General features: G+C 45.9%; 8 protein-coding genes and 1 pseudogene across 8 annotated transcripts; 1 reads left to right on the top strand and 8 right to left on the bottom strand.

Moving 5' to 3' along the window:
• Nucleotides 1–4093: 4093 nt before the first annotated feature.
• On the bottom strand, nt 4094–5023 carry LOC122449944 (olfactory receptor 4X2-like). Its single transcript, XM_043482067.1, has one exon. The coding sequence runs from the start codon at nt 5021–5023 to the stop codon at nt 4094–4096; it is 930 nt and encodes a 309-aa protein (XP_043338002.1).
• A 5592-nt stretch (nt 5024–10615) lies between these two features.
• Nucleotides 10616–11539, bottom strand: LOC122449339 (olfactory receptor 4S1-like). Its single transcript, XM_043480858.1, has one exon. It carries the CDS (start codon nt 11537–11539, stop codon nt 10616–10618), a length of 924 nt encoding a protein of 307 aa, XP_043336793.1.
• Nucleotides 11540–30340: 18801 nt separating this feature from the next.
• On the bottom strand, nt 30341–31270 carry LOC122449865 (olfactory receptor 4X1). The gene has a single exon (XM_043481915.1). The coding sequence runs from the start codon at nt 31268–31270 to the stop codon at nt 30341–30343; it is 930 nt and encodes a 309-aa protein (XP_043337850.1).
• Nucleotides 31271–41813: 10543 nt separating this feature from the next.
• Nucleotides 41814–42743, bottom strand: LOC122449874 (olfactory receptor 4X2-like). The gene has a single exon (XM_043481931.1). The coding sequence runs from the start codon at nt 42741–42743 to the stop codon at nt 41814–41816; it is 930 nt and encodes a 309-aa protein (XP_043337866.1).
• Nucleotides 42744–49798: 7055 nt separating this feature from the next.
• On the bottom strand, nt 49799–50728 carry LOC122450436 (olfactory receptor 4B1-like). The gene has a single exon (XM_043482787.1). It carries the CDS (start codon nt 50726–50728, stop codon nt 49799–49801), a length of 930 nt encoding a protein of 309 aa, XP_043338722.1.
• Nucleotides 50729–64058: 13330 nt separating this feature from the next.
• LOC122450435 (olfactory receptor 4B1) lies at nt 64059–107892 on the bottom strand. Its single transcript, XM_043482786.1, has 2 exons — nt 107596–107892; nt 64059–64999 (listed from the first exon to the last, which is right to left on the bottom strand). The coding sequence occupies exons 1-2, from the start codon at nt 107621–107623 to the stop codon at nt 64059–64061; spliced, it is 969 nt and encodes a 322-aa protein (XP_043338721.1). The 5' UTR covers nt 107624–107892.
• On the bottom strand, nt 77042–77968 carry LOC122450438 (olfactory receptor 4B1-like). Its single transcript, XM_043482788.1, has one exon. The coding sequence runs from the start codon at nt 77966–77968 to the stop codon at nt 77042–77044; it is 927 nt and encodes a 308-aa protein (XP_043338723.1).
• On the top strand, nt 92318–93321 carry LOC122449959 (annotated as a pseudogene).
• Nucleotides 107893–111234: 3342 nt separating the features above from the next.
• Nucleotides 111235–279911, bottom strand: PTPRJ (protein tyrosine phosphatase receptor type J). Its single transcript, XM_043481151.1, has 25 exons — nt 279443–279911; nt 159089–159110; nt 157792–157941; nt 154961–155161; nt 152122–152343; nt 150969–151196; nt 148979–149245; nt 145227–145484; nt 141098–141355; nt 140052–140327; nt 137383–137673; nt 133792–133923; nt 131847–132054; nt 131623–131747; nt 127700–127787; nt 126505–126546; nt 125966–125974; nt 125774–125861; nt 124896–124986; nt 123587–123660; nt 123348–123482; nt 120472–120591; nt 118273–118433; nt 116646–116781; nt 111235–114885 (listed from the first exon to the last, which is right to left on the bottom strand). Exons 1-25 carry the CDS (start codon nt 279887–279889, stop codon nt 114727–114729), a joined length of 4188 nt encoding a protein of 1395 aa, XP_043337086.1. The 5' UTR covers nt 279890–279911; the 3' UTR covers nt 111235–114726.
• Between the last annotated feature and the right edge of the window lie 8447 nt (nt 279912–288358).

Here is a 288358-nt window from a genome sequence, read left to right as displayed (position 1 = left end):
AGAAGGCTTGTTTCACCCTCACAGCTTCCAGAGAATTATACTGGGAGTTTCATGATTAGCACAGATAGGGAGGGAAGGAGGAAGCAGATGGGTGGTGAGGAATTTTGGATTCTTGAATTTATTAAACAGACTTAAGTTCACCCTGCTTATTTAATTTACATGCAGAGTACATCATGCAAAATGCCAGGCTGAGTGAATCACAAGCTGGAATCAAGATAGCTATGAGAAATATCGACAACCTCAGATATACAAATGATACCACTAAAATGGCAGAAAGTGAAGAGAAACTAAAGAGCCTCTTGATGAAGGTGAAAGAGGAGAGAGAAAAAGCTGGTTTAAAATTCAATATTCAAAAAACAAAGATCATGGCATGCGGTCCCATCACTTCTTGGCAAATAGATGGGGAAACAATGGAAACAGTGACAGACTTAATTTTCTTTTTTTTTTTTTTTCATTTATTTTTATTAGTTGGAGGCTAATTACTTTACAATATTGTAGTGGTTTTTGTCATACAGTGACATGAATCAGCAATGGATTTACATGTATTCCCCATCCCGATCCCCCCTCCCATCTCCCTCTCTACCCGATCCCTCTGGGTCTTCCCATTGCACCAGGCCCAAGCACTTGTCTCATGCATCCAACCTGGGCTGGTGATCTGTTTCACCCTAGATAATACGCATGCTGTTCTCTCGAAACATCCCACCTTCGCCTTCTCCCTCAGAGTCCAAAAGTCTGTTCTGTACATCTGTGTCTCTTTTTCTGTTTTGCATATAGGGTTATCATTACCATCTTTCTAAATTCCACATATATGTGTTAGTATACTGTAATGTTCTTTATCTTTCTGGCTTACTTCACTCTGTATAATGGGCTCCAGTTTCATCCATCTCATTAGAACTGATTCAAATGAATTCTTTTTAATGGCTGAGTAATATTCCATGGTGTATATATACCATAGCTTCCTCATCCATTCGTCTGCTGATGGGCATCTAGGTTGCTTCCATGTCCTAGCTATTATAAACAGTGCCGCGATGAACATTGGGGTACACGTGCCTCTTTCAGATCTGGTTTCCTCGGTGTGTATGCCCAGACTTAATTTTCTTGAGCTTCAAAATCACGGCAGGTGGTGACTGCAGCCATGAAATTAAAAGACACTTACACCTTGGGAGAAAAGCTATGACATACCTAGACAGCATATTAAAAAGCAAAATGTCACTTTGCTGGCAAAGGTCCATATAGTCAAAGCTATGGTTTTTTCTAGTAGTCATATACAGATGTGATAGTTGGACCAGAAAGAAGGTTGAGTGCTAAAGAATTGATGCTTTTGGATTGTGGTGTTGGAGAAGACCCTTGAGTGTCCCTTGGACAGCAAGATCAAACCAGTCAATCCTAAAGGAAATCAGTCCTGAATATTCATTGGAGGGACTGATGCTGAAGCTCCAATACTTTGGCCACATGATGCAAAGAACTGACTCATTGGAAAAGATCTGGATGTTGGGAAAGATTGAAGACAAAAGAAGGGGGTGATAGAGGATGAGATGGTTGGATGGCATCACCAACTCAATGAACAAGAGGTTGAGCGAACTCTGGGAGATAATAAAGGATAGGGAAGTCGGGTGTGCTACAGTCCATGGGGCTGCAAAGAGTTGGATACAGCTTAGTGACTGAACAACAAGTTCATACTGATTGAATTCTAGATTCCATCAGGAAGATTGTTCACAAGTCATGGAGCAAATCTCACCCAGGAACACCCAGCTAAACCACTGGCATCCCCAGCACACTTCATGCAAGCTCCCACCTTCTGCAGCCAACTTCCAATGCATACTCCCAAGGGAAACAGCAAAAGCAGGTTCTAAGAGACAGGCAGAGATGCAGAAATAGTCCCAGGTGTGTGGGCATAAACCTGCAACTGTACACTGTATTCAGGGCAAAAGGAGAGAGACAGTTCCATTGACACATTGTAGGCTCAAAAGAATACAAATAATCTTAAGAATTACGCCACAAAGGAAGCAAGAGGTTTAGGGCAGGTGCATCTATACAAGGTATGAGAAAGCCTTAGAATCTACAACATCTTAGAATCAATAGCAAGACTGATGAAAGATATTTTATCCTAAAGTAACTGGTAAATAACAGAGCAAGTGATGCTTAAATCAAATGCAAGAACAGCAATGCAAAATTCCCAGGAACATAAAATATCAAGGAGACAAGACAACACCAAAAGATTGTGGTAATCTTCCTGTAACCAAACCCAAAGACATGGAGATCTACAATTTACCTGACAGATAATTCAAAATCTCTTTTAAGGAATTTCACTGAGTTTCAAGAAATCATAGCAAGACAATCCAGTGAAATCAGGCAGACAATACATGATCAAAATGAGACAATTAACAAAGATTAGTGATCATACAAAAGAACCAAATGGAAATTCTGGAGCTGAATTTCTGAAGAATTCAATGGATAGAAAATGCAATATAGAGTATCAACAAGAGAGTAGACCTAGAAAAAAAAAATCAGTAGGTACAGAGTGTGTTTAGTCGCTCAGTCATGTCTGATTCTTTGTGATCCCACAGCCAGGCTCCTTAGTTCGTGGGGAATCTCCAGGCAAGAATTCTGGATTGGGTTACCATTCCCTCCTCCAGGGGACCTTCCCAACCCAGGGTTCAAACCCACGGCTCCCTCATTGCAGGTGAATTATTTACCATCTGAGCCACCAGGGAAGCCCAGATACAGAATAGGAACATTGGAATATCCAATGCTGAGTAGAAAAAAATTAAAAGAGGAAGAAATGTTACCTATAGGAGACCACCAAAAAAAAAATCAATATCATTGTCATTCCAAAGAAAAAGAGAAGGGGTCAGACAGCTTATTTGAAGAAATTACAGAAGACTCTCCAAACCTGGAGAGAGATTTGGGCATTCAAGTCATGAAAGTAATAAATTATTCATTATATCAATCCAAAATGACCTTCTCAATACATATTATAATAAAACTGTAAAAATCAAACACAAAGGGATAATCTTCAAAGCAGAGAGAGGAGAGAAGTTTGAAGTCTGCAAAGAAACCTCCATTAGATTATCAGCAGATTTCATAGCAGAAATCTTGCAGGCTTGAACAGAATGAAAAGATATTCTCAAATTATTGAAAGAAAAAACATGCCAACCCAGAATACTCTATCCAGAAAAGTTATTATTCAGAAATAAAGAAGAAAAAAACTTTCACAGACAAACACCTAAGATAATTCAATATCACCAGACATACCTTACAAGAAGTGCTGAAAGTAACTATGGTAAAAGAAAAAAAAAAAAAAAACAGTAACTAGTAAAATGAAAATATATGGAAAATATTCAACACATTGACTAAAGCAAATGTATAGTCATATTCTGAAAATCTAATACTGTAATAGATGATGTGTTAACCAATTAACTATAGTATAAAAGTTAAAAGATATGAGTAGCAAAGTAATCATAGCTACTATAATTTATGAAAGAATACACAACATAAAAAGAGGCATATTGTAATATTGAAGACATTTGGGGGTATAAGAGGGCAAAGTGTTTGTATGCAATTAAGTTGCTAAAACCTAAGGTAGACTGGTTTGTTATCTTTTACGTAAGCCTCATATAACCACAAGGCAAATCTACAGTAGATTCACAAGAAGTAAAGATAAGGAAATAAGAGGATGATACAATGCAAAGTCACCAATTCACAAATGTAGGTAACAAGAGTATTAAAAATTAACTACAAAACAACCAGAAAGTATTTCATCAAATGGAAATAGTAAGGCTTTACATTTCAATGATTACTATAAGGATAAATAGATTGAATTCTCCAATCAAAAGGCACAGAGTTGCTGGGTGGATTTTTTTAAAAGCAGAGGAATTCCCCGACAGTCTCGTGGTCAGGACTACATGCTTTCAGTGATGAGGATGAAGTCTCCACTCCTGCTCAGGAAACTAAGACCCCACAGGCAACACAGCCGGACTGGGGGCGGAATGGATTCTCACAAGGTCAAAAATATATGTATATGTATATATATATAATATATGTAACTATTTGTGGTGATGGATATTAATACCAAGACACCAAGGCTCAGCCTCTACCTCTCTTCTGGTTTCATCACTCTGACCCACAGCCTCTTCATGGCCTTCTTCACTTCAGCATTTCTCAGGGAGTAGATGACAGGGTTGAGCAGTGGGGTGATCACCGTGTAGAACACGGCCACCATCTTGTCTGCAGACAGGGTGGTGGAAGGTCTCAGATAGATGAAGACGCAGGGCCCAAAGAACAAGGTGACCACGGTGATGTGGGACCCACAGGTGGACAGGGCCTTGCGTCGCCCCTCGGAGCTCCGAGTCCTCAGATGGAGCAAGATGACCACATAGGAGGCTAAGAGGACCACGAAGCTGATCACAGACAGGGTCCCCCCGTTGGCAACGATCAGAAGACCAACGAGGAAGGTGTCAGAGCAGGCAAGTTTGAGCAGGGGAAGCACGTCACAGAAATAGTGGTCGATCACATTGGGGCCACAGAAGGGCAAGTGGAAGATGAGAAGGCTATCAATCAAGGAATGCACAAAGCCCCCCATCCACGCTGCCCCCACCAGGAAGGCACATGCCTGCCGGTTCATGATGGTGGTGTAGCTGAGGGGCTTGCAGATGGCCACGTAGCGGTCATAGGCCATCACAGTGAGCAGGAAAGCCTCAGTGCCACCAAACAAGTGGATAAAGGAAAACTGTGTCATGCAGCCCCACAGAGATATAGCTTTCCTTTCAGCCAGCAGATCTGAGATGAGTCTGGGGGCTGTCGTCGAGGCGTAGCAGATCTCCACAAAGGAGAGGTAGCTCAGGAAGAAGTACATGGGGGAGCCAAGGCTTCTGCTGCTCATGACAGTGAGGACAATGAGGAAATTCCCCAGCACGATGGCTACATACAGGAGCAGAAATATCACAAAGCAGACTTTCTGCACCAGCTGATTGGGAGAAAGTCCCAGGAAAATAAACTCTGTCACATTGTGTGTTTTAGCCATGATGTAGTCACCAGGAGGCGGTAATTTGGAAGGGTGATCTGCAAGGATACAAAAGACTCCTACATTAAGTGGGAAATTTACATAACAATCTGTTTTAAATGTGAGAAGCTTGTGAGCTGGATACTGAATGATAACTATGAGTTAGTTATTTAGAAAAGAAGGGAAGAACACTCCAAGGAAGCCGAGGAGGAAGTGCAAACTATAAAAATTTGAGTGAGGCTGGAGTAAAATGAAGAATAGCAACCATAAAGTTGGAGCCAGAATCTAGTACCAATTCACAAAGGACTATTATGGACTTTGGGGTTTATTTAACAGACAATGGGGAATCATCAAAAATGTTAGTGGACCCAAAGGCAGAATCACTTGGCATGTAGAAATTGGACTACTAGACACTGAACTAGAAGTCTATTAGGAGACTGATCGCCTCACTGGATGATGTAGGGCAGCAGGTACAGTGTTGCCATGTCCAAAATAACCATCTGTCTATTGCCATTGAATGCTTGTCTTTTGCCTGCAGATTTCCTTCATCCTGCTTCCTTTTGCTCCTTTCCCTTCCTGGTTTTCAGAATAAGAGTCTCACCTTCCCATATACCCTTCAGGGTCTTCTGAAGAGATTTCCCTGGACATTCAGCACCCTCTCTTATTTCTGCTTCTTCACCTAATTATCTGCTTCTGCATTCAGTCACCAGGTGACCTAGTTCCTTTCAAAAGTTCCAGTTCAATCCACCCACAATTCTTCTCTTTACAGGTACCGTCACTTCTTTCAGGCTTCTGTCCCTCCACCCAAAATGCCGACTATGACACATCCATATAAGAAGGCAGACCTTCCAACACCTCAAAACATCGCCACGATTGTGCATTGACTGGTTAGCAGACTATCTTCACCCATGCTGGATCTGGTCAAGGTGACTGAGATCGAACTCTATCAACATGGTCCCCTCCTACAGTTGGACTCCAGGGCGCCTGAGACCAGGAGTCATGTGACATCCACTCACACCACAAAGAGTCCTTCCTTGAGCACTGGGAGCAGGTGATTACGGACTATCACAAGTCACCACTATAAGGAAATCACCGACAGAGTTTATGATTGCAGAGACCAAGAGAAGGGAGAGACCATCACTAAACCCTCAGATCTTTTGAGAATTTTACCAAATCACTCCTAGAAGAAACCACTGCTGGACTCCTAGGTTCACATTCCAATTACTACAGGTGAACTAATCTAGAAAGTTATTTACCCTCTCAGAGACTCAAATCCACACCATTCCTTGGAGATAAAACCTACCTCACAATTGGATGCCATATGTCTCCCTCCTAGCCCATCCCAGGCAAAGTTAAGTATTTGTACACTGTGCTGCCTTGGAAGCTTCTCAGAGATAGGAAATCCATTTCCCAATCTATAGACCCTTACAGTCAGTGACCCTCCTCTCTCAAGACATTTTGAAATCACAGCACTTTCCTCACCAGCTTATAATTGTGTTCTGTGACCATCTGGTCCACTAAATTGTGAATTTACTGGCAGAGATTATAAACTGCTCAACACTCCATCTCCAGTACCAACTGAATATCCACCACAAAATAGAACTCAGTGAATGTATATGGAATGAAAAGCAAATATAAATCTTTCCTAGCTTCTGAGCACAGTATTTGGTATATTGTAAATGTTCATTAAGTGTTGAAAGAATAAAGGACCAACACCAAATATTCTCCATCCCTGTGTCCCACGTCTAGCACAGTGCTTGCCTCAGGCAGAGACCAGATCAATGTGGAGCATTTTGTTAAATGCCATGGATGTCTTCCAATATTCCCTTTGCTTTCAAAGTGAAATGGCAACCATCCCATGCTCACAAAATAAAACTCACCCCAGTGTTTCTGTAGCTTTATTGTCTCACCACAGTTCTTTTTTCTGTTCTGACCACACAAAAGCAAATAATACCCCAAGAACATCCCCTAGAGTATGCAGTTTCCCAGTTATTCAGTCTAAAACCATTAAGATCAAGCAACCAAAGAGAGCTCATACATCTCAGGATTTGCCAGATGGAGAATCCGCTCCTCCGCAGCCTCAGGCTTGGGAATGTTGAGACTAAGCCAGAGGGTCCACTCTGCTGATTTAAAACAAGAGCACAGTAGACTTGCCTCCCTTGTGTTCCCTAGAGATATAAGAATTCCAGTGACTCAGCCTGCATTCACGTAGCTGAGAGATACCAGGGAGGAAGGCATGGTGATCAAGTGAGAGAAGATTGGTCCCCAGAGAGCTATGCCTGGCCCCTTCCTAATCAGGCACCTACCTCATGGGAAGCAGGACCAGGATACTAACATCTCAAACTTCCTTGTAGGTAACATAACTTCAGAAATCAATAGGGAATGGTAAATTAACTTCACCCAGTGTTCACAGGGTACTTAGGCTATGGGGCTCCATGCTGTTTAGAGGTCAGTTAGATCCAGCTCTTATCACGAACTCAGTCATGTGACTTTACATGAAATGACACCGTTCAAAGGATGGGTCCGAGGGTGTGGGCAGTGTCAGTAAACTGAGACAGCACTTCTACTGGCCTTTGGTGTGGAGGAGGGTGCAGAACAGTAGATCTCAACTGTGAGCAATTTTTGCCTTCAAGAGTATATTTGGCAATATCTGGACACATTTTTCATTGTACCAACCTGCGGGGGAGGAGGTATTAGCATCCAGTGGGCAGAGGCCAGAGATGCTAAGAAATATCCTATAATGCACAGGATAGCCTCCACAGCATAGCTTATCTGAGCCAAATCACAATACTACTGCTATTCAGATACCCTGCTAAAGAGGAAAAATAATCTGAATTGGTATTTATTAAAACTAGACTTTGATTGCATATGAGTTTATTAATCTGCTTTGACTCTGCAACAAATGTTTTACCAATGCCATAATGGCACTTTGCAAAATCAATGTACTCTACACCAGTGCTATTCATGAATGTCATTAACTCAGTCTTGAGTAAAATTAAAGATGAAACAAGATGAGAAATTTCAACTAATAATTAAGGAGAAAATTACAATGACATAGTTTAAGATTGTTTTAAAGACTTTAATGCAATCACTCTGAGAACGCAAACCCTAATTAATCATTATTCTCTATATTGAAAAAAAGCACTAGGAAGAAGATTAGCAAATAATTACATAAAAGCTTCCAATATTTCAGTTCAGTTCAGTTCAGTCACTCAGTCGTGTCCGACTCTTTGCGACCCTGTGAATCGCAGCACGCCGGGCCTCCCTGTCCATCACCAACTCCCAGAGTTTACCCAAACTCATGTCCATGGAGTTGGTGATGCCATCCAGCCATCTCATCCTCTGTCGTCCCCTTCTCCTCCTGCCCCCAATCCCTCCCATCATCAGGGTCTTTTCCAACGAGTCAGCTCTCAGCATGAGGTGGCCAAAGTACTGGAGTTTCAGCTTCAGCATCAGTCCTTCCAATGAACACCCAGGACTGATTTCCCTTAGGGTGGACTGGTTGGATCTCCTTGCAGTCCAAGGGACTCTCAAGAGTCTTCTCCAACACCACAGTTCAAAAGCATCAATTCTTCTGTGCTCAGCTTTCTTCATAGTCCAACTCTCACATCCACACATGACCACTGGAAAAACCATAGCCTTGACTACACGGATCTATGTTGGCAAAGTAATGTCTCTGCTTTTAAATATGCTATCCAGGTTGGTCATAACTTTCCTTTTAAGGAGTAAGCGTCTTTTAGTTTCATGGCTGCAATCACCATCTGCAGTGATTTTGGAGCCCAAAAAAATAAAGTCTGACACTGTTTCCACTGTTTCCCCATCTATTTGCCATGAAGTGATGGGACCAGATGTCATGATCTTAGTTTTCTGAATGTTGAGCTTTAAGCCAGCTTTTTCACTCTCCTCCTTCACTTTCATCAAGAGGTTTTTTAGTTCTTTACTTTCTGCCATAAGGGTGGTGTCATCTGCATATCTGAGGTTATTGATATTTCTCCAAGCAATCTTGATTTCAGCTTGTGCTTCTTCCAGCCCAGCATTTCTCATGATGTACTCTGCATATAAGTTAAATAAGCAGGGTGACAATATACAGCCTTGACGTACTCCTTTTCCTATTTGGAACCAGTCTGTTTTGTTCCATGTCCAGTTCTAACCATTGCTTCCTGACATGCATACAGGTTTCCCAAGAGACAGGTCAGATGGTCTGGTATTCCCATCTCTTTCAGAATTTTCCAGTTTATTGTGATCCACACAGTCAAAGGCTTTGGCAGAGTCAATAAAGCAGAAATAGATGTTTTTCTGGAACCCTCTTGCTTTTTCGACTATCCAGCAGATGTTGGCAATTTGATCTCTGGTTCCTCTGCCTTTTCTAAATCCAGCTTGAACATCTGGAAGTTCACCGTTCATGTATTGCTGAAGCCTGGCTTGGAGAATTTTGAGCATTACTTTACTAGTGTATTCTTTGATATAAGAATGTATAAAGTCCTGAAGGTCCCCTTCAAATCTTCTGAAGCTGGTATTATTACTGTCTCCATTTGTATTTGTGGAAACTGAGACCCAAATGAATTAAATGATCCATGAATGGTTACTTGAGTAGGATTTCTAACCCTGCTCTTCAAATTCCATCCTAAACAAACTGGCCCTCTCTAGAGCAAATAGGGCAAAGCAAAGGAGATTAATGTGGAACAGTCCCTGTTCTGCTGGAGAAGGACTGGACACTACTGGGTGGAATGCTAACAACCTATTCTCCCCAGCTCTGCTCCCCAGCATCCCAGGAAACCATCAGTCCTTGGTCCCCAAAATCCCTGGCCCATCCTGCTTGATATCCATGCACTCCGTCTTTGTCATGGAGTCCTCTGGAGGGGTAAGAGCCCTGAAAGCAGACTTATGATCCTGGACCCCCCTTGCTCAAGACTTGCTGTGTGATTTGGGTAAATCTTTTAATCTTGCTGCATTTATTTACTCACCTGTCTCCTGAGAGCACAAAATGAGGAATATAAGTAAAGTGCCTTCAACATCATAGCCAAAGAGAAGGTGAACTTCAACAACTATTGTTTTAAGAAAGGAATTATTAAGTGCTATTATCCATTTTATAGATGAGATACCTGCACATTCACAGGCTGTCACAGGTTTCCTGAATGAGCCTTTAAATATCACACTAAGAGCCTCATAAAGCCTTCCACCATGGCTCAGATGGTAGAGAATCTGCCTGCAGTGCAGGAGACCCAGGTTCAATCCCTGGATCAGGAAGATCCCCTGGAGAACGGAACAGCTAGCCACTCAAGTCTTCTTGCCAGGAGACACCCATGGACAGAGGAGCCTAGCAGGCTACAGTCCATGGGGTTGCAAAGAGTCAGACATGACTGAAGCAACTTAGCATACATGAGCCTCCGGGACTACGACCCCACCTTGACTGTAGTGATTACAATTTACTTTTATTTGTATTCCCAGTGCCTCACTCATTGCAGATAATAAATATTTAATGACTGGAAGATTAAGGGAACAAGTGGAATATTATTAGAAAAAGAGCAAGAGTTGCCATTACAAGCATCAGACCAGAGATGCAAAATCATCTTAGATGCTACAAAGACAGGAAGTTTCCCGAGTCCAGGCTCATCAGATACCTTGCAGTTTCACTTCTCCCCCCAAGCTCCCCTTGACCCTGAAGATCTTCCTCATGGCACTTTTCACCTCACTGTTCCTCAGCGTGTAGATCAGAGGGTTCAGCAAAGGTGGCATGACGATGTTAAAGAGGATGACGAGTTTGTCAGCAGCCAGGGTGGTGGAGGGTCGAATGTACATGAACATGGGGGGCACCAGGACCAGAAGCACAGTGATGATATGTGAGCCGCAAGTGGACAGAGCCTTGCGCCGGCCCTCAGAAGACCGGCTTCTCAGGCTCAGTAGGATGACCACGTAGGAGATGATAAGGATGATGAAGGACACTAAAGAAATCATGCCGCTGTTGGCCACCACGATGAGCCCCACCACGTAGGTGTCCGCACAGGCCAGCTTCAGCAGGGGATGGACGTCACAGAAGAAGTTGTCTATCTCACTGGGCCCACAGAAGGGCAGCTGGACCGTGAGGAGCGTCTGCAGGATGGAATGCAGGAAGCCAGCCACCCAGGAGGCCCCCGCCAGCAGGCCACACCTCCGGCGGCCCATGACGGTCGTGTAGTGCAGGGGCTGGCAGATAGCCACGTAGCGGTCATAGGCCATGGCCGTGAGGAGGAAGATCTCGGTGCCACCAAAGAAGTGGGCAGAAAAGAGCTGGGTCATGCAGCCCTCGAAGGAGATGGTCTTGCGCTCCACCAAAGTGTCGGATGGATAGCACATGTCGGCACAGGACAAGTGGCTGAGGAAGAAGTACATGGGGGCATGCAGGGTCTTGCTGGCATTGATGGTGACGATGACCAGAAGGTTCCCCAGGACCGTGAGCAAGTGGAAGACGGAGAAGACCAGGAAGCAGGCACGCTGCATCTCCCAGCTCTGGAAAAGGCCGAGCAAGACGAACTCAGTCACGTTGTTCTTGGCGCCCATGGATTGTCTTCCCTGAGCACTGACAATCGGGTTAGGTCTGCAAGGACACAAACTGCAGGATATAAGAAAGCTTCCCATAGAGAAGGGACTTGTGGACGCCGTGGCGGGAAGGGAGGGCGGGATGAACAGAGAACATTGTTGACATATACATACACTGCCATGTGGGAATAGACAGCTATGAGAAGCTGCTGATGGCACAGGGCGCGCAGTCTAGTGATCTGTAATGACCTAGAGGGGGAGGGATGGGGGGTGGGGGAGAGGCTCAAGAGGGAGGGGATATCTGCATTCTCATAGCCGAATCTCGGCTGTTGTACAGCAGAACTTTGTAAAGCAATTATAGTCCAATTAAAAAAAATAAAAAATTAAAAGAAGGTTTCCCATATCCAGCAGTCAGGACACTGTAAGTCTGATAATGACTCTAACACCTTATTTCAATGGGTGTCATAACTAACACTCATAACTCCTTTCTATGCTATAGCTAAAATACAGTATGTGGAAAGCATTTTGTTATCTAGACCCTGTAAGATTTCATGTACAGATCTACCCTAGAACATACATGTATCAGAACAAAGACCAGAGACAGACCTGGGAAAATTGGAAAGCATGTAAAATAAATAAATGAAAGAATAAGTGAATGCATAAACAAATGTCTCAGATACTATGCTATAAATGATTATGAGATTTAAAGTTGTATTAAATTCAACAGAATTGTTGAACCCTCTAAGTGCCAACAAAGATTGTCACTGACCATTAAGAGCCTAGGACCATATCAAATGTCCTTACCCATAGGGCTATGTATAGAATAAAATTTTAAAACAGTTTAAAGGGGGAAGGTGAGAGATGTCAACATTACAAAGCTGGGCTTTGTCTACATAAATCAGTAAGTTTGAAAAACCACCATGAGGACCTCGGTAACAAGCAGAGTGCTGGATGGTAATCATTTCATAGTCAAGGGCAGGTTGGCAGAGTGTAGGGAAAAAGGAAGTGAAATCGTATAGGACTGTTTTGAGTAGCGCTTTTATCACAAGTATCTTGTTATTGTGGTGGTTTTTTTTAAAAAAGGCAAATGACATTTATGAATAGAAGGACAGTAAAGTGATAGTCGCTCAGTCATGTCTGACTCTTTGCTACCCCATGGGCTGTAGCCCACCAGGCTCTTCTGTCCATGGGATTCTCCAGCAAGAATACTGGGGTGGGTAGCCATTCCCTTCTCCAGGCGATCTTCCCAACCCAGGGATCAAACCTAGGTCTCCTGCATTGCACTCAGATTCTTTACCTCCTGAACCACCAGTGAAGCCCAGCAGAACAGTAGAGATGATCACATTTGGGGACTTTCCCAGCGGTCCAGTGGCTAAGACTCTACACTCCCAATGCCAGGGGCCCAGGCTAAATCCCTGCTCAGGGAACTAGAATGCACATGCCACAACTATGTGTTTGCATGCCGCAACTAAAGATCCTGAGTGCTGCAACTAAGAAATGGCACAGCCAAATAAGTAAATAAATATAATAAATGTTTTTAAAAAGATGATCACATTTCATAAGGACTAGAGAAGCTCCAGCCCCTACATTCCCAGGAGACTTAGGATCCTGGAAAAGGTTCACAGAAGACTGAAAGGAAGAATCGATATGCCTGGGGCATTGACCCACCAAGGTTGACACAAAGAATTCCCACTCAAAGCCTCTTCCACTCCTTCCTACCTCCAAATCCAGGCCCCAAACACACTGCTTGTCTTCAAGCAGTTGAATCTACTTCAAGCTGAAAATTAAAACAATAAGCAATGACAATGCCAGGGGCAAGAACAAGGAAAACATTGTCATGTCCTGGGATATTACCCAGACTTAATTAGCTTCTCCCTTATCCAGAAATTTCCTAAAATCCAGTATCTTACAGCAAGATTCTTCTACCTCCTGCTCAATTTGTGAAAATGGTTTTGATCAGATGTTTAAATTCACCCATGAGGCAGAGAGGAGAGATAGCACTGGAAATAGCCAGCCAGTTCCTGCCCCTGAAGGAGAATGCTATAAAAATAATAATAATAATATAATCATTGTGTAGACCCCAAAACAGACTTTGATAGTAGATAAATAACCTAACCATTATTTTCATGAAAAAGAATTCTGCCATATTTTGTTTTTATTTAGTCTTGTAATAAATGTAACAGAGCCATTGTTTCTATCTGGTCTTTTGTCATGCTAAAAAAAAAAGAAAGAAAGAAAGAAAAAACAAGGACATTCTGATGTGAGATCAGATGCTTGGAACTGCACAACTGGTGTTTAGGCCATCAAATGAAAACTGCTTTGGGAAGCAGTACCACAGCCATCCAGAAGCTAGCTGCTAGAGACAAATTCTGTCAAAGTGATTTCCAATGCTTCCATCCCCTCGCTGGATGACACTGGACAAGTTGCTTGACCCCTTAGAAACTCTGTTTCCTCCTATGTCAGATAATAATACCTATCATCTAGGCTGCCATTATAAGGTAAGAGTATTGAGGACTTCCCTGGTGGCACAGTGAATAGGAATCCTTCTGCCAATGCAGGGGACATGGGTTCAATCCTTGGTCCGGGGAGACTCCACAAGCTGCGGAGCATCTAAGACTGTGTACCACAACTTCTGAAGTCTTCACACCATAATGAAAAGTAGCCCCTGCTCACTACAACTAGAGAAAATTTTCACACAGCAGCAAAGACCCAGTGCAACCAAAAATAAATAATTTTTTTAAGAAAAGAGTATTTAGCACAGTTCTTAACCCTTAGTAGGTGCTCAGTAAATACCAAGTATTATTAGATCTCAATGGTTGCACGTCATTCTCAGGTGGGAGATTGGTTTGCAAGGGCCATGTCCTAAGATTTATTGCCAAGGTGATTTTCCATTTCCATTAATTTCCAAGCATTTTTATTAAATTTCTAGTACAAAGAATCATAAAATTTGGGATATCTAATGAGCAAGGTAGTCACCCCCCTGCTCTTAAAGCCAGTTCCTCTAAGGACAAAGAGGGAACAACATGTTAGGGTGATGCAAGTCAAGATTTATTCTCACTTCCCTTCCACTCATGAGACTCTGTTCTGACCCAGACTCTCCCAGAGAACATCATCTGCATCATATGAACTTTACTTTTATGATCCGTATTATAAAATAATAAAAATAAAATATAAATAAATAAATAATACATTTGTTATTTAATCCATATATTTACTGTCCTTATCCCCATTTTACAGATAAGGAAAATTAGGCTCAGGGAGATTAGCTAGTTTGCTCAAGTTCAACATATTCATTAGAGATACTTTGGAAAGTAGTGAAAATATGATTAGAAGTTAGAAGCCATTATTATCTCAGTGAATTTCTTGTGGTTGTTTCTTTTCAGTTACAAAAACATTTCTATGAATTTGAATGAAATGTATTCATAGTAATATATTCAGCATTTTCCCTTAACACTTTATTTAAGCATTTCCCCAAGGTGATAGTTTGACAATTTTTTTTTATTTATGAACTTTAGTTCAGTTCAGTTCAGTCACTCAGTCGTGTCCGACTCTTGGCGACCCCATGAATCACAGCACGCCAGGCTTCCCTGTCCATCACAAACTCCCAGAGTTTACTCAAACTCATGTCCATCGATTCGGTGATGCCATCCAGCCATCTCATCCTCTGTCATCCCCTTCTCCTCCTGCCCCCAGTCTTTCCCAGCATCAGGGTCTTTTCCAATGAGTCAGCTCTCCACATGAGGTGGCCAAAGTATTGGAGTTTCAGCTTCAACATCAGTCCTTCCAATGAACACCCAGGACTGATCTCCTTTAGGATGGACTGGTTGGATCTCCTTGCAGTCCAAGGGACTCTCAAGAGTCTTCTCCACACCACAGTTCAAAAGCATCAATTCTTCGGCACTCAGCTTTATAGTCCAACTCTCACATCCACACATGACCACTGGAAAAACCATAGCCTTGACTACACGGATCTATGTTGGCAAAGTAATGTCTCTGCTTTTTAATATGCTATCTAGGTGGGTCATAACTTTCCTTCCAAGGAGTAAGCGTCTTTTAATTTCATGGTTGCAATCACCATCTGCAGTGATTTTGGAGCCCAAAAAAATAAAGTCTGACACTGTTTCCACTGTCTCCCCATCTATTTCCCATGAAGTGATGGGACCAGATGTCATGATCTTAGTTTTCTGAATGTTGAGCTTTAAGCCAGCTTTTTCACTCTCCTCCTTCACTTTCATCAAGAGGTTTTTTAGTTCTTTACTTTCTGCCATAAGGGTGGTGTCATCTGCATATCTGAGGTTATTAATATTTCTCCTGGCAATCTTGATTCCAGCTTGTGCTTCTTCCAGCCCAGCATTTCTCATGATGTACTCTGCATATAAGTTAAATAAGCAGGGTGACAATATATAGCCTTGATGTACTCCCTCCTTTTCCTATTTGGAACCAGTCTGTTTTGTTCCATGTCCAGTTCTAACCATTGCTTCCTGACCTGCATACAGGTTTCCCAAGAGAACAGGTCAGATGGTCTGGTATTCCCATCTCTAAGAATTATCCACAGTTTATTGTGATCCACACAATCAAAGGCTTTGGCATAGTCAATAAAACAGAAATAAATGTTTTTCTGGAACTCTCTTGCTTTTTTCTATGATCCAGTGGAAATTTAAGTTGCTCCCTATTTTGTACTCTAGTGTATGGTCTTCCTCTGTGAATATCTTGGGATCAATTTCTTGGAATGAGAAGGCTGAGGTAGAGGGCATGAAGATTTTTTTAGTGTCCAACTAGAATCTCATGCAGTTTGAAGCAACATCATTTGCTATTTCAGGGAGTAAACAAGAATCCTCATTAACTCCCAACCCAGACCACTTTTCCCCAACCTAATCATCTTCAGACACCTTCAGCCTCTCCTCCAAGGACTCGTTTCTGTCCTTGTTTCATCCTCTCTGGTTCCCTCCAAAGTCCTCACACCAACCTTAACCTGTAAACATACCTTTGGACCTTGTAGCCTGTAAGGACCTGAACAAGACTGCTGCTGCTACTGCTAAGTCACTTCCGTCGTGTCCAACTCTCTGCGACCCCATAAACGGCAGCCAACCACGCTCCCCTATCCCTGGGATTCTCCAGGCAAGAACACTGGAGTGGGCTGCCATTTCCTTCACCAAAGCATGAAAGTGAAAAGTGAAAGTGAAGTCGCTCAATCATGTCCGACTCTTAGCGACCCCATGGACTGCAGCCTACCAGGCTCCTCCATCCATGGGATTTTCCAGGCAAGAGTACTGGAGTGGGGCGCCATTGCCTTCTCCGAACAAGAATAAGTGGAGTGCAAAAAGGACTTTTCACCTCTTTCGCTTCATGTTGCAATCATCCTAGCAGAGCTGCCGTGGGTCAGGCATGGGTCATGACCTTCACACATTATCCAAGTTCACACTCATCACAAACCTTTAAGATAACTATTAATATTCTCACTTTGGAGATGAGGAAAAGGAAGCTCAAAAACTTCAGTGTTGAAGGGACTTATTCAAGGTCACCGACAGCAAGCAAGCACCGTAACAGGAGTTACAAGCTGATCTGAAAGATACCTGTAGACCTTACTGTCAGAGAGTTCTCCCTGTTGCAATTGTGAATGAAAACTGTTGCCCGCTGTATCAGTAAGCAAAGGATGGGGCAGCCATCAAACCGTCACATTAGAGCTACCCCTCCTCCAGTGAGCCCTGAGGGAACTCAGGACAGAAAGAGGATGCCTGCCATCTAGCAGCCACCTGCTGCAGCCATCCCCAAGGGTACGCCCCGAGGAGACTCAGGGTGAGAAAACCCAGGATACTGGCCACAGATAGCTGAGGTGCACATCAAAAGATTGAAGGCAGGAGGAGAAGGGGATGACAGAGGATGAAATCATTGGATGGCATCAGCAACTCAACGGACATGAGTTTGAGCAAGCTCCAGGAGTTGGTGATGGATAGGGAGGCCTGGCATGCTACAGTCCATGGGGTCACAAAGAATCAGACATGACCAAGCAACTGGACTGAATACCAAAGGAACAATTTCAGTGACTCAAGACTCATCTGTGTCCCTGGCTTAAATTCTCAGTTTTGTCCACCAAATAACACACAATTCTAAACTTTTAGGTTGAGCCTTTTTTTTTTTCAGTAGATACAACAGTCCCCTCACCCCTATTGCAATCATTTCCTCCTACTTTCTCCCCTACAGCACTTGTTTGCTACAGACGCCTACCTTCTCTACTTTCAATCTACTGAAAATTTTCAGGAGTTTAACATAGGCTTGACTTTGCCCAAAGGAAGCAGCTTGAAACCCTGAAAAGGGCATTGATCTGGAAGTCAAAGGACCTCAATATTAGTCCCAACTTTGTTGTTTGCAGTCACCTCAAACAACTCTTTCTCTCTCTGTCTGGTGCCCTATTTCCCCTATTTCAAAATGATAGTAGGACAAAGTACTGTGATTTTAAGCTGGGAAAGTAGGAATACACAGCCCCCAAATTAATTTTACTGATAAATGTTGGTCCTTTAATGGACCGGAACCTGGTGGTCCGGAGTCGACGATAAGAAAGTAAGAGAGAGAAAGAGGCTGATAGCGCTTGTTGGTCCTTTAATGGACCGGAACCTGGCAGTCCAGAGAGTAAGAGAGAGAAAGAGGCTGGTATCCCCTGGTTTACGAGGAAAGCCAATAGAGCCCTGTTCTTAGGGCGCGCGCTGCTGCACGTGGGCACCAGGCGCCCTCTCGAGTGGGTGAAGACGCAGTGCGCCTTCTCAATAGGGTCTTAGAAGCCCAGGCAAGAAAGGGAGCTCAGCGGGCCTCCACGCTCCAAGGAGTTAGCCAGAAATACAGAGAGAGAGAGAAAGACACGGGGACCAAAGCTCTGATGGAGCAAAGGTGTTTTAATCAACATGGCGTGGGCATATATACTGTAACACGATCCCTATATAAGAGAGTTGCAAACAATCACCTTTTACTGTATGGTTCATAAGAAGGAAGAGGGTACTTATCACCGTAATGAGAAATGCCTGGATTCCTCAGCCCCGGGAAAGGCGTGCCTCTCCTTTTAATTCCAGAATATTCAGGAATTAATAAAGGCCAGAGGGTTCCTGACAGATCCAAAACAGCACACAGGAAGCCTCTTGTTAAATGCTTCCTGACAATAAAGATCATCAATATTTGGTGAATAACTAGAAAGCAAGTAAATACCTTTATATGATTACTCATGTCTTTCACTCCTTTGCTTAGGCATTGGTTGGGGTTTGGAGTACACATTTCATATTTGCCATGCCTTACACTGAATTTGATTGAGCTCACACTAGTTTTCAGATATATTCTCGCTCTTGAAAGAGAAAGGAAATTTGTAATGCAATTTAGAAACATTTCTACCTCAAAAGATTAAAATGTCAGCAAGTCTTTTAAGAGACTTTCAAGCTTTAGGTATCTGAGGAGTCACTGACATGAAAGACCACCTTGCCAGCTAGGCTTTGGGGAAAGTGTGCTAAGACTGTGCCTCGGTAAAATACACTCTGGAATCTGCTCTCATTTCCAAGTTGACTGGTGTCAGGGACCACACACCAGGACAGCCTATGGGAAAGGCTGGGAACTCAGCCTTCTGTGAGCACTCTGATCCTTCCATTTTGCCTTCAGCAACCCCCAGCCAAGGACCAGGCATTCACATGGCAAGCCTCTAAATAATAAAATACTTGCGAAAACACTCACTGAGTTTGAACATCTCCACAAGTAGAGGGAATGGTCACCCAAGCACTACCATTTGCTTGCATTTTAAGCAATGCTCTATGCCAAGCCCTACAGGGAGAACTTAAAATGCATCATCAGTAAATCCACTCAACAATACTTGGAGGAAGTTATGATGCTTGTTTCTCTTTTTCAGATGAGGGAAATGAGGATTATAGCAAATGAGTGACTTGGCCAAGTTCTCAGACCAGTAGGAGTTAGAGCCAGAAATGCAACCCAAGGTACACAGCTCCAAAGTTATGCTCTTAGTCTCTGTATAACAATCCTGACTAGGAAAGTAGGAACATCTGATCATCCAAAAAGGAGGGAGATGATGACTGAAGGCAGCAGACAGGAGCTCAGTGATGACAGAGGTGAGCACAGGCTACATCAGACCCTGGAAACGATGCTTTTGGGCATCCCTGCTTTGTAGCCACAAAAATGCCATGTCTTAAAAAAAAAATGCAAGACAAAAGGAAAACAATTACATCAATACAGTGACAGTGCATTGGGAGGAAGCATGAAAAATTCAACTCCTTTATTTCTTTAAATTATTCAGATGAATTCCACAAATATGTTACAACTTCTGGAATGTTTCTTTTTAAATCTCTAAATCTTTACAGTAGAGTGAATTTCTATTTTTCATCTAGATACATTTAACTTTGTTTAAAATAAGGGGATCTAAAAAAGGAAATTTTCTCAAATAAATAATTCTATGATATATTGCTGTTGTTTAGTCACTAAGGTGTGTCCAACTCTTGCAACTCCATGGACTGTAGCCCACCAGGTTCCTTCTGTCCATGGGATTTCCCAGGCAAGAATACTGAAGTGGGTTGCTATTACTTTCTCCAGGGGATCTTCCTGACCCAGGAATCAAACCCAAAGTTGCATTAGCAAGCAGGTTCTTTACCACTGAGCCACCAGGGAAGCCCCTCTATGATATGTATGTGTATGTGTGTGTGTGTGTGTGTGTAGAAAAAGAGAAAATGGCTGAAGCAGAAGGATTCTAGTGATGCCGTGGGAATATGAAAATAAATCAGTTTGACACTTAACGCATTTAAAGGCAAGAACCTGAGAAATACTAAGATACTGTGCAGCAGGACTTCTATCTTTGTCTTGAGAACAAAACAGAGGAAGCACAGAGCAAGTGAAAACGTCTGTTTTCCATAAGAGTCCTTGGTTGGTTCAGGTTTGCTCTAGCTAGAGAGTCCCCCAGAAAACCAGGACTCCATGAAAACTGACCTGAGTGAGCTCCACCCTCCTAGCTGAGCAGTGACAGGAAAGGACTCTGGCTGGAGAAGTGCAGGGTCTCAGGAAACTTTCAAGCTCAGAGTGTTCAGGAAATCTCACCCAGACTTGCCACAGGCAAAGCCACTGTAGAGCTTGGACACCTCTGCTTCTGAAGTGTCAGCACACACACTCATGGTTGGCAAGAGCACCTTGAGGTTTGCTAATGAGGCCCCAAAGGCATTACAACCCAATTAGAGGAGAGGGCCACAGAGACAGGCACACCTCCCTAGTCGCATTAACTGAGTGGCTCAGACAGACTTCAGAGGCCACCACCACCACGCTGCGCTTTGCTGTGTCCAACTCTTTGCGACCCAATGGACTGCAGCCCACTGGGCTCCTCTGTCCATGGAAACCACTTTTTTATTCTGACTTTGGATTTCCGTACTGAATCATCCTGAACTCATTCACTCAACTATATTTGTTAAGACACTACTACATACAGGGCACAGTTTCCTGTTATCAATTTTTTTTGATGACACAAAATTGTGTTATCAGAGTTCTGCCAAGAGAATGCACTGGTCATAGCAAACACCTCTACCAACAACACAAGAGACACATGGACATCACCAAATCGTCAATACCGAAATCAGATTCTTTAGCCGAAGATAAAGATATTCTTTAGCCAAAGATGGAGAAGCTCTATACAGTCAGCAAAAACAAGACCAGGAGCTGACTGTGGCTCAGATCATGAATTCTTTATTGCAAAATTCAGACTTAAATTGAAGAAAGTGTGGAAACCACTAGATCATTCAGGTATGATCAAATCAAATCTCTTTTGATTAAAAAGTGGAAGTGACAAATAGATTCAAGGTATTAGACCTGATAGACAGAGTGGCTGAAGAACTATGGAAGAAGGTTCATAACACTATCCAGGAGGCAGTGATCAAAATCATCCCAAGAAAAAGAAATGCAAGAAGGCAAAATGGTTGTCTAAGGAGGCCTTACAAATAGCTGAGAAAAGAAGAGACGTGAAAGGCAAAGGAGAAAAGAAAAAATATATCCACCTGAATGCAGAGTTCCAAAGAATAGCAAGGAGAGATAAGAAAACCTTCCTAAGTGGCCAATGCAATGAAATACAGAAGGGCAATAGAATGGGAAAGACTAGAGATCTTTTCAAGAAAATTTAGAGATACCAAGGGAGCACTTCGTGCAAAAATGAGCACAATAAAGGACAGAAACGGTATGGACCTAACAGAAGCAGAAGACAGTAAGAAGAGGTGGCAAGAATACGCAGAAGAACTATCCAAAAAAATATTAAACACCCAGATAGCCATGATGGTGTTATCCCTCACTAAAGCACAACTGCACTCATTTCACATGCTAGCAAAGTAATGCTCAAAATTCCCCAAGCCAGGCTTCAACAGTACATGAACCAAGAACTTCCAGATGTCCAAGTTGGATTTAGAAAAGGCAAAGGAACCAAAGATCAAATTGACAACATCCATTGGTTCATAGAAAAAACAACAGAATTTCGGAAAAACACCTATTTCTTCTTCATTGACTACGCTAAAGCCTTTGACACTGTGGATCACAATGAACTGTGGAAAATTCTTCAAGAGATGGGAATACCAAACCATTACCTGCCTCCTGAGAAACCTGTATGTATGCAACAGTTAGAAGCGGACATGGAACAATGAACTAGTTCCAAGTTGGGAAAGGAGTACATCAAGGCTGTATATTGTCACCTAGCTTATTTAACTTATATGCAGAGTATATCATGCAAAATGCAGGGCTGGATAAAGCACAAGCTGGAATCAAGACTGCCAGGAGAAATATCAATAACCTCAGATATGCAGATGACACCACCCTTATGGCAGAAAGCCAAGAGGAACTAAAGGGCTTCCTGAGGAAGGTGAAAGAGGAGAGTGAAAAAGCTGACTTAAAATTCAACATTCAAAAACTGAAATCATGGCAGCCAGTCTCATCACTTCATAGCAAACAGATGGGGAAACAATGGAAATAGTGACAGACTTTATTTTGGGGGGCTCCAAAATCACTGCAGATGATGACTGCTGCTATGAAATTAAAAGATGCTTGCTCCTTGAAAGAAAAGCTATGACAAACCTAGACAGTGTATTAAAAAAGCAGAGACATTACTTTGCCAATAAAGGTCCATCCATCAAAGCTATGTTTTTTCCAGTAGTCATGTATAGATGTGAGAATTGGAACATATTGCAGACTTGCCAAATGACCTTGAGTTCAGAGCAATATTTCTATAGGGCTAAAGCCATTGTAATAATTCCTATTAGTGACCAGAAGTCAGTGAGTGCTCTCCACCTGGAGGCTATGTTTTAGGGCCATTCCCGGTTTTCATTCTTGCAGCTGACATGAGTTTGTCTTAGATCATGGAAAAATACTGGCTTCTAATGCAAACTTCGCTGGGTTGGGAATATCTCCGGGAGTAGGACATAGCAACCCACTCCAGTACTCCTGCCTGGAGAATCCCATGGACAGAGGAGCCTGGTGGGCTACAGTCTGTAGGGTCACAAAGAGTCAGATACCACCGAAGTGACTTAGCATGCACACACACAGTGCAAACTGCAAGGATTAAGGAGCATTAACTTGGACCTGCAGGGACCATATCATTATTAAGGCACTGAACCAGGTTAGCAGATCACACCAAGGCCTTAACTCTAACAAGTCCAGGGACTGGTCAAATGAATTAGGGCATGGCAACAGGCAAATAGCATAACTGCATTTTCTTGTAATTGACATAAAAGGAGGAGCATATTTAATAGGTCTGTGTCTCTGGCCCTGTTGGGCTGCATACCACAGTCCTAAAAGGTTTTGCCCCACAGGCCTACAAAACATCTACCCCGCAGACCTACCAGGCCTCTACCTCACAGGCCTACAATACATCTACCCCACAGGCCTACCAGGCCTCCACCCGACAGGCCCGACAGGCCTCTACCCAGCAGGCCTACCAGGCCTTTACTTAACCAGCATAAAGACTGAAGAAAAAGTCCAGAGTCAGCAACAGAAACATTAGTGGTTTAACAGGTAAGGAGAACTTACATGTCTGAAGCAAGGTCCTGGAGCAGCTCATTACTATGTGCAGCAGACACAATAGGACATGGCGGCACGCTTCGCTCTGGGGGCTAGGTGACCAGTTACAGGGGGAAATGACGTCAGGTCGGCTCATCAGTTACCCGGGAAACCAGCAGAGGGGCACGCCCCTTACCGCCCTTTTGATGAACTATTGGGAACAATCATCAGCTGGGCCTGGGGCAAGTTTGTAGGAAGGTCAGTTCTGTGAATAGGGTGCAGATGAAGCAGGCACTGGTCCAGCAGGGGAGGTACGGGAGGACAGCCGTCTAGGGTGGTCTAAGCATACAAACCCGCGACCCTTTCCTCAGAAGGCTGCCCAGGTGATTCCGCCTGTGTTAAGGAAGCAGTCGGCCTAAAATTAGCATTGAGAGAACACTTTCTGTTGCACCTTCTATTTACAAAGTGCGGCGCCTCCTCGCACTGCCGTCATCCCTCTGCCTCAGCCAGATGGGGCAGGGGCTACTCAGGTTATGTAATGACTGGAGCTGCAAACACTAAGAGCTGCACCTTGGTTCTGGCATCCAAAATCCCTGACCTTCCCACTCCTTTTGCACCTGGGCCCCTGCTGTCTGCATAACAGGAAGGCTCCAGAACCATCCTCAGGTTTGCTGCTGGGTTTCCATTCTCTCTTCATTTTCTAGATATTATTTAACTGGGAGGAAAGTCCATGTAAGAAAATATTTTACCATCCACTGTGGCTTCATTGGAAGTGCTTCCAAAATCTACAATTTTCTGCATTGTGGGGTTCTGTCCTGTGCAGAGTAGATGAAAACATTCAGATGTGCTAAAATTCTTGAGAAATAACAAAAAATCTGATGTGTAGGGTTTTAGATAATGGGGAATTTTTGGCCTGAAAATAACAGCATGAAACAAACGTTAAAAACATGTGGTATCAGGTACAGGCCCAGAAACCTTACTTTGCCAACAAAGGTCCATACAGTTAAAGTTATGGTTTTTCCAGTAGTCATGTATAGATACAAGAGTTGGATCATAAAGAAGGCTGAACACCAAAGAATTGATGCTTTTGAATTGTGGTGTTGGAGAAGACTCTTGAGAGTCCCTTGGACAGCAAGGAGATAAAACAAGTCAATCCTAAAGAAAATCAATCCTGAATATTCATTGGAAGGACTGATGCTAAAGCTGAAGCTCCCAAACTTTGGCCACCTGATATGAAGAGATGATTCATTAGAAAAGAACCTGATGCTGGGAAAGATTGAAGGCAAGAAAAGAAGGGGACGACAGAGGACAAGATGGTTGGATGGCATCACTGACTCAATGGACATGAGTTTGAGCAAGCTCCGGGAGATGGTAAAGGACAGGGAAGCCTGGCATGCTGCAGTCCATGGGGTCTCAAAGAATCAGACACTATTGAGCAACTGAACAACAACAGCTACATATAGAGTGCAGTATTGTGTTATCAATTTAGGGGAAAAGCTAGTATTAAGTATGAACTTGTCTGGTTTTGTTTTGTTTTTCTTAAGCAGCAGTGACAAGGTCGAACTAACCTAGCAACTTGACTACTACCTTATGTTAACAAAGCATGTTGAAAAGTATTTCCACCCTGTGAATAGGGTAAGACAGACAACAGGCAGTGTAATATGATGCCTAAAAGCAAGGGCTAAAGGGTCAATTTGCCTTCTTTAAAGGTTAACTTTGCCACCTGGTTGATACATAAGTTTCAACAAGTGACTTAACATCTCCTGAATGCCATTTTCCCATCTGAATTTTTTTTCTTTCTCAGATTTAAAGAAATCAATATAAAATTCACAATGATAGTTAGAGATATTAATACCTCCAAAGTTCAGACACAACCTCTACATGAACCCCAACCCCAGAACACACCCCAATCAGGAGGGAATTCACAAGCCAGAACTTCTCCTTGAGGAGTGAAGGCTTTGTATCCCACTTCAAGCACCCCAACTTTTAAAACCTATACCCAAAAGATAAGCCCCCAACACATCTGGCTTTTAAAACCAACAGGGTTCATGTCCATAAGATTCAAAGCACCATAGCAAACTGAGAAATGGCTCTTTAAAGGCTTGTGGGCAAACTCATCCACCCGAGTCCAGCACAGAAGCAGCCTTTTGAAAAAGTACCCAGGCTTTATGTCAAAGAGCTTTCCCAAATTAAATTGGTGTGAAACCCAATCTCTACCTATCTATTCTGCAATTTTAGCCAAAATTATTGAGTATTAGCCAAACCCATGTAAATTGGGGGGTAATAACACCTCCCCCAATGCCTACATTATGTGATATCCTGCATATGACCACAACTATGTCATACGTGACTATGACTATGTCGGCTATAACACTGTTTATAATCCCCCAGAGTAGGTTTTCACACACAAGAAAATCACCATTTCCAGAAGATATACAATGTGGTTAATTCTGTTGCAACATCTGGCTTTTCAGACTTTTCCTAAAGAAGCCACATCTCTGTTTTATGTCTCTGCTTCCCAGAAATGCAACTAAATGTGGATGTCAAGCAAGGTTAAGAAGCAAGAGAACCAGAGAGATGTCTCTGGAGATGGTTTCTCAACTAATAAAAGCCTAAACACCTAGAATTCTCAAAATAATTTACAAAGAATAAGCTATGATAAACCTAGACAGTGTATTAAAAAGCAGAGACATCACTTTGCTGACAAAGGTCCATGTAGTCAAAGTTATGGTTTTTCCAGTAGTCATGTACAGATGCAAAAGTTGGACCACAAAGAAGCACTGAAGAATTGATGTTGTCAAACTGTAGTGCTGGAGAAGCCTCCTGAGAGTTCCTTGAACTGCGGGAGATCAAACCAGTCAATCCTTTAGGAAATCAGCCCATTCATTGGAAGGGCTGGTGCTGAAGCAGAAGCTGCAATCCTTTAGCCACTTGATGTGAAGAGCCAACTCATTGGAAAAGACCCTGATGCTGGGAACGAGTGATGGCAAAAGGAGAAGGGAGCAACAGAGGTTGAGATGGTTAGACAGCATCACTGACTCAATGGGCATGAATTTTGGCAAACTCCTAGAGATAGTGAAGAACAGGGAAGCCTGGCATGCTGTAGTCCATGGGATCACCAAGAGCTGGAATGCAGCTTAGCAACTGAAAAACAACGTTTCACCCAATTCCCTTGACATTAACCACACACAAGAAGTACAGTACTTCTAGTTCCATACAAGTCTCACACTTTTTAAAAATGATGAAAAAGACTCTGAATGCTATGAGTCTCATGATACTGTCTGCAGGGCTGAGCAGGCTGAGTCAATACTGCATGATCAGGAGAGTTCACTCTGATTGGATGTGCTACATATTCTGAAGGATGCCTTCACTTTCATTGAGGAAGGTCTTGCCCTGACTCTCTGGACTTGAACTTTAGATGCTTTCCCTGCTCAGCATGTAGGTAATTTCCTAAAGCCTGCCACTCCATAACCAAGCCACAGGACCTGGCCATAACCAATCAAGAAAGAAATGTGAGCATATTATATTATGGGGACTTTAAACTTTTTTAAGGATTTGAGTATTTTTATCAATGTAAATCAACAAGATATATGTTGATAAAAATGTTTGATTTTTATCAACATAAATCTTACATAAAATGAATTTTTAAGAGATAATTCACTGCTCTGATTGAAGGTTCTCACATGCCTGTTAGACTGCATCCTATCCTCTCCTGCTCTGCTCCCCCACCAGCCCCTGATGTACCTGAAGAACTCTGGATTCTAAATCATAGTCCACACACAACTGATAGAGAAAAAACTTCAAGAATTTTGGAAGAGTGTTTGACCTGAAGTTTCCTTAACTGCAAAGTGAGCTTTGTCCCCTGACATCTAATGTTAGGAAATTTATTGGTGGATGCTCAATTCATAGTAGTCATTTGATTCATATTTTCTATTGTCTGATCTGTATGATATTCTCAAGATTTGTGCCATTTTCAGTATTATGTCACTAGAAAAAAACTCTCTTCTTGGCCAACACATTGAGTTTTGTTTCCATGTGTTAGGTAACTCTCACAGCTCAATGCCCAGGTTTTGCCTCCATAAGAAGAGGAGCCTGAGCTGACAGAAATATCATATCTTTCTGTTTTCAAGCCCTATACTTCCAGATATGCAGCTCAGGTTTTCTGTGGACCCAGAAACATGAAGGGAGTCATGCGGCAGTTTTTTAAAAACATTTATTTTTACCCTGAAGTGTCTGGAAAGAAATACCTGACAGTAAAGAAATTATCAGGTCTCTCAGATCAGAATTCAGAAACGTAGATGTATTAATGTTTGGTGATCCTTAAAGAGAAGCAGAGGCATTTACAGAGAGAACAAGGGCTTAGAAATCAGGCAAAGCTGAGTTTGAACCCAGCTTTGTGGGTTACTAACTCCGTGACCTTAATCGAGACACTGACCTCCCAAAGATTCAGTGTCTTCACCTGTAAAACAAAGGATACATAGTCATCTCACCAAAGTGTTTTCTTATAATCTATTATTAATAATAATATTAATAAGCTCAAATGAGATAATATATATGAAATCACTTGGATAATTGTAAAATATACACGCATATACATATTTATTTTTTATATATAACATTATCCTCAGAAATAATGCAAGGTGTGTTATTAGTCTGTCTTAAGTTGGTTATTATTATGCTGGTTATTATTTAGATAATTGAGATGAGCCAAAATAATAGAGATATAACAACCATTGTTCACTTACTACCTGAAGCACTATGGAATTCCAGAAACTTAATCAACAAAATATTTACTGAGTTTTACACTATGTCACTTGGAGCAAGATACAAATAAATAGGATTCAGGCCATATTCTCAAAGGAGTTATATTCTAACAGGGGGAAAATAACACTGAAATATAGTTATTAAAATGTTACAGCTGAGCATTATGGGAGTTCAAAGAAGGAAAAAGGCATATTCAATTTGGATAATTTTGGAAGCTCCCTAAAGGTAGCAGCATTTCTGAGGGGCACTGTAAAGTAGGTAAGGTGTTAAAAGGTAGAGATGGGAAAATATTTTAGAGGGAAGGCACTAGGGATCTTCAGAAGCCAGTGAGCTTTACCAGAATGCAGCTTAAAAAAAAAAGAACATTAAGAGTAGGCCATACCTTAAGGGTATTACAAGTCAAGTAGGAGTTTGTGGTTGATTCAGAAGGCAATGGGGAGTCATGGAAGAGTCTTAAGGAGAGAAACACTGAAATCAGAGAAGTGCTCTCAGGCGATTTCTGAAAAGAAATCATCTGCTGTGAGTGAGGGTCAGTGCCGGGGTTAGAGTTTGAGGGCTATGTTCTTCTAATGTGGGGAGGTGGTTATAGATATTAGGACTCAAAAAAATATGATTGAAATATGATTGACAAGCAGCAAGGACCCAAGGGCAGTTAACTTCATACTGTAGTCAATAGGCAGCTCGAGTGAGGCATAGAGAGGAGCAGGGGTGCTCATGGATGGAGAGTGACAAGGCAACATGGTTGTGCAAGAGAGTGGGTTATCGGGGTGCTTTTTTCGAAGGGCTGAGAAACATGAGAAGCCAAGAGGCTGAAGAGAGAGAAAACTAATAGTCCAAACAAATGAAGGTATAAGGAGGGAAAACAAGAGGAAGAGAAAAGGACAGACAGATGTGAACAGAAGAGAATTTTAGACATCGAAATGTGAATGGTACATGGAAAACATCTGTGCCTAAGTAGATATCATCACCTAGTGCTTTCAGATCTCTTAAAATCTCCTTGTGGTTCCATTTAATAGCATGAGCTTATATGAATCTCTGTCGAAAGCTAAAACACCTTCTATTCTGAGGACTAAAACCTCCAGGATCAACTTGGCCTGCCTAGAACCCACTGGGCAAATCTTTGGTATGTCAGAACAATAAAATGTCTAAGCATTGGAATGGCCACTATTTCTCTCCTAAACTTTCACCTCCTTAAAGCAGCTTCTTCTCCTTTTCCACCTAACCTCTTCATTATTCCCAGAGAGATCCTGGTTTTCTAGAGAGTTCATTCTCTCCAAATCAGCCAATCTGCCTCAAGAGCACTGTCAAATGTGGAAGTGCAGCACCAGAAAACCCTTCCTAGACTTCATCCTAGAGACGCCTCCAATCCTGTCCGGTCCCGTAAAGATGAAGAAACCAAAATTTGGGCATATATCCAGAGAAAAATTTGGCTCAAAAGTATTCATGCACCCCAATGTTCAGAGCATCACTGTTTACAATAGATAAGACATAAAAGTAAGCTAAATGTCTATCAACAGGTGAATGGGTCAGAAAATGTGGTTCATATACACAATGGAATATTAGTCATTAAAAAGAGTGAAATAATGCCATCTGCTGCAACATGGATGGACCTGGTGATTAGTGAAGTAAGTCAGACAGAAAAACACAAATATCATATGATATCACTTACAAAATGATACAAATAAACTTAATTGAAAAACAGACTCACAGACTTGGAGAATGAATTTATGATTACCAGTGGGGAAGAGTGGGTTGGGGAAGGGATAGACTGGGAGTTTGGGATAGACATGTAAACACTGCTATATTTAAAATAGATAACCAACAAGGACCTACTGTACAGCACAGGAATTTAGTTCATATTCTGTAATAACCTAAATAGGAGAAGAATTTGAAGAATAGAAAAGAAAGGAAGGAAGGAAAAAGAAAGAAAGAAATTATATGTTTTAAAAAAAAAAAGATGGTGGCTGGGCCAAGACCTCCCAGTCAGTTAAATGTAGACAGTGAAATCTCGGTACCCCAATTTCGTATGCCTTGCTCCCCATTTTTCCCTGATGGAATCATCTATTTCTCTTCCCCACTCCCTTTCCTCCACATCAGTCTCCTCAGGGCGTTTTTCACTTCAGCATTCCTGAATGAGTAAATGACGGGGTTTAAGAGAGGTGTGACCACCGTGTAAAACACAGCGATTATTTTGTCTACAGGGAGGGTGATGCAGGGCCTCATGTAGACAAAGGAGCAAGGAACGAAGAACAGGGCCACGACCGCAAGGTGCGAGGCGCAGGTGGAGAGGGCCTTGCGCCGGCCTTCTGAGGTCTGGGTCCTCAGGGCGCGCAGGATGACCACGTAGGAAGCAAGCAGCCCCGTGAAGCTGACCACGGAGATGGAGCCGCCATTGGCGACGATTAGCACGCCGACGAGGACGGCGTCTGAGCAGGCCAGCTTCAGCAGCGGGTGCACATCACAGAAGTAGTGGTCAAGGACCTTGGGGCCACACAAGGGCAGCTGGAAAATGAGGAAGGTTTGCCCGACCGAGTGCAGCAAGCCCCCACCCCACGCCGCCCCCAGCAGGAGGCCACACACCCTTCGGTTCATGACGACCATGTAGTGCAGGGGCTTGCAGATGGCCACGTAGCGGTCGTAGGCCATCACCGTCAGGAGAAAGATCTCGGTGCCACCAAAGAAATGGAGGAAAAATATCTGTGTGATGCAGCCCTTGAGGGAAATGACTCTCCTCTCCATAAAAGAGTCCAGGATGAGTTTGGGGGCTGTGACAGAACAGTAGCAGATCTCCACAAAGGACAAGTAGCTGAGGAATAAATACATGGGGGAGGTGAGCCCTTTGCCGGCCTTGATGGTCACCACAATGAGACCATTACCCAGGAGGATGGCCACGTATAAGAGGAGAAACAGCACAGAAATGACCTTCTGGGCATCCCAGTTCTGGGAGAATCCCAAGAAAATGATTTCAGTCACATTGCTTGTAGCAGCCATGTTCTAAAGCTCAGGAGCTGACACCTGAAATCACCAAAGATGTCTCTTCAATAGTTCGGAGCATCCTTTTCAGACCTTGAGGAAAACTGTCCTTCTGCTTCCTCTTAATCCCCTCTGCCTTGAGCTTCTCCAAAACATGCTCTCCTTGAGACAAATGGGAAAGACAATGGTCATCAAAGCTTGATATTTTTCCCAAAGCAGGAGCTGAGGTGGTAATAACGCTTCTTTGAAGTGTTTTCTCTGATTCAGTCACTTCATTAACTAATGAATCTTCATGGCGGAAATGAGAATATTTCATACATAAAAATTGAAGCTCAGAGAAATTCAATGACACACTCAGTCTTTAAACTGAGGTCTACATCTTTCAAAATGTAGCTGCTGCTACTACATATTCTATTCCTGAAGTGTGCACCTTATATTTGGATCCATAATAAGAGTTTCAGTCAGTACTACCTTATACGGTAATATGGAACCAACTTTTGTAGTGGCTATTAGATGTTCTCAACCTCAGTTACCCTGCAGTTATTGAATTGCAGCCTGACTCCCTAAAAGGCATAGGAGAGAGGCTGAAAGGGAAGAGACAGTCACCCTGCTTCATCCACTATCCTTGGAGGTGGCTATGGAGCAGAGGAAATGTGATTAAGTCTTTAGAGGGCTCTGACAAAGGGCGATCAGACACAGAAAATCCATAATCACATTTCTGAAGCCATCGTTCCCTCAAGGTAAACAAGCTTGCCAGCAAACCTAGAGGCATCCTAAGACCATATTCACACACTTCACAACCAGCCTGCAGTCTAGGTCAGCTTCTGTGTGTTGACCCGGTGACAGAAACACAAGGTTTGGAGTCAGGAGATGAGTTTTCAATTCCAGCACAGCTATTTAGTAGATATGTGATATTAAACAAGTCTATGATTTTCTTCCATGCTGATAAATTTCATCTGGAAAACAGAAATGACAATACCTTTTCCATGGTGCTGTTTTCAGGATTGAAAGAGCTCACAAGTTTTAAATAGTAATTGTATAAGAGGATAATTGATAAGAATATCAGATATAATTTTTATTGGAGTTTAACTGCTTTGCAATGTGTTAGTTTCTATGAAAGCAAAAATAAGCAAATAGAACCTAATTAAACTTAAAAGCTTTTGTACAGGAAAGTGAAAGTGTTAGTCTGTCAATCACGTCCGACTCTTTGCAACCCCATGGACTATAAACTACCAGGCTCCTCTGTCCATGGGATTTCCCAGGCAAGAATACTGGAGTGGGTTGCCACTTCCTTCTCCAGGGGATCTTCCTGGGTCTCCTGCATTGCAGGCAGATTCTTTACCGTCTGTGCCACCAGGGAATCCAGGCTTTTATACAGCAAAGGGAACCATAAACAAGACAAAAACAATCCTTAGAATGGGAGGAAATATTTGCAAATGAAGCAACAGATGAAGGGTTAATCTCCAAAATACACAAACAATTCATTCAGCTCAACATCCAAAAAAAAAAAAACTGGCAAAAGACCTGAATAGCTATTTCTTAAAAGAAGACATACAGATGGCCAAGAGTCACATGAAAAGATGCTCAGTATCACTGTTAGAGAAATGTGTATCAGAGTATAATTGATTTATGCTTTCATTCTGCCTTATCACCCCATTAGTTCAGAGTCTGATGGGGACTCCGTGTTCCCCACTTCAGAAGGCAGGCCTGATACCCATCTTTCTTTGCATAGATTTGCAGCAGCCTCGGGATCTGACTTAAGCATCTTAGAACTAGCTTATGGAATAGTGGACTATGGAATAACACAGGACTGAATATGCTAAGTGACATGCTAAGTCAGTTCCAGAAAGAAAAGCACTATATGAGACCACTTGTATGATGTCTGTAGGGTAGTAAAGTTCAGAGAGACAGCAAGTAGAACGGTGGTTTCCAGAGGCTGGGGGGGCGGGGGGGGGTACACGGAGTCAGTGCTTGGTGAGTGCATGTGCAGAGTAGTTTGTGACAATGAAAGAGATGGATGATGGTGACGGTTGCACAACAGTGTGTGTGCTCTTTAACACGCTGAACTGTGCACGTAAATGCTTCCCTGGTGGCTCAGATGGTAAAACGTCTGCCTGCAATGCGGGAGACTCGGGTTCGATCCCTGAGTTGGGAAGATACCCTGGAGAAGGAAATGGCAACCCCCTCCTGTACTCTTGCCTGGAAAACTCCATGGATGGAGGAGCCTGGTAGGCTACAGTCCATTGGGTTGCGCTGGACATGACTGAGCGACTTCACTTCACTTGTGCACATAAAGATGGTTAAAGTGGTAAATTTTATTTTATTTGTGTTCTACCACAGATTGATAGACAGACAGACAGACAGAGATGAGAGAGAGGCAGAGATAGATAAACCCAAGAGACTCCCATTTCCCCTTACCCATACCGACCTCCAAGAATAGAGGTTGAAGCTTGGCAACTTTGTCCTTTCCACTTCCTTTCCCTTTTCTCTTTTATATGCTCTAGGGCACCTGGTTCATTTCAAAGGTTGCAGAGTAATTGAAAAACTAGCAGCAGCTGTAGGAAGTCCACAATATGACACTCTTGCTATGCATTCAATATTAGGCACTCTTCAAGAGCAAGAGAGATAGTGGAAGCATCTACATTTTGGAAAATATAGATCTCTGTTTAAACTGAGCTTTGTGGCCTAGAGCAAGGGATTGGACCTCTCTGAGTCTCAGTTTCCTTATGTATAAAATAGACATCATAAAACTATACCCATTCGTGGGCCCTTCCCTTACCTCCCCATTAGGCTCCTCTGTATACCCAGCTGACTCTCTTGCTATGTGCCAATATTTCATCCTCAGGGCATTTCAGTGAAGAACAGGAATCATAGGTTGGGCATGCTTCACCCCCATGGCAAAAATGGCTGTGTTAAAAATGGATAATTTTTTCCACAAATAATTAATTTCACAAATTATTTCTGTGAAATTTAGCTTTGAATGCAAATGCTCTCTGTTTCTGTAATTGCCTTTGTTTGGGGGTGTCAGTGGGAGAGATTCTCTCAGAAGATCTGTAAGGACCACTTTAGTTTTCAAATTAAAAAAAAAAATTAGTCATGCTTTTCTGTCTAACGTCATTGAAGGTTAACAGAATAACATGTATATTTGGTGCAATCAAGTTTTCTCTAAAAAGTTAAATTTTTAAAGTATTTAGATTGGAAGAAAGAAAAATAAGTTGACATTTATTGAACTTCTGAATAGAAATGGAAAACATTTAAAAAAGAATTGCATAAAGAGGTCATCAGACTGTATTATTGACAGTGGCAGTGACATTTTACCTGTTGGTAATTTTAATTTTAATTCTGACATTTTAACTGGGAGAACTAAAGAAGAGAGTCTGAAAGATAAGATAATGTACTCTTATCAGTCAGTAAGTAACTGCACATTTCCAGGGTTTATGGTTAAGAAAACCGAAACAAGGATGAACACAGAAGCTTAAGATAGATTAGACCAATAAACAACTTCTGTGAAACTTCTTCATTCTTGTCCTCATCTATGATTTCTTATTATAATTGTCCTATCATAGAACTCTAGGTCCTGGGACTTCTGAAAAATAAGATTGGTCTGAACAGCCTCTCAGAGCTATCTGAGAAGCTGTATTCCAGGCTTAAGTCCTCAATAAGTCCAACAAGTAAAATATAATTTTTAAAAAATTCGTCCAACTGCCTTTTCCAGTACTCATTTTCTCCTACTTTTTCTCCAAAGATATTCTATCACCAGAGGAATAAGATGGCCAGCCTCTCCTCGCTAGTGTCCCTTACTGAGTAAAATAAACCGTTAGATTTGGAAGGAAGCTTGTGGATTCCTCTTCTTACAGAAGACCCAGACTCACACGGAGGGCTGGTGCAGAGCCTGGACTAGGATCAGTCTGCACAGCTTCCTGTCCAATACTCTCTCCCTTACACATCTCACCCACTGACTCCTCCCACGGGTGCCCCCCGACAGCAGGCTTCCACACTGAACGGAGAGCGTGGAGAGAGAAGAGAGTCATGTTGATAAGAAAAGGCAAAGCAAAGCTAAAGAGTAAGCTCTAAAAAAAATAACAGTAACGATGTGGACAATAATGTGCTCCTACTTCAGTTTTCCATCTTTACAATTTTCTACTGTTACACCTCACATAGGGTAGGGAACTCAGCAGAGTTAATAAATATTGGAGGTTTGACCCCTGAATTATGCATCTGCTGCTACACCTATTTCAAAACGAAGGTATCATTGCAAGTATCCTGTAAACTATAGATAGATAGATAGATATAAGTATAATGAAGGTATGTAGTATAAAAAGTAAGCTTTTTGAAAATAATTCCAAAGTATGCCCCTACAGAGATTAAGTGAGTAAGCTTACCTTGAATATTGTTTATTGCCTTGATTCTTAACTTTATCTTCTGAAACTTCCGTAGTCAGAAAACTGATTCACTTGCACAAGTCACTCCAGGTAGACAGAGATTTGTGTTTCACAGACACAAGGAAATATAAACAGTATGTTAGCTTGCACTGATCTAAAACTTGGAAATCTTGGGCCAAGATTGGTCCTCAGCAATATTTAGGTTTCTGTGTAGTTCTATCCCCAGGTTTGAAAGAAGCTAATGCCTTCATTTTCACCAGACACTTTCAGGCATGAAAATGTTTTAGCCAGCCCCCTTGAATTTTTCAAAAGGATATTCTTGCATAACTCAGCAGTTGATGAAAACTAGCTTTAACGTCCCCACGGTGACCATTTTACAAGTGGTTCTGGTGAGGGTGACTGTAATATCTGCTCTAAGCCAAGCCACAGAGTCACTTTCTCCTCCTGTCATTGAAGGTGGCAGGAGAGATGTTAATAGGACGATATCTAAAGTGTGACCCATCTGCTGAAAGAGTGGGCAAATCTAAGAAAGACTGCCCATGATTGAAATACATGGAAGCCTGAGTAACAAAAATGAATGGTGCAATGAGTGTGAAGACCCCGCTTGAGTCAGAGTCTGTTCCACCCAAAAAAGCACCACTTAATGCTTACTTTTCTTCTATAAACTCACAAGGCACCACCCATGCCAATATTTGTATGTGCCAATTCCGGCACTTAACAACTTTCTCATGAAGAGAGTTATAGGGGAATAGAACAAGATCAGTCTGTCCTAAAACCCAGGAAAATGAAGATTTAGAAAAATATTTGCTGGACGGTGAAACTGTGTGTGTTTAAGTGAATGAGATGGAAAACTGAGACAAGAGAATTGAATTCCCTGAACTTTTCTGGCATCCCCTGCCTGGGGAATTTCTGAGAATAGCAAAAGTCAACTTCCCAATTGTTTCCTTTCAGAGGTTAAGGAACTTATCTTTAATTAATCCAATTACAATGTTGGGACTTCTACTTGCCCCTGTATAATTAACAACCTCTTGTCCTGGCCCCTAGAGGTTTCCATCTGCATTTCAAGCAAATGATGGAGGAGAATCCAATATCACATCATCCTTCTGTCCCACCGCAGACATCCACAAGAGGCTTTTGCTGGCCGACTCTGACCTCACCCCTCACTAGCTCAGTGAAGTCAGTGAGTTCCAGGGAGACTGTAACCAAGAGGACCAGGACCACTTCACACACATAGTCCACATGTGACAGTTGAATCACAGAATGCTAGTCATTGAAGGGCCTTCAGGATCATTTTACCCAACTCATTCATTTTATAGGTGCCCAAACAGTCAAAGAGGGACAATCACTGTTCCAAACCACCCTGTGCATTGATAGCATGGTTAAACTCTTTTCCTAACTCCTAGTACAGAGGTCCCACTATGACTCATTCTTAAAGTTCTAAGCATTTTATTACTGTAAGCACATGGTTTTCACATGCAAGGGCTTCAGAAAGACTATAGTTCCCTAACTTCTGGGAATAGTGTCTTAAGTAACAGCATGGTACATTTGTGTCTTTCAAGTTCTCTAACATCTCACATATAGTCACAGTAACACTCTATTAGAAACTAGCATTCCCACCTGACAGATTAGGTCACTGGGGTTCAGAAAGATGATGAGAATGGTTCAGACCTAAATAAATAATAAATTTCCCCGCTGTGTCAAGTGACTCTGTGTAGCATCTCCCATCCACACAGAATGTGTCAGCAGCAGCTGGTGCCTCACTATGAAGCAAAGAGGCCAGAATTAAATAGAACTAGAATATGCCCCTAGCCTGCTTCTGTTCTTGCAGCCATGCTACTTCCTTGGAGCTTTGTATGTTTGGCCAAATAAATTATAAAACAGTGGTGTATGCATGTGGCCTCCTCCTGTAACTCATCTTAAATACTTCAAGAACAGAAACTCTATTTTTAAAGCCCCAGGATTTCTCACTACTTAAAGGAACCTGTGTTAAACCTTTCTCCATCAATGCCTATCTCCATAACTTTTTTTTTTAACTAAATGGCATTAGCTACCGTAATAGGCTCAGGATTTCTTAACTTCTCACCATTGTATCTCTGAAAAAGAAATAAATGTTGTAAAACCACTGTATGTTTAACAGCTTTTTTATATCCAGAACCTGGGAAGGACTTCTAGGAATAACACAGGCTGATGGAATGACAGGAAGTGATATAAACAATGGCCCAGGGTGTGCATTTCTGTGGCCAAAGATGCAGGAAGAGAGAGTTTCCTTTCTGCCTTTCCTCACCCCTGTGAGTCAGAGACCCGTGCGTATACATGCACATGCGCGTGCACACGCACACACACGCGCACACACCAGCTGCTTAGAAAGAGTTAATACTGGTAGCTCAGTGGGTAAAGACTTCCTGCAGTGCGGGAGACCTGGGATGATCCCCTGGAGGAGGGCAAGGCAACCCACTCCAGTATTCTTGCCTGGAGAATCCCCATGGACAGAGGAGCCTGGCGGGCTGCCGTCCATGGAGCTGCAGAAAGTCAGACGCAACTGAGCAAATACGCATGAGTTAATACTGAGTTTAATTTTCTATTTTAATTGAAATAGACTTGAAAAGTAAGAATGGTACGTATTTAAGACATACAGTGTGATGTTCTGACATGTGTATGCATTGTGAAGGGCTTCCCCGGTGGCTCAGTGGTAAAAAATCTGACCACAATGCAGGAGCCGCAGGAGAAGCAGGTTCCACCCCTGGGTCAGGAAGATCCTCTGGAGGAGGATAGTAACCCACTCCAGTATCCTTGCCTGGAGAGTTGCGAGGACAGAGCCTAGCAGGCTACAGTCCATGGGGTCACAAAAAGTCGGACATGACTGAAGTGACTTAGCACACATGCGGGCACTACAGTTCATACCAGAGAACAAATATTTGCATTTAAACAGTCCTTTGAACCTAATAAAAAGAACCACAACCCAAATACGGATAGGGAAATTATAGGAACAGTTTATACAGAAAATACAAATAGCTTTTTCAGCCACACCAAGCAGCTTGTGAGATCCTAGTTCCCCAACCAGGAACAGAACCCAGGCTCGTCCCAGTGAAAGCGTGGAGTCCTAACCACAGGACTGCCAGGGAGCTCCCCAAATGTCTTTTAACTGTATAAAAAGATGTGCAACTTCATTCAAAATAAGGAAAATGAAAATTAAAATTATTTGACTTCCCATTTTTTCAATTATTGGATTAGCAAAATCCCAAAATTAAGCAAAATATTTTACAAGAAACACAAAGTTGTTGGTGAGAGTACAAATAGGTGAAGGACAGTTTGGTAATATCTAAAGCAGTTTTATTTCTAGAACTACACGGTAGCATAGTGGCACATATTTAAATCGAAGTTATTCACAGCAACACTTCAAAACAATCCAAATTTTTATCAGTGGAAGACTGAACAAGTAATGACTGCATATCCATTCAATGAACACGGCAAAACTACAAGAAAGAGGAAGTTCTCCTTGTATATACAAAAATCTCCAAGACATATTGTTAAGTAAATAAAGCAAATTTCAGGTTCATTTACATAGTATGTCTGTGTAAAACACAGAGATAAAAGATATATATATACCCACTAGATAAACAATTTTCTCAGTTTTTTATTTTTCTTTTGGGGTTTCTTTAAACAAATACTGGAATATATATATATAATATAATATATGTACTATATATAATATGGGATTTTATAATATACATTATAATTATAATATATATAATATATAATTATATTATATAATATATTTATATATAATATAATATATACTATTATAAAATATATTATATATTATACATTATATATTATGATAATATATAATATATATATATAATAATGTGTTGTATAAATATAATATGTTAACATATAATATAATTATAATATATTATTATAATTATATAAATATATTATATTATAATATAGTGTTTAATAATTATATATATTATATATTATATATTATATATCATAATATATGTAATAATATATTATATATTATATAATATTTATATATCATATATATTATAATATCACAATCATATATATCATAATATGATGTATAATATCATAAATATATTAAATATATAATATATAACATTTAATGTCTATTATATGTTACATATATCATATATTTTACTATATCATAATATATTTATAAATATAATTATAATATATATAATTATATGATAAATATAAATATATATTATATAAACATATTTATATACTATATATGTTATATATATTACATGTAATAATATATATATTCTAATATTTGCTTAGAGAAACCCCAAAAGAAAACTAAGAAAATTGTTCATCTAGTGGGGATGTGGGAATGAGGTAAAGAATGGAATGAAACTTTCTACTTGGCTATCTTTTTATTTTGCTGATGTTTTTTAATGTTAAGAATATATTATCATTTCACAAATTAAATTAAAATTTTAACTAATTTCTTTAAATATATGAGTTTAGTTGATCTTGTAAGATAATCTAAACAGACACAATGCAAAAAAATCAAAAGAAAAACTGATAAATATTACTATGTAGAAATGTAAAACTTTAAACACTTTAAAGTTTAAATGTTTACATGTTTAAAAACATTAAAAACTTTGTAAATAAGACTCAAAGCTAAATAATAATTAAAACTATCCTCCTCACTTACCAAAAAACCTAAAAATGGAAGTTGTACACAAGCTGTCTTTAATTTTCAAAATATTTTAACTTTAAAATAATTTCTGACTTACAAAAAAGTTGCAATAATAATACAAAGGATTCCTTTATATCCTTGATCCAAATATTAATATTTTATCACATTTTATCATTCACTCTCTCAATTGATAAATAGATAGGCAGAATTTTTTCTGAAATGTCAGAAAGTTGGTGCTACTGTTCATTCACTTTTACATATCTTAATGAGCAATTCCTTGATCCAAGGACTTTCTAAGACATAAACACATTACAGTTGTCAACATCAGGAAATTAACTATAGATCATTTATTATTAAAAATACCTCACCTACAGCACTTTTATCAACTAATGACCTTCATCTAGTACAGGATCCAGTCAGGGATCACAGGTTACATTTGGTTATCATCTCTCTGTAATCTAGAAAAATTCTTCAATTCTTTTGTCCTGTATTTTACAAGAACATAGGCTAATAACTTTGCAGGCTATTCCTCAGTTGGGGTTTCCACGATATGTTGTCATGATTAGACTCAGGTTACATATTGTGGTAGGAATATCACAGTAATAATACTGTGCGCCTCTCCAGTCTCAATACTGATGGTGCTAACTATGAGGAATTGTTTAATGGGGTGAATTCCAGGTTTCTCCACTGTAGACTTCTGCAACTAACTTTTGCAACTAATAAATATGTTGTGGGGAGATACTTTGAGACTACATGAAATCTTACTTCTCACCAAGAAAATGTTAAGTGATCATGTTCAATTCTGTCACAAGGAAGGTTACTACAGCATTTCTAAACCTCAATTTAACATTATGCCTTAAAGGTTTCAATAACTTTTAAAATAGTAAATTATTTATAGCAAGTGAAGGTGAAAGTCACTCAATCGTGTCCAGCTCTTTGCGACCCCATGTCCATGTCCATACAGTCCATGGAATTCTCCAGGCCAGAATAGCAAGTGAGCTTCTTTAAAAAAATACAGTAAAATATTTCTATTCACAGATCCTGACCTCAGTATTATTTTTCCCTCAGTGTTACTTATATGACTAAAAAATTAGAAATGATCTAAACTTATAACCATAACAATGACTTAAGTAACAGTATATCCATAAGAGGAAATATTTTACAAGTAATTATAATGAAGTTGAGCATGGAAACCAGTTAGAATACTCTAGAACTAACAAGTCCTGCGAACTGAACTTCGTCCCATTCTGCCCCTTCAGTTTGGACTAGACATCTTTTTTTTTTCTGACTACTGAAAAGATGGAGTAGATTTGCTTCCAATCTTTACATCTACTTAGACATAATCTTTTACATTTTTATTGAATGCAATAATATACATATTTTTATTAAAATGTTTGTTGTGAGCATTTCTCTGTTTTTATTTTCCTCTATAATAGGATTTTTAAATGCTGGTCTTAGCATCATTCTGAACTCACAGATCAAGACCAAGACCAAGACCACAGATCAGCCTCTACCTCTCTTCTAGCTTCATCGCTCTGACCCACAGCCTCTTCATGGCCTTCTTCACTTCAGCGTTTCTCAGGGAGTAGATGACAGGGTTGAGCAGTGGGGTGATCACCGTGTAGAACACGGCCACCATCTTGTCCGCAGACAGGGTGGTGGAAGGTCTCAGATAGATGAAGACGCAGGGCCCAAAGAACAAGGTGACCACAGTGATGTGGGACCCACAGGTGGACAGGGCCTTGCGCTGCCCCTCGGAGCTCCGAGTCCTCAGATGGAGCAAGATGACCACATAGGAGGCTAAGAGGACCACGAAGCTGATCACAGACAGGGTCCCCCCGTTGGCAACGATCAGAAGACCAACGAGGAAGGTGTCAGAGCAGGCAAGTTTGAGCAGGGGAAGCACGTCACAGAAATAGTGGTCGATCACATTGGGGCCACAGAAGGGCAAGCGGAAGATGAGAAGGATTTGGGCCAAGGAATGCACGAAGCCCCCCATCCACGCTGCCCCCACCAGGAAGGCACACGCCTGCCGGTTCATGATGGTGGTGTAGCTGAGGGGCTTGCAGATGGCCACGTAGCGGTCATAGGCCATCACGGTGAGCAGGAAAATCTCAGTGCCACCAAACAAGTGAATAAAGAAAACCTGTGACATGCAGCCCCACAGAGATATGGCTTTCCTTTCAGCCAGCAGATCTGAGATGAGTCTGGGGGCTGTCGTCGAGGCGTAGCAGATCTCCACAAAGGAGAGGTAGCTGAGGAAGAAGTACATGGGGGAGCCAAGGCTTCTGCTGCTCATGACAGTGAGGACAATGAGGAAATTCCCCAGCACGATGGCTACATACAGGAGCAGAAATATCACAAAGAAGACTTTCTGCACCAGCTGATTGGAAGAAAGTCCCAGGAAAATAAACTCTGTCACATTGTGTGTTTTAGCCATGATGTAGTCACCAGGAGGCAGTAATTTGGAAGGGTGATCTGAAATGATATGAAACAAAAGACTCCTTCCTTAAGGAGTGAATTATATAATAGTCCCTTGCGTACCTGAAATGCTACCATTCAAACTCTGCAACCTTTGAACCTTCTCAGAAATAGGAAATCCATCTCTGCAATCCATAGAACCCTAGGCTCAGTGACCCTCCTCTCAGAACATTTTGGAAATACTGCACTTTGCACATTGAATTGTAGGGCGTCCCAGGTAGCACTAATGGTAAAGAATCACCCTGCCAAAGCGGGAGATGCAAGAGACGGGGGTTCGATCCCTGGGTCGGGAGGATCCCCTGGAGGAGGGCATGCAACCCACTTCAGTATTCTTGCCTGGAGAACCCCATGGACAGAGGAGCCTGGTGAGCTACAGTTCACGGGGTCACAAAGAGTCAGTCACAACTAAAGCCACTTAGCAAGCACACACACATTGAATTTACTATAATTATTTTATGTGACCATCTGCCCCACCAGACTGAACTTTTAGAGCAGAGATTATTTCTTACCACCACTCTATCTCCAGTGCCAACTAAAGCACCTGCACAAAATCACACTCACTGAATGTACATAGGATGGAGGATCAGTGCATATAGATCATCCTAGCCTTCTTAGCGCAGTATCTGGTACATCACAGAAGTTCAGCAAATACTGAAAGAACAAAGGTCACCAAGGACCAAGACCACATCTTCTCCATCCCTGAATCCCAGGTCTGAGCGCGGTGCTTGCCTCAGGCAAAGACCAGGCCAGCGTGAGAGCACTTTGCAAAATACCAAGGCCTTCCTGGTAGCATTCCCTTCACTTTCAAAGGGGAGTTGTAATGATCACATGCTCACAAAACAAAACTCACCCAGAGTTTCTGTGCCTTTGATGTCTCACCCCAGATCTTTTTTCTGCTCTGGTCACAGAGGGGCAAATAACGCCCCGAGAACATCCCTTACGTAGTGCAGGTCTCAGTTATACAGTTTCAAAGCAGTCAGGCCAAGCTCACAACCAGAGCTCATATAGCTCAGGAGTTGCCAGATGGGAAATCGGCTCCCCTTTCCAGCCTTACGCTTGGGAATGTTGGGACTAAGCCCGTGGGTCTACTCCACCTGATTAAGAAGAACACAGAACTCTTGTCTTTCCATGTTCCACAGAAAAAGAAGAATTCTGGCAGCTCAGCCTTGAGTTCTCCCTGCTAAGGGATGCCAGGCGGAAGGCATGATGATCAAATGAGAGACGACTGGTCCCCAGAGAGCCATGTCTTTCCCCTTCCTCATCAGGCACCTGCCTCATGGGAAGCAGGACCTGGGTACTAACATCCCAAACTTCCTTGTAGGTAACATAACTTCAGAAGTCAATAGGGAATATATTAAAGTAATTTCACCCAGTGTTCACAGGGCACTTAGGCTGTGGGTCCCTATACCATGCAGAGGTCAGTTAGATCCACCTCTTGCTTATCACAAACTCAGTCATGTGACTTCACATGACAAGACACCACTCAAAGGATGGGTCCAAGGAATATGGGTGGTGTGTGTCAGAAAACTGAGATAGCGCTTCTCCTGGCCTTTGGTTTGGACGAGGTTACAGGCATCCCCCACTTTTCATAGGTTCACTTCACACCACCACTATTTTCCTGTTACCTGTTTCCCGAAAAGGATTTTTTCCTTTTACAGAAAAAGATAAAAAGGGAAAATAGCAGCATTTGTCTTAACAAGTGAGCATTACAGAGGCAGCACACGCCCCAAGCAACTGGCACTGCCAAGCATTTCAGCATCAAGCTGCCGTAACTCTCAGCTGTGTCTGTGAGCATCGGTGGTTTATCTTGATTTGTTTTATGTGTCTGTTAGCAATATGTGTCCTAAGGTGATTGCCACTTTGCTTTACCTCATTTCAGTTTACCAAGGATGATATAGGAACACTCTAGTTTTTTTTTGTTTTGTTTTGGGAATTTGGGGTGTTTCCTGTTTTTATTTACTTCCTTGGCTGTGGCGGGCCTTAGCTGCGGCACACGAGGTCTTCGCCGAGGCCTGCAGGATCTTCCACCGTGGCATGTGGGCTTTCTCCAATGCCTGCACCCGGGGGCCTCTATCTAGTTTTGGCCGCGGGCTTAGTCGCCCTCAGGCATGATGGATCTTAGCTCCCAACCAGGGATGGAATCGCATCAGCAGGGTTGGAAGGTGGATTCTTAACCACTGGGCCACCAGGGATGTTCCAGAACACTCTAAATTTTGGATGGAAGGAGAAACTGGTACAAATCAGTGGTTCCTAACTGGGGGTGATTTTCCTCTGAGAGGACATTTGGCAATATCTGGAGACATTTGTCCTTGTCACAGTTTGGGTGGAGATGTGTTACTCCTGGCATCCAGTAGGTTGAAGCCTGGGATTCCAGGACATCCTACATGAACAGGACAGCCTCCCAAAAGTATCTGAACCAAAATGTCAACAATGTTGCCATTGAGATACCCTGATAGAGACATACCAAGATTTCTCCTAAATTGATCGTTATTGAAACTAGGTATCTGGTACAGGTGAGTCTATTAACCATGCTATGATGATAACAGCTGTATATGGTTTAAATTTCTTGTAACAAGAGATTTTAAATTTCACAAAAGAACTCACATCCTAGGGCCTCAATCCTTTATCATTCATCAGGGAAAAAATCCGGGTGTGCTGTCAGGAAAACAGTATTGCTAGGAAAATGGTTCTTGGGAATTCTCTGGTGGCCCAGTGGGTAAGACTTCATGCTTCCAGTGCATGGGGCACAGGTTCCATCTCTGGTTAGAGAACTGAGATCCCACATGTTGTGCAGCATGGTTAAAAAAATAAATGCTTCTTGCACTTGGTCCAAACTTTCATGCTAATTAAGGAAGCTGAATTACGGGTTTTAGTCATTTACTTGGGGTTGCACAGTCTCTAAGTGGTTACACTGGATTTCAGTCGAAGACTCTGGCACCAGATTCAAATCCTTTAACAACCTAACTGTGCCCACATCATTATCCCCTAGGGTTCCCTCCACCAAAACTCCCTGTGGAGACATCCCTTATTTAATGAAAGAACCATGACATTATTGAACAGCAGGGTGACCAGCTCAGAGGAAACACAATATTTGGTCTAATATTATAATCTCATTCCTATTTTCACTACTTACTATTCCAGCCTCCTTTACATCTCAGCATAGACATATGACCGAGTCCTGGTCAACAGGAGTCAGAGTTGTTCCGGGGAATTCTGGGAAATGTTTCCCACAGTAAAGTGAGAGCCTCTCCCTCCCTGTATGTGAGCAGATAACACCAAGAGCTACATGGACGTCTAGCAGCCAGGACGGGACAGCCTAGAGAATTGAAGGGGCACCAGCCAGGTGCTTGGGCATCATAGGAACAACAAAACAACCCTGGGACCGCTCACCTCCCAGCTTCTTGTTGAATAAACAATAAACTTCATATGGCTTAAGCCAGGGACAGGCAAATTTCTCTAAAGGGTTACATGGTAAGTATTTTAGGCTATGTAGACCACACTGTATCACAACTACTCATGGCAATCTAACTCAAAAACTGCCATAAATAAGAAGAAAAATACTGGGTACAACTATAGCCCAATGAAACCTTATTTATGGCCACTAACATTTGAATTATGTATAACTTTCATGTATCACAACGTATTACCCTACTTTGATTTTTTTTTCAAACATTTAAAATGTAAAAACAATTCTTAGCTCACAGCAAAAGAAGACGATGAACTGGATTTGGATTGAACCGTATTTCAGTGGCCAGATAACAACCATCTAGAAAGAAAAGAAAACCATCTTGTAAAACTATCCAAATTAAGATATTAGTGATTAACAATAGTTTCCCTTCTAGTAAAGTCCTACTCCCCTGAAACAAAGCTCCTACTGGGGAATTTCTGATATTAGAATTATATGAATGGGATGGGGGCACCAAGGAAGTTAGAAAAGCCTTTCCGGCACTCCCATGTTATCTCACTGATGTGAAGTCGCTCAGTCGTGTCCGACTCTTTACGACCGCCCGTGGACTGTAGCCTACCAGGCTCCTCCGTCCATGGGATTCTCCAGGCACGAATATTGGAGTGGGTTGCCATTTCCTTCTCCAGGGGATCTTCCCGACCCAGGGATCAAACCCGGGTCTCCCGCATTGGAGGCAGGTGCTCTAACCTCTGAGCCACCAGGGGAGACAGAGAGACATAAAACAAAAATGTAATCTTGTTTCCAGATTCAATCCCTGGCCCGGGAAGATCCCACATGCGCAGAGCAGCTAAGCCCGTGCACCAATCTACTGAGCCTGTGCTCCAGAGCCCGGGAGCCTCGACTAAGGAGCCCACGCGATGCGGCTACTGAAGCCCGTGCGGTCTAGAGCCTGTGCTACGCAACAAGAGAAGCCTCCGCAGTGAGAAGCCCGAACCCTGCAAGTAGAGAGTGGCCCTTTGCTCGCCACAACTAGAGAAAATCCGCACAGCAATAAAGACCCAGCACAGCAGTAAATAAATAAATAAAATTTAATTCTAATCTCTCTCCACATGCCACAATCTTTCCACAAATCACAGCGTGCTGACACCAAGAGAAAAAGTGGATGAACCCAATGTTGTACAGATAGAAGATAACAAGGTGGGAATTTAAATCCAAGTGTTCCTCCCTAAAATCTGTGCACTTTGCCTTATGGATCGCCAAAGAAGAGAAGACATTTAAATAAGAACAGCTCAGAAAGAGCTATGGTTGATACCAAGGAGTACAAGGAGCTTATCTAAAATACAACATGACATGAACTACGCAGGTCTTATACGGGAAAAGATGGTATATAAGAAACCAAAAATATTTGGGGTGAAAACACAATCTCAGATGCTCTGTACAGAAACTTAATAAAGTGGCAATTCTATCTTAATCTCACCAAATCATGACTTGAAGCAATATTTCTTCTGTCGTCATGACTCAAGCGTATTAGCAAGTTTTACTCTCTAATGATAGCCTCAGTGTTACTCTTGAGAGTCCCTTGGACAGCTAGGAGATCCAACCAGTCCATCCTAAAGGAAATCAGTCCTGAATCTTCATTGGAAGGACTGATGCTGAAGCTGAAACTCCAATACTTTGGCTACCTGATGTGAAGAACTGACTCATTTGAAAACACCCTGATGCTGGGAAAGATTGAAGGCAAGAGGAGAAGGGGATGACAGAGGATGAGATGGTTGGGTGGCATCACCGACTCAATGGACATGAGTTTGAGTAAACTCCGGGAGTTGGTGACGGACAGGGAGGCCTGGCATGCTGCGATTCATGGGGTCACAGAGCTGGACACGACTGAGTGACTGAACTGAAGTGAATGATAGCATACCTGTTAACATTAAGATGGTTAATGTAGATTGTTTGTTAATTGGGGTGATTCTATAATGCCAAGTGAAATTTCACCATTTCTATGCCAAGAAAATAATTGTAAAAGTATACTCTAGAAATTGAAGCTTAGGATTGGATGCTGAGGCCATAGGACATTCTTTATTCTTCACATCACTGTGTATGAACCTTGACACCAGAGTTTACATGCCATTCATATATTCTGTTATCCATTAATCTATTTAATTTTGTATTCATTTATTCAACTTTGCTGAGGACATAGTATGTGCATAAAATTATGCCAACACTGAAGTAGAATATAAAGGTAAGTAATGTTCAGCCCTCAAGTAGACTTCAAGATATAAACATCCAGAAATAGCAATAGTATAAAATAGGCTTAAATACCCTAAAAAGCTGTCCATATAAGCAAAGGCCAGTTAGTTTTCACAGGAAGTTGTCTTCCCAACCCAATGAAATTGGCACATGTTTTATGAAGAGAATGGTATCTGGAAGAATTTTGAGGCCTGGTTCTGATCAGACTGAAACAGTGAAGGTTTAGACAGAGCAGGAGCCAAGGTCTTCTGGAACTGCCAGGGAAGTCTGAGGCCACATAGACTGATAAAAGGGCGCCCTCATTCCATCACTTAGTGGACAGGCAAGCTTGGTTGGATTCTCAGGAATAAGTCAGTTACTATTTTGCAAACAAGTTTCTTCAGTCATTTAGTAAATTTTTTACTGGTACCTAGATCTTCATTTGAGCTTCCCAGGTGGGTATGCAGTAAAGAATCCACCTGCCAATACAGGGGACATGATTTCAATTCCTGGGTCAGGGAGACCCCCGGAGAAGGTAATGGCAATCCACTCCAGCATTCCTGACTGGGAAATCCCATGGACAGAGGAGCCTGGCGGACTACAGCCCACAGAGTTGCAAAAGAGTCAGACACCACTTAGCAACTAAATCATCAACAACAAATCTTTATTTATAAAATAAGCTTCATAGAAATTAAAGAACCACACATATCTAGAGCACCTAAGAATTATATATTTTATTGTTTAATGACCATGAAGATAGAATAAAACAAAGCTGACACAAAAGGAAGTAGTCAGAAAATAATTTATAAGCGTGAATTCTGTGGGGCATTTGGGTTTAATGATGGCAGCACTGAGTTTCAAGGGAAGCTTGGAATTTTCTGGTGGTGTCTAAAGGAAAATTAAATTCTCATCATCCTAGGGCAGTGTTGTAAAAACTAATAAAATAAAATAGAGACACAGATGTACAGAACAGACTTTTGGACCCTGTGAGAGAAGGCAAGGGTGGGATGTTTCGAGAGAACAGCATCAAAACATGTATATTATCAAGGGTGAAACAGATCACCAGCCCAGGCTGGATGCATGAGACAAGTGCTCAGACTTGGTGCACTGGGAAGACCCAGAGGAATCGGGTGGAGAGGGAGGTGGGGGGGTGGGGATCGGGATGGGGAATACATGTAAATCCATGGCTGATTCACGTCAATGTATGACAAAAGCCACTACAATATTGTAAAGTAATTAGCCTCCAACTAATAAAAATAAATGAAAAAAAATACAACAAAAAACATGAACAGGTTAAATTTTCCTCTCTTGCTCATATTCACTAAAGTCAGAATCATATTTGGTCACCCTATACATACTAATTTTTTTTAATATTTTCATTTTTATTGCAACCCTGAGTTTACTTTCCTGCCCCACAAGCTCTTCAACGCAACTTTCATCTCTGCATTTCTGAGTGTGTAGATGATGGGGTTCAGCATGGGGGTGACCACCGTGTAGAACACGGCCACCAGCTTGTCCTCAGTGAAGGTGGAGGCGGGCCGCATGTAGAGGAAGATGGCGGGTCCAAAGAACAAGATGACCACCGTGAGGTGAGAGGCACAGGTGGAGAGGGCTTTGCGTCTGCCCTCTGCTGAATGGTTCCTCAAGCTGACCAGGATAACAATATAGGAGGACACCAAGAGGAGGAAAGAAAAGATGGAGAATAATCCACTGTTGGCCAACACAACGACCCCCTCCACAGAGGTGTCAGTGCAGGCAAGCTTGAACAAGGGATGGAGGTCACAGAAGTAGTGGTCAATCACGTTGGGACCGCAGAAGGGTAACTGGAGAGTGATCATGATCTGAACCATGGAGTGAGAAAAGCCCCCCAGCCAGGAAGCAGCCAGCAGACGGTGGCACACAGGCCGGCTCATGACGGCTGTGTAGTGCAGGGGCTTGCAGATGGCCACGTAGCGGTCATAGGCCATCACCGTGAGCAGGAAGATCTCAGCAACGCCAAACAAGTGAAAGAAGAATATCTGAGCCACACAGCCCTCCAGGGAGATGGTTTTAATCTTGGAAAGTAAGTCTGTGATGAATTTGGGGACGATTGTAGAGGAGTAACTGATCTCCACCAGCGACAGGTGACTAAGGAAGAAGCACATGGGGGCACGCAGGCTCTTACTGACTCTCACCGTCAGGACAATGAGGCCGTTGCCCACCACCGTGGCCAAGTACACGGGGAGAAAGACCACAAAGCACGCTCTCTGCACCTCTGGGTCCTGGAAAAGACCGGCGATAATTAACTCAGTCACGTTATTGGTCCTCGCCATGGAGTTGATTCATATGTACTGGACCGGAGGTAATCAGAAATCTGCAATGAAATGAACACCAATTATAACAAATTCACCTCATTTATAGCAAACTGGACAGTGTAAATCAGTTTACGGCAAAAATTTATCATGAACTCATCTATTTAGGCAATATGTGCTCACTGAGCATTAAATATGACCAATCTAACAATAGTTTATATATTAGAAAATGAGGGCTCAGAGAAATGTTTATTTACTCAAGATCACACAGAAAGTAGCCAACTGTAGGACTCAGAATCAGGTTGAATTCATAGGGTTTCTTCTAACCCACCAGAAGATATTCTGAATTTAGGGAGTCATTCAAGTTCAGCTCTTATATTTTTACCATCTTCATTGCATTTTGATGGATCAAATTTATTGGGAAATCCCCATGACACACTACTACTTCTAAATTCTAAATTCCTTCTATCCCTCATCTTTTCTTCAGGGAATCATCCTCCCATTGTTAATCCTCCCCTTTCCAAAAGGCCCTCTGTATTGTTTTCTTCACTCCATTCTAGCCCTCAACTCACTCAGGTCAGAGTCCTTCACCAGCCCTGCAGCTTCAATAACTGTGTTTACATAACCAGTGCTCAAACACTTTGTAGAGAATTCCACTTAGTAGTTTGTCTCCATCATTTCACTATCACTTCCACAACTCTTGGCACACTGCTCAGACAACTCACAGATCCTGAACTCGCAGAGCTTGTCCTCTGAGAGCACTGTGGTGACTGACCAGACTGCCTGTCCCCGTTCCCGGTTGGTGGCCAGCAGCAAAGTATATGATACCAAGATGAAGATTCCTCTGTGAGTTATTTCCCTGAGCAGATACTTAACTGAGCACCTTGTATACATCTATACACCCTCAGAGTGGGCTTCCCAGGTGGTACTGTAGTAAAGAATCCACCTGCCAAAACAAGAGACAGTGGTTTGATCCCTAGGTCTCAAAGATCCCCTGGAGTAGGAAATGGCAACCCACTTCAGTATTCTTGCCTGGAAAATTCCATGGACAGAGGAGCCTGGCGGGCTAGAGTCCACTGGGTCTCAAAGAGTAAGACACTACTTGCTGACATAAGTGAGTGAGTGATGGAGCATGCACACGCACACACATGCTCTCACAGAAAACAAAAGAAATATGGATCACAACATCTGATTCCAAACAATCCTCTCTGGATTAAGGCACCATATTAGGCATATTTCACCACATAGGATCCATGAAAAATAAGGAAGAAACAGTATGAAGACCTTGACTCTCTGCTGTAAATTTCACCCATTGCTTTTCCTCTTATCTCTGATTTCACACTGAAATTTCCAAGAAATATTCTTTTGGAAAAGTAAAACTGCACCTGATCAATAAGGACTAGGACCAACAGAGAAAACAGAAGTCAATGATATAGACAGATGGGAACAAAGTCATACATGTCATAATTTCTCACATCAGGATGGATGCTGAACTTCAAAATTTCCTGAGAGCACATTACAAGTGTTCTCACACACACCCACAGACACCAAGAGTAACCACAGGAGGAGATGAATATGTCAATTGGTTTAACAGTAGTCATCATTTCATTATGTATATGACCATCAAATACCAAGTTATAAATATGAAATACACACAATTTTATTTTTAAAATTTTAGGATTATGTAAAGTCACCAAACCTGAAGATAAAAAAAAATAAGAGACTAGTGTTCTAGAGCAAGAATAATAGTAGAGAGAAAGATCATGGCAGAAAGTATTCCTGATTCAGTCCCTGTGTACCTGGGTACCAGAGAATGCCCCTTATTCCTCAAATAAATTCTCCTCTCTGCTTAAACTAGTTTAATGGGCTTCTGTTTCTTGCAAGCAAAACCTAATACATAAACCTAGGAAATGAATAAATAAGTAAACAAATACATACATAAATCTGAACATCACTAACACAATAAAAAATTAAAATACAATTACTAGTTAAAAACACAACTCAAAAATATTCCTTTTATGATAGCCAAGAAAAAAAAAATAAGTACTTTGAAATGTAGTATAGTTATGCAGAGAAAACCATAAAACTACTACAAGAAAATACATATGTCAAATGGAAAACATATCCATCCCCCCAAATTCTTACAAATTACATTTAAATAATAAAAGTTAACTTAATAATTTTGACTATTCTTAACTTTATATACAAATTTAGGCAACCTCAATTAAAACCCAATGAAATTTTTCTTTGTCATTTATATGACTACTCTAAACTTCTTCGCAGGGGTAAAAAAACATGGGGGGGGGCGCTCAGTCACCTATGGAAACTCTCTCTAGTCAAGAGACAGTTTCCTGAAAGATATTGATGCATGCAGTATAGAAACGACATTGGTACTCATGACCAAATGCAAGCAATATTGATAAATTCATCATAGCATGGTGCCCTTTCCATTGGTAGTGGTGTTGTGGACACGAGGCTCTCAGAAGCATTAGGAATACGTGGCAGCATCACACCTTGGAAAATCCAGTCGCTGAATGGTTAAAAGGTAAGATTGTGAGACATCACAAAAATCTCCTTCTACCACATCCACACTCATGAACAGAAGGAAAAGACTGGGACAGTGACAGATTGAAGCTGGTAAGACTAGGCTATGGAATAACAGGAGACTTACAAGCAAGTGTGATCCGGAAGAGACTGTGATGACACCGACAGCCTCCAAGATGCCCAGGCTTGTAGCTTTGATGTCAAACGTGATTCATGCCTCTCATTCCTATACTCAGTCAGTCACCACAATCCATTAATTTTATCTTTAATCATCTCTCCTATGTGCACTTTCTCTCCAACCTTGCTGCCCCCACCTTCACACCTGCTGTCAGCTGATGCCTAAGTCACAAAGCCTCTTAGTCTCTACAGCCTCCCATTCCATCCATCCTGCAGACTACAGCCAGAAAATTCTTTCCCAGACCTCTCCTTCCTCAGATCCTCCACTGCTTGGGAATACCCAGGGAAAACCCTGGATGCCTCTGGCTCACTTTCAAAGTCTTTCACAGACTGAGCCATCTCAACCATCACCTTTTTAGCCAACTAAACTTCAACTCACCCCTATTCAACTCAGGGTCCTCTCCTCCTCCCACAAGCCCACAATACTCATTCCCACCGCAGAGCCCACTTCATTAGAAATGCCCTCTGCTATCCCTTTCAATCCTATCCACCTTCTAACCCTAATTCCAGTCCTGTGCATTCAAGGAATCTTGTGATTAATGTGTGTGTGTACGCTCAGTCATGTCCGACTCTTTGTGATCTCATGGACTGTAGCCTTCCAGATTCCTCTGTCCATGGGATTTCCCAGGTAAGAATACTGCAAAGAGTCGCCATGCCCTCCTCCAACGGATCTTCCCAACCTAGAGATCAAAGCCAAGTCTCTGCATCTCCTGCATTGGCAGGCAGATTCTTTACCACTGAGCCACTGGGATGCCCTCTCATGATTAACACTCCAACTCATATGTATCTTCTCTGAGCACTGAAAGAATACTTTGGTGATTTTTCTTAAATGCATAGCAAATCAGGCTAATACTCTACCTAAAATATATCAACACCTCCGCATTGCCTACAGCACAAATTCCAATATGCTTAGCATGAATTCCAGGTTCTTCTTGAACTGGCCATTGCCTATTTTTGCAACTGTCATCCCCAAAATGAACATTATGCAGCTATTTCCTAATGCAAAATGTTCTTTCTCCCTTCGCTGTGTTTAGTATTCCCTTCTTTTTAGAGTGCAGGAAGAATGTGATTACTACAGAAATAACATAGTCCTACCTTCACACTCTTACAGTAAGCAGTTCATTGTACTGCTTTTCTTTAGCAATGAATAGATTCTTTATAATTATAATACTGTTTCTTTATCTCTACCAAGAAATACATATCCTAGTATTCAAATTATCTGTTTAATGTTTTTATTATATTTTTCTATTAATTGCACTTTGGTTGACAATAGTAGTATTTCAATGGCATCATATGTCACACAGTTTTTTTTTTAGTCATAATTAACATACAATATTACATTGGTTTTCGGTATACAATATAGTGACTCAGTATACAACAAGACCAGTTGCCATCAGTCACCATACAAAGTTGCCACAATGTTACTGATTATATTCCCTATGTACACATTACATGCCTACACCTTATTTATTTTGTAGCTAGAAGTTTGTACCTCCTAATCCCTTTCACCTATTTCATCCTTCCCCCAACACCCTTCCCCTCTGGCAACCAACATTTTGTTCTCTGCATCTACTAGTCTGTTTTTGTTTGGGCTTTTTATTTTATATACATTAATTAATTTAATTTCCAGAACAAACCTGGGATGTGCATATTTTTATCACCCCATTTTTCACATATGAGGGGAAGAAAGAGAAGCACAGGTAAATGAATTCACTGGCCTAAGTTTACACAGCCGTGGAGCCAGGATTTCAACCCAAGCAATTTAACTCCAGATGGTATGTTCTTTAATCACTACCCTATACAGTTTCTAGGCACATAAACACATACTGAAGAGTTAAAATTAAATGTTCTCTTCTATAGGACATCCAATGTATATTGATTCCCCAACACATATATTTCTTGTATGAGTATGAACTCAATGTTTTTTGATTCACTAGAGAAACTAACGACAATATTCTAGGGCCAATCTGAGAGGTCACTCAGAGATAAGAGAGAAATCAAGGAGGATCCAGTTTTTCCAGTCTTCATCCCTAGTAGAAGGAGTAACTGGTAACTTTGAAAACTACGTTTTCTTTTTCCGTCATCTTTGCCTTTCAGTATCTGTTCCTGTCTCTGCTACCCACCCCTCATTCACCTCCACCATCTCTCCCACTGAGCTGGTAAAACATACCTCCTCTCTCAACGCAATGTTGCCTCACTAGAAGGATGAGGGGTGGGGGGAGTGATCAACATACAAAAGCCCAAATCAGTCTTTGAACACATAGACTCTACATTAGGTAAACTGCTAGACTCTGGACCAGAGCATAATGATAGAATGGAGACAATGCCTGAAGAAAATATAATAGAAATCTTCATGTGCCAATGGGGCTGATCTCAGAGTGAGGTAATGGAAGCTCCATCCCAATCACGGTTTCCCACTTTGTAATTCCCAAATGGTAACTCACAGAATTCCAAAATTATAAAGGACTTGAAGCTTATCAAATTTATGTTTTGTATTATTTACCACAATAAAAATAAATTAAATAAATTGAATTCATTACCCCCACCAAAGAAAAGCAAATACTTTAAACCCAACCAGCTCATTTTGAGTAAGCTCCAGGAGTTAGTGATGGACAGGGCAGCCTGGAATGCTGCAGTGTCTGGGGTCACAAAGAGTCGGACATGACTGAGCTGAACTGAGCAAATGAACACTGAGGCTCTAAGAGAGAAACTGACTCACCCAACATCCCATGGCTGTTTAGAGACTCTGCACTTCCAGTCATATCAACTACCTTTAAGTCAAAATAGCTGCTGTGGTTAGTTCTATCTCAGAACAAAGAATTGAGCCAGATGGATCTCAAGTGCTCCTGAGTGCCTCCAAGTCAGCATGAAGTTGGCCACTCTGCTAGAAATGATCATTACTCAAGGAGATGATCTGGTTTGGAGAAACTAGAACAGGATAGAGAATTGAAATCCCCCTTTGGAATCCTAAATCCTGACAAGAGAGGTGCCTTAGCTAATATCACCATCTCAGTGGATTTCTCTCTCAAGTCCCCCTGAACAAAGTTCAGTTCACACCCAGCTCAGCCACTCTGACTAGAGCTGAAAACATTTAGAGACCTTTTACTCTAACCTCTTCTGTTTATAGATGAGGTAAATGAGATGGAGAGAGGGTAATTGGATTCCCAAGCTGCATACCAGTTATTTCCCAGGTTACTAATTCAGAAATCAGTGCTCTTTCTGCACTGAGGACTAGACAGTGGTTGTTACTGCTACTCAAGGATCAAACCTTGCCCTGGAGAAAAGCACCAATGTCCCTGGGAGCTTTTAGAACACAAAGCAGATGATGTCTAAGATGAATCACCAAAAAAAGAAAAATTCAGGGAATCTGGATTGGAGTTGATTTATAATAGCTAGGAAATAAACAAATGCCACAGAAAGCAGAAAAGAGGTTTTAAGACCTTTGTTTTCATGAAGAAAACTTACCCACCCACTGAAACTCCAATGTTTGTAATTAGTCCTTGAATAAGTTAAGATTCTTGAAATAAATTAATCCACACACTCTAGTCAAGGGAACAACTTCCCCATGGAATGTCTTTTCTCTCGGGTGAAACTTCGTCAACTAACCTTGACTTAGGAGAGATTCAAAATCTTTTCAGTTAGCTTAGGGAGATGTCCATAAAGTTTGTACCAAAAACAAAGTAATAGAAGAGAAAAGCTGAAGGTAAGACATCAAGGGAATACTTTTCCAGGCTGAACTGCCAAGAATGAGGACAACTGGATAGAGGAACAGTGAGGACCAGACAGGGAACTGGGACAGCGGGGCCCTAGCTGAGGTTCAGTAACTGATTCACTTCTCTTTCAACCAGGTCATTTCCCCTTCAACCTCTCACTCTCCCTTGTTTCCACTTCTAGATAAAATGACAGGATTGGGCTAGATTATCCCCACTGTACCTCCCAATGCTAGCATGTCTATGTAAGCCACTTAGACTTCCTGTGCCTCAGCCTCTCCAATGACAGTGATAATAATGTAACATAGTAAGAATTTCCTCAGCAAGAGCTGTCATTCATCCTTCCATTCATTCATGCATTTATTCAAGAAATAGTATTGTGTCCTTTAACGTGTCAAGCATGGGTGCTAAAGATTTGGCCATGAGGAAAAAAAGTCCCTAACTCAAAGCAGTTATATTTGTCATATTCCCAGCAAGGGGAAGTGGGAAATATGAGGAAACCAATTAGGTGATTATCAATTGCAATAATCCACCCAGTAGAAGCTTGTCTTTACCAGGATGGTAGCACTGAAGGTTTTAGGAAGTGGTCAGATTCTGGACATCCTAAAGATAGAACAAAGATTTGCTGAGGTTTTGATGAGAGGAGAGAGACAATTCAAGGACACCTGAAAGGTAGATTTGAGTGAGGAAAATGGAGTTACCATTATTGAGATTGATGTCACTGTAAGAAATGCATGGAAGCAGATTCAGAGTGTGGATCCGGACATGTATGGCAGAGTAGAGAAGAATGAGTCCAGGATGGTGGTTAGAGAAAGTGGCATCTAGAAGGTGAATAAAGAAAAAGCCCTTGAAAAGAGACAAAGGGAAAAAAGTCTGCAGCTAGGAATAAAATCCTTCAGTGGGAAAAACCTACCCGCTACCCAGTGCCTCTGGCAACCACCCATCTGTTTTCTCTATCTATGAATTCAGTTCTTTGGTTGGTTGGTTGGTTTGGTTTTAGATTCCACATATAAATGAGATCATATGATATTTGTCATCCTGTCTGATTTATTTCATGTAGCATAATGTCCTTTAGTTCCATCCATATTGTTACAAATGGCAAGATTTCCTTCCTTTTTACGGCTGAATAATATCCCATTGTATACATCTACCACATTTTCTTTATCCACTAGCCCATCGGCAGACACTTAAGTAACTTCTATGTCTTAGCTCTTGTGAATAATTCTGCAATGAACATTGAGGTGTATGTATATTTTTGAGTTAGTGTTTGGTTTCCTTCAGATAAACATCCACAAATGAAATTGCTGGATCATACAGTAGCTTTGTTTTTAATTTTTTGAGGAACTTCTATACTATTTTCCATAGCGGCAGTAACTATTTACCACCAACAGTGCACAAGGGTTCACTTGTCTTCACATTCTTACCGATGTTTTTTTCCTTGCCATTTTTTTTTTATAAAATGTGTGAGGGATATCTCATGATAATTTTGATTGGCATTTCCTTGATAATTAGTTATGTCAAGCATCCCTTCATGTACCTACTGACCATTTGTATGTTTTCTTTGGGAGGAAAAATGTGTAATCAGATCATCTATTCATTTTTAATCTAATTGTTTCGGGGTTTGCTACTGAGCTGTATGAATTCTTTTTTTTTTTTTTTAATTCTTGATATATTTTGGAATTAACGCCTTATCAGATATATGATCTGCAAACATTTTCTCTCATTCACTGGTTGCCTTTTTATTTTGTTTATGGTTTCCTTTGATGCACAGAGGGTTTCCAGTTTGAAATCCATTTTGAGTTAATTTTTGTGTATGGTATAAGAGTCATCTAGTTCCTTAAATGTTAGACAGAATCTACCAGTGAGGTCACCTGGTCCCGGACTTTTGTTTGTTTGGGGAAGTTCTTAATCACAAACTTAGCCTTCCAACTAGAAATCTGTCTGTTCAGGTTTCTTGTTTCTTCCCAATTCAGTCTGTTAGGTTGTATATTTCTTAGAATTTATTCATTTCTTCTAGATTATCCAGTTTGTTCACATATAATTGTTTATAGTAGTCTATTATGATCCTATTAGTTAATACCACAGAATGTGGTAATGAGGTAATAGCTCCTCTTTGATTTCTTTTATTTATGTGAGCCCTCTTTCTTCTTCTTGGTGAGTTTAGCTAAAGGATTTGTGGTTTTGTTTATCTTTTGAGAAAAGAAACAGCTCTTAGTTTCATTGATGTTTTCTATTCCCCTCTTAGTCTCTAGTCATTTATTTCTGCTCTTTCTCCTTTCATTCCTTCTACTAATTCTGGGCGTCATTTGTTCTTCTTCTAGTTTCTTTAGGTATAGGATTAGGTTTTCTATTTGAGATCTTTCTTGTTTCTTGATGTAGGCATCTACTGTTATGAACATCCCTCTTAGAATCCCTTTTGTTGCATCCCACAGGTTTTGAAATTACAAAACAAACTGTATACACATATAACAGAATGCCTCAGACAAAATGCCAATCCTTACATCCATTCTCCCTTTCTTCTTTAAGAGAAGAACACAATAAAACCTTGATATTTTTTAATAGAACACAATTTCACATAGGAAAAAAAAAGATTATACATTCTAGCCTCCCTTGTAATTAAGGGTGACAATGTGTCATATTTCTATTGAACAAAATGAAAGCAAAAGTGTTTGGTGGCACTTTTGAAACAGCTCCTAAATGGAAAGATATCAGCTTATCCTCCCCCACTCCCCTTTATGGTCTTCTAAAATACAAATTTAATACCAGAGCTGTACTGTCTAATATCACATCCACAAGCCACATTTAGCTTTTTCAATTAAACTGTTAAAACTAAATAAAATTTAAAATTCAGTTCTTTGGTCTCACTAACCACATCTCTACAGTTCAGCAGCCACTACCATGCTGGACCTCACAGATACGGAGCATCACCTGCATAACATGTATTCTGCTGGGCAGCAGAAGTAGAAGCTCTTTAAGGTCATGAGGTTGAGTCTACAAGATGGCTGACCCTGCATTTCTAATAGTATTTTTGGAACTCCCAACAATGTTGGGCTTTTACTTCTGTATTTCTGTAGTTCTCTCTCATTAGGTTGCCATTTTTCTATTATATGCAGTCAAACCTATACCTAAAATATATATAAATAATAAATTGGAAAAGAATACAAAATTGTATATGCAGAGTAGTTGGCAGCCCTCTACCAATTTGTCCTAAATAAAATTCTCTATTTATTATCTAAAAAAAATACACTTGGGGACTTTTTTTTTTCTTTCTTGATGTTGCTGCAGAATCAATAACTGAGAATTAGCTACATGGTCCCCAACGCTAAGTGGTATAATTGTAGACTGTTACTCCTTCTGTGAATTTAGTAAGCCTTTTCTAAATGTCCCAATAGTCGACTCTTACACAATTGAAAAGATGCTTTCCTATGTCTCCTATGGTTTTTCCAGTGAGATCAAAATGAAGGGAGTAATTAGCCCTCAATAGACACCCTCAGTAGGTAAGGTAGTCCCCTAGAAAACTGACAATCCGGTTAGAGAAGATATTATCTGTACATGAGTATCCAATGACTCAGAGTGTATTAATGATGTTCTTTCTGTAGCTCTCAGTGAGGAAACCAAAGATATATGAGTAAGAGGCTTCTTTCACAGTCTACATCCTGAAGTCCTAGTCTGCTACAGCACAATCAAGGCATCAAGAGAAAGGGAGGGTAGCCCCACTGACTTTGGTTCTGAAACAAATGCCTTAACATATACATTAACAAAATATAAATGTATTCAGCATAAAAGATAGTGAGGCCATGTGGTAGTTAATATTTATTTAACAAATATTTATTGAACACCTTCAATGTGCAAGGTACCATGCTATATACTCAAAAGTGATTAAACAACAGAGAACATTTAGCCCAAAGAAGCTGTAAAACAAACGCATTTAACAGCTCTCAAATGCCTAAAACTTTTTTAGGATGAAATCAAAAGACTACTTGAGTAGTTTCCCAGGAAAGAAGTCCAATTTGTGAATAGTCATGTAGTCATCAAACAAATAAAATGAATGACCAGAACGAATTATAATAACGATTATGATAGCTAATATTTACTGAGTCTATAGTATAAATCTATACCATGTTCTTTTCTAAAACTTTGATGTATACTGGAGACTTCCCTGGTGGTCCAGTGGTTAAGAATCCACCTGCCAATGCAGGGGACACGGGTTCGATCCCTGGTCCAGGAAGATTCCACGTGCCAAGGAGCAACTAAGCCCATGCGCCACCACTACCAAGCCCACGTGCTGCAACTACTGAAGCCTGGATGCTCTAGAGCCCATGGTCTGCAAGAAGAGAAGCCGCCGCAATGAGAAGCCCAAACACCACAACCAGAGAAAGCCCAGGTGCAGCAACAAAGGCACAGCATAGCCAAAAATAAACAGATAAATACGGACAGAGGGGGTGTATGTATAATCAGTCATGCTTTGCTGCATGGCAGAAACCAACACAATATTGCAGAATTTTTTAATTTAAAATTTTTAAATGGGGAAAAAAATAAATTAATTTAATGTATATTAACTAATATTCAGAATACTTCTCAAGTTCATATCATTGTTCATCTTCTTGTATTTATGAAAAACAGGTGGTGATGAAGTAGTACTTGGATCATGAGTTATGAGAGAGGGGCACTTGGAAGAGCCTGATGGGTTTCAGAGCCTGAGCTCTTCCAATTTTAACAGGAAAAGCTAGGCACCCCACCATGAGACGCCCATTAAAAATTCCTTAATGGATCTGGGGTTTGTTTTCTAGGTGTTGAAAATGTTCTGCAATTAGTGGTGATGGTTGCAAAATGTACTAAAAATGACTGAATTGTACAATTTAAAATGGTCAAATTGGCAAAATTTATGTTCCATAAATTTTGTTTCAATATTGCATAAATAATAAATGTATACAACAGTTACTTAAAACTATTGTTGTTCAGTCATTAAGTTATGTCTGACTAGTTGCAACTTCAAAGACTGTAGCCTGCCAGGCTCTTCTGTCCCTGGGATTTCCCGGGCAAGAATACTGGAGTGGGCTGCCATCCTCCTCCAGGGGATCTTCTTGACCCAGGATCAAACCTGCGTCTCAGGTCTCAGGCATCAGCAGGCATGTTCTTTACCACTGAGACACTGGGGAAACCTGCATAAAACTATGAAATAAACCTAAAAGAAAACTCTAAAAAAAATCTGCAAACTACGCTCTAGAAAGGATTGTTCATGGGCCTAAATGGTTTGTTTTTTTCAACAAGCACTGACAAAGCACCAGCTAACACATGATACTTAGAGTTGCAAAGCAGTGTAGTGAATAGCCCTGTCCCTGAGAACCTAGTCTAGTCAGATAAAAAACATATAAAATAATACCTCCAAAGTGATAAGGACAATGATAAAATTATGCAAAAATAACCATGGCTAGAAGACAAAGTTCAACCCAAGGAGGAGCAAGGTGAGAGAAGAATTCATAGGAAAGTGATTTTAACCTAGGTCTGAAAGGATATATAGGAGTTTGTCACATGGAAACATGTGGTAAAGTCATTCCAGAAAGAAGTGGTATTGCCTCAGGGATTATGAATGGTTGTCCATGTCAATGATTAGTGAGGATGACAAGCAAGTGGGGAAAATTTCCTGGTACCTTTAAAATCACTGTTCATCTGCATGCCTAACCAGCTTCTGAGGACAAAGGGAAAAACCTTTAAGGCCTATAACATAATATGATGGATGCTCCATCCCTCTGCAAGGAAGTTGCATGCATTACTTCCCCTGATCCACAAGAAGAGTTGGAAGGATGGAGGGCAAATGCAAGAAAATCCATGTTATTCCAAAGCCAATAGAAACAAATTTTATTATATTCTCTCTATATTCACAATGATAAGAGTCAATTGAGTTAAAGGAGTTTCTGAGAGATGAACCAATAATGCAAACACAAACTCTCTTATCCTGCTCCACCAAGAAACACTAATAGGCTTGACAAGAAATGGACTTGGCTGATAGTTAGAATGAAGGACAGAGTGTGGAGCAGAAGCATGCTTGGACATTATTTCCCTCTCCTTCATTCTTCAACTTAGGCCCAAGATGTTTTTTATATTCTGTATTGACTTACATCTGTATAAAGCTAAAAGTGATATTTTTTGTTAAAATGTGTGTCTTGATCTTTCCCTCCTGGCAGCCAGGATCTATGCCATGTTTGATCGTCTTTAAAATTTTGGATACAGGACATTACGAGAAGAGATTTAAGGACTATCTTTTGTGTCAACATATCACAAGAACTGAAACTGCTCCAGGGTCTTTTCTAGTACTTGTGCTCAAAAAGTCTATGGTACAGGATGCTAAAACAAGCAGAAGAATAGAAAAATCCCTGGGTGCAATTTTCAAAGACACAATTGTCCACGCTGGAAGAGCAGATCAGATTGGTACCCTCCTCCCCAAATATCCCATGGTAATTCCTCTGTTTGGTTTCCCTTTCTAATGAAATATGGGTTGTTATCATTAGGGAGGTTAAACAAAAAGGGAAGCATGAAGAGGAAATGATGAAAAAGGCGAAAGAAGGAAGGTGGAAGGGAATGTAGGAAGGGAGTGACAGAATCACTTTAACATACAGAATATTTGTCCAAGAGTTCTCCTTTGCATTCATACTTAATTTGAGTTTCATTGTTAACCAGTCCCATGAAACTACTGAATATCACGGAGCCAATTAAGTTCTCTAAGACCAACAAGACTATCTGACCTCAGTCCTTGGAACGTGATACTAGGATACTACAAAGACTTTGGTTACTAAGGAGAATCACAGCACAGTAACGTTAAGTCCCTGCATTTGTTTCTGACATTCCTGTATGTCCTACTAAAATTAAAATCCATTTCAAGATAATAATCAGGCACACTTTTATTAATCACTTTCCCATTTTCACTCCATCCCTGAGTTCTCCTTTTTGCCCCACAATCTCCTCATGGCAACTTTCATCTCTGCATTTCTGAGTGTGTAGATGATGGGGTTCAGCATGGGGGTGACCACCGTGTAGAACACGGCCACCAGCTTGTCCTCAGTGAAGGTGGAGGCGGGCCGCATGTAGAGGAAGATGGCGGGTCCAAAGAACAAGATGACCACCATGATGTGAGAGGCACAGGTGGAGAGGGCTTTGCGTCTGCCCTCTGCTGAATGGTTCCTCAAGCTGACCAGGATGACAACATATGAGGACACCAAGAGGAGAAAGGAGAAGACAGAGATTAATCCACTGTTGGCCAGCACAATGACCCCCTCCATGAATGTGTCAGTGCAGGCAAGCTTGAACAAGGGATGGAGGTCACAGAAGTAGTGGTCAATCACATTGGGACCGCAGAAGGGCAATTGGATGGTGATGAGAATCTGAATTATGGAGTGAAAGAAGCCTCCAAGCCAGGAACTAGCCACCAGCACATGACACAGTCGATGGCTCATAATATTCGTATAATGAAGAGGTTTGCAGATGGCCACGTAGCGATCATAAGCCATCACCACCAGCAAAAAGATCTCAGTGACCCCCAAGAAATGGGAGAAGAATATCTGAGCCAGACAACCTTTCAGAGAGATGGTCTTAACCTTGACAAGTAAGTCTGTGATGAATTTGGGGACGATTGTAGAGGAGTAACTGATCTCCACCAGCGACAGGTGACTAAGGAAGAAGTACATGGGGGCACGCAGGCTCTTACTGACTCTAACCGTCAGGACAATGAGGCCATTGCCCACCACCGTGGCCAAGTACACAGGGAGAAACACCACAAAGCACGCTCTTTGCACCTCTGGGTCCTGGAAAAGACCGGTGATAATTAATTCAGTCACATTATTGGTCCTCGCCATGGAATCCATTCCTGCAATCAAACAAACACTGATTGTAACTAATTTGCCTCATTTATGGCAAATTAGCATAAACCACTTTACAATACAAACTTACTGCGAACTCACTCATTCACCCAATATGTATTCATTCAATTTTAAATATGGTCAATCTAATAACAGTTTATATAAACAACATTAAGGCTCAGAGAAATGGTTATTTACCCAGGATCACACAGAAAGCTTCCCTGGTGGCTCAGATAGTAGAGAATCCATCTGCAATGAGGGAGACCTGGGTTCGATCCCCAGGTTGGGAAGATACCCTGGAGGGGGGCATGGCTGCCCACTCCAGTATTCTTACCTGGAGAATCCCCATGGACAGAGGAGCCTGGCAGGGTCCAGGCTGTCCATGGGGTTGCAAAGAGTCAGCCATGACTAAAGTGACTAAGCACACAGAAAGTAGTGAATTCTGGAACTCAAGTTCAGACTCTGAAAGGAGTCCAGGGTTCTTTCTAACTCACCTTAAGATACTATGAATTTTGGCAGCCATTCAAGTTCAGCACCTACATTTTAACCATGTTCATTGCATTTTCATCACTCTATCTTATTGGGGATCCCCAAGACGGGCTACTTTCCTGAGTCCTTCTTTCTTTCATCTCTGTGGCAGGGAATCGTCTTCCCACTGATAATCCTTCCCTTTCCAAAACGTCCTCAGTACTGTTCTCTTCACTCTGCCAGTCTTCAACCTACTCAGGTCAGAGTCCTTCACCAGTCTTGCAGCTTCAATACTTGTGTTTATATGACAAATGTTCAAACACTCTAGAGAGAATTCCACCTACTCATTTGTCTCCATCATTTCACTGTTACTTTCTTACCTTTTGCCCCACTGCTCAAACTACAGACAGATCCTGAAATCAAAGCGCTTATCCTCTGAGAGTTCTTTTGTGGCTGACCAGCCTTGCTTGTCCTGGTTCCAGGTTGGTGCATGCATGCTAAGTCACTTCAGTCATGGCCATCTCTTTGCGATCCCATGGACTATAGCCCACCAGGCTCCTCTGTCCATGGGATTCTCCAGGCAAGGATACTGGAGTGGGTTGCCATGCCTTCCTCCAGGAGAACTTCCCAACCCAGGAGTCAAATCCACGTTTCTTATATCTCCCTGTATTGGCAAGCACATTCTTTACCACTTGTGCCACCTGGGGCTTTCCTGGCGGCTCAGACAGTAAAGACTCCACCTGCAATACAGGAGACCCGAGGTTGATCCCTGGATGGGGAAGGTCCCCTGGAGGAGGAAATGGCTACCCACTCCAGAATTCTTGCCTGGAGAATTCCATGGACAGAGGAGCCTGGTAGGCTATAGTCCACGGGGTCGCAAAGAGTAGGACAGGTTGGTAGCCAGCAGCAAAGAATATGATGACTAGAGTGAAGATTGCTCCATGAGTTACTCCTCTGGAGAAGATACTTACTGACACCTCTTACACATCTATACAGTCTCGGACTAGACTAAAGAAATACAGACTATGATACACCCCTCATGCTAACAATGTCATATGGAGGAAGCTACAGAGGATAACCACTCCTTGTCCCATCCTGACACAGGGAAGGTGGAGCACATTGGCAAGGAGAAATTAGAAATGCAATGATGGGCCCCTCCTCTCTTCCTGTGAGATGCTGTAGAGAGCACAGTACCTATACTGCCCCGGGGGAATCCTCTGTCTCTATGGGGTAGAGACAGTTACTGTGTGTGCTCACTCAGTCGTGTCCGACTCTTTGCAACACCATGGACTGTAGCCCAGCAGGCTCCTCTGTTCATGGGATTCTCCAGGCAAGAATACTGGAGTGGGTTGTCATTTCCTACTCCAGGGGATCTTCCTGACCCAGGGATTGAACCTGCATCTCTTGCATCTCCTGCATTGGCAGACAGATTCTTTACCACTTGAGCCACCTGGGGATTCCAGGCTACTCTGTAGAGTAGACCCAATGCTGCCATGGCTGGGTAGGGCTTTTACCTAAATCTAGAGCTCAGTTTGAGAAAGGCCACTTGGCACCAAATTTTAAACCTCAGTCTCTGACATCACCTTTTCTAATAGCAACGGTAACATTTTTCCCAAATTCCTTCTTCCTTTGCCTTGTTTCTGAATTAGTTGAAACTTCATAGAGGGAAAAGATAGATTAAGCTTCGTCAAAGTTCCAAATGATATCTAACAATCACTTTATAAGAAAAAAACTGTTACAACCTGTCAAAGCCACAGTAGAACTGTCTATCTATCCAAACAGGAGGTACAGCTATCAGATTTCTTGGGAAGAATTACTGCTATGGGACAAAAGAGGAGGAATGGCCATTTGCAGAAGAAGAAGGGATCAGCCATCCATGGAAAGAGAAACTGTCTACCCAAGAAATACAGGTTCCCAGGACAATAGTTGTGGCATAGAAATTACACTGATCCTCATGTCAAACACAAGCAATATTAATAAATTCATCATAATGGGGTCCTTTCTCAATAAGAACAGTGATGTGAACACAAAGTACCCAGAATATTAAGAATATCTGGCATCATCTCAGGACTTTGGGAAACCAAGTACCTGAAGTGTTACAAAATAAGATTGTGAAACTCCTCAAGAAGCTCCTATTAACACGTTCTCATTCAGGAGCTCAAGAAGGGCTTTGAACAGAGATTAGAGTTGAAGCTGAGGACAATAAGCCATAGAATAACAGTGTGACCCGAAAGATACTTCAATGCCAGCATCTGCTTCCAAGATGCCCTGGCTTGTCGCTGTGATGTCTTCTGTGATCCATGCCTCCCTTTCATTCCCATACCCAGTCAGTCACCACATCCCACTAATTTTACCTTTAAACCATCTTTCCTGTGCACTTTCTCTCCAAGTGTGCTCCCACCCTGGAGAAGACACAGACGAAGAGATGGGTCTGTGTCTATGAAGATGGGTCCCACTGCCTTCATATTTGCTGTCAGCTGATGCTTAAGTCACCAAAGCCTCTTAGTCTCCACAACCTCCCACCCCATCCATCCTGCACACTGCAACCAGAAGATTGTTTCCCAGACCCTTCCTACCTTGGATCCTCCTCTGCTTGGGGATAATCAGTGAAAGCCTGAGTGCCTGGACTTACTTTTAAAGATTTTCACAGATGGAGTCATCTCAAAGGTCATTGCTTTACCCACTAAACTTCAATTCACCTCCGCTAACTCAGGGTCATCTCTGTCTCCCACAAGGCCACTCTACTCACTCCCACCATGGAGAGCCCTTCACTGGAAATACCTTCTCTGTGTCCATCCCAACCTTACCTACCTTCCAGCCCCAATTCCTGTCCTGTGTGTTCAATGAATCTTGCAATTCACACTCCAACTTACATGTATCTCCTCTGAGCACTACAAATCCTTTGGTGATTACCCTTAGATGTAAATCTGATCATGTTCCTTCTTTACCTAGAATCTAGCAACACCTCCCCCACCCCCACCCCATTGCCTGGAGAAGGAAAAGGCAACCCACTACAGTATTCTTCCCTGGGAAATTCCATGGACAGAGGAGCCTGGAGGGCTACAGTCCATGGGGTCGCAAAGAATCAGACATGACTGAGCATGTGTGCATGCCCTATTTCCCACAGCATAAATTATAACATTTATAGCATGGATTCCAGGTCCTTCTTGAATTGGCTATTACATATTTTCACAACCTTATTGTCATCCCCCAAATGAACCTCATACAGCTATTTGCTAATCCAAGGTATCCTTCCTCTCTTCTCTGTGTTTAATATTCCTTCTCCTAGGTTTCTGGAGAACCTTGCTTCTATAGGAGAGAGAACTGCAATAATAAATTCTCTTCTTTGTGCTCCTACTGTATGTTACCATACTTCTTTTATAGCAATTAAAATATGTTTTATAATTGTAGCCTCTATGCCTGTATCTTCTACTAAGAAATACACCTTTGTATTCAAAATTATCTGTTTAAATTTTTTCTTAAAGCTTTATTATTATTAATTGCATTCTGGTTGATAATAATAGTTAGCATTTCAACAGTACCATGTACCAAACACTTCATAGGTGTTCTATACACATTATTTCAATCAATTCTCAGAGCATACGTATGATACAGGCATCATTATTATCGTTCCTTTTTAACATATGAGGAAAAAGGAACACAGGTAAATGAATTAACCCGTCTAAGATTACACAGCAGTGAAGCCAGGATTTCAACCCAAGTAGCCTGACCACTGGAGAAGGAAATGGCAACCCACTCCAGTATTCTTGCCTGAAAAATCCCATGGACAGAGAAGCCTGGTGGGCTATAGTCAACAGGATCTCAAAGAGTCAGACATGACTGAGCAACTAAACCACCACTGCTACCAGCCTGAGCGCAGATCTTATCTTGTAACCACTACTTTTTACAACTTCTGGGTACATAATACATAAGGGAAAAGTTAAATTTAAATATTTTAGGACCAATCTGAGAGATCACTCAGAACTGTTCAGAGTTCAATATTTCCAGTCTTTATTCCTCAGAGAAGGAATACCTAATAGTTTCTTTTTGGAACACCACCATTTCCTATTCTGTAGTCTATGCCTTTTCTGTAGTTATTCCTCTCTTTGCTACCCTCTCCCATCCATTTCCGCCTTCTCTCTGCAAATTAAAGATTAGGCTCTTCTCCAACAACAAATCACCAATATACCTGTGAGCTTTTAGAAAGCAAAGTCAGTGATGTCTAAGACAAGTCATCAGAAAAAGAGGAAAATTCAGGTGCTCTGGATCCAGGCTGATAACTGTATTATAATATATAAGAAATAAACAAATGCCACAGAAAGCATCAGACTCAGAGATTTTAAAGATCCTGCTTTTTGTAAAGAAAAACTACCCAACCACTGAAAGTCCAAGAGTTCTGAATAAATGGTTAGATCTTTGGACTATTTTAAATAATTTAAGCCATACACAATAATCAAGGGGAAATGTTCCCAGTGGAATTTCGTTTCTCTTGGGTGAAACTTTGTCAATTAAACTATGACTGAGGAAGGGCTTGGAATCTGTTTCAGTTAGTTTGATGGTGTTTCTATAAAACTTTTGTACCCAATAATAAGCTAGTAAGAGAAGAAACTTGTATACGAATTGCTGATTCACTTCGTTGTTCAGTAGAAACCAGCACAACATTGCAAACTTTTTCAAAGCCAATAAAACTTTTTATCGTAAAGCCAATAAAAAATTTTTTAAAAGGGAACTTGACGGTAAGTCATAAAAGCAACGTTTTTCCAGACTGGACTGCTGAGAATGAAAAAGAGAATAAATAGAGAAGAAAGAGGACTGCACAGGGAGCCAAGACACCCGGGCACTAGGTCCAGCTCAGGAATTAACTACCTAAATTAAGCCACGTCATCTCACCCCTCCACTTCTCACTCCCCCCTGTTTCTACGTCTGCATAAATTGACAAAATTGGGCTAAACAATCTCCACTGTGCCTCCCAATTCTAACATTCATGGATTCAGTTCTAAGTCTCTTAGTCTCCTTGTGTTAAGCCTCCCCATCCATAAAATAGCACTAATAATAATATAATATAGTGAGAATTTCCTCAGGAAAGAATGCATTATTCATTCATCCATTTATTTAACAAATAGTATCTAGTCTTACTATGTGCTAAACACTCTTCTAGGTGCTGGAAATTTGCTAGTAACAAAGCAAAGTCTCTAGGTTCATTGAGGTTTTGTTACTCAATCGCTAAGTGGTGTCCAGCTCTGAGATCCCATGGATTGTACACCAGGCTCCTCTGTCCATGGGATTTTCCAGTCAAGAATACTTGAGTGGGTTGCCATTTCCTACTCAGCGGATCTTCCTGACCCAATGACTGAATCTGCGTCTCTTGCATTGGCGGGCAAATTCTTTACCACTGAGACACCAGGAAAACCCCCTTCATTGAGGTTATATCTTTCATATATGTATCAGAGCATAATGGAAAAAGAGACAGATGGTAAATAAATAAAACTTGATATGCAAATTAGATAGCAATAGTCCTATCAAAACCATCCCCAAGAAAAAGAAATGCAAAAAGACAGAATGGTTGTCTGAGGAGGCCTTACAAATAGCTGAGAAAAGAGGAGAAATGAAAGGCAAAGGGGAAAAAGAAAGATAACCCATCTGAATGCAGAGTTCCAAAGCATAGCAAGGAGAGATAAGAAAGCCTTCCTCAGTGATCAATGCAAAGAAATAGAGGAAAACAATAGAATGGGAAAGACTAAAGATCTCTTCAAGAAAATTAGAGACACCAAGGGAACATTTTGTTCAAAGATGGGTACAATAAAGGGCAGAATGTTATGGACCTACCAGAAGCAGAAAAAAAAAAGAAGAGGTGGCAAGAATACACAGAATAACTATACAAAAAAGATCTTAATGACTCAGATAACCACGATGGTGTGATTGCTCACCTAGAGCCAGATATCCTGAAGTGCAAAGTCAAGTAGGCCTTGGGAAGCATCATTACAAACAAAGCTAGTGGAGGTGATGGAATTCTAGCTGAGCTATTTCAAGTCCTAAAAGATGATGCTGTGAAAGTGCTGCACTCAATATGCCAACAAACTTGGAAAACTCAGTAGTGGCCACAGGACTGGAAAAGGTCAGTTTTCATTCAAATCTCAAAGAAAGGTGATGACAAAGAATGTTCAAACTACCACACAGTTGCACTTATTTCATATGCTAGCAAAGTAATGCTCAGAATTCTCCAAGCCAGGCTTTAATAGTCCACGAACTGAGAAATTCTAGATGTTCAAGTTGGATTTAGAAAAGGCAGAGGAACCAGATATCAAATTGCCAACATCCACTGGATCATAGAAAAAGCAAGCAAATTCCAGAAAAACATCTGCTTCATTGACTACACTAAAGCCTTTGACTGTGTGGATCACAACAAACTGTGGAAAATTCTTAAAGAGATGGGAATACGAGGTCATCTCACTTGCCTCCTGAGAAACCTGTATGCAGGTGAGGAAACGACAGTTAGAACCAGACATGGAACAACAGACTGGTTCCAAATTGGGAAAGGAGTACATCAAGGCTGTATATTGTCACCCTGCTTATTTAACTTCTATGCAGAGCACATCATACAAAATGCCAGCCTGGATGAAGCACAAGCTGGAATCAAGACTGCTGGGAGAAATATCAATAACCTCAGATATGCACATGACACCACCTTTATGGGAGAAAGTAAAGAGGAACTAAAGAGCCTCTTCACGAAGGTGAAAGAGGAGAGTGAAAAAGCTGGCTTAAAATTCAACATTCAAAAAACTAACATCATGGCATCTGGTCCTATAACTTCATGGCAAATAGATGGGGAAACAATGGAAAGAGTGACAGACTTTATTTTTGGGGGGCTCCAAAATCACTGTGGTCTGTGATTGCAGCCATGAAATTAAAAGACACGTGTTCCTTTTATAGGCAGAAAAGCTATAACAAACCTAGACAGCATATTAAAAAGCAGAGACATTATTTTGCCAACAAAGATTTGTTTAGTTAAAGCTATGATTTTTCCAGTAGTTATGTATGGATGTAAGACTTGTACCATAAAGAAGGCTGAGCACCAAAGATTTGATGGTTTTGAACTGTGGTGTTGGAAAAGACTTCTGAGAGTCCTTTGGAGAGCAAGGAGATCCAACCGGTCAATCCTAAAGGAAATCAATCCTGAATATTCATTGGAAGGACTGATGCTGAAACTGAAGCTCCAATACTTTGACTACCTGATGTGAAGAACTGACCCATTGGAGAAGTCCCTGATGCTGGCAAGATTGAAGCGGGAGAAGATGACAGAGGATGAGATGGCTGGATGGAATCACTGACTCAATGGACATGAGTTTGAGCAAACTCGGGGGGTTGGTGATGGACAGGGAAGCCTGGCACATTGCAGTCCATGGGATCACAAAGAGTCGGACACCACTGAGCAACAGAACAGTAACAACAAAGTCCTATCAAGAAAAATAAAACAGGTTAAGGATGATAGGAAAGCTGGTGGTTATTATTATATTACTATAGGTAGTCAGGAAAGGTTATATCTTGCCAAGATCTCTGTCTGCTATCTTGAGAAGAGGAGTGGGAAATATAGGAGTGGGAAAAAAAGGAAACCTGTTAGGAGAACATCACAGTAACCTGGCCAAAGATCCTTGTGTTTTGGGCCAGGACAGTAGCAGTAAAGGTTTTAGGAAGTTTTTGGATTCTGCACATATTTTGAAGGAACAATTCATAAGACGTGCTGATGTTTTGATTCAGAAAAGCAAAGAAGTAGAGCAATCTCAGATACCTCTAAGGATTTAGACTGGAACAGGCAGAGTGAAATAAGTCAGACAGAAAATGATAAATACCACGTGCTCTCACTTATTTGTGGAATCTCAACAAAACAAAACCGAGCTCACAGATACAGAGAACAGATTGGCACTTGTCTGAGGCTGGGGTGAGGAGTGGGCAAAAATGGATGGAGGGGGTCAAAAGGAACAAACTCCCAGTAGTCACCACACACCTATCAGGGTAGTGGGGCCAGGAGCAATTTTCCCGACTCAGAAAAATAGGTACAAGTTTGCAGCAAAGGAAGCACTGAAGTATGTAGACTTGTGTACCCAATGTGGTAGTCACCAGCCACATGTAGCTATTTAATTTCACTAAAATTAAATAAAATTTAAAATTCAATTCTCCCATCATTAGAGTCACATTTAAGATGCTGATTAGCCACATGGCTAAGCGCTACCATGCCTTAGCACAGGTTTAGAACGTTTCCATCATCACTGAGCCTTCTCACAGAACCCGGATCTAGACCACAGCTGCGTCAGAAAAAACAAAATATTCTCCAAGAACATAAGCTCCATGCAGGCAAGACCTTCTCCCTCCTGTGTATCGTTATACACCTCTAGCACTTAGAACAATGTCTGGAACATAGTACATGGTCATTAAGTCTTGTTTAATAAATTCTTACATGAATCCAAAAGCCCTGAAACAAGTGGATATTAAGTAAACTGTGCTACAATTAAACTTTGTGATATTACCAACCCATCATAAATAATTTTTATGAAAAAAATTTAATTGCTTGGGAAATTGATGTGTAACTGAGTGCCTGAGAATATGGGCCAATCCTTGTACCCATTCTCTTCTTCCTCTTTGAGACTAGAACAGAATGCTAATTTTAGCTAAAAGCAATTCCACACAGAATAAAAGATTATAGTTTCCAGGCTCCCTGGCAATTAAGGGTCACCATGTGATTAATGTGAATAAGATGAAAGCAAAATTTCTGTGTGGGACTTTTGGAAAGTCTCCCAAAAGAGAAAACGATCTTTTAATTTTGTGGCTGCAGTCACCGTCCACAGTGATTCTGGGGCCCAAGAAAATAAAATCTGTCATTGCCAGGTTTAGTCTCTAGTATGGGAACTAGATCCTGCATGCCACAGTGAAGGCCTGGTGCAGCCAAATAAATAAATAAAAATATCTTTTAAAAGCAGGAAATTACTATCATATTAGACAGGACCAACAGAAGGCATCACCAGCATAGCATGAGTTCTACTGAACAGCACATGTATGGAGTCTTAGCAGTCCCTTGAGGTCACAGGCTGAAGTAATACATTCAGAATAGACAAATACTCAGTCTCAATTTCTCATAATATTGTTGGACCGCCACAATCAAGCTGGATTTTCTCCCTCTGTACTCGAGTGTTCTTGCCTGGAGAATCCCAGGGACGGGGGAGCCTGGCGGGCTGCGGTCTATGGGGTCGCACAGAGTCGGACACGACTGAAGTGACTTAGCAGCAGCAGCAGCAGCACTTCTATAGTTCTATCTCATAAGTTGCCCTTACTATTATATGTAGTCAAACCTATACCAAAAACCACACAAATAATAAATGGGGAAAATGTAGTACTTGCAAAATGGTTTGCAGCATGCTATCAAATTTTCTTTAGTAAATTTATTTTATATTTATTTTCTTTAAAATATTTTTTAATGCTGTGACAGCATCAACCATTGAGAACTAATTATATGATCACTGACACTAAGTGGTCTAATTAGACTGCTGCTTCTGTGAATTGAGTAGGCATCTGTAAAATTTTACAGCGCTGTCTCTTAAAACAGTGAAAACAATGCTTTCCTCTGCTTCTTGTGCTTTTCCAGTGAGACCAGAACAAAGCGAGTAATTAATTCTCAATAGATCCACCAAGTCTCAACCCTCAATAGGTGAGGTAGTCTTTGAGAATCATGGCAACACATTTGGAGTAGATACTATCTGCCCATGCGGTATTCAGAGACTCAGAGTTCATTGATGATGCTTTCTGTAGCTCTCAGTGAAGACACTAAAGCTGCTTATGAGTAAGAAGCTCCTGTCACAGCCTGCATCCTACATTCCTAGCAAGGCATCAAGGGAAAGGGGGCTTCAATAAGTTTAGCTCTGGATCAGATGCTTTCAGATACACATTAACACAATGAAGTGCACCAGCATAAAAGATAAATGGGGAAGTCATGTGACAGTCCACATCCACTTAACAAATATTATTGAGCACCTACCATGTGCCAGTTACTGCGCTAGGTACATAAAGCAATTAAACCACAGAGGATGCTTATCCCAAAGAAGCATCAACACAAGAATTAGAATAAAGGACAGAGTATGGAGTAGAAACATACGTGGACATTACTTGCCTCTCATTTATTCTTCAAGTTAGAATTAATAAGAAATTTCTAATTCTATATTTATTTACTGTGGATAAAGCTTTGTTGAGATGTTTGAGTTGACCTTTCCCTATTGATAGATAGAATCTATGACATTTTGATTTTTTTTTCATTTATATTTATTAGTTGGAGGCTAATTACTTTACAATATTGTAGTAGTTTTTGTCATACATTGACATGAATCAGCCATGGATTTACATGTGTTCCCCATCCCGATTCCCCCTCCCACCTCTCTCTCTACCCGATCCCTCTGGGTCTTCCCAGTTTTGATTTTATTGATGGTAGACATTGTGAGAGGAGATCAAAGGGTTATCTTTTGTGTCAACATGTCACAGGAACTGAAATTTCTCCAGGGGCTTTTCTGATACTTGTGCTCAAATGATCTGTGGTACAAGGTGCTAAAACCACCAGAAGAACAGAAAAACCCCCGAATGCAATTTTCAAAGACGCGCTTATCCATGTCGGGCTCCCAGGTGGCTCAGCACGTAAAGAATCCGCCTGCCAATGCGGAGGATGCAGGAGTCAAGGGTTCGATCCCTGGGTTGGGAAGGTGCCCTGGAGGAGGACATGGCAACCCACTCCAATATTCTTGCCTGGAAAATCCCATGGACAGAAGAGCCTGGCAGGCTACAGTCCATGGGGTCACAAGGAGCTGGACACGATTGAGTAACTTAGCAGGCATCCATGTCAGAAGACTAGATCGGATTTTTTTTTTTTTTAATCGGATTTTTACTCTCCTCCCCAAACATCCCATGATAATTCCTCTTTAGGTTTCCATATTTAACTAAGTGTTGGTGGTCATCACTAGGGAGGTTGAACCAAGAGGGGACAATGAAGAAGGAAGGAGGGGGGGAAATGAAGGAAAGAAAGAAGGGAGTCAAGGAGTGATGAAGAAGAGAAGGAAGGAAGGTGATCATAGGAATAAGTGATTTATCCCCTAAAACACTTGTTAAAATGTTCTCCTTTGCATTTGCACTTAGTTTGAGTCTTAATATTTTCTAATCTTGTGATGTTGTTGGATATCATGAAGCCAATGTGACCTCTGTCCTTTGATCATTACACTGGATTAGTGGGGAATCTTTGCTTACTTGCAACCCCGTGGGCTATACAGTCCATGGAATTCTCCAGGCCAGAATACTGGAGCGGGTAGCTGTTCCCTTCTCCAGGGGATCTTCCCAACCCAGGGATTGAACCCATGTCTCCCACATTGCAGGCCAATTCTTTACCAGCTGAGCCATCAGGGAAGCCCTTGCTTACTTAGGGAGAATCACAGTAGCAGTAACATTAAGTCCTTACATTTGTTTCTTCCATTTGTGTATGTCCCACTAAAATCAAAATCCATTTCAAGAACAGAGAATAATCAGACAGATTTTTTTTTATCGCTTTCCCATTTTCACTACATCCCTGAGTTCTCCTTTTTGGCCCACAACCTCCTCATGGCAACTTTCATCTCTGCATTTCTGAGTGTGTAGATGACGGGGTTCAGCATGGGGGTGACCACCGTGTAGAACACGGCCACCAGCTTGTCCTCAGTGAAGGTGGAGGCGGGCCGCATGTAGAGGAAGATGGCGGGTCCAAAGAACAAGGTGACCACCATTAGGTGAGAGGCGCAGGTGGAGAGGGCTTTGCGTCTGCCCTCTGCTGAATGGTTCCTCAAGCTGAGCAGGATGACAACATATGAGGACACCAAGAGGAGAAAGGAGCACAGAGCAATTAAGCCACTGTTGGCCAACACAACGACCCCCTCCACAGAGGTGTCAGTGCAGGCAAGCTTGAATAATGGCTGGAGGTCACAGAAGTAGTGGTCAATCACATTGGGACCGCAGAAGGGCAATTGGATGGTGATGAGAACCTGAATTATGGAGTGAAAGAAGCCTCCAAGCCAGGAACCAGCTACTAATATGTAACACAGTTGACGGTTCATAATGCTCGTATAATGAAGAGGTTTGCAGATGGCCACATAGCGGTCATAAGCCATCATCACCAGCAAGAGGATCTCAGTGACCCCAAAGAAGTGAAAGAAGAATATCTGAGCCACACAGCCCTCCAGGGAGATGGTTTTAATCTTGGAAAGTAAGTCTGTGATGAATTTGGGGACAATTGTAGAGGAGTAACTGATCTCCACCAGCGACAGGTGACTAAGGAAGAAGTACATGGGGGCACGCAGGCTCTTACTGACTCTCACCGTCAGGACAATGAGGCCATTGCCCACCACCGTGGCCAAGTACACAGGGAGAAAGACCACAAAACACGCTCTCTGCACCTCTGGGTCCTCAAAAAGACCACTGAAAATTAACTCAGTTACATTATTTGTACACGCCATGGAATCCACTCGAAGAAGATGGATTTAAGAGATGAGACCTGTGATAAAACAAACAGTCATAACACCCCGTCCTTCATGTTTACTCAGCACTTGCTGTTGATGGAACTCTTTCACACACAGTATCTGACTGGTTAATTTATTTGATCACTAATATGGTAAATGTTTGTTCAGTAGCCCACTTTATGCAAGACATGATTCAATATACCTCACAAAAACTCTATAATCTCCATATCCTAAGTGAGAAAACTGAGGCTCAGAGAGGTTGAGAATTAACCAAGACTTCCAGCAAGAAATGGATTCAGAACAAGAACCAGATTATTTTATTCTAATATGTTATTTCAAGGAAACCACACTGAAAAAAATAATTACTATCTTCAGCATTAATAGCCATATATATATATATATATATATACACACACACACACATAAAGGACTATAATATATATTAATTAATATATATATTAATGACTAATAATTAGCCCATTCTCATCATACCTTTGTGTTAGAAATTCTCAAGTGAACTTCTGCTCCTGAATCTCTTGTTTTCTCCTTTTATTCCCCAGAAATGCCAATCCCATTGATAATCCTCCCTTTCTAAAGAATGCCTTTGATATTTTCTTTGTATAAGTTAGACAAATTTCTGAATTATTTCAGACCTATGGTTTCACTCAATTCCACAGCTTTATGAATTTTTACCAAAATTTTTTGAAATTTTTGACACCGGAGACCAAGGTAAAAATCTAGGAGTTGTTGAGAATATAGCTCACTATCAAAGACAGTTTAAATATAATACTTTCACTTAAATATAATATTATAATATTGTATATTATTATATATTATATTATATTATAATACATTCATTTAAATATAAAACATTCACCAGTTTGCTATTTTCTGTCTTCCAGTCCAGTTTCCCAGCCATTGAGAAACATTTTTTGCCAGCAAGAGGTAAGGATTTATTTCAATCCTTTGACCAAATATTTTATCAAGGACCTCCCATGTGCCTCAGAGAGCCAGGATGTATGATCTGGATCCTGGAAAGAAGAAAGATGGCTCTCACCCTTAGGAAGCTTGCAACTTCGTGTAATTAAATGGCACATTTATTAATGAGGCAGAGAAAACTGTGAAGACTTCCTCTGTTTTTAAAACTACTTTGAAATATCTCATTCCTCTTATTTTTTCCTTCTGTCTCTTGTGCATCCATCGTGAAATAGATTAATCACCTCCTTTCTCCCCAGTCTTTCTCTTGATGAGAATTTGAAGACATATACAAGGTGAAAATATGCTAAGAGAATCCTCAGTAAGTTACTTGGCTAAAACTGGGGAAGAAATGGGACATTAAAAGGTTAAAAAAGGGGGACACCCAGAAAACACAACTGAGCAGGAGCGATGAAGCAAGATGGAGTTCCCTTAGTCAAGCCCGGTGCTCTGCGACGACATAAAAGGATGGGATGGGGGAGGGGAGGGGGGACACATGTGTAATTATGGCTGACTCGTGTTGTCGTATGGCAGAAACCAACACAACACTGTAAAGCAATTTCCCTCCAATTAAAAAAATAAATTAAAAAAAAACATGGGGCACCCTTACTGGTTCAGGGAAATAGAAAGAAGGAAGGTATTAAAAACAACCCAGAGAGGCTGTGAAATAGTTTTGTGCCTTAAGGTGACTAAAGCATGTGGCTACCGGATGTTCACCATTTGCATTGTCAAGCTACAGTGTCAGAGACTATTGCCCTTTATTCAGCTTCTGCTGTGTGCTGGACTGTGATAAACATGTTATAATCCCTTCCTTGTGTAAATCTTCCTACCACTTTGAGGTAGTGAATGGAAAGGTGAGGAAACTGTGACTCAGAGAGGTTAAGTTACTTACCCAAAGAAACACAGCTTATGAGTGGTTAAGTCAAGGCTGAAACCCAGGTCAGTCTAGAAGGGGGAGGAAGAGCCTCCTTCACCATGGGCAAGGGATGAACCTGAGGAAGGAGAGCTAATAAGGAAAGAGCATATTACACGAATGCGCTCTTCTAGTGAAGATAAAATACAATAGTACCCTCCCTCATGTGGCTCAAAGAAAAACATAGCCTTAGCTATTGGTTCAGTCTCTGATGCCACAATATTCTTACAGGAGTACCTGATCCTTAGGTGAAGAAATATGTCTATATACCTTAGAGTCCAGAATAGACATCAGAGCCTAGTGTAGTGAGTGCTAAAACAGGACAAGGTCATCAAAAAGGGCATGTCTTCAACAAAGTTGGAGGAACAGATAGAAAGGCAATATTAATGCCTCAGGGGAATTCCTGGAGCCTCATATTCGTGGGCAGTGGGGGAAAAAATGTATAATAAGTAATATCAATCATCTTAATTGCCACCGGAAGTAAAGAAAGCCAACTTTTAAGAGAGAAAAGCAACAACCAGATTTTGTACAAAGTGACCCATTCCCAGGCGCCTCATATGTCTATATAACCTAGTCCAAGCTACCACTATCTCGTGGCTGGATTACTACCATATGCTCCTAACTGCTCTTGCTGCTTCCACTTTCTCTCCTAAAGTTTATTCTCCAGCTAGCAGAGTCAGCAAGATCCTCTTAAAAGATCAGTCAGATTGTGTCTCACACATACATCCTCTAAAGAGGAAAAAACACCATCCCTACCAAAGTCTTTCCTGGCTCCCACTGGAAAAAAAAGCTACAGAGTCCCTTCTGCAGTCTGTGTTGTGGTTCCCACTCTTTCCCTGGCCACTGACCCCATCGCTCTTCCACTTTCTCAGTGTTTTTCAACCACAGGATGTAGGACACAGTAGGGACACTCCAGACTCATTCCAGGGTCTTGACCAACATGTAATGTCATGGCATAGCATAGAACTGTCAGTAAACTACAGCTAAAAGTGATCAACTTCTTGTTATAAGGTTTGACTTGATATTTCCTTTTTGATAGTTTGAATCTATGCCATTATGATCTTTTGGTGGAGGGAACAGTTTCAGGTTCATGGATTGCTGGACAGAGGGAAACAAAATACAGTAAGGACACCTAGTTGAGCTGACTTTCACTCTCCTCCCAGAACAGCCTAGAGAAGTGGTTATAAGAGCAAGTATTGCAGCTGGCAGCCAATTCTTAACTCTGTCACCACAGATCATGTGTCCTTGGGAACAGGTTTTCTCATTTTCTTAGAATGGGGCAACAATTCATATGTGAAATGTTTGCTGCATGAATTAGATATGAGATAAAATATATAAAGCATTTAAGAGGGTTGCCTGGCAAATAGGAAGTTCTCAATCAATAGGAGCTATTATTAGCTCAGACTTCCTGGTATTTATTTACATTTCTCTCTGGCTTCTCTTTTCCACTAGCGCAAGAGAAAGACAGTCCATAACTAACTACCTCTTCTGTCCTCTATCATTTCTCCAGATAAAACCCTTACTGTGGAATTAAGGATTACAAAATGATCCGTGGGTTGCATGTAAAAACCTAGGTAGGTAAATGGTGGTCTAGACCCTAACTAGTTAGAATTTTCTCCTCTAACTTTGGGGCTTCCCAGGTGGCTCAGTGGTAAAGAATCTGCCTGCCAATGCAGGAGACACCAGAGCCTTGGGTTCGATCCCTGTGTCAGGAAGATCCCTAGAAGGAAACTGTAACCCACTGCAGTATTTGTGCCGGGATAATCCCATGGACAGAGGAGCCTGGCTGGCCACAGCCAAGAGTCAGACACGGCTGAACACACACACAAGAATGAGCATAGAGTCCCAGTGAGAGAAATCTAATAAGGACACGATAATAAAGTGATAGAGAGCCTGAAGACTTATTGCTATAAGCTCAAATTACATCACGAGAGACTCCTTCCCACTTTATACCTCCAAGTGGTATTTCATGGACTCCCAGAATGTAAAAGCCAAAAAAAAAAACCTTTAGGAAACATCCTGTCCAGGCCTCTCCTTTTTATAGAAGGAGAAACCAAGATCCAGAGAGGAAGAGTGACTCACCTCAGATCACACAGGGATTCGGAGCCTCTCACATTCCATCAACCTGTGAAATCCTCCAGGAACACCATTACCCACCCGGTATGGGTAATGTTCAATATTAGAGCACAGAGTTGAACATGAAGGATTTTCTCCTTAGGCACGGGAAATATTTCTCCTTCTGTTGCAAGAACTCTTCACTCAAACAGATGTCCCAGGCTGAGGAGAGAAGATTCTCTTCACAGCAAAACCCTTCCACTGGGCTTTTTTCTCTGCACTGAAGGCCCCTAGTGAGTTAATCCACTTCATCTCAGCCAAGACGCCAGGTGAGACTGAAGAAATTTTAGAGCTGAAAAGAAATCTGCAGACTGTTAACTCAACCTTCTCGATTTACCCATGAAGCAACGGAGGGCCAGAGAGTTTAACTGACTTCTAAAAGTCACACAGCTATTTTTTGGTCAGGTTGCTGAGGCACTATTTCTGAAATACTGGGATTATCTCTAGTGATTTTGATTTTGTGATTGCTGTTGCCAACTAGCAGTATCAATTTTGCTACCATATGACAAAACCCCACAGCCCTGTGATCTTTTAGAAAATGAACAGCCTATGGTGATGTGGATAAATCACAAAGGGAAAGATTTAGGAAATTGGTCCATAGCCAATCTTTCGATCAACTATTTAGAAACAGGAAAATAGCTACCAAGAACAGCTAACCAGTAAGCTTTGGGTCCTGCTGTTGGTTTAGGAAACCTACTCGCTCTCTAGAAAACCAAAGATGGTTTTTCACTATGGAGATGCTTGAACTATTTAAAATAAGTTGAGCCACATGCTGTGATCAAGGGACCAAATTTCCCGGTGGCTTTTTGTCTCTAGTGTGAAACTTTTCCAAGAAACGGAGTTAAGAAAAAGTTCAAAATGTGCGTCAATTAATTTAGAGAACTTCGAGAAGTTAACAAACATCCAGTAATTATGCTCTGAGAGAGAGAAACTAAAAACACGACATTAGGAGGGTTTTTGCCCCAACTTTCTGAGCTACCATGGGAGTATGAGTCTGAAGGGAGAAAAGAGGTCTGGCCCAGGGGAAGGGACTACAAATCGGATGACTTCAGGCAAGTTCCTTCATCTCTATGGGTTGCAGTTCTACAGACATAAAATGACAGAATCGGACTAGATTTTCTTTTGTGTCCCTTCTCACTCTAACCACCTATGCTTCAAGGTCACTTAGACTTAAATACCACACAAGCAATGATGATGATCATGATCAAAATAATAATAATAATTGCCATTTATTGAGTACCTACCATGTACCAGGTGTTATATCAGACATTTTGTAACCATTATCTCTTAGTCACAGCAGTCCTACAGGGCAAATTTTCTCTTTTTTTTTTTTTTTAGTGTACAGATTGACACTTCTTTTTTTTAAACTTTTATTGGAATATAGTTGATTTACATTGCTGTGTTAGTTTCAACAGCAAAGTAAATGAGTTGTACATGTACATGTAGCCACTCATTTTAGGGTTTTTTGTTTGTTTTTTAAATGCTTTTCCCATCTAGCCTATGGGAATATTGAGTAGAGTTCCCTGTGCTGTAAAAAAGGTTCTTAGTGTGTATATGGGGCTTCTCTGGTAGTTCAGCTGGTAAAGAATCAGCCTGCAATGCAGGAGACCCTGGCTCAATTCCTGGATAGGAAAGATCCCCAGAGAAGGGACAGGCTGCCCACTCCAGGATTCTTGGGCTTCCCTGGTGGCTCAGATGGTAAAGAATCCACCTGCACTGTGGAAGACCTGGGTTCGATCCCTGGGTTGGGAAGACCCACTGGAGGAGGACATGGCAACCCACTCCAGTATTCTTGCCTGGAGAATCCCCATAGATTGAGAAGCCTGGTGGGCTACAGTTTACGGGGTCACAAAGAGCTGGACACAACTGAAGCAACTAGGTTTTTATATGTATACCATTATATATAATCTCATGGTAAACACAAACCAAAAATCTATAATAGACATACACTTAAAAAGATAATGTAATTCAAACCTAACACTATAGTCATCAAATCATAAGAGCACAAAAGAAAGAAAAAGGAATGAAAAATATCTATAAAAACAACCACAAGACAATTAACAAAATGGTAATAAGTACATAACTATCAATAATTACTTTAATATAAATGGACTGAATGCTTCAATCTAAAGGCATAAAGTGGTTAAGTAAATAGAAAAAGCAAGATTAATATACAGGCTGCTTATAGGAGATTCACTTCAGATCTACAGACACACAGACTGAAAGTGAGGGAATGGAAAAAAAATATTCTCTGAAAATGGAATCAAAAGAAAAGGCATATAGCAATGCTTATATCAGACAAAATATGCTGTTAAAGACTGTGATAAGAGACAAAAAAGGAAAATGCACAATGATGAGAGGTTAATCCAAGGAGATATGAAATTATAAATATATATGCACCCAACAGAGAAGCACCTAAATACATGAAGGAAATGTTAACAAAGAGGAAGTGGAAGCTTGCACTCCATCTCCCTCACCTATCTCCTTTTTCTCCGCACCGCTCCCCTCAGGCAACCATCGGTTTGTTCTCTGCATCTATGACTCTGTTTCTGCTTTGCTATGCCTGTCCACCTGTTTTGTTTTTTATTTTGTTCTATAAGAGAGGGGGGTCTGTTTGAGGGTTTGTGCTTTTCCCACATGCCTCCTATCCTCCTCATCCAGGCTTATAGCTTCAGTTTCCTGCCCTGTAAGACTGGGTAAGTTATAAACAACAGAAATTTTACAGATCTGAAGGCTGGAAAGTCCAAGATGAAGGCACCAAAGGATTCAGTGTCTGGTAAAATCCAAATTATATAAAAAGGACTTCTACAGATCAATAACAAAAGATAACTAACCTAAAAATGAAAAAAAAAAAGTAGGGGCCTTTTACAAAACTATCAAAATGGCATGATAGTCAAGAAACAGCATTCAATCTTAAAATGTTCTAAATCAAAAAGTAAAAGACACAGATTTTAAAATAAAGCTACTCCTTGGAGTTCAAGGATAGATGATGGGATAGGCTAGAGAATAAGCATGCAGACTTAAGTTATTGATAACGCTCAACACTTGGATTACATTATGGCTTACAGGTATTTACTTATTAAAATAATACTGAACAGGTTGTGCATGGAACAATGATGATTGAGGGCCTCAAAACCACAATCCTGATTACATCAATTCAGTTCAACTGAGGCCCTAAACACAAAACAAGAAACCATGCAATGCCTATAAAGTGTTTATAATAATGCAGAACACGTAGTATTTAACCAATGGAATCCATTATAGTTAAACTAAAGGATGGGTATCCATGGTGATCCACACCCAGGGACCATAAAAAGCAGTCATCTCCCAAGAGGGTTCTCACATTGACCAATGCAGTGGGGAAAGTTTTGTGTATCTTTAGTGAGAATTTTCAACAGGGAAAGCAGCTTGGAAGGCTCAAGGGAGCTCATTACTCAGGATAGTGACAGCACCGCATTCTCTAGGTAAAAAGCAGCTTTTCCTTCTCCTTCTCAAGCCATAGCATTTGGATTTGAAAGAGCCCTAAACCGGGACTCTTGATCAAATTTACACCGAGGTGACGAGCAACTCTGGATCTCGGAGAGAAAGTAAGTTAACTTTGGAATGTTCTCAGCCACATATTTGTATTCTATATTTATCCTCTGTCCTTCCTGTTTACTGAAAACCTGCCAAGATCTTAACAATGTAAAAACTTAGCTTTGCTCTAGGCATCAAAACAAATGACCTTGCTTTGTGACCAAGGCAGCAATTCTAAGGAATAAATGAGGGACTATTTTTCAGGAGACACCAAGTAATCTCAAAGATGATGGTTTTATATATTAAGGTCAAAATAAACAGAAGATACCTAAAGGGGTCAAAAATGCATCTACACCAGACTTTTGGAAAGCCACCTCTTTCAGGACAAGTGTGATGATAAATTTTCTCAGGCATTGAGCATCCAGTCAGGCAGTGGAACTTAGCATTTGGAGAAGCCTAAAGTCTCATCCGTTAGATTTTGCCTTGATCCACATTCAGCTACGGATTGAAAGCTTCTGGCATATGTGGAAAAATCCACACCTAGTTGCAGCACCACATGGCAGGTAACAGTGTGGGGAGGGAAGATGGGTAAAAGGATCTTGCTGAGTCCCAGACTCTGGCAGGATAATGGGAGAGCTTGAATATGCTTCTCCATGATCAGAACCCTTTTCTAAGACTGTGCCTGTCCTACAGTCAAAACGACTGTCTAGTTATAAGCCGGTGGGTCTACCGAGGGCACAGATATCAGGGACTCCACTAACTCATCACAGAGTACTGGTGTCCGTCCTGGTTAATTACACTTTATTTAAGTTAATTAAAGTGGCAGTTCTCTCCCAGAGACCCTAGAAGAATAAAGAAGACCTCAAAAGTGAAAGTCGCCCAGTCGTGTCTGACTCTTTGAGACCCCATGGACATGGGGTCCATGGAATTCTCCACATAAGAATACTGGGGTGGGTAACAGTTCCCTTCTCCAGGGGATCTTCCCAACCCAGGGATCAAACCCAGGTCTCCCACATTGCAGGCAGATTCTTTTTTTTTTCCATTTATTTTTATTAGTTGGAGGCTAATAAATTGTAATTACTTACAATATTGTAGTGGTTTTTGTCATACATTGACATGAATCAGCCATGGATTTACACGTATTCCCCATCCCGATCCCCCCTCCCACCTCCCTCTCCACCCGATTCCTCTGGGTCTTCCCACTGCACCAAGCCCAAGCACTTGCCTCATGCATCCAGCCTGGGCTGGTGATCTGTTTCACCCTTGATAATAAACATGCAGGCAGATTCTTTACCAGCTGAGCCACCAGGGAAGCCCAAGAATACTGGAGTGGGCTGCCTATCCCTTCTCAGGCAGATCTTCCCGACCCAGGAATCAAACTGGGGTCTTCTGCATTGCAGGTGGATTCTTTACTAAGTTGGCTACCAGGGAAGCCCAAGAAGCCCTCAAACATGACCATAATATCTAATTTAATTGTAGCAACACTGTGGAATATGTAGAACTAGTCCCGTTATTCACATAAGAAATAAAACCCAGTAAGGAAAACTAAGTTTATCCACAGTCATAGCTGGTCATTGGTAGAACAAAGATTCAATTGTTATAAAATATTGTCTTAGCCTGTGCTACATTATATCACTTAAATGTAGAATTTCCATTGGCCTTTAAAAAATATGAACCTTCCTATTAAGAAGACCTCAAACCTATTTTCACTTTCATGCATTGGAGAAGGAAATGGCAACCCACTCCAGTGTTCTTGCCTGGAGAATCCCAGGGACGACGGAGCCTGGTGGGCTGCCGTCTATGGGGTCGCACAGAGTTGGACACAACTGAAGTGACTTAGCAGCTGCAGCAGCAGCAAACCTATTATTAGTTCTACATACTTCAGAGTATTACAACAACTAAATTAGATATGGTCATACACTGAGACCAGAGCCTAATCCTCAGTACAGTACTGTGGTAAAGAAACAGAATACAAGCCACATTGTCATTTTAAATACTTTTGTAACCATGTAATAAAAGTAAAAGAAATAGGTAGAATTTATTTTTGTAATTTGATAGAGTGCCTGAAGAACTATGGCCAAAGTTCGTGACATTGTATAGGAGGAAGTGATCAAGACCATCCCTAAGAAAAAGAAATGCAAAAAGGCAAAATGGTTGTCTGAGGAGGCCTTACAAATAGCTGACAAAAGAAAAGAAGTGAAAGACAAAGAAGAGGAAAGATATACCCATCTAAATGCAGAGTTCCAAAGAATAGCAAGGAGAGAAAAGAAAGCCTTCTTTAGTGATCAACGCAAAAAACAGAGGAAACCAATAGAATAGGAAAGACTAGAGATCTCTTCAAGAAAATTAGAGATGCCAAGGGACAATTTCATGCAAAGATGGGCTCAATAAAGGACAGAAATGGTATAGACCTAACAGAAGCAGAAGATATTAAGAAAAAGTGGCAAGAATACACAGAAGAACTATACAAAAAAGATCTTAATGACCCAGATAACCATGATGGTGTCACTCACCTAGATCCAGACAACCTGAAGTGCAAAGTCAAGTGGGCCTTAGGAAGAATCAATAATATCACAAAGCTATTGGAGGTGATGGAATTCCAGCTGAGCTATTTCAAGTTCTCAAAGATGATGCTTTTAAAGTGCTGCACTCAATATGGCAGCAAATTTGGAAAACTTAGCAGTGGGCACAGGACTGAAAAAGATTAAGTTTTCATTCTAATCCCTAAGAAAGGCAATGACAAAGGATGTTCAAACTACCACATAATTGCACTCATAACACAACGTTAGCAAAGTAATACTCAAAATTCTCCAAGCGAGGCTTCAACCGGACATGAACTGATAACTTCCAGATGTTCAAACTGGATTTAGAAAAGTCAGAGGAACCAGAAATCAAATTACCAACATCCACTGGATCATACAAAAAGCAAGAGAGTTTCAGAAAAACATCTACTTCTGATTTATTGACTATGCCAAAGCCTTTGACTGTGTGGATCACAACAAAATGTGGAAAAGAGATGGGAATACCAGGCCATCTCACCTGTCTCCTGAGAAACATGTAAGCAGGTGAAGAAACAGCAGTTAGAACCGGACATGGAACAACAGACTGGTTCCAAATTGGGAAAGGAGTACGTCAAGGCTGTATATTGTCACCCTGCTTATTTAACTTCTATGCAGAGCACATCATGCAAAATGCTGGACTGGATGAAACATAAGCTGGAATCAAGATTACCGGGAGAAATTCAATAACCTCAGATATGCAGATGACACCACTCTTACGGCAGAAATTGAAGAAGAACTAAAGAGCCTCTTGATAAAAGTGAAAGAAGAGAGTGAAAAAGCTGGCTTAAAAATCAACATTCAAAAAGCTGAGATCATGGCATCCGGTCCCATCCCTTCATGGCAAATAGATGGGGAAACAATGGAAACAGTGACAGACTTCATTTTCTTGGGCTTCAAAATCACTGCAGATGGCGATTGCAGCCATGCAATTAAAAGACGCTTACTCCTTGGAAGGAAAGTTATGACCAACCTAGAAAGCATATTAAAAAGCAGAGACATTACTTTGCTCACAAAGGTCTGTCTAGTCAAAGCTATGGTTTTTCCAATAGTCATGTATGGATGTGAGAGTTAAACCATAAAGAAAGCTGAGCACCAAAGAATTGATGCTTTTGAACTGTAGTGTTGGAGAAGACTCTTGAGAGTCCTTTGGACTGCAAGGAGATCCAACCAGTCCATCTTAAAAGAAATCAGTCCTGAGTATTTATTGGAAGGACTGATGCTAAAGCTGAAACTCCAATACTTTGGCCACCTGATGCTAAGAACTTACTCATTGGAGAAGATCCTGATGCTGGGAAAGATTGAAGGCAGGAGGAGAAGGGGATTACAGAGGATGAGATGGTTGGATGGCATCACCGACTCAATGGACATGAGTTTGAGTAAGCTCTGGGACTTGGTGATGGACAGGGAGGCCTGGTGTGCTGCAGTCCATGGGGTTGCAAAGAGTCGGACATGACTGAGTGACCGAACTAAACTGAACTGATTTTTGTAATATTAAAATCTTGTTTAACTCAATTACACAAATTTTTATGATGTCAAACATTTTATATCACTTTACTTTTACAAATTAAATTTAAATAAAATTGAAAGTTCAGTTTTTTAATCACACTGTCCACACAGCAGGTATTCAGTACTCGTGAGTGACCCTATTCCACACAGAGGCAAAGTAGGTGCTCAACTAATTACTGTAAGGAGAGGAGGGAAGAAAACATGGCTACAGCAGACCAGATACCGGGAAACTACTGGTAATATTATTAGATGTGATTAAGGCCTCATGCTTATTTTTTTTAATGCCTTAATTTCAGAGACATGGATACTGAAGTTGAAATGACATGATGACAGATTTCCACTAAAATAATTTGGAACAAAAAAGTAAGGAAAAAGAGAGATCCGTGAAGCAAGTGTAGTTAAAATAATTTTACCACAGAATTATTGTGGTAAAAGTGGTAAAAAAAAAATAATTTTTTAATCTGAGTAATGAGATGGTTAGATAGCACCACTGACTCAGTGGGCATGAGATTGAACAAGCTCTGAGAGATACTGAAGAACAGGGAAGCCTGGGGTGCTGCAGTTCATGGGGTTACAAAGAGTCAGACATGACCTAGTGGCTAAACAACAACAAGTATACGAGCACGCATTATCTCTATTCTGTGTATATTTGAAAAGTTTCATAACAAAATGTAAGTACTGGAAATCAAGTTGGAAACTCAAAAGGCATAATTCAGTGAGCACTTCCCATATGCTGGACTAGGTTTGGTACTTGAAATAATTCTCTGAAGTAGTCAGTAGCTTTCCATTTGAAAGATGAAGTTTAAAAAAGCTTAAATGACTTGCCAAACTAATAAACCAACACAAAAATAAATACACATTGTCCCCACCTTTATACATCTTTGGTTCAAAGGGACACAAAAACAATAAAAGAAAGAAATCATATTCAATGACAGTGATTCTTTGTATTGGAGAGATAACCATACATTTCATGATATAACATTAACTGGAGAAAGCCCTGGTGTTCTCTAGAGGGACTGACCCTCTAGAGTCAATCCTTTGACCAAAGAAATTAGGTCTCAGTGAAGACAAATAACTTACCCCAGATCTCACAGATGGTCATTGTCAGAGGCACTACTAACCTAATTGAGAACTGGTACCTCCCCAATCCTGTAACAATGTCAAGTAAAATCTGAAGGTTTGAGTATCTCGCAAATGATATTTCCATTTTGTGAAGCCTCTATGCACTTTCTCAAACTTCTAAACAGATAAGAAGAGACAAAAAGTGAAGTCCCAGAATAATATAATAATCTAATATGATAAAACTCATCATTCAAAAGACTGGCCAGCTTAAAACTCAGCATTCAAAAAACTGAGATGATGACATCCAGTCCCATCACTTTATGGCAAATAGATGCAGAAACAATGGAAACAGTGACAGACTTTATTTTCTTGGGCTCCAAAATCACTGCAGATGGTGATTGCAGCCATGCAATTAAAAGACGCTTACTGCTTGGAAGGAAAGTTATGACCAACCTAGACAGCATATTAAAAAGCAGAGACATTACTTTGCTCACAAAAGTCCGTCTAGTCAAAGCTGTTGTTTTTCCAGTAGTCATGTATGGATGTGAGAGTTGGACCATAAAGAAAGCTGAGGACTGAAGAATTGATGCTTTTGATCTGTGGCGTTGGAGAAGACTCTTGAGAGTCCTTTGGACAGCAAGGAGATCCAACCAGTTCATCCTAAAGGAAATCAGTCCTGAATATTCATTGGAATATTCACTGAAGCTGAAACTCCAATACTTTAGCCACCTGATGTGATGAGCTGAGTCAGTGGAAAAGACCTTGATGCTGGAAAAGATTGAAGGCAGGAGGAGAAGGGGACGACAGAGGATGAGATGGTTGGATGGCATCACTAACTCGATGGACATGAGTTTGAACAAGCTCTGGGAGTTGGTGATGGACAGGGAAGCCTGGTGTGCTGCAGTCCATGGGGTTGCAAAGAGTCGGACATGACTGAACAACTGAACTAAACTGAATGTGATAAAGACAATAGTAATTTGGGAGGCCAAAGAGCTACACAGAAGGCTCATTACATCCCAGGTCTGGCTCAAAGTTGTACATTTGAAGACATGTATCAATACTTATGATCACAAATGTGTGTGTATTTACATAGATTCCATATTTCCCTTGTGGCTCAGCTGGTAAAGAATCCACCTGCAATACAGGAGACCTGGGTTCAATCCCTGGGCTGGGAAGATCCCCTGGAGAAGAAAGAGTCTACCCACTCCAGTATTCTGGCCTAGAGAATTCCATGGACTATATAGTCCATGGGGTTGCAAAGAGTCAGACACGACTGAGCGACTTTCACTTCACTTCACATTCCATATACCAACTGCAACATAGGGAAATAGCATCCTGAAATAGAAGAGTGGACTTTATCACTTGGAAACTTGATGTAAAAAGAAGATATAATTTAAATTCTCAAGCAACTATGATTCAGACAACTGACAAGTGGAGAACCTAGACTCCATGCCTAAATATATTTAAAGGCCATCAGTTTTTCTTTTCTCTCCTCTTGCTCCCTCTGTCCCACCCTTAGTCTCACGTAATTTTAAGAAACAGAGTATAATGAAACCAAAACCTTTAAGGGAGGAACTTTGTAACTGCTAAAAAATAAAAACAATAATGTTATATCATGTGCCCCAATCTAATTGTCCTTTATCCTTTTTCCAACAGGTAAAACACAAAGCATTTCTCTCTTGTAAACTTCCATGTTTCATGGGAAATAATGTTACTGAATTTATCCTCATGGGTCTTTCCCAAAATAAGGAAGTACAGCAACTATGCTTCATTTTGTTCCTACTCTTTTACATAATCCTCATGACAGGAAATTTTTTCATTATAATGACTGTTCTAAGGAGCCCAAACCTCAGCTGTCTGATGTACTTCTTCCTCAGCTTCCTATCCTTTGTTGACATCTGCTATTCCTCTGTCACGGCTCCCAAGCTGATTATTGACATTTAAGTCAAGGACACAAGAATCTCTTTTGTCGGCTGTATGCTCCAGCTCCTTTTCTCGCGCCTGTTTGGCTGCACAGAAATCTTTATCCTCACAGTGATGGCCTATGACAGGCACGTGGCCATCTGTAAGCCTCTGCACTATTTGACCTTCATGGACTGGAAATTCTGCTCCCTCTTGCTATTGTCCTGCTGGCAAGGAGGGTTTCTGCATACTTTTGTCCAGACCATGCTCACCGTACAACTGCCCTTCTGTGGCCCCAACCTGATCGACCACTTCTTCTGTGATGTCCACCCTTTACTGAAGCTGGCTTGCACAGACACATATGTGGCGGGGCTCGTGGTGGTGGCCAACAGTGGCATGATTTCACTGAGCTCCTTCGTCATTCCTGTCGGTTCTTACACTGTCATCTTGCTTTCTTTCAAGACCCACTCATCAGAGGGGAGGCGCAAGGCCTCTCCACATGCGCTTCCCATTTCATTGTGGTCATCTTGCTTTTCGTCCCCTGCCTCTTCATGTACCTGAGACCTTCCACCACTTTCCCTGAAGACAAGATAGTGGCTGTATTTTACACCATCGTCACACCCATGTTGAACCCTCTGGTCTACACCCTGAGAAACATGGAGGTGAAAAATGCCATGAAGAGACTATGGATCAAGAGGCTGTTGCACAGAAATAGGAGAGGCCCTGATAGGAAGTTCAGTGTACTGGGACAGCCTCAGTTGTACCAGTTTCCAAAAATGGTTGCTGAGAATAGTCAGTAATCAGCCCTTAATCTCATTATACAAATAAGCAATTTAATATTAATCCAATATAAAGAGTCTTGGATTTGAAGTCTAAAGACCTAGTTTGGAGGACCTACCTTACTAGTCACTAGTGGTTTGACTTTAGCGATATTCAAATATCTGATAAGAGATATTCCCAACTGGGAGCCCTGAGTGGATTAAACATTTGTACAGAGAATTCTGACGTCAAATGTAGTCTGTTTCATAGCAGATAGTTTTGTTGTCTCTGAGCAATGCCTCTAAGTCATGAGATATGTCGGGTATGTCAGGTTTGAGCAAGCTCGGGGAGTTGGTGATAGACAGGGAAGCCTGGTGTGCTGCAGTCCATGGGGTCGCAGAGAGTCAGACACGACTGAGTGATTGAACTGAACTGAACTGATGTCAGGTATATCAGTTCAGTCATTCAGTCATGTCTGACTCTTTGTGACCCCATGGACTGCAGCACACCAGGCTTCCCTGTCCACCACCAATCCCCAGAGCTTGCTCAGACTCATGTCCATCGAGTCTGTGATGCCATGCAACCATCTCATCCTCTGTCACCCTCTTTTCTTCCCACCTTCAATCTTTCCCGGCATCAGGGTCTTTTCAAATGAGTCAGTTTTTCGTGTCAGGTGGACAATGTATTGGAGCTTCAGCTTCAGCATCAGTCCTTCCAATGAATATTCAGCACTGATTTCCCTTAAGATTGACTGGTTTGATCTCCTTGCAGTCCAAGGGACTCTCAAGAGTCTTCTCCAACACCACAGTTCAAAAGCATCAATTCTTTGGTGTTCAGCTTTCTTTATGTTCCAACTCTCACATCCACACATGACTACTGAAAAACCATAGCTTTGACTAGACGGACCTTTGTGGGCAAAGTAATGTCTCTGCTTTTTAATACACTGTCTAGGTTTACTAATAAAGGGATGATACCAAAACCAAATGCTGAAGTGGATTTCACTCTCCTTTCCCTTGCATGTTTCTCAACTTGTTAAATGGATTGACGCTGCTCTTCCAACCACTTCCCAGGGTTATATAGAGAATCAAATGAGACAGAACTGCAGGTGAAAGCAATTTTTCCATGATAGGAGCTGCATTTGTGGACGTTACTGTTCTTACCATTAACTTGGCAACTCCAGACACCTAGGCAACTTACGTTTTAAGAATTTAATTTGAGGTGAAGAAGTTTCTCTCACATACCTTTCTTTAAACAGTTCATCGATGGGAATTGTTTCTGTGGATGCTACAGTACAAGCGATGCTGGATTCAGAATGTTTAAAAACACTGCTCGCTACTGGACTACCTGAGTCAAGGAAAGGGGCTTTAGTGGATGCTGTGGTGAGCCACCCACAGGCCCCTTCATTCCCTCAGCTGCCCAGAGGGATGGCTGTTACTGTCTGACTCCTAATTCCTCTCCAGACACTGCCATCCCCCAGGGCAGCACCAGAATCACACCCTCGTCTGCAGCAGACAGCATACAAGAATGGTCAAGGTAATGGTGAGAAGACCTGGACCTCCTGCCTCAATTTGAGACAACTCCAAAGGGCCATCCCAGCTCTAAAGCTCCTTGGGGGACACTCCCAGATCTTTTTGTCACTGTATCATGGTTTGACTTCCCCCTCTACCCAATTCTGCCCTCTTCATTGTTATACAGAAGTTAATACTGGGAGCACTTCCCGATAAATGTTTACACACACACTCAACCTGAGAGATGTTGCCTAGGGAGTTCAACCATTGACATAGGTTTACAGTAAAAGGGGGAAATATATGCAAATATTAAAATAATTTAAATTCATTTTGCATGTCTTGAAGAGAAGAGAGTTCTACTTTCTGAGCAGGTTTACTAACTTGTTTAAACAATAGCCAGAACAAATTAACATGTACAGGTTAAATCTTGAAGTAGCAATGCAATAAACAGCGCGTGATTTTTACATGATGGCCTAGCACCTTCAACCTCTCATCACTGAAACCCAAGAAGTTTGAACAGTTCTGAGTAGTGAGGTTGTTTATCTTTCAGGAGATATAAAATCTCCTGAGGGATAAGGAAGTAAACCTGGTTTCCTTTGAGCACTAAATGGAGAGTTTTAAAATTTCAAGAAAGGTGCTCTGAAAAGCTGACCTCCTGGGGCATAGCACCTCGTGTAGGGATCCCGCATGCCTGTGTCTAAGGGCAGTACAGGCTATGGGCCGGTTGATGCCTATTGACTGGCTACAGAAGCAGGAACCATAGCAGTTGTTGTATGCTAATTTTTGTGTGTATGCACGTAGTAATTGTTGTACGCTATCCTCCCTTTTTTCCACTACCTTATATCAAGAGCATAGTAGTAGCTAACATTTTAGGATTCAGAGAGATAATGATTGAACTGACAGCATCCCACAGAACAATGACTAATTTCCTTTATAGAGAACATAAACCACAGACCAGATGAGGTTGAGAGCAGACGATGCGAGCCCTTGGGGTGGACTCCTGAAGCCCTCTGTGCTCCAGCACCACCCTCCACTCTGATTCACTGTGCAGTGTGGGTCCCCCGCAGTGACCTTCATGGTCCCCCGCAGCGACCTTCATGGTCCTCCGCAGCACCCTTCATGGTCCTCCGCAGTGACCTTCATGGTCCCCCGCAGTGACCTTCATGGACTGCTTCAGTGAGTTTTTCTACTGTAATAAATACAAAGAAAACTGAGAAGAGATATAACTCCCCAGATCTTCCTGTCACATTTTTCATTTCTCTGCCAAACTGTCGCTTGCCTCAAAAAAGTCTCAAGACCTCAGGAGAGATGCAATATTGGGTGTCTCTGATTTCTAGTCACTGAGATCACTATCGCTTTCAACAATGACCCTGGACATGAAATTTTCTTCACTCTGCTCCAAATAAATAGAGTCAACCCTCTCTAGAAGTGTAGATACCTGTCCTTACAGACTGATGCTCTCCCCCAAAAGAACGTCTAAACCATGTAACTAGTAGGTGAGTGGATAGGGACAGCCTCAAAATAAAACGCCCAAAGATTCCTGCTCTTCTTTCCAAGGTTGGGTAAATTTTCCTGGATAAGCACTTCCCAGTTTGTTGTATGCTTCTGGTCAATATCCAGGGGTTTCAAATCACTATTTGTGACGAACTTATCCAGCTTCGTTGTTGCTTCTTAGAGATAGGTTTTGTGAGCTACTTAATCATCTATTTTGAAAGTCACACCTTCACAAACCTTATTTTTAGTGGTTAAACATTATATACAAATATCAAAATATACTGAAACTTTAAATAATGAAATTAGGATATCTTTGGTACATGGATAAGCATAAAGTACAGCAAAATAAAAATTTAAATGTATAGATGTTTCAGGCAGTATGAAAATATAGGGGTTCCTGCTAGTCCCATGAAGGAGGTGAGAGGTGGCTGGAAGCTGGGGGATCTTCTCTGGGAGCTTCGATGAGGAGATAACCCTACTACAGGGGCTACAGGACCAATGGCCTGACACAGAGGCCACCTGGAGGAGATGGCTGAGATTCAGATGAGCCAAAATGAGCCCAAAGCCGCAAAGGAGAATGAGAAGTCACTACACATACTATGTAGTATCTCATAAATCAACAGGAAACATCTCTCATTAATCTGCTCTTCCCTCCCGCAGCACACATTGCTGACCACTGCTGTAGTCAGGAGTGAATGTAAACAGCATCTCTCCAGTAGAAGGTGAGGAGTGACGTGGACCACTTTCAGCCCTGACCACAGGAAGCCTCCCGTGAACGCGCTCCACACTCTTTCCTCTGGCACTGCCTGGATGCAGATAATACTGAGTCTCAGTAGATGTCTATCATGATTAATTGTATGTGTGAACTTGACTGCACCACATGATGCCAAATATCTGGTTAAACATTATTTCTGGGTGTGCCCATGAAGATGTTTCTGGAAAAGATTAGCATTTTCAGCTTTACTCAGTAGACTGAGTAAAGCATATTTCCCTCCCCCATGACAATATACCATCCAATCCATTGAGGTCCTGTTCAGTTCTGTTCAGTTCAGTTCAGTTCAGTTCAGTAGCTCAGTCGTGTCCAATTCTTTGCGGCCCCATGAACCACATCATGCTGGGCCTCCCTGTCCATCAGCAACTCCCAGAGTCCACCCAAACCCATGTCCATTGAGTCAGTGATGCCATCCAACCATCTCATCCTCTGTCATCCCCTTCTCCTCCTGCCCTCAATCTTTCCCAGCATCAGGGTATTTTCAAATGAGTCAGCTCTTTGCATCAGGAGGCCAAAGTATTGGAGTTTCAGCTTCAACAGCAGCCCTTCCAATGAACACCCAGGTCCTGAATAGCCAATAAATAAATAAACAATTTTTAAATTTATAAAAAAGAAATGATGGCTGAAAATTTCCCTGACCTGGAGAAAGAAACAGATATCCAGATCCAAGAAGCCCAGGAAGTTACATAAGATGAGTACAAAGAGACTCACACCAAGACATATTATCATTCAACTGGCAAAGTTAACGACAAGGAGACAGTCTTTAAAAGCAATAAGAGAAAAACAACTTCTATGTAAAAGGAAACCCCCATAATACTATCAACAGATTTTTCAGCAGAAGCTCTGTAGGCCATAAGGCAACAATGTGCTAAGGGGGAAAAAAATGCCCCCAAGAATACTCTACCCAGGAAAGTTGTCTTCCAGAAATGAAGGAGAGATCAAGAGTTTTTCAAACAAGCAAACGTTAAAGGAATTGATCACCATTAGACCAGTCCTATAAGACATGTTAAAGGAAATTCTTCAACTAAAGTGAAAGGACTCTAATTAGTAACAGCAAAACATATGAAAATATAAATCTCACTGATAAAGTTAAATATATAGCTAAATTCAAAATACTCCAATGCTGTAACAGTGATGAGTAAATCACTTATAACTCTAGTATGATAGCTAAAAATAAAAGTATTAAAAATAACTATAACTACAATAGTTTGTTAACAGACACACATAGTAAAAAGACATAAATTGTGATGTCAAAAACATAAATGTTTGGGGTACTAAAAACGTGAAGCTTCAGTATGCATTCGAACTTAAGTTGTCATCAGCTTAAAATAGACTATTATAAATATGTTTCATGTAAGCCTTAAGGTAAACAAAGCAAAAAGCTACAGTAGATACCCAAAAGAAAGGAATCTAGGCTTAGGAATCACAAAGGAAGAAACCAAGAGGAAGAAAGAAACAAAGGAATTATAAAACAGCTGGAAAACAATTAAATAAAAATGGCAATAGTAAGTCCATACCAATTAATAATTACATTAAATGTGAATGAATAAAATTCTCCAATCAAAAGACATAGAGTGTCTCAGTGAATTAAAAAGATAAGACCCAACTATATGATGCCTATACCCCTTCAACTTTAAGGCATAAAGTGAAAGTGAAGGAATGGAAAAAGATATTCCATGCAATGGAAACCAAAAGAGAGCAGGAGTTGCCGCTCTTATATCAGAAAAAAAAAATCAACTTTCAAAGAATGTAACAAGAGGAACTTCCCTGGTGGCCCAGTTCTTCCGGATCTGCCTTCCAATGCACGGGACTCATGTTCGATCCCTGGTCAGGGAACTAAGACCCAGCATGCTGCCCAGCAAATAAACCCACACACTTCAACCACTGAGCCCCCACACTCTGAGCCCCCGCACTCTTCCAGCCACGACTAGAAAATCCACGTGCCACAAGGAACCATCCCACGACGCAACGAAGATCCTGCATGTTGCAACTAAGACCTGTCACAGCCAAATAAACAAACAAATTTTAAAAATAATAATAACACAACAAGAGAAAAAGTACATCATGATATAGTAATAAAGAGGTTAATATATAGAATCTAAAATAAAAGGTCAAACTCAGAAACACAGAGTAGAAACGTAGTTTCCAGGCACTGGGGGAAATAGGGAAAGTTGGTGAGAGGGTACAAGCTCTCAGCTGTAAGATGAATAAGGTCAGAGGACTTAATGTATAGCCTGGTGACTATAGTTGACAACACCATATTGTGTAATTGAAATTCACTAAAAGAGTAGACCTTAAATATTCTCACCAAAAAAATAAACATGTGAGTTTGCAGAGTGACGGATGTATCATCACTAGCCTTTTATATATATTTATATATATTTATATATATTTATATATATATATATATATATGAAATCACCACCATGTATACTTTAATTACCTTACGATTTCATTTGTCAATCCCTCAACAAAGCTAAAATTAAAAATAAAATAAAAAATAGAAAAAAAGAATGCTTCTACGGACGAATTGGTGGTGGTGCTTTCGTCGCTAAATCATGTCTGACTCTTGTGACCCCATGGACTGCAGCCCACCAGGCTCCTCCATCCATGGGATTCTTCAGGCAAGAATACTGGAGTGGGTTGCCATTTCCTTCTCCACAGGATCTTCCCAAACCAGGACTCAAACCTGGGTCTCCTGCATTGCAGGCAGATTCTTTACCATCTGAGCTATGAGGGAAGCCCATGGACTAATTGTGTCTGCCAAAAATTCATGTGTTGAAGTTCTAACCCTTAATGTGATGGTACTTGAGATGGAGTCTTTGGGAAGTAACTAGAGTCAGAGGAGGCACTGAGGGTAGAACCTTGATGATGGAATCAGCAGAAGAACCCATTCTCTCTCTCCTGCTCTCTTTCTCTCCATGTGCCATGTCAGGACACAGCCGGAAGGCAAACTCTGCAAGCCGGGAGGCATGTCCTTACCAGGGGACCAAATCCACCAGCACCTTGATCTTGAGCTGCTGGCCTCAGAACTATGAGAATTACATTCCTGTTGCTTAAGCCACCCATCTGATATTTTGCTATGGCAACGAGGCCTAATACAGGTGAGCATACACTGATATTGAAAGAGCTCCAAAATGTATTACGAAACTTTTTTGAAAGTTGAAAAATATGTGTAATACATATGTACTATAATATGTGTATGTGTAATACAATGTAAATGTAAAACAGAAAACTGTTGATCAATCCATGTATTCTCAGCGGTTTCCACTAACACTCCACAACTCAGATATTAGCCTCTTTGCATTTAATAGAAAAAGTTCTCTGCTGCTACAAGGATCATCAAGGGAAGAGAAAGAGCCAATTAGTTTTCCGTCCTGTGAATACAGTGATCAGTTACTCCTCCACTTTCTGGAGGCCACACTAGGGTTTTCTGGCATGATGACAACTCTAGGCAATTAATTATGCCCTCAGGAGCTGAGGCAAAGAGTTAGGAAAAGTTTGCAAGGGGGCAAATTAATGCCATCCCTTGGGGGTTCTTCAGAACGGAGAAGTTTCTTTCCCTCCTTGAGATCCCCAGGAGCTTCAGGTAAGTAATTAAAGGCATGGTTGGAAGCTTCAAGAGCACATCCCCACTAAATGTGCAAGTCACTAATGAGGTCACAGTTCCCGACACCTGTAAGCGCACTGTGGACCTCAACCAGGACACAGCATCTGCCAGCATCCCCATTAGGTCCACAGAACCATACGTTTAGCAGCAGCTGGGTTGCCATGCTGATGCAGAATGGAAGCCATTTCTTTCCCATCTACCTCTTCCCCAGACAGGAGGCTCTTACCCCTGCGAGGTGCCAGGCATTGAGCTGAGCACTTCACCCACTGGTCTCACCAATGTGGCACAGGACGCCCGTGCTCACCAGGACCCACAGCTCTCTTCTTCCAGGGCACCCGGTCAAATGTTCCCCCACTGACGGAAGGTGGACCAAAGTGGTACATGTCACTTACAGACCTGGCCCATAGAACCCCCCTCGCACTGTCTCCCGTGTTCTCTTCCTCATCTGCCAGCTGGACAGTGACCCCTGGATGACCTCGACAAGCTTGGGTTAAAGCTGGTGAAGCCTGTAGCAGTCTATGTCCTTGAACAGTGCCAGCCTCATTAAACTGTGACATAGGTATTAAACCATTGAGATCTGGGAGTTATTTCTTATAAAACCAGTTAGTTTAGCTAGCTCATTCAGTCTACTTCACCATCTGGTGAAACCTCACCATTCAATCTATTTCACCATTTTTCATTTCACAAATTAAATCACATCATTTATTTACCCAACTAATGGCTCAAGGCCACCTCTGCCTTAATAGCCAAGGTCCTTTATCTCTTACATAATGATGGATACCATCTCTTCTCAGAACATCAACTTCTGTGTTCCTTTTTTTATCATCATCATCAATAACTGTTATTTGTTTTTAAATTATGTCCCTTGACAAACCACATATTGATGAAATCTATCTTTGGTCATCATTGAAAGATAAAGACCAAAAGATACTAGAAAGTAAGATCCAGTTAAACTGTATCTTCCTTTCACCAAATCTCTTCTTTGGCTACCAAAATTTTCAACCAACCTTGTCACAGATTTCACAAGGGAATATTAATAATAATTACCAGACTGTAAAGAGAGGTTGATAATGAGTTGGGGGTGAGATGACGTGGTCAGCTCAGAACCCACGCCTTGGCGGAGAACACACAGAAGAGGAGGGGGCTGTCACAGAGGAGGTCACAGATCCTCCCTGGAGTGAATCTGTTGTTCAGTCACTAAGTTGTCTCCAACTCTTTGAGACCCCATGAGCTGCAGCACACCAGGCTTCCCTGTCCTTCACAATTTCCCAGAGTTCATTCAAACTCTGACTCATCCAAGTCAGTGATGCGATCCAACCATCTCATCCTCGGTGTCCCCTTCTCCTCAGTCTTTCCCAGCATCAGGGTCTTTTCCAATGAATCAGCTCTTTGCATCAGGTGGCCGAAGTACTGGAGCTTCAGCCTCAGCATCAGTCCTTCCAATGAATATTCAGAGTAGATTTCCTTTAGGATGGACTTGTTTGATCTCCTTGAGGTCCAAGGGACTCTCAAAAATCTTCTCCAGCCCTACAGTTCAAAAGCATCAATTCTTCAGCACTTAGCCTTCTTTATGGTCCAACTCACATCTGTACATGACTCCTAGAAAGAGCGCTTGACTATATGGACCTATGTCGGCAAAGTAATGTCTCTGCTTTTTAACACACAGTCTAGGTTTGTCACAGCTTTTCTTCCAAGGAGCAGGCGTCTTTTAATTTCATGGCTTGCAGCCACTGTCCACAGTGACTTTGGAGCCCAAGAAAATAAAGTCTGTTACTATTTCTACTGGGTGCCCCAGCCCCAGGGTCTGACACTGGGAAGACTGTTTCCAAATCAAAGCTCAGTCTGCTCACTGCAGGACAGGCCAGTAATCAAGACAGGAGGTGTTGATGCCCAGTATCTGATGGCAGGCTAGTGCTGTAGAGTACATCTTATGGGGTCTGGGTGCCAGTTTCTTTTATAGAACAGAGAGGGGAGGAGGAGGGCCGGAAGTGAAAAGGCCATTGTTGTTGTTTAGTCACTAAAAAACTCTTTGCCATCCCATGGGCTATAGCCCACCAGGCTCCTCTATCCAAGGGATTCTCCAGGTAAAAACACTGGAGTGGTTTGCCATTTCCTTCTCCAGGGGATCTTCCTGGCCCAGGGATTGAACCTGCAACTCTTTATATCTCCTCCACTGGCAGGCAGGTTCTTTACCAATAGCGCCACCTGGGAAGCCCAAAGAGGGAATAAATCTTGCCAAACATCTCTTGACTTGGCCAATATGGAGTGGGGGAGGGGTGGAATATATTAATTTCCTCTTTCCTGCCGCCATCCGCAGGTGGGCAGGGTCAGAAGGTCTCCCTGAGAGTTAAACAAAGGCACTTTAGTTTGACATTCTGGCAGAGGGGCAGGTTCCCAGAGGCAGGCCATTATATACGCTTACAGCTACAGACCAGTCCATCCTAAAGGAAATCAGTCCTGAATATTCATTGGAAGGACTGATGCTGAGGCTCAAACTCCAATACTTTGGCCACCTGATGCAAAGAACTGACTCACTGGAAAAGACCCTGATGCTGGGAAAGATTGAGGGCAGGAGGAGAAGGGGACAACAGAGGATGAGATGGTTGGATGGCATCACCGACTCGATGGACATGAGTTTGAGGAGGCTCCGGGAGTTGGTAATGGACAGGGAGGCCTGGCGTGCTGCAGTCCATGGGGTCACAAAGAGTCGGACACAAGTGAGTGACTGAACTGAACTAAACTAAACAGCTATAGACAACATCATGTTACTGACTATAATAACAAAGCAATGAAAAACAAAGGCTAAAGTCAAAGAAACAGATCCTACGTGGAACTGGGTTTCGCTCTTCCCTGTTACAAGAGTCCCCTTCAGTTCAGTTCAGTCGCTCAGTCGTGTCCGACTCTTTATGGCCATGAATCGCTGCACACCAGGCCTCCCTGTCCATCACCAACTCCCGGAGTTGACTCAAACTCACGTCCAAACCACTTCAGTACTCTTGCCTTGAGAACCCCATGAACAGTATGAGAAGGCAAAATGACAGGACACTGAAAGAGGAACTCCCCAGGTCAGTAGGTGCCCAATATGCTACTGGAGATCAGCGGCGAAATAACTCCAGAAAGAATTCAGGGATGGAGCCAAAGCAAAAACAATACCCAGCTGTGGATGGGACTGGTGATAGTAGCAAGGTCCGATGCTGTAAAGAGTCCCCTTAGCTGGTTTTAAAATCAGAGACTTACAGGAGGGCTGAAGGAAACTAATACTTCACTCGTGAGGAGCATGACTTCACTTGTGAAGATGGTTCACGTATGCTTGCTTACTCCTGGGAACAGCGCAGACAGAGAGACTGAAAACCGCCTGGGGCTCTGACCGGGTTCTCAGTACCCCCTGTTCGCACCCCACCCACACGGAGCCCACTGCAGCCGCTCTTGCTCCCGGTGCTGCTCTCCACTAGGAAGAAGTGCTGCGGCGAGGAATCCGCACTCGCCTGGAAGGGACCCATGAACCAGCTCAGACCCGATCCTCAGGGTTTCTGCTCCTGCACCTCGGGCCCTGTTCACGCCCCCAGTAGAGTGCTGACGGCTACTGAGCACCAAAGAATTCCTGGCTCTGGCTCCAGCTCTTCCACCTCCAGCCCTACCTCCCACCAAGGTGGTAGCTGCCTGTACACCCTCGGGGACGATATGACCCGTGCTCACTTCAAAGCCAGCTCTCTGAGTCTCTTTTTCGCAAACCTGTTTTCCTCCATTGCCATCTGACAACCTAAATTGCTTTCTCAGCACAGTCCTCTGGCGCCATCTAATGGCAACATGCAAAATCGCTGCCAGGCCTCACCTGCCTGCAAGAAAGTGAATTAAGCTGTATCTACAGATGCTGAGCGGAGAAGGAAAGGGCAACCCAACTCCAGTATTCTTGCCTGGAGAATCCCGGGGACAGAGGAACCTGGTGGGCTGCTGTCCATAGGGTCGCACAGAGTCGGACACGACTGAAGCGACTTAGCATGCATGTATGCACTGGAGAAGGAAATGGCAACCCACTCCAATTTTCTTGCCTGGAGAATCCCCGAGACGGAGGAGCCTGGTGGGCTGCCATCTATGGGGTTGCACAGAGTTGGACATGACTGAAGCAACTTAGCAGCAGCAGCAGATGCTGGGAAAGACTGAAGGCAGGAGGAAAAGGGCACAACAGAGGATAAGATGGTTGGATGGCATCACCGACTCAATGGACATGAGTTTGAGCAACCTCTGAGAGTTGGTGATGGACAGGAAGGCCTGGCGTGCTGCAGTCCACGGGGTCACAAAGAGTCGGACACGGCAAAGCAACTGAACTGAACAGTTTATAAGGGAGCTTTCCAGGTGGCTCCGTGGTAAAGAATTCACCTTGCTTAATGGAGAAGATGAGGGAGGCATGAGTTTCATCCGTAGGTCGGGAAGATCCCCTGGTGTAGGAAATAGCAATTCCGTGGACAGAGCGGCAAAGAGTTGAACACGATGACTGAGCACACACACCATTTATAGGGTGATGCCTAGGCCCTCCTGTTTTTCTTCTGAGGGCCCAGGGACCATCCAGGAAGGGAGCCGTGGAAGCCCAGACAGGGTGGGAGAGCTGGAAGAACTTTGAGGAGCAGGGCTAACCCTCTTTTCTCCCTGCCTCCTCCCCCTGCCCCCCAGGTGCCAACCAGGCTCTCCACCCTGGCAGACACACACCCAACCCAGAGCAAGAAGGTGGGCCCCTGTTTCCTCCAGCTTAGCTCAGAATCTAATACCAGAAATTTAACTTTCACTTTTTAACAAACTCCTTGCAACTGGAGGTACTCAAAAAAGCCTTGGGTTCACACTCATTTTGAAGAACTTGGTAAATTTGGAAAACTATATCTTGAAATATGTTTTAGCTTACTTTTCTGAGTCAAGAAGAAACATGCTAAAGTGTTAAATTAGTCTCAACAAGAACTCCATAGTCAGTGGGGAAAATTATAAAATTTAGGAAAGTAAAAATAAAACCCCCCACCATTGGGGGCTTCTCTGGAGGCTCAGTGGTACAGAATCCGCCTGCCAATGCAGAAGACATGGGTTCGATCCCTGGTCTGGGAAGGTCCCACAGGCCACGGAGCAACTAAGCCTGTGTCACAACTACGGAGCCTGTGCTCTAGAGCCTGGGAACCTCAACACTGAGCCCCCTGGGCCTAGAGCCTGGCCTCTGCACCAGGAGAGGCCGCTGTGATGAGAAGCCTGCTCCCTGCAGCTAGAGAGCAGGCCCCGCTCATCGCACCTACAGAAGAGTCCTCAGAGCAATGACCAGCACAGCCAAAAATAAATACATTTTTTTAAAAATTATAACCCCACCCTTACATCACTGTAGTGTTTTCTTATCTTCTTATGTACTTACCTAACTGCTTCCTGGAATTATCTTCTTACAGTTCTATAAATTGCTTTTCTCACTTCAGCTTTACACATTATAAGAGCCCTGGTGATCACTTGATTTTTATTTCCCATGGTAACCGAGCAGGACCCTCTGGGCCCTTCCCAGGACAGACCTCCCCCTACCCCCGACCAGATCCTCTGCCTGCCTCTTGTCTGCAGAAAAATTTTAGCCGAAGAATAAACTTAGGGACTTCCATGGTGGTCCATGGGATAAGAATCCCCCTGCCAAGGCAGGGGATACAGTTCCGTCCCTGGTCTGGGAAGATCCCACATGCCATGGAGCAACTCAACCCATACATCACGACTATAGAGCCTGGGGGCTCCAACCACTGAAGCCCCTACACCCGAGGGCCTAGGTTCCACCACAGGAGAGCAGCCCCCGATCGTGGCAACTAGAGAAAGCCCTACACCCAGCAATAAGACCCAACACAGCCAGAAACAGGATACGTTCAATCAGAGAAGTGAGAAAACGCAGAAGAGAAGCAGCCAAACGGGACAAAATAATAGCAGTTTAGCCTTTAGAGTCAAGAACATTTAGTTCCTCCTCAAGGGCTATGAAGTAAAAGCGAAAATCACTCAGTCATAACCGACTCTATTGCAACCCCATGGACTGTAGCCCGCCAGGCTCCTCTGTCCACGGGATTCTCCAGGCAAGAATACTGGAGTGGGTAGCCATTCCCTTCTCCAGGGGATCTTCTGGACCCAAGGATCGAACCCGGGTCTCCTGCACTGCAGATGGATTCTTTACCGTCTGAGCCACCAGGGAAGGCCTCACCGCCTATAGATTCATCTGTTTCCAAAACCAGTGCTAAACCCGAGGCTCTAACGGGATTCCCTGCTTCCAGGCTCCCGACAGCCTGAGCTCCATGCAGGGACCAGAGCGTCAGGACTCTCTGCCCTGGAAACTCTGATGGATGGCCTCCCAGGGCTCATAGACTAACTTCCCCTTTCCTCACGAAGCTCCACTCGATGGACCTCGACCACCTCTCTGGCTTCATGCTGTGCCCTCAGCTCCACCACCAGCAAGGCCCCAAAGACCACAGCCTTCTCACTGCTCTTCAAATGCCAAACCCACTCCTGCCATGGGTTTACCCCAGGCTGCCCCCCGACCCTGCCCACTCCCTCGGGGCTGCTCTCTCATTCCAGCCAGAAGGGATCGACAGATTCGTGTTCAATTCCTTCTTCACTTCCTGCCTCTCCTGTAGGCCCTTAAATTCCACAAGGGCAGTGAGCACGCCTTTTTTTCCCCCTACAAACGTACATACCAAGGGCCCACTGCCAGCCCACAGTACTTGATCAAAACAAATTTAAGTTGATTTAAAAAAAAAAAAAAAACCAGCTGCACCTCCCAGGTCTTTCAGATGTCCTGGGCAATATGCTGACTGTCTCGGCACGTCACAGCGTCACAGCATCACACGTCAACATCACAGCGTCACACGTCATAGCGTCACACGTCACATGTCACAGCGTCACACGTCACCACGCTCCTCCGTCTTCTTCCTTCTGAACTAACCCTCAAGGCGCCCTCTCGGCTGGGACATGAAGGTAGGCCCTGGAAGCTTCCCAGTTGAAGGGGTAATGGTCAGGGGACCATTCAAGACATGCGGATGGATTCAAAATTCACGTGGGACGATGCCCTCCGAAGAGACTTAGTCTCTAGACTGCTTCGATTTAACAAGATGACACCCACCCGGGCCCACGTCCACTCAGGCCCTCGAGGCTGTGGACTCAACAAGCCACAGACGTTGCTCTCCAAACTCTTCCCAGGCAAACTTCAGCTCTCTGCCACCTACTGCTTCTCATCTTTTTTTTAAGAGAACAAATTGATGGCTCCCAGAGAGTAAGCATCGGAGGAGGGATAGTTAGAGAGTTTGGTATTGACGTGTGTGTGTGTGAGTGGGTGGGTGTGAGTGTGTGCTCAGTCATGTCTGACTCTTTGCAACCCCATTGACTATATATATGTAGCCCACCAGGCTCCTCTGTCCATGGGATTTTCCAGACAAGAATACTGGAGTGGGTTGCCATTTCCTCCTCCAGGGCATCATCCCGACCCAGGGATCAAACCCAGTTCTCTTGTGTCTCATAAATTGGCAGGCAAATCCTTACTGCTGAGTCAACTGGGAAGCTCCACTGACAAGTAGACACTGCTATACTGAAAATGGATAACCAACAAGTATCTACCATGTAGCACAGGGAACTCTGTGATCAGGCCTCTGAACTTTGGACCCACAACATCCTTCTTAGCACCATACATCTGGAAGCATCTTTTTAAAAGCAAAAGATTTTCTATCCTCACTGAGGCAAGTAATCATGCCTGGAACAATTACATTGTCATATGCTCCAGATCTGTGCTTTCTGCCTAATCAGAAAAATAATTACAGCAACAGACTTCGGGCAGACCTGGACATACTACAGGAATCCATGCCTGGAAAACTGACCTGATTTCACCCAGTATTTCAAATAAACAACTCAGGAATGTGCTGGAATTCTCAGTAGTTATTTTGACTTGGCAAGCAGGCCAGCATTTAGCTGTTGTCTCCGGATGGCTGGCACAGGCAAGGAGGATGAGAAATAGAGAAAGGGAAGTGGGGAGAGAGAAAGATTGAGAGGGTGCGATCAGCAAAGCAAACGAAAGATCTGCTAGGATCCCTGCTTGCTCTGCCAACAGCGAAGAGCACTGAGGACCTCGTGGGACCTGGAGGTCAGGGAAAGGTGGCTCTGGCTGAACGTGCTACAGTGTGGTCTGTTCTGTGCGGGAAAGTACACCGTTTACTCCCACTAACCTGCCAAGAGTCCGGTGTGTCCCTTCCTTCCATCCTACTGTGGTCGCTCACCTTTGTGATCACCATGCAGTTTCCAAGCAAAGAAAATAGCAAAGACAAAATAGAGTGTGTGCGCGCGTGTGTGTGTGTGTGTGTGTGTTAGTCGTTCAGTCGTGTGTGTGTGTGTGTTAGTCGTTCGTGTGTGTGTGTGTGTGTGTGTGTGTGTGTGTGTGTGTGTGTGTGTTAGTCGTTCAGTCGTGTCCAATCCTTTGCAACCTGGGCTGAAGCCTGCCAGGCTCCTCCATCCATGGAATTCTCCAGGCAAGAATACTGGAGTGGGTTGCCATTCCCTTCTCCAGGGGATCTTCTTGACCCAGGGTTCTAACCCAGGTGTCCCACACTGCAGGCAGATTCTTTACCGTCTGAGCCACCAGGGAAGCCCATATGTCTCAGTAAGTTTACTTATTTATATATGTACACACACACACACACACACACACACACACACACACACACACACACACACGACTGGTGCAGCATCTTAAAGCTGAGACAGTCCCAGTCCCTGCCACCACCTCACCTCACCTCACCTTACCTCACCCTCCCTGCAAGCTCACATCCCAAAGTGCTCGCCAGCCTCCAAGCGGACACATTCACCCTCTGCCTTCCCCCTTATATCCTCCTCCTAAAATCCTGCTCAAGATCCAGCTCACCTGCCATCCCCACTCTCACGCTCCTGGGATTCCTGTCTCCTGCTTCTTTAAATTGCTTCTGGTATTTTTCGGGTTCATTTTGCACTTGCATGCCTCATGCTCCTGGCCCTCTGGACTTCTTCCGGGCAGGACCTGTGCGGTGTTCACCTTTGTCTTCCTGACGGGCTTGAAGCAGGGGTTGAGTGATGAGCACATAGCAACACTTTCTCTTTGACACACTGTGGCTGCACCGCCTTAGTGAAAAGAAGCTGGTGCATCCAGGCATGATATACCATTTTGCATCATATGTTCATCATCTGTTAGATTCTAACATACTAAGGATTTAATTTACATATGCTTGTCTACCTCCTCTTATTTCACTGGTGAAGAATCTGCTTGCAGTGCTGGAGACTTGGGTTTGATCCCTGGGTTGGGAAGATCCCTTGGAGAAGGGAATGGCTACCCACTCCAGTATTCTGGCTTGGAGAATTCCAAGGACTGTATACCCACGGGGTTTCAAAGAGTCCGAATACAACTGAGTGACTCATTTTCCACGAGGGCAGAGATTTCTATGTTGTTCACAGTTGAACCCTCAGCCACCAAGGTATAGTTGCTGGTGGACAGTAGGTACTCAATACATCACTGTTGAATGGATTGACTTATTTCAGGAAAGAGGGGCAAGAGATATCTTAAAATCATCTCAGTCTACTTAAGAGTTTGCATCAACGCATAAGGGAGTGAGATGAAAGAAAAACCCCCCAAACTGCTACCGTCACCCGGAAAATTTTGAGATTCCCCAAATCCATCAACCAGAAAGCCTCTAAAGATCTGGAGGCTTGCCTAAGGCATGTTAGCTGCCTCCAAGTGGGTGTCTGTCCACCTGCAGATCCCTGGATCCCACCCTCTGAGAACACGTGCCCCCACACGTTAGAGGCCAGCTCACTCCCCCGAGGTCCCCACTTCATCACCCGCCACGTGTGTTCTGGGCTGACTTTTGTTGTTGCTGCTGCTGTTTAGTTGCTGAGTCATGGTCCAACTCTTTTGTGACCCCATGGACTGTAGCCCACCAGACTCCTCTCTCCATGGGGTTTCCCAGGCAAGAATACTGGAGTGGGTTGCCACTTCCTCCTCCAGGGGATCTTCCCGACCCAGGCATCAAACCTGCATCTCCTGCATTGCAGGTGGATTCTTTATCACTGAGCCACCAGGGAAGCCCTTTGGGCTGACTTACGTGCCCCCAAAGTTTATATGCTAAAATCCTAACCTCCAGTGCCTCCCAGTGCAACTGTATTGGAGAGAAGAGTCTTTCCAGAGGTAACTAAGGGCATATGAGGTCATTAGCATGGGCTGTGATCCACAGTGACTGGTGTCCTTGTAAACAGAGGAGATTAGAACACACGGGGGAAGAGAGTCGTCCACCAGACAAAGAGAGCGGCCTCAGAGGAAACCAACCTGCCGACACCTCCATCTCAGACGTCTAGCCTCCAGGACTGTGAGTTGATCCTTTTTTAATGTTTAAGCCCCTCAGCGTGCTGTACTTTGTTACAGCAGCCCCTAGAAAACCAAAACAATGTAGAAAAATCCCAAGGGAAACATGCTTTTGCTAAGGATCCCCCAGCTGAACCCAGGCCAGTAAACTGCTCAGTAAATGATATGACATGGATGTAAAGTAAGGAGGCAGTAAGACAAACAGAGGCATAATGTGTTGACATTTTTTTATATTTGGTATTTATAAGTCTTTTTAAAAAAATTTTTTTCAGGTCATGTTTTTCCTTAAAAAACAAACCAAAGGGGGGGAAAAAAGCAACCAACAGCAATACTCTGTACAAGTATAACAAACATTAGAAATATGCATCATTCCAAAATAGTTACAAGAAAATTACAGTTTTAGAGTCCACATCAACACATCCTATTCATAGGTGCCCCCGAGGGGATAAAAAGCTACAGTATATTGAATAGTCGACTGCTACACAGAGTCTGAAAATTCAGAACTTGGACTTTGGAGGCAAATCAACATCAGTCACCAAGGCTTGTTTAGCTCAGCAAGTGCAATCAAGCATTTCAAAAGGAAACCAGGCTTTTTCACCCCCAGATGAAAAGCAAATGTGAATCAGCTGCATAGTCGGCCCCAAGCCCCAGGAGCCTCCGACTTGGTGATGCCCATGTCCAGTGGTCAAGTATGCCAAAATCTAGCTGGTGGTTGTCACGTGGCCACAGGGAACTGACCTGCATCTCATTTCACACTGCTGCCAACCATCACTAGATTTAACTTTGCAGACAAAAACGTCCTTGCTCTTGGAAGATTTCAGAGGCTGAAATCCCTCAAACCAGCTCAACCCATGCTGGTTGGTTTACTTCTGCAACTGTCAAATACTAAGCAGGGGCGATCATGCCATCCCCATGGCTTCACTGGACTCCAATTTTAGCTCATCACTCCTGGGACGGTTTGGGACAGGAGCTCAAAAGCGCTTTCTCTCTTCTGTGACCAGCCCTCAGCCAGCCTGTCTTCTATATATTTACACATTAATCTTCCCTTTTCAATCACTGTGCTATAAATACCCTCACCACCCCCAGCCCCCTGGCCCATCGCCAGGGCTCTTCAGGATGCGGAGCAGCATCGTGAATGACCTTCGTGTGACCTGCCCATTTGGAAGCCAGACCTGGCCACCGCAAGCCTTCCTCCCAGGACTGGGGGTGACGTCTGAGTGTGGCTGACCGGGCTGCAGCCCATTTCCCAAGCTCATCCCAGGCGGAAGGGAGGAGGGTTTCTGATCTTTGCATTTTTTTACACCCATATGTTTCTAATCATTGTTGCTTTCATCTTTTAAAGGAATTTCTGGAGTCAAGTCCTTCCCCCCGACTTCTCCAGGGCAGCAGCAGTGACGCGGGCAGGGTGTACACCTATGTGGGACCTGACGATACCTCGGCACCCATCAGCATGGTTTCCTGGCAAACTGGCGTGGGAAAGGGTGGGACCCCAGAACTGCTGCCTGGACCGGGACCCCTGAAGAAGTTAGGGAACTCTCCAAGATAGGCGCGAGAGGGGCGGACCCGTGTGAGACTTGGAAGCCTTCGCCCAAATCCAGCTTCACTCAGCAGCCCAGGACGGCAGGGCTTCCCTGATACAGGACCAAAGAGGACCCAGCCCAGCCTGGCCAGCCCACTCCTCCAAGGGCCTGACACGGAATGAACTGCTTTCCATCACAGAGACAGCAAAGGACTTAGCCAAAAGTGCAATTTCCATTTGGGAAGTAAGGTTCTCCCAAAACACAACGTCACCATCACCTCTCCTCTATTCCTTGCAGTACCTCAAAGGGAAAGGGAGACAAAAGACGTATGGCCCTCGACCCCAGCACTGAACCAAGCATTCTCCGTGCACTGTGGTTCCCCCTCCATGACCCGAAAATGCCACAATGTCCCATCAGTGCTCAAAGTGCCGGCGAGCCGGGGCGCAGGCAGGGTCAGGAGACGGGCTCCCACAGGCCCAGGGTGACCGGGGCGCTCAGAGACGACCCCGCTCCCATTTCCATTAGGACACATCGTCCTACACTTACAGCAGGATTTATCACCGTGGCAAACAGCCACAGGACTTGAGGGACTTGATCGATCCTTCATAAGACCTTGAATACTTCCATTGCTTATTGGAGGAGAAACTTAATACATCTTCAAAATAGAACCTGAGCCACAATATAAAATAAAACAAAACAAAACAAAAAAGAAACAAATCCTTTTGTGTTAATTAATGCCTTGAGAAGTTTACAGATGATGTACCAATAAAATAAATCCACATAGATTTGGAAACTCTCAGTGGATACACACCTGAAAGCCAAATAACAACAACAACAAAAATTAATCTACAGTTTTTTAAAAAAAAAATCAAAGTAATTACAGCAGCAGTATAGTGAAAAAGAGGTTTTAAAAATAATAATTACATCTTTGATACAAATTCAAACTTTGTACACCTCAATTCCAAGGAATGACTGTTTTAAGAGTTTAGTATATATATATACAGTAGATACGGATATGTGTCACTGCAGATACAGACTAAAGCCAGTAGACTTTAAGAAGGGATTCATCTGACACTGTTTCCACACGGAAGTGTTCACAGATTGCCACACTTTTAGAAACACGCACACACATACACGGACACACAGAGACACATAAAATGCCAACCTGAGTAAAACGTTACTAAAAACCTAGAGCATCATGAATCACTAAGTCACATATTGCACCTTTAAATAATCCTTCTTACCAAATACAGAAATGAGAAAAAAAGATAAAACAGGGACAATAAAAGATTATTGTGTCACTGAAGGGTTCCTCTGCTTCCCCCGACTCCCACCCCTAAAATTTTCAAGGTGATAATTTAGTTTTCACTCTTGCTCAACCAGTGGGCAGAAAATGTGGCCAGCAGAAATGTCTTTGGGGAAAAATAGGAGGGGAAAAGGAACGAAAGAATAGAGCACAAAACAGGAGATGGGGAAAGGGGAGGGCGTGGAGGCGAGATCTTCTCTAATCAAATGAGAACAGGAATGTTACTGAGAAGGCTGAACCTCCGGTACTAAACTACTGTTTAAATATTCCACATAGTCCAATTATGAGATTCAGTACAAAAATAGAGATATCTACTGAGTTTTGCCTGTGGAAGCATAATTCAGAAAAGGCACATGTTCAAATAGAAAACAGGCAGAAGAGGTACCACATACCCCTCCCTATGTGATAATCATCCACAATTATGTATTTTCCATCAGCTAGATTCCAAGATACAGTAGGTAAAAATAGACCTCTGATACTTAAAATATATTCAACCCAACACAATCCTGGCTTTAGCGTGTGAATCATATAAAATAGTCTTTTTAAAAAAGAATGTCTTGTAAAAGAAAAAAAAAAATCATAGCTCACTTTTCCTGGTATTCTGTAATTCTCAAGAGGAAAAAAAAAAAAGTGGACTCATCCCATTGGTAATCAGGAATGTAGTTGATTTGCTCACCACCCATCCACAGCCCCTGATAGCCCCAGCCTCTCATTTGTCATGTTTCCCATGTGCAGCTTCACACTCTCCAATTAGTTCTAACAAAACAGAACGAAGAATTAGGATATTAGACATATAAAAACATGTCAACATCGGGGCATTTTCCTTTGCTGTGGGTGTGACGGTCTGGTTAACTCCAGAAAGGTTTTCCTTTGGAATTAGGCAATGTAACCATTTGTTTTTCCAAACGTGGTCATGGGTGCAAGGTTCTCATAGATTGTCATTGCAGTTGTGTTCTGGTAGATAAGATCCACTTTCGAGTCCTTCTGGGATCTGATAATATCCAAAACACACTGATTGAGGAAAACATACTGGTCCTGTTAGAAAAAGAAAGAGGAAAAAACAAAGGAGCACCAAAGATTAGCACTGAAGGTTTTCTCAAACAGATTTCCACCCTCCAATCCCACTCACCACCCCACAAGCGAACACTCCAAGTTCACGTGGTCAAGAAGTAATTACATCATGGTGAAATCTGAAACTAGAGACACCAAGGATCTCATCACTAATGAGTATCAACCAGAGGGGTGCACCCCACACACAGCTCGACTCCTCAAGAGGTACCAGAATCTTGAGGAAGGGCAAAAAAAAAGAAAATATGTGGAGAAACTAAGGCACATGTATATTCAATCACCAAAATGTCCAACAGTTTTCTTGGCTAGGGAGGATGTGAAGAATAAGGAATAAACTGTGATTCTCAATGAAAGGAGTGAAATAAAGGTGGATGATCAGGGTTGGGTTGGGGGTTCCTGTCCTTCAGGGGGGTTGTAGAGATTGGGGTTATAATCAGGGTCCCCACCCTTCAGACAAGCACATCAAAATCTGCAGGTAGCCATTAAAAAGAAGAAGAGGTGTTTGCTGAAAGACATCCACAAACTTAAAGAGGAAAAAAAAAAATCATAGGTAAGGATTATATATAAAATAGGATCCAATTTTTCAAATATGCTCTAGGAAGGAAAATCTGCAATATGCTAAAACATGAATGAACTTGAGGACATTATGCTAAATGAAATAACCAAGTCACTTAAAAGCCAAAAAAAAGCTAATTATAAATTCTTCTCAAAAAAATAAAATACACTCCATGTGTGTACGCACATACCTGTTGTTTTTTTTTTAACAGATGGACATAAAGAAGTCTATAAAGATATAGTGTTGCTGTTGTTCAGTTGCTAAGTCGTGTCTGACACTTTGCAGCCCCACAGACTGCACACGCCAGGCCTCCCTGTCCTTCACTGTCTCTCAGAGCTTGCTCAAACTCATGGCCATCGAGTCGGTGATGCCATCCAACCATCTCACCCTCTGTTGCCCCCTTCTCCTCCTGTCCTCTATCTTTCCCAGCATCAGGGTCTTTTCCAGTGAGTCAGCTCTTCGCATCAGCTGGCCAAAGTATTGGAGCTATGCAAACTGTAAACACTACCTACCTCTGGGGCATGGAATGGGAAAAGAAAAGGCAAAAGAGAAAAATGTCCTCTATGTAATCCTGTACTAAGTTTTTTGATATGAACAAATTTATGCAATTTTCAAAATATCTTTAAAATGGACAAGAACATCTGTAAGCAGGCATAAGATTTCTGTGTTACCCAAAATCTAAAAGATGAAGAACTATGACTCCATATAATTAGAGCAGAAAAAAGATCTCTACCAACCAACACAGGAGGCAACTCCACTCTACCCACCCCAGCCACCTGCTCACCCCAAAGCACACAATGTTACCAGGCCTCTAGAACATTCTCTGCTGGACTCAGAAACACAGCACCTCTTCACAGAGTTCTAAACTGGTTCAGGCTGACAGCCTGACACCAGATTAATATTCTGCTCTATCCTGGTCAGGATGTTGTCACCCTGACAGCTTTGAGTAGGGCTATTTCCCAATTCCCTGGTTGAGAACACACCTTGAACATGCTGTTTATCTGGAACATTTCAGGGAACACATATAGCTGATTCACATTATCGCCCACCAACTAACTTACACTGTAAAGCAATTATACTCCAATTTAAATAAATAAATAAAATTTAAAAGAAAAAAAAAAAAAAACACGGACAGGAAGGGAGAATTGTCCAACAGAGACACTGGCCTCACCTCTGTCTGCACCATTAAAGGCCTGTGCATGCGAAGGTCGTACACGATGCCATACACGTCCACAGTGTTCTCGTTCTCTATCTGATAGATAAGACGATCAATGGCAACGAAAGTGCCCGTCCTTCCCACCCCAGCACTGAAAAAGAGGGGAAATGAGCATGTCAGCACATCAGCAGTCGCGCCAGTCGTGTCTGACTCTTTGCGATCCCATGGACTGTAGCCCACCAGGCTCCTCTATGCATGGGATTCTCCAGGCAAGAGTACTGGAGTGGGTTGCCATGCCCTCCTCCAAGGGATCTTCCCCACCCAGGGATTGAACCTGAGTCTCCTGTATCTCCTGCATTGGAAGGCAGGTTCTTAACCACTAGCACCACCTAGCATGGGTCACCTCTACTGTAAAACTCCCACTTCCCCATTTGTACATGTATCTTGCTCTCCCCAACTATCAGGCTTTGAGGGTCAAGGCCAGGACCATTAACCACTGGCTTAGTTAAAACCTCAGCAAGTCAGACTGTATTAGCTTGGTACTGGGACCCAAGTCCTAAAGTTACTTTCAAATCAAATGCCACAAATAAAACACCTTGTTAGAGGTCTTTAATCTCAGTCCCATTGAAGTTGCCACTGTATCTAGGATGGCAAGTTTCATCCATTTCAATCTGTTACTCTCCAAGGGTAACAAAGTCCCTCCCTTCTTCTGTCCCAAAATCAATTCCTTTAGCTTCAAAGCTAATTTATTGTTGTTCTGCAGGAGGGGGTGGCAAACTTTTTCTCTTAAGGACCAGAAAGTAAAATATCATCAGCTTTGCACACTCATCCTGCCACTGCAGCGTGAAAGTAACCATAGACACGATATAACCAAAGGGACATGGCTGTGTTCCAATAAAACTTTACTGACGAAAACAGGCAGCCAAATAGACTGTGGTGATGGCTTCATGGAGGTACACTCATCTCCAAACTTATCAGGTTGTATCCATTCATTTACAGACAGTTTTTGTATGTGGAAAACATTTTTAAATAAATAAAATGAACTAGAATTGTGTATCTCAACACTTAAACAGCAAACCAAAATGCTAAAGAAAACAGGCTGCAGAATGATTTATACATTATAAAATCTAGTAAAAGTTTAAAGCCATATAAAACAATAGAGTTACCTACATATGCAATAAAATATAAAAGCATGCAAGGGAGTGATACAGATCAACTTTAGGACCAAATGTTCACCTGTGTAAGAAGGGGAATGGGATAGGAGGCTAGTAAGTAGAGACTTTAATTATACCTGTAATATATTATTAACAAAAAGAAACATGTGGCGTCATGCTGAGCTTCGTTAAATTATTATTTTCTGCATTTTTGTAAGGTTGAAATATCTCAAAGGAAAATATTATAAATGAGAAATAAAATATGTTATGATTTTTTTTAAAATACAGTTAGCTGACCAGATCTGACTCACAGGCTACTGTTTGCCAACCCTTGTTCTAAAATCTCAGGTTTAAGGAATAAATCCATTGTCCCATGTCCAAACCTTCTTAAATTTATAAATACCTACTGCATTCCCTCTCAGGCTTTTTTCTTTTTTCAAAAGTGTCCATATTTATAATTACATTTGAAATCTGTCACATATGCATACCTGCAATGCACCAGTATTGGCGACTCAGGAGGACTCTGCTTCATGTAGTCACGAACAAGGTACCGGAAGTTGATGAGTAGATCAGTGGTGTCAGGAACACCGTGGTCAGGCCAGGAGGTGAAATGGAACTGACGCAGAGGGTGACTCTCACTTGTCAGAGTCTAAAAACCAAGAAGCAAGGTTAGAGTCAGAGAGAAAGGCAAGCTAGATCAAGCCATACCTGAAGGCTGAACTGCATGGAACAGCCGAAAAGCAGCTCAGACGTGGTTAGGACTACAAATTAGAATTGTATGTTGGTAAAATAGCTAATAAAGTGCTTGCACAGACTGCAAATCCGTATAACATGCCAAGCAGGAGGGTTTATTATCTCCCTTTTAAGAAGGGGAAACAAACTTTCCAAGTTGTGAAGTGACTTCTCTAACACTCAGCTCAGAGGCAGAAATCTCGTGTCCTCCAGTTCTGAGTTCAGAATCTTCCCTTTTTACCACAGTCCCCTGCCAATAGTACACTCACATTCTTATACCTACACCTCCTTAGAGCTTCATAAACCCCATCCCTGAGCTCAAGGAGGAATGTCACCGACCAGAAATAAATTTATGCAAATGTAACTATGATAACCAGTGCCTTCAGGGCAAGAACTGTCTCATGATTCACATGTCCTCCAAAGAATTTTGGCTTCCCTAATAGCTCAGTTGGTAAAGAATCTGCCTGCAATGCAGGAGACCTCAGTTCAATTCTTGGGTCAGGAAGATCCACTGGAGAAGGGATAGTCTACCCACTCCAGTATTCTTGGGCTTCCCCTGTGGCTCAGCTGGTAAAGAATCTGCCTGCAACGCAGGAGACCTGGGTTTGATCCCTGAGTTGGGAAGATCCCCTGGAGAAGGGAAAGGCTACCCACTCCAGTATTCTGACCTGGAGAATTCTATGGACTGTATAGTCCATGGGGTTGCCAAGAGTCAGACATGACTGAGCAACTTTCACTTTCCAAAGAATTTAATAAAGTGATAAGCAATCAGCAAGCACCAAGTAAATATTTAGAACTGTAGGGGTTTGAGAAAGGACTCCCCCCAAAAACATCTGTTTCAACTTCAGATAGACAATAGAAAGTGAAGCTTATTATAACAGAGGTAGTTATGACACAGACTGCCTTCCTACACGGACCAAAGCATATACCTTTAATTATCATAACTCTGCCCTGGCTGAACCATTCCCATTCCTGAGTCAACTGTATTCATTATGCCTACACCTGGGGACTGACCTCACCTGTGTGTACTATACCTGGACTTCAGGCATTTGCTCCTTTATGACAGCTACCCTTTGAAGTGTATTTATTTTCTTTTTTAATATATATATATTAGGAACTCCCTGGTGGTTCAGGGGCTAAGACTCTGTGCTTCCAATGCAGTGGGCCTGGGTTTTGATCCCTGGTCAAGGAACTAGATCCCACATGCCGCAACTAAGACCCAGGGCAGCCGCATAAATAAATAAATATTTAAAAAAGAATAATAATGCTTTTCCTAGATTTCAGATTATTTCTCTAGGACAGATTCTCAAACTTGAAACCAGCAGATCAAAGGGGAACAGATATTTTTATGCTTTGATATAAACTATAGAGGGCTATATCGATTTACACAGCCATCAAACGATATCAGTGTCGCCCATGACACTGATTCAATTTTTAAATACCATTAAAAAATAAAAAGGACACATATACTGACTTCTTAGAATGCCTACACAATTTAGTTGCATTTGTTTTCATAACCTTTGAGGGGAAAGGAGGCCATATGTATATGTCCTAGACTGCTATTAACGTAAATGTCATCATAAACTATTTCAACGGCAAATGGACACTCCTGATGTCAAATTTCCAACCAAACAATCCTAAAGGGCCTTGATCTGTAAGAAAAACTCTATAAGCAGGTCACCTGGAAGGGGAAGAAAAGAAGTTAAAGACGCTGAGCCATGCTCCTAAGATTCATTTAAGAATAACTTATGAAATTCTCAAGCAAGCAAAGCCAACAGGTTGCATTAGAATATATGCAGATACAGATTGTTACATTCTATAAAGAAGAAAGCGAAAATATTTTTCTGATGCATTAAAAAAAAATGATTTATACCAATATCAACCTAAAAGTGTCACCCCAAAAGTAATGTATGCTAATTTTATATGAGATCTATGCGTCTTGACTTCTTACTTACATATTTCACCGTGAAGTCTCTGATGGTCCATTCTGGAAGAACAATTTCGGACGTCATTGCCACAGTTATGTCCCCGTAATCCTGAGCCTGCTTGGAGGGCCAGTACTCCTCACATTTGGTCTAGAATAAAATGCAAACACTCAGATCACACTGTCTGCCATCACTGAAACCTCACAAGGAGATGAGATATTAAAACCGAGCATCAGAGTCTGAATCCATGCCTTACTTGGGTTCTGCCTGACCCTTGGAATTTTGTATTTTAATTTTCAATTTCTACCATCTTTATAAATTTGGGAGTCTTTCCATAAAAATCTAGATTTCTGGCTTCTTTTGAGAAATCAGAAGACCTAGCCAATACTGAGCCCCGATTTCTACACAGAAACTGACTTACAGCCAAGCAGCCACTGTTCCTTCACAGGGGACCCTGTGCCCACCCAGCTCCCCAGCCCTACAGCAGTACTGAACTAAACTTCTGCTAAACTTCTCCATGTGCAGAAGAAATGAAACCTTTTCTCAAGACTTTTAGATGTACACTAACTCCAATACAAATATAGACACAAAAAAAAAAAAAAAAGAAAATCAGATTAAATCATTTTGGGGTCTTTGATTTTGACAGCCAGTGGGCAAATGTGAATAGAAATAAAAATCAGGAAACAACCGCTCTCTGAAAGTATCTGAATCCCCACTTGGTAGCTGACTTTTTTAAAAATGAGAGGTTTATGTTGCTTTAAAAACAGATGCCTCCTTCTCAACTCCAGAGATGCTGACGCTGGCCCAGAGATCTGTATTTATTAAAAAATCCCAGCTTCTGCTTTTTAAAAAATCTTAATTTGTAGAAAATCATAAACACCTCATGGGCTTCCCTGCTGGCTCAGACAGTAAAGAATACACCTGCAATGCAGGAGACCTGGGTTCAATCTCTGGGTCAGGAAGATCCCCTGGAGGAGGGCATGGTAACCCACTTCAGTATTCTTGCCTGGAGAATCCCCAGAGGAGCCTGGCGGGCTACAGTCCATGGGGTCACAGAGTCGGACACGACTGAGCGACTACACACAGCACATAAACACCTCATACTCAAATAAGAAGCTGACCTAAATGCTGCTTGATGTTGGCACTTGGTGAAAGCTGGAAGAAGGTAACACTAAACTATGCCATTTTATTTTCTTCATGAAAGAGTAAGGTTAGCCTCTGACATTTTTTGAGTTAATTCATGTAAAAAGTTATATTGATTTTGATGTAATTTTTCTCTTTGTTGAAACCAATTGAAAACCAATAATTTAAGTTGTTCATGATATACTAATATAACTTTGCCACATGATACACTAAATAAATTGTATTGGTTGATGCCAAAAAATATCCCAGCTAATGTACGAAGCAGGTACGGAACCCAACTTGCTGCTTCACAAATAAAGTGAAGATGGGAACCATCCCTGATTGCTTTTTGTTACCTCTCCCTCCTCCATCCCCAGCTCCAGCACAGGACCTTATACACACACTTGGGACAGATATACACATATCTGCCCAATTAAAGTGAAAGATAAGAACATGGAAAGAAATGATGCCTGTCAGTTTCCCACTCTCCCTGGGATAGTGGGAGCTCCCTGGAGCAGCAGCACCAGGAATCGGCAGAAACGCAGCTCTGGGGTCCACCAGGGACCCTGCAGGCGGAAACCCTCCCGGGAGACTGGAAACCCTCCAGGTGACTCCGAGGCACGTTCATGTTTCAGAACCACGGGCGTAGGGACTTGACTCCCACCCTATTCTTCAAGTAACAGACCTACAAGCAAAGATTCACAGAGCATACGAGTTCCTATTCCTCAGGCACAGACTTTCTGAATTTAGCCCATGTTTTTCAACTCTCCTTGGTTTATTTGTGGAAAAGTGAAAGTGAAAGTCACTCAGTCGTGTCCATCTCTTTGCAACCCCAGGGACTGAAGCCTGCCAGGCTCCTCTGCCCATGGGATTTTCCAGGTGAGGATACTGGAGTAGGTTGCCATTCCCTTCTCCAGGGAGTCTTCCCAACCCAGGAATTGAACCTAGGTCTCCTGCATTTCAGGCAGATTCTTTACCATCTGAGCCACTAGGGAAGCCAAGGGATGTTATTACGAGAAGAAATCTTATCTTTAATGGGGGGATTCCAGGCCATCACAGGGGAAAAGGAACTGCTGAGACTTATTGCGGGATAAGTTGGAAATTCTGCATAAAGAAAGGGTTCCGATGCTAAAAACTCAGTTTGAAAATCACTGAGTTGTCTACGGCCACACCACCCTGAACGTGCCAGATCTCGTCTGATCTCGGAAGTTAAGCAGGGTCGGGCCTGGTTAGTACTTGGATGGGAAAATCACTGAGTCACTCAAGTTGGTCATCTCACAGGTACAGCTGGTTGCTTGGGGACAAGACAGGCTTGCACCCATTCACAGAGCTGATGGGGACTTCCCTGTGGTCCAGTGGTCCCTGTGCTTTCAATGCAGGGGGAGTGGGTTCAATCCCTAGTCGGGGAACTAAGATGCCACATGCCGTGGGGCACGACCAGAAAATGTATTAACATGGATCTGGTGAAGGATGGAGTCACATGAAGTTCTTATGCTGCACTAACCCAAATTTTGATGTCTATTAACTCCAGCAGCAGTGACTTAATGTATAGAGAACATTCTTCTGTCCATAAAGAAGGTAACAATAACATAGATTTTTTTTTTTTTTAGCATTTTTAAAAAACTTTTAGAGGAGAAAAAGACAAAAAGCACATTTCTAAGAATAGAAGTGCTAATGCTTGGGGGAATGTCTTTTTTTAAAATAGGTTTTAAAATACCCTCCACCACAATAACTATGAATGAATGAACTGGACGGAATAATAATAAAAAATAAAAATTACATACCCTTCCCTGTTCAACACATTTGGTCAGCATGACAATAGCATAGACATTCTTCTCCCAAACCATACGCCAAAAATCTTTCAGAGTGTTGGGTAAAGGTCCTTGCGTGGCAATAAAATCTTCTTTGGAATGGTAGCCCTAGAAAATGGAAAGCAGCACAGAGTCAATCTCAAAGAGACAGAAGAGGAGGCCCGAGGACCTCCTCCAGCCAGCCAGCACGCCAAGCCCTGCTCCCCACTCACAGGCAAGTAGTTGGCGTTGATGTAGTCATCAGTCGAATGGGTCTGAACTGAAAGTTTGACACGGGAAGTGTCATCTGTGACATTCAAAGAGAGGAGTTCCACGTTAGGATACGGAATAGAATATTTCATCTCAGAACAGAGAAACGAGCGCAAAATGGGAACGCAGGGGCTCCGTCACACCTTGACACCGCATGCCCCAGTGTTTTAGATCCACGGCCTTACTGCATTCCCGCTGTCACCAGATATGACCGTGGCACATAGAAGTTGCACAATCCCCTGGGCAGAGCTAGTAAGTGGCACTGCTTGGGTTCAAACCTGGGCAGTCTGGCACGGGTGCCCAAGCTCTGAACCACTCCAGACCACCTTCCAGATGAAACCAACTACCTCCACCCTTGGATGTATGCCACAACCCAAGGAAGGCCCTCTGCAGTTATTTATCCCTCATAACCATCCTACGAGCTTCTGTGCCCATTTTACAGATAAGAAAACTGAGGGTCGGAGAGGTAAGGTGATTTTTCCAAGCTCTTTCATCTGGTAAGTGGCAGCCAGAATTCAAATCCAGTGCCCTTTCCACTACGGCAGGGTAGATCCTCAGGGCAGAAAGTTAAGCCTTTCATGCCTTCCCTATTCTCATTAACAAGTTGTTCTAAAAAGATAGTCCCAAATGCAAGAATAAACTCAGTGTCTAAGACTACTATAAGTGGTGTGTGTGGAATCTCAACTATGACACAAATGAACTTGTTTACAAAACAGAAACAAACTCACAGTGTAAACTCAATGTGGTATTGTCCCTGTCAATCCTCAAAAACAGGAATGAATCCAAATATAATTTACATCCAGCCATGGAGTGTACTCAGCCAACCAGAGACATATCTGGATAAGCAGAAAGCGTTACTCCCCACTTGCCCTCCACTGGCTCCCCTTTGGTTCCAGAACTGTATTTATGTTGGAATAAAGGGGCTCAAAGCACGGACTCTGGCCTTTTCCCTGCAGGAAACTGCCAGATCCAGTCCAAGTCTGGTCCCACCATGACTCTCAGTGTGACTTCGGACAAATCATTTAGCCACACTGTGCCTCTTCTTTTTTTTTTTTTTTTTGCAGAACAAATATCTTACTACCTATTCCGTAAGCTATTGCAAGGCTGAATCCAATGGCTTACACTTAAACACAGTGCTGAGTGCACACAGGTGACTGATGAATGGCTGTGGGAGTGGCTGGTTAGTATCCAGGTTCCTCTGCCCCCTGCTCTTAGACATGTGATATCCATGATGGGAAAAAAAAAGGGGAAGGTGTGGGAAAAACAACTTACAGGGCAGAACGTTGTTATAGCGATTCTTTCCCCTGTTGTCAACCAGCTCAGCTGCATATTTAGGTAGATTAATTCCAACAAGCTTCAGATCCTGAAAGCAGACCATGAGAATTGTTCATTCACTCCGTGTCCAGATAGTATTTATACTGCCCAAAGGGTATAGCAGGATCAAGTGGGAATGCAGAGATGTTATGGGTACCACTGCACCCCCAAAAAGACATAGAAGTTCTAAGCCCTGGTACCTGTGAACACAACCTGACTGGGAATTACAGCTTTTGTGGATGTAAACAAGATAAGATGAGGTCATACTGCAGGGGGCAGGGCCCTTAACTCCAGTATCACTGATGTCTTTTTTTATTTATTTATTTGGTTGTTCCAGGTCTTAGTTGCAGCACGCAGGGTCTTTTTTTATTTGCAGCATGCAGAATCTTTAGTTGTGGCATATAAACTCCTAGTTGCAGCATGTGGGACCCACTTCCCTGACCAGGGATTGAACCTGGGCCGCCTGCACCTGGAGCGCCTAGTCCTAGCCACTGGACCACCAGGGAAGTCCCTGATACCTTTATAAGAGGAGAAAAGACATAGATGGAGATACATAAGGGAGACACGTAAAGATGGAGGCAGGGGACTTCCCCGGCAGTCCGCTGGTTAAGACTCTGGCGCTTCCACTGCAGGCGGCGTGGGTTCATCCCTGATTGAGGAACTAAGGTCCTGTATGCCATGCAGCATGGCCAAAAAAAAAAAAAAAAAACTTCTCTCTTCCATCGAAGAGGGCTACCTCTAACCCAAAGCTTCACCATAAAACAGAAACAGGCAGTTTTCCAACTTTCAGGGAAAACATAAAGCAAATAAAACTACAATATTTAACAACCACATACTTCATATTCTTCTGCAAACCCACAGTTGGAGTCAGCTTGCTGTTTCTTGAAGTAGGCCTCAAAATTCTCCACTTTGATTAACTTGGATCTAGGAAAACAAAACAACGTATCAGGATTGGTTGCATTCAATCAAGTTCACACTCAAGATAGAAAAATGCAAGTTATTTTTCAAAAAGCAAAACGTGTACTCACTTTTTAGGTCTTCATCGCAGAAAAGCAAAGGAAAAAAAAAAAAAGACAATTAGAAAAAAAAAATGACTCAACCATAACTCCAGAGATTTTCCCCAAAGAAGAAAACCTATAGTATAAGGGCAGGGGGTGGTTGGGGGAGGTTCACTGAAATGTAATTCACAAAACACTGAAATGTGAGTCAGGAAATCTGACTTCTAGACCCCGTTATATAACTGAGTGGCTTCATGACTGTAAGCAAGTTCTCTCCTCCTAGACCTTGAATAACCATGCTTTTAATCACAAAGTACATATTTATTCGTAGAATATGGCAAGTTCTACTCGGCATGGTAGACCACGGCAAGGAGGTCAGCTTCAGGAGCCAAGTAAACATAGGGTCCTTGCAGGATAACAAGGCTAATAAGAACTTCTGGATGATCAGGTCCAAAAGTGTCAATCTGGGAAAATGGCAGCGGTTCCCATCAAAAAAAAAAAATCTCAAAATAGTCACTGAACAGACTGAGGGATTAAATGTCTTAAGGCTCATAAATCTGGAGACTTACTTAATTTGAGAAAAGTTCACGTCATTGTTCTTTGCATCTTTCCTATTTTGAAAGAAAAAAAGACCCATTAGATCAAAATGGCTTAATACTATGTTTTGCTCCCTTTGTGTATCTACAAGACGCTTCTTCCCTGGGCCTTTAGTTCATAGAGCACATCAGATCCTGTTCACAAATACTAAAGCTTAATGGTCTAAACCTGTGAAGTTATTCGCTTTTATACCATCTAAAAGTATCAAAGGATCCTACTCAAGCAACTTGTAGGAATTTCTCTGAGTAAATACAAATCAGCAGCAGCAGCCTATTATATAGTCAAGCTCAATATTTCGTACTCTGATTTTTGTTTTGTTTTTTGAGTAAGGTTTTCTGAAAAAGTTAATGTAGTAAACCAGAAAACATATCCAGTGTTGGCAAGGGACCGGGGTGGCGGTGGTGGGTGGGGGGGGACCTGGCACTCTCCTATATTGCTGACTAAACCCCATACTGGTATTTTAAAAAATGATAAAACTTTCTGGAAGGCCATGTCGCAGTATGTATTAAAATTAAAAACATGCGCACCCCCTGACCCCGCAACCACCCAGCTTGGAATTTGGCCTAAAGGAATAACTATGATTGTGCCCAAATTTACACACAAGGATAAGTAACAGTGGCAAATAAGGAAGACACAAAAATGCCAGAAAATTGGTTGAATAATTTCCATACAGCTGAACACTCGATAGCCACTTAAACTGAAGATCCGAAGCTATCCACAGTGTCTTATGAAGAAAAGCAAGCCAGAAAATAACACGTATAATAGGATTCTGTTTGTAGGTGTGGGTGTGTGTATTTATGTGAATTTGGAATCACATCCATGTTAAGAGTAGTTTTCCATGGTGTAAGTATGGACTATTTCTTGTCTTTGTTTTTTATTGTTGGTTTTTTTTGTCATAAGTATGTATAAGTTTACTTTAACAAGAAACGATAAAGCTGTTTTTGACCCCTCCCTCAAAAAAAAAAAATAGAATCTAATGCAAAAAGCTGGCACACAGGCCCTGCCTATCAACCCAGGAGCGCAACGTGGTGGAGAAAACAACCATCAGAAGCTGTGGGCCAGGAGGAAATCTGGGGCGTGAACATACCGCACTGTGTTTACTCAGTCTCTCGCTCAATTAATTAAAAATACATGCAGGGTATTATTATTAGCATAAGCAGCAGTCACCTTTTCTTCCTCCAGAAGATGAAGCCTCCCACGGCCACGATAACCAAGGCACCAAAGATACAGCCAAACACTGCTCCACAGATGACACCTGGGGAAAGTCCACACGGGAGGCACATCACGAGGTGCTCACAGACAGACAGACGGAGCCTGCGTGTGTGTGGGAGGGGGGCAGGGGGGGTGTGTGTGGCAGAGGACAGCTCTGGACATAAAATGTGTGTGTGTGTCTGTGTGTGTGGTGTGTGGTGTGTGCGCCTGGGTGTGTGTCTATGTGTGTGTGTCTGTGTGTGGTGTATGTCTATGTCTGTGTCTATGTGCGTGTGTGTGTGTAGTGTGTCCGTGTGTGTGGTGTGTGTGTCTGTGTGTGTGGTGTGTGTGTCTGTGTGCGGTATGTCTGTGTGTCTGTCTGTGTATCTGTGTGTGTGTCTGTGTGTGTGTGTGGTATGTGTGGTGTGTGTCTCTGCGTGTGTGTGTGTGTGGTGTGTGTGTGTCTGTGTGTGTGTGGAGTGTGTGTGTGGCAGAGGACAGATAAATAGCTCTAAACATAAAATGTGTGTGTCTGTGTGTGTATGGTATATGTGTATCTGTGTCTGGGGTGTGTCTGTGTGCGCCTGTGTGTGTGTGTCCGTGTGTGTCCGTGTCTGTGTGTGTGTCTCTAGAGTGTGTGTGTGTCCGTGTGTGTGTCTGTGTGTATCCATGTGTGTGTGTGTCCGTGTCTGTGTGTGTGTCTCTAGAGTGTGTGTGTGTCCGTGTGTGTCTGTGTGTGTGTCCATGTGTGTGTGTGTCTGTGTGTGTGTCCGTGTGTGTGTGTCTGGAGTGTGTGTGTGTCCGTGTGTGTGTGTGTGTCTGGAGTGTGTGTGTGTCCGTGTGTGTGGTGTGTGTGTCTGTGTGCGGTATGTCTGTGTGTGTGTCTGTGTGTGTGTCCATGTGTGTCTGTGTGTGTGTGGTGTGTGTCTGTATACCTGTGTGTGGTCTGTGTGTGTGTGTCTCTGCGTGTGTGTGTGGTGTGTGTGTCTGTGTGTGTGTGGTGTGTGTGTGTCTGTGTGCGGTGTGTCTGTGTGTCTGTGTCTGGAGTGTGTGTGTGTCCGTGTGTGTGGTGTGTGTCTCTGCGTGTGTGTGTGGAGTGTGTGTGGAAGAGGACAGGTAAATAGCTCTGAACATAAAATGTGTGTGTCTGTGTGTGTGTGTGGTGTATGTGTATCTCTGTCTGGGGTGTGTGTGTGTGTCCATGTGTGTGTCTGTGTCTGTGTGTGTGTTCGTGTGTGTGTGTCTGTGTGCATGTCCGTGTGTGTGTGTGTGTGTGTGTCTGGAGTGTGTGTGTGTCCGTGTCTGTGTGTGTGTGTGTCTGGAGTGTGTGTGTGTCCGTGTCTGTGTGTGTGTCTGTGTGTGTCCGTGTCTGTGTGTGTCTCTAGAGTGTGTGTGTCCGTGTGTGTGTCTGTGTGTGTCCGTGTGTGTGTGTGTCCGTGTGTGTGTGTGTGTGTCTGGAGTATATGTGTGTCTGTGTGTGTCCGTGTGTGTGTGTGTGTGTCTGGAGTGTATGTGTGTCTGTGTGTGTCCGTGTGTGTGTGTGTCTGTGTCCATGTGTGTGTCTGGAGTGTGTGTGTGTCTGTGTCCGTGTTGTATGTCTGTGTGTGTGTCCGTGTGTGTGTCTGTGTCCATGTGTGTGTCTGGAGTGTGTGTGTGTCCGTGTCCGTGTTGTGTGTCCGTGTGTGTGTGTCTGTGTGTGTCCATGTGTGTGTCTGTCTGTGTCCATGTGTGTGTCTGGAGTATGTGTGTCCATGTGTGTGTGTGTCCATGTCCGTGTGTGTGTGTCTGGAGTGTGTGTCCATGTGTGTGTGTGTGTCCGTGTGTGCGTGTGTGTATGTCTGGAGTATGTGTGTGTCCATGTGTGTGTCCGTGTCCGTGTGTGTGTGTCCGCGTGTGTGTATGTCTGGAGTGTGTGTCCGTGTGTGTGTGTCTGGACTGTGTGTGTCCATGTGTGTGTCTGTGTGTGTGTCCGTGTGTCTGGAGTGTGGGTGTGTGTGTGTGTGTGTGTGTCCATGTGTGTGTCCGTGTGTGTGTGTCCATGTGTGTGTGTGTCTGGACTGTGTGTGTGTGTGTCTAGAGTATGTGTGTGTCCGTGTGTGTGTGTCTGTGTCTGTGTCCGTGTTGTATGTCTGTGTGTGTGTCCGTGTGTGTGTCTGTGTCCATGTGTGTGCCTGGAGTGTGTGTGTGTACGTGTGTGTGTCCGTGTCCGTGTTGTGTGTCCATGTGTGTGTGTCTGTGTGTGTCCATGTGTGTGTGTGTCTGTGTCCATGTGTGTGTCTGGAGTATGTGTGTCCGTGTGTGTGTGTCCATGTTCGTGTGTGTGTGTCTGGAGTGTGTGTCCGTGTGTGTGTGTGTGTCCGTGTGTGCGTGTGTGTATGTCTGGAGTATGTGTGTGTCCATGTGTGTGTCCGTGTCCGTGTGTGTGTCCGTGTGTGTGTATGTCTGGAGTGTGTGTGTGTGTCCGTGTGTGTGTGTCTGGACTGTGTGTGTCCATGTGTGTGTCTGTGTGTGTCCGTGTGTGTGTGTGTGTGTCCATGTGTGTGTCCGTGTGTGTGTGTGTCTGGACTGTGTGTGTGTGTGTGTCTAGAGTGTGTGTGTGTCTGTGTGTGTGTGTGTCTGGAGTGTGTGTGTGCGTGTGTATGACAGAGGACAGGTAGACAGCTCTGGACACGAACTGGCCCAGGCGTCTGGGAGCAGTCCTGGCCCCCTGCACCGCGAACGGTGCTCTGGGAAAGGCGCTGCTCCTCCCGACCTGCAAACGGAGGCAGCTGAGCTACCGGTGACCTTCAGGTTGCCCTCACCCCACCCCACCCCCTCCATGTGGCGGAGCGGCCGCAGGTTGGAACCTCCCGGACGCGCGGACACGCCGATCCGACTCTCTGACACTCACAGCCACAGGCCCCGGTGACAGAACGCCCGTGTGCTTGCCGGGGCGGCCTGGGGGTCCCTGAACTTGGCTGCTGGGCTTCTCTCCTGAAGCCAACAACTGCCAAGTATGGAGACCAGACAAATAGCCAACTGGCTGGTCAGTCGGCCTCTGGCCTGAGCGGAGGGGATGCACCCTGCCCCCTGGAGTCCTTGAAGCTCCTAAATCACTTCACTCTGTGTAATAAAGGATAGGAGCACTTGACAAGGAGTCCAAGCCCAGAATGTCAGGCCTGCCCCTAAAGGTACTGTGCAACCCGGGGCCAGTCACTGCCCCCCTCTGGGCCTTAACTACCTCATTCCTAAAGCGGGAATTGCACAGATACAGAGAACAGGCTTGTGGTTTCCAAGGGGACGGCAGGTCGGCGGAGGAGAGGACTGAGAGTGTGGGATTAGCAGAGGCAAACTATTATGTGTGGGTGGATAAACAACAAGGGAACTGTATTCAATATCCTGAGATAAACCATAAAGGAAAAGAACATATAAAAGAATATACATATGTGTGTGTGTGTGTGTGTGTGTCTGAATCACTTTGCCATGCTCCTGAGACTAATATAACGTTGTACATCAACTATATCAACTACATCAACTATGCTTCAATAAAATTTGTAAAAAATAAAATGAGCATCGGACAAGATGATTTCCAGGGCTCCTTCTGATCTTAATATCCAAGAGTTCCATGCACTGAAAGTGGCACGTGTGTCTGGCACGTGGGCACACAAACCACTACACTGGCGTGCAGACGGGAAGTGCAACTAGCCTTGGGAGAAGGGGCGTGGTGGGCGGGGGCTTGGGGACCCCAGAAGAGGAAGCTGAGCGGGGTCCTGAGGGCCAAGTGACATGTCAGCTCCGGAGAGGAGAGAGCAGGCTTCCCAAGCCTCCTGGGGACCCAGGGAGGGGTGCAGACGTGCGTCCTTCTGTGGCTGCCGAAGCAAAGCCTCAGTGAACTGCTCACAGCACCCTTGCGCCTCTACCTGGGTCCTGGGGCAGGAAGACGGCCTCTGAACAGGGACTGAAGGACACGTAGCTCTCGTTCCCGTCGATGAGCTCCTTGCTGCGAGACATGAAGGCAATACTGGTGAAGCCAGCCACACAAGCCCTGTGGGGTGACAAGGGAAAAAGAGGTGACTGAGTCCTGACGTCCCAGGCCCAGAGAGCTCTGCACCCACAGGCCCGGCGCACGAACCACAAACATTACCGATAGGAGCCCAGGGGCTCCAGCTTCCCGTTGTAGTAGCCGTGTGTGATGGACTCGTTGCCAACGTCGACTTCGTATTTCAAGACTTCAGACAAGCCCTGGGCACGTCTCTTTTCCCCTGTCGTTATGAGGTATGTCACATAGGTATCCGAGGCCCCCCTTTTGAAGTCATCATATGTGTATCTCAAAATATCTGCCGATGGAACAGCTAAGAAAGGCACACAGACGGAAAGGCGTAAGAAAGTGAGAAAGGGATCGCACGTGGGGTGGGGGACGGGGAGGTGCAAACCACTGGTGTAACACAGGCTCGAGGTTGTCTTATACGACACAGAGGATGTACCCAATATTTTGAAATAACTGTAAACGGAGTGTAACCTTTAAAAACTGTACAAATCTTTTTTTAAAGAGAAAGAAAGTGATCGCAGAGGTTTATTGTGTCTCCTGCATTTCTAAGTGATGACCTTGACACGGGGTGATGGTGGTGACCCCTGCCGTCTCTCACAGATGCTCTCTCTGCCAGGTTCTCCTTCTATTAAGTTCTAAGAGCTTCACTTACTCATTTAATCCCCACAATAATCTCACTGCACAGGCTGACTGTCCCCACTGTACAGATGGGGAAAAGAAGGCACAGAATGCTAAAAAGACCTGGGCCCAAAGGTGGTGGAGTTGTATTTCTAACCCAGACCATCTGACGGGGAGGCTGTGTGACCTCACCCATCCCAGGCTGGTCCTGGTCAGGCTGGTCAGTATGCAACATCACCTCCCCTATTCAGCAAAGATCTGAGCTTGGGATTTGCTGAAAACCTTCACAGCAAAATGACTAGGTGTTTGAAACAGACTCAAAACAAAAGACAGAAAGAGAGTGAGATCTCAACGTCTCTTTTTGAAATTAAGCCACAGGTTGACGACACCAGCGAATCCCTTGTCTTCCCGGATGCCCACTGCCCTGACAGTGGGTTTGATCTCCGTCTTCCTCGGGGAGATGAGGACAGAATCATAGGCTGCAAGCCTGGGCAGGGACAGCACTGCATTGTTCACAGTTAAAGAATCACCAAAAAGCCAAGCCTGTCACTGTTCTGTTTTCTGGCCAAGTCATGTAACTTGCAGGAGATTACTTCCCAAACTGGGATTGAAAACCCAGGCACATGGCCTTGAAAGCTCAGAGTCCTAACCACTGGGCCCTTGGGGGAGTTTCAAAACTCAGACCTTTAAGCCAAGCCTTGAACAAAGCACCCAGACCCACCCACCCATCCTCGAAGCTTTCCCTTCTTACTTCCAAGCAATGTAATAGAGCCCTTTAAGGAAAGGCAGCATTTAATCCACCTCCTCTCTCAGCTATGGCGATGCTCTTTGCCAGTTCCCACTGCAAATGCAAATTTTTTTGTTTTCTTCCAAGAAAAAGTCACCCTTTGAGGATCATTTGGGGGGGGGGGGTGTGTGTGTGTGTGTGCACGCATGTATGTGCATGTGTGTATGCACGTGTGCAAGAGACAAAATTGGTTAAAACTACTAATCTGCCACCTAAAAGGCCATGTGTTGTAAAAGAGATGAAAAGCCTAAATTAGAGGTAAGCAAGTCAAGTCCAAGGGCCACATCCAGCAGCCACCCATTTTTGGTAAATTCTGGAATAGTCACTCTCGCTCTTTCTGTATTTTATATGGTTTCTTTCACGCTACAACCGCAAAGTTGAACAGCTGAGAAGGAGACTGCAGAGCCTGTGAGGTTTAAAACGGTTTGCCGTCTGGCCCTTTACAGAAAGTCTGTCAGCTTCTGACTGAGCTCATCAGAATTACACCCACCCATCCCCGGGTGAGTGCCAGCGTGTGGGCCGCAGTGTCAAACCCGACGTGCATCTGTCTCACTAACGTGCCTCGGTGGGCATGGAAGTGGCGCCTGGTCACCCCATCACCCACCGGCTACAGAACCCATAAGGACCCCTCCTTACCATCCACAGTGGTGAGAACCAGCGCGTAGGCTTGGATAGGTCCATGGCTGGCTTCGAACCCGCTGAACTTGACCTTCACCGAATTGTGACTGACAGATGTGATATTAGGGGACCCATCTGGAAGAGGGGGGTCTGAAACAGGACAACACAAAACACGATCACTCAACATTTAAAACCAAAGAAGGGACAAAATTATTAAGGAGAGGATTTGCTATCGTACCCCCTCAAGTTCTCCCCCGGTTCTGGGCGCTGCGTGTTGGGCTCTCGCAAAGCAAATCCAGAAGCAAAGGGCGAGGAAGGGAGCTGGTGGGGACAGAGATGGTGGGTCCTCGGGGAGCCTGCCTAGCTGACAAGGACCCCTTCAGTGGGTCCAGCCACATTCCCAAGGGGGCCTCCTGGCAACCTCGTTTCTAGAAGGCAATGTGTCTTTCCTATTTTCCACCAGTCCTTCCTGACCCAGAAAGGCCAGGTTGCTTATCCTGAGAAGGACGGCCAGAAGGAAGAGAGTGGGACAGAGACTGTGTAGGTGGAATGTCCAGGTGGGGACCTGGGAGCCGGACTTGGGCCCCGGACTGGTCGGGCAGCTGAGAACAGTGACGGAGCAGGTTCCCAGAGGGAAGCAAAGACGACGTGGAGAGAAGACGCTTCCTCCTGAGACCTGACTGCTCTGTAACACCAGTCCTCATTGTTCGCTAGGGATGGTTTAAAACTCCGCTAGAGAAACCCAGCCGACCCGCTTCCTGGAAATCAGAAAAGCCCACACGGAAACATTCTGAGAGTGGCCTTCAAAATCTCGTGCCTCAGCGTCCCGAGCTAAGCTCATAAAGCCACTCTCTGAACTGACACAAAAGGAAAGAAAAGCTGAATTAAAAATGACCCCTCTCATACACACTCTCTACCTAAGTCTGTCTCCCACATATAGTGTGAGTGTCTTTGCTATTATAATCAAGGGAGACTCAGAAAAGTGAACTCCAAAAAGACAAAGCTCACAACCCAATTCTCCAAACATATGCTGCCCAATATGGCAGCCACTGAAACGGCAACCCTCTCCAGTATTCTTGCCGGGGAAATCCCATGGACAGAAGAGTCTGGTGGGCTACCGTCCACGGGGTCGCAAGAGTCAGACGTGACTGAGCGACTAAACAACAATAAACCACTCTGAGAAGTAACTAGTTCAACTTTGGATGTAGAGCATCTCATTAATAACTTGTGTGTGGGTGTGTGTGTGTGTGTGTGTGGTTAGTTGCTCAGTCGTGTCCGACTCTGCGACCCCATGGACTGTTGCCCACCAGGCTCTTCTGTCCATGGGGATTCTCCAGGCAAGAATACTAGACTGGGTTTCCATGCCCTCCTCCAGGGTATCTTTCCCAACCCAGGGATCGAACCCAGGTCTCCTGCATTGCAGGTAGCTTCTTTACCAGTTGAGCTAACCAGGGAAGCCCCATTAATAACTTACTTTATACAAATTAAATGAAGCTAAATGCTGAAATGATAACATTTTTAATATACTGGGTTAAATAAAATGTGATCAAAACTCATTTTGGGGCCTTCCCTGGCAGTCCAGTGGTCCACACTTCCTATGCAGCGGTTCAACCCCTGGTCAGGGAAATAAGATCCCATATGCCACATAGAGCAGGAAAAAAAAAAAAAAAACTTCATTTCAGCTACTGTTTTTAGTTTCTTAATGTGGTGCCTAGAAAATTTTTTATTATACAAGAGGCTCATATGGTTTCCTATTGGAAGGCACAGCTCTGAAGCATCCTCCAGCAATCTCGCAAGAAAATGACAGTGGTGGCCACTTGGAGGCGCTGTCCTGGCGTCTTGGCGTCAGCTGCCTCATCAGACACCGTGACACCCGCTCCCACACCGCCCACAGCTCTTTGCCTTCCAGCCGGCCAGCAAGGGGTCCTCAGCTCCCGGCCCCAAGACAGCATACCCACCTCCCAGCCTGGAAATTCCTTCCTTCTCAGTGCCTTTCTCAGTCCTACACTCAAGGGGCCCTGCCTGCCTGCATTGGGACGATCCCCTGGAGAAGGAAATGACAACCCACTCCAGTATCCGTGCCTGCGAAATCCCATGGACAGAGGAGCCTGGAGCACTACGGCCCAGGGGGTTGCAACAGAGGCAGACACCACTGAGCAACTCAACAACAACATGAGAACATTCCCTAGGAGGAATCTCTTGTGAATGATCCCAAAACAGCTGGGGAATTTGTTGACCCAGATTCTAGCGAAATGTGAATCTTGACTGAGTATCTGATAATAGTTTAAAAAAAAAAAAAAAGATTGTTGGGAGGTCCCTGGTGACCTAGTGGTGAGGATTTAGCGCTTTCACTGCCATAACCTGGGTTCATATCCTGGTCAGGGAACTGAGATTCCACAAGTTGTGCAGCATGGCCAAAAAAACGGATCATTAAATTTTTTAATGTAATGGTAATAGGAATGCCAAAGAATTGATGGTTTTGAACTGTGGTGTTGGAGACTCTTGAGAGTCCCTTGGAGAGCAAGGAGATCCAACCAGTCCATCCTAAAGGAAATTAGTCCTGAATCTTCATTGGAAGCACTGATGCTGAGGCTGAAACTCCAATACTTTGGCCACCTGATGCAAAGAACTGACTCATTTGAAAAGACCCTGATGCTGGGAAAGATTGAGGGCAGGAAGAGAAGGGGATGACAGAGGATGAAATGGTTGGATGGCATCCCTGACTCAATGGACATGAGTTTGGGTAAACTCTGGGAGTTGGTGATGAACAGGGGGCCTGGCGTGCTGCAGTCCATGGGGTAGCAAAGAGCCAGACACAACTGAGCAACTGAACTGAATAGTAAAATAGTTATGTTTGAAAGAAAGGGAAAAGGAATCCCTCTCTTGCATCAATACATGTGGAAAACATACAAATAAAATTATAGAATAACCAGGACTGGTCTCAGAGAAATCCAATAAGAGTGGGGAGGATATAAATGAAACAAGATTGCTCAAATGCCCACAAATGGTCACCTGAGTGATGATGGTATGTGGGTCCCATTACACTGTCCTCTGCTTTCATGTCTATTTGAACATTTCTATAAAAATGCTTTGTTTTAATGCAGTAGAAGAACTTACCACTTCAAAGAATATGTGGCAACAAATTGTCGCATAAAACAAAGGCAACTTTTGGAATGTAAAAGATGATTCTCACTCACTAAATTTCTATAGATTATACAGTTTCTATGCTTCCTTTGTGGTTAGGCTGGTAAATAATCCGCCATAATGTGGGAGACCTGGGTTTGATGTCTGGTTTGGGAAGATCCCCTGGAGAAGGGAAAGGCTACCCATTCCAGTATTCTGGCCTGGAGAATTCCATGGACTGTATAGTCCATGGGGTCGCAAAGAGTCGAACATGACTGAGCGACCTTCACTCACTCACTATAGTTTCTATCGACTATATAGCCTAGATTTCTACAGAACTGGGTTAACAAAACCCAACAAAAACAAATATTTTGGATAAATTTGTTTAGAAAGAGGTTTCTAGGCTACACTTGGCAGAGCCTCTGGGTCAGTTTTCCAGGAGTGATCAAATGACCTGCAGGCTACCCTGCCCTCCAGGGAGCCCACCTGTGATGCCAGAGAGGCAGGTGTTTTGGGCGGGCGGTGCCTTCTTGTTACAGGACCAGGTAGCGATGCTGACGTCGTACAACGTAGAAAAATTCAAATGTGTGACTTCCGTTCTGAACTCAGAGCCATTCTTCGAGGAGCAGCCCCCCAGGATCGTTGTATTTTTCCAGTATCCGTGGCTGATCTCCAGCTCAAAGCCCGTGTTGGTGCCTAAAGGGCAGGCCCACCTAAAGACCAAGGTGGCCTTCTTGGGGACTGCTTCACAGTGGAAGGAGGCCACCGGCTCAGGGTCTGCAAGGCAAGCACAGCACATCATGAGATTCGTGGACGTTCGCCTTTGCAAACACTTAAACTTGGGATGCCTGGCCCATTGGTGATGAGGAGACAGCAGTGGGCAACGGCAGAAGAGGCAGAGGCTGACCTTGAATCGGGCCTTACTGAACTGTGTGACCTCGGGTCAGTCCCCCAACCACTCTAAGCCCCAGCTGCAGGACTATCTGAGGATTAAATGAAACAGTAGCCGTCAGGCTCCAGGCTGGAAGAACACAAGGGCCCGTGAGACATGGCTAGCATACGCTGGGAGTGGCAGCAACTTCTCCACCTGTGTCCCCTCATCTTGGCACCCTCTTGACCATCCTTCTGGAACAGGCAGGGTTAATACTGTCCCATTTTGCAGCTGAATCAACTGAGACTTAGAGAGATTAAGTAATTTGCTCAGATGACACGGCTGGCCAGTGGCAAAGCAAAACTGGATCTTGGGTTTTCTAAATCCAAGTCCAGGGTGTTTTCTACACACACAACAAGGCTGAATAATCAATAGTAAATGGTACCAGTTTCTTCATCTTTAACATGGGGTGTTATGTGTCTCTACCCATTTGAGGGCCAGTAGGATATTATTCGGGCTTCCCAGGTGGCTCAGCGGTAAAGAATCTGCCTGCTATGCAGGAGACCCAGGTTCAATCCCAGGGTCGGAAAGATCCCCTGGAGTAGGACTTGGCCACTCACTCCAGTACACTTGCCTGGATAACCCCATGGACAGAGGAGCCTGGCAGGCTGCAGTCCATGGGGTCTCACAGAATCAGACACAACCAAAGTTGACTAAGCAGGAGCGGCAGGATTTTATTGTCAACAAAAAAACAACAAAAATGGAAAACTCTTTCAGATCCCAGTGGTGCCTCCAAAAATAAATAAATGGAAAACTCTGTGTTAATGTACTGGGGGCGGGGATATTATCATGACTTGAACGTTGCAGTGTTTTAAGGCAGAAAAAGTTTTACAGAATCACCCAGCACCGCGCCCACACTCTCCACCTGAGGCCTGGAAGGACAACCTGCCCCATACAATCCCCCTCCCACACTCCTGTCCATCCGCCCCTCACTGATAAGTGCTCACAGATATCTTTCTCTTGCTATACAGGAAACCATGACTGCAGCTAAGATAAATATTAGCAATGGAAGCCACCCAAAGATCAGAGTCTAGAACCGGTGAATGGAGTTCGAGTTAACACGGGGGGCTCAGGGCTGCCAGCATCTCTTTTGCCACTCCATGTGAAAGGTCAGAGGTCATCAAGGTCCCAGCCGCTACACTACCAGGGAGGCTGATCTGCTGAGATCCCTGCCCCACTTCCAGATCAGCCTGAACACACCTGAAGGGCTTAGTCTAAGGAAGAAAGGAAGCAGGTGCAAAGGTGATAGGGGATAAGATGGCACACAGGTCCAGAGGGATAAAGGCCCCGCCATCAGAACTGTGAGCAGAAGGGCTCACAGCTGTTCACCAAACATCCCCCCACTCGCTCTCTGAAAGCTCCTCAGTTAAACACAGGGCTCTTCTCTTTAAACAATCACACGATCACACGTTTTGCATTGAGAGATAAGGATCAAGAAAAGTGAAAACGCTGAGTGTCCCCTTTTAACTATATCCTTTCTGTCTTCTTCAGGGTAATAGCCGCAAGCCCTGACATCAGCCGTGCCCTGGCCCCTCACCCCGTGGGCCTCACCTCCTCCCCCTCCCCCTCTTGCTCCTGAGGCTCCACCTCTGCCATCCTGACCTCCTGCTCTTCCTCCAACACAGCAGGCCCACTCCAGGCCCGGGACCTCCACACCACACCGGGGCTGCCCGTCTCTCCTGTCCACATGACCGGCTTCACTTCCTGCAAGTCTTTGCTCAAAAGTCACCTTTTCGACAAAGCCTTCCCCAAGATAAACATCTCATTCCTCCTACCCTTTTAACTTCTCTTTCCTTAGCAGTAATCATCACCTAATAACTTATGTATCTTGCTTATCATGTCTTCCCCCACCAGAACGAACGTTTCAGAAAGGCAGGGACTCGCCCGTGTCCTCTGACAGTACCTGACACACGGTGAATGCTCGGTACATACCTGTTGAAGGAATACACGAGGGCAGCAAGACAGCACTAATGACATAATAGGGTGCTCACACACCACACAAAGGCTAGCCAACTAGAGGGGCTTCCCTGGTGGTCCACTGCAGGGGGCGAAGGTTCTACCCCTGGTTGGAAAACTAAGATGCCATGGTGGTCGGCAAAAAAAAAAAAAAAGTAATCAACTAGAGTTTATTGCAAGGACCTATGATCCTTGCATCAGCATGATACAAGAAGGAATCCAAAAAAAAAAAAAAGAAGGAATCCAAGAGGCCCCTGAGACTACTCACCTGTACAGAATGACTGCCTGCCGGGTGCAGATGAGTTGACATTCTCCACCTGTGTGAGGATCTCTACGGTATAGGAGGTACCAGGTATTAAATTGGTGACCGTAGCATGGGTAACACCAATGTCTGTGACTATTTGCGTGGCCTTGCTGGAACTTCCATCCTGCCCAATAAGAAGGTGGTAGGTGTAGTTCGAAGAGGCTTTATCAATATTCTGCCAATTTAAGGCTGCTGCTGTGGTGTTGGTATTTATCTCAATGCTGGACACCGTGCTGGGTCCTTAAGTTTTAGGGGAAAAAAAAAAAAAGGATAGATTAACTTGAGCCATTTTATTGACTGCATCTAAAAATAGCCCAGAAATTTTTTTTTCTTTTTTTTTTTTTTTCATTAAATTTGAAATAAAAATAGCCTGGCTCCTTTGGGTAAAGAATAAATAAAGCTAATACTTGCTGGGATCGAAAAAGAGAAGGCTTCCCCAAAGAGACATTTAGAAAATAATTATACAGATTAAATCTCAAAAGAATTGAAGCTTTTCAGACTTTTTAATACTTTATCTGAAATTTATTTTCAAGATGTAATTTCCTACTTGTTTTTGAAATATGATTGATGGAACAAACATATACAAAAAAGACATTATACACTTCCATCTCTACCATATATTTAGGTCAAATATCAGCAGGGCATGTCCCTCACTGGTGCATGCAAAACTGCCTCCTGTGGGCAGCATCTTCCACGCCAACATGACCCGGTGACCCTCCTCAGGTCCGTACTCCCAAGGAATGAATGAAGAGTGATGCTTCCCATGCTTATGGGATGCCTTTCTGCTTCGGAAGACAATCCCAAGTTCACACGGCTCCGCACCACGGCCGCGAAGGCAGAGCAGAACGCTGGCTGAGCCCGATGTCTTCAGCTTACTCGGTTTCACATTCTGCCCGGAGCCCAGAAACACAAGGGCCTCTTACCTCATCACTGAACCCATGCTTATTTCCCCTCCTCCAGGTGAAAGCCTGGGAAAAGGCTTCCTTAGGAGGGTGTCCTAAAACACTTACGCGTGTACTGTACAATGGAGTCGGCTATCCCCTGGACAGAGTTCATTTTGGGGGTGACTATGATCTTATATAAGGTGCCCGGGGTCAGGCCGTGGAGAGCGATCCCTCTGTGAGAACTGTTTTCCAGACGAGAGCCGTGTTTGGATTGTATCTCTACACTGTAGATGTACCCAGAAGCATTGTCTGCATTCTGCCACTCCAACTGCATTTCGGTTGTGGTGACGTTAACCACACGGATGTCAAACACTGCACTGGGGTCTGGTCAGAGGAAAGGAAGAAAAAGGGAAATCTGTTAATGACCATCGTAAAGTCCAGCTTTATTCTAAAGTATCAGTCAGGAGAACTTGCTCTTCTGTCATCAAATGAGTTCCCAAAGGGCAAACTCTAACACTTCGGTGAGAAACAGTTTCTTTCAAGAATGTTGGCTCTTCTACAACACCGATGAATCTACCAATCTATCCTATAAGTTCTCTGGCCTTTTGTTTTTGTCATAGAGACATCCCCTTGGTTTGGGGGTGGTTGGGAGGGGGTCTTCTCGAGTGGAAACCATGCTCAGTTTTCTTAATCTGAGTGCCAGTGACCAGATGGGTTCAGTTTATAAAGATGCATCAAATTATGCACTTAGGGTGTGTGTTTCAGTGTATGTATTATATCTCAGTAAAGTTTTTTAAAAACCACTGCCTCGGAAGAAAACCTCTTTCTATAACATAGGCAGACATACTGGAGAGAAAAACTGAAATGGAGAGCTGATACTACGTGGGGGCACTTGAGGCTGGAGTGATGGAGGCGGAAGAGCACACATCTCCTCATCCCCACAGCGGGGTCAGAAGTGAAACTACCCAGAGTGCTCCGGGCCCTGCACTCAGACCATCTCACCTCCACCCACTGGACCAGCAGCAATAATGTAATTGCACAGAATTTTTTTTTTTTTTTTTTAAGATATTTTTTACGTGGGCCATCTTTATAGTCTTTATTGAATTTTGCAGTAGTAAAATAAACAGTGCAATAGTTATCGTCTGAACCATTTGTAAGCCTACAACTCAGCAGCGTTAATTACATTCACAATGTGGTATCACCATCATCACTGTCTAAACACAAAGCGTTTCATGATGCCCAGCACAAACTCTGCTCCCATGAAACAAGAACTTCTCATTCCTCCCTTCTCCCCACTCCTCTATTCTATCTTCTGTCTCTATGAATGTGCCAATTCTAGGCACCTCACATAAGTGGATTTACATGGTAGTTGTTCTTCTATGTCGGGCTTTATTCACCTAGCGTAATGCTTTCAAGGTTTATTTACACTGTAGCACGTCTCGGTACATCATTCCTTTTATGGCTAAATAATACTCTACTGTGGGACTTCCCTGGTGGCTCAATGGTAGAGAATCCACCTGCAATGCAGGAGACTCTGGGACTCGATCCCTGGGACAGGAAGATACCCTGCAGTAGGAAAGGGCAACCCACTCTAGTATTCTTGCCTGCAGGATCCCATGGACAGAGGAGGCTGGTGGACTACAGTCTACGGGGGTCACAAGAGAGTCGGGCACAGCTTAGCAACTAAAAAACAACTATTCTATTATACGGATATAGCACATTTCATCTGCTGGTGGACACTTGGCTGCCTCCACCTTTTAGCTATTGTCAATCATGCTAGTATGAATGTTGGTGTACAGAAATAAGTTCAAGTCCCTGATTTCAGTTCTTTTAGAAATACATATACATGTAAGAGTAGAATTGCTGGGTCATCCAGTACTTGCTTCCCTTTTTCAAAATTGCCCTTAATGCTGTTACATTGATTCTCCCCCAATAACAGCAAACATTGGTCAATAATAGAATTGGTAATGTCCTAAGAGTCTAGTGCCTTATTATAACTCTTCTTGATTACCATTCATTGGGACAATTATAGGCAATAGTACAAGAGATGCCTTCTCCTTACGAATAGTCCTAAATGACTTTTGCAGTTGCTCCATATCGAAGTGCAGTCACACTGTGGTTAAGACCTCAGTCTTCAGAGTCAGACAGAGCCCAGTTCACTACCTTGTCACCCTGGGCCAGTTACTTAAGTTCACAGAGTCCCCATTTCCTACTCTATAACATAGAGACGATAATAGTACCTACCTCACAGAGTTGTGTTCAAAAGGTTTAAATACAAAGGCTGAGGGCCCAGCACTTTGTAGACCCCCAGTACATAATGTTATTATTGCATTAAATCCTGGGCATTGGCAAGTCACACAATATTAAAGAGACCCAAATTGTGATCCCCTTACCATTAGCTACATTCTCAAAAAAAGATAAAAAATGTATATGTTGATACTGTAACCTAATCTCAAAAATCTAATCTGAAAATCAGACTTGAAAAGGAATTATGCACTTCATCTGAGGGATGCGCTTCAGCAATTCCCTTATTTTGGAAGTAGATCTTCCAAATAACCATCAATGCTTAACCCAACAGAGTTGAGAAAACCCACACAAGAAGAATCTCAAGAGCCCAACTGATTTCACACATGGCTCACGCAATCAGTCTCATTTCTTTACTCTATCCTTCTGCAGAAAGGATTTCAACTCCCCTGCAATCCAAGATCAAGGATACTGGATGCTCTCCAAGCTTTCCCAAAAATTTCATTTCAAATTTCAAAGGTAACAATAATGAATAATGAATTGTTTTCATGAAATACTTTTATCAACATCAAGCAGCCTCATAGAACTAACAAGACCATTGCATCACAATATTGTTCATGAAAGACTGTCAATGATCTACCTGTCCAACAACAGGCAAGTGGTCAAACAATTTATAATACATCCAGACCAGCAGTCTGGACCCCTTTACTGTCTGAAAAATTATTGAGGCTCTCAGAGGATTTTTATTTATTTAGGTTATATATATGTATGCTGTAACAGAACATTTTTAATGAGGAAATGCTTAAAACATGAGAATACAAAAGCATACATTCCATGAGCCAACAGAAAAATGATGCCATCCCATGTCACACTGCATCTGGGAAACTCCACTGTACACTTACCATGAGAGATTGAGAGTGAAAAAGCCAAATAGTATTCTAGTAGTATTATGATAATAATCTCTCACAGACTCCCTTGAAAGAGTCTAGGGGACCCCCCAGAGATCCCCGGACCACACTTTGAGAACCACTGATCTAACCAAGCGGTCAGCAAACTTTTTCTATATGGACCACGGAACAAATACCCTAGGTTTTGCAGGCCATGTATTCTCTGTTGCAACTATTCGTTTCTAGCACGAAAGAAGTCGTAGACTTTATATAAAGAAATGAGCATGGCTGTGCTCAAATAAAGCTTTACTTATTAAAAAAAAAACAGGCAGTGAGCCAGATTTGACCCACGGACCATTATCTGCAGACTCCTGATTTGGACACCGGAATGCCAGGCAGGTATTAAAATTAATCTGCAGGAATATTTATGCTGATAAGGAAGAAGAGTCATAATAAACTTGAATAGAAAAAAAAGCAGATTTTAAACAACACATGTAGAGGCTTTTAATACTTGTTAAAATAAATATATACCTTTATATATCTTAAAATTCTAGAAGAGCAGTCCCCAACCTTTTTGGCACCAGGGACTGGTCTCATGGAAGACATTTTCCCACAGACAGGGTAGAGGGGTGGTTTGGGGATGATTTCCATAAAGAGCACGCAACCTACATCCCTCGCATGCGCAGTTCACGGGCGGGTTCACACTCCTATGAGAATCTAATGCCGTGGCCGATCTGACAGGAGGTGGAGTTCAGGCAGTAAATGTGAGCGATGGGGCGTGACTCCTTCACCCACCACTCACTTCTCGCTGTGCAGACTGGTTCCTAACAGGCCACAGATACGACCAGCCTGTGGCCCAGGGGTTGGGGACTCCTGTTCTAAAACATCATGCATCAAAAGCTATTAGTGATTATCTCTGGCTGTTGGTTTACAGGTGATTTTTATTTTTGCTTATCTGTATTTTAGATAATGAATATGCATTGCTGTCATTAGCAATTTTTTAAAAGGTCTTTATTAGATAATTAAAAGAAGAGCAATATTTGGAAATTTTGACATGTAAGGTTTATACTGATTCCCCTTGAGAAACGTAACTAATTTACAGAAAATACAGCCTATTTGCTTACCAGTTCTATTGAAAACTGTTTGGAAATCCCCTTTAATCCCATTTGGTCCTAGTGGATATATGTCAAAACGATATATGGTTCCAGGATATAAGTCACCAATGACAATACTTTGTTCGGCGGTGGTGACGGTTTGAGATTCTCCAGCTTCATGAGGTGTGATAAGTATCTCAAAGGAATGAGAGTCATTGCTCTTCCACGCTAAGCCAATTTCCCTTGTGCTGACACTTGTCACTCTAAAGTCAGAAACTGGACTGGGAGCTGTGGATAGAAAGCAAATGACTAGATTAAGAATCTATTTCTCCAGAAGACAAGGGTGCCTGAATCTCACAAAATATTTACACAGAGATTAAATGTACACTTGGTAACATCCGACCTCTCTTTTCCTCTTCTTTTTATCATCTACAACAGAAGCCCCTTAGGAACTCATGTTTCTAACCATCAAGAGAACAATTGGCCACAGGAGTTCAGACACTGGTTAAGTTGTACAAAGTCATTCAAAGGAAATGAGAAGAGGTGTGAATTCCCGAGGGTTCGGGGCTCAGACTCTGGTGTGGGACCCTGGCCACTCTCAGCTGTCTTATCTCGCATACAACACTTAGCCACCCAGTCTTTTTCTAACGATGTACAGCAGAAGGTGCTGTTGACCCCCAAAATTCATCCCCCTCCATTTTCTTTAAACATACACTCACAGATTTTTAGCAATGTACGTGACTCTTGGAGATTTTTAAAAAATTACATTTCCCAGCCTCCCTTGCAACTAGCCATGTGACTAAGTTCTGGCCAATGGGATGTGAGTATAAGAACAATATGGCTCCTAAGAAGCACCCTTCAAGGGTGGAGCCCTATTTTCTATCCTTTCTCCTCCTTGTAGCTGAACTGTGGGTGTGATCCCTGGACTCAGGCTACCTGGCTCTAGAACCACCAGTGTGGCAGTGGCTGCAGCCTCCTGATGCCCAGCAAGCAACTCCGTACATTCCGAGAGCCAACAACTACAGCAGGGCGCTGACTGGGACTCTGCGGGGGATTCCTGGTGGGGAGTTCTGCACCCTTAGGCTGGGAGTCATTTCTGGGTCCCAGCCTAGACCCTGCACCTCACATGTTATGAGCTGAATTACATCCCCTCAAAATTCTTATATTGAAGTCCTAACCCGCAGTACCTCAGAATCTGACTATACTTGGAGATAGGGTTTTTAAAGAAGTGTTTAAGGTAAAATGAGGCCATTAAGGGAGGTCCTAAATCAGAACAATTAGTATCCTTATAAGAAGAAATTAGAAGGAACTATGTTCAATATCCTGTGATAAACCATAATGGAAAAGAATATAAACATGTTTAACTGAGTCACTTTGCTATACAGCAGAAGTTAAATACAACATGGCAAATCAACAGTATTTCAATAAAATAAAATAAAGAGGTGATTGGGACAGGCATGCGCAGACCAAAGGACAATCACGTGAAGAAACAGGGAGAAGCTGGTCATTACAAAACCAAGAAGGTAGATCTCTGAAGAAACCAACCCTGAATCACTTGATCTCAGACTATTCGCCTCCACACTGTGAGAGAGCAGATTTCTGCTGTGAAAGCCTCCCAATCTGCGGTGCTTGTTATGGCAGCCCTAGCAAATTAACACACCAGCCCTTCCAATGATTCTATAAACTCTCAATTCCCAAGATTAGATCCTTCTCGGCTTCAAATAGCTCACAGCCTCTCAGCCATAAAAAGGAACGAATCTGAGTCAGCTGTAGTGAGCTGAGTGAACCTACAGCCTGTTATACAGGGTGAAGTGAAGTCAGAGAAGCAAGTATCGTACATTAACACATGCACATGGAATCTAGAAAAATGGAACTGGTGAACCGAGTAGAAAACGGACTTGTAAAAAAAAAAAAAAAAAACGAAAAGAAAATGGACTTGTGCACACAGTGGGGGAAGGTGGGGTGGGCCAGACTGAGAAAGACATAAATATACTATCATGTGTAAAATAGTTAGTTAGTGGGAAATTGTTATATAACACAGGGAGCCCAGGCAGCCTGGCACTCAGGGATGACCCAGAAAGATGGGACAAGGAGAAGAGAGGGAAGCTCAAGAGGTAAGGGGTGTGTGTGTGTGTGTGTGTGTGTGTGAAACCATGACTGACTCTTGTCGTTGTACAGCAGAAACCAACACAACACTGGAAGCAATTGGGGGTGTGTGTGTGTGTGTGTGTGTGTGTGTGTGTGTGTGTGAAACCATGACTGACTCTTGTCGTTGTACAGCAGAAACCAACACAACACTGGAAGCAATTGTGTGTGTGTGTGTGTGTGTGTGTGTGTAACCATGACTGACTCTTGTCGTTGTACAGCAGAAACCAACACAACACTGGAAGCAATTTTCCACGAATTAAAATAAAAAACGAAAACACTGCAGTGAGCTCGCGGTTTCTGCTCCTCGCTCTGAGCCAAGCTAAGGCTCTACCATCCCGTGCTCAGCGCCGGGCTGCTTTTACAGTGACAGACAAACAAACTCCTGTCTTGGATACTTGGGGAGTTTGTTACTCACGGTGAACTTAATCTTAACAGAGAGATTAAATATTTAAAAAAAAAAAAAAAGTAGAAGAAGAAAAGGAAGCAGATTTCATTTATTCCAAAGACAGAGTCAGAAGACGTTTGTAAGAACACCCAAGGTGTGCATTGCGGGAAGCATCAGACACTCGAATAAAGCATTCTGATGGGTCCAGAGCCAGGCACCCCTGGATTCAAGTCCCTGCCGTGCCGCTTGCCAGCTCTCTGGTCTTAGGCAAATTCTTCAGCCATGTTGGGCTGTAGGTTTTTCATCTACCCACTACAATATTGTAAAGTAATTAGCCTCCAACTAATAAAAATAAATGGAAAAAAAACAAAAAAAAACGGGATCCTGTTTGGGGAAGAATGGATACATATAGAGGTATGGCTGAGTCCCTCTGCTATTCACCCAAAACAATCAGAACACTGTTAATCAGCTATGCCCCAATACAAAATAAAAAGTTAAAAAATTAAATTAAATTTTTAAAAAAACAGGGATCCTAACAGCTACCATGAAGACCCCTGTGATACATGCAAAGCCCCTGGCACAGTGTGATACCAATATCATTGTGTAATATTAATACACTATATTATTATATTACTCTACTGGTAGACCATTATTGTTTTAATTATTGGACCTTCTTTGGAACAGAAAGGTTTTTATTTGCTGCCAATCAGCTTATCTTTAAGAGAGACTCGAATGAGAAGGAAAAAAACAGATATAGCTGCGTCCTGCTTCACTATTTTGTCAACATCCAAAGGACAAAGGGATGTGAATATCCAGGTTCCTCTCATCTCCGCAGACCATCTGCTCCCCGTCTCCACCATGCTAGGATGGTTGTCACCAGCACAGACTGGAGCTGAGACAGCCCAGCTGTCTGATCCCACCTCAGACACTTATGAGGTGTGATACCTGCCCACAGCATCTCTCTCAGCCTGGAATTCCTCATCCATAAAATGAGGCCAATGCCAACCACGTCACAGATGTGTGAACATTAACAGAGACGGCACAAGGAAAGCATGTCACGCAATGCTGGGCGGGTGGGCAGGGTCAATCAATGGTCACCATTATAGGATCTAAAATCTTGAAGGTGGTTAAGAGTCCCCGTGGGCCCACACACTGAACTGTGCATCCCTCGAAAGAGAAACAGAGCTTGTCCTGCACCTGACACACAGCCAACAGGAAGAAAGGCTAGCTAAGCCATGAGTGGACTCACGCGTGTAAACCTGGATGAAGCCTGGCGTGCCCTCGGAACCGTCATCGAGGAAAGGATACACCGTGATGTTGTACAAGGTGCTTGAGCTGAGTGCAGTGATGACGGCATGAGTCTCCTGGACTGTGAAATTGAAGGAAATTGTCTCGCCCACAACTTGTATCTTGTAGGTATAGACTGAGGATGACTCATTATCATTGATTTTCCAGGTCAGGGTCAGGCTGGTGGCACTGATGTTCACAACTTCCATGTCAAAAACCTGACTGGAATCTGTGAAGACATAAGAGGAGTTAACCACCACCAGGATGGCCAGGTCAGAGAGAGAGAGACAGGGAGAGAGATGCAGTCATCAAGGCATCCAATCCAAGAAACACTCTCAGCAATTCTTCCTGTTGTACACCATTTAACACAACAGACCCAAGTGTAGACAGGGTCCCAGCAAAAGTCAGACAGCATCTTCAGTGAAGAAACAACCTGGCTAATTGCAACTGCATAGTTTACCCTTCATTCTCCCTGTTAAGTTGACTCTTAAGAGATGCAATAGATGCCTCAAACCACAACATGGACTCTACACACGCCCGTCTAGGGGCTGGGTGACCCCAAAAGGTCTCAGGCATATATCCATCCAAGAATTAACACTATCTACATGATCAAGTAAAGATCACAGACTTTTGCATGAGGCAAGTCTGGGTTCCAAGGTCAGCTGTAACTTAAATAGCCTGGTAGATCTTAGAAAAATCACTGAACTCAGTTTTCCTCATCGACAAAAAAACAAACCAAGATAACAACCGTAACTCCAGGAAAGATAACACAAGAGTGATAGTCATTCATCGCTTGTCCACCCCATCCTCCCGATCCACCCTCTGTCCCCCCGCCTGCTCTGCATCCCTGCAATGCGGACCCCCGCACACAGCGTCACTGGGGCACTCTGCTGGGTGACTTGGAACCAGGTTCCACCAATGAGGGAAACAGGCAGGCTACTGGGGGGCTGGAGGAGGAAGCAATTGGAGCCTTCTTCTCGCCACCTCCTGTCCTGGGTCACCAGGTCCAGTGTGGTCCAGCCCTCCAGCTTCCTGGCTGCTGCTCGGTGTTCTGTCCTTGGTCCTCCAGCCTCCACCCTCCTCCCTCTGTTCTATGGATCTATGACAGCCTTCCAGAATAGATATATTGGGGGGGGGGGGGGGCGCGTTGTTTGCTTGTTTTAGTTTTTATTGGAATATATTTGATCAATAATGTGTTAGTTTCTAATGTGCAGCAGAGAGACTGCCATGCAAAAGAGATATATTTTTGGATAAGATAACCTGAGTCAGTCTGTATTGCCGGCAAACAAGCCCCCGAAGGCTACAAGGCTACAGCATTCGTTTCTGAACCCACGGAGCATGGCTGGGTGCTTTTCCCTGTTTTTTCACCTGGATTCCCCTTCTGTTCTGAAATTTCCTGAGCGTCAGAACCATGCATTTCTTTATGCCCTCATTAGCACTAATCCAAAAAGTCTCCAAAACTGTTCAGTTTACAGAATAAGAGTGAGGACAGATTCTAGGTAAAAAGCAGCAGCGTGGGTGTCAGCAAGGGACACGGGAAGGCCAGTATGCCTTTCAAGTTTAGGTCAAAAAAGAAGACTCATTTTCTCCTCTCGGGGGAAAATACTTAGACAACGTGGACAAAATGAATATTAATTTTCAAGAGAAAAACCTACGAGAATGGGCCTCCCTGGCCCGTATACAGAGCTAAAAAGAAAGAATAAGGGAGCCCCTCGCATCCGCACATAGTAGCCGCTCAATACGCGGGGATGGGCGTCAAGGAAAAGAAGAGCCTGGGCCACAGCGCTCAGAAGAAACTCACTGGACCTGCTCTGTCCAAAATCTCTTCCAGAAAATTCCCTCCAACCACAAAACGACCTCTGAAGCAAGAGATCACGCAGGACCAGAATCACAGGAGACAAACTTTGCATTAGGAAACTCTGGCTGAAGCCATTTTACAAAATTCCACGTACTTGTCTTGAACTCTACATCCTGGGGCTGTCCTTCAGCACCGTTAAGCGCTTGGGGATAGACTGTGGCCGTGTACCGTGTGTCAGGCTTTAACCTGAGAAGCAGGACTTCCACGGCGTCCTGGGCCAGAGAAGGGTCAGAGGACGAGGCTGCAGGTTTCAGTCGGTATTTGTACCCAGGGGCCGCGGGACCCGGAGGGGGCTGCAGCAAGCTGTCTGTGTAGCCGGCATCTGTTTGAAACACAAAAGGCAAAGACATGACCTGAGACCAAAGTGCATTCCTGTGTGCTTTCAGCCGCTGCCCTCCCCACCAAAGGACGCCACATCAGACAGTGCCCACAGCTGGGATTCTGCAAACACCCGTTCCCCTTCTCTCCCAGAAAGACAGCCATGCTCCTGGAAGGAGCCTGATATTTGTAAGCAATGGCTTAGGGGTGTCTGTGTGTGTGTATTGACTGATTCATCGACTGTGTGATACACGTGGGATCTTAGTTTAACAATCAGGAACTGAACCCACGCTCCCCAGCGTTGCAAGGTGGCTTCTTACCCACTGACCTGCCAGGGAAGTGCCAGGAGCCTCATTTTCGGAGCGTATTTTGCATTGTACTTTTAGCACAGGTGTGTTAAGCCACTCAGTTGTGTCCGACTCTTTGCGACCCTACGGACTATAGCCCGCCAGGCTCCTCTGTCTATGGGATTCTCCAGGCAAGAACACCAGAGTGGGTTGCCATTTCCTTCTCCAGGGGTTCTTCCCAACCCAGAGATTGAACCCGGGTCTCCCTCATTGCAGGCAGACGCTACCATCTCAGCCACCAGTGAAGACCAGGTAGCTTCACAGATATACGTGCTTTTCTCTCCAAAGCAGCAGCTATTTGCATCTCTCCCCAACTTCTTCCAAGAACCCATCTTCTCCCACCCAACTCCAAACATGAATTTAAAGGGACAACCCCATGATTCACACTGGGCTAAGCAGAGCCCCACTCAAGGCATTCTCTCCCTGGACCAGACCCCTGCGGAGAGAGGGTAAAACAGGCAGAACTGCTGGACCAGGGGGAAGGAAGGCCGGTTAAAAGAAAAGAAGCAGGAAGAGAGACCAGAGTCACCTCATCTCTTCCTTCAAGGCCTTGTGGGTCAGAAGCCCACTTCTGTGACTCACCCAAGCCATTTTCTGTCTCATTTGATCCTAAAGGATACACAGTGACCATGTACTGACTCCCCGGCTTCAGGCCAGAAATATTGACCATTAAGTTTTCAGTCGACTCCTGGCTTCCTTTAAGGAGCATCCGGCAGGTGTCCATGATGTTATCATTCTTCCAGGTAAGAACCACATGAGTCACACCCACGAAGGCAGCACGCAGATCCGTAACCGGACCAGGTCCTATTTGAAAAACACAGTGTGGGCACCGATGAAAAGGTGCCTGGAGTCACCTTCCATTGTGAATGACTGGGGGCACCGACGTTTCAATGGGGCCCACTAAAAATACTTCCTTTATGTCAGAGTCCAGTGCAATTCTATCGCTTCACAGTGGGGAGAAAACTTGTCATTATGCAGGAAAAAGGAGAAAAGGATGAACCTGAAAGCCATAACGTTTTAGTATCGGAACTATTCTCCAAGACAGTTAACTCCTACCGTGATTTAATACTCTTTTAAATTGCCCTTTTAAACAGCAGCTTTTAATATTTGTTTCAGATATCAGGAAGAAGCATCCAAAAAAGTGCCCATGTGCTACATCTAAAGGTCTCAATTCCAGATAATACAAATATGTCATAGTACCAACACATTTCAACTGAGACGCTCATCCCTGTATTCCAACCCCAAGAGGGATTTTCTGAAGACTTCCTATCTATACTAGCCCCCTACCATCCTTTCTGTCACTTTATTTGGCTGATTGTGACCGAAACCAAACCACGTTGGCCAAGATGACATCCACATCCTTCGGTCTTCTTCAGTCTAACTCTCTCCCAACTGAGCTATTTCGGCGAGGCTTCCTTCGGTCTTGAGATGAGAGCATGAAGATTCAAGATGGCAGGGTGACTCACTCAAGAACGCAGGGCATACTTGGAGCACTGGGGAACTAGAACCCGGGGCTCCAGCTTTAAGCACGGGGCTGCAAAGAGTCAGACGCGACTTAGCAACTAGACAGTAACAGCAGCGCTGCAGGCGGAGCCACAACCCTGCCTGAGGAGCCTAAACTCAGAGATACTGGCATGGATGCCTGTCAGGCCCTATCCAGCTCTGAGGCGAGCTGGTCCATTCCACGACTTTATTCTTCATGTCAAACGTTGTCCGAGGCCAAGATTTCTAAACTGGGTCATGCAGGTGTCTTTTTTAAAGAAATGGAACGTGAATAAACCAGCCGGCTCAGTGATCTGGGTGACCGCGATGGACACCGCTGCACCGCGGCGCTCTGGAGTCAGGCTCCTGGGCGCCCGCCACGTGGTGCTCAGCGACCCCAGGAGCGCAGGAGAAACCCAACCTCTCAGCATTACAGAGTCTTCCTCTGTAGCCCTCAAGGTTACTGTGAGGGCACTCTGATGTATTAGGGGCAGCTAAGCACATTGAGAAGACTCATTGGGAAAGACCCTGATGCTGGGGAAGATTGAAGGTGGGAGGAGAAGGGGGCGACAGAGGATGGGATGGCTGGATGGCATCACCGACTCGATGGACATGAGTCTGAGCAAGCTCCGGGAGCTGGTGATGGACAGGGAAGCCTGGCGTGCTTCAGTCCATGGGGTCGCAAAGAGTCAGACACGACTGAGCGACTGAACTGAACTGAAGCACACAGTACATGCTCAATAAACAGCAGCTGATAAACATACCCTTGGCCTCGGGGGCCGTAAGCTGGAGTGAGGCACCTCAGCCCGAGCTGGGTGCTTCGGGCCACCTGGTCACCTCCCCGTTCCTATAGTCACCAACTCTGTGTCACCTCATCCCATTACCAACTCTAAACCCTGCTTTCTTCTTCCTCCTCCACTCTCTTCCGTCTCCCCTCTGCCCCGTCCTTCTTTTCCTCTCTCTGTCACAACACGGTGAAGCTTTCCTGCAGCTTTTGTTTTCTCTAAAACTGCTCTGAGGACCTCCAGGGGCTGTTTGAAGGTGCCGGTGACACTGCGTCCCTGTAGCTCCTCTTTCTTCAGTTCTTTTCAGTTTCTGGGCCCCTGGGCAACATTTTATTTAAAGAAATAATTTCCTGGCTTGAAGAAAAACCACGTTCAAAACCACTGGTTTCGCACTGGCTTGCTTTGTGTGCAGAAGGAGCTGCTCCAGGTGGTCACTTCAAGCCATGGGCTCAAGAGGTCAGCGTCCCACGGCTCCCACCAGCCAATGACATCACAGTCCCTCCAGATCAGAACACCAACACAGGACCTCTTTTTCTGAATTCTGTATTCTTCTGAGCTTAAAAAAAGCATCTCAACTCTTTTTTATGTTTTTGGTTCTTTTCAGCTTTTAAAAAAAAAAAGCTGTTATTTGCAATTATAACAGGTGGTTCAGGGTACTGATACCTACGCTAAATAAAAATCTAAGTTTAATCCAATGTCACTGGGCTCTTGTTGCATTTGAAGCATATACTCCTCTATAAAGTATCCAAACTTTCATGCCCAACAGAAGCTTCTGGGAATACAAACACAACATCAACTTTCCTGGGGAGCTTAAAAGAAGCCAAGTAGTTACCGACAGCATCAAGACACATTTCTAACAGGGTCCCTACTCCCAAGTCTTAGCAGAAAAGTAAGTATTCACCAAAAATAATGAAAGATTTTTAAAAAAACCAAACAGTTGGCAACAGTTAAAATATCCCAAAACACACAGGACCTTAGTATTAAATGACCCTGCCACCTGAACTCCTGGGCTTGAAACCACATAGAATCTTTCCTCATCTTCCACAGTCAACAAAAATCAATCTCTTTCCAGTAGGCAACTTGAATGGACAAGGCTCTAGGATACGGGATGAGAAGGACAGTTCATGATCCTTCCTGGGCGCTACCCATCTTACCTACTGTGGTATCTCCTGAAGTCCCATTGCTTCCTGGACTTGAGTCCGTGCTGTTATCACCTGTCTGATTTGCAAAGCTCATCTGCTGATTCTCATTCATACTCTTTACGCCACCCATGGAATTAGAAGCAGTTGTGTTGTTTTTCCAAGTTGGGGTCACACTGGTTGGACTGATGGTAACAGCTTTCATAGGACTGGAGTCTATTTTAATATTGTTTCCAAAAAAAAAAAAAAGAACAGAAAAAACATTATTTTTCAAAAAGAAATATAAGAGTAAGGACTATTCTGTATATCTACTTTCCAGAAGTGAGTTTTGCAACTATAAAATTTCATTTCTCTTTATTTGCCTCCTGGACTTCCCTCCAACAAAATACATTTAGATTTCCATGTATTTAGATAGACAGACATATACATACATGTGTACATATATGTATATAATACATACATATGTGTCAGTGAAACAGAAGGCTACAAAATAAAGATAAAAATAAGCATGGACCTAGATATTCACACTGAGTGAAGAAAGTCAGACAGAGGAGAAATATTGTATGACATCCCTTACACATGTGGAATCTACAAAACGGAAATATCCACAGACTTGGAGAACGCACTTATGGTTGGCAGGGAAAGGAATGGGGAGAAGGGATAGTTGGGGAGTTCAGGATGGCCACATACACAGGATGTATTTAAAAGGAATAACCAACAGGGACCCACTGTATAGCACAGGGAACTCTGCTCAATGTTATGTGGTGGCTTGGACGGGAGCGGAGTCTGGGGGAGAATGGATACATGGCTGAGTCCCTTGGCTGTTCATCTGAAATTGTCACAACATTGTTTGTTAATCAAATATATACCCCAATACAAAATAAAAAGTTTTTTTTTAAAGATAAAAATAATAGAGTTTGGCCTTGTTGGCTACAACTTGAACATGGAGTTAAATCTGTTCAGAAGCTGACCTGAGATGCTAAATGCATCCATCTCCGATGTTCAGAAAACACTGCTTATGGAGAGGTGTGTACACTACATGGTCCCAAGGACCCTGCCAAGGTGCCGTGAACACATTTTCCCATGTATGCGTCATAACAACTTCATGAAGGAGGCCAGGGCACCATTTTAAGAAGGAAAGAAACGTGTTAAGACCTAAATTTTGATTCACACAGGGATTCTGGGAAGATTTTAGAAAAGCAAGTTCTTTTTTTTTTTTTTTTGGCCATGCCTCCTGGCACGTGGGACCTTTAGGTTCCCGGACCAGGGATCAAACTTGTGCCCTCTCCAGGGGAAGTGTGCAGTCCTAACCACTGGACCGCCAGGCAATTCCTGAAAAGCAAGTCCTTAATTTTCGATAGTTCAGCAAACAAAGTACATCTTAAAACATCTTTTAAAAATATGTGTGTATATGTATGTATTTTTGGTGATAAAGATGAAGAACCTGAGGTCTAAGAGGACCAATGAGGGACTCACCCAGTGGTCCAGTGGTCAAGACTCCGGGCTCCCATGGCAGGGGGCACAGGTTCCATCCCCGGCTCAAAGGGCCAGGGGCTTCCCTGCTGGCTTAGTGGTAAAGACTCCACCTGCTAATGCAGGATATGCCACTTCGATTCCTAGATTCCCTTCAAGCCCAACCAACCTCAATAAATTACTTAGTATTTCTTTTAGGGACTTCCCTGGTGGCTCAGATGGTAAAAGCGTCTGCCTACAATGTGGCAGACCCAGGTTTGATCCCTGGGTTGGGAAGATCCCCTGGAGAAGGAAATGGCAACCCACTCCAGTATTCTTGCCTGCAGACCAATGGCTGGAGGAGCCTGGTGGGCTACAGTCCATGGGGTCGCAAAGAGTCAGACACGACTGAGCGATTTCACTTTCACTTTCTTGGGGAACTAAGATCCCACAGGCTGTGTGGTGAGGGCAAAAACATAAATCAATAAACGAAGAGGATAACTAGCCCTGGGTCACATAGTGAGATAGTGACAGACCCAGGAAGCAAAGCTGGGACTCCGATTTTCAGTCTGGGCTCTTAACCACTACACCATTGGGGTGCTGCTCAGAGAGCAGAGAGAAAGACAAGTGTTAAACAGCTGCCAGGGGAGGCAGGCTACGGTGCCAAGAATGGGGAGCAAAGAGATAAAAGCAGTTACATTTTACTACTGAAGCCTAGATGAAGCAATCTTGAACACAGTGCCCACATGAAAATACTGATATTCTCCAAAACCCACAACCCACCCCAAAGGTCTTGCTCATGTGTTTGTACTTTTTGGCAGCAGGTACATTTTAGGAATCAGTGAACAAAAATGGACTGGAATGGGCAAATTGAACTCAGATGACCATTATATCTACTACTGTGGGCAAGAATCCCTTAGAAGAAATGGAGTAGCCGTCTAGTCAACAAGAGAGTCCGAAATGCAGTTCTTGGGTGGAGTCTCAAAAACGACAGAATGATCTCTGTTGTTTCCAAGGAAAACCATTCAATATCACGGTAAGCCAAGTTTATGCCCCAACCAGTAATGCTGAAGAAGCTGAAGTTGAACGGTTCAATGAAGACCTACAAGGCCTTCTGGAACTAACACCCAAAAAAGATGTCCTTTTCATTACAGGGGACTGGAATGCAAAAGTAAGAAGCCAAGATTGAAGGCAGGAGGAGAAAGGGATGACAGAGGATGAGATGGTTGGATGGCATCACCAGCTCGATGGACATGAGTCTGAGCAAGCTGTGGAAGTCAGTGAAGGACAGGGAAGCCTGGCACGCTGCAGTCCATGGGGTCACAATGAGTCAGACACGACTGAGCGGCTGAGCTGACTGGAGCCATTTGAGAGGGTGAGAGAATAGTGCATACCCGGACCCAGGGGTGAAGACGTCCTGCTGTCTGCTAGAGTAAGCTGGCCATTCGAAGCCGCTCCAGTTGTCGTTACAAGGTCTTCCCATGCCGGGGTCCATGGACTCTCCCTGGCTATAGATGACAATGTAGTCGAATTGCAGCCAGTGCCTAGAACACAGGAAAGAAAAACAAAATGCAGGCCAATAAAACGGCACCCCCCACCACCACATACAGGCTGTACAACAGACTTTTAACTGTAAGTTTTTTAATGTATCATAGTTCTTTCACCTCCCCTCCCCCACTTTACAATATGGCCTCTACACACAGATGTTTTTCTTCTTTTGCACCAGTGACTCAAGCCTGTGCAAGGAACCTACCAGCTTATTTACCAAACTGATTAACAAGGAAGAGAAAGCAACTGCAGAACTCTTCCTATTGTTTGCACAGGCTTTGCATAATTACTGTTATTAAGTGAGATTCTCTTTATTAGAAGGTTTCAGCAAGGTCTGCCCCCTTTGCATGACACTGTGAGAACATTCTAAGAATTTTATCTCTATGGTTCACAGGCTGAGATTTTACCAACCGGGGAAAAACAAAAGTAGTCCTTGAACTTTGATGACAGACAAAAGCCACCGATTTTTATTTTTCAAAGAGGTACATTAAAAATTTACTAAATACTATTCATTTTATTTCTTATAGAAGTGAATAATGATCAAAAAAAATTAGTGAGGACATAACCCCAGAGTAAATAGTGCTTTCAACTGAATATATTAAGTTCCATTAAAAATTTACTATAGCAACCCCATTTTTCTCATTTTACTATAGACCAGGGAGGACTTCAATGGACCAGGAACTAATTAGCAACTGAGACTCAGCCCTCCACAAGAAAACACAATATACAGGAGGCTACATCTTGTTTTCCAAAGATTATATACAAAACCTGTACACCATTTTAAAAGTCATGGGGTGATGCAGCAAGACAAGAAAATACTTACAGGGTAACAGGGCATGAAATAAATATACATCATACTGCATTATAAAAATTAAGTTGTCTTAAAAAAAAAAACACCCACAAATATAGGCTAGAAAAAAAATCACAGAAGAAAAATTCGATGTGTCAGGGTTGCACAACTGATCAAATTTTTTCTTTCATTTGCTGTTTCCACCCTCACCCCACTTCCAAAGAAATATTGGAACCAAGCGAGTTTTAGCAAATTAGCATGTTCTGTGATTTTTCACGGTCCTGTTAATATTGGTGCGTCCATTAGGGGGCAGTAGTGAAAAACACAAGAGCAGAGTGGGAAGTGGTACTTACCACAGTCATCTGCGCACAGGATCTGTAACAGAAAAAGAAAACGGAAGTCAGTAGATTCCTTCAGCCAGGGCAAACTGCAAATCAGAAATAAAGCAGATGAAAATTTAATGACTGGGGTGGGCTGTTGAGAAAAGCATTTAAGCAAAGGCCTGCCGGCCAGGGTTAGGGTGTGAGGTCATTGAACGTGGGGATTCAGGGTAAGCGCCAGCCATCTGCAAACAATGGATGAACTCAGTTATACGGAGAGCAGACGGCTGTTGGCTACGCAGCACTTCTTCCCCTGGAAACATCCAATAAGAGCAACTCCCCAGGTCCGCGCTCCTTCCCGTCACTACACTGTACTTTGAGGCAGAAGGACATTGCAACAGGAGTTGAGATTCTCTGGATCAAAAGAAAGAAAGCAAAGCCATCCCCACCCCCATCGCCCCTTCCCCAGAGCCACTCTGGGTCGAGAACGGAGGATATGAAGCCAGACGTGTGGCAGCAGAAATGCACCGCGCTAGAGATGTTCATTGTGCAAAAGTTCATCTTCTATCAGGAGGTGGCAGGAATCTTTTTAAAAATCACACGGCAAAAGGCTTTGTGAAGAATAAACGTTTGAACCAGAGGGGGTCTCCATCTGCCATCTGTACAGATCCCTGAGGATCCTCAAAGATATTTATCAAGTCCCTATTATTTCCCCACACTTTAAAAGCCTAAAATAATTCAAGATTGTTCAATCTGTTGTTTAGTAAATCACACCTTTCTGGTTAATGGGATATTTCCAACTACAGCCCTTGTAAAGTGGAAAATAATCAAAAGGGACTCCAGTGGAAAAAATGTCCTCAAACCTCCCATCACACTTAGAATAAAATGCAAACTCTTAACCACAGCCTACAGGTTCCTTCTGTCATCACCTCTCACGCCCTTTGCAATGTTCTTGAAGCTGGTTCTCCCCTGGAGCCTTTATGCACTGATTCCCTTCTCCAAAAACACTCTGCCCTCACCCCCCACCCCGCTGTCCAGACCTTCCCAGATGGTGCCACCTCTTTACGGAGCCTGTGTCCCACCAGCCGATGGAAACGAGCCCCATTCACACTGCGTGACTGGTGAGTTTCCTCCCAGCCTTCACCTCAATTATCGTCAGTCTCCTCCAACTGAAATGTACACTCCAGGAGAACAGAAATTGCATCTGTGCCCATGCCTAGAATATTACACACAGTAGGCACTCAATATGTGTCATGGAAGGAAAGAATAAGCCTCTCATTTTGCAGAGGAGCCAATCTCTAAGGCCCGGCGAAGGGAATGATTTGCCCAAGGTTCCACAGCAAGGACAAGGTCAAGGCCAGTCAGGTCCCAGGAGCCCGATCACTCAGTGCCGTATTCCTCCCACTTATCCCACAAGTTTGCGCTTATCAAATGGAGAAAACAAGAACATTCGTTCTCGTCTCATGAGATAGGTGGGCAGAAGGGGGCCTGGCCCCAGCCCTGTCTCCCAGTGAGCCAGGCACCAGTACTCAAAGGAATCCAGCATTCCCCCTCTCCTCACTCCCCGCCAGCCTGTGGGACGGGATGCCAGGGGGCAGGAGTGGGGAGGCAAGGGGTGGGCGAGCCCTGTGGATTTCCCTTCCTGCTCACACCCCACTCTCGAACTTTCCATCCCCACCACCACCAGGTACCCTTCAACCCGCCTCATCTCAGGCCTAAACGTTTCCAGCTCACCTTCCTCCCTCCAGCCTTCGGCCCTCCCTCTATGCTCTGCCGCCTTCCACATCGTCCAGGATGGACCACAGGAGGGAGAAAAAGGAGGAAGAGGTCACTAGGTAAGCAGCACAGGGCAGTAAACTTTTTCTTTTGCCCCAGAGTTGGAAAACATTAAACTACATCACTTTGTGACCCTAGGATGGCACGTCCCAGCCCTTTACAATGTTACTATCTCTCTGCCTGGGCATCTGTGTGCTGTGTCCTCACCTGGAAGCCATTCAATCATCCATCCACCCCACCAAGTATTGCCTAAAGCAATAAAGATCTGGGCCCTGTCTTGAAACTGTTTGCAGAAAAGTAAGGGAAATGAGACACAAGGCTCCGCGTCTCGGGGGCCATGGCGGAGCGAGGGAGGGAGGGGGACGGATGGAGTGTGCCCTGGGGTGGGTACCACCTGCTGAGGGAAGTCAGGGGAGGCGCACGTGAAGGGGAAGAGCGTCTGTGCATGTCAGTCTGGGTCCTCTGCAGTCCGAGACTCAGCAGACACTGCCTGGCTGCTGGTCACGACTCAGGACAACATGTCAAAGAGCTCTGAGTTCTACAGATGAAATTCCAAGAATCACAGTCATGGCCAAACGCAAGTTTTCCAAGATTAGAGTCGTGCTTTTGACTCTGTATTCTCAATGCCTTTGGCCCAATACGCACAGAGCACTGTTCTAAGTGCTTTCGGATACTAACTCATTCACTCTTCCAAACAGCCCTAAACGGGAGGCACTGGTCCCTGCTGGCTACGGCCACCAGGATCTGAGCCCAGGCAGCCTGACTCCCGTCTGCGTACCAAACCACCAGCTCCACTAGCTTCCAACGTGAAGAAACTGGCAAGAAATGTACCAGAACTAAGGGAAGGTTTCAACATTAACTTCAAAAGATACTCTCTGTGCGCTTCTTTGGCAAATCCAGGTACAGTTTCTCCTGGCAACCCTCCCAGAGAAGACCTTAATGCCAGGTGTACACACCAGCTGGCATCTCTTTGAGGCTCATGATGAAACAGCAGCTAGACTGACATCACCCTAGCTCATGTGGCTTCACGTCTTTCCCAGCTTCATTCCCTCACGTTGACCTCACTGGGCCAAATGAAGCATCATCAGCTTAGTCCTTGCCTTAAGACTCAGGGAATCTAAAGGCTGCAGGCTAAAACGAAGGACGAGGGTACCTAAGAGAAATCTGCAAGGGGTCTCTTGGGGGAAAGCGTCTTCTCTAATAAAAAGGAAATGCATGGAAGGAAATACCATCCTGCTTTGCTGGACTTCAGCAGATCTGGCCATGATGCTTGGAGCTGCTGCAGCCTCTATGTGACAAGGAGGGAAGAACTCACCCAGCAGCTGAGGATGGCTGATGTGGGGAGAGAGAGAAAACACCCGGACCCTTGCACTGCCAAATCAAGCAATTCGAGACTCTACTTCCAGACTCCTTGACTTCTTAACCCCTTTTTATTTAACTACTTTTGTTTGGGTTGTCTAAGAGTTGTTCCAAAAGAACACCATTTGGAACACTAGTTGACGCTATAATGAGCACAAAGCTAGATGACTAATTTTCACACTAATCTTCATTTTTATAGAAAAAGAAAGTGAAAGGTCAGTGACCTGTCATCCAGGGTTACCAAGCTGGTCAGTGAGAGGAGGCGGCCAGTCCAGGTCTGCCAGGCCCCCTTTTTGCACTGACCACAGGGCAAAAAGACCCTTGCAAACAACACCCCACAAGATTCATGGCATGGGGGACACCTTATGAGCACTTTTTAAAAGAATACAATCAACAGAAAGGGCTTCCCCATTGACTTAGCAGATAAAGAATTCACCAGCAATGCAGGAGGCACAGTTCAATCCATGGGTTGGGAAGATGCCCTGGAGAAGGAAATGGCAACCCACTCCAATCTTCTTGCCTGGGAAATCCCACGGACAGAGGAGCCTAGCGGGCTACAATCCAAAGTGTTACAAAGAGTCGGACACGACTGACCACAGTCCCTCTCATTCCAGTCATTCAATCAACAGAAAGCTCCCCTTTCTAAACTTAGCTCAGAGCACAGCTGTGCCTGGGGGTGAGAGGGGAGAAAACCAGTTTCCACAGATTCCTACACTGAGCACCAGAGTTAACTGCAGAAAAGGGAAGCGGGGACGACTTTCCGGCAGTGACAACTAAGCATGGTGACGAGAAGGACTGCCGCTCCTTCCCCTTCTAGGGCACCAGAAGGCACTGGGGGTTGCTCGTCCAGAAGGACTGTACAGAAACCGTCCTGCCTGCAAGTTGTCGCTGTTCTTCCGTTACTAAGTCGTGTCTGACTCTTTGTGACCCACGAACTCCAACACGCCAGGCTTCCCTATTCTTCACTGTGGAGTTGGCGCAAACTCACGTCCATTGAGTCAATGATGCTCTCTAACCAAGTCATCCTCTGTTGCCCCCTTCTCCTCCTGCCCTCACTCTTTCCTAGCATCAGGGTCTTTTCCAAAGAGTTGACTCTTCGTATCAGGTGCCCAAAGTATTGGAGCTTCAGCATCAGTCCTCCCAATGAATATTCAGGGTTGACTTCCGTTAGGATTGACTGGTTGGATCTCCTTGCAGTCCAAGAGACTGTCAAGAGTCTTCCCCACCACCACAATTTGAAAGAATCAATTCTTCAGCCTTCTTTATGGTCCAACTTGCACATCCATACATGACTACTGGAAAAACCATAGCTTTGACTAGATGGACTTTTGTCAGCAGTGATGTCCCTGCTTGTTAATATGCTATCTAGGTATATTAAAGTCATAGCTTTTCTTCCAAGGAAAGCATCTTTTAATTTCATGGCTGCAGTCACCTTCTGCAGTGATTTTGGAGCCCAAGAAAATAAAATCTGTCACTGCTTCCACTTTTTCCCATTTGATTTGCCATGAAGTGATGGGACCAGATCCCATGATCTTAGTTTTTTGAATGTTGAGTTTTAAGCCAGTTTTTTCACTCTCCTCTTTCACCCTCATCAAGAGGCTCTTTAGTTCCTCTTTGCTTTCTGGAACTAGACTGTTATCATCTGCATATCTGAGGTTATTGATATTTCTCCCGGCAATGTTGATTCCAGCTTATGCTTCATCCAGTCTGACATTTTGCATGATGTACTCTGCATAGAAGTTAAATAATCAGGGAGACAGTATACAGTCTTGATGTACTCCTTTCCCAATTTTGAACCAGTTTGCTGTTTCATGCCCAATTATAATTATTGCTTCTTGGCCTGCATACAGCTTTCTTAGGAGGCAGGTAAGGTAGTCATTCCAGTCTCCTTAAGAATTTTCCACAGTTAATTGTGATCCATAGAGTCGAAGGCTTTAGCGTAGTCAAGGAAGCAGAAGAAGATATTTTCCTGGAATTCCCTTGCTTTCTCTATGATCCAATGCATGTTGGCAATTTGATATCTGGTTCCTCTGCCTTTTCTAAATCCAGCTTGTACATCTGGAAGTTCTCAGTTCACATACTGTGGAGGGCTAATTTGAAGAATTTTTAGCATTACCTTGGTATCATGTGGTAGTTTAAGCATTCTTTGGCATTGCCATTCTTTGAGATTGGAATGAAAACTGATCTTTTCCAGTCCTGTGGCCACTGCTGAGTTTTCCAAATTTGCTGGCATATTGAGTGCAGAACTTTCGCAGCATCATCTTTTAGGATTTGAAAGAGCTCTGCTGGAATTCCATCACCTCCACTAGCTTTGTTTGTAGTGATGCTTCCTAAGGCCCACTTGACTTCACATTCCAGGATGTCTGGCTCTAGGTGAGTGACCACAGCAGTGTAGTTATCTAGGTCATTAAGACCTTTTTTGTATAGTTCTTCTGTAGATTTCTGCAACTTCTTCTTAATCTCTTCTGTTTGTCCATACTATTTCTGTCCTTTATTGTGCCCATTCTTGCATGAAACGTTCCCTTGGTATCTCTTAATTTTTCTTGAAGAGATCTCTAGTCTTTCCCATTCTACTGTTTTCCTCTATTTCTTTACATTGTTCACTTAAGAAGGCTTTCTGATCTCTCCTTGCTATTCTCTGAAACTCTGCATTCAGTTGGGTATATCTTTTCCTTTCTCCTTTGCTTTTCGCTTCTCTTCTTTTCTCAGCTATTTGTAAGGCCTCCTCAGACAACAATTTTACCTTTTTGCATTTTTCTTTGGAATGGTTTTGGACACTGCTTCCTGTACAGTGTTACAAACCTCCATCCATAGTTCTTCAGGCACCCTGTCTACCAGACCTAATTTCTTGAGTCGATTGGTCACCTCCACTGTACAATCATGAGGGACTGGACTCAGGTCATACCTGAATGGCCTGCAAGGGCCCTTCTTCAAACTGGTCCCTCACCCAGAGCTCCAACTGCAGGCAGGGAAGGAGGCAAGCATTCCACAGGCTCCATCTCATTTAACCCTCACACAACTCTCTGAAAAAGGAATGATCGATCACCCCATTGTGCAGATGGGAACACTGAGGCCAGAGAATGCCTTAGGTCACAGAGCTCAGAAATTCCCTGGCTGGCACAGGAGTGAGAAGTGCTTCACGGTGGAGAATTTCCAGCACTTTCCACTTGCTACTTTCCTCTGGGCAGAAGTGTAGACCCAGCCCAAGAGCGAGGCGCACCTCTCGCTCCCAGTCTCCTCCCTCCTGGCTTAAGGAGACCCAGCAGGGGGTGATGACTGAGCCCACCCTGTGGCAAGGGCTCAGGGGACCCCAGAAGTCACAGCCCCGGTGCTCAGACAGAAACAGGGGGCAGCGTTTGCATAAAAGACGGTGGGGGTTAACAGCAGCACCACTCACAATAGCTGAAAGGTGGAAACAATCCACTGTCCCCCGGCAGACAGACGGAATGTGGGATACATGTACAAGGGAACACTAGTCAGCCTTAAGAAGGAAGGAAATTCTGATACATGCTACAATGAGGATGGATGCAGAAACATGACCCCAAATGAAGGAAGTCAGACACAGAAGCAAACAGACTGTGGTTCCATTTATACAAAACGTCCAGAAGAGGGAACAGAAGGCAGAACCAGCGGTTGCCAGGGGACAGAAGATGGGAAGGGAGAGTGACTGCTCACAGGTACTGGCTTTTCTATGGGGGGACGAAAATGTTCTGAAACTGTAATCGATGGAGGCGGTGGTCACCCAACATGGTCAATGTACCAAATGTCACTGAACCGCACACCTTATAATGGCTAGTTTTGTGTTATGTGAATTTCACCTCAATTAGAAAAAAAAAAAAAGACAGTGAGTAGGAGACTATTTATCATCAAGCTGAGCCACTGGGAAGGAGTGAAAGGTCGCTTCTAGCAGGACGAGGTTGGGGGAGGGAGGAGAAGAAGAAGGTAATAAACAGGAAGGCTTTGAAAGGTGGATTTGGACAGTTGGAGAAGGGGGAATGAACCTCCCTGAACCAGACATTAGATAGCATGAGCTAGGCAGGGCTTCCCAGGTGGCGCTAGTGGTAAAGAACCCGCCTGCCAATGCAGGAGACCTGAGAGATGCGGGGTCAATCCCTGGGTCAGGAAGAGCCCCTGGAGGAGGGCATGGCAACCCTCTCCAGTGTTCTTGCCTGGAGAAGCCCATGGACAGAGGAGCCTGGCGGGCTACGGTCCACGGGGTTGGAAAGAGCCGGAGCCAACTAAAAGAACTTAGCAGGCATGCCATGCACACCTTGATCTGGCACAACTCACCTCCAGAACTGGGAGAAAAGAAAGCTAAAAAAGAAAACATGAGCTGAAGAGCCCGACCAGAAGCACAGTGGGGACGTCCACTTCCAGATGCATTCTGAGGATAAAACGGAAGGAACTCAAGTTTACTGAGCAGCCGCAGCAAACCAGGCACTGGGCTGGGCTTTCTGTGGCCTCTGTCCGGGCACAGACTCGGAATCTTGGCTAAGAGCCTGGGCTCTGGCACCGGTCCGACCACCTGGGTGAAGTCATTCAGGGCCACCACTTACTGGCAGTGTGACTTTGGGCAGGTAGCTTAACCTCTCTGTCCCTCAGTGTCCACATCTATGAACAGGGATGATCACTATATCTGCCTTGTTACCGTGAAAATGAAATAAAACGATCTCTTTAGCCACTATTACTACCACCATTACCTTGAATCTTCAGAGCAACTCTGCAAGGTTTATCTCTATTTTACACCAAAGCTCAGACTCTACTGATATAACCAATAGGCAACTTGAAACACATCCTTTCCAAAGTGTCTACATAGTTGACCAAGAACCCAGTTACAGAGGTGGGCACGGAGGCCCAGAGGCACTCAGTGGCTTACCCAAGGACACACAGCCCCAAAAACAGCCCAGGTTTTTACCTCAGCCACTCCAGCCAAGACTCCCCAAAGCCTTCTCTCCTGGGAGGCAGACCTGGATGGAGTACTCATAGCCCGCCCACATCCCCACTTTCCCCCTACAAAGTCACCCATACAGGTGGGCGATGGCTTCTGCAGGCCCCCAAAACTGGGCTAAAGGGGCCCAGAGAGAAGAGAGACTACGCTCACTGTCCAAGGAGGAAGATGTGGCGACATATGAGAAAAGACTCCAAGACGGTCCTCAGTTCTGCCAAGGACTTCCAGTTACCTAGCAACTCCAGGGAAGGCAGACAATGGTCTACCCATTGGTCAACCAGATGGCCGGGCATTAACGACACCCAAGAACACCCAACACCGCACAGCAGTCTTCTCCTGCTTCTTTTCTAAGGAGCAGACCCTCACTGCCGAGACTTCCTGCCTTTTCCATCACCCTCCCTGCCCCAGGGAGGTGTTCGAGCTTCACAGCCTCCTCTGGTCACGCTGATGAGCCAAACCCTCTTTGGGAACCACCTCCAGTCCTGAAACTTTGGTTTCAGCCACAAGGGTCTTCCTCCACGCCCAGAGAAAACAAAACCGTTAACACTGCCCTTGGTACCACCCCAACTCAGCCAAAGCTACAGTCATCACAGCAGTGGTCCACGTTGAACCCTGGATTCTTCCTGCCAAACACCTAAATCACAGGGAGCTCACTAGCCACATTCACCTAAAATCTCTAAATGCCCCCCAGCTCCTCTTCAGGTAAACACTCCTCCTAGATACACACCAAAACAGACGTGTACAGCTTCTCTTCACCCCTCTCCAAGTATTGGGTTGGCCAAAAAGTTCATTTGGAGAAACCTGAATGAAGTTTTTGGCCAACCCAATACCTCTGTGACTGCCCCATTACACCTGTCTCCCAGTTCATAAACTCCCTCCCTTCATCCTTCATGGGTACACTCAGCAGTCATGGCCTGACGATGCTTGGGTGTTGAATGCACCTGGACTTCCCACTTCCACACTGCGGCCACCCAAAAACAAACCTCATAACCCTCAGCCCTAACAGAAGACAGCATTGTCCTTGGGCTGAAACAGACAGACTATTTCCCCTTTTACATCTTAAAGTTCTCAGCACACACACACACGTTAAGAAGTACCAGCCGAGGATCCTATCTGCTGCAGTCTGTTTGTCTGTCTGTCCTGTCAGTGTATCGCTGTGACTCTCTCTACAATCCCTCATTTGAATATAAAAGGCCAAAAGTTAATTGAAGCTCTTTGTGCATAACCAGCCCTATTCCTTCATCCACAGACCTGGCTGCTTCTCTCCGTCTCTCCCTTCAATGCATAGTGGAAAGTTAATATAGAACTGCCAGGTTACCCTTTCTGAAACATGCCAGTGTTCACGGGGAGCCTGGCAGGGACAGATGACACGCTACCAGGGTAACTGAGGAGAGTTTCAGAAAGGCTGTTTACACGGGTGTGACGGGAACCCAGCAAGGGCTGGGTGAGAGTTTTAGCAGCCATGGGGCCGCAAGGGAAGGGGCTGCGGGGCCGGCCCAGCAGGAAGCTGCGGACCGAGGGCACTTATGGCATAGACCGAGGCGGGCAGCCTCCTGGCGGGCGGAGCGGGGTGCAGGAGGGTGGGGGGGAGGCAGGGGCCTGCAGCCGCACACACAGGAGCCAAAGCAGAGATCATGTGACATCACCGGGGAGCCTGCGAGCCTGGCAGGCACGGCCCAGAGTGGTGATCAAGAGGTCCAGGTTCCACTTCCCCTGGCACTTGTGAGCTCAGGGACTTGGTTGGGTCTCACCAAGCCATCCATGTCATCTGCTGGAAAGCCTCAGAGGGATATAGGCAATCCAGAGTCGACGTCGGTATTCTCCTGGGGCTCTAATGAAACAAAGTTCCTAAAGGCCCAACCTCATAGCCTTCCTCCTGCCTCAACAAATTCCAAAGTGGCTACCGGACAACTCTCTCGATGACCATCTATGACCCCTCCAGCTCCAGGATCTGCCCAAGCTCCGAGTCCCTTTCAGCCCCAGACATTTGTGCCCTTTCCTGCAGCCCTGGCCCAGCACCAGGCCCTGGGCTGGAGGATACCAGGGCACGTAAGGTAGTTCGGACTCACCAAGAGCCACGGGCAGGAGCAACGTCAAAGACAAAGACCATGCAATGGAGCCAGGAGCCCAGGGGAGGGCGGGGGTCCCAAGCACACGGTGAGTCGGGGGGATACAGATACGGCTGGTCTGAGAGTGATCCCACGCGGGCACGTCACGCTAGTGGGGTAGACTTCCAAGAATATTGATGAAGCCCTTAACTACTGGCCAACGGCACTACAGGTTATCACATTCATCACCTCCTTTAGGAGCCTTACGACAAGGACCTGGGAGGCAGGAACTGTGTTGATCCCCATTATACAGATGAAGAAACTTAACGACCCAGGGAGCACGAAGCTGGCTCGTACCCTGGACAAATCTCACCTGAGACCACAGAACCCAAACGCGCTTCCGGGGCTGCATGCCACAAACCCTGCCTATCACAGACCCTGTGGTCAGGTCCCATCCATCTATTTAAACGGGCTGAAAGAAGGAGGACTCTGTGCTGTTCTCAAGAGGAGCAGAGTCTGAGGATAAGTTCACAGAGCCTGGATTTCAGTAAGTGACAAAGCTTCAGGTTTTCTATTACACACGTTCGGAGTTTCGGGGTGGGTAATAAGTGACTGAATAACACAATGAGTAACAATAGATTCTTTATCCTTCTAAAACCAAGCCCACACACCATATGACAATAGTTATTTTTACCCACTGACGTCATTAACCAAAATGTGCACCGCGTCAAGCGATTCTCAAAATCAAACAGCGTTTTATGGGATTCGGTGCGGGCACGCATTCCAAGCCAGAACGTCCGTCATTCTTCCATTTATCTCTCTTTAAAATTGGGATAAAAAGGTAAATCACTGGAACTTCCCTGGTGGTCCAGTGGTTAAGACTCCATGCTTCCACTGCAGGAGGGCACAAGTTCCATCCCTGGCAGGGGAACTAAGATCCCACATGCCACATGGCCCAGTCTGCAATTTTGTCTGTCAATTATATCTGAATAAAGCTTTAAAATTCTGTATTGCTTTCACTTTAAAAAAAAAAAAAGAAGGTAAATCAGGTAGAAAGGTTGCCAAGGCTGAACACTCCCTCCGAACCCAGGAGCCAGGCAATAAACACCTTTATGGGAAAGGTCCCAGAAGACAGGTGTGACATCGTGGGGCACCCTGAACATCTGGCATCCCATTCCATCCTAGAGTCCCCAGGCAGGAAGAGGCAGGCCAACAGGCAACACGGCAAGCGGTCCCCACAACACAAGACATCAGGCAAAGCAAGATGAGAGTGGGCTGGCTCACTCTGCCTCATAGGCAAAAATATATGAGACTGTGAACTTGACACTGTCATCAAAAGAGACTGTGGAGAAGGGTCAGCATAATCCACAATTTTGAGCCCCAAAAAAAGCCCGATGAGGCTCTGATACAAAGAGGGAACAACAACTACCCTGGCAAACACCAGCTGGCTCATCTCTTGCCTCTTGGGGCAGCTGAAGGCATGATGAACATTTCCCTTCCAAATCAGAGAGGAAAAAGTAACTAGAGGGGCTATTTTGGTGAGGCTGTGTGAACTCTGAGATGCAGAGCTGAAGATGAACTTGGAAACCCCAGGCCAGAAGTTTCCATGGGTATTTTTAGCAGCACAACTATTTCTTTCACAAAGAATCTTATGAAGAACTATATGCATAGAGTTCCATATATCATATATATCTATGTAGGTATAAATGTCTGTGTGTGTCTATGTGCCCTCAGATAAAAGCAATCTTTTCATTATACATTCAAAGTTCAAGTTACCTTGTTCTTATTTTCAATATAATAGATGCATTATCAAGACCCTGTATTCTCCCATGTATTAAAAATTGGTGTAACACACAAGTGTTTGCATTACAGTTTATTGGGAGGGGTTGGAGACAGGGTGAGGCATGTTGGTTTTGTTTTTTTTTTTTAAGGAAACTCACAGGAAACACTTATGGAACCCCCGATGTGCCTCAAGGGACAGAGTTTGTAAAACAGTGATCAATCTCCCCTTTGACTTCATGAAGGAAGCCAAGAACAGTCCAAAGTGGTTCAGCAACTCAACGAACATGACCCAGCCCTGAGACTAAAGCACAAAGCAGGAGTCACCTGCCCATCTCATGAGAGGATCAGAATTGGCAAGATCCAGGTCCCCATCTGAACCTTTTCCCCACATCATATGCTAAATCCTGGGGTTAAAGTTAGAACTCCACTGTTCAAATCTAGCCCACTGACCTGTTTTACTTAATCTATAGTGTTGTTGCTCTTTTTAAAATTTACTTCCATTAGAACACTGTTCTATTTCCCCCACTGTACTTTTTTCCAACTTTGATATAACTGACCCAAAAAAAGATTATATGTATTTATGGTATAAAACATAATGCTTTGCCACAGTGTTTCTTAAAATCTTAAGTGAATACTTTAAAATTAGGAGACAGCATGTTTTAAAGTACTGATTTTTAGCTTCTCAAAGGGAAAAAAAAAAGGTGAAGAAGATCTGGCCACATGTAAGCAATGAGTCAGGATTCCCTGGTAGTTCAGCGGTAAAGAATCCACCTGCCAATGCAGGAGATGCAAGTTTGATCCCTGGGTAGAGAAGATCCCCTGGAGGAGGAAATGGCGACCCAGTCCAGCATTCTTGTCTAGAGAATCCCAAGGACAGAGGAGCCTAGTGGGCTACAGCCCATGGGGGTCGCAGAAGAGTCGGACACGACTGAGGGACTAAACAAAAACAACAAAAGCAAAGAGCTGTATCTTCGCATCCGCTCCCCGCTCCCTGGGGGAAGTGCTTGGCATTCCCCGCCACTCCCTAGCGTCGTCACCTCGAAGCTGAGGACACGCGGCAGCCGCCAAGCAACATGGCACCCCGCTCTTCATTTTCTCTATCACACAAGAGTGTATGAAAGATGGAGAGGCACTGTGACCTCCCAGGGTTTGGCATACTCCACTTATTCGTGTTCCCAACAAGCCGACCGCATTTGAGTTTCTCACCATCAACTCAAGTGCAGTCTGTAAAATTCATGGGTGGCAATTATTCATGATGTTTACTTTCTAACCTTCTCTCTTAGGAAGAGACCTCTGGCCAAAGTCAGATGTAAAAGAGACCATTTTGCCTGCCCCTAAATTCTCTGTTCAGGCTTCCCAGGTGGCTCAGTGGTAAAGAATTCATCCTGCCAATGCCCGAGACAAGGTTTCGATCCCTGGGTCGGGAAGATCTCCTGGAGGAGGAAATGGCAACCTACTTCAGTGCTCTTGCCTGAGAAATCCCATGGACAGAGGAACCTGGCGGGTTACAGTCTGTGGGGTCGAGAAGAGTCGGACACGACTGAGAGACAAAACAACAAATTCTCTGCTCATCCCCTGACCTGCTCCCCCATGCCACTACCACCCGCCCAAAGGAGCAAAAACAGAGTAGGGAGTTCATTTCTCAGTTGAAGATTTTCACTTCCTACTCTTGAATCTGAATAAAACCACTCCATAAATCCCATCGGTTCCCTCCAGCACCACCCATGCACCTTAGAGTGCTGATAAAAATAGCTGAGAGCTACCCTTTACTAGGGCTTCCCTGGTGGTTCAGACAGTGAACGATCTGCCTGCAACGCAGGAGACTGGGGTTCAATCCCTGAGTCGGGAAGATCCCCTGGAAGAAGGGCATGGCAACCCACTCCAGTATTCTTGCCTGGAGAAGCCCATGGACAGAGGAGCCTGGTGGGCCACAGTCCATGGGGTCGCAAAGAGTCAGACACGACTGAGCGACCAACACCTCTTTTCACCCTTTACTAAGGGCCTGCTGTGTTCAGGCCCAGCTCCTCGTGGACACCTCCCCGTCCCCACCCTGCCCCCTACCTGGGTGCACCCACAGCCCATCCTTCCCAGCTCCACAGCCCCCCTCACCTCTCCCCCTCTCTCCCAGAGGAGCACTGACCATCGGGACTCCCAAGTGCCAGCCTGGCAAGCTCTGCCTTCAACTGACCACAGAAGCTAAGGGGTCTCTCATTATCTATGAAAAACGGCCAGAAGGTCAAGGGTGGATTCTATCTCCAAGGCCACAAGGACCAACAGGCCCAGAAGCTCCTCACACCCTTCTAGAGTTCATCCTGAAGTAACCCTGTGTTCTCCCAAAGTTTGCAACAAGAGGTTCCCACAAGCCAAACCACCACCCCACTGATTCCCCCTGCACTTGCCCAGGAGAGGAGGGCAGAGAAAGGGGTGGGGAAGAGAATGCTCAGGGCCTGGGGTCAGTTCTGGATTTGAATCCTCATGTGTTTGCTTGTCAAGTCATGTCCAACTCTTTGTGACCCCATGGACTGCAGCACGCCAGGCGTCCCTGTCCTTCACTACTAGCTCCCAGCGTTTGCTCGAATTCATGTCCACTGAAGTCAATGATGCCATCCAACCATCTCATCCTCTGTCGTCCCCTTCTCCTCCTGCCTTCAGTCTTTTCCAGCATCAGGGTCTTTTCCAACGACTCAATTCTTCACATCAGGTGGCCAAAGCATTGGAGCTTCAGCTTCAGCATGTGTCCTTCCAATGAATATTCAGGGTGGATTTCCTTTAGGTTGGACTGGTTTGAACCCTGGTCCTGCTGGTTATCAGTAAGGAGTCTGGAGGCCAGAGATCTCACCTCCCGGAACTCCTTCACCTGTAAGTTATCATCTACTCTACAGGCTTGACGTGGGGCTTCAGTAGCACACAGTAGGCACCCCACAAACAGCAGCAAACAGTCAGCGAGTGGGAGGGCACAGAATTTGAGAGGAGACACCCTGGAGTCCAGCCGACCAGCGGCACACACCTGAGCCAGCTCCCTCTCGGCTTTCAGCAACTACAGCAACCAGCTTCCTGAGCAAGCGAGGGGGCCAAAGAGTCTGCAGGGCCCGAGAGAGGGGTACCTGGAGTTCATCCGCGTGTGTTTGATAACTTCCACGACTTAAAAACTAAATGGTTTAAACAGTATTTACTGCACAGGATGACTCTGACAAGCCTTAAATGATACAACCCATGCGAAGCACTTACCATACAGCGGGTGCCCGATAAATATGACTCAGTATTACCACTATCGCCCCCGAGCAGGAGCTGGGAGGGGAAGGTTCAAGAGGTGATGGATGGGGAGCGGTGAGCTGTCGCAACAAAGCGTAAGAAAAAGCAGAACCAGGGAGTGTTGCAGCTAACACAGAAACAAGGGCAGCAGAGAGAGCAAGCCAGCATCCGGGACTCTGGTGCATGTTAAGAAGAACTGGGGCTGAAATTCTGCGACTGACTGCAGTCTGCGCCCTCGCCCGCCATCACGGCCAGAGCGGCACCGGGACCATCCAGCTTCCGCCAGAGGAGAGAGATGCTCTCAGCAAGCCCACCGTCCACCCCGCTCCCCACGAGGCCAGCAAGATGAGAGCACTGGACCGGCCGGGTCCTCCGGGTCCTCCCCACCCGCCAGGACAGCCTCAGGGTGGCCTTTGTAATCACAGGCAGCGGTGCTCAGTCAGTGCTTACAGAGACTTCTCACCTACCACATTCTCCTTCAATTACAAAGTGCATCCATCTCTGGAACAACCAGACAACTGCTCTCCAGATCCGTTTTTAACAGTAACCTAAATACAACCACCACCACCACAAAAAAGATTGTTCAAGGCAAAGTCATACCACTGTCTTCTCTAAGAGACAGATCTTTGATAAAACGGCACCTGGGCGAATCCCCCAGGGCAGGTACTATCAAGCCAGTGAGGCCACAGAGTGAACACTTTCATTTAATACCCAAGCAGTGAAAAGAGAATGCGGAATCATAAAATACTATCAGCAGAGCCTACCCACAAATGGTGAGGGTGAAGACAGCAATGGGAGGTGACCGATTTTCAACATCTCCTAAAGCCTGATGAATGCCCTCAATCGGAGGTTGGCAAACTGTGTCCGTAAGAGGCCAGACAGTATATATTTTAGGTTTTTGCGGGCTTTACGGCTCGCTGTCGTGCCGTGAAATCAACCACTGACAGTGTGCAAAGTAACAACCATGGCTCTGTTCCATTACAACTTTAGTTATGAGCATTAAATTTGTATTTCAAATAATTTTTGCCTGTCATAAAATATTATTCTTCTCTTGATTTTTTTTTTAACTGCTTAAAAATTTAAAAAAAAAAAACCCACTCTTGGCTCCCAGGCCACCCCAAAACAGGCAGTGGCTGAACTTGGCCTGTGGGACCGTAGCTGGCTGACCACTGCCCTAAGTCACATATTTACGCTGGACGGACCGTGGGCACAGGCCTACAGCAGGTCGGAGCATGAGCCTGTGGTCTGGGTTTGGGTCCTGGTTCTGACAATTACTAGCTTGAGTACTAAACTGAAGTTTAATCTTCTCCTCTGAAAATAGAGATTACAACAGTCCCCTCCTAAAGACTTAAGCTAATTAAATGAAATAATGTCTGGCATAAGGCAAATGCTCAAGAAAGGACAATTCTATCATTATTGCCACTGTTTCTTGGTTTTTGGCTAGAGATCAACCAGCTCGGTTTAAGAACACAGGATCTCTCAGTGCTGGTCTGAATCTCCAACTGGCTGATAAGACATGGGAAGGAACAAAACTTTTCTTCATGAAAACAGGGTATCCGAGAGATGAAATACCTTGCATTATGGGTTCACTGGGGTTTCCCAGGCAGTGCTAGTGGTAAAGAACCCACCGGCTAATGCAGAAGACATGAAACACGAGTTTGATCTCTGGGTCGGGAAGATCCCCTGGAGGAGGGCATGGCAGCCCACTCCAGTGTTCTTGCCTGGAGAATCCCAGGAACAGAGGAGACTGGCAGGCTACAGTCCACAGCATTGCAAAGAGTCAGACACGACTGAGGCATCTATGCACAGCACACACGGGTCCATTGGTGACAGAGGATGGTGGCTGATGGTCAAAACACACTGGCGACAGAACTGCTTTCTCAGAGAAGCCCCTCTGGTAGCCTGAACATCTGCAGGCTGATCCTGACTTTCGGCACTTAATTGGAAGCCAATTTATCTTTCCACATATTTACCTTATTTCCCTAACAGACGATAAACCGTCTCTGTTTCTAATCAGATGATAACTTCTTTACAACGTGGTGTGAGTTTCTGCTACACAACCAAGTGAATCAGCTACGTGTATACACATACGCCCTCACTCTCGAGCCTCCCTCCCGCGCCCCCATCCCGCCCCTCTAGGTCATCACAGGGCACCACGGTGAGCCCCCTGTTACACAGTGCTTCTCCCCAGCTATTCCACACATGTGAGTGTGCTAATCTCTCGGTCGTGTCCGACTCTTTGCGACCCCATGGACTGTACAGCCCGCCAGGCTCTTCTGTCCTTGGGCTTCTCCAGGCAAGGATACTGGAGCGGGTTGCCATTTCCTTCTCCAGGGGATCTTCCCGACCCAGGAATCGAACCGGGGTTTCCTGCATTGGCAGGCAGATGTTTGCCGCCTGAGCTACTAGGGAAGTACATGGTAGTGTATATATGTCAAAACTCTCTCAGTCCATCCCACCCTCTCCTTCCCTCTGCGCCCACAGTTCTTCTCTGTGTCTACATCTCTACTCCTGCCCTGAAAATAGTTCACCAGCACAGCTTTTCCAGATTCTACATATATGTGTGTGTTAGCACATAATATTTGGTTTTCTCTTTCTGACTTACTTCACTCTGCATGGCAGGCTCTAGGTTCATCCACATCTCTACAAATGAAGGTAAGGGGACTCGCACACGGACATCCACCCGTGCCCAAGATAGGGCCTTCCACGCTCATTCCACATTGGCTGATTGGTGGGTTTTAATTGGATCTCTGCCTGCAACAGAGCTAGCCCGGCCACTAGTGGGTAAACCTGGATGCATGGGTGTGAACTTCAGGGCCGCAAGAGCAAGCAACTGGAATATGGGTCATCAGTCACAATATTGGATAAAACCTTTACTTGGAGTTGAGGCAACAAAGGCCCAGAGAGGCAAAGGGATCTGTCCAATGTTCCTGCACCTGAAACTCCTTCATTCACCCACTGTCACTGACTGAGTTCTCTACACCAGGCCGCGATCATGCTAGGGACACGGACATGAAAGCCCCACAATCTCAAGTTGCTTATAGACCAGCAAGGGGAAGGACTTCCCTGGTGGTCCAGTGGTTAAGACTCCATGCTCCCAACACAGGGAGCCTGGGTTCGATCCCCAGTCAGGGAGCTAGAGCCCGCACGTGGCAGCAAAGATACCACATGCCACAACTAAGACCCAACACAGCCAAATAAAACACACATTTCTTTCCCAAGACTAGCAAGGGAGACAAAGAAATAAACAACGGTCTTGTTCTTCTCCCTTTAGGTGGAAACCACTTCATTTGGTGAGGATTTCAACCTCCTACTTGTTCCACTTCACATCTTCTTCTGAACTTTTCAACAAACAGTTTTTTTTATGATGTAGCTCATGCCTTCTGTAAAGGAAAGTGTGAGTCATGAAGGCAGGATTCACATCGCATGTACACTTTCCCATGTGTCAACACACCTCAAATCCCCTGCTGAGCTGTGCTGTCATCCCCTACTTTGACTTGTGCTGGTCCCACGCCCTAGAAGGCAAGAGCTGTCTCACTCTCTCCTCCGCCCGACTCATTCCTGCTCATCCTCATACCAGGACCACTTGGCCAAACTCCTGCCCCAGCACAGCTGAGCTCTCCTCCTCGGGACGCCCAGCACCCTGCCTTTCCTCCTACTGTTATCCTAACTGTCCATTTGGCCTGGAAACTCCATGACATTGGAGACTCTAACTCACAGCCAGCACAGTGCCTGAACTGGCCACCACTAGACATTTGGATGGCAAGAAGTTTAGCAGCTGATAGATGAGACAAGGACCTGCCGTGTAGGATGGGGAACTGTAAACTAGATCGTGTAAAAACCTACAGTGGAAAAGAATCTGAAAAAGAATAGATATAGATACAGGTACGGATATGCATAACTGAATCACTTTACCGTACAGCCGATGAACACAACATTGTAAGTCAACTATACTTCGGTATTTTTTCATTTTAAAAATAAAAGTTTAGCAGCTGAAAGGATGACAGGAGAAGGTCCAGGCATGAAAATTAGATTTGATTTGTGCAGCAGAAAAGACAGCGCTCGAAGCCAAGGATAGAGGGAGAAAAAAACACAGTGACAAGAAAGCATGTGGGCGTGATTCTCACACCCTGGTTCAGGACCACCCAGGGAACGTAGTTAAAGACACACAGGGTCCAGTCCTGTCCTACCTCAAGCAGCCACGGCCTCCGTGTTCTAAACCAGCTCTCGAGGTGACTTGCGTGAGAACCACTGCTGCTGCTGCTAAATCGCTTCAGCCCTGTCTGACTCTCTGTGACCCCCTGGACTGCGGCCCGCCAGACTCCTCGGTCCATGGATTCTCCAGCAAGAACACTGGTGTGGGTTGCCATCCCTCCTCCAGGGGATCTTCCCGACCCAGGGATGGAACCTGTGTTTCTTACGTCTCCTGCATTGGCACCACCTGGGAAGCCCTGGAGAACCACCAGCTTAAGTCATTTTAAAGGGACACTGAGGAAAGATGATCTAGCCCAGAAACTCCCCTCTGGTCTGAAGCAGCCACAGCCCATGATCTCCCAGGAAAGCCCTGAACGGCTCACTCCAGGGAGGGAGTTGGACACGCTGGTCCAGTTTGAGGAAAATTCAACCCAGAATAAACTGAACACATCCTTTAACGGTCTTTAAACAAGAAAGGGGCCAGGTCTTCTGGAACTCAGACTGAGGTCACCCTGTAGGTTCTAACTGGGTTAAAAACCACCCTGTAGGTTCTAACTGGGTTAAAAACCAAACTGTACTTGGTGGAGAAGGTGTATCAAAGGGAGGATTTTTCTCAGATGCACGGCAAACTTCTGCCAGCTTCCTCCAGTTCTGCCTTTAACAAATCCAGCCACCCAACAAATCTTAGTGCGTGATCCCAACAGTCTAGGTAGGAATTTGGACAAAGAGCTCATTTTCCTCACTGACTAAGAACTTGAACCGTTTTCCTACCAAGGTCAGAAGACCCAGGCTCTGCCACTCAGCACTCAGAAAGCCCTTTTCCTGCCCACTGGCTGGCACCAACTGTTCATACAACACATCACATCCATGGAGCCCCTGCTTTTCCTCACGCGCTTCCAGGAAACAAGAGGCAATGCTTCAGAGGTACGATGGATGTAAACAAATTCTGTAAACTGCAATGAGCTGGGCTGGGTTCCAGCCAGGCCTAACGTGAGTGAGTCAGCCTTTTACAAGAAGCACAAGAATGGTGTTTGCAAGTCAAACTCAGGTTCAAATCCCCACGCTACCACCAACTAGGCGTCCGGCACTGGGGGAGTCACCAGTTCTCCTGAAGCTTCGGTGTCCACGTGTTCAGGTGGCAAATAATGCTGCCTGACCTCCCGCAGTGGTGACAAGAAGGAACTGCCATAAGGTCTGGGAAAAAACAGATGCTTAATAATTGTTAGCTGGTTACGGCCCTGAGGTACACTTATCTTCAGAAGTAGAAATGTTTAGCTTTAAACAAAAGATACACACCACAAACACACACACTGGTATTTCACCCAGTTGAAGATAATTATTAACTATTAGCAATTAATTACCACATCGTACAAATAAATTGCATTCTATACAGAGTCGCTCTCTTCCAAAGTTGCATTAACAAAGAAAAAGCTAAAATGCTCAAAGTCTCATAAGTCCAGTCCATCTTTCTTCGCCATCAAATAAAACACTTTTTATTTCCTTTCATGGGCTTAAAACTTCACTAAAAGGCAAATTGTCTGAGGGCATGCCTCTGAGACAACAGGACTCTGTGTGTGCTCAAATAATCCTGTTCCAGTTGACTGTTTTCTACTTTTCTGAATAGACACTGCACAGAAGCAGGAGTCAGAAATGGTCCTGTGATCTCTCTAATTGCTTCCACAGACAAGTCCAAAAATGGGTAAATTTTTTTCTAAGGCACAACTGACTCAAAGCCCAAATGCTCCTCTAGGAGCCCTCGGCCTCCTCTCCCACAACGGGCTGGACGTCCCCCCGCCGCCACCCCCGGCAGCCCTCACCCCGGGGCTCGGCAAGAACTCAGATGGCAGACAAGACCCATCTCCGCCCAGGAAAGGCCGGCACAGAGAAGCGGAAGGCCATTTCGAAGGCGAAGACAACATGTCCTTGGGCATCCGTCCTCCTGCTATCCTGAGGCTGACCCCGAGTCGGATCCAGAATCTAGCCTTTGGGGAGCTGTTGTGTTACCAAGAACTTCTACACCCCCAAATCACCCTTAAGGGCCACAATACAGATTTAAGATACGCACGCAGCACAGCGGACATCAAAACCCAGCACCCCCAACCTCAGCTTTGAGAAGTTACAATGGAGATTGTGTCTCAGACTTCCTGGGGTTTTGATGGGGTTCTCCAGATTCTTTATGTAAGATATTTAAGGAAACAGCCAAGTCCTACTAATGAAAAAAGTTAAAATAAGGCCATTTTCAGCAACACGGATGGACCTCGAGATTATCATACTAACTGAAGTCAGACAGAGAAAGACAAACATCATATAATATTGCTTATACGTGGAATCCAAAAAAAAAATGATACATGTGAGTTTTTTTTATAAAATAGAAACACACTCACAGACCCAGAAAACAAACATGGTTACCAAAAGGGAAAGGGGTAGGGGGCGATAAATTAGGACTCTGGGATTAAAATATCCACACTACTATATATAAAATAGGTAGCCAACCAAGATATACTGTATAACACAAGGAACTATACTCGACAGCTTATAATAACCTATAAGAGAAGAGAAGCTGAAAAGGACTTGATAGATAAGCAGAACTGAATCACTTTGCTGTGCAACTGAAACCTAGCAAACACTGTAAATCAATACTATTTCAATAAAAAAAATTTTTTATGTCAAAAAATGGTAATTATGTGATAGGATTAAAATATTAGCTAATGTTATGATGGTAATTATTTTGCATCAAAGTAACGTGTTGCACAGTTTAAGCTTATACAATGTTATATTATCAATTATACTTCAATAAAGCTGGGGGGGAAGAAAAAGTGGGGAAAACGTGGGCCAACAAGCCCAAACAGAGGCTAAAGTCTTATCAGTAACAAGTTAAAAGCTCCAAATTCCCAACAGGTTTGACATCAAACAGACAATGCTTGTCTGTCAATGTTTGTCAAAGTGATGAAGTAAATTTAATACGCCAGGAATATCTTATGATACTTTGAAAGCCTGATAAAATGTCTTTATGGCCATTTTTTAAATGAAGATAAGAAGAAACTCCAGGGAGGTCGTACTGACAAGATCTTTTGGCGGCCTTTCTCTGGGATCTAAGAGGGAATATTCCACTCTCACGTGTTTTAACAAATTAAATGCCAGGAAAACAGTTTTACTTGGTCCTTGCTGTTCAAAGAAAATGTCTCTGCCTGCATTGTGGCTTCTGACATCCTGCCAAGTTTCAGACACTGAAATATGAATGGGATTAAAAAGGATTAAGACAGAGTAAATGCTATTAACAGTTCTTCTATTGCATGCATCTATCTTACTCAGAAGCCAATGACCCACCAGGGAAAAAGAAGGGCTGAGAGAGAACTAAGCTCATTCAGCACCTGCTCACTTGAGATGGCAAGGTCAGCAGTTAACGCCGGGCTCTCTCCGGCTGCAGCCCTGCCTGTCAAAGGTTTGCCCCATTCATCGTGACACTTAATCAAAGAACATTTCATCATGGACCATCAGCGCTGCCGGAGCCGTGGGCAACCAGTGGCCCCTCTTTTTATTATTCTGGAACAGCAAAACCCTCTTGAAAAATTAACACCCAAATAAAACCAGGTAAGCTGGGTAATATTATTAGGAAGCCTCAATTATTTTTATAGTTCATATTTATATCACTGACATATTACGAAGTATTCATCTTTTTTTTTTAATGGCAACTTGGGCAAACGCAAAAATCTGAAACCACGTGTTATATCTCATCCATTTCTGGGTTTCATTTGGTTGCACAAAAATCAACAAAATTCTGATTTGAGCTGTGTAGCTGCAAATGGTACAAGTTTAACAATTCATCCAAATTAAAGAGAGAGCAGAGGTTTTATTCCTAAGGGCCTCATTACAAAAAAAAATAAAAAGTTAAGCTGGCAGTACAAAGGAACATGAGTAGCCTACAAAGTTGAAAGTTTTTTCCCCCCAGCTTTACTGAGATAATTGACATATAGCATGGCATAAGTTTAAGGTGCACAACATGGTGATTTGATATATGTATACACTGCAAAAATAATACCACATCAAGGTGAATGAATACATCGATTACCTTACATAGTTACTTTTTGGGGGAGGAGGCAAGAACATTTGGGATCTACTCTCTTTGCAACTTTCAAGTATAAAATACAGCATTCCCTGGAGAAGGAAATGGCAACCAATTCCAGTATTCTGGCCTGGAGAATTCCATGGACAGAGGAGCCTTGTGGGCTACAGTCCATGGGGTCGCAAAGAGTTGGACAGGACTGAGTGACTAACGCTTTCGCTTTCACACTCAGGATGGATTTTCTAGCTCCATCAGTCACCCTTTGGAGAACTGCTTCATTTTGCACTGCTTCGTGTAAAAATAAAGACTATTGTCTAAGACAAAAATAAAATAAAATACAGCCTTGTGTTGAAAGTTTTAAATAATAAAATAATATATATTTTTTTTAATTTGAACCAAACATTTAACAGAACTCCTGAAACATTTCACAAAATGTTTCCTTGGGAGAATTTTAAATTACTCATCTATATTCCAAACCTAGACAAACATTACTAAAGAATTTTTTAAAAAAAGAAGAAGAAGAAGAGCATGCCCTAAAGCCAATATATATCTTTATTCAAGGCAAACAAGGACAAAATGAAAAAGGAAAATTATAGGCCAATCTTATACATGAAACAGTGACAGGCTTTATTTTCTTGGGTTCCAAAATCACTGCAGATGATGACTGTAGCCATGAAATTAAAAGACACTTGCTCCTTGGAAGAAAAACCATTACAAACCTAGACAGCATTTTAAAAAGCAGACATTACTTTGCCAACAAAGGCCCATCTAGTCAAGGCTATGGTTTTTCCAATAGTCATGTATGGATGTGAGAGTTGGACTATAAAGCAAGCTGAGCATGGAAGAATTGATGCTTTTGAACTGTGGTGTTGGAGAAGACTCTTGAGAGTCCCTTGGACTGCAAGGAGATCCAACTATTCCATCCTAAAGGAGATCAGTCCTGGGTGTTCATTGGAAGGACTGATGCTGAAGCTGAAGCTCCATTTCTTTGGCCACCTGATTCAAAGAGCTGACTCATTTGAAAAGACCCTGATGCTGGGAAAGATTGAGGGCAGGAGGAGAAGGGGACGGTAGAGAATGAGATGGTTGAATGGCGTCACCAACTCAACGGACATGAGTTTGAGCAAACTCCAGGAGATAGTGAGGGACAGGGAAGCCTGGCATGCTGCAGTCCATGGGGTTGCAAAGAGTTGGACATGACTTAGCAACTGAATAACAACATACGTTTAAATATTTTCTAACATTGAATAGTGATCAACATCATTCAGGATAGCAGTGATCTGGTTGCAGGGTAGGCAAGTGATGGACTCAAAAGGAACACAGGTAAATGAAATACACTGGGTGGTTATTCCCAGTGTACTCTATTACTGTACTTGTAACTCAGCTATTTTCTTTTCAAATTATCATATATTACATGATAGCAATGATTAAACCACTGACGCTGACAGCAGCCAGCATTTACCAGGCGACCACTGGAGGCCAGGCACTTCTCCAACCACACAGAAAAACAACTCGAGAGGGAGCACTGCCAGGTGGGAGGCCTGAGCCGGAAGACAAGCCCAGGCCTCCTCGCCCTCGGCCAGGAGGAGGGCGCTCAAGGCCACACGTCACACCCGCCTGTGGGTATCTGCTGTGTTCATCTCCCCAAGCACAGGGTAGCTTAAGGGACACTCCTTGCCAGTTCCTCTGTTCCCCTCTGAGTACCTAGCACCTAGCAGGCGCCCAATAAATACCCACAGGCTGGATACACAAGTGAAATATATATTATGTTATATAATAAGGTAATTAACCAGAATAACACGCTTGGTCATTTAAGGTAAATCATCATAAGCTGACCCATGCGCATCCACGGGCACTTTAGAACCAACTTCTTTATCTGAATGGCAGCTAAAACCACTAGCTTCTAGAAGAGAGGTTCTTACCTGAGAAGGTAGCAACAGAAAGGTGGGTGGCCCTCTGTCACAAGAAATATTGCCATCATTTGTTACTAAGGGGCATACAAATGGCTGATATCTTGTCAAAGCAAATCCAAAGCTTTCTCCTAACAGCCATCATCTACAGGGGTTAGCAGACTTTCTTCATTAGGAGTCAACGGGGCAAGTTTAGGCGACTTCCCTGGTGGGCCAGTGGTTAGGACTTTGCTTTCCAATGCAAGGGGTGGTGGGTTCAATTCCTGGTCAGGGAACTACATGCCTTGTGGCCAATAAAACCAAAACATAAAACAGAGCAATATTATGAAAGTGAAAGTCGCTCAGTCGTATCCAGCTCTTTTCAACCCCATGTCCATGGAATTCTCCAGGACAGAATACTGGAGTAGCCTTTCCCTTCTCCAGGGGATCTTCCCAACCCAGGGATGGAACCCAGGTCTCCCTCCCTCATTGCAGGCAGATTCTTTACAGCTGAGGCACCAGGGAAGCAATATTGTAACAAATTCAATAAAGACTTTTCAAATGGTTCACATTTAAAAAAAAAAAAAAAAAAAGCTTATAAAAAGAAAAGAAGTTTAGAGCCAGCCTAGGGCCTCAGCCTGTGCTCAGGATAGGGGTGGAAAGGTCCTGAGGACCACCATTGATTGGCCTTGAAGGAAAGAGAGGAAGAAAGGGAAGTGAGAGAGGAGGGAGAGAAAGAAGGGGAGGGAGGAGAGAGAGGATTAGAGAAAGTCAGGCGCTGGCTGGAGGTGGCTGGCTGGATCAGGTCGTTTGTCTGATGGGACCCCTGCGAGACAGTGCAGGAGTTTCCTGGTAACAGATCACATCAGAAGCCACCTACCCACCCACCCCCGACCCAAACTGATCTAATGGGAGAGGGACACTATTTCTGTGCGTCTGGAGTCCTGGATCTAACTACCTGCTCCATCCCTGCAGTCAAGACACCTCACCTTGTTTGGGCCTCTATTCTTTTGCCCATCAAGTGATATTGTCACCCCTGCCTTCTAACTGCAGAGAAACTCTTCAACGATCCAACCAGCCCTTGGCAGACTTCAGATTTCTCCTGTCTGCAAAAGCACACACTTAAGCCAGCTTATCAGAACTAAGTGGCCACCCAGATCACTCTGACAACAACTTCTGTCTCCCACAACAGTGGCTTTCTAGAAGCACCTGCATGTCTAAACAGCACCCAGGGGACTCCCAAAATAACGCTGTTTGGTGCCAAAGATGACAACCTACACGCTCGCTTCGCAAGGGAGACTCGACCCAACCCCACAGACCAGCGGTTCTCCGGGCTCCGCTCCAATCTTCAGCCACCTCTGTCCGCCCTGAGCGCCAGCACACAAGCTTCGCCCTGTCTCGTGGTTGGGGGCGAGGACACCACCCTCTGATTGAAATAACAACCCCGGGCAAACAGCAAAGGCTCTTGAAACAGACTTCACCTGGTTCACTCACTGACTCTTGACACCAATCCTAAGGAAGCAGGTGCCTTTCCGCGAGTGTTCAATCATGTGAAGCAAAGAACGGAGGCAGTAGCATCAACATATATACACTTCCATGGACTGGTGAGAAGCTGCTATATAACACAGCGCCCAGCCAGGCTCTGTGATCGTCTAGAGGGGTGGGAGGCAGCCAGGGGAGGGAGGCTTAAGAGGGGATATATGTATAACTACGGCTGATTTGCACTGTCGTACGGCAGAAACCCTCACAGCATTGTAAAGCAATTTTCCTCTAATTAAAAAATAAATTTTTTTTTAAATGTCAAATCTGGAGCAGAAAGGGAAAAGAAAAGTCATGTGAACAATTATGCTTTTCACTTCGAAGAGGCCAGTCCAGACCTGCCTTTAACACATGAGCAGGGCCTCTGGCTTTCCCCTCACCGTCAAACACCACTATGGAGTCTAACTAAATAAGACCCATCCTGTCCTGAGATTTAGAAAGAGTTTTATTTGGTAGCCTAACCTCTTAAATACACACACACACTTAACTCCTCATGGGGAAATCATAAAATGCAAATTTCTGATAATGTCAACAATATCATGGCAGCAGCAACAGGCATTCACTGAGTTCTTCCCATACGCCAGGAAACTCATCCATGGCATACCTCATCCTAATAACTCCTGTGAGATAAGGGATGCTCTTATCTCCATTTCACAAATTGGGAAATCAAGGTTTGAACACAGGAAGTGAATCGCCCAAGGCCGTATGATTAGCCTGTAAGACGTTTCCTCCAGCTCTCCCCCTCCCCAGTCCTCCCCATCCTCCCACCTTCTATCAAGGAGGAGTTTGTTTAGCTGCAGATTGAAGAAATCTTCTGAGGCAAACAGGTAAGCACCCTCCCCTGAGCACTTCGGGTCAACCTGCAGAATACAGTCTCCTAGGCAACCTCTAGCTGGGGCAGCACTTCACCACCGCTCCCCAGACACTCACCCTCAAGACTGCGGCAGCCTGGGCAGGCTTCCTTAAACGCTGGAAGACCTGGGGAGAATGCACCAGCAGGACAGAGGCCTCACTCAAAATACAAAGTCCCAGCCGCATACCCACAGCCAAGCCGAGCCCAGGCAGCAGGCCTGCAGCAGAGGAAGCCCAGCCAGGCAAACCAGGCCCCAGACCGTGCCGCGCATCCCCGGCCACGTGAACTGACTTCCAGACACTGCCGTGCGATGGATCAGAAGCAACGGCAGCTCTGAGGTGCTCAGTAAGACCACTGGCCAGGCCAGGCAGGTCGGGGTGGGTCGGGGTACCAGCGCGTGCCGGTCGCAATGAGGACACGGGGGTTCACAAGGCCAGCCCGGGGGCCCAGCCCTGCCTCTACAGAGGCTAACGTGCCAGCTCTGGTCAGAGACACCACAACAGCAAAGCCTTCTCCCGATGGCTGACCCGAGCGGATGAGGCAGAAGGAAGAGCTGCCCGGCCAGTCTCTTGCTGGGCGCCAGGAGCTTCAAGGAGGGAAGCCGGTATGGGCTGGGGTCTGGGAAGAAGAGGCCATTTTTACTTCCTCATCCCTGAAGCTCGGGTAACAAGTGGACCGGGGAGAGGAAAGGGTGTGTCAGAAAGAAGAGGAAGAAGCATCTGGGGCTGTGGGCCTCCACCTGGGGGCTAAAGGATGGAGGTGGGCCCCAGCTCAGGCCGCCGGCCCCGTGGGCACCTGGCGTACAGAGGAGGTGATAGACTGTGTCTGCCCTCAAGGGTGGCTCCCAGCTGACACTGAACTGCTCCACAGGCTCAATTAGAGTTTCCTCGGATCCACTACGTCCAGGAGGCCAGAGAGGAGGGGACTGAACTCCTACTTTGTCTAAAAATGGGTTTTCCCACGTTGCTCTTGATTAACAACAGCCAACATTTATTGTGAGCTGGCTGTGAGGCAGCACTGCTCCAGTGATCTAGTATGTGCTATCTGGGGGTACCCCGTGGTTAGCCCCATTTCCCAGATGGGGAAACGAAGCAGCTAGCGCTCCAGTGGCTGATGGTACAAGGCCCTGGAGGCCCCTCCACTGTGTCCCCCAGACAAACTCCTTCCATTTACTGATGCCCTCTAGATGCTATCACTTCATGGCAAATAGATGGGGAAACAGTGGAAACAGTGACAGACTATTCTGGGGGGCTCCAAAATCACTGCAGAAGGTGACTGCCGCCATGAATTTAAAAGACACTTGCTCCTTGGAAGAAAAGCTATGACCAACCTAGACAGCGTATTAAAAAGCAGAGACATTACTTTGCCAACAAAGGTCCATCTAGTCAAGGTTATGGTTTTCCCAGTGGTCACGTATGGATGTGACAGTTGGACTCTAAAGAAAGCTGAGCATGGAAGAATTGATGCTTTTGAATTGTGGTGTTGGAGAAGACTCTTGAGAGTCCCTTGGACTGCAAGGAGATCCAACCAGTCCATCCTAAAGGAAATCAGTCCTGGGTATTCCTTGGAAGGACTGATGCTGAAGCTGAAACTCCAATTCTTTGGCCACCTGATGCGAAGAGCTGACTCATTTGAAAAGACCCTGATGCTGGGAAAGATTGAGGGCAGGAAGAGAAGGGGATGACAGAGGATGAGATGGTTGGATGGCATCACCTACTCAATGAACATGAGTTTGAGTAAACTCTGGGACTTGGTGATGGACAGGGAGGCCTGGCGTGCTGCAGTCCATGGGGTTGCAAAGAGTTGGACACAGCTGAGCGACTGAACTAAACTGAACTAGATGCCAGCCCTGGGCTAAGCATTTCACATTTGTTATCTTACTAAACCCTCACAACAACCCTTATATGTGTACAGGATGACATCAACTAAAGTATCTTTTTGCATTAAAAAAAAAAAAAAGAAAAGCTGAGAACACACACACCCAGTCATTAATAGCGGTCTCCTCAGGTAATCAGTAACAGGTGGCTTGTTCTCAATACGCTTCTGTAGTTGGCACCCTTTTCACACGGGGCGGGGCTTCCTTTCACAATTTTTAAAAAACATGGGACTTTAATTCCATGTAGAACACAGTGGGGAATAATAACCACCCAACTAAAAACGTTCAAAGGGGTCTCCAACGCAAGGGACAGCCTCCTGGCCGTTCAACGCGCTGACCAAGGACAACAAATAGAGCAGCAGCGAAATTTAGAGACGCCGTGTGTCAGCTGAATACATAATAGACGGTAAAGCCTTCGCTCACGTTACTAAAGCGAAGCACGTCGGCTGGTTTGGCTGACACCAACACAACATAAATTTTCTTAATATGACACAGCAGGCTGGGAACGGCATTCGCTAAGCTCGCCCCAGCCAAGCATAACAAGCCTGAGTACGACGCCACATGTGATTCCTGCGCTGGATGCGCAGATGGGCCATCACAGGCACCTCATCCATCCTCCCTGAAGGACACGAGGGGCGGCAGACCGCGACGCTCAAATGACAGGTTGGAGACCTCGGGGTGATCTGGATCCGGGATCCCGGCCACAAGAGCCGCCGCCAACGGGGCACCCATCGCACACCAAGAGCAAAGGTGTGCATTTTGCAAACATCACCTGCTCCGGCCTCGAGGAGGAGCCTGTGGCAGCAAGCCAGGGGCACAGGGGGCCATCGGCCAAGTCGCCGTGCCGCCTTCATCTGTGGACACATGGAGTCACGAAACCGTCCCTGGGAGAGCGTGGTACAGCTCAGCTGAGGCCAGGGCCGCTCCATTCCCACAGATAATTTATGTCAGTTATTACAAGGCTTCAGGAAGGAGCATGGGGCGCTCTCCGGTCTTTAAATCTGACAGGATGTCATGAGAATTTCTCCATGCTCGCTACTCTGTGCTATCTTTGTTAAAAGGCTGCCTTGTAGGGCCCCAGATGAGAGAGAAGACGCTTGTCAATCATCTTAGGAGAGGAAGGCAGGACCTCTCAAGAAAGAGAAGAATGCCTGATCTGTGTACACAGCATAGAATCCGGGGCAAACCCTTTTATCCCATCCTCCTAGGACCTGAGCTGAAACTGAGGGCAGGAAGACTCAAATTAGATCTTTGAAGTCCATCCACAGTTGAAAGATCATCAAGAGAGGGCTAAGAAACCAACACAACTAGAAACTGGTATTACTTAGAATCACAAGCAGTAAATGTAGGAACCAGGCTAAAAATAAAACCCTGATGTCACTCACTGAGAACATAAGAACTTAGCTTACTAATGAGTGGGAGGGGAGAGAAACAGGGGTTCCTTTGCTTTTGACCCAAACATCTCTCCCAAACCCAGTCACCTAAGTCTGCATGTTAGTTAACTCTTTGGGTGGATACCCCAATTTCACAGATAAGGGATGAAAGGCAGAACCTGAACACAGGTGTGGTTAACTCAGAACCGGTGCTCACAATCATCCTCTCTGGGTTTTAGCCCTGACTCGCCTCAGGTTTGCTGTGTGACCTTGGGCAGGTCACATACTTTCTCTGAGTCTCAGGTTCCTTACTTGTAAAATGAGGACATTCCTTGACTGGTTTCTAAGATCCTTTCTAGCTCTGATATTTTACGGATTTATCTAGCAGGGTTTTGGAATTCGCAGATCAATGCAGTTTCAAACATTAAACACACAAAACCTTAAGGGTCAACCCAAGAGTCACAACTTTTTATCTTGCCTAGGGGTACTTACCACCTACTGTCATTCCTGTTTCACGAAAGGAAATACTTTCCCCCAAAAATATAGGAAGGACATATTCTGATGAAAGAATGTTCCTTTGAACTGAGGTAGGGTCATGAGAATCTCAGTATGTTGTCCTTGTTTTTCTCTTTTTAACACGGGCCGCTGTAAACTTTGCACAGGCTGAGCACTGGTCTGCAGACCATTGTATGGGAATCACTGTCAGATGCATTTCCAGCCACATTCATCTTAGAGCATAAAATTAATTGCTTTGCCTGGCATGCTGGAAGACCTCGATGCATTTTAGCTGCAGAATAAACTGATATAACGAGTTGCAGAAGTCAATTACCAAGATTGCTAAAGAGAAACAGTACTAATCATAATATATTACTTTAATTTTATTTCTTGTTGTTGTCGAGGCGGGCAAGATGCTCAGTGCTTTGCATGGATTGATTCATTTAATTCTTCATATCCAATTTTTGTCCATTTTCAATCAAGGTATGCAGTTCTCCAGGCTTCCCTGGTGGCTCAGTGGTAAAAAAAAAAATAAAAAATAAAAAAAATAAGTCTGTCAATGCAGGAGACAGGGGTTCGATCCCCGGGTAGGGAAGATTCCCTGGAGAAGGAAATGGTAACCCACTCCAGTATTCTTTCCTGGGGAAACAGGGGAGTCTAGTGGGCTATAGTCCATGGGGTCACAAAGAGTTGGATACAATTGCGCAACTCAACAACAACCACATTCAGTTCTCCAGGGGCACCATGATAAGGAAATATATTCAGAATGAAAAAAAAAAAAAAACAGATTGCAACTTATTTCAAGGCTCAACATGAAGGAACATATTCACAGTCTATTTTAAAAAGCAGTGCTGCCCTAAGAGGAGCAGCAGGAAGTCATAGAAAGGCAATTAAAACGAACACACACGTCCGCTGTCTTCCTGCACACCAGCTGATCAGTCACAAAGGCCAGGTGGTCTCAGGCCACTGACCTCGGTTGCTCTGTAAACCCAGGAAAGGCCCCACGTAAGGCCCGGGCTGCATTCTGGGGTGAAAAGAATGAAGAGCTCCAGGTTACGGGATGGACACAGGCTGGGGCCCAGAATCAGAGTAACTGAGCCTCTACCCGGGCCAGGTGACTCAGGGCTCAGACAGAGAGCCTGAGTTTGCCCATCAGCTGGATGCGATATCTCCCCCATCCGAATCCCTCCCAGCCTCACAGGCAACCCTTGCTCAGCTTGAAGCCGCCTCTTCTCCCTGAAACCTTCTCTCCCCATTTCAATTCCCTCACCATCTCTTTGCGAGGGGTGAGCAGCGCTAACATGAAGAGAAACCTGAAAGATGCCCAACACGGTGTCTTCCACCTGCTCTGAGCCCCAGTCTTCAACAAAAGAGAAAAGCAAGGCCCCGAGAGAGAGCAACTGCCCCAAGGCCCCATGGCTAGAAGGCAAACACATCATTCAGACAGGCGTGCCTGACATAAGGGATGCTCCATTAAACCCAATCGCCCACTGGGCAAGCATCCCTGTGTGAGCGAGTGGAGGATCGCAGTCCCTTCAGCAGCCCAGGGGGGCTCCATCTGAGCCAGAGCTTCTTAATCTGTTTGGTCTTGGGACCCCTTTATTAATGACTTTTTGTTTATAATATTATATATGTTTATAATAGTATCTATTACCTGTTTAAAAATCATTATGGAAACGTTATTTTACAACATGAAAAAAAAATCCATGAGAGGAGTGGCATTATTTTAGATTGTTGCAAGCCTCTTTCATGTCTGGTAGCGTGTGGTTCTGCGTTCACTCTATTATAGTATGGTTTTAGGGGCTGAAGTCGATGAAGAAATCCTGGCCTGCCACAAACCTGTCGTTGGGAAAGGGAGTATTTCCTCAGCTTTCTCGGTAATCGCGGATATGTTTCTTTGACACTACACCAAAACTCGACAAGTGACAGGTAGCTGTGTGAAGTCAGCCGTGATGTGGAATCTGAAACTCTGTCGGGGACCATTCATCTTCCATTGCATGAAAATCAATCGCTGTTTGCACTCACTGAACTTTGCATGGCTCTTTTTACCCTGCATGGTTTTCTGCCATCACGCATCAGTTACTTGGAAAATATTAGTTCACTGAGATCTGTTCCCAACAGAGAATGACAATGAAAAGACCACAGTTCGACATTATTATAGAAATGGTTTTGACCACGCAGATCCACTGAAAGGGTCTCAGGGAAGCCCAGGGGTCCCAGAACCACTTTTTGAGAACCCCCGGTAAGAAGCTCACACCCAATGAATGTATGTCTGTATCTCTTCATTCATTCCACAAATATTTACTGGGCACCCACTACATCTGTTTCAGGTGCTGGGAATTCCGCAGTGGACGAGGCAAAGCCCTGCCCTCGTGTAGCTCACATTCTCATGGGGAGGGCAGGCCATACACAAACCAACCAGCAAAGGCACACGATAATTTCAGGTAATGCTAAGTGCCAGAGGAAAAATGAAATGCCATACCATATATTTGCACATGGGCATGTGGGTTCCCTGGGAGGCCTAATTCAGCCCGCTGGGGATTTGCTAATTTAAGGGTTTCACAATAAAATATGGGTTGCTGTTTGTTTTTTTTTAATACGAAAATACTTGCGGACATGGGCGTGGGTGGGGAGGTGGGGGTGACCTGCCCTAGAAATCACCACTGGGGCTGGATTCCCTTCCACTGACTCTAGGAGGGGTAAACCTCAGCAGTTACCTCACAGAGAGGCTTCTACCCCTCCAGCGGGCTGACCGCAGCCTCCCTACTGACACACAGGATCCCTTCCCCGGCTTGGACGGCACACGGGCCATCCGGCCCGAGCCTCACATGACTCCGTGAAGGTGACCTGGGCCGGGGGTTATTCATCTCTTTCTCAGAGGAGGGAACTGAGCCCGGCAGAGGTTAATAAGCGACAACGTGCCTGTTACATAATGAACTCAGAACTTGAACCCAAGTCCCCCGACCCCTCTGCAAGGTTCATTTCACCAGACAGACCGTCACCGTTTCCATCACCTCTGATACTCCTACCAGTGAGGAAAAGAAAATGGGTGAGACATTTAGAGCAACGACAGAAGCTTAGTGTCTTCCTCCAAAAATGCCCTGGATCGGCATCATCCCCCTTCTCAGACAGCAAGTCAAACTTATGAAGAAGACAGACAGACGGAGCCTGATGCTTAGTAGGCACCCATGTTTGGAGCCATGAGCTCTACAAATGTTCGTGGAGACCTAGTGCGCCAGGCCCAGTATGGAGCAGCGAGGGTACAGAGATGAAGAAGAAAGACCCTCGAGGGCCTGCCCTTCTGGAGCTTCTGTCCTGGAGGTCCGTCATCAGCATGACACCATCTCAGAGGCTTGGCACTGTTGGCCACATGTTCCCTAAAAGGGTTAACTGCAAGCTTCCTGAGCCTCCATCAATGGCACCAGATTAACAACAGAGCCCTGTGTCCAATCTTGGCCGTGAAACATCCCTTTCAGGAGAAGAAACAAGCTTTATTGCTCTGCCCCTTCACCCCACCCATTTTACAGATGGAAAAGCAAGCCCAGGACCCAGAAGCCACTCCTTCTGAACCTCACGATGAGTCAGAGGTGTGACAGGGGCCAAAGCCCACTTGCTCATCTTCCTGAGAAGCCCTGGCTGCGGCCTGGCCTAATTTGGTCTTTTTAACATCCCAGGAGGCCCCCTTGAATAACAGCCACACATTTGAGGTGGCCAAGCAACACATCACCCAGCCGGGGAAGTGACTATTTCAAGAGGAAAGGGGCATATATAGCAGTGGTCCTCGGCGGCCACCCAAAGTACAGCCAGCCCTGCGAGGCCAGCCAACCCCAAAGCCCACATCGAGCTTCCTCTCCTCCCGGTCTGCCTGGCCAGCACCGTTCCCACCAAGGTTTAAAAAAGAAGTAGTAGTTCCCTTCTGCCTGCCTGGCTGGCCGGCACATTCCACTGACTCAGACCGTTCTGGGCACTGTGGAGAAGACACTGTTCATTTTCCCTGGGCAGCGAACTGGCCCACATCCGGACCTGTTGCTGGCAGGAGGGGACACTTGGCATCCCAACAGAAGCAAATGAATGGCGTGCTATTTTTAACGTGTGGTTCCTGTCTTTCTTCCAGAAGGCTCCGCACCTGTGCCAGAGTTGCTCCACGCACGGCTTGCAGACCACCCGCATCTGAAACACCTGGTGCTGCAGGGAAATTCAGAATCTGGGCTCCACCAACCTAGCAGTAACCAGCAGGGGGAGAATTCGGGAGCGTGAATCTTTCACAAGCTCTTCAAATGATTCATCTGCAAAATCAAGTCTGAGAACCAGGGACGATCCCGGGTCCATATTCATTCACTCACTCAACATTTGCCACCTGTGATGTAGGAATGCAAAGATAAATGCACATGCTCCTTGGGTTTCCCTAGTGGCCCAGTGGTTAAGAATCTGCCTGGCAATGCAGGGGACAGGGGTTTGATCGCTGGTCCGGGAAGATCCCCCATGCCATAGGGCAATTTAGCCCATGTGCTACTGAGCCTGCGCTCTAGAGCCAGCAGGCCTCAATAAGAGAAGCCACAGAAATGAGAAGCCTGCATACTGTGTGTAGAGTAGCCCGTGCTCACCACGAGGAGAAAGCCTGTACGCAACAACGGAGACCCAGTGCAGTCAAAAAAAATTAATTAAAAAAAATTTTTCTAAAATAAAAAATGCACATGCTCCTAGTCTGAGCATCCAAGGGAGACAAGATACAGTGTGATGTGCTGAAGACAGAGCGTGAAGGGAGCTCAAAGGTGGGAGAAATCAGCTCTGCCGGGGCGGGGGGGGGCGGGGGGTGGGGGGGGCTTGTCACAAGCAGCATCACAGAAGACGGGATCTTGGAGCCGAGGCCCAGACAGTGGGGAGGAGGCTGCTATGGAAACATCACTCCCCACCTTGGCTGGCCTTTGGCGTTCCCGTGGGCTTGGCCAAAACCAAGATGGCACCCCACCCATCCTCACTTAGCCCAGTACCCTCCTGACTGCTCAAAGGCACTTAGTACACAGTGATGAATGAATACAAATGGAGGACGGGGACCTCCCTGGCGGGCCAGTGGTTAAGGCGTCACTCTCCAGTGTGAGGGATATGCGTTCGATCCCCGATCGGGGAGCCAAGATCCCACATGAAAGTGAAGGAAAGTGAAAGTGAAGTCGCTCAGTCGTGTCCGACTCAGTGTGACCCCGTGGACTGTAGCCCACCAGGCTCCTCCGTCCATGGGATTCTCCAGGCAAGAGTACTGGAGTGGGTGGCCATTTCCTTCTCCAGGGGATCTTCCCGACCCAGGGATCACACCCGGGTCTCCCGCATTACAGGCAGACGCTTTACCCTCTGAGCCACCAGGGAAGTCCCACATGACTCAGGGCCAAAAAAACCGAAGCATAAAGCAGAAGCAATACTCTAACAAAGTCTTCAATAAAGACTTTTTAAATGGTCCAATCAAAAAAAAATATTTTTTTGCTTTAAGAAAAAAAAACAATGGAGGATGGTTGAACACGGGGACAACAGGAAGCTGCTCAGCCCCTGCAGTGAGGCTGACTAGGGTCCGCAGACCATTTCCAGCTACCGGATTGCAGGCCATGAGCCTTTCCAAGCCTTGCTTTCCTCATCTGTAAAGCAGAGACAATAGCTGATTTCCAAGGTTGCAGTGAAGGGTAAGTCTACACGTGGAGGCCCTGGCATGTGGTACAGGTTTCAAATGGTTAAGAATTATTTAGTAACGATAATAATGAAAGGTTTGCAATAAAACTGAAGACCCTGATGCCGGGAAAGATGGAAGGCCAAAGAAGGAAGCAGTAGAGGATGAGATGGTTAGATAGCATCACCAGCTCAATGGTCATGAGTGTGAGCAGATAATGCAGGACAGAGGAGCCTAGTGTGCTGCAGTCCATGGGGTCGCAAAGAGCCAGACACCACTGAGCAACTGAACACCACCACCCATCACCAGCCAGCTTTGTAAATGTAATACATCCATCTTGGGCTCAAGTTTCCCACCTGCAAAACCAGAGGCTTCCACCTGACCCTAACATCTCTATTTTCCTAACAGTGGAAAGAGACTTGAAGTCCCCAGGGTCTGTCCTGGATGGGTGTGCCTGTCGCCTCTGACTCATGGCTTTCGGCACCCCTAAGGCTGCCTGAAAGTCGTGCCTTTTCCCCGATGAGGGACATGCCCCGGAACACTGTGCTTCTCTCTTGAGTCTCCCTTACCACCCTGGCTTCTTCTTTGCATCTTTTCATCCTCAAAGAGCTCTGTGGGTGACCCTCCCCCTGCACGCAGACAGGCACGGGACAGTAGGGAACTTGACCTCCCAGCCCCGTCCGCACCCAGGGCTAAAGGGAGTCATCAGCTTCCTCTCTCATCCCCAAAGGCAGGGAAAACAAGTGTCAACACCAGCCAGCCGGAGACAAAGAGCTCCAATCGCTTAGCTCTCATACAGACACGCCCTTGAGGAGTTGCAGCTTGGGAAGAAAGGAGCCTCGGGGGGCTGCCCCCCTTCCACCGCTCTCCAGACCTCTCGGAAGAACTGTTACCCCAAGAGCCCCCGGATCTCTCGAGTGTGGGCCACTCAGCTTCACTCTTGGTTGTGTGACCGTGGGATCTTAGTTCCCCAGCCAGGGATCGAACCTGCGCCTCCTGCCACTGGAAGCACAGGGTCCTAACCACTGGAGCGCCAGGGAAGTCCCAGCTTCACTCTTTTCTTATCCGGCCCCACCACCAGCAGCCAGCAAGCTGTCCTCGGTCTGGAGGACTTGGAGTCGCCCAGCGCTCTGGGTTTGCTCTAAGACTCACCCGGCCCCCCACTGTGAAAGCACAATCCTTTTACCTTTCCCTGCCCTCTGATCCCCCGGCCCCTAGCGAAGCCCACCTCTAGGGCACCACCACCAAGACATGGAGTTCCAGAAGGAGGGAAGCAACTGCTTAACTGTTGCATCTTCCTCTAAAACGTCCCTTGATCCTGCCCATTCCTCTCCTTTCCACTCATACTATCACTCACCCCGGCTCGTCTACACCAGGGGTCAAAAAGCTTATTCTGTCATGGGCGGGATGGTACATAGTTTAGCATCATGGGCCACGTGATCTCTGTCGCAACTACTCAAGGCTGACATGCGGTGTGAAAGCAGCCACAGAAGATATGCAAATGGCTGGGTCTGGCTGTGTTCCAAAAGAACTTGACGTATGGACATTGACGTCTGAATTTCATATAACTTCCCCATGTCACATCATATTTTCTTAACTCCCTGGCCACGCAAAAACAGGTGGCAGGCCTGGTCTACACCCTTGACACCTCCCCCCAAGACCTCACCAACACTCCCCACTGGGCCTTCCTAGCACATCTGACTACACCTTAATTGCATCCTGCTTACTCCTACCTGGGCAGATCTTCCAACAAATTCCACTTTAGTCATCTCATTCCCCTGCTGTAAATGGCCAAACATCTTGGTTGGCATGTGAGGCCTGGCTCATTCAGGTTCCCAGATATCCTTCCCATTGTCTCCGAAGAGCCTAAACTACCTAAGTCCGTCCTTTTTAATTTGGCAAATAAATTGTATCCATCTTTATAGATTAGACTCCGAGACTGTCCTCAAAACTTCCCCTGATCACCTCACCTCAACTGAGTCTCCATTCACATAGCACTCACTTATGCCATTCATCCAGCCCCCAGTGAAAGTGAAAGTCACTCAGTTGTGTCCAACTCTTTGTGACCCCATGGACTATACAGTCCACGGAATCCTCCAGGCCAGAATACTGGAGTGGGTAGCCGTTCCCTTCTCCAGGGGATCTTCCCAACCCAGGAATCGAAACGGGGTCTCCTGCACTGCAGGCGGATTCTTTATCAACTGAGCTACCAGGGAAGCCAAATGGCTTATAATTATCAGGGATAAAAGTGCAAACAGATAATTACTGAAGAATAAAACGAACATTCTAATTGGTGTTCGAAATGTCATAGTGGAGAACAAAGCAACCGGCTGCGGGACTTCCCTGGTGGTCCAGTGGTTAAGACTCTGTGCTCCCAAGGCAGGCGGCCTGTGTACAATCCCTGATCAGGGACTAAAGACCACACGCCACAACTAAGACCCGGAACAGCCAAACTTTTTTACAGGGGTGGTGGGGGAGCAACCAGCTCAGGAGAAGTTGGAGGAAGTCTCTATAAAAGGCAAACCCCTTAAGCCAGGTCTTGAAGGGTGAGCAAGCCGATAAGACGTAAGGGTTTGAGAGCAGGGAAAGCAGCATTCTAGGCTGGGGAGACTCATGCAAAGGCAAGGGAGGAGCAGGGAGCAAACGTCAGGTCACAAAGGGTCTCTTGGCCCAGGCACACACATACTAGGGCTGCTGCGGGAGGCTCAGCATGGTGTGGACACACAGTAGGCCTTCAGGAAAAATGCTGGGGGGCTACCATAGAAACTGGGAGGATTCCATTTCTCATTCCGGGAAGAGTCAGTCACTCCAAGCCTCAAAAAGTCAACGTACAAGAGCATCAAAGGGTCGATGGCAGGAGACCCCTGGTCTCTAATCGCCTCTCCTTGTCCAGCGCACACCCACAGCTCCAAGGAGAACTGAGTCTGAGACTTACCAGGCCCGAGCCCCGCTTTCTGGTCTGCAACCTGCAACCCTGCTTGGCCATCTTGGAAAACGTTACACACAAGACTATTTCCGTCCTCCGGCTTATAAAAGTAGGACAGACCAGCAAAAGTAATTTAAAAAAAAAAGATTTGTTTTTTTCACCAACTGTAAAATAGCTTTTTTTTTTTAAAGACATCTTAACTTTTTTTAGAATGACACTGGCTTGTGCCTGATTTTTTTTTTTTTTCTTAAGAAGCAGATGTTTCTATAACATCTCTTTAAAAGGATTATAAAAATAGAAGTCTCGAAAAACCCTCAAATGCAACGAACACAAGGTCTTCCATTGACGCCAACCCCTATAGGCTTCAGTGGCAAGCAGTTCTCGGCCAAGGTGGGCTTTGAAGTCAACTCTTTGAAGTGAGCCTGGCTCTTTCTCAGTACTAAAGAAGTAAAAATGGAAGCTAAAAGATGGGGAGAAGACAGAAATAAAGGATGAAAAGGGAGAAGAAGGCCCTTTTGAACACAAGCGCTCTCTAATTTTATCCCTTAGCTGGAATTAACTCCAGACCAACTTGATTCTATGGAAATTGGCAACAACACAGTATCTGTGTAAAAGCATTATGCTAGGCACTATTGGGAAAACGAAGAAAAGACAGTCTTCTTTCACAAGATTATGACTTATTAAAATAAATTAAGACAAAAACAATAAGATGATACCACTTTAATGCCAGAAAGTGAAGAGGAACCATTGAACTTCTTGATGAGGGTGAAAGAGGAGCGTGTAAAAGCTGGTTTGAAACTCAACATTCAAAAAAATGAAGATCATGGCATCCAGTCCATCACTTCATGGCAAATAGGTGGGGGAAAAGTGCAAGCAATGACAGATTTTTTTTTCCTTGGGCTCCAAAATCACTGCAGATGGTGACTGCCACCATGAAATTAAAAGACACTTGCTCCTTGAAAGGAAAGCTATGGCAGACCTAAACAGCATATAAAAAAGCAGAGACATCACGCTGACAACAAACGTCAATATAGTCAAAGCTGTGGTTTTTCCAGTAGTCATGTATGGATGTGAGAGCTGGACCATAAAGATGGCTGAGCACCGAAGAATTGATGCTTTTGAACTGTGGTGCTGGAGAAGACTCTTGAGAGTCCCTTGGACTTCAGAGAGATCAAACCAGTTAATCCTAAAGGAAACCAACCCTGAATATTCACTGGAAGGCCTGATGCTGAAGCTGAAGCTCTGATACTTTGGCCACCAGATGTGAAGAGCCGACTCACTGGAAAAGACCCTGATGCTGGGAAAGATTGAGGGCAGGAGGAGAAGGTGACAACAGAGGATGAGATGATTGGATGGCATCACTGACTCACTGGGCATGAATTTGAGCAAGCTCCGGGAGATGGTGAAGGACAGGGAAGCCTGGCGTGCTGCAGTCCACAAGCTCACAGAGTCGGATACAAATTAGCAATTAAACACACCAGGATGCAAATCCAGAACTGACTCCAGGCTCTGCGGATTTTCTTTCCCAGCCCATTCTCTGTTCTCTCTTCAGCAGCGCAGAAGCAATCAGTGGGATGGTGGTTTGGCCTGTGGGAAATGACTTAGCGAATGGAAAACAACAAGACAAAAACCAAACTCTTAACACAACAGCAAACGTAGAAGCCATTAGGGCAACAGAAGAGGTAAGACAAGAAAGCCTGGAGAGCAGCTATGTTAGGTGTTCCAGCTATGCTGTCTCATGGGAGTCAGGCTCTAACCTAAAGCTCTAAGAACATGAATGGACCCACCTAAGACCACTCCCCAGGTAAACACACAGGCGGTAATTTGAAGACAGGTCAACCTGCCATGTTCTTCCGAGGACAGTCCCAAGAAAAGGGAACGTATGCCTTGTTGGGGCGGGGAAACCGTGGAAGAGTTTAGGAACAAGGGACCTTCGAGATGGAAATCAGATGACCGGGACTTTGGTAGACACAGCTGGGAAGGCAGAGCATCCCACGCTGAAGGCCCAGCACTTGGCATTTAGACAGAAAACAATAATCAGGCTGCTTCAACTAGAACCTGGCCTCTGTCTAGGGGAGTGAGGCAGGAAACAAGGGCTTCAGAGCAGGTAAGGGACATGATCATACATCAAAATATCCTTCTGGAGTTCTCTGGAAGAGACGGAAGAGGCCGGAACACAGCTGCAGGTTGTAAAGCAAAACCAGAGAATCTTGGAAATTCAAGTATTCTTCTTGTTCTCCTTAAGCTAATGCCTCATCTGATAAGCGCCCACTCACTCCTCTCTTTGCAAAGAAAACTCCAGTCTGGGAGCAAGCACTGTTGCTCTCACTGTGTCTTTACTGCTCTTGCTGAACATGCAAAACCTACATAAAATATATGGAGGGTGAGAGTCTCCCGTGTTGAGAGCACTAACTCCTAGCCCTAATTTGGTAAAATCCCATACTCTTATCAATTATTCCAGTAAGTGCTTTAGTACTTTCAAAAATACCTAAAAACAATGGCACACTGCACTTTAGACAACATCAAACAAGAGAGTCAAAAGCACTCTGAAGCACTGACCTAAGAACTAAGGTCCAAACTGTGAACTAAGGTTCAAAGTCTCCGTGACTGTCACATTAACACTGGGCATTGATTTTGCCCAAACTGCATGGTGAGTCACTTACATGTGATAAGGAAGTGAGGCTCAGAAAGGTTACATACCTTGCCCAGGTTCACAGAACAGGTGGGAAGAGACTCTGGCACAACTTAAATAATGTTAGTTTATTTAGGCATTGTTTCCCAGAATCTAAATACTGTATACTAATTTGGTTCTGAGTTTCCCTGGTGGCTCAGATGGTAAAGAATCCACCTGCAATGCAGGAGACATGGGTTTGATCCCTGGGTTGGGAAGATCCCCTGAAGGAGGGCATGGCAACCCAATCCAGTATTCTGGCCTGGAGAATCCCCCATGGACAGAGCAGCCTGGTGGGCTACAGTTCATGGGGTCGCAAAGAGTCAGACACGACTGAGCGACTAAGCACAGCATGCTGGGTAATTACAAATTCAGGCATGATACACATGATTCTTATCAGGTAAAAGGCTCTAAATATACTCATGAACAAATTAGTCCAATGTTCCTATATGCTAATACCACAGGCAGCTGAAATAATTACTATTGCAAAAATAAATTGGCAACACAGAACAGAAACTTGAAGTTCTCAAGTTTAAAGTGCTTTAAACACTTTTTTTTTTTTTTTTTGCTCCCCAGGTGGTGCTAGCGATAAAGAACCGACCTGCCAATGCAGGAGATGTAAGAGACATGGGTTCGATCCCTGGGTCAAGAAGAGCCCCTGGAAGTGGGCATGGTAACCCACTCCTGCCCACTCCAACCCACTCTTGCCTGAAGAATCCCATGGACAGAGGAGCCTGGTGGGCTACAGTCCATGGCGTTGAAAAGAATCAGACACAAATGAAGCAACTTAGCACAAACACTTTTTTCTCCTAGTTTTTTAAATTTAGAAATGAATTTCCCCCCTGTGGTTTAAAAAGAGTTTAATATGTTTGTGAGCATAATTTTGCTCTTTAAAGTATACATAAAGGCTGCAAGTGGTCTCAAATATAACACCCTAAGGACTTATAAAGTGAATGGGTCTACTAAAAATGCAAGAAACACCTTTGGACACTTTCAGCTACACTGGGTTATTTTATGTCACATGTATGTAACATTTTTATTTAAATATTAACTTCAACCATCACCCAGAAAAAAAGGAGAAGAGAGAAACTGAACTCGAAAGTGAAAAGATGTTAAACATCCCTTTTTTTTTTTTGAAAGGAAAAACTGATAAAAGGAAATCAGGAAGGGGTCCTTCCACCATGAGGCCCAAAGTCTTAAAGCTGTAAATTTTCAGTTACAGTTAACTCATTCATATTGAAGAAGGCATAATCAGAGAAAGCGATCCATGAGCAGCAAAGCGACTTGGCCGTAGCAACAACAGTCTTTGAATAGTAACCACTGTGCCAAGCACTTTACATGTTGTCTGTCCATTTCACAGATGAGAAAGCTGAGGTGAGAGGTTCACGAGAAAACTATCAAGAGGGGAAGCGATGCGTGAGAGGTCAGACTGCCCTGGAGCATCTGCTGTAGAAGGTCACCATCGCAGAAGCAGCATTTCTAGAAATCCCGGGAGGTGACCTGATCTCAAGCGGGACGCCGGCAGTTTTGAAACACTGTCCTGGGGCATGAATGACCAAGGCAAACAGAGACGCTGATGGCTGGGAGTACTTAACCTGGAGAAGCAGATACTACAGGGAGTGAGGAAAGTGGATGCAGGTTCTTTCTGGGGGGCTCTAGGGGAACCGGAACGAACCAGTAGGCCAAAAGGTGCCGGCATGCAGACCACCCCACTGTAAGAACTTTCCGACCAACGGAACCACGTTAACACTGGAACAGTATCTAATTCCCAAATGCATCACCGAAATTGCTTCACTTGTTCAAGTACCATCACCATCATTTCTGCCATAGTCACAAGCCACTCACATTTTTATCTAATATTTTTCTGTGAATTAATCTACAGATTTTACTGAAATAAATGTAGCTTCACCCTAGGTAGTGCTACTCGAGAAACCATGAGGTTCACTGCTCTCTGGGTTCTCTTCCCTAATACATTTTAAAAGAGATGGCTACTGAAATAAATATTCATCTGGGTAGCATCTAACATCATCTCGAATACCAGGAGTTGAAGGACCACCATACATGGAATCACAGATCAAAAAGAGTCAAGCAGAACAAAAGACCATTGACTTTTGAATTCAATAATTTTAGGTTAAAACTCTTGACTTTCTCTGTGTATTTCCTTACCTGCAAATGGATATGATACAGTGCTATTTCCATTAGGGTGGTTGTTGAGATTATTAAAAAACAAAAAAATACACCCAGTACTAACCACCACAGTGCCAAGGATATGTTAATAGTAGCTTGATACTTCTTCTTGATACTTGGTGAAGTGAAGTGAAGTGAAGTGAAAACTGCTCAGTTGTGTCCAACATTTTGCGATCCCATGGACTATACAGTCCATGGAATTCTCCAGGGCAGAATACTGGAGTGGGTAGCCTGTCCCTTCTCCAGATCTTCTCAACCCAGGAATCAAACCAGGGTCTCCTGCATTGCAGGCAGATTCTTTACTGAGCTACTTTTTACATTTATGTACTTTTCATATTGTTTTGCAGAAGAGCTTCACTGAGCTCTAGTCACTGATATTATGACCTTTTCAATCTATTCAGAACTTTGTAGAAGGTTCCCTGCACTGGAAGGAGAATGAACCCGATGGTCTGTAATCCTTCTTTTCATGTATCTGCAATTCCAGTGAACCAATAATAACTATGCAAACCCAGGAAAACCAAGTCCCTCCACCTCTCAGAAAACAGGTAATAATATATGTTTAGGGCAATGAGCACAATCAGGTGATGGCCCTCATAAAACACTAAATCATCAAAGTTCCCTCTATGGTTGAAAAGGTCACAGCACTTTGGATGGAAAAATATAAAAATAGTCTGCTCCTCTGAACAATAAGAAAGAATGATATTCGCTGCTATTGGTAAACTGCCAAGGAATAAAACAATGAAGTATACGTTAAGAAATTTTCCACAGAGAATAATACACCAAACAAAAACTCTTATCACTGACGTATTCATATTTAAAATTAGATCTCCAGCAGTAGCAAAAACAAAGAGGCCATGTTGATGTCCCATCATATAACGATATCATTGGGGTGAATTAAACTACGTCTGCTGATGGGAGGGGAGAAGTAAGAGACACAATTTAAATGGTAGCAGCTATTCCACCCACCATTCAGTTCAGTCGCTCAGTCGTGTCCAACTCTTTGCGACCCCATGAACCGCAGCACGCCAGGCCTCCCTGTCCATCACCAACTCCTGGAGTCTACCCAAACCCATGTCCATCGAGTCAGTGATGCCATCCAACCATCTCATCCTTTGTCATCCCCTTCTCCTCCTACCTTCAAGCTTTCCCAGCATCAGGGTCTTTTCCAATGAGTCAGCTCTTCACATCAGGTGGCCAAAGTATTGAAGTTTCAGCTGCAACATCAGTCCTTCCAATGAACACCCAGGACTGATCTCCTTTAGGATGGACTGGTTGGATCTCCTTGCAGTCCAAGGGACTCTCAAGAGTCTTCTCCAACACCACAGTTCAAAAAATCAACTGTAGCCTCAGTGAGTCCCAAGCTGCTGTTCCACCGCTTTGTCGTGTCCAACTCTTCGCGACCTTATGGTCTGCAGCCCACCAGGCTCCTCTGTCCATGGGATTCCCCAGGCAAGAATACTGGAGGGGGATGCCATGCCCTTCACCAGGGGATCTTCCCAACCCAGGGATCGAACCCTGGTCTCTTTCATTACAGGCAGATTCTTTCCCATCTGAGCCACCAGGGAAGCCCAGTAAGTCCCAATTCCCACGCACCATTTCTCACCATCCTCATTTAAAACGTAAGGATATAGAGTTTTCATAGCACGTAGCCCCTAAATCTGATGCTCAACCACAGATGGCACTTTCTTCAACCATGGAGGAAGCTTATTAAGAAATGGCATCCCCAGTGGTCCAGTGGTTAAGACTCTGAGGTCCCAATGTAGGGGGCACAGGATTGACCCCTGGTCAGGGAACTAGGATCCTGCATGCCACAAGTGCACCCCCACCCCAAAAAGAGAAAGATGGCATATGTCCCTAGTGTGGCAGATAAATACCACTTTGGACACTATTTGGGGACAACTCAAGGAATGAGGACTTTCACTTGTGATCCTAACCAAACAGCAGGTCTGCCACAGCCCTGACTTTCCATCAGGAACCCATGCTCCAACTGAGATTCTATTTCACTTGGCCTCACCTATGGTGACCTCGGTCCAAAACCAAAGTATTACATAATCAAGCTACATTGTTCCCACCATCACTGGGCAATGTGGCCTGATAAACAAATTCACTGTCCTTTTTACCACAGCCATTGAGAATTATTCTCAACTGGTATCGCTTCCTTTGTACCTACTAGGGGGACTCCAAGGCTGGGTTCAAAGATCACTTTCTCTCCAAAGCCGTCCTGGAATTCCCCACCACCACCCAGGGCAGATCTCGAATGTGAAGGAGAATCAAATAAGAACAGCAGCTATCAGACTATGCCAGGCAGTCTGCATAGGTAGTTTCCATACCTTTTCTCATTTCATCTTCCCAGGAGACCTCTGAGGGTAGAACTTTTATAGTCTTCACTCCATGCCTGAGCAAAGTGAAAATTAGAAAGGGGAGGGACGCAGCCAATCAGTAAGGCAAGCGGCAGGGCTTCAGGGCTTCCCAGGTGGCTCGGGGGTGAAGAATCCGCCTGCTAATAATGCAGGAGACACAGCTTCAATCCCTGGGTCAGGAAGAGACCCTGCAGTAGGAAATGGCAACCAACTCCAATATTCTTGCCTGGAAGATTCCATGGACAGAGAAGCCCAGTGGGTTACAGTCCACGGGGGTTGCAAAGAGTCAGACACGACTGAGCACGCACACACGCAGGGCCAGCTTTAATGCCTGGCTCAGCCGGGCTCTCCTCGCACCTCAGTTCTCTGATCACAGGGCTCTCGCAGGGCCAGAAAAGCACAAACTCCCTGTTGGCAAGCCCGTGTTGTATTCCCAGCAAGCTGAACGCTTCTGCACCTATACCAGCTGACTGATGAATGTTGACTCAAGTGTTTCCGCTGCCTACAGCAGGCCAGTAACCAACTGCTGCCACTCACACATCTCTTTGAATTGTTCTGCTTCTCCAAAGGAGGAATAAAGAAGAAATAAAGAAGAAAGGATCTCAGTTCCCAGGCCCACAGCAGTGAAAGCGCTGAATGCTAACCTCTGAACTCCCCCATCTCGCCTTCTCAAACTGACTACTCTGATATAATAATATCAACCCGGTCACTTCACTTTTCGAGGATGACAAGTCATCTTATCACAGTCTATACCTACCTGTGCTGGGTTAGGGTTAATGTTTCCTAGGGTAGTTGAGATAAGGGCCTTCCACACTCTGATTAGAAATCAAGTACCTAAGGGTCCCCAGGGGCTGCAGAGGTGTTTAAGCACAGGCTTCTCCTTTTCCCAGTTTCTCCCATCTCCACCCTGGAGGCTTCTCCTGTTCCTTCCAATTTCCTGCTTATCTGCTATGGGATGGAAAACCAGAAGCACGCTTACTGGACCAGTCCTTAAAACTGGTCTCCTTTTCCCAGTTTCTCCCATCTTCACCCTATAGGCTTCTCCTGTTCCTTCCAATTTCCTGCTTATCTGCTATGGGATGGAAAACCAGAAGCACGCTTACTGGACCAGTCCTTAAAACCGTGAATAAAAACTCTCCTCTGAGAAAAACATGAATACCTAGTTTCACTGCTTGTTCACATTTCTTTTTCCTGTGGTTTGCCTCTCGGTGCAGAGCTGTGGTTTGGATAATTGCTGTTGCCTGACCAGTCGGATCCAGAAAGAGAGAGAGGCTTCCTAGGATAAAGTTCCCTTCCCTTTCAAGTTTCCATCTGAATTCACAGCCAGAGGGCCCATCCCTACCACCTCGAAACGTTCTTTCCTGGACTAAAGGATGTGGAGAGTGAAAGCAAAGGCTATGTGCGCGGGACCTCCCAGTAGGGATTCCCAGAGCACAAGCCAGTCTCGCATTGAGGAAGTCATCTGCAGCATTGGCAGACACATTGCTTTCCTTTCCTTTCCCCCATTGTTTGCAGAATGGTATCTCCTCCAGGCTGGTGAGGGTGCTTCCAGGGTTCCAGGCCAGATGCTCCATCACTGCCCTGGGGGAGGGGGAGGGACTGGTTTTATCACAGGAAAGGATTCTCCTGGAGTCTTTTCCAAGGAGGCCTCCTGCTCCCTTCTCTCTGGCAGAGGGGAAAGAAGGGAGAGGTGGGCGAAAGAGAATCATTCTACTTCCTTATTTTCTATGTCCCCACCACAAGTTTCAGGTTTTCTTAACCGAAACTGCAGATTTGCATTTTACTGTCTTTGCTTGAAACCTATTCCCTTTTTACTTATGACCCCGGGAGGTGCCCACAGCTCTGCGTGGAAGACCTGTCAACAATACAAGCCGGAGGATTGTAAAACCAGCCCCTGATGCCCCAGAAGGCAGGTCCCAGCGGACAGGGCATCTGGGTTCAAACCTAGGCTCTTCCTCGGCATCAGAGAGTGCCTGGAGTGGACGCAACACCTGAGCTGCCTTCCGACCACCCACGGGAGGACGGTGGGGCCCGTCAGTGTGATTACAGATGTTACACTTGATGTGTGAAATACACGAAGGATTCCAAATGGAGAGACTGTACGGACAGCATCCCCTGTCAGCAGTTCGGTCCATCTCAAGAGCACCATGGGTGGGAGAGCACTCACTTTCTGTTCGTATGCATCACCTAGGTTTTCCCTGTGGTATTACTTTCAAATCTTTTAGGAAAAGGACAGTTTTTCCTTTTTTGTTATTCAGTCTCTAAGTTGTATCTGATTCTTTGTGACCCCATGAACTGCAGCACACCAGGCTTCCCTGTCCTTCACTATCTCCTGGAGTCAGTGAGGACATCCAACCATCTCATCCTCTGTTGCCCCCTTCTCCTCCTGCCCTCAATCTCTCCCAGCATCAGGGTCTTTTCCAATGAGCATTTATTTGGTCCACCTTGTCTTACTTGTGGCACGCAGGATCTTTAGATGCATGTAGCCTATGGGATCCAGCTCCCGGACCAGGGATCGAACCCAGGCCCCCTGCCTTGAGAGCACAGAGTCCTAGCCACTGGACCACGAGGGAAGTTCCCCGGAATTTTCATTTGTGAGAAATCAGAATGATAAGTCCAAATCCTGCTGCTAATACAAAGGCTAGTGTGGTGCAGTTGTTCAAACACCAGGATTAAGGCACTCACCTGCCTGAGTTCAAATCCAAGCTCTGCATTTGGCACGTGTGTGGCCGCCTGGGTATCATTTAACCGCTCTCTGGCTGAGTTCTCCCCTCAATCTATCAGGGCTGATAAGAGCACACTGCATGGGGTGAGGGGAAGTTAGTAGGTCCAAAGGGCTTAGAACAGAGCCTGGCTCTTAGGAAGCACCATGGCAGGGTCCACCCTGGTTATTGTTCGTAAGTAAGAGAAGGCCTGAACACACTTGGTCATCTGAGCCCTACAAATAAAGCACAGAACACAGGACACTTGCTTTCCAAAGTTTTAAAATCCAACAGAAGACATACAGTTTAACAAACGGGAAGAAAGACTTGCAGAAGTTTCCAGAATATAATGCAAATCTGTGTGATGGGGAAAAGCTGACGGACACCCCCGGGGGGGAAAGAATGAAGACCTGTAGAGTCCAGAGGGAAGCACAGGCCCCCAGGAAGGACGCCCTCCCCCAGGAGGGGCCTTGGAGGACCGGGCAGGGCTCAGCGACCAAGCCCACCGGAGGACGCAGGCCGAAGCCCCCCCAGGATAGGGGGAAGCCCCTCCCCCAGTTCCTCTCTTCGCTGACCCCTGGGGTTGAGTCTCCACTGCTGCTCAGCAGGAAAACACTCTGAGGATCCTGGATGCGCAGAAAGGGCTTGGGCAGCCCTGTGGACCAGGCTCTGCCCCGCCCTGCAGCCCTTACAGCCTCTTCCCCACAAAGTTCCAACGCCCCCCACTTTCTGGGCCAACCCAGCCCCGGGACCTCTATTGCCCAGGAGAGGGGCTGGGACAGTGCAAGGGCTCAAGGGGCTTCGCTACCTTCCCCCCTGCCAAAAAAATTATACATGGAGGAGAAAGAGAATTCATTTGCCTCACGGTCATTAGAAACAAAACAGGGGTGGGAGGGAAGGCAGAAGAGCCCATGGACTTCGAGAGACCCTGTCCCTGTTTGCTTTTAGATCAACTAACACCCCAAGACCCATGTGAGTGGGGAGCAGCCCTTCGAAGCCCTCAGAAAACGGTTTTTCAGTCACCTCTAAAACTGAAAGGGAACTTCAGGCACCCACTTACAAGCTGGCCTTGCAAGAAGCATAAAAATCAACTAAGGCAGTAAAAAAAAAAGAAGTCACTAAGAATCAAAACTAAAGCCAAAATATGAGCTTTTAAAAAAAAAATACATAAGCTGAGAACTTTCTACAACAAATGCCAGATTTTTAGCTTGGGAGAGAAACAGAAGCCTCTGGGTAAAATAAACAGAAGGGGAAAAAGTTCCCTTAGCATAAACCAAGGGGAACCTCCTTCCTGCAGACCAAGTTCTGACCTCCATGTGAACTCGAAATAACTAGCTCACGATTTCGCAAAGCAGGGGGAATGGCAAGCATGTTGAACGATGCTAAAAATCTTGGTTCTTCTCTGGCTTTTTGTGAGGCAGCCAAGTGTATCGGTCAGAGGAAAAGTAGCTTAAAAATGTGCACTTCCCTCCATCGGGAAAGAGTGAGGCGATTGCAAACAGCCACCCTGCGTCAGCCTGTCCACAACACTGCCCTTTATGTGAAAACTGAATTTTCAATGAGAACTGAGCAAGGAAAGCAATTCCTCTCATTACTCATTCAACAAATATGCACTGAGCACCTACATACCGTGCCAGTTGCTATTTCAGAGCAGTAAAGAAAGCAGAGGGCTTCCCCGACGGCTCAGACGGTAACGAATCCGCCTGCCACGCAGGAGACCCCACACAAAATAGACAAAACCTCCTGCTTTGCGGGGGGCGGTGGGGGGAGCTGACGTCTCCAAATGTGGACTTTCAGATAAAGGGACCCGTTCTCTGTCTTTTACAGTGGAAACATCGAAGACGCTTCCCCGCACCCTCACTCCTGCCCGTAAGTCCGCGCTGACCTGTCTCCTGTTTCCGCATTGTAGCCTGGAATCCATGCCCACCGGTGGCCCCTGCATCCATCCAGGTGAAACCTGCTCAGGGACACATCTCAGCCCCCGGATGACAAGGGAGAGCTAGCTCCACCTAGGGATGGCTCTGTGGGCTAAGTTGGCAGGCAGGAGGCGAGTAAATACGAAAAGATACGAGAAAGTGCTTCCGAAGCAATGGTGTCCAAGAGCCAGGTGGTCCTGTTCAGGGCGTAGCCCTCTTCCCCCGCACCTCTCCAGCACCTTGACCATCATCCCTCATGGGCTATTTCCATCCCCCCATTGCTGAGGCTGGTACAGAGTGGGGATCACTGCCAACGCCTTTGATGACGAGGACGTAACAACAGGGTATCAGCCAGGCGCTGTTCTAAGCAACTTACGAGTCGGCACCAATTTTATCCACACCTTACAGATGAAAGACGGAGACGAAGAAAGGCTAAAGGACCCTGGAGAAGGAACTGGCAACCCACTCCAGTACTCCTGTCTGGATAAATTCCCCGGACAGAGGAGCCTGGCGGGCTACCGTCCACAGGGCCGCAAAGAGCCGGACACAACTGAGTGACTAACACGCCCAAGAAAGGCTGAGAAGCACGTCCACAGTCACACAGCTTGGAGTGTTTCCATCAGGTCTGTAAAGCAGCGGCCCTGGGTAACAAGGAAGAGGTGTATGTTTCCCAAACAGCAAGTGCTCCAAGCAGCAGCAGTCCAGAGCAGGCCGCCCAGGACACAAGCAGCTGCTCAAGGCTCTTTCTTGCTTCCGTCCTTCAGGACAGAACTTGCACCGTCACGACAGGCAGCGTATCAGAGAGGGGACGGATACAAATTCCGGTACCAGGGTCCCAGCTCTGCCACCTAGTCTGCGGCCTGGTGGGAGGCGGGGAGCGTCATCCCTCCTCAGCCCCAGTTTCCTCCTCTATCCAACGGAGATTATATTACCTGTCTTAAACAGGTTAATAAAAGGGGCTCAGAAAAGGGCCTGACACACAGACTCCCTGTCTTTGCATTATTATCAGTATTTATTATATTATTTTATATTATATAAATGTATTATTATATAACAATTATATTATAAAATAGTATTTATATTATTTTTAGCTTATATTTACTAAAATATAAATAATAATTATATTAAGTAATAAGTATTATATTTATTATGCAATTCTTTTTAGCATCACTGCAGCACCTCCGTGCAGAGCATCCACAGCCCTGTCGGAAGGGCTCCGTCGAAGAGCAAACCAGAGTCAAGCCCTCTTCAGGGCTTTCCCAGGAGCCCCACATGGTACCCCAACAAGCAACTGTGGCCAGGGTCACGTGGTTGGCCCCCACCCCGAGCAAGTGAGACTGGGAGAAGCGGCTTCCGTCAGATAGAAGCCAGAACGATGGGGCCTTGAGTGGGAACCCAGCAGATGCCACAGGGATGGGGCCAGGATGGACCCCAGGCAGCCCACAGCACTCACCCCGCAGAGGGCGGCTCCTGGGGCAGGTGGGAGCCGTGAGCAGCCCCCCATCACCACGTAAGCTCCCTGAAAAGCCGTTGGTCACACGGGAGATTCAAAAACTCCTCTGCCCACACTGCTCTGGAAAAGCGGGGATGAGGAAGTGAGGCAGGGTAGAGATGTCCTCCTGTTAAGGGGCCCGGGCCTCGCAGTTGCTCAAGGAACACGGAGCCCAGTGAATCTTCACGAAAATACTTCTTCTGACAACTCTGCTGAGGTGGTGGTTCTAATAAAAACAAAAGCTTAAGAGCTTCTTCCAGGCTTGCTAAAATTAACAGGAGCCCCGAAAACAACCTGGCACTACCCCCCGGCTTCCGACTTCTCCTTCCATCCTGTATCTTTCCAAGATTGTGGGTGGGTAAAGCAAATGTTTGTTCTTGGCACATACTGGTTTATTTTGTTGTTTGTGTGGCAACATGAGTTTGGATCCTTTTTTTAAAAAAAATAGTTTTTTTTTAAGTTATGGAAAAGCAGCTCACAGGAGCTCAATCTTTGTTTACAGTACACCACAGACACTTTAATGGGAAAGAAAGTTTCATGAAGCCTGCCTCCTGGTTATAAATAGGGTTTCTCAAAAACATTTTTCAAAAGATACAGTGATTAGTCCATCTCTTGAATTCTCAGTAACCCTAAGACTCAGTCATTTTTAATTTTACTCATAACAAAAATCTATTTCCCAGACCTAGAGAGAAAAATAAAATAGGCATATCTCCACTTTTGAAAGCCTGATATATTATAGTTAACTGGAAAATGAAGCTAATTGGTGGGGGCGGGGGCGGTAATTGTTCCATTTACCAGAGGTATCTTCACTGTACAAAACATCCCTTCCATGGAGAAGGCTTCCCAGAACCCCTTGACCATAAAGCACTGCATTAACCACGTGCAAAGTTCCCCTGCAGCCTCAGTCAAAACTGGATTTAGGGTTCCTGCAGGTTTTTGGCAGTGGAGACAGATGGTGCAGTGGTTAAGACAGAAACTCTCAGAGGAGACACCACAGGCTGACACTTCACTGCCTGCCAGATGTATCACCCTACGTCAGCTACTCATCTCTTCTCATCCTCGGTTTCCTCTCCTGTAAAATGGCGATTCTAACAGCAGCTGCCTTGTCAGCTGACTGCAGAGCGGCCCGGGAGGCGTGCGGGGCGGACAGCGGGGTCTATGCAAACGCACGCTGTGGTCACCTGCTCTACTCCGAGTGCTCACGGCAAAATCTCCAGTAGCTGTCACAGGGCCATGTTCTGGACCTGCTACACGCCAGGCACTGCCCTGGTGGCTGGAGATGAATCCCCCCACAAACCAGATCAGAATCTCCTGGAGCCTACGCTGTGATTGCAAGAGGAGCGATGCAGTCTATGCAGGTGGTAAGTGGCAAGGTCGTGACCTGACTCCCAGCTCCCTGTGGCTGCTTCCAAGAGAACAGACCAAAAAGAGAGGAAGGGAGAAGTAGGGAGATCAGTCAGGAGGCCCCTGAAAAGACCCAGGTGAGAGACAATGATGGCTTGGATTCTGGCCCTCAGACCGATGCGGGTACAGATTCAGGGTGTGAGGGAAACGTCAAGGGTGACTCAAAGGCTCTAGGGGTGAGCAAGCGGAAGGATGAGCAGCCATGAACTGTGCTGGCAGAAAGTGGGTAGGACCATGAACGAGGGTCATTTTTGGTTACTGGGGCTTCTTGCAGGGGGAGAAGAAGAATATTTCTTTCAATAGTCATTGGAGCCAGTATCCTTCCCTACTTCTAGATTGCAAAAAGAAAGATTTTCCTGGGACTTCCCTGGCAGTCTAGTGGTGAAGACTTCACCTGCTAATGCAAGGGGTGCTGGTTTGAGTCCCTGGTCAGGGAGCTAAGATTCCCACAAGCCTCACAGCAAAAAAAAAAAAAAATACAAAAACATAAAACAGAAGCAATACGGTAACAAATTCAATAAAGACTTTTAAAATGGTCCACATCAGAAAAAAAGATTTTCCTTCAAAACTCCTGGCTCTCGTCTGCCTCTCCCTCTAGGCCTCCCCCCACCCCCCATGCAGAAGTGACATATCCCGCCCCGGTGGTCCGCTCCTCCAGCACCACCATCATCCCAGGGAGGAGGCCCCTGGGTGCTCACGTCTGCTCGTGGCTGGGTGGGTCTGTCTGTCTACCATCGAGCTCTTATCAGGAAGCTCATGGTATCCCACACCTAAGCCACATCCTCCAAGCAAGCCTTTCTCAGTAAGAAAGGTGATATTTTGATATTTATTTTTTTTTACTCGGTATCTCTAAGTGGTTCAGAAATCTGAAAAACAGGTGTGCTGTTTAAACCCCAACGATAAGCATGTAGGGGCATTTAACATAACACCCACTGGAACCTCATTACCCCTCCCCATCATCAGTCAGTCGGCAAATGACTACTCGGCATCTATTATGAAACAGCCACAACCAAGCACTAAGGGATGAAGGGTGAGGAGGCAAGGGAGGTCTGATGCAGGAGCACCTTTTTATAGTGAAGAAAGGCAACTCAGGGGTAGGCAATTTGCAAAAGACCACACTATCACACCACAACACTCAGGCATGCGGCCAAGGTCTTTTGATTCCTAAGTCCTTGCTCTTTTCATATTTACGAGCTGGGTGACTTTGGGCATGTTATTCAACCTCTCTGTGCCTGAGTTACATCATCTATAAAACAGCGTTTGTAACAGCACCTACCTCAGTGGGTTATCGTGAGGACTAAATGTGTTAATTGATGCAAAGTACTTGGAAGAATAACTGACACACAGTAAGCCCTCAATAACTATCATCATCACCATTATTGTTATTATTATTATCATACCACGCTGCCTAATAATTAGGATAATAACTACCATTACTAAATATACTCACTCTGAGCCAAGAATTGTACACTAAGTGTTTTACATGCAATAACGCATTGAAACCTCTATGAGTTTTGTCCCCTTTTTACTCTCCAATCTGAAATTCAGTGTGAGGTTAAGTTATACCAAGTGTCAAAGTCAGAAGCTGAACTCAGATCTTACAAATGACCTGCCAGAAATATATTTACTGCATGAAATAGAGCGATGAGTGTGCTTCTAGCTTCTATACAAACGTTTAGAATACATGCAGCATCAAGGGCACCTCCCTGATACACAAAGCTCCTTTGGAGAAGCCTTTTAAGCCCAAAAGTACAAAAGGAAAAAAAAAGTTCCACTGTTCTTGTTAACTTCATCCGCAGCGTGATTCTAATCTCCCCAGACCACATCCTATACCCACCACAACCGAAAAGCCCACTTCCTCCCCAGAACACATCCCAGGGAGCAAAAGTCAACATCCAGCCCCAGCTTCTCCGGGAACACCTTGGATATTTACCTATGCGTGCCAGCAAGTAACCAAGCTAGAAAAACATTCTCCCAACACCTGGAGGGGGATCAGAGTGACGGGAACTGAAACGCATCGCGTCTTCAATGCTGCTTATTATTCCCAGCACCTGCCCAGCTGAGCCAGGCAAGCCAGCAGCGTTCCACCAGGTCCCAGGGCCAGCATCACAGACCAAGCCGAGCTGCCCCAGGGGCCTTTACTGAACCTGACTTCAGGGACCTACCTTCATCCACCGGCCCTGAGGCCTAGTGGTGGAATGGGACCCTGGTGCCCTCAGGCTGCACGTGGAATAACAGAAGGGGTATTTGTCAGCAGGCTTTGGAAGCTAACCCGCCGTGAAGTATGGAGCCCGGGGGCCCGATTAAGGATACGAGGTGGGGAGGGTGGGGTGACATTGTCCTTCACGTGTTGGTCATGAGACCAGCCCTCAAGCCTCGCAAGGCTGGAATTCATCAGAAACATTCTAGAGAGGATGTGACTGTCTCACTGGTGGGAGGAGGAGGTGGAGGGGACAGAGGCCAGGGAATAAAGGCAGGAGATTGACTATGTGTCAACCCCAGAGATAGGCTGGGCATCTCAGGCCCCTTAGACTCCAAGAATCACTGTTGTATCAGAGGCTCTGTGTCTACAGGCAACCGGCCAGGCAAAAATGCAGTCCTCTAGGACCAAAAGAACCCACAGTCTGTAAACGACAGGTCCCGATCACTCCGGAGGGGTATCTACTGGAAGCAAATATCTTCCATCAAAACAGAATTTCCTACTTTTCTCAGGCTTCCCGGCGGCTCAGGGGTAAAGAACCCGTCTGCCAATGCAGGAGATGTGGGTTTGATCTCTGGCTCGGCCAGATCGCCTGGAGAAGGAAGTGGCCACCCACTCCAGTACTCTCACCTGGTAAATCCCACCGACAGAGGAGCCTGGTGGGCTACAGTCCGTGGGGAAAGAGAGTCAGACACAGCTTAGGGGCTGAGCACACACTTTTCCTGGGGGGCTGGGGAAGCAAAAGATCTACCAACACTGGGCCATATTCTCACATGACAAGCACTGGGGCTGAGTAGGGGCGGCCTCCTGGGCGACCTGACCCCTCCAATCCCACACCAGTGCGCCCAGCCCACTCTGCTCATACATATGGCTGTCCGGCCACCGTAGGCTGGTGCCCGGCATTGCTAAAGTTAAGTGAGCACTGCATAAAGCAAGGTGTTGTGAGAGACAGCTGCTGAGCCTTCACCAGTTTCTATAATTCTGCCGAGTCTTTATTGGGTTGTAAGATTTTTGGTACCACTTCCCTGTTACCTAGGGGATCCATGAAGGACATTTCATTGATGGCAATAATGTGGAACCAGCCCTCTTGGGCAAGCATGCGTGGTGCTCCCCCAAGCTCTTCCCCACCTCCTGGGTCCATCTGTCCCACCCTTTCAGATCTGGACTCCACCCGATCAAGTCACTCCCATCAGAAGCATCAGGGAAGGGGTGCTGATACGTGAGATCCCCAGCACCTCCTGGCCCCAGGGGCTCTTCCGCCACCTAGGAGGCAGAAAGCCTCGTCAAGCCAGGTGGGGAGGTTCAGTGGATGGCAGGGGTGGGGGACCTGCTGGCACAACTCGGGCACTGGCCCAAGGGCTGCAACAGGGAGCACCTCGGTTTCAAGCTGAAGCCAGGAGTGAGTAAGACCATCTATGGGCTCCAGAGGATGGCCAGCATCTCCTGAAGTCCTGGCGGGGAAAAGACAAAGGCCAGTGCCTGCCCCCAGAGAACCATACTCTTACATTTGAAGAACCTGAAGACCGTCCACCACCAATCCCAGGGCACACTCACAGCTGAATCACATCTCCACTACTATGTGTTGTTGTCCAGTTACTAAGTTGTGTCTGACTCTCTGCGACCCCATGGACTGCAGCACACCAGGCTTCGCTGTCCTTCACCCTCTCCCAGAGTTTGCTCACATTCATGTCCATTGAGTCAATGATGCCATCCAACCATCTCAGCCTCTGTTGCCCCCTTTTCTTCCTGCCCTCAATCTTTCCCACCATCAGCGCCTTTTCCAATGAGTCAGCTCTTTGCATCAGGTGGCCAAAGTACTGGAGTTTCTTCAGCTACCTTGTAGACCAAGAATAAACACTAAGCCTCACATGACTGGAGATGGGATATCTCATGTCTTTCTAAACTCAGACCCACCCTGATGGGATCCAAGGGAGAACCTACAGGCAATTCCAGACTCTAGAGAGAGAGAGCAATAAGACAAAACCCTGCCCTCAGGAAGCAGACTCTGCACCCTTAGACTTGGCTAAGGACCTTCTTCAAGGTACTTTGTCACTATTATCGAGGCACTAACGTGCCCTGTGTTCACTATGTCTCAGCTGGCACATTAATGCACTGCACTCTCTTTATCACATTTTGGTGGGATTCCCTGGCGGCTCAGACAGTCAAGAATCTGCCTACAGTGCAGGAGACCTGGCTTCGATCCCTGGGTCAGGAAGATCCCCTGGGGATGGGAAAGGTCAACCACTCCGGTATTCTTGCCTGGAGAATCCCACGGACTGTATAGTCCATGGGGTCACAAAAACTCAGATACGACAGAGCGACTGAACACACACACACACGCATCACACTTCACTGTGACTACTATCTGCCTGTTTAACAAATGAGAGAACTGAGGCTTAGGAAAGTTCAAGTAACTTGCTCAAAGTCACAGAAGGAACTAGAATTCAGGACCAGGAAGTCTGACTCCTGAACCCATGCTGGAAATGCCAGTCAAGGCTTACTTCCTGATTTTCAGATAAGGAAGCTGAGCCTCAAGAAGCTTGTGTAATTTGTGTAAGATGATAAAACCAGGAAAAGGGCTCCCTCCCAAGCCCACTTTCTTCCACCCCCTCCTGGTTCCCCCCACCCCCACCCCAAGAAGCCTGTATTTTCTTCCCTCCCCCACCCACAGGAGGGCCTCTCAATGCCCTCCCCCCAACCAACGGCTGGTATCTGAGGGTGGATGGCCCATCATTGTGGGCAGCCATCCTGTGCATGCCAGGTCTCTACCAGCCTGCCTGGGCTCCACCCATCAGCTGTCAACAGCAACTCTTTTGTTTTGTTTTCTATTTATTTTCAGCTATGCTGAGTGTCGGCTGCTGCTCGGGCGTTTCTCTAGCTGAAGAGAGCAGGATTCACTCTCCAGTTGTGGTGTGCGGGCCTCTCATTGTCGTGGCTTCTCTTGTTTCAGAGCACAGGCTCCGGAGTTGCAGCTCGCGGGCTCTAGAGCACCGGCTCAGCAGTTCTGGCGCATGAGCTTAGTTGCTCCATGGCCTGTGGGATTTTCCCAGACCAGGGACTGAACCCATGTCTCCTGCATTGGCAGGCAGATTCTTTACCACTCAGCCACCAGGGAAGTCCGACAGCAACTTTAAAATCCTCTGCCCTGCAATCATGACATCAAAAAGTCTCCTGATAGCTGCCCAATGTCCCCTGGTAGGCAAAATTGGCCCCAGCTGTGAGCTGCACAGGATACCAAGACACGGCCTGGGACAGAAGAGATACAGACTTGGCAGAGGGGCCCCGGGTTTGAGCCTGGCCTTAAATCCCAGCCCGGCCTCTGAGCATATGCCTCGGTCTCCTCCCTTGTAAGACAGAAGTAGCACTGTGGCTCCTTCTCAGGGCTCCTCCAATAAATGGAATTGCTTATGCCAAGAATCTGGGCCAGAAGCCGGCTCCCAGGAAGGGGTTGACTGCGCTCAGTCGCCATTAGAATAAGACTGGTCATCCAGTTGAGACCCACCTTGCAGTGACCTGGAAAACCTCTCTGAAAAATCAGGAGCAGGTTTTTTTTCCCACATCTACAGAGAAACACAATCATCAGAAACACCATTTTCTTTATGCTGCAGGAGGCGGCCGGCGGGGGACGGGGAATATGACCAAGTGACTTCCTCTAACCCAAAAAGGAAGAAAGAAAAACCACAAGCAGCTTGGCCTGGGAGTCAAATGTAAGAAGCTTCCAGCTCGAGCCTGGAAGCCAATGGCCCATCACACAGCCTTCAGACTGTGAGTCAGTCTGCACGAACTTACACATAAGTGTGTGCACGCACACACACACACACACACGTTCTGATGGCCTAGTGTCAGAGCAGCCTTGCAGTGACAGTCCTTGAGGATCATGAAACATCATAAACACAGAATGCTCCATAACAGGATAAATAAAATACAAGAGATGCTAGAATATTATGCAGCTAGCAAATGAAAAAAGAACAATTGTCAACATGAGAAAGTGCTCATAATAAAACTCAAAGTGAGGCAGATGAGATACAAAAATTGTATATGCAAAATAAAGAAGGACACATGCAGTATGATCAGTCTCATAAGCATTCTGGGGGCTCAGTCATAAGGAAATGGTAAAATTCTAAATATGTAGACCTCAAGACAGCAAAAGAAGGGATTTCTATTTCTTTTTTAAACTCTCCTTGTCCCCTTGGTTCTATATCTACAACGGCCATTAGAGGCGGGAAAGCCCTGAGGGCCAGGATCCCAGCTCTGCGAGTCCTGCTGGGCCTCCCTGTTCTGGGCGGTTAACTTTCCCAGTTAATGACACTCCTAATAAGATAGCAGGACACCTAACGTAGCTATTATTATGACTTTTCCTATTGGAGGGGAGAGTTAAGCCCTGGGAATAAAAAACGATGGATCCTTCTGGGTAAAAAGATGTCATCAGTTAATTAGATATCACCCCTGGGGGTGTTACATTAGTGCTGCAAAAAGAAATGTTCACCGGCCGCTCTTGCAAAATTCCCGAGTTACCAAGACTGACAAGAGAACCACTGGCTGAAAACCAGCCACTCTCGTAAGCTGTACTAGACACAAGACCACTCGTATGGCCCCCAGAGGTTGTCCACTACAGCACAGGGGCAGACTATACCTGGCTAATCTATGTGTTTCTGGAAAAGCACGTGTAAAGGGGTGTTGCAAACAGCACCCTACTTATGACCTAACAGGAGGGAGCACTTCTTCCATAGAACCAAAGAAATGGGATTTATCATCTGATTGTGTCATCTGAAAAAAAAAAATCTTTCCAAATTCTACTGTTCCATTTGAGGTTCTAATAAACTGGATTTTCTCAGCACGAGGCAGCTCAGCACACCACGTGCTCCCGTGTTTCATGGTCTCTGCAAATAGATGCTCTGAGGTTTCAGGTGCCGCCTGGCACAGGTCGGCTGGGAGCCTCAGAGGATGGACGTGTGAACCCACAGGAGCTACACGTGGAGGAGAAGAAATCGCATCGGACAAAACATGACAGGTTTGCCAGCTGTGTGTATGAAAAGAAACTCACGTGGGCTTGTGTACACACACCACACCTGACCAGGGCGCCAACGAGACCTGCAGGGCGCGCGCAGGGGCGTATGGAGAACACAGGAAAGCTCCGTCAGGGTGCGTTTTCCACGTGTCCCAGCCCCGAGGGAGGCCCTTCTCATTTTCACCAGGTTCTTTCCAGCAGAAAGTGCCTTGAACCACAAAACTTCAATAAATCAAAGACTACGATTTTTTTCCCCACAAGCTACCAACAAAGTCAAAACACGTTAAGGGGACTCCATGACAGGCCTCCAAGAGGTATGCAGGGTAATTTAAGTTTCAATTTAAGTTTCATGGGACATCCCTGGTGGTCCAGTGGCCAAGAGTCCACACTTGCTATGCAGGTGGTCTGGCTTTGATTCCTGGTCAGGGAACTAGATCCCACACACCACCAAGACCTGTGTGTGCGTGCGTGCTAAGTCACTGCAGTCGTGTCCGCTTCTTTGCAACCCTACGGACTGTAATAATCCACCAGGCTCCTCTGTCCATGGGATGCTCCAAGCAAGAATACCAGAGAGGGTTGCCATGCCCTCCTCCAGGGGATCTTCCCGACCCAGGGATCGAATCCGTGTCTCTTGCGGCTCCTGCAGGCAGATTCTTTACTGCTGAGCCTCCAGGGAAGCCAGCCAAATAAATTATTTAATTAAATATTTTTAAAGTAAACAAATAAATTTCATCTTGAAAGGTTATCCCCACATAAGGCCTGTCAGCCTGTCTTCCCACACAGAAGGCTGTAGTTAAAGCTGCAGTTTCAAGTTTGCTGCGACAGTCCTGATTGTAAACACCCTATCTTTCTCTATCCCCAAATAAGGTACATCCTGGCTTAGGGTTTGAAGTGGTCACTCTAACTCAGTGGTCCTCACTGGGTGCAGTTTTGTCCCACCCCCCGCCCCGCCCCAGGGGACACCTGACAAGGTCTGGAAACACTTTGGGTGGTCACAACTGGAGGCTGCAAGGTGGGCGGGCAGGGCAGGACAGGAGTGCTACTGGTATCGCGTGGGTAGAAGAGATGCCCCCACAACAAAGAATGATCAGAGGATATCCCCCCATAGCCCAGTGGCTAAGACTGTACACTTCCAATGTAGGGGGCTTGGGTTCGATCCCTGGTGGGGGAACAAAGATCCCACAAGCCACGTGGCATGGCCAAAAAGTTAAGCATAAAAAAAAAAAAAAAGAATGATCTGGCCCCAAATGTCCCCGAACGCCAAGGCCGAGAGGCCCTATCTTAACTAAAAGGCTTAAGAGGGAAAAGCTGAAGGAACCTTAAAATAAAACTCCTGCCTCAGGCCTGCAGGGTTTTCCAGGTGGCAAGAGTGGTGAAGAAGCTGCCTGCTAATCCAGGGAGATGCCAGAGACAAGGGTTCAATCCCTGGGTGCGGAAGATGCCCTGGAGGAGGGCATGGCAACGCACTCCAGTATTCTTGCCTGGAGAATCCCATGGACGGAGGAGCCTGGTGGGCTACAGTCCGAGGAGTCGCCACGAGTGGGACATGACTGAACCCACTTCGCACTTTGCGCGTGCAAGCGAAGGACATTCCTAAGTGGAACTCTGCTCCTCCGGCGAGACGCAGTCCTCCGCAGCTGGCTGTGTGAGCTGGTTAAGTGACTGCCTCCATCCAAGCCTCTGTTTCTTCAGCCATCCAGTGGGAACAAGAAAAATACCCGCCTCCCGAGGTTTGGGTGAGGACAGTGAGAGGTTATGTTGCAAAGAGTTCACAGCACGCCGGTGCCCGGCACGCCACAAGTGCAAACTTTAGGAGAGACCGGTCAGCAAAGCTGAGGTGTCTTCTGGATGGTAAGAGCCCTCTTTGCCATTAGCTGGGGAGCAGCCAGGCTGTAGAAGGCTTCCCAGAAGCAGGGCAGGGCCCCGTGGGACATTGGGCAAGGTGGGGCAGCTTGGGGGTTTCCTGGGGTCGCCCGTACCTTCAAAGATGTCCTGAATGGCAGTGATGACTAAGTAAGCAAAGGCAAGAAAGAGAAGGGGCCCGAGACCAGACAGTCGCACGGCAGCAGCATTTGGCAGCAAAGGAAAGGATTAGTCAGGCTTCCTCTGCAGACCCTGAGCGAACAAGCAGCAGACTGAACCGCAAAGCCCATCCCCCCATCAGGGTGCCCTAAAGAACAAGGGAGAACTCGGTGTCCGGGGGCTTCCAACAGGGCCCCCACAGCGTCCGCTCGCTGCAAGGCAACCCCCAAAAAGGCCACAAACAACCAGAACCAAACGAAGTTGGTCCTAACCAGCGGGGAGGCCTCCTGAGAAGGTCGGAACTGCACGTGCCCAGGAACTCCTGCTGCTGGAGAGAACCACCAGGGTGTCTGCCCTGCAGGCGCGTCAGCCGCCCGGGGCCCCGTGTCAGGCTCACGCGCACGTGTGCCAGGAAGTCACTGGTGGCTCAACACGGAATTTCCAGACTTCTGTTTTCTGAAAGTTTGAGCCGCGTTTAAAAATTAACACGGGCTCCTGTTGGCAACGAAATTGAGGGCTTCATCTGAAGAGGTTTTTCACCCTGACTCTCCACTGGAGGGAGATTATGAGACACAGCCAAGGCCACGTGCTCAGAGAGGATCCCCCAAGACCTCAGACGCCCCCACATCTCTGAGTCCCGATTACAAAAGAGGACACGGAGCGCAGCCTTACACAGGAGCGACTCTGAAGTGAGCGTGTTCTGAGGGTTTACCCAGATGCTCACAGAAGGACTTGCTATTCTTCTGCCAACTGTTACTTTTTATGAAAACACAGTATGCACAGGTAGGCTGTGTAAGATGATAGAAATCTACCCAGGGTCTTCTTCAGATTCCAGCTCACCTACTGGGCGACCTCAGACAAGTTACCCAGCCTCTCTGAGCCTAGGTTTACACATAGGTAAACCGTGCTAATAATCTAAGGGGAGTGGGGAGGACACCCAGGGAGAAGGCTGTAACGTGATGGAATATGAAGTGTCTGGGTAAAATGGACTAAAATCCTAAGTCCCTCCGCCAGTCTCTAGTCCCTTCTCACTGCTCCCCACTCACAAACCTCACTAAGGGAGCTCCAGCCCCAGAGTCCCAGCTCCACGAGGACAGGGACTTTGTGGGTCTCATGCATCAAGGCCAGGTTTAGGCTGGGGCTGAGCCCATAGCAGACACTCCGTCACTACAGACTGCATGAAGAATGAAAGCAACCTCGGAGCACAGGGCTGTTTGTTTGTTTCCTTCTCTGTAAGAGGCACACCCCCCCCCACCCCGCATTACCGTGAGAATCAAATGAGCTCATGGATGGGAAGGTGCCCTGGGCAGGGCCACCACACAGGTGCCAGTAAACGGCAATCCACCCCACCTTCTGCGCACACGAGATCACAAACAGAACGAGGCTGTGAAACGGTCACGTGCACGCACGTGATCAGGCGGCACTCTCCCTCTCCCCTCCGCACACAAGAATACAAGCAGAGCCGCCCTTCTGAGCACCAGGTGGCCGGCCCCGGGGCCCTCCAGGGAGAGGCGGGTGGCTGGGGCGCAGCCTGCAGACTCAGAAGAGAGGCCAAGCCAGCTGGACCACCACCAGCCACACCCACGCGAGGGGCCTGGGGATCAGCTCCACACGCAAATATTCCACCTGCTCGCCTCTACCTGTCTCCACCCCGGGGAAGCCACGAGGGGCTCAAAACCCAAGGTGGGAGGAGAAAAGAGAGGCAAAGGGGAGGGAAGAAAACCAAACTCTCAAAAGAAAAATACCCCAGAGCCGCAAGAGTCTTGCACCAGTGGCCTTGAGATCTTACCTAGAGACATCCCACCATCCTTCTGCACTAAACAGAAGTTCTCCTGCTCAGCTCCAAGCAGCAGAAACCAGAGAGACTTAAATCTCAAAAGACATCTAAGATCAACCACTGGGGTCTGGGACAAAAGGGACTAGCGCAGAGAAAACACTGCAGTGAAAGGGCAAGTTCAAGTTCAAGTTCAAGCCCAGGTCTGTCACTGCTCAGCGGGAAGCCCCAGGCAGCTCCCCAAACTTTCCTGGGACCCACTCTCCTAAGCTGATAAAAGAAAGAAGTTACAAGGACATCCTTTCAGATGAAAGGGGTCTATAGGCATCAGAAACCAGCCACAAAATCCAGACCTCAAGTTCACGCGTGCGTGCTAAGTTGTGTCTTAATCTGTTAAACCCTATGGACCATAGCCCGCCAGGCTCCTCTGTCCATGGGATTCTCCAGGCAAGAATACTAGAGTGGGTTGCCATGCCCTCCTCCAGGGGGTCTTCCCAACCCAGAGGTCGAACCTGAGTCTCTTGCGTCTCCTGCATTGGCAGCCGGGTTCTCTACCACTAGCATCACCTGGGAAGCCCTCTCAAGCTCATGCACTGGGCTTGAAAGTTCTCTCTCCGAGTCCCAAGTCCCATAATTTGTGGGGGAAAGGAAAAGCTGGTTGGGAATCTCAAAGGTGCTGCTCAGAGACCATCCCACTGCCTGGGTAAGAGGTGCTACCCCAGGAAGGAGGAAAGAAGCGGGCAGGAAAGAATCTGAGGGTCACAGAGGGAAGAGAAACAATCTGAAAGGTACAGAGTAATCAGCATCACTCCATCAACATCACTCCCCCGGAGCTTAGGAACTCCCCCGAGGCCCCAGCAACACCACACTGGGAACCCGCGTCAGCCAGGCTGTCAGGGGCTGGGGACACAGCAGTGATGGCTTCCACTGCCTCGGGGCACTGTCAAGCCCATCTGGCCACCTCCTCCAGTGTAGGCCTGACTTGGCGTGTGTCCTCTCTCTGGTTCGGACAGGGTAGTGGAAGGAACACCAGTCTTAGGCAAGGGGCTGAGTTCCAACTGCTGTATGGTCTTTAACAAGTCTCCACGTCCTCATGTCTGAAGTGAGCAGAAAAGTACCTGACCCGACCTCTTCACCTTGTGGGTTCCTGTAATGCATACCCAAACCCCACCAAAGCGTATGAAAGTCTCAGTCAAATGAGTTACTCTTCTGTCCAGCGTCACTAGCCAGCCAGCCGGTTTGGGAGATCCCTGAGCATAGGCTGAAGATAACAGGCAACCATCCCGCCCCAGCCTGGCCCCTGGGCCACCCAGTTCCTCTGAGGGTCCCACTGGCCATCACGCCTGACGGCAGGGCAACTGTGAACCACGGCCCACACTGGAAAACATCCCCCACCACAGGTGGGATCCACTGAGGAAGTCAACCCAAGTCCAGCTGGGCGAGGAGCCAGTTCAGCCCCACTCGAGCAAGAAGCGTGCGTGCCTCAAAACAAGCACAAGTGAAAAGCACAAATGTGGACAGCCCCGTCCCCAAGAAGGCTGTGTGCACCAAGGCCCGTGCCTCCCGCAGCCCAGCACACCGGATTTCCCTGCCTTTCCCGCACGGCCAGTCCCCTGTGGAGGAGGACAGCAGCCCAGCTCTGGGGAGTGCCCCCCTGGGCAGACGGATCTTTTGGTTCTGGAACCTCCCAGAGTATCGAAGCAGGAGTGAGGTGATGAGCATCCTTTCTGAGGGCCGGGAGGGGAGCTGCACAAATGCCCTTCTGAAAGCATCAGGGGTTTCTCCTGCCACCCCCACCCCAGCATGGATCTGAAAGTCACATACTAGCCATGAGACCCTGAGACCAACCTTTAAGCCCCCACTTTCTCAGCTCGGAGGAGGGTTCTGAGGATGCAGCCTGGGGCTGGCCCAGGGCAGCACTCTGAACCGCAGCTGGGAGTCAGCCATGCCTGAGCCCCTTCCCAGGGGCTCCCCACCCCCACAATCTCAAGATCCACTGGACTCTGCCAATTGTGAAATATCCCTCTAGACGGGGAGGAAAGGGGGGAAAGAAAACCTCAAGAAAGGGAAAAAAAAAACCAGAATTATTCAACCATTTCCTTCCCTGTTCTGCTCTGACCTTCCCCGGTGTCATACAGGTGGAACTTGTTCTAGTCAAGTGAACACTCAGCTTTTTCCTAAAGACGAGAAACTGTTATTTTTCCTGCACGTGTCTGCCTCAGTTCCCACACTCCTCCAGCCAGAGATGCTGGTCTTCCTGGGGTCGGCCCAGGCCTTCCTGGTCAGATGGGTGTGGTTCTGTTTTTCCTGGAAAAGCAAAAGACCTCAGACGAAACCTGCCCCGTTTATGACTATCAGGCCGGCAGAGAAGGCTCCACCCAAAGGGGAACTGGTCAAAGACTGAACACCACTGTCTGCGACTCGTATCAGGTTCTGAGCTCACAGGTCAGGACCCACCCTGTAGGGGTTTATTCTTTTCCATAAAGCAGTCTACTAGCCATATGTCCACAATTACATAAGACTTCTCACGTTAACAAATTCACAAGACATAAGAAAAACTTTTACCAGAACTTGAGCCTGACAGAGGGCTGGAAAACATGGTTACTGTGATGTCTCTTTGGGTCCCATGTTTCAGGAAGTCTTGTTCTGCTGTGTGCAACAGTCTCCTCCCAATCAATCTTCCTCTCCTTCTCACCCTACCCCCATCACACTCACACACACACACACTCACTCACACACACACACACACACACACACACCCCATAAAAGAATCAGAGCCCAAGGCCATAGACTTATTCTTGCAAACGTCTCCAATGTTGCGAACTGCTGTCCTCTGGATCTGAATACCCCCCGCCCCCGGAGTCCCAGCCCCCAGCACTGTTCTGATTTGAGAGCATGGAAGACAGGAAGGAATTTCCGATCGCTGGCAGAACATTAATTTCTAATAAATATGCTGATTAGTCATGCAACTCAAAATCTACTTTTTCAAACACCAGAAGGGAAAAACACAAAAGAAAAGAAATGCTTTCCTTGCCACCCAGGAGCACCAGAATTTACCTGGATTGCCCCAAAATGAAAAAGTGTATTGGTTCAAACATAAGGAAAATACACCATGTCCTGGCCCCAGTGGAGCAACAGTTCAGGACACAGAGTGTTCTATTCATGAGAATAAACACAAGAGAGATGCTTTCTCTGACTATTCAGAGCCTCCGTCACGTCCTACTGAGCAAATAAAAATTCATATGACCAAGAAAATGTTGAAGAGACCCCTTATAAGATAACCCCCCAGCTCTGCAACGCGGCATGCAGCAGCCTGTGTCGCTCACAAAAGGGGAACTCAGGCTAATAGGCCCATCAGATTCTGCATTATTCAAAGAGATAGCGTCTTTATTGAGTCAATAAACAACTCCAGTTTGGCCTTCATGTAAATGCACATTATTTGAGAAAGAAAATCCCCCCCCTCTCCCCCTTTACATTCAGGAGTTTGGCAACTGGCAACCTCTCTCAGGGCCCAAGCACCCAAGATTCTGTTTCAAATATTGTCACAATATTGTCACCGTTTCCCTGAGCCTCCGTGGTGATGCCGTTCAGCTTTAAAGGAGGAAAGTGCCTTGAAATGCTGAAAGGCCAAGGTCTACTGACTTCTCCTCTGAGAAACAGAGCCCCTGCTTCTTCACTTGTGTGATGGGGTCAGCAGGAACACTATGTACGTGGGTACAGCAAGGGTAAGAAAAGCGCTGGGAATGCACACAGTAGGCACTGGAAAACCAGCAGAGTGTATTACCAAGCAAATCTGGGAATGCGCAAGGAACAAGAATGCTCGGATTTTCCCATCTCTCTGCATGTTCACAGGAAATAAAGTCTTGTGACTAATCCTCCATTCAGCCGTTACTGAGCTCCGACTGTGTGCCAGGTACAGAGATGGAGAAGGCAAGGTGTGAATGGTCCAGCTGAGGGAGGAAGCGAACCGGAACAGAGGCCAGAGAGCCCAGTGACGCAGCAGAAGGGCGGACCCGGGATGGATCTGATTGGGCATAGATTTCCGGAAGTGGCCAATAGGAATTAGCCAGGGGGAGAAGAGTGACAGGTACAGAAGGCGCAGCCAGCCAGGAATGCCTAGAGAAGAAAGAACCACACATATGCAGGAACCACCTGGAATACATCCCAGCTGCAGCAAACTTACCGGAAGCACATAAAAGAGGCTGGAAAGTGGGCAACCAACAGGCCAGTCACGCTGAGGGCTCTGGGCGGGGGTGGGGGGGCACGGGGGGCCATAGAAAGACTTTTAACCACGGAATGACATGGTCAGGTTGTCAGCTCTGCATTGTGGAAATGCTCTCCTGCTGGTGGCAGCAGCGTGGAAAATAAATTTGTGGAGGCTGCAAAAACGTAAAGATGAACAAAACATATGGAATCACCATCAACGCTGTATACATTGGAGACTATCCAGATCTCAGCTCTGGGGGAAGAATGTCCTTTATTCCTTGTAAATGTTTATATCTCACTAGGTGTGTGTGCGCACACACACACACACACACACGTGCACGCACACATCTCAGGGAGCTGGTGACAGTTTCTGGCGCTGGGTTTTGTTTAGCAAGGCCCACTCCAGTATTCCTGCCTGGAGACTCCCATGCACAAAGGAGGCTGGTGGGCTGCAGTCCACAGGGTCCCAAAGAATCAGACGTGACTGAAGCTACTTAGCATGCACGCATATGCTATCTGGGAACTTCCAAACGAATCAACACCTACAGGCAGTCTGTATCCAAAGATAACAGGTCTGAGACTTAGAATCTGGAAAGGCGTGAGGCTAGGATGTGTCGGTGATACCAAGAGAGGGCAAAGGGCAGATCGGGGGGGGGGGGGGACAGTCAACTATTAATGTCAAACTGGACACTAGGAGCCCTTTATCCTCCCAGCAGCTGGTTTCTCGATAAAGCTTCATAAAGAAGAGAGGTGAGGGGAAAAGTAGAATTAAGAAAATGTGTAAGACTGAGAAAATTAGCCACACTGAAAGCCACAGATATCACGCCCAGGAGAGAAGAAACGGTGTTCTTCAAGAGAGGAAGGGGAGGGAGGGCTCCAGAAGCAATTCAATAAATCTATAAACGACACACACACACCACAGTATTTGTTGCATCTGGTGAAAGGCAATATAGTTATGCGGTATTAAGGACTCTGGAGTCACACCTGAGTTTAATTCCCAGCACTGCCATTTACCATATGACCGTGCCTGAGCCCATTTTTTAACCTCTCTGGGGTACAGTTTTCGACACTGGCTGAGTAACAAACCCTACCTCGCTCACTAGGTAGACAGAAGGATTATAGCAATAACTAGATGCTAACTACTTTATGCACTAGGGGCTGCTCAAAAAGGTGAAGATCATCTACCAGTAGTCTTAGAAATGAAACCCTGTCACTGATCAGGGAAAAAATCAGAAGCAAGGCTGTGCTAAAGGAACAGGAGCGGGGGGTGGGGGATAAATCGGGAGATTGGGATTGACATGTACACACAGCTACATAAAAATATGTAACTAATGAGAACCTACTATATAGCACAGGCTGGGGGGAAGATACAATCTGTTTGTACGACATAGATTAAGTTAACCTTACAGATGCATTCCAATATTCAGTAGGTGCAAACAAATACGGCTTGATTCCACTTGTGTGAGGTACCTAGAATAGTCAAATTCGTAGAGTCAGAAAGTACATCGGTAGGGCTTCGCTGGTGGTTCAGTGGTAAAGAATCGGCCTGCCAATGCAAGGGACACGGGTTCGATCCCTGTCCAGGAAGATCCCCCGTGCCGCAGAGCAACTAAACTGGTGCTCAACTATTGAGCCTGTGCTCCAGAGCCCAGAACCACAGCTCCTGACTCTGCAGACTGCAGCTGCTGAAGCCCGCACGCCCTAGAGCCGGTGCTCCCCAACGAGAGAAGCCACTGCAATGAGAAGACCGCACGCCGCACCTAGGGAGTGGTCCCCGCCTGCTGCAACTAGAAAAGGCCCACAGAGCAACGAAGACCCAGCACGGCCAAAGATAAATAAATAAAATTATTTTTTAAAAAACGGAAGTACATTGGTAGATGCCAGGGGCTGGGGGTGGGGGGGATGGGGGTGAAGGGGGCTTCCCTGGAGGCTCAGATGGTCAAGAATCTGCCTGAAATACTGGAGACCCGGGTTCTATCCCTGGGTAGTATTTAATGGGGACAGAGTTTCAGTTTAGGAAAGTAAAAAGTGCCAGAGAGAGATGATGGTGAGAGTGGCAAAACAAGCTGAATGTACTTACTGCCACTGAAAGGTACAGCTAAATTAGTTAAATCAGTGTGCTTTCTATTATATGATCTTCACCACAATAAAAATTAAAAAAAAAAAAAAGAAGCTGTCCTCCCCAGCAATGCTGAGTGGAGAAGGCAGATTCTGCGTCTCATTTGGTGGCCGGTTTTTTGAGGCCCGCGCAGACGTTGCTGTGGGACATTTCCACTGTGACCACCACCGTCAGGCCCTCCCTCCACGGAAGCATTAACCAACACTGCGAACATCCGCTCTGCGTTTACTGAGCACTTACTACATGCAAGATGATGTGAGGGTCCCACTGAAGCAATGACAGGAAGACCGGTCTTATCTTCAAGGCGATGAATCAGTCAAAAAGACGTGGACACAAATAGATGGAGTACCAGCTGGGATGTCATGACACATGGCGGATACAAAGAATAATGAGGATGCCAGGAGCCCAGAGGCAAAGTGTACAGAGAATGTCTAAGGATAAAGCGAAAAAAAGGAGGCTGTGAACTGAGTCTTGCAAATGGGGTTGAATCGGACCATGTGAAGATGCGGTTGAACTTGGCCGTGTTTAGATAAGGGAAAGGGCACAGAGGGTGGAGACAACGGCGTCCGCAGACGCACAGAGGCCAGGAAGGACGGGGAAGGAACAGGTGACCGCAGGCGCGGGGACTGAAACGCTAGGAGTCTGGACTCCATCCCTGGCTCAGCATTGTTTCACACGCTGCTTCTACCACAAGCTATCGACAGGTGTCCCAGGGGACAGAGTGGCGTCCACAGAACTAAACGGGCTTCCCGATCTCAGCGTAGCTGAGCCTCCAAGAGTCTAAGGGCTTCAGGAGTCTCTTTTTTAAGATCTTTTTTTTTTTTTAATGTGGACCATTTTTAAAGTCGTTTGAATTTGCTACAGTGCTGTTTCTGTTTCATGTTTTGATTTTTTGGCCACGAGACATGTGGGATCTTCGCTCCCCCGACCAGGGATCGAACACACAACTCCCTATATTGGAAGGCAAAGTCCTAACCACTGGACCACCAGGAAAGTCCCCCAGGGATCACTTGAGAACAGAGCTCTTCCCCACCTTGTGTGACCAAAGGACCCCTTTCCGCCCCTCCTCATGTTCTCTCTAGGTCCTGAGAGGAGGCACAGCGTGGGAAAGACAGTCATTTCGGCCCGGGCTGTGCTTCAGAACGTCTGTTTTACATACTATAAATATAGAAAATATGTCACCACACCGACTGAGAAAGCTGAGAACTAATGTTTCCAAATAGGGATGGGACACTCTGCAAGGGGTCTGCACTGGGAGGAATAAATTACATTCGATATGGAAGTCCCTGAGAGTCCAATGGTTAGGACTCCTTGCTCCCACTGCAGAGGGCCGTGGTCCTGCCAATCAAGCTGTGGTCACCGGAGTAAAATTCCACCTGCCGTGAAGCATGCCATTAAAAAAAAAAAAAAAAAAACTATCTTTTATTCTTTCAAGGGCCACGTGTTAACGATGTGGTATTCTTGAACGTGCGCTGTTGGTACATGCTCTGCAGGACAGGACCGGTGCTGTCCCGGAGAACCGTTCACCTCCGTCAAACTCCAAAAATAAGAGAGAGAGAGAATTCCAGAGCCCAGTGCCTCTGGCCCATCCAGCTGAGAAGTGGGTCCCCCAGGGACAGCAGCATGTGCCTGGCCCCTCTGGGCGGGCTCTGGATCTCCTGGCCGGTCAAAGAGAACTAAGACTGGCAGAAGGAGCACTGGGTTCGGAGGCAGACGGATCTGGGTTTACAAACGCTTTCTCTTCTTCTCAGTTCGTACTCTCAGTACGCTCATTTCCAGGAATTGGTCCTAGGCTAGTTGCCAACATAGTGTGACTTACAACAGCAAAAGAAAGAGAAAAGATTCACCCTAAACATCCAAAAGTGGTGAAGCGGTGGGGAGTTCCCTGGTGAGCCAGTGGTCAGGACTGGGTGCTTTCACTGCCACGGGCCTGGGTTCGAGTCCCGGTCAGGGAACTAAGATCCCACAAGCTGGGCAGCCAAAACAAAAACAAAGAAACAAACCTAAAGCGGTGAATAACTAATGAGAACCTACTGTATGGCTCTAGGAGATCTCAGTGCTCCAAGGTGACCTAAATAGAAGGAAGTCCAAAACAGAGCAGAAAAGAATATATGCAGAGCTGGTTTGCAAACTAATACAACACAGTAACGCAACTATACTCCAATAAAAATTAATTTTTTGAAAAGTGATGAAGTGGTTAAATAATGATACATACAGAAGATAAACTAGGAGGCTACTGCTACTACAAAAAAATTTTTCAAAGTTTTTTCTTTTTTATGTAACAATTCCATTCATAGCCCCCGTCACATATTAAAGAGAAGGGGGATGTGCGTTCAGAAGAGATGCAGGCAACATGAAATTTATAGACAAAAGCAAGGAGCAGAAGGAATGCAGGAAGTTTACAATCAGCAACGAGTCAAAGAAGAGCCAAGCTCTGCAATTCAAACAGGCGGGAGAGAAGTCTAAGGCAAGAAACCCGAGAGGGCCTGCCTCGCAGGTCGCCCGGGGAATGCCGAGAAGGGCCAGAACAGAGAGAGAGGCTTCTATCTGTTTCAGCGGAGATGTAGGTCAGCGTGTCATCTCTTCAAAGAGGTGAGTCGGTATCAGAGCAGCCGGTAATTCCAAGGCAGGAGAGACAAGAGCTAAATTAAAGGAGCCTCTCCAGGGGGTCCCGCACGCCCCCTAAGACTTCAGTCTTTCTTAGGCAGAGAGGGACTGAGGATGCGCTAGGAAGCAGACCTCTTCTCCCCCTCTCCGACGGTCCTATAAATTGGTCCTGTGTTTCCCAACACCAGAAAGGGTACTCACTCATGCGGAGCAAAATGCCAGTAAGTACAAATTTAGAACACGGGTTAAACAATACTCTGATCGAACCTCCAGCAGCAACCCTGCAGAGACAGAGGGCGGGGGGAGGGGGGAGAGAAATTAAGAGCCCAGCTCTCCTCGAAACTTAATTCTATGCTCTAATTCAGAGCGGTATAATTAACCCCGAGTTTCGCTGCTAACACTGAACTTTTTCAGTCTGATGAGAATATCATTTAGAATCCTGCAATCGCCAATAATAGCAATATGACACAATGGCGCCCATTGAGGCCCTCATCAGGGCTCGTAGTCATTTACATAGAACATTTTCTGTGACTCTCTGAAATGCAACGCCACAAAGACTCGATTGAGACACAAGTCTCCCTTTCCCATAAGTGAAAAAAGAAAAGAAAAAAAAAAAAGGAAAGAAAGAAACCACAATTTCCTTTACAGGACAGCACAGATGGTCCCCACCCTCCCAAGGCTTCTCCGGGGCCAGGCACTTCACGAGAAACTGCTCATCCAAGTGCCGACCCGAAACTAGATGCTTGCATATCACACTGGGTGTGATGCCTAATCGTGCACACACTGGGTGTGTGCCTGTTGGCCTAATCTCTTCACACAGGAAAAGGAGATCTGAGGTGCTTTAGGAAAACCCTGAGCTTAATAAAACAGAGCAGAGGACATGGAGGGGACCCAGCTGGATTAACAGCTTTCAAGTCCAAGCTCCGACTTCGCCAGCCTCTCCAGAGGTGGGGGGCGGGGGACCGGGGGGCGGGGGGCGGGGGGGTGTTCACGTGGCCTGGGAGCCAGGCCTGGAGAAACACGGGCCACTGTCCCGTCCTGCAGCCCAACTGGTGCCATGGGCCCCAAAAGTCTGAAAGGAGGTGACCGGGACCATGAGTCACCCAGGGCAGGACAGCATTATGTGCAGAGGGCAGGAGAGTCATTGTGCTGAGGAAACAGCAGGATTCGGAAGCCAGACAGACCACAGTTGGCATCCTGGCGCCATTCCTTAGACTCAGAGTGGTTATTTAACTACCCGGAGGCTTTTGTTTCCTTCTCTGAAAAATGGGCTTTGAAGATGATGCAGGGATGCAGAGTCTTAGCGTCTGAAATATACAACACCGTGACAGTATAAAAGAGCAACGCTTACAGATATGGCCATCGTTGTGATTCTTTAGTAAAGATTTGCAGAAAAGCCAATAAGGTGAAAAGCCTGGAGCCACAGACAGGCTCCTCTGGTTCATATCTGAGCTCTATCACTTGCTAGTTGGGTGACCTTATTTAACCTCTGTGTCTATTTCCTCATCTGTAAAACAGATGAAATAATAGCACCTACCTCCCAACTGACATGCAGGATAAATGAGTTAAATACATGCATAGCATTTACACGGTGTATACATATGTGTCAGGCTCTAGTCTATGGATTTGTTATACAAATAAGATGAATCAATAGGGATCTAGGGAAAGGGCTATCCTTTAAGGCAACAGCAGTGGTTCCTAACATCTATAGTATGTCTTCATATTTATATCCACTAAGTTATTTAAGTCTTTCATTGAGCCTCCCCCAAAAGAAACAATTCTATGATGTGAAGTCAGGACCTAAATTCTAAAGATGGCCTGGGAATCTCCCTTTCTTGAAGGTTTCCTTTAAGAGAAAAAAAAAAAAAACTGGTTCATGGGAAGCACCAAATGAATGACCATTTGTTCTTTTTCTAGCTCAAGTCTTTGCCTGTACAGCCAAGTTCTTCCCAACAGATCACATCCTTCTCACGTGCCATCTTGAGGGAACGGCCAGCAGGAAGGTCCACACCAGGGTCTAGCACCAGGACGGGACAGACTGAAGGAGAGAAAAGGGGAGTCCTGGGCCAAGTCTGTATGTTACTTTCTGACCAAGTAAGAAGGGCTTGACAACGGGCAGCTGTTAATAGCGGCAGCGCTTCGGAGTTCACCCTTGGAAGTCCTGCCGAGTCCTACTTGGTACACGCCCGTATTTGCCTTGGAGACAAGGCTAGTGGTAAAGGACGCACTTGTTGAATACTCAGCTGGCTGGTACAAGTCAAAGGCTCTGGTTCTGCTGAGCAATCACAGCGAGGCCACCATCAGTGGTCGCCCACCAAACAGTTATCAAGGCCAGACCTCACGGACAGACTCATCAGTGACTTCTCCACTGTGCTCATCTCATCCTTCTGAGGGGTCTCCACACCAGATGGGCAGCAACGCAGGCACTGGCCCTGGGTCACTCTGTCCAGACGCAAATCCAAGGCCAATGAATGAGGCAGACAGGCACTTGTATCTCTTGAAGATCCGCCAAGACTGGACACGGACAGCACCTGGCCGTTACCACCAAGCTAACGTGATCCAGTCCCCGACTCTGTCCTCTCTGAACTCCAGGGACCTGCTACCAACGCCCGACCCAACCTCTCCACATTCATGTTGAAAAGTTTCTCAAGCTCAAAAGTCTAAAACCCACACCCCCTGCCCAGTTCATTCCACTCCCCAAAGAGCTGCCTCCTGGCGGTTCCACAAACAAGCCAGCGTCTTTCCTCAAGGCATCTGTACTTGCTGCTTCCTGAACCCCCTGGTGGAGGCTTGCCCCGGCTGCCATATGTAAAACAGTGCCTGCCTCCCATCACCCTCTTTTACTTCTCAGCCAGAAACCCACCCGTCTTTCCCACCAGATGGAAGCTCCGTGAGGGAGGGGCGTGGTCTGTTCTGTGTACCTCAGTATCCCCAGGACATAAACGGGGTTTGGCACAGAGCAAGTACTGAATATGGTACTGAATATGAGAACCCATTAACTGGTTAACTAATTAGAAGCCAAGGTAGACAAAGAAAGGGTCAGAAAACAAAATCGTATCTGGGGCTTAACTTCAAGTTTTTAAGACGCACTTGAAGCCCAGCCAAGAAGTCTCGTGGAGGTGCTCAGCGGCCAGTTCTGTTGGACTGCTTGGCTTCCCTTCCCCCTTCTATGTTTTATTTCATCATGTTTTGAAACTGATGGCACATGGAAATCCAGAGCTGAGGGATGAGAATCTCACCCCCAAAAAAAGGAACCAAGTCGGGGGAACATCCTGGCAGGGGGCAGGAAGAGGTGCTGGGGGAGCTGAGTCACTCTCTGCCACCTGGCCTGCTCTGCACAGCTGGACGGGGCAGTGGTCACTCACCGGGCCCTGACCAAGCGCCGGGCACCTGGCCGGGTGCTCATCCTCAGGACAACCCCCTGATAGAGCCATGGGGACGCTCCCTCTAACACAGGGCTAGGTACTAATGTCCCCGGGATGTGGGGATAGGACAGCCATGAACATAATAACCCTCGAAATGTGCCAACCAAGGCAGTCATCAGAAGGACACACTGTCCCCTGCGCTGCAGCGCTGGACAGATGGAGGGACAGGCGGATGGTCTGCGTGAAGGAACCACACTGCAGGGAAAATACCCACTTCAATCCCTGGAAGCACACTGGCAAGGCAGGTTAACCACGCGGTGAGAGGCGCGAGGACACCAACAAGGAAGAAGAGGTGTGTGTTTCCAATCCTGCCTGCCTGCAGGCCACGTCTGGACATATATGGTGGTGGTTCAGTGGCTATGTCGTGTCCGACTCTTGCGACCCCATGGACTGTAGCCCACCAGGCTCCTCTGTCCATGGGGTTTTCCAGGCAAGAATACTGGAGTGGGTTGCCATTTGGTAAAGAACAGAGTCCGACTGCGTCCCACCAGCGTGTTGGGCCAGACTCAGGCTGGACCGCTTCTATGACGTCTTTGAACCCACGGCATCTTCTGCACCATGGGTGCTTCCCACGTGCCTGCGGGAAACACTTCAGCCCAGCACTAGGTTAATCATTCACATCACGCTTTCAGATCCACCAAGGCTTCCACAGGCTTTGGCGGCCCTGTAAGGTGGCGGGACTCCTCGTCTCACTGATGGGAAGAGCTCAGAGAGGTCAGAGGAGGCTGGGCGCTGACCCAGGTCTTCTGACACCAGGACCGGGGCACCTTCTACGGCTCCACGACTTACCTTCGGCCCCTGTGCTGGTTTACCGCCAGCCCTCCGACCTCTTCAGGCTCTGATGCCCTGACCCCACCACTTATAAAAAGGAGGAGTCGGCAAGGAGTCTGTACCCCTAGACTCTAATAGGCGACGGTCACTGTACAGAACAATGAGGTGGTCCTTCGCTTAGAGGGGCGCAGAAAAGTGGGAAGGAGCTCAGCTCACAGATTTCTACCGTCTAAAGTCCTTGAAAGCAATGCTTGCTGCCCACATCCACAATGTCCAGGCTCCTTCTCATAGTCAAAGACCCTTTTTTTAAGTTGATACACCGCAATGGGGACGAAAAGGCCACACTTTCCAGCCTCCCTCACAGCTAACTGTGTGTGTGTGTGACCAAGTCACTACAGTGAGACGCAAGCAGGAGTGTTCTGCGGGGCTTCCAGAAAAGAGCTCCGAGAGAGCTGAGGCAGCAGAGAAGGCACCTCCTGCGAGGGCTGTGCCCTTTCTTCTCCGGCCGCATGTGGCTCAGACACGACAGCGGGAGTTCAAGGAACGCCCTGGACCATGAAGTGACTGCGGAGGGAAACCTGGACCCCAGATGACACCCTGGGGCTCTACAGGCCCTGAGCTGCTACCTCCAGCTTATTTTTATGTGAGAAACAAAACCTGACATCCCTTAAGCACCTTTTAAATTACAGTGAACCTGGAGGTGGCCGGGGTTTTACTTCATTGTATGCGGCTAAAAAGTTGTAGAAGTGTTAGATGCTCAGTCGTGTCTGACTCTCTGCGACCCCATGGACTGTAACCTGTCAGGCACCTCTGTCCATGGAATTCTCCAGGCAAGAATACTAGAGTGGGTAGCCATTCCGTTCTCCAGGAGAATCTTCCTGACCCAGGGATCAAGCCCGGGTCTCCTGCATGGCAGACAGACTCTTTACGATCTGAGCCACCAGGAAAGTCCATGCAGCTAAAGCCGATCCTAACCAACATGAGCTCAAAGCAAAACTAAAGCTCCAACAAAACCCTGACCCCATCTTTACTCCCAACCAGCTCCATAGAAAGCAAAACATCTGCCCAGATAAAAATCCAACATTCCTACAAATTAACCGGGTTTACATTTGGACGTCCATCCAGCACGTCTTAGACTATCATCTCTATCACTAGCTGCAAGGAATATACAATCAAGATCCCACGTCCTGTTCTAATCAAGAGAAAAATGTCCTCTGGTCTTACTGAGAGCCAGTCATCAGAGGTCTTCACGAGTCTCGGGATGCAAGGGTATGAAAGCAATGTTAAGACTCCCCCATGGGAAGAGGGAAGGAACAGGATTTCAAGTTGAAAATGGTACTGCTCGGCTTTAATATTATTTCTCATATGAGCTGAACATGTATGTTTATCAAAGACAAACGCGTAGTAATTACAAAGGAGATTGCCAAAGAAATTCTCAACACAGAAAAAAAAGAAACAAGAATCTGCGTGCTTAGGACTTGGAGGATTTCACATCACCTCATTTAATCCACACTCCAGAAAAAATAATAATACTGTGAACTAGGTTTTTGTCTGACTCTTTGTGACCCAATGGACCTACCAGGCTCCTCTGTCCATGGGGTTCCCCAGGCAAGAATACTGGAGTGGATAGCCATTCCCTTCTCCAGGGGATCTTCCCAGCCCAGGGATCAAGCCAGGGTCTCCTGCATTGCAGACAGATTCTTTACTGTCTGAGCCACCACGGAAGCCCATGTTTTACTACTATCCCATAACATATAAGGAAATTGTATTTGGAGGGGTTAGAGGATTTGTCTGAGGTCACATAGCTAGTCAGTTTTTTTTTTTATTCAAATAACTGGGAGAGGAAGAGAGGACAGGGCAAAGAGTAATTTCCTCTTTAGATCTTACTGTATAATCTGAATTTATACAACCATGTACATGCAACTCATTGACATTTTTCCTTTAAAAAAAAAAAATTAAGTTATTGTTCATGGCTCTTGAAACGGAAAAGTAATCGGACCAGTCTGCATGAGGTCACGGGGCTGAGCAATGCACACAGGTGTGAGGCTCCCCTGACCCATGAGAAGCAGCCCACACCCCCGAGGCACGGGGAGGGGTGTCCAATGAGGCAGGACACGTCCACTGTGCTCACGGCAGCGTCGGCAGCTCCCAGCACAGGACCTGCGGCAGACACAGCAAGCCCACCGCCAGCGCAGGGCTCAAAGCCCCCGCACATCACAGGACAAGCCTCTGCCACACGGCCCCAGCACACGGCATAAAACCCCACATCCATCACTGCAAATCTTCTCTGCTTTTATTCACTTCCCAACTACCCTTTATTCTCAGGAGCCCCCACATGTAGCTTTAACTTCCCTCTCTGCCACGGATCCCAAGCAAAGACCAGGAGGGGCTCGTGGCTGTATCAAGCCCATGGCTGATCTGGTTCACGACCGTTTTGAAACAAAACTAACGATTAAGAGATTTCCCATTAAAAGCCCAGATTTCCAGTTTTTTTGCGAAGACCTGGGGGATGTGGGCGCACCAGGTGCCCACCCTTGGGCTGAGGGTGGATGGCAGGTGGCGTGAGGGGGCACACAGGGGTCCCCAGGCTGCTCCCAGCATCACCACTCTGCGGCCAGCACCCGCCTCCAAGCTTGTTTCTCCTCCATAAAAGCAACGTTTCGCGGCGTCCATGCCTCCGTCAGAAGCACAAAATGGAAAGAGAAACCAGGAAGACCCTGTGCTTCTAGAAAAGTGAGAGAGCAGACAAGCGAGCAATGGGAAAGACCTCTGCCTCTGAGACGCAAGGCAGGCACAGCGGTGAAGAAGGGCTACTAACACGGGGTGCTTTCTCTCTCGCCGGGGGAGCCCCTCTCATTGCGACTCCATGCCTGCACCCTGGACACCTGTGAGCGTGGGAACTAAGAGCGCCCTAAAGAAGAGCTCTGGGGCAGAAAAAAGGAACAAAACCTGAAAGCTCTGCAGGCAGGGCCTGCTCTGAAGTCCAGAAAGCCCGTGAGGCAGTATATCCCACCTCTGTTCCGGCCAACTGCCCCCTTTTCCATGCTCCCTGCAGGCCTGAAGCAGCTTCCTCCTAAGGAAACTCCATTCCCCAATGCTGCTGCTGCTGCTAAGTCGCTTCAGTCGTGTCCGACTCTGTGCGACTCCATAGACAGCAGCCCACCAGGCTCCCCCGTCCCTGGGATTCTCCAGGCAAGAACACTGGAGTGGGTTGCCATTTCCTTCTCCAATGCATGAAAGTGAAAACTGAAAGTGAAGAAGCTCAGTCGTGTCCGACTCTTCGCGACTTCACGGACTGCAGCCCACCAGCCTCCTCCATCCATGGGATTCTCCAGGCAAGAGTCCTGGAGTGGGGTGCCATCCCCAGTGAGAAGCGTCTAATTCAATAAACTCCTGTTGACCGCAGTCCTGAGCCAAACACCGGGGGCACAGGGTAATGAGTGAGACCGGGACCCTCCCACAAAGCCGGCACCATCCACCCCGGGAGACAGGGCTTCGGAGAGCTGCGAGCCGCGGACAGGGGTGCAGATGAAAAGGGCGTGCGGTGGTAGCTAAAGGAAACACCCAATTTATTCCCAGTTTACAGAGCGGGGAGGGCAGCGGACTCGCCCATAAACTGGGGGGACGAGCATTCCAGCAGGGGGAACAGCATGAGTGCAACCAGGAGGGAAGTAACCCTGGGCATGTCCTGGAAGCCCCGGCTGCGGTCCTGGAAGCCCCGGCTGCGGTCCAGGAAGCCTGGAGGAGCCCAGCGGGATCCCACGGGTGTGTCAGTCAGGTGAGGCCACTCTCTGACACGGGAGCATCATCTCTAGGTACACCGCACAAGGAAGGCCCTGAATGTCAGACTGGAAAACGCAGACTGAGGCTCCAGGAGGCAGGGAGGAGCCCTAGAAGGCACGGGGGAGGGAAGAAGGCAAGGAACAGAAGGCTTTCTGGTGGGCAAAGAGCTCGGCCTTCACCACTAACATCTCCTTGATGCCGACTCTTGGCATCTGCTCCGCCCGCCCCGAGAGCCAAGTCCATCTCCGTGGCCATCACGGTATGTCACCATCTGGACGGTGACTTCCACCCTCCTAAGCTGACCCTCTGGCAAACGTGTGTCCCCTGGGGGCCTCTGGCATTCGTCAGCCCGGCCCTCCAACTCTGAGGCCAGCCAGCAGGCGTGACTCTGTGGTGGACATGGCTGCCAACATTCAAAAATTAGGAGACATCGCATTAAAAAAAAAATTTCTGAATTCTTCTAGGATGACACTTGTATAGGGTGACAAAGAAGCTGACTGGCGGCTGCCCCCGCTGGACAGAGCACACAGCCACCCTCTCATGAACCTCCAGGACGGAGGGTAAACCGCCACTGTCCACGTATCTGTTACCAGGCCACCCACCACACCCCCAGAGCCCTCTGAGTTGCAACATCAGCCACATTTATGGGCCTAGTAGATATTCCTGATTCCTTCAGCCCCAGGTACCAATCCTGCCCCCAGAGCCCACGGTTGACCCACAGTGACCTGCACCCCACTCCTCCGCATACCCTCTCAGGCCCTGCTCGATAGCACGACTAAAAGTAACCAGAAGGGCCCTCCAGAGAGCTGGGCAACAAGCTCGGAAGAAACGCAAGGTATCTTTATTTTCCCCTGTATTACCAACTTAGCTCTTCCTGATTACCCACCATGTGTCAGGCCTTCTAAGCAGAGGTCAAGAAATAACATCTGAGTAAGGTGGGATCCATGCCTTTGCTAGGGCTGGGGTTGGGGGGAACCTGGAGTAGTCCAGGCGGCTCTGGCTTAGATGCCACTCAGAATGAGGGAAATAGTGACACAACTCAGTCATGAAACACAGCAAGCCACGTACACTCTACAAGCAAACGGTCAACACTCACTGGCTAGCAACCAAGGCGGCAGGCACAGCCTTGGCAGAACAGGGTGGGCGTTCAGTCCCCAACGCTTACGGCCATCAGACTCAGCTGTTCGTACCAGGAAATCTACGCCACTGCTTCCATCTTAGAGAGAGAGTGGGGGGGGGACAGCAAAATACTGGTAGAAAAGAAATGTAACTGTGACTCCTGTCTGCAGTGAGTGAACAGCCTAGCCAAGGATTCAGACACGGAACCCTACAGATTAATGAAGTCACTAATATGGGAGGAATGTGAACACGGGCCGGGGTCCAGGTAGGAGACCTGCTGGATGAGGTGTGTGTGCTGAGGTCAGGGGGTGGGTATGTGGGGGTGGTTGCTGGTGTTTTGTTGGGTTTTTTGGTTTAATTTTCTAGTCCCGCAGCATGTGGGATCTTAGTTCCCCGACCAGGGATTGAACCTGCGCCCCCTGCACTGGTCGTTTGGAGCCTTAACCACTGGACCACCAGGGACATCCCTAAGACAGGGTTTTGAAAGATGCTTTTAATCAAGAAAGTAGCCTGGGTGGGGCAGCATAAATCATCTAACTTCTGCTGGATTAATCATCAGGACCTCCCTCTGGAAAAAAATATTATAGATCTAATGAAACTACAACTGAAGAAAAAAAAAATAGGAAGCATTAAATCCCATTTTAGGAAGAATGAAGTTCAAAATCCCACGGAAAACTCTCATTTGACAAAGTTAGACCCATTCAGCCTGTGAATGGGTTTTCCACTTGGCAAGATAGCGCCTCGTCTCTAAGTGATAATAAAGGAATGAATGGCCATTCGTATCAGGGAAATTCCTAGTGATTATTAGAATGGAAAGGAAAGAAGAGGGGGAGGTGGAAACAGGAGTATTAAGGACTGGCAGACACCCTCTGGTTTCAATTCTAGAAAAGGCAGCGACTGTTTTGTTCAAGTTGGGATGCCCTCCAGCAAGAACTAGTAAGCTATAACAAAACTGAATTTCTACACATCTAATAGTCGTTTTTCTTGGTTTCCTGGCTCTTCGTGTCTTCTCCAAACTCTGGTCACCTTATAAATAAGCAGTCATTTGACCTCCCAAGTAAGTAGATCAGCCCAGACCACTTGGATAGACAGCATTCCCCTACTGTTCTATATTTAGTCCCGGCTTGTACCGCGTGACCTCAGGCCTTCAGACCCCCTCCCCAGGCTCCGTTACACCCACCAGGCCCACCCCTCGCTGGACAACTTCCCCTTGGCTGGCCCACTCACCCTGCCTCCTTCCCCAGGAAGGGCCCTTGAGTTCAGCCACTTCCATACCTTTGTTTCTTCCCCTCTCTCTCTCTCTCACACTTACACACACACACCACCCCCCAAAAGAACCCTTCCCTCCCCATGAACCAAAATCCACAGATGCAATGAACCCAACCTGCTCCAGCTGAAGCGAAGACGGAGGTCTACAAGCCTCTGTCACTCTGCCGTGGGGCTGCCCCCACCCCTCTTACCCCTTACCACAGAGCCCCAGAAAAGCGCTCGTCAAGCCAAATGTCTTCATCTCACAGGTGCAAAGTCAGAAGCCCCAGAGAGGGAAAGTGCCGGCCGGAGAACAGTGGCCTGTTAGAATCAGGCCGGAAGCCGGGGTTCTCGACTCACCCGACCAGAGCACTTTCCACTGCCCACCCGGCAGCTTAACCAACTCGTATACCCAAGACGCGCATAAAACCGACCAGGTGCCTGGCATTTCCCTACGCCCTCTCTTACAGGTGAACATATTTAATCCCCACGACAGCCTTAAGGACATGGGTGCTCTTAGGCCCTCCATTTCACAGAGTAGGAAACCGGGACACAGATTTAGGAATTTGGCCAAGGTCACAGAGCTGATGAGGGGCAGAGCCAGGGGCTTGAGCCCAGGCAGCTAGGCTTTAGATGCATGGTCCTTAAGCACTTTGCCAGAAGGAATCACCGGCTGCCTTTAGGCAGAAAAGGGAATACTGTGCTATTAACCATTTGACAAAGGAAATACACTCAGAGTGTCCCTTAAGAAGCAAACGAACCACAAAAACAAAAAATTATAACAACACCAATGAAACTGGAGGTTGCAACGGAAACCTGAATGTGCTAAACGCCCCTCCAAGACTTCTGCTGGCTTCTTCTCTCGGGACCTGCCTGTTTGTGAGGGCTGGGATGAGGCAGTCACACGGTAATGTCCACAGTAGCCCACACTTTTCAGTCTGCTCACAATGCACGTGTCCCACCTCTGACGCCCCAAACCCTGAGGCTTGCATACGAAACCCACCCTCCTGCTAAGGGCTCTGGGCAGACTACTCTCCCACCACAGAAAAAGAAAATGCCTCGTTGTTGTTGTCCAGTCACTCAGGCATCTCCGACTCTTTGCGACCTCGTGGACTGCAGCGCGCCAGGCTTCCCTGTCCTTCACCATCTCCCAGAGCTTGCTCAGACTCATGTCCATTGAGTCGGTGATGCCACTCAATGCAAGAAAATGCCCTGCCATTTCTTTAAAAAATAAGCCATCAGTGTTCAGCCTGTCCCTTGCGGTCTTTTCTCTGCATCCGGGGATCTATGGTCAGCTCTGGCACATGATAAAGTCAGACAATCCAGAGGTGAACTGTCCAAACCCCTCTCCTTTACTGTGTCATGAACCTGCCCACAGCCTGTTCGCAGCTCACGGGCGCATCCACGCCAATGCTAGTTCCAGAAGCTACAAGCTGACAGCAGGCAATGGTGGAACCAACACACAGCTTGACTTTCAGAGGGTTCTGAAACCTCCGCCTGCTCAGCTTCTGACCCACCGCAGGGACTCAGCTGGGCCAGCTGCGGTCACCACGCATTTGCTCTGCACCCAGACTGCACCAAGCCCAGTTATGAGACCTCCGACCGTGAGCTCCGTGGGGGTCAGATGTGGACCAGGTTCCCACGCCCCAGGGAACCCCAGATGTCCTAAGAAGGAAAGGGGACCACGCCAAATGAAGGGTTGGAAGAGATGAGAGACATTCCCACAGCAGCAGGGGACGGAAAGCATCCTGACTTTCTGTGCCAAGGCCCTCCACCACGGCCACCAAAAATGAGGGTATGTCATGCCGCAAGCGGAGGTGACTGACTCAAATCCGGCCACTTCCACATTTGCATACTGGGTTCTGCCATTTGGCCACCATTTAACGGTCACCAAATCAGACACGAGGTAAAGACCTCCCCACAAAGCAATATTTATTGTCTGTGGATCACCATTGGCTACAATCTCCTGAAATTTCACCCAACTCCGCTCTGTAAAGCGAACAGAAAGGATTGCCATTATAAATCCCAATCAAACCAGCATCTCAAGACCTGCCTGTACGTTGTATGTTATAATTTTCAGAGAAATAGTGGAACAGGACAGAACCAGGGTGACCTCAGCAATCATGCCATTCTGCTTCGCACATGACAGAACCCAACTATTTATCTCACTTTAGTCTACTTATCTCAAATACACAGTTCCCTTTCCTTTAGCCAAAAAAAAAAAAAAATCCCTCTTTTAAACAATATGTGATATAAAGCAAAAAGAACAGGGAACCAAAACAAATTCTTTCCTGCAAAATTTATGGTTCCTTTTTTGTCAGCGGTTACACACATAACCACCACCCAGGTCCGCTGCTGCGTACATAACACAGGCTGCGAATTCTGAGGAACTGCATGGGTCTCTCAGCTGTGTGCTGTGTGATGGCGCGGGCTTAGCTGCTGACGTTCCAAAGCAAATCTGCCTTACTCAAATAATTTATTGAGATGAAGACTCAGGAAGGGAAGGCTGACAAGCATTCAACACACCGGCGGGAGAGACCCAAATGTTCCCTGTGCCAGGGTGATGCCTTGGGAGCCGAAGCTCGCTGTGGGGTACCCTCTGTTGTTGGCGTTCAGTCGCTAAGTCCCGTCCGACCCTTTGCGACCCCAGGAACTGCAGCACGCAGGCTTCCCTGTTCTTCACCATCTCCTGGATTTCCTGGCACAACATGTTTTTACCCTTTTCCCCTGGGTCAGTAAATTTTTACCTTCAGGCTTGGGCAAATGGGTTTGCTGAATGGTCAACAGGGAGAGTAGGACCCCTTCCTGAAGGTTCCCCGGCCCAGTTTACTCTTCTCAGTTTCAGAGGAAAGAAGTGGTGGGTGCTGGGTATGTTTTGGAGGTGGGGGAGGGGAGTTAAGTCCAAAGATGCTTCCCCAAAATAACACTCCTTAGGGTCCTTCCCTGGGAGCTCAGTAGGTAAAGAATCCGCCTGCAATGCAGGAGATCTCGGTTTGATCCCTAGGTGGGGAAGATCCCCTGGAGGAGGGCATGGCACCCCCCTCCAGTATTCATGCCGGGAGAATCCCCATGGACAGAGGAGCCTGGCGGGCTGCAGTCCATGGCTGAGGTCGCAAAGAGTCAGACACGACTGAGCGACCCAGCTCAGCACAGGGTCACTAGCTTAAGTCAGAGTCAGTTATGACGAGGGTGCCAAGTCCCCCCTGGTTTGCAGCTTCCTTGGCTGTGGGCCCTCAGTTTTGCTTTTAGAGCTGGGGTGGGGGGGGGCGCGGTGGTGGGAAGAGGTCTCCAGTCCAAACAGGCTTGTCCATGTGCATCTGTCCAGAGGGGTCAGGCAGGAGAGGGTGAACCAGGAAGGATGCTTCCTTCCCCCGGAGAATACTTCTCCGTTGTTCCGGTCAAGGCCAAGGGTCCACCTCTCCTCCGCCACCTCCATATTCCTGGCCAGAGGTCATCCCAAAGGCGGGGGAGATTGGGACAGCCTGGCCTCAAAGGCCCACTGCGGGAGCCTTTGTCCAGTGGCTCATTCGTGTCCGACCCTTTGTGACCCCATGGACTGCAGCACGCCAGGTTTCCCTGTCCACACACACACACACCACCACCCTCAGGAAGTTTGGAGAGAAGGTAACTGGATTCCCGGGAGACAGGAGGAAAGGAAGGCTTCAGTTTTCTCCTCCCAGGTATCTAGCCCGCCCCCTCGGGCAGCTGCCATTTGCATGAATGAGGGCTGTGGTCTGTACCCGGGACTGGACAAAGCAGGAAATAAAAGGGCTCTCCCTACTCAAAGCCAGAGTTCATCAAGCGTAACCCAAGGGCGCGCCGGCTCCCCCTTGGGGGCTCGCCAGCCCCGCCCCGCCCCGCCCCCCGACTGCCGCTTACAAAAGCACCTTGTTCCCAAGGAACCTGTTTCTCCGGTGTCTGTCTCCTGTCTCCTAGGGGCCTGTATTTATATTTTCAGTTGGCCGCTTTTCACATAACTTTGCAAAGTTTTATTATGACTTGTAGGTGGGAAGAGAAGAGATCTAAACAATGAAAAGAGAATTCCCCCTCCCACCTGAGACCCCTGGGATCCCACTGCCTCGTCCCAGGCCTTTCAGTGCCAAGAGTCCTCCCAGCTCTCCCAAGGCAGGCCCAGGGCTTCGGGCAAGTCTGACCCTGCCCCCAGCCCCGAGCCCCCCGCAGCAGCAACGCCCCTGAGTGGGTAACTCAGGTCTGCCTGGTGCTTTGCTGTGCTGGGCTCAGTTCTGGCTCTCTGCCACCCCATGGACTGTAACCCACCAGGCTCCTCTGTCCAGGCAAGAATACCGGAGCAGTTTGCTTTTCCTCCTCCGGGGCAAGGTGGGTAGGGGGTGGGGGTTGGGGGGAAGCTTCCTGACCCAGAGATCGAACCCACATGTCTTGTCTCTCCTGCACTGCAGGGGGATTCTTTACCCGTAGAGCCAGCACTTTGCTAAGACTTTGCAACACGGATTCTCAACAAACTGGTTGAACGAGGAATCTGCATACTACAGGTGATCCCGCCATCTCAGCAAGGGAGATGATTTTAAGAAACGGAGGGGGCCGTGACAACTAATTTACCTCTGCTCTCCTTTTCTGCAGAATGCCATTCACGTGTCACAAACACTTTTATAGCAAGGTACAAGCATCTTATGCATCCCCTATTTCATTAACACCATGAAGCGTGTTATTATCTCCTCATCTTACAGGTGAAAAACATGAAGCTCCGAGGTGGGTTCAGTTGCCCAAGGCTATTCCAGGTCCCACTGCCCCTCCAGGGACCACCCACACCAACTGCCTGCCCTAGGTGGTCCATTATGGTCCTCACAGGTCCTCTCACACTGATGTGAGAGGCCTGAAAGGCCCCGGGCTTCTGCCCTTTCCCACGACTGTGATGATGAGTTCAGCTGTTCGGTCAGTTGCCTGGGTTCAAATCTTGGCTTTAACACTTAATAGCTCTGTGCCTTTAAGCAAATTACTTAATCTTTTTTTTAAAGAAATTACTCAATTTTTTTCCACCTGCAAAAAGGAACTCTCATATTTCCCACTCATCTGCTTACTTTGTGCATTCATTAAGATAATGTATGGGTAAAGAAGTCGATATTCTTGTGACATTTGCCATTCTCATCAACATCATTATTGCCACCCTCTTCATCACCAGCACCATGAAGATGGGAGCAGAGCGCACAGCACAGTACCTGACACCAGACAAATGCTCCCCTGCTCGTCTTCTCCTTCATCCAGTGAGGCTGGCAGGGCAGGAACTAGGGTGCCCATTTTAGAGATGAGGCTTCTGAGGCTCAGAAAAGTGACTCGCCCATAGGCACACAGAGTTGTGTGTGCCAGGACTCATGCCCAATGTGCTCCAAACCCCGAATCCTAAGCTCTTCCCCTCGCCCACGCTGCCGACAGAGGGTCCGGGGAGCTCTCCCGGGGGCGGCGTGGTTTTTTACGTCGTGGCGCAGACTAAGGTGTCACCCAGTGGGTGCAGCCCTTTAGCCTCTCCGGGCCTGTTTTCTCATCAATACCACCTGCTCCTCCTGACGCTCTCCAGAGTTGCCATGAGGATCATGAATGAGAGGCAGCTGCACAGAGCGTCCGGTGCTCGTCTGTCTGTCCAAGGAGGGGAGAGGGTCTGTCCCCCTGGGAGCCCTCCGAACCACAAGCAGGAAGGGAAGGCTGAGGAGCTCTCGCCAAGAAGGGATCCACAGCCCAGAGTCTTGCTAAACCACTCGTGTGACATGCAGGTCAATTCAAGCCACTCAAGACCTCCAATTCAGGCAGCCTGGTTTCTGCTGAAACCCAAAGAACGGTGGCTGCAAAAGCAAATAGAACTGTCTCTTGGTGGATCCTCATCCGGAAAGACACATGGTGTGAAGGGCAGGGGCAGAGCCTGCCTCCCCCGGCCAGCTAGCTGGAGGATCCGACACAACGCACCTGACCAGCATTTTTTAAATTTAGTTACACCCATCCACCAAGTATTTACAGCGAACAATACAAACACCACCAAAGAATAAAATAAACAGTCAAGGGAATCAGGCCAAGAGAAAAACAAGCATAAGGAAAATAATAAAGCCAGGGGCAAGACCAACACGTAGAAAAATACACCGTATGGTCAGTTTCTTTCTGCTGAAGTGTCAAGCCAGGTCACACGGCTGGCCCTCAGGTGCTTAGTAACCGAAGCCAAAAGGAAACACGATCAGCCACGAGATCCACGAGATCCCCGGTGCCCAGAGAGGAAAACAAGCCAGTCGTGCAGGAGAAGCACGTCTTCTCATCGGATTCAGAGACTCCCGGGGAAGTTTCTCCATCAGACCTTCACAAACGGACACCAGAGGATAGCAACAGACCCTCGCCACAGACCCTAACGGCTCTGCTCATGTTCCTCACTTCACCAGGTCCTCTTGCAATTCAGGGGCGTATTCTGAAAAGGATAACTCAGCCCAAGTCGGGAGGTCACATTACCCTTGAGAGCCTCAGTGACAGCCTACACTGTAAAATGGCCCATCTATCCGACCAGGCTGTTGTGAGGGTTACACGGGATAATGTGTGATAACTCACAGACCTGACACACAGTAGGTCCTCTGCAAAGATCACGTCATCACTTCCACAAGGAGGTAAGTTCCTCCAGCATAGGGCTCGAGGTCTGAACTTGTCATCGACTTATCCCAAGCATCTAGAATGGCCACTGGCACATAGTAATTACCCAGTAAACGTTTGCTGAATTAATTGATTCATTTCCTGCAGCAGGTTCCTGAAAACATTAACCTCCTGAGGTATTTCTAATAACAGAGATAAATAGATATGAGGTAAAACAAGAAAACTGGGGGAAATAAGCATTTTATATCCCTCTCCCTCTCAAAGAGTCATAAGCACATGGAAGGTTCTTGGAAGTCTTGCAAGAAAGACATCTGTTTGATTCTGTTTAGCCCAGAGTTCTCCAAATTTTGTTGACCAGAAACCTCCTCTTTTCCCCCCACAGAATGGAAATACACTCACAAGTGTTCTCATGACCCCAGGGGATTCGAACTGATTGATCCTAAGAAGGAAAGGTGGGCAACCCCAGAGATAAGAGATGGTCCCATAACCGCCAGGGAACAAAGAGCATCCCTGGTCTCCAAGCCAACCCCCTCTACTACCACCACCTATTGACTTTGGAGCACACGGCATTTTTAAGAATCGAATGGATCCTTCAGACCTAAGCAGCTCCCTCTTGTCTGGACACATGGACACTCTGGCTGCCCCCTGAACATTCCAGAACCCACTTGTTCAACAAGACCAACTCCCAAAAAAAAAAAAAAAAAAAAGACCAACTCCCAGCCCCCCGGCTCGGGGTCACCAGCCTGCAGAGAAACACCCAAGTCAAAGCAAAGATCTGAATCTGGAGCTAGGGAAGGGTCCTCACCGTCCCCCAACCCCCCAGGAAGGGCAGCACGTTCATGGAAGAGGGTGCGGGAGGGAGGAGGTCGGGGTGTGCGTCCGGCCGGGAGTCCCTGGGGGGCGGCCTGCAGGGCGCGTCACGTGTTTGCCTTTAGCTCACTAAGCCGAGAGGCCTCCTGGCCCCAGGTTTCCCTGGCTGCCGCTCCCGCCACCACGCCCGCAGGTGCCACCCAACCTCCAGCTCCCAGAGAGCCGGGCGGGCCGGAGGCCAGGTCATCTGAATGACCCTTCTCCCAAGCGAACCAGGGCTCTCCCGGGCACCCACAGGGCTTGCCAGGCAGGAAATGATTAACGAGTGTTTACTGAGCACTTCTGGGCAGCATAGGGCTGCTCCCAGCCTTGGACCCACCCCGGGCGGGTTCTGGTGCCCATCCACTCATTCGAGAAACAGCTATTTAGGGCCTACCTAGTACTGAGTACCAAGTACCAGCCCAGGCTTCTAACTGAGCCCTGGCCTTGACCTTCTAGGCTCTCTGTGCCACTGGCAGGCTGTGGCCTGCGGTCCTCACCCAGCGTGGACCCACACAGCCACAGAGTCACGGTCCTCCTACTTCCAGGTGCTTAGTGCATGGGTCTGAAAGAAGTCAAAGTGGCCAGGTGCACATGGGCCCAAAGGTTTAACATCTCTCTCGTGTCATCTCCCTTCTGCCCGCTGGGGCCTGACAGCTCAAATACAAGCCTGACTCATTCTCAGAAGCCTGGTGAGCAGATCCAGGGCTAAACGCCAGGGACAGAAAGGTGGGTGAGATCCATGAGCTCTCCTCTTCCAAGGCCCGGCCAACATGTCTCTCCCACTACACACCCCGCCCGTCCCTCGTCTGCCCGTGTGGTTCCTGCCTCCTGGAAGGACTCCTCTCTGACGGCTGATCGGCTGTTACAACAGGCAGAGCAGCGGCTCCTCCTTTCCTGCATTGGTTCATGAGGTCCTTGACTTCAGTCCTTGACTACGGGGATGTCCCCCGCCTTCTCACTCCCCGGGGACTCAGCAAAGGGCTTGGCACGGGCCAGCCTCGAGGGGCCGTGAATAGAGAGGAGGGGCCGTCAGCACGGGGGCTGGGAGAGCTTCCCACCAGGCCACCAAGGTGCCAACCCTGAAAACACCACCTTGGGGCCGTGGTTCCTTCAAGCAGCAACCACTTAGAGGGAGGGTGTGGATCCAAACAAGCTAATTTACCAGGTTGTTAGCAGCATCCCAAACAAAGGAAAAGAAAGAGGAAATGGGTCAGCACAGCCCTCACCCCAGCTCCACGCTCCCAAACTGCGGCAGATCTGGACTCGCGTGACCCCCAAGGAGCCACCTAAACCATGAGGGCAACTGTTACAGCTCTCTGCGGCTTCCACTGAGCCACGCTAAATCTTCCAACTGCACTTTTCAGTGCTCTCCCCTTAAGCAGATACATTTTTTAAATCTGCAAATTAGTTGATTACTACCTTCCCACGAAGAAGGACTTTCCTGATGGCTCAGATGGTAAAGAATCTGCCTGCAATGCAGGAGACATAAGAGACCTAGGTTCGATCCCTGGGACAGGAAGATCTTCTGGCGAAGAGAATGGCTACCCACTCCAGTATTCTTGTCTGGAGAATCCCATGAGCAGAGGAGCCTGGCGGGCTACAGTCCATGGGGTGGCAAAGAGTCAGACATGACTGACAGGCGAACGCTTGCACTTTTCAAGGAGAGGAAAGCATAGTGTAGGCTCTGCAGTCTCCCGAGTCACTAGACCTCTCCGAGTCTCAGTGTCCACCGGACTGTTGTGAGACTGAAATGAAATAAAGTGAGAGACGGTGCCTGGCAAAGAGTCTGGCCCCGCTCTGGTCTTTAAACAGATACTCATCGCTTCCCCTTCCCTGGTAATCCTTCAGTGTTGGGCTCCAGGGAAATAAGCACAGTGGTACAGAGGCCCGCTCTGGAGTCCACTGCCCGGGTTCGGATCCCGACTCCACCGCTCCCAGCTGTGTGACCTCAGAAGAGGCACCTGACCTGTCTATACCACATCTGTAATAGGAGGGGAACGATACCCCGACCCCAGAGGACTCTCGAAAGAACAGGTCTTGACACACACAGAGCACTCAGTGTCCGTATTTAGCCACTTTTGCTGCTGCTGCTGCTGCTAAGTCGCTTCGGTCGTGTCCGACTCTGTGTGACCCCACAGATGGCAGCCCACCAGGCTCCCCCATCCCTGGGATTCTCCAGGCAAGAACACTGGAGTGGGCTGCCATTTCCGTCTCCAATGCATGAAAGTGAAAAGTGAAAGTGAAGTCGCTCAGTCGTGTCTGACTCTTCACGACCCCATGGACTGCAGCCTACCAGGCTCCTCCGTCCATGTGATTCTCCAGGCAAGAGGACTGGAGTGGGGAGCCATTGCCTTCTCCTTAGCTCCTCTCACTAACCCCCAAATCAGACATCCTGCTTGCTCCTCACAGGTTACACCAAGTTTTCACCCACATTATCTCCCTGTGTGTGCGCTTAGTCATTTCAGTCGTGTCCGACTCCTGCAATCCCGTGGACTGTAACCCACCAGGCTCCTCTGTCCATGGGATTCTCCAGGCAAGAAGACTGGAGTGGGTTGCCATACTCTCCTCCAGGGGATCTTCCAGACCCAGGGATTGAATCAGCATCTCTTAAATCTCCCGTGTTGGCAGGTGAATTCTTTACCACTAGCATCACCCGGGAAGCAACTGGACCCTGGACTGTCCCCATGCCTCCTGGAAGCAGGCAGGATGGGTGTCGGTGAGTTACCAGGAAAACCATGCCCAGATAGTAACCAAGAGGCTGTTGTCTGGCCTCCATGGTGCTTTGTTTGGTTAGTTTGAGTCAATATTTTTTTAAAAGCAAGAGCTTTAACATTTAAAACTATTTCCAGCTTTTCTGGAAAAAAAAGAGGAAAAAAAAAAAAAAAGAATCAGAATAACTGACAACTCTGGGTCCCCTAAGGGTTAGAATTCCAGTTCCAACACTGACCAGTGCCTTAACCCGTCTGTGTCTCAGATTCCTCAATTCTCAAATGAGGATTAAAAATCGGAGCTCTCTCAGCAGGTTTGGTGAGGATTAAGTGGGGTAGTGTTTATAAAGCACAAAATACGGGGCCTGAATGGACGGTGGTGGTGAGCACACAACGCTGAACTGTGCACTCAAAAATGGCTAAATGAAAAAAAAAAAAAAAAATGGCTAAATGTACAAAACAAATACAAACCTTTTAAAAAAAAATTTTTTTAATGGCTAACATGCTAAGCTTTCTGTTACATATATTTTACTGCAATTTTAAAAAACAAGGGAATTCTCTAGCAGTCCAGTGGTTAGGACTTGGCGTTTTCACTGGCCACGGGCAGAACTTGGGTTTGATCCCTGGTCAGGGAACGAAGAATCCCATAAGCTGTCTGGCCAAAAGAAAACAAAAAACCACCTAACACATTTTAACGTGTCCATTTAAAAAGGGGAGGGCTCCCCTTCAAACAGGGCGGATTCTCCGAGTCCCCACTTCTCCCTACTGCCTCACGGACACCAACCACACCCGTGCGCCCGGTCACATTTGGAGCTACAGCCCCACTGCCGTAAGAACTAGATGAGAATACTGTGTGTAGATGGCAGTTGGAACATGCTGGCAAGCATTGCTTTCATTCCTGAAGTTACTCCACTTAAGACATGATCCAGTAAGTGGGGGTGTGGGTGTGGGTGTGTTAAGTCATCTCAGTTGTGTGAAATATGTGACTCTTTGTGGCCCTGTGGACCGTAGCCTGCCCATCAGGCCCCTCTGTCCATGGGATTCTCCAGGCAAGAATACTGGAGAGGGTTGCCATGTCCTCCTCCAGGGCATCTTCAGGACCCAAGTATCGAACCCACATCTCTAGTATCTCCTGCGTCGGCAGGCAGGTTCTTTACCACCAGGGCCACCTGGGAAGCCCAGGAAGTGGCAAAGTGAGACAGAAAACCCAGGCTGCCTCCTGCCTCCAGGTCCAGCTGGGTCTCACCTTCAGCAGCATGTCAGCGGCCTGGTGAGCACCCACAGGCTTGGTCTTGATGGGTCTCTCTTATAAAGAGGCACACACAGCCCCAAGCTACAAAAGCTAGCAAAACTGATCAAACCTGACTCATTAAATGTCTCACAAAGGGCGGTGATGCCCGGGGACAATGAGCACCAAAGGCAGGCTGGGCCTCGGGGCTTTTCTGGTGGCTCCGTGGTGAAGAACCCACCTACCGATGCAGGATCCACGGCTCCCATCCCTGATCTGGGACGATCCCACACGCCACGGGGCCGCTCAGCCCACGCACCGCAACTATTGAGCCAGTGCTCAAGGGCCTGGGAGCCACAACCAGCAAAGCCCGCGTTCCTCAGAGCTCTGCTCCACGACAAAGGGAAGCCGCCCCGAGGAGAAGCCCACACCCCGCAACTAGAGAGCCACCCCTGCCGGCCTCCACTAGAGAAAAGCCCGTGCAACAGTGAAAGCCCAGCACAGCCAAATATAAAGAAATAAATAAAATTATTAAAAAAAGAAAGAAGGAAAAGGCAGCTGTGCCTATGTCGATCCCTAGCGGAGCCCAGCTGGTCTGGCCCCTGAACAGGCAAGAGGGGTGACCACCCTGCCCTCTGCCCCCTGCCTGCCTCCTAGCATGACGCTCCAACCTTGATCACCAAGCCCCACTTGTTACTTAAGGCCCAACTCAAGGCCCACCTCTTCAGTCCAGTTCACAAACCCTGGACCAGGCACCTCTGGGACAGCAGACCCTGCGCACGGTGCCCTGGGTGGAAGCCAGTCCACTTAGGAAGACAGAAACACAAGAGCTGCTCCAGCACGTGTACGGGCCTGATGGCCAGAAAGGCAGAGCACGCGGAGGAAACGACAAGAAAAGTGACGGTGTGAGCCCCCGGCGTGCAGGTCCAGGATCCAGAGGGCCCTGGGAGCTCTGATGGGCCTGAAGCAGCAGATGACTGGGTCTGGTCCGATCACTCGACCACAGCAGCATGAAGACTTAAGGTCCAAGACCGGAGGCAGAGGCAAGCCCTATCTCTGAAGGCCCAAATAGCTCACTGAATTCCTCCCACAACCCAGAGGCAAGAAACAGCTCCCAAATTACAGATGAGAAACCTGCTTTTGGAGGATCTGATGACTTGCCCAAGGGGCCTAGGCCTGCCTAACTTGTTTTTTTGGCTGTTGTGTTTTTCTTTTGTGTGTGTGTGTGTTTTTCTTTAAAAAAAAAAAAAAAACACTACACGATAGCGCACTCCTGTATCCTTGCAAAACACGTTTTTGAGTTTGAAGTCAGGTTGAATGTTTCTGCGTTGCCTTATTTTGTAGGCCACACCTTCAAATATCTTACATGATGAACATCTTCCCAGATCACAGAGCATTCTTTCAGAGCATTTGTGATGACCTCATAGAGCACACGGTTTCTGCAGTCCCCCCCGCTGCTTAACATTTCGGTTGTTTCCAACCCGTGGCTTCTCGGCTTTTAACCGACCAGCCCACACAAGCTTCACTTCACTTCACTGTGCTCTCACGGGGGAAACAGCACCCCAGATACCACCCATTGTGTGACTTATCTCGGACAAGGATGAGCAAGACAATGACTTTCAAAGCTATATCAGCAAGTCTTATTCTAAAAGAAACACCACTCTTTTTCTTCCCCAACTCAGCACCCCCAGTTTTGGTTGCTGGGCTAGGTTCTCTATTACAGTGGTCCCCAAACTTTTTGGTTTCGTGGAAGACATATTTTCCATGCACTGGGAGGGGGTGATAGTTTGGGGATGATTCAGGCACATGACACATATTGGGCACTTTATTTCTGTTAATATGACATCAGCTCCACCTCAGATCGTCAGGCCTTAGACTCTGGAGGTTGGGGAACCCCCGGCTCTATTAGATATAAACGCAATAAATGGGGGTAGCAGGTGAGGACCATCTAAGCATGCTCAATCTCTCCCCAGATGGCCAAAAGGGGCAGAGACGCCAGACTCCAGCGGACACCTCCAACTCTTCCCCAGAAAGCACAGAATTCTCCCCAGCAGATCGCCAAGCACGTGACAGAATTCACCTCCAGAAAACCAGTTCTGCATCTGCTAGAGAAACGGGTCAAAGATAGGTATGCTCCCTGAAGGCCCCACGGCGTGCTCACTGTTGGGAGCTTTACTGTCTGAAAGACAGCGGAGTGGACAGTGGAAGACAGTGTCCTGGGGGAGCCAGGAAGCTGGGCTCATTGTGAACAGCTGTATGGCCTAGGGCACGTGGCCTCCCTTCTTGGGGCCTCACTTTCAGTATCTGCAAAGGGCAAGGTTTGGATGACGTCCTTAAGGTCCCTTCCTGCTCAGGAGATCCTTGGGCCTGACCAATTATATAACTGAACAGTGACTGGACTCCCCGAGGTGAGCTCATAAGCTGAGCCCCAAGCCAACAGCTGCTGCCTGGAGGCAAAGGGGTAGAAACAGCAGATAGAGGATAACACACCGAAGTCCCCTACGTCCTCCTGCGTGCGCGCTCAGTCACTTTAGTCATGTCCGACTCATTGTAACCCCATGGACTGCAGCCCGCCAGGTTCCTCTGTCCATGAGATTCTGGAGGCAAGAATACTGGAGTGGGTTGCCATGCCCTCCTCCAGGGGATCTTCCCGACCCAGGGACTGAACCCGCGTCTCTTACGTCCTCAAAGGTCAGGACAAAACAGAACACATCAGATCATTCTCTGATCGGGGTAAGGGCAGGATTCTTAGTCTAAGGAAAAATCATCTGACTTGCATCACAGAAAAGCCTAGCTTCTCGTTTTAAGACAAATGTGCTTGTCAACTTGGGGGGGGGGGGGTGCGGGGAATGGGGGAAAAAGTGACTGATTCATAACAACCCAGCAAAATACTGGAGTCAGAACAAGAGCAAGTCAGTGCGATGCCAACTCTAAAGGGGAGGTTTCTATCTTTATTTTCTAACTGGCAATGACAAGCTTTTCACAAAGCGCCGGTAAGCTGCAAGTCACTGATAAAGGGGACAGCCGGCTCTGCCACTAGAACAGAGACGGGCCCAGAGAGGAGAGGCCACCCGAGTGACCTCAAGACCCGGGCAATCCTCAGTGGCTTGAAGGTGATGCGCAGACAGATTGAGGAAGGGATGTGCTGGAGGCGGCCGCTGATGCTGAGGGCAGGTCAGCGCCAGCCTCTTCCTGGAAACGAAAGCTCCGATTCAAACACTAGGAAAAATCAACAGTTCCAGGGTGACAACCAGCTCATTAACCTCTGGGTAGGAGCTTTTCCAGGGTCCCGGACTCCCCCAGATGGTCAGGGATGTTCGTCCTCCCAGACCAGCTGGCGACCTCCTCCGGAGCCTGCCTGCCCCTGCCGCATGTCCCTCCCTGGCCGCCCCCCCAGACATGTTCCAGCAGGTTCTGGTCCCCCTTTTCTTCCCTTCCCCTCCTCGCCTCCCTTCTGCCCTTCTCTCCCCACCCCGCACCCGCTTCTTGCTCATTTCAGCCTTCCGGGAGGCAGGAGGATGGGAGAAGAGCCCCAGGTTCCGGCCGAGGAAGGTCAAGTTCAGAGGAGACAAGATCTGCCCCAGGTCACAGAGATGGTGCCAAGAATCCAACTGGCTCTCACTGAGTCCAGCTCGGGGTCCTCATCACTGTCACAGCTGCACGGCAGGTCCTGCCCCTGACGCCCCTGCAAGGTCTGCCCTCCCCACACACCCGGCTCACACCGGTGCACACACACACACCACTCTATCCCACTCCCTGCCGCTCTGCAGCACCACTCAGCCTCCCAGGGAGGCCACCGCCACCACCCGATCTCCGGGAGCAGGTGGCCTGCGGGCCGGCTGAGCACAAACTGAGCTGGGACCTGCCGTTTTCTAGCTGGGCAACTTAACTTCACCTCATTGAACCTGAGTATCCTCATCTGTCAAAACAGAGTAAGAACAGGCCCTGCCTCAGAGGGTCATAGAAAAGAAGTATGTTAAGCTTGCCCTGGACTGGCCTGCTAAGGGTAGAGACGACTCGGGCCTCCTCACAGACCATCTTGCTCAAAGGCTCCGAATCCACTCCCCAGTTCATGATCCTCTCACGATGCAAACATCTGTCTGCGGAAAAACCTGCACACAAATGTTCACAGAAGCATTATTCACAACAGCTGAAAAGAGGGATTAACACAAACACCCCTCAGTTCATGAAAGCAGACATAACACCTGGGTGGTCCCTACGGTGGAGCATTACGTGGCCATGAAAAGGAATGAGTCGCTGCTATACTCCAGTCTACCTTGAAGGAATTCCCTGGCAGTCCAGTGTTTGGGACTTTGAGCTTCTAATGCAGGGGGCACATGTTCCGCCTCTGGTTGTGGAACTAAGATCCTGCAAGCTGTGTGGTGCAGTCAAAAAAAGAAAGAAGAAGGATGGACCCTGAAAACATTATGCTAGGTGAAATAAGCCAGATACAAGAGGACAAATATTGTACGGTTCTTCTTACACGAAATACACAGAGCAGGCGAATTCTCAGAAACAGAAAGCTAATTGGTGGTTGCCAGGAGCTGGGAGGAAGAAGCATCAGGAGTGATTGCTAATGGGCATGGGGTTATTTTTTTGGGGGGAAGGGGAGATAATGAAAATATTTTGGAACTAGGTGACAGAGACGATTGCCTCTGAATATACTAAAAACAACCAAGTTGGAGACTTTAAAATGATGAATCTTGGGGTACATGAATTACATCTCAATACAGCTGTTATTTTTTAAATGACCATGAAAAAATAACAATACAACAGTTAGGACTTCCCTGTAGCTTAAAGGGTAAAGAATCTGCCTGCAATGCAGGAGACCAGGGTTCGATCCCTGGGTTGGGAAGATCCTCTGGAGAAGGGAATGGCGACCCACTCCAGTATTCGTGCCTGGGAAATCCCACAGACAGAGGAGGCTGGCAGGCTACAGCCCATGGGGTCACAAAGAGTCAGCCACGACTAAGCGACTAATACACACACACACATAACAGTTAGTATTTAAAATCTGCAAGAAAATCCTCCTGTAAGGCCTCGGGCCCTACAAGTCTGAGTCTAAAAGACTCAGACACCGGAAATCTTCTAGCCTGGCCCCACCTTGCCACAAAGACATGGAACTTGCCAACTGCGACTCCCTCGCTGAACCCTGGAGGGGTCCTCCCCACTGCTGGGCTGGGCGCCCAAACTGCAGCCCCGTTCAGGGACCAGGGTGACTCGTTCGGCCTCCCTTCTGTCTCAGCTCCTGGCCGTTATTCTGAGGGCCGTCCCATCTGTGACCTGACGCTGGCCCAACGGCCCACCTTATCTCTCCTGCTAAACCAGAACCTCCCAAAGGAAAGCCATCTGGGGCGGCCTGCTTCCCTCCGCTGTCTCCGCCCCTCTGCTGTGTCAACACCAAAAGGAGATCTCCAAGTCTTCCTGTGGGCTGAATCCTTGATAACAGGGCTCTTCATCCTGGTTTACAGGTGGGGGGGTGGGGGGTGGAGGAGGAGAGGAGGAGGCAGGGGGCGAAGTTAGGATTGGAAGTCAACTTTCTCTGCCTGCTATGCTAGGACATGCTGCCATTTTCAAGCTGTAACCAGGAAGGCCTAGATATCTAGGACGCACTCAATAACATTTCATTTCCCCTATGTCCCCCAGATCATCACATAATTCAACTTTAAGGTTGAGATACTGAAGAGGAGGTATTTCTAACAGCAGCTCTAAAACTGAAATGAATACAGCTGACCATCTCTCCAATCAGAAAATACCCAACTAGGCCCAGCTGGTTTCTGGCTGTGCTTAGAATTTTCTAGGTACCTAACCAGACAAGTGTAGACTTCGGTACAAAACACAGACAGTGACCTGACATTTTCCCCAAGCATTGGAAAAAAAAAAAAAATTAACGAATTTCTTTAAAACAGGTTCTATATGAGTCACACATGGTCAAAAGCGGCATGAGGCAGCCAGCCACCACACAGCCCAGTTGGCATGTCTGCAAATGCAAATATTAAATTTAAAATCTGTCTTTAAAAAATGATAACACCCAGTGCCTGGGTGGGCGTAATGAAACAGGCAGTCTCATGCATTCTAATGACAATATAAACAACGCGCCCCTTTTGGAAAGTCATTTGGCAAGTGGTGTCAAAGATTATAAAGATGCCTGGAAATTAATCCAGAAGAAATCATTTCTGTTTCTCAGAAAAAGCGGCAGGCGTGAAGACCGTCATCCCTACGTTACTTGTAACAGGGGGAAAATGGGCTGCTGCCTAAAACTCTAAATAGGAAAAAGCCTAAGTGAATTACAGCACATCCACTCCATGAAGTGTCCTGCAGCCATTAAAAATTATGGTTATATCATCCAGGTATCACCAGGGAAAAATGTTTCTCTCTTCATTTGGCCTTTTGACATTAGAGGTCTGAAACTGTCCCTGTCTGCGATCACCATTATTTTATTTGTTTTCTTTGAAACTTGAAACTTTTTATTTTGTATTGGCATATAGCCGGTTGACAACGCTGATAGTTTCAGCTGAACAGTGAAGGGACGCAGTCACACACACACACGCGCACACACACACACACACACACGCACACACACACAAACGCATCCATTCTCCCCCCAACCCCCCTCCCTTCCAGGCTGGCACATAACATTGAGCAGAGTTCCATGTGCGATACAGTAGCTTCTTGTTGGTTATTATTAATAGCGGTGATCACAATTATTTTAAACAAGAAGCCACATGGACTAAATCATAGCTGTAACTGCTTTAAAATATAGTAGTTCCATGATAAGGAGAAATATATGGCTTTTTCCTTTTCCCCCTTTCTCCAGCTTCTTTTAATGTTGTTATGCCACTCTAATATAATTAGGGAAAAATAATTAAAAAAAAAAAAAAAAAGACCAAACTCACTTGAGGCTTCTCGGTCTCACATCAACCCTGAGGCCTGCTCACCCCAAAGTGTAGCAGCCCTGGAAATGCAGGCGTGGCTGTTCACGCTTCCATTTGTCAGAACAGAAAATTTCAGCAAGGTGATGCCCAACCCAGGCCCAGCACAGTCGTAAAGTCACATCTCCAATTAAAACCATCACTACCACAAGAAGTGCCCAAATAATTGGGCATAAAACGCTGATGAGTTGGAGTGATAGGATTGAGACCTTTTATTTTTTTAATTTTTTTTTACTGGCCCAAGTCACAACGCCAGGCACAAACTAGGCACTTAATAAATTATTTGAGGCAAAGAGTTGTTTTGCTTTGTTTTTTTCATGGGAAATGCACTCATTGGCCCACACTCCCTGACTGCCCGGGCTCCACACCCTGCCCAAGCCTTGGGGACTCAGCACCACCACCCATCGGGGGCCATCCGGATGTGGTTTCATAAATTCAAAACACCCCGATTCTAGAACCAAACTGCCGAAGTTTGAACTCTCGTGTCTGGCTGGATTCACTGTGTGACCTCAGGCTGGTTGCTGAACCTCTCTGTATCTCAGCTTTCCTTTCCTGTAAAATGAAGGCAAGAAGAGAGCCTCCTCCCGAGGCGGTCGTGAGGACTCACTCAGTCCACACACACGCAGCCCTTCGCACACTGCCTGGCACACAGAAAGCCTCCAATCAATGCCAACTGAGCGTTAATACTGGGCTTCCCGGGTGGCACCGGTGGTGAAGGGCCAGCCTGAAAACGTGGGAGACGTAAGAGATGCGGGTTCCATCCCTGCGTCGGGAAGATCCCCTGGAGAAGGGCATGGCAACCCACCCCAGCATTTGTGCCTGGAGAATGCCATGGACAGAGGAGCCTGGCAGGCGATGGTCCATAGGGTCGCACAGAGTTGGACAGGACTGAAGCACGCATGAACAAGCATTAATGCTGATTGTGATTCCATTTGGCAGACAAGGAAGACTGGGCCTCAGACAGGTTCCATAATCTTCCAAGATCACACAGCTAGTAAGAAGCAGTGCTGGGATTCAAGCTGAAGTCCAAAAGACTTAAAAATCTGGGCTTTTTTTTTTTTTTAACTAGAGCATGCACTGGCACAAACACACACATACACATTTGGGCTGTCATGGGTAAAGGCAAAAATATTATGAGATCATTGGAAATAATATCAGACTGAGAGGCAGTTAACTGGGATTCTAGTGGGTTGTCACTCGGGGATAATACCAGGTCTATGTCAGGGTTGTTCTTTTAATTCATCCATTTACCAAGCATCTTTTTGAGGCAGGCTCTGTCCAAGTCATGAACGATGGAGCACAGAACCAGACAGGGCCCCTACCTCCTGAAGTTCTTATTCCAGGGAACGGGGAAACAGAAATGGTAACCCACTCTAGAGTTCTTGCCTGGGAAATTCCATGGACAGAGGAGCCTGGTGGGCTACAGCCCGTGGAGTGGCAAAGAGTCGGACCTGACTGACAGACTAAACTACAAGGGAAACAGAAACAGCAAACCAGTGAGATCGTCTCTGGTGAGTAGGGAGGAAATGAAGCAGGACCACAGGCCAGAGCGGTCTGGGCAAGTCACTTGAGTTAAAGCCTGAGAAGGAACCAGAAGGATCTGGGGAAGAACACTGTAGCAAGTCCCCCCCGACCCACCAAGGGAGAACGCAGGGTGGGCACCAGTGTCTGCGATGAGAGAACCAGCATGAATGGAATCGGCGAAAAGGGGCAGGCGAGCAGGGTGAGTCAAAGAGGAAGGCTGGGTCTGGTCATCCAGACCCAAGGTCTAGGGTCTTGCAGACACACCATATGGGTTTATCCCAAGAGCAATATGAAGCCACATGGGTTTAAACAGTGGGATTACACATCTCTATGGGACAAAAAGAACCCCTGCAGGAAATTAAAAGAGCCTAGCATACGGCTGGCCCTTTATGAAGAAAGAAACCCTAGTTTCCTTCCCCTGCCTCACTAAACCTGGACAACCATATGCTTTCCGGGCCTCTGATTCAAAAAAAAAAAAAAAAGGTTTGGTCTCAGTGGTTCTCGTCCCTGGCCACACTTCAATACCACGTGAGGCATATGGAAAAATAAAAATGAAACAACAGAGCTGGGGATGGTGTGTGGCCACCCACCCAGAAGTTCAAACCCCACTAGTCGGACTGGGGGGGTGGGGTCTCCAATCAGCATTTTCTAGAAGCTCCCCCGGTGCAGCCACCATGGGGAAGAGACCACCGGAAGTGGCTTCTAAGGCCTTCTCTGCCTCCATGGGAGAAGTACCACCCAGGAAAGGTGCTTCCCATGTAGCGCTCATGATAAAGAACCCGTCTGCCAATGCGGGAGACATAAGAGATGCAGGTTCGATCCCTGGGTCGGGAAGATCCCCTGGAGGAGGGCACGGCAGCCCACTCCAGTATTCTTGCTGGAGAATCCCATGGACAGAGAAGCCTAGTGGGCTACAGTCCACGGGGTCGCAGAGTCGGACACGACTGAGCAACTTCACTTTCTTTCACTTTTCTGTATGCCAGGCACCAGGCTGGGGGCTCCCTATGCATTTTCTCCCAGCATCTCAATCAGAATCCTATGAGGTGTTTCTTAGCCCCATTTGGTGGGAAAACTCAGGCTTTGAAAGCCTCTTAAATTGCTGCTTAAAAGCAACAGAAAGATTACTGAACAGCCCCATCCCTGGCTCTGGGCAAGTCCCCTCACTTCTTTGTGCCTCAGCTCTGAAATGGCCAGAATTAAAAGGACGAAGAGGGACAGTCCAGTGGCCAGCTTGGGAGGACCTGCTGCAATCTGGGCACAACGCTAGAGCCCCTAGAAAGAGCACGTCTTGACCAGGTGTGAAAACTGAGGGAGGAGCCCTTCGTTGGCTTCACAAAGTGATGTGTCCTCAAGCAGCCGTGTCAACATCGGACTTTCAGAAAGCCAGTCCTCTTGCAGGGCTTCCCAGGTGGCTCAGTGGGTGAAGAACCCGCCTACCAATGCAGAAGATGCAGGTTCAATCCCTGGGTCAGGAAGATCCCCTGACGAAGGGAATGGCACCCCACGCCAGTATTCATGCATGAAAAATCCCAGGGACGGGGAGCCTGGCGAAACCAGTGTCTGTGGGGTCGCAAGGAGTTGGACAGCGCTGAGCACCCATGCACGAAGCCTCCGCAGCCCTCCTCGCCCTGGGCTGGCATCGCCACCCTTTCAGCGGGCTTTCCGGGGTTCCTCCTCCAGGCTTGCTCCTGCTGCTCTCCCTGTCACTGGCTCTGAAGGCACTGCCTCTAGGCTCATGCCCATCTCTGGGGCTGCTAAACACTCAAAAAGCTGAAAAATCTTCTAGGGAGGTGGTGGGAGGGGGACTTGGCAGGGCTTCTGTGTAATGTGATCTCCCCTCGACCAGGTCTCTCTCTTGTGCGGAACTTGGCACATCTGGCTTCACTGCTAATAAACACGAAGCCTTTCCTTCAACTTCACATGCCCTGCAGTAAAGCTTTGAACCACACTTATCACATTAACATGGGCTTCCTGTCCCCCCGGGCAGGGTGGGAAGAGTGTCAGTTATTCCCATTTTGCAGAGGAGGACAGTGAGACTGACCACACGGGGAGGAGCCTGGCATAGGACTCGACTCCTGGGTGCCCAGACGCCCCGGACAGCAGCTGCCCTGCTGCGGCATCCCTGGAAGGAACTCACTGCACCAGCAGAGGCTGAATGGGAGTCTGCTTCTGAGACCCAGCAGTGCGGCTATTCGTCACATCTGTAAATGCACTTGCTAGTGAGATCTACGGTCTCACAAGAAGAAGTCAGCGGGGGACTTCCCTGGTGGTCCAGGGGTTAAGACTTGGCCTTCCAACGTACCGGGTGCAGTTCAATCCCTGGTCGGGGAGCTAAGATCCCACATGTCTTTCAGCCAAAAAACCAAAACATAAAACAGAAGCAATACTGTAACAAATTCAATAAAGACTTTCAAAAGGGTCCACTCAAATAAAAGAAAAGATGAAGTCAGTGACATCATCACCTGGGAATGGAAGGACAGCTGGGCCCGCCTACTAAGTCAACATTGACCCTCAGGGGACATTTGGTAATAGCCAGAGACTTTTTTTTAATTGTCACAAGTTGGGGGAAGCAATGGGCAGAGGCCAGGGACAGATGCTGGTAAACAGCCTACAGTGCTTAGGATAGTCCCCCAAATAAGGGATTATTTGAGGTTGAGAAGCACTGGTCTAAAGGAACAGTAGTTGTCCCCACTCACCCCCAATGACCCTGGGAGACAGCCTCAAAGCCTAAAGGCCAGATTCCAGGGGACAGCAAAGGCTCAATACTACATGTGCCTCTTCCAGAGGAAATCAAACGGCTGGTCACAGACTCTACGGCCAGACAGAGGCTGAGCATCTGAGTCTTACCCCCATCCAACATGTGGTCCCTTTTCTTTTTTGTCATGTTTGCTGATATTCAGTTGCATGCGTGTGGGTGCTCAGTCATGTACAACTCTTTGTGACCCCATGGACTGTAGCCCTCTGTCATGGGATTTTCCAGGCAGGAATACTGCAGTGGGTTGCCATTTCCTTCTCCAGGGGATCTTCCCAACCCAGGGATCAAACCCCGGTCTCCTGCATCTCCTGCACTGGCAGGCGGATTCTTTACCACTGAGCCCCCTGGGAATCTCTACTGATATTTAACATGTGGTGAGTAATTCTTTGCAATACCTACCTTATCTTACCTGCTTCCTCTAACAGCCTGAGAGCTGAGTCATACAACCACCACTATTTTATAGATGAGCAAAATGAGGCACAGGGAGGTTAAACAACATAAAACATGTTTTCTCATGGAATTCCCATGCAGTCCTCTTCCTCTAGAACCCAGGCTCTCGACAACCACATACACTGTCTCTCAGTTCCAGGAACAAGCCCAGAGTTTGGTGAGACTGTCCCCAAAGTGACTTCAAGCCATCTGACGTCCACTCTCACAGGGATGGACTCCCAGGAACCAGATACAAGGAAGCTAAATAGGAGGTTGTGACTGACTGGAGACACGCACAGGTCAGAGCTACAAAACAGTTTCAGCATCAGGTCTGAACTCTAGTGAGAATGCAGAATCAGAGGTGGTATCAGGGAGAGCAGTTTGCAGGAGGAGAGGACCTCGAGGGAGGGATTCAGGCAGGAAGTCAGAAGACAGGTGCTGGATGATGAAGCCAAGCTGGAGGTCGCCAGGATGGGTACAGCAACCCTAGAGAGACAGGCTGGGCTGCAGCGTGCTAGATCTACAAGGTGAGATTAGTGCTGGCTAAATGTTTCCTGCCTTAAGCAAGGGTGTGATGGGCTGGCATGGCCTCACAGCTGGGAGAACAGGCATACAGGACCATGACTCTCCTCCAGGAAGGGCTGACTCTGGCTGGTTGTATGTGACCTCTTTCTCTCCCCGCCTCCACCCCCGCCCCCCGCCCCTAGTCTGATGATCTCCTGCTCTAGCTTAATTAACATTATTCTCTCTTAGAGATCACTGTGATTCACAGTGAATATATGCCCACATCCTCAGACATGCCAACGTGTCATCTGAAATAAGAGCTCCCATCTGTACCCCTACAATTTCTCTTCACGCAGAAGGGTCTGGTGACCACTGTAGACAATACTTCTCCTGGGCACCAAGGCATAAATTGTCTCAACAACTACACAGCAGGTCTCATCCTTGGATACATGGCAACAGTAGCCCAGTCAGAAAGCACTGTTACTATGGTTGAGTTGGGAGCAAACATTTAAGCCAGTCTGGATTGGGTTTAATCTCACACACCTTCCCTCATTTAACCCTAATAACATGTGGCCTGGCAATTATGACCCATTTCCCAAGTGATGTAACAAGTTTCCAAGACAACGCTGCAGAAGATGAACACGGATTTGGATGCATGCCCTTTGCCATGCTGCTCTTCTCCTGGGACACCCCAAAGGCATGTCATCCATGCCCAATTTCAAGCTCTATGAAACCCAAATTCATTCACAAAAGGAAGGTCAAGACCCCAAAGCCATGCCATTATGTCATCATTTGATCTGAGCCAAGGCCCCAAAGTTTCAGGTAGCCTTTACCACTTACAGCTTCAGGATCTAAACTCCATAGCCATGACACTTCTGCAGTTCCGGGAAGCATTTCATTCCTGCCAAGTCATGGCGCTTGAGCAGCAAATGTCAATGGGCCTCCCACCCCACAGGAAGGGGTTCTCCCACCTTTGAGAGTGGCCCTCAAGCCCAGCTGTCCTTCCAGGAGACTCACACGCACCCTGGCGCACGGAGGCAATGACCCCCTCCCCGTCCCAGATCTACCTGCGTCCTCAAGGAAACCCACAACTAGCTGGTTGAGGTCCTGGCACAAGCTGTGGCCATGGTCCAGATTATAACTCCCTGGCCTCAGTTTCCTTCCCTGTACCTACATCATAGGATTGTATGAGTTAATACATACAGAGTGCTGACAATTCATAATAGCTATTCAACCTACGGCAGCTACTGTTATAATCACCACCTATCCCCAAACCATCAGATGTGTTCAGATTTAACCACAAAGTTATCCAAATAGTCTTTATCATGGCAAAACATGTTAGAGACAAACTAGACAACTAATCACAAGATGAACTAGATAAACTAAGGTACTGCCATACAATGCAATGAGATGCAACAGTTAAAAGTTAGAGAAGGGAAGAGTATTCACTCTCAAGGGGGAAATATTTGCAACACACTAACAGTACTCTACAAAATGCCCCTGAGACTAGCAGAGGGGAGAGAACTCATACCCCAGAGGGATAGAGATTCTTTTTGCTGTCTTCCGTATTTGCTGAAAATTTTCTGGATGCAACCATGTTTGTTTAAAAAAAAAAAAAAATTTTTTTTTCCCCAAAAGACTTTCTACTGAGTAACAGTGACCTTCCAGGAAAAAGCCTCATGTTTATGCTGTGGGTTCCTGGGATACCGCCTAGAAATGCATCTACCCCAATTTTTTAAAAAATTGAAAAATATAAATTATAAAGCATGTATAGGAGGTAATCCTATCTTTTTAGTAGAAACAAATAGAACAAGCACTAAAAAAAGACAAAGATCACTCATCAGAAAATGGTACCAGGAGTTAATTTCAAGGGAGTGGAGATTACAGATAATAATTTTGCTTTCTTTTTTTTTTTTTTATTTATCTATATTTTGAATTTTTTTATATAAAAAACAAAAACAAAAACCTGAACTGACTCGTAGAGGAATAAAGTCAAAGTCTAGATCAGGATCCTCCAGGCAACTGGGGATTAGCATGAGTGGATTGAGGGCAGCGTGGCCTGAAGGTTTAAAAAAAAGGCCAGGCTGTGAGTCTGAGTCCCACTACTCAACAGACAGGTGACAACCCCTCAGAGTCTCAGCTCCCCTGAGAAGGTCCTAAGTTTTTATTCAAAGCACACAACACACTAGACAGTGAGTGTCAGCTCCCTACCAAACCTATGCACCCAAGAACAGAGAGTGTGGCCAATAACTTGTCCAACTGCGGTGGTCCCCCCGAAGTTTCCAGAAGGGCAGCTACTTAAGGTAAGGCCTCCTCAGCTGCCAGGCAACCCACTGCCCTCCTAAGGGCCCCCCTGTGCCAGCCACTGCATAATGGTCTCAGTCATCTATGTGGGCACTGATTATGCACATTTCGGGACATTATACTAGTTTTCCACTGTCTTTAGAGACAGAAACCACCTCCACCCCCTGACCAACACCTTCCACCTCTCCTTTCCCTGTAACAGTGGCTTCCAGTTTTCTCGGCAATGACTGAAGCCGTGATGAATTCAACTTATATGCAATTCAGTACATACAAAGACACACAAATATATATATATATATATATATATATATGCTTTCATAAAGCAGTTCTTACCCTTCCCACCTGCAGAAGATGCCAATATTTTCTACTCTATCATTTTCTAATGCTGATCATAAGTCACTAAACTGATTTTATGACCCACGGTTTCAAATATACCACTTTACAACATGCAAGCCTATGATTTGGTTTTCTAGACTTCACTATTAAAGAACATTTCCTGGAACATATTAGATGGAACCATATACAACTGCCGGGATTCAAAGGACCAAAAACAGTAATTTCATACAGTTCAACCTAATAATTATGAATGAACCAAACTAGGGGACTCAACTGGCCAATTAGCCTCCTGAAAGCTAATTCTAAACTTGACTAATGTTAAAAACTGGGCTATATAGTGCATGTACATTATTACTGTACAACAGACAGATGGCACCCGAAATGGACAGGATAAGTCACATCTTAAATGGGAACAATGACAAACCCACAGGGATGCTGTGAGAACTGAATGAGATCGTATATGCTGAAGGCCTTGCAAACCAAATAGGTAAAAATAATATTTTAGTTTTCATAAATAGTAACGTATGCCAGTGTCTCAGCAAAATAAGACCATGAGTGTGGTCCATGCTTAGTGGGGAAGGAATAACCCCCATGACAGATGGACATGGTGGCCCCTCAGCCACAGCAGGAACTGCAGCATCACCTTGTTGCCATGGAAACAAGGTGGCCTGGTCAGCACAGACTTTCTCAACTTCCCATCTTCTGCAATTAGAGCCAAGAAGAACGCCTTCAAACTTTCAGTTGGCAGCATAAAATAACTCCTCATGGTCCTAGAGAAAATGTCCCCAGGGATAGGAGGTGGCCACAGTCAGAGCTGGCCAGGTCACAACAATAGGGATGCTCATGGAAAACCCTGTTTCTCTAAAGGACATGGTCAATAGTCCTACACTCCTTGGGGGCAAAGATCTCACTGGCCACTCTTCAGCCACATCTTGTGCTCATTTAACCTATATTAATTCAAGTATATCAACTTGTCAAAAGAGAAATATAATTTAAATTATCCTAGCAGAGAAGCCTACACCATTTCACATTATACATTTTAATATATATATCTATCTATATATACACACACATATATACATATATAGGTATATATACACATACATATATATATCTGTGTGTGTATGTATACTATCCATTGTGGATTTAATCTCAAATTCAATTTTTAAATTTTGTAACACAATTTTTACAATTCAGAATTATGTCCTTTTGCTCTAACTTTAAAAATCTAATTCTTGAATAAGTGAAACAGTGTTCTTATATTTTGAAATCAATTTACAAGGAACTTTAACATAATGTGATCTCATTTAACTTATCCAACTACCCTGTGTGAGAGGTACTACTGTTACACTAGCAATTTAGAAATGTGAACACCAAGGATCAGAACGGTTAAGGCGCCTGCCCAAAACACACAGCTATTTAGATGGTGGAGCTAGGATTCCAACCTGGCAGTCTCGCTGCAGTCTATACTCTCTTTATCACCCAGAGGTCTTATTTAAATTTCAGTTCCTAAGGACAAGGGTTGCATCTAAAATAGTCATATTTTAGACATATTTATATTTGAATTATATTGTTGCATTTGAAACAGAAATTAGAGAATAGGACTAACTTCCTTCATTTCCAAAGAGCTTGCACACATAGATAACAAAAGACAATCTTTTTTTAATGAACGGGGAGTTAACTCCCCCCCCGCCCCCCGCCAAAAAAAAGGAAGGAAGAAATGCAAATAGCCCGAAAAAATGCTCAACTAACTCAAAATTGAAGATATAACTAAAAGTAACAGGATATAATTTTTTACCTCTCAGGCTGATACACATTTAAAAACTTAACAATCTTCGGTTCAGCTTATAGTATAGCAATAACAGACACTCTCCAAGCCTATGGGTGCAGGTACAAACAGGGAAATTTAACAGCTATCCAATTTTTAAATACAGGTTCCCTCTAAGCTAGCCATCCTAAAATTAGAAATTTACCCTATGGATATTCTCCTGAAAGTTACAAGAAATATGTATCAAACACACTCTCTGAAGCATGATTTCTAAAAAAAAAAAAAAAAAAAGGAGGAGAGGGTTGTCAGAAAATAACTGAAGTGTCCATTGACCGGAAAGGCCAAATAAACTGTGGTAAAGTCACACATCAGAATATTAGGCATTTAAAAGAATAAGTTAAAACTATGGGTCCAGATATGAAATAATCTCCAAGATAACTAAGTAAAGTAAAAGGCTAAAAGTAGAGAACAATGTATATGTAATGTTACCTTTAATGTAACTTTTTAAAATGATGAACATAGATACTTAAATATATTACATACAAACATTTTTTTCCCTAGGAGGAAAACAAGGATACACATAGTGGTTATCTCTTTGAAGAGGACTTACAAACATAACTTTGTAAATGTTACAATTTTAGATTAGAGGGTTTTTAACCTAGGCTTCATGGGCTATTTTAAAGGTAAACTCCTGAAATGGGATACAAAATTGTAAATATGTGCATTTCTTTTAGGGAGAGGAGTCTTCACTTTTACATATACATACTTTACATATACATACTCTGTTAGGGTTGAAAACCTCACCCTCCCCTGAAAGATTAAGAACCACTGTGTTAGATCCATATTAGTGCTAAGTTTTAATATTCACTCACATCTCTTCTCAGAAGCCATGAAATAACCCTGGGCTGGGGCCAGCGCAGGCACTCAGAAAAACACCACCCCATCCCTGCTCTGGAGAAGGAGATAGTTTGTGGCATAATAACAACATTGTCTGCTCAAGCCTCAGAGAAGGCAACAGAGGACAGCTTCCCTCTAACAGGAAGAAGGAAAAGTGGAACTGAAAATTATTTGCATGTTTAAAATTAGACCTTCTGTGGGAGCTGACACTACTTGGCTTTCAAAGTGGCCCCCATCTGCTGTCTCATTACCACCACCCCTCACCCAGGCATTTACATGCCATGGAAACGCTGAAACAATAGGATGACTATCAAGGAATCCTACTGCTGATAAGGAAGCAATAGCAAATTTCCTACAGCTCCTGTCTTCCCAGGGGTCACCAGAAAAGCTACTGAAAGCCACAGGAGGAGGCGACAAAATTGCTGTGGACTCCTCTGGCCTGACACAGCTGCAGCTTCCAGGGATCTCCACTTTGTCCCTCTCATCACCACTTCTTCCCTGGCAAGCCCAGGGCCAGCCCGTCCTCTGCAGGGGGCAGGGGGCAGCAAGGACACCCCCAGCACAGCCCGTGTCACAGCTGTGACTGGTGAGCTGGAGGTGACCAGTCGTGTCAGCCCCACAGCCTCTAAGAGACACGAAGCCAGGCTGCCTCGCTCACTCACAACTGCCTGTGCCCCATGCAGTGTGCCCCCGGTTTAAGAAATGCATCACGGTTACAAGGGTGCCATAAACACACCATCATTTACATCATTATTTTTACTCAATATTTTTCTCTTTAAAATGTATTTATTATTTAAGTATTTGTTTATTCAGCTGCCCCAGGTTTTAGCTGGGACACACGGGATCTTCGATCTTTGGGCGTGCGGGATCTCTAGTTGCAGCAGGTAGGATCTAGTTCCCCCACCCAGGGATCGAACCTGTCCCCTCAGCCCCAGCACTGGAAGTGAGGAGTCCCAGTCACTGGACCACCAGGGAAGTCCCCTCAACATTTTCCTTCAGCTCAACTTGTTAGTAAGTTTACACAAATGTATTCACCACGACACTCACGGATTTGACACCTCCCTTACATTTTTACCAAAGCTCCCCTAAGACAAATAATCACTATTTTTAATGTTATGTGAGCCGAGTTCATTTGGCACACCCCTGGGGTTATTCTGCACCACTCGGTGGGAAACAATAAATACCTGTTCAATGAAGAAATGACTTGAGGCCTCACATCCTCCCCCCAGATAATAGCAGCAGCCCCCAACCGAACTTGAGCCTTAGATTTCACGGAGCAGTTCCCCTTCTATCTTAGCTGATCCTCTCAACCACCCGGTGAAGCAGGAAGTATTAGTCCCATTCTCCAGATAAGGAAATGAGAAGTCACAGAGGTTAAGTGGCTTGCCCAAGTTTATGCAGCTACTAAGCGACTGAGGGAGGACCTAAACCCTGCTCTTTCCATCCCAAATCCCATTCCATCTCCACCAAGGCAGGCCCGCCTTGCAGATTCAGGCTCACAAAGAAACATAAGCCGGGACAGGGTAAGGCCCTACGAGCCTGTCCTTCACAAGTCAGTCACCTCCTCTCTCCCTCATCCCCTCTGTTGTGTTTTTTTTTTTTTTAAGTATAGTTGATTTACAATGTAGTATTAATTTCTTCTGTATAGCAAAATGATTCACTTATACCTATATACACATTCTTTTTAAAATTCTTTTCCATGATGGTTTATCACAAGATATTGCATATAGTTCCCTCTGCTAGGGAACTTTGTTGTTTAACCATTCTATATATAATCGTGTGTATCTGCTAACCCCAAACTCCCGCTGCACCTCTCTCCCCAACTCCCTGCCCTGGCAATCACAGGCTGCTCTCTGTGAGTCTGTTTCTCTTCTGCAAGGAGGTCCGTTTGTATCCCCTCCTCTCCCAGTTGAACACCGAAGACTTTGTAAAACATGCATTCTCACAGCACAGGACAGTAAACCGGGGTGTCAGAGATGGCAAACACGGCTCTGCCACAGACTATTATGATGAATCTTTGGTAAGTTCAGAACTTCAGTTTTCTCCCAGATAAAATGGGACCAGGAAATCCCCAGAAGTCCAGTGGTTAGGACACAGTGCTTTCAGTGCCAGGGCCCGGGTTCAATCCCTGGTCAGGGAACTAGGATCCTACAAGTCACAGAGTAGAACCAAAAATTTTTTAGAATAAGTAAAATTTTAAAAAATAAGATGAGGCCATGAATAGCACCTACTTCTCAGTTATTTCTGATATGGCCAAATGGGATAGCGCATTAAAACCCTTAGCACAATGCCTGCCACATATAAAGCTACCTATTAATTACAGTACTGCAGCAGCATTCTATTAGAAGGGAAATGCACAGAAAATTGCCTCTTACCCTGCACTCAAAATAATTCCCCTGGCCAAGCAGTGAACAAACTAAGTAAGTAATTGCTGATGATGCGCTGGTTAAACCCAGCAACTGTGCCTGGGTCTCAATCCCAAGCAAAAATTACTTTTAGGAGCTAAATAACCTCTCTGCTGACCAAAATTGCTCACTCGGGAGCCAGGAGTCTCTTTGCTTAGGAAACCTTGGGTATTCCAGGGTTATCTTTATCATAGAGCTAAGGTTGAAGTCAGCTCAAAGTCACAGTCCAACCATAAACCAATTTGCTCTGTTTTCTTAAATTGCCTGCAAACAAAACATAATCATTCTGTTTTTTCCATTGTTGTTCTGAAGCAAAACAAAAATGTTTAAAGTTGCCTCTATGAGAATTTAACAAGCAATTTGGAAGAAGTCAAAATATTTTTTGTACCCTGGATGAAACAGGTAGGCAAGCAGACTTAAGGATTAGCTACAGTAGATAATAAACACAAACAGTTATTATTCACCAGGAAACAAGAAAACAAAAGAAAAGCAAAATCCAAAACACCATGAGACCAACAAAACAGCTATCAGTCACCAGTTCGGTTTTTGTTTTTGTTTTTTGTTTTTTCATTTGAAAGCAGTCCACGATCAAGCTGATTTCAAAAAGAATCTGTCAGGACTACTTTTCTCAAGAGAAGAAGACCAAGGGAGGGAGGGTGGATAGCTTTGTCACATTGCCTAAAACATACACACAAACCAAAATTAATGTGCAAAAATGCTAGGAGAATGGGTGAAGTCATTGCAACCAGACAAGTCCACATGTTGGAATCATCCCCGGCCATCCTTCCTGCCTCAGAGTAAGGGGATGAGAAAACAGGTTCAAAAATTGCTTTTCCAGCCCTACTAAGCACTGAGTCTTCTAGCATCTCAGCTTCCCTGCTTCTGTATCTAGCCTCACGAATGCCCAGAGTGCATTTTTTCCACAACTTGCCCAATTTTTTAAACCTGCTACTGTTGATTTCATTTTAAAACATACACATACACACACACAATCCAAGCCTTACTAAACCAATCAAGTGTTAGGGAGACAGTCAGGCCCTTCACCCACATTTCCTAAATGTATAAGCTTTGAAAACTTCAAATATGACTTTCCATCTCAAATATGATTTGGCTTTTTTAACTTTTTATTTTATTTGGAGTAAATAGCTGATAACAATGTTGTGATAGTTTAAGGTGGACAGTAAAGGCAATCAGCCAAACACATACATGGAAAATATGATTTGACTTGGAAAACTCTAGGGCTTCCCTGGCGGCTCAGTGGTAAAGAATCCACCTGTCAAGGCAGGAGACATGGATTTGATTCCTGACCCGGGAAGATCCCACAAAAAGATGGAAAAAAGAAAAACTCTATTCACACCCACAGTTTCAGGAGTACACAGTGAGGCAGCGCTGTGCCTACAGTAAAATTAAGAGCAAAGTGAAAAATGGCAAAAGAAAAAAAAAAATCATGAAAATCAAAGACACAGGCAAGGGACACATGTTTCAATCCCATCCCATCTCCTCTACCATCTACCATCCTCTACCATTGGCCTCAGTCCAATCACTGTCTTCCCTGGGCCTCAAAAGCCTTATCTTTAAAAAAAAATAATAATAATAAAGGAATTTGAGCTATCTTGAAGTCTGGTCCAGCTCAAAAATGCACTGACTCCCTGAAATATCCAACATCAAAATGAACTGTCGAATGTGGATTTTGAAGATGCTTTTTCAGAAAGCCTTTTAGATTTCCCATTTTATAATGCATCCAAAAACAAGAAATAGACTCCTCAAGTTTCTACAGAACAAATTAGAGAGGAAGGAAATATCTGAATAGGGGACAAGTGTCGCATGGCAAGATGCTATTGAAACACAAGGAAGGATTGGGCAAGAAATAAATTTACCCAAGAAACTTTTTGCTGATTCCAAACAGAGCTAGCAACCACTATGGCCCATGCAAAAAGATAAATATGATAATAAGATATATCTGCACCAAAGTAAACTAAAAATAAATGAAGTATCTGGTACAAGAGATCTTCAATATAAGGCGATATTTTTTTAATCTCATATACTGTTCTTGAATTTCCTTATAGGGACAAGGAGAAAGTCCATACACACTGTACCTTAATGATAATCCCACCTGGATGCCCTTTCGTGTTCACAAGGCCATTTCAGACACTGGCCAGTGAAAGCCCCTCAGACAATCCCATGGGGCAGGTGGTGCGTGAGTGTGTGTGTGTGTGTGTGTGTGTGTGTGTGTGTATGTGTGTGTTCAGCCTCATGGAACTCTTTGCAACCACCTGGACTATAGGCCACTAAGGCTCCTCTGTCCGTGGAATTTCCGAAGCAAGAATACTGGAGTGGGTTGCTACCTCCTCCTCCAGAGGATCTTCCCAACCCAGGGATCAAACCCACATCTCTTTCGTCTCCTGCATGGTAGGCAGCTTCGTTACCGCTGAGCCACCAGGCAAACCCATGGGGCAGGTGGTCCCATCCTACAAAAGCGATTAAGGGAGGATGGAGGAGACTGAACTTGGCCCTGGAGCTGGTCTTCTGAATCTGACAGATTATCAGAACCCCGAATCTGACATTCTCTGCAAGAGGTGACCGTGCCTTCCAGGCCTTCCTGAGAGACTGGTCAAAGCCTGCCCGGGGAACACTCAAGGGACTCAGACAACCAGAGAGCCCTCTGGGTGCGGAGAGCTTCTGGAGGCCCCCAGGCCCTAGTACCTTCCGGTCCTGCCTGCTGGGCTGCATTGCTGCCCCAAGGCTGGTGTTTCTGCTCTCAGGCAATCTTTTTATTTGTGCTTGAAAAGTTTTCCCTTGTAGTAAACCGTAACGGCAAAGAATCAAAACTAAACAGAAAGATACATACGTGTATACGTATAACCAATCACTTTCCCGTACACCTGAAATTAACACAATACTATAAAGCAACTAGACTTCAATTTCAAGAAAAGAAAGAAAAAGGAAGGGACCTAGGATGGGGCGGGGTGGGGGGAGTTTTCCCTGAAGCCAGGTTCCCTCCCCAGTCAATAACTCGCTTCCCAGGTTTCAAACATCCTGTTCTTAGAGCTGCCGTCTGTATGAGACATTTTTTCCTTCACAAAAAAACGCCAAGGCCCTTTCCATCGCGGGTTCGAGGCCGTAGCAGGCTCCTAGAAGGGAACGAACGCGCTGGTTCAGCTGCCGCGAAGGGCTGGGCGATTCTGCTTTTTCACTTCTCTCCTTCCAGTTCCCTATCTGTGAAATGGGGACATCGCTCAGCTGCCCTCCCTCACCCCGTGGGAACACCATGGAGGGGAAACGGCGCTTTTCAGGGGGATGGATCACCGAAACGCCAGGCACAGCATTATCTGAAAGGCGAAATTCGAGAACAGGGAGCGCAGGGGGCAGAGGAAGCCGGCGCCCACAGTGCACGGATTAAGCACCCAGGGAAAGCGGGCAGCGCCTCCGGGAGAAGGACCGTCGCTCGGAGGCACGCCCGCGAGGGGCCACCTTCTCCCGGGGCTGCAACTTTCCCCAGAAGCAGCGCCCGCGGCCCGGAGGCCCCGCGCCTCGCCCACCACCACCCGCCGCGGCCCCGGCCCCGGCCCGGGCTCCCCTCCCCGGCTCCCCTCCCGGGCCGCCGCAGCCGCGGCCCTTCGGCCCCGCCCCTCGGCCCCCGCAGGCCGGGTCGGAGGTCGGCCGCCGCTCAGCCAGGCCGGCCCGGCTCCGCGGTCGGAGCTCTCCGCAAACACGCCCCCTCCGGCCGCCTCGGCCGGGCGAGCCGGGCCCGCGCCCGCCAGATGTGACCAGCTCGGGGCCGGGCCGGGCCAGAGACTGCCTGCAGCCCGCACGGGGGGCGGCCACGGCGAGGCTCCGGAGCCCCCCCACCCCCCGGGACCCCCGAGCCAGCCGCCCTCCCTCGGGGACGCGGGAGCCGGGGAAAGGGCTGGGTCGCCGGCGCGCGAGGCCGGCCTCCAGCAGAGGGGGCCCCGGGGACGCGGAGCCCCCCAACCCCACCCTGGCCATCTCCTCCGAGCCCCGCAATCAGGGCGCACCCGGGCAGGTGCAGGGGCTTCCAGTCCCGCCCCCCCCTCCTCGCGCCCCCCCACCACCACCCCCGCCCCGGAGCCCACCACCCCGGGCTCACCTGGCCCAGGCGTAACAGCAGCAACAGCGGCGGCAGCGCCCAGCGCAGCCCCGGCGAGCGCGGAGGCGGCCGCGCCTCCCGCGCCGCCGGCTTCATGCCCCGCGCGCCCTGGAACGTGCCCGGGACGCGCGAGCCGGGCCCCGCCGTGCGCCCGAGCCCCGGCGCCTGAGTCACCGCCTCCAGCCGCCGCCTCCGCCTCCGCCTCCTCCCGCCGGTCCGCCTCGTCCCCGCTCCGCCCGCCCCGGGCTTCCCCGGGGACATGGCAGCAGCGGCGGCGGCGGCGGCGGCCACACGGCGGAGCCTGGCGCGGCTGCGGCGGGGGGGACACGTCTCCGGACGCGTAGGGGCTTCGCAGGGCGGAGCAAGCGGCGCCCACCCCCGGCGCGCGGCGCCCGGATCCCGGCTCCCGCGGCCCCGGCGGCTCCCGCTGCCTCCTCCGCGCGTCATGCGGCTCCGGCTGCAGGGAGCCGCGGCGAGCGCTCAGCCCCCTCCCTTCCCCCTCCCCCTCTGAATATTCATCGCTTCCTCCCGCCCCGGCCGGCCGGGCGGCTGCCGAGCTCCGCGGCCCCTCGCCGCCCTCCCGCTGCAGCCCCCGCCCCCGCCGGGCCGGCCGGGCCGCTGGGAGGGGGCGGCGGCGCGACCCGCGCGCGCCGGGGCGGCTCCCCTCCTGGCGGGCAGAGGAAGCGCCCCCGCCTCGCCCGCCCTCTCCGCCCAGCCCTCCCACATTCCTGGGACTCGGCACCCGGGACGCGCGGCTCCCAAACCACGAGCCTGTACCCTCGACCCCGGCTCCGGGGGCCCCCGGGTTTGGGTCGCCAGATGTGGACCGAGACCCCTCTCGAGGGCACAGCCAGGCCTGCGTTCAGATGGCACCCCAGCGATGGCCTGCTTGACCTGACCAGAGGGTGGCTTAGAGGTGCATGAACCCCTAAACTGCAGGAGACGTGCTGTGTGTTGTCTTGCCCTGCCCACCCCCCATCCTCGGGCCAGGGAGGCTGAAAGCGGGGCGTTGGAGCGGATCCAGAGATGAGCGCCCGACTCTGCCATGGGGTAAATCTGGCTCTGCTAGTGGTACCAGCTGTGTGACCTGCGGAGAGGCGGCTCACCTCTCCACGCCTCCTTTCTTCATCTGTAACGTGAGGCTAAAACCAGCACCTGGCTACAGAGACTTGCCCATCACATGAAATAGTGAACGGAAAAGTCCTAAATCCCGGGCCTGACACCGACACACAGCGGGCTTCCGTCAACAGTAGCTCTTCCAGGAGCTTTCATCGCATTTTCAAGGAAGCCCGCTCCCCGAAAAGGGTTAAAGATTACTGCAGGTCTTATGCCCATGCACAGAGAAGTGAGGATCTGAGAGACTTAAGCCCTTTGCTCAAGAAAAAGTAATGAGTGAAAAGGCCAAACAAGGAGTGCTGGGGAGACAGAGGTGAATTCCAACCGGAGGGAGAGGTGACTTGTGAGCTGGGCTTTGAGGGATGGGTTGAATTTCACCAGGCAGTTTGTTAGAGGCGGGGCAGTGGCCCAGGAAGTGGAAGCAACTTGGCAAAAAAACACCAGGAGGTGGATGCTTCAGGCTTGGCCTTCTGAGAAGCAGCGAATGCAAGGTTGAGGGGTTCATACATAGAGGTGACTTTGAAAGGCAAAATGGTAAATGTGGGCTAGATTTGGATGCCAACCACCAGATGCCCAACACAGCCTCCAGGCACCCCTCATGCTTCGGGTTTGCCATTTGGGAGATGGGAGCCCGTCTTCCCTCCCAGGGCACCACACACAGACAGCATAAGGCAAGGGGACCCCACGTGTTTGCTGCAACACCTTGCCATCTTTTGTGTAAACATGGTGTTCAGTTCAGTTCAGTCGCTCAGTCGTGTCCCATTCTTTGCAACCCCGTGAACGGCAGCACGCCAGGCCTCCCTGTCCATCACCAACTCCCGGAGTCCACGCAAACCCATGTCCATCGAGTCGGTGATGCCATCCAACCATCTCATCCTCTGTCGTCCCTTCTTCTCCTGCCCCCAACCCCTCCCAGCATCAGGGTCTTTTCCAATGAGTCAGCTCTTCGCATGAGGTGGCCAAAGTATTGGAGTTTCAGCTTCAACATCAGTCCCTCCAATGAACACCCAGGACTGATCTCCTTTAGGATGGACTGGTTGGATATGGTGTACTGATCGTAATTCACCAGGAATGCTGTTCCTTCCTGACTCTTCCCCTTCTCAGGGCTGAGACAGGTGGTTTGAAAGGCATTCCTGTTGATGACAGCAGGAGGTGGGGGGAGGAAAGTGAGTGCTTCTGGGTCTTCAGGTTGCCCCAGATGCTCAGAGGCCCTGTGGACCCTGAGAATTCATCCAGGCCTCCACAGCTTCATGTGTACACGCGCTCAGTCACTCAGTCAGACCCAACTCTTTTGTGACCCCACGGACTGTAGCCCGCCAGGCTCCTCTATCCATGGGGTTCTCCAGGCAAGACTCCTGGAGTGGGTTGCCATTTCCTTCTCCAGGGGATCTTCCTGATCCAGGACTCCAACCCACATCTCTTGCATCTCCTGCATTGGAAGGCGGATTCTTTACCACTGGGCCACCTCAGAAGCCTCCCACCACTTCATGGAGGGTCTGTAAGCAGCCCTGGGGATGCCTGCACACACTTGGATTTTCTCCTGGATGAAATACAATGCTCATGGTTGTGTTGGCCGGAACTGCGTTTCTCCGCAACATGGCGATGAAAGAGAATAAACAGTATTTTCAGGAACAGGACTTAAGACCTGAATAATCCTGTTGGGTCATAAACAGGTGTGTATAAACTCCCTGAGGGCAGGGATTGGGCCTTTCTCTCCCGAGCTGCCCTCCAACACCTCGCTCAGTGCCTGACCCATGGCAAGAACCCCGTATTTGTGCAGCTGCCTGACTATGTAAATGAATCCAGGGCGACATGGTGTGAAAGTTCATTTTTTCCCCAAGGATGAATTAGAGAAGGACCGTCCTCTTTCCAGAAGAATTTGAGACCAGGTTCCAGCGTAGAGGTCTCTTCCTGCAATGTCACCTCCCCTAGAGCTTTCCCAGGCGCCCCAGCCCTGCATTGGGTACCGCTTTCCCTCCGTCAACCCTGTGCTAACCTTATCTACCGCACTGGACTCTAAGCAAGACCCTTGAAGACAGGGCCCGCCTCTTATTGGTCACTGTATCCCCAGCACTTAATAGTCACACATATAATATTTATTTAGCTGCATTGGTTGCATTCCTTTAAATAGCAAACTAAGGTGTTAAATATACATCTGTTCGCATGCACACACACACACACCAAATTCTATTTGCAGGCAGCTTCCCAGGAAGAAATCTACCGTGTAAAGTTCAAGGCACATTCTCTTTGAGAGTATATGATGATATTTGACCTTTTAATCATGTCTACCCTCAAGCCCAGTCTTCGCTGAAGACGGGGCCAGGTGCAGAGGGACTGCCAAGCAGGAGGTTGGAGGGAAAGCTTCCTGGAGGCGTTGCAAAATGGGCCAGAGTCACCCCATGGCGCGTTAGACATCCCGGTGCCTTTCCTTAGACCGCATCTGTACTTTTCACCAGCTCCCCAGGTCATTCTTGTAATCAAGCAGGATTGTGCTGTGTGCTATGAGGAGATCCCATGGACTAACCCGCCCACCAGGCTTCTCTGTCCAAGGGTTGGAAGACACCGATTATCCTGTGGCTGGCCCACATTGCGTCCCTCCTAATAATAAAGACCACTGATCAGATACTATCTACATGCCAGTCATTACTCTAGGTACTTTACAACCATTGTTTCTACTGCTCACAACAGCTCTCTAGAATAGGCATCATTATCAATATTTGAGGAGCAAAAAAACTACCTCTCAGAGAGGTTTAGTTACTTATACACGATCACACAGCTTCAGAGAGTCAAAACCAGGATCCGAAGCTGTATCTTACTTGCCACTATGCCATGGTGACCCTCACCTTGACCTTTGTAGGTAAGTTAATATAAAGTGTTCTATGCATTGGCTGTTGTTATTATTTTTCTCCTGATGCTCTTGGGCCTCAGTTTCCCCAGTTTTAAAACAGGAAGGGACAGAAGGTACAAGACTTTCCACTTCATCCCCCGAGAACGGGGCACAGGCAAGGCAACCATGTTCAATGAGAGGTCCACCAACCCAGCAGGAGGCAAGCCCGCTGGGCACCGGCCTGGAACCAGGTCACAGGCCCCACAGGGAGTCCATTCAGCCTGGCAACCCTCAGTTTATTTTAAAAGCCACCATGAGCAAACCATTCTCCAAAGCCCTCCTAAGCGGAATGGAATGTTTCTTGGGAGTCTGATTAGCTAATGTTGCAGGCATGGCTGCCCTGAGACCTTCCTGCCTCACAGATCTGAAATGAATCAGAATGGAAAGGAAGACTTTTAGAAAGTTCTTAAAAAAAAATAAGAAAGTAGCACTTCATCTTTAAAAGCGTAACAGGATGTTTCCTGTGGACTAATAACTGGGCTGTGGTTAGAACTCCTTGTTTGTCCACCAGACCTCATTTCCTCCCAGAAGAGGGCCTGACTCACCTGCCCTGCACCAAGGCTTGGCAAGGCCTTTTTCGTTCCTGACTTCAAGCACTTGCAACATTAAGCACGTCCATATGTCTTTTTATGATTATTGTTAGTGCAGTTTAACTGCTTTACCATGCTGTCGGTCTCTGCTGTACAAAGAAGTGAGTCCCCAGCCTCTCGAGCCTGCCTCCCGTCACCAGCCCCCCATCCCACCCTCTCGGTCATCACCGCAGCTTCCCACCGGCTCTCTGTTTTACAGCTCGCCGGTAGCATGGATGTGTCAGTCCTAATCGATTCATCTCACCCTCCGCTTCCCCCCACCACGTCCACATGGCCCGTTCTCTTTATCTGCGCCTCTATTCCTGCCCTGCAAATAGGTTCGTCTGTATGTCCCATTTTTCTAGTCCATGTATCCGCATTAATAAACGATATTTGCTTTTCTCTTCCTGACTTACTTTACTCTGTATAACAGTCTCTAGGCCCACCCAGGTGACTACAAATGACCCCATTTCATTCCTTTTTCTGGCTGAGTAATATTCCGTGTGTGTGTGTGTGTGTGTATTATGTGGAGACAGGAAACAAAACTGAGTTACAAGGAAAAAGTATCACGTGACAGATTTCAGAGTGTGGAGAGAAGAGACTCATTGCTCTCAAGAGTCCCCGGTCTTTCCCACATTTCTGTACCCACAGGGATGAGCCCACTGGCTTCTGCAACTCTCAGCTGTTAGGTCTTGAGTCAAGCTCCCAGGGAGCCCAGTACCTTCACATTCTAGCAGAACAAATTAAAGAAAGACCCAGGGTTTGGGGGTACCTGGGAACACAGGGAGTCTGTTGGCAAGGAGACTTGGAGCCTAGGGGATAAGAGGCTTTTGTCGAGGGCTTGAGAACGACTTCCACACAAAGACCAGAAGTGCCAGGCAGCGGGCAAGAGGCTGTCAAGCCTAAAGCTGAAAACATCACCTCCAACAAAGAAAGGCCTGAGGGGTACAAAGATAAGAGGAGGGAGACTAAGCAGGAGACCCAGGGTCCCAGGGCTTCCTGGCGGCTGGGTTCTTCCAGGCTTTTTAAAAATAAATTAATTGTTTTCAGGTTTGAAAAGAAATGTTCTTTTTTTTCCCAGGTTGAAAAGAAAATCTCAATCACACTGGGCTGGATGTATACAACACCTGGGCCCCTTCAGTTAGCAAATCAACTCGTGTGGGAACGATTGTATAGTGGAGTCCGGCCAGTAGAGAAGAAAATACCCTAAAGCTAAATAAGCAAAGAAAAATCATATTTGGCAATACAGTTACACTATGTATATCAATGGTATATACGTGCATGTATATATCATGTTAGACCAATATATGCATGATCTTTGGTCGTGGCAATAAAGTCTAATGGGTATGAGTGTGGACCCTGAGGTCAGCTGCCTGGGTTCGCATCCTGGTCCTGCCATGTATTAGCTTTGTAACATTGGACAAGTTACCTAAGCTCTCTGTGCCTAATATCCTTATCTGTAAACGAGGATGTTCTTGATGACATTATCTGCCTCGTAGGATTTTTATAAGCATTAAAATAGTTAAATCACTGATCGTACTGCCTAGAATAAAGTAAATAGCATGTAGGTGTTTGTCATTATTCAAGTATCTTTTTGGTAGATCTGAGATGGATGGTGTAATGGGGAGAGGGGGACATGTGCTTTGGATCAGATGATCACAGGTTCAACTCCTGTGTTTGCTGTGTAGCTTTGGCCTCCATTTCCTCATGTGAAGACTGGGATGATAATTCATTGCGGTGAAGATAAAAGGAAATGTCACATGTAAAGTGCCTAGCACATATTCCAGAAGATCCAAGTGGTAAAGGCTTGGTAATTAATGGGAAGAAAAAAGGAAGGAAATTGGGAGTCAGAACTCTAGTATTTCACTGACCAAGTGTCAAAGCACAGACAAGTCATCCGTCCTGGGCTTGGTTTCTTTTTTTTTTAATATATATTTATTTATTTGGCTACATGGGGTCTTAGTTGTGGCCTGTGGGATCTGGTTCCCTGGCCAGGAATGGAACCCAGGCCTGCTCCACTGGGAGTTCAGAGCTTTAGCCACTGGACCAGCAGGGAAGCCCCACGGGCTTGGATTCTTGTTTTATAAAACATGGGTTAGAATAAATGTATCAGTCAGGATGGGCTAGGTTATGCTGCAGTAACAAACACCTCTCCAAATACGGGAGACTGACAGCCACCAACACATGTGTCTCCTTCTCACGCCAGGCCAGCTGAGGGCCAGGCTCCATACCATTCATCCCAGGAGCTGTCTGCTATAACAGATGCTATTTGAAACATTGCCAGTAGCAGCAGCAAACAGAAAAAAAAAGCTTTGGAGAATCGAACAGGCAATTAAATACTCTGTCCTGAAAGCAACCCTGATTTCTTTTGCCCACAGATCATTAGCCAGAACTAGTCATGGCCCCACTCAACTACAAAGGGCCCAAGAAGTACAATCCTGCCAGGTACCCAGAAAGCAGAGCTAGAAATGTCTAGTGAAGGGCACTCAGGACCATCACAGTGACCCAGCCTCGAAAACCTGGCAATTGAAACTATAGCCCCCTGGGCAGAAGCATGACGCTCCCCTGGGAACTTGTTAGAAATGCAGAATTTCTGGTCCCACCCCAGACCTACCGAGATGGTTAATTTGATGAGAGGGCCCGGGGAGGCCCGGATATCTGGGAAAACGCTATTTCTGATTTGTTTGTGAGGGTGCTTCCCGGAAGAGCCTCACATTTGAATTAAGGAGCTGAGTAAAGCAGATGGCCCTCTCCGGTGTAGGAGGGTCTCATCCAATCTGTTGAGGGCCTGAATAGAACAAAAAGGCGGAGGAGGGTTGCATTCTCTCTCTGCCTGCCTGTATGAGTGGGACAGTGATCTTCTCCTGCCCTGGTGCTCCCGGTTCTCAGACCTTCAGGCTCAGACTGGAAACTGCACCATTAGCTCTTGGGCCTTGGAAACTTCACCCACCAGCTTTCCTGGGTCTCCAGGTTGCAGGAGACAAGTCATGGGGCTTCTCAGCCTCCATAATCACATGAACCAATACCTTATTTTGTGTGTGTGTATATTTTAGAGCTTCCCTGGTGGCTCAGTGGTAAAGAATCTGCCTACAATGCAGGAGCCACAGGAGACTCAGGTTTGATGCCTGGGTCAGGAAGATCCCCTAGAGGAGGGCACAGCAACCCACTCCAGTATTCTTGCCTGGAGAATCCCCATGGACAGAGGAGCCTGGTGGGCTACAGTCCATAGGGTCACAAAGAGTTGGACATGACTGAAGTGACTTAGCAGGCACGTACATGTGTATTTTAACATATATATTTTTATATAATTTTTTCCTATGGGTTCTCTTTTTTAGAAGAACACTGACTAATATACCTACTAAATCAGAGTCTGCATTTTAACAAGATTGCCAGTAAATTCCCATATACCTTAAAGTTTGAGAAGCACTGGCCTGGTCCCCTGGGTGGCAGGGCGGTGTACTCCTTAAAAGCTGGTGCTCGGACTCCCCTGGGGGTCAAGTGGTTAAGAGTCCCACCTGCCCGATGGAGAGGCAGACATAGAGAACAGACTTCGGGACACAGTAGGGGAGGGAGAAGGTGGGGTGATTTGAGAGAGTAGCACTGAAACATATACGCTACCGTATATAAAACAGGCAGCCAGTGGAAATGTGTTGTAGGACACAGGGAACCCAAAGCCGGTGCTCTGTGCCAACCTAGAGGGCTGGGATGGGGCGGAGGTTTAAGAGGGAGGGGACAAGTGTACACCTACGGCTGATCCATGTCGATGTATGGAGGAAGCCATCACAGTATTGTAAAGGAATTATCCTCCAATTAAAAATAAAATTAAAAACAAAAAAAGAATCTGCCTGCCAATGCAGGGGACATAGGTTCAAGTGTCCCATCCCTGTTCCATATGCTAAAGACTCCATATGCTAAAGGTAACAAGGCCACGTGCTCCAGCTACAGAGCCCTTGCTCCGCAACAAGAGAAGCCCGAGGCGCAGCTAGAGAGTAGCCCACTGTCAGCAAGACGATCCAGTGCAGACCAAAAGAGACAAAAAGAGCCGACTCAACCTTTATCAGTGACTTGCTTCACATGCTCATTTCTGGGCCCACCTCAAAGACTCTGAGTTCTGGACTCTGCTCTAAGAAGCACACAGGTGACCCAGGACAATTAGCTTCTTCCAACCACAGTTTGGGAAAATACTGTGTGTTCTGAGTCTGTCGGGATTTTTTTTTTTTCCCGATGAAGGAAAAAGAACTTTAAAAGATCTAGATTATCACATATAAGCAGAGCATGTTTAGAATTCTGTTTTACTTACTTGGAAACTATAATCCAAGGTCAAGAAATGGCAAAAACCTAAAT

Source organism: Cervus canadensis, chromosome 11 (genome assembly GCF_019320065.1).
Source record: "Cervus canadensis isolate Bull #8, Minnesota chromosome 11, ASM1932006v1, whole genome shotgun sequence".
Taxonomy (NCBI): Eukaryota; Metazoa; Chordata; class Mammalia; order Artiodactyla; family Cervidae; genus Cervus; species Cervus canadensis.
This window is presented reverse-complemented; position numbering and strand designations above follow the sequence as displayed.

Coding starts and splice junctions, on each gene's coding strand:
- LOC122449944 (XM_043482067.1), bottom strand. CDS start 5,023: ATGGCTAAAACACACAATGTGACAGAGTTTATTTTCCTGGGACTTTCT.
- LOC122449339 (XM_043480858.1), bottom strand. CDS start 11,539: ATGGGCGCCAAGAACAACGTGACTGAGTTCGTCTTGCTCGGCCTTTTC.
- LOC122449865 (XM_043481915.1), bottom strand. CDS start 31,270: ATGGCTGCTACAAGCAATGTGACTGAAATCATTTTCTTGGGATTCTCC.
- LOC122449874 (XM_043481931.1), bottom strand. CDS start 42,743: ATGGCTAAAACACACAATGTGACAGAGTTTATTTTCCTGGGACTTTCT.
- LOC122450436 (XM_043482787.1), bottom strand. CDS start 50,728: ATGGCGAGGACCAATAACGTGACTGAGTTAATTATCGCCGGTCTTTTC.
- LOC122450438 (XM_043482788.1), bottom strand. CDS start 77,968: ATGGCGTGTACAAATAATGTAACTGAGTTAATTTTCAGTGGTCTTTTT.
- LOC122450435 (XM_043482786.1), bottom strand. CDS start 107,623: ATGTCCCAGCCGAGAGGGCGCCTTGAGG. Junction 65,000..107,595: donor GCCGAGAGGGCGCCTTGAGG/GTTAGTTCAGAA, acceptor GTTTGATTGCAG/GAATGGATTCCATGGCGAGG.
- PTPRJ (XM_043481151.1), bottom strand. CDS start 279,889: ATGACGCGCGGAGGAGGCAGCGGGAGCCGCCGGGGCCGCGGGAGCCGG. Junction 157,942..159,088: donor CCTGTGCGCAGATGACTGTG/GTAAGTACCACT, acceptor CCTGTGTTCTAG/GCACTGGCTGCAATTCGACT. Junction 124,987..125,773: donor GGTTTGCAGAAGAATATGAA/GTATGTGGTTGT, acceptor GTCTGCTTTCAG/GATCTGAAGCTTGTTGGAAT.